A 288,358-nucleotide genomic window follows, 5' to 3' on the forward strand; every position below is an offset into this window, starting at 1 on the left:
AAAAGTTAACCTGCTTCCTCATCTGTAAAACGGGGGCTGGAGGAGCGGAGGGACGGTAGTAACTGCTTCACAGGCTCTTACGAGGTGGCAGTGAGCTAATACCCGTGACGTGCTTGGCACAGAGCCTGGCACAGTCATGCTGGCAGGTGTCACAGGGCCCATCTCGGGGCTGTCTGGGCACACTGTTCTCCTCCTCCAGGCCAGGAGACCCCATGTTTCTCCCCTACTCCTCCCCTCGAAGAGGTGGGGCCAACAGTGATCCTGGCCCCCAGAAGCCAAGCTGTCTTTCCAGGTAGAATTTGTCTGAAAGACACAGGCTGAGTGGTTGGAGATGAATAGATTAGGACAGAGCCCCCGTGAAAAGACCAAGAGCTGGAGGACCCTGGGGTGTCCTGTTTCTGCCCCATTAGCTCTGTGACCTCAGCACGTCACTTGACCTCTCTGTGGCCTGGTGTCCTGAGGAGAGGACCTCTGAGGCCCATCCCACCCACTGGGGACCGTCTGAGTGAGGCCCAGGACTGAGCAAGGGCCAGGGTGGTGGGTCTGGGCAGAGTGAGGGGAAAACCATTTAAAAACTTATACATAATTTTTGTTTCAGGCAAGACAAAACAGCACTTGGAAGAGTTTATAAAGAGACTGCTCCACCTCTCTGATTCCTGCCCCACTCCTCAGAGGCAACATTTTCACTGTTTCTGGATTTTAGTTCCTCGGGTGTTCACTTGCTGTTTTAGGGGGATTCCTGGCCAAAGATTTGGAAAGAATCATTTCTCCTTGCCAGGCCCCCATATAATAAAAAGGTTATTTTTATAAGGTGGTGAGTCAACATTCAGAACTATAAGAGGCAGACATCATCAGAAGAGTTTTTAACAATCTCCATCTTTTTCTCTCAATTTTGCCCACACTCACTTCTTGGCTCTTGGCAGGTGAGGTCTCTTTCATTGAATTGAGTCACGTGGCTAAGCAGTGACTGAAAAGAGAGACTCATCAAGTCAAGCTTCATAGATAAGACCTCTTCATGCTTTTCTCCTAAACCTGTTTTCTCCTTTAAGCCTGAGGTGATTGGCAGAAGGACACCCAATAATAGTTTTTCCTTGCTCATTTGGGGCATCAAAAAGTGGGATTTGTATAGTCTATAACAGATACAATAGAAAATAAGAAGCATGTAAAAATTCTCAGGACACAGTGAGACAAAAACTGAAGAACAATTTTAGGCTTTTATTCCCCCTGCCCATAACTCTTACAAGTTTTCCTGTGGGAAAGGACTACCCCAAGCTTCACAACACTGTACTCTCCCAGCAGTTAAGTCTCCACAGGTGAGGGGAGCATCCTCATAACCCAAAACACTGAACCCTGCCCCTGTCCCAGTTTACCTGGCATGCTTATCCAAGGGTGCTCTGATACAGTCTACTCCTTGATTCTTTCTGTTCATTGGGAACAGATGGGCACAAATGGCTGTTACCCAATACAAAATTAAACAGTGTGTCTGGGGCTCATGCACCTCAGCAAAGCTGGTAAAATAAGGACGCCTGGTCCCACATCCACGAGGGCCCAAGGCCACCAAAAAAAAAAAAAAAAAAAAGCCAAGCTGTTGCCATCGAGTCAATTCTGATGCATAAGAACCCTATAGGATAGGGTAGAACTGCCCCATAAGATTTCCAAAGAGTGGCTGGTAGATTCAAACTGCTGACCTTTTGATTAGCAGTGGAGCTCTTAACCACTGTGCCAGCAGGGCTCCCCAAGGCCACCAGGGCTCCCCAAGACCACCAGGGCTCCCCAAGACCACCAGGGCTCCCCAAGGCCACCAGGGCTCCCCAAGGCCACCAGGAAGGGGGAATTTTTACTTAAGCCATTCAGAGACCATTGATTCCAAATATTTAATTGATTGCTACTTTGTGTAATATATTTACCTTGTTGTTTCACTTTCTATCCCTCTCACCTCTCCATCTCATATTAGCTTTTTATACTGTGACAAATTGAGATGTTTCCTTTTCAGTTTGATCCGGATTAAGATGTTCTACAAACCATAAATAAATAAATAAAACCCCTTGCCGTCGAGTCAATTCCAACTCATGGCAACGCCAAATGTTATAGAGTAGAACTGTGTTCCACTGGGTCTTCTTGGCTGTAATCTTTACGAAAGCAGATCTCCAGGCCTTTCTTCTGCGGCACCACTAGGTCAGTTTGAACTGCCAACCTTTCAATTAGTAGTCAAGTGCAAACTGCTGGTGCCACACAGGGCTTTAATTCACATCATCCTGTTGTGGTTGAGGATTATGCCCTTGGTCTTCATGAGTTTGAGCCTGTTACAGATTGAACAGTGTCCCTCCAAAATATGTGTTGTAAATCCTAACCGCTATGCCTGTATTTATAATCCCATTTGGGAATGGGTTTTCTTTATGTTAATGAAGCAGGATTTGTGTAGAGTGTCTTAAATCAATCTCTTTTGAGATACAGTAAAACCTGCGAAAGCTGGGATCTGTGTAAGGCCAAAAGCTGTCAGAGAAGGAAAACTCAAATATTCGCTACTGATAGAGAGCAACAGAAAGGTGTGAGAGTGCACCCTGTCAAAGGCAGAAAACTTGCTAGACCCAGAAAAACAAGGCAGTCCCGTTGAGTTCGGGCTCTCACAGCTTTCACTGTATAAAAAAGCAGATTAAGCAAGCACCAGCAAAAAAAGCAGAGATGTTGTCTTAGTTCTCTAATGCTATTATAACAGAAATACCATAAGCGGATGGTTTTAACAAACAGAAGTTTATTCTCTCACAGTTTAGGAGGCTAGAAGTCCAAATTCAAGGCGCCAGCTCCAGGAGAAAGCTTTCTCTCTCTGTCGGCTCTGGAGGAAGGTCCTTGTCATCAGTCTTCCCCCGGCCTGGGAGCTTCTCAGAGCAGGGATCCCAGGTCCAAAGGACATGCTCCGCTCCTGGCTCTTTTTGCTTGGTTGTAATGAGGTCTCTCTCTGCTGGATTCTCTCTTTTAAATGTCAAAAGAGATTGACTCAAGATACAACCTAAACCTGTAGATTGAGTCTGCTTTATTAACTTAACTGCCTCTAATTCTGCCTCATTAACATCATAGAAGTTAGGATTTACAACACATAGGAAAATTTTTTTAGGAAAATTACATCAAATCACAAAATGGAGGCCAATTACACAGTACTGGGAATCATGGCCTAGCCAAGTTGACACACATTTTGGGGGGACATAATTCAATCCATAACAGATGGGGGACAAGCCACATGATCACTAAGGAAGCTAGGAATAGAAGCTGAAAAGAAACAAGGACCTTCCCTCAGAGCAGACAGACAGAGAGAGTCTTCCCCTAGAGCTGGTGCCCTGATTTCAGACTTCTTGCCTCCTAAACTGTGAGAAAATAAATCCGCTTGTTAAAGCCACTCATTTGTGGTACTGTTATAGCAACACTAGGTAACTAAGACAGAGCCCAAAGGCTATATCCTCCTTCTGAGGTGCACCATTTTCCTTTGGCCATTGGCAAGGGCTTTGGGGGACTATTAATTTGGGTCTCCATTATTCATACTTGGTTAATTATATAATAAAAAAATAATTCCCCATGTGTCCCATCTTTTCCCACTGTCAGAAAAGTGGTCTGATGTGGCACCTACTGACCCTTAGAGCAAAGCCAGATTTTTTTTTTTTTTACAGAAGTTGCTGTGAAAAGGATTTTAGGCCTCCCAGGAGGAGCCAGTAAAATGAATTTACCACTGACTAGCCGAGTCCTTACAGAAGGTGCTGGCAAGCAGGTGCCACAAATTAAATACAATTGTTAAGAAGAACAACAACGGACACCACCTCCGAAGGTCACATCTAGACATGGAAGCTTTCCAGGCCTGTCTCGCCTTCCTCCACCAGGTAGAATTCCACCGATAATATCAAGTCACAAAATCAAAGGCACAGCCTTGTCTCTTGTTCTACTCAGACGAGTACCAACTGTTCTTCCTGTATGGACCTGCAGATTAGACACCGTGACTCATTCTGAAATACTCCTTTCCATTTCACTAAGCCTATAGAAGCAAGCTTCATTATTCCAAAGGTTATTTATGACCAGTCCCCTTCAGTCTCGTGACTGCAGACATTTGTAGAAGAACCTGACCTACTACAGGAGCTAAACATTGGCTGGCTCCTGGGTCAGGAGCCTCGATTGCAACATTTCCTGCTGGTTCTCTCGGGCCCTCCGTTCCCAGGGGAGTGCTGATTCCCACAGCGGCTAGAGTTGGGAAGACTGATTTTGAAGGCAGTGGCAGAGATCTCTGTTAGCCACTCTGCTTTAAGTGAAGGGAGAAACGTCAGGGTGTCTTGGCCTGGATGAGAAGAGCCGTGGGTGAGTGGGCCTGAGGTGGGTTCTGTAGTCCCAGGAGATAGAGACAACAATGAGACCCCTGGCACGTCTGAGTTTGGCCTTTGCCAGGCTTTGTGCTAACAGTTTTACCTGCATTATCTCAATTAACCCTCACAAAACCCAGTGATGTAGCTGCAGGCCACCATTTTTACCACCTACCATTCATGGTGGTGTGTGATGGTAGAAACAGCACTATAAAGGGAGCAACTACTGAGAAGCTGAACAGCCTGAGGTAGAACCACAGGCCTTGTGCTGTGTTTTAGTGTGTGGGAGATCTGAGCTTGCACTTGAGGCGTCTTCTCATATTTCCACTTCACCTACTGCTTGGCCAGCAGGATGGAAGGTCCAGTTTACACTTCGATTCAAGGCCCACACTTGGACCCTATGGCCAAGTATTAGTTTCCTAGGGTGGCCATAACAAAGTACCACAAACTGGGTGGCTTAAAACAACAGAAATTTGTTCTGTCACAGTTCTGGAGGCAAGAAGTCCCAAAATCAAGGTGTCAGAAGGGCCATCCTCTCTCTGAAGGCTATAGGGGAAGATCCTTCCTGGTCTCTTCCCAGTTCCTGGTGGTTCTTGGCAATCCTTGGCTTGTAGATGCATCATTCCAATCTCTACCTCTGTCTTCACATGGTTGCCTTCCCTTTGGATCTCTGTGTCTGTGTCTCTTCTCCTCTTTTTATAAGGATGCCACTCATGGTGAATTAGGACCCACCCTACTCCAGCATGACCTGATGTTAATGTTACTGATAGCATCTTCAAAGAACCTGTTTCCAAACAAGGTCACATTCACAGGTATGATGGGTTAGGGCTTCAACATATCTTTTTAGGGAACACAATGCAACCCACAACAAGCAGTGAGTTGTATTCTCTTGTCAGACTCCATGAAATCAGGGATACTGTGTCTCTAAACAACTTCCTGAGCAATACCCCAGTGCAAATTCTGCGTGGCTCATTTACTGGGAATCTGACTAAGAAATCTAAGAATGTACTTTTTGCTCTAATAAACAGTGGACTCTCCCTGCCAGTGGTGAATCAATACCTCTAGGCATAGCAGGATGCCTGGTGGGCCTTAGGCAGGCTCCTTAGCTGAGATGGGTTCTAGCTCAAGTGATTTATTAGGGGGTGCTCTCAGAAGGGGAACAAGGGATGCAGGATAAGGCAGGGGTAAAAAGCAAGAGGAGTCCCTGGGTGGGGCAAACAATTAACATGCTTGGCTGCTAACCAAAATGTTGGAGGTCTGAGTTCACCCAGAGGTGCCTTGAAAGAAAGGCCTGGTGATCTGCTTCCAAACAATCAGCCATGGAAAACCTTTTGGAGCACGGTTCTACTCTGACAGACACGGGATCTCCGTGAGTCAGAGTTGACTCCACAGCAAATTTTTTTAAAAAGCAAGAATGTGATCTTGGCTGGAGTCTGGCTTTAGTCTGATCCCATGGGAACACTATGGAGAACAAACTCTCCCACAGAATGAGTTCCACCTTGGATTTGAACTGACTTTTGTCTGAGTTGTTCTAAGGTCACCAAATAACCTGGTAATTTGGCTTCCCTTGAAATTTTTCCTTCAGAGGAAGAATTCACTTATCTGGGAAACACGAGTGTCTAGTCTACTGGATGGTTAAGTTTCTCACTGAAATTTACCTAAATGGCTTTTTGGTGTGCAAATTACATTTTATTATAAATTTAGCCAGAAGGAGGCAGCCTCTGAACTTGATCGGCTCCAGGGTACTGACAATATCAAGTTTCTTCATTTACAAAACAGAGCCAGACTCTGCCCTAGGGTGAATTCGTGGAGTTGGTGCCACTCCTCAAAACCTCTTAGGGCCCAGCCTGAAGTCCTAGTATTCTTACTTTGCAGTCTACTAACCTCACCACCACCACAACCAACCACCACCGCCGCCACCAACCACCGTCGCCACCACCGCCACCACCGCCAACCACCGCCGCCACTACCACCGCCACCAACCACCGCCACCGCCACCAACCACCGCTGCCACCACCACCACCACCAACCACCACCACCACCAACCACCGCCGCCACCAACCACCACCGCCGCCGCCGCCACCACCGCCGCTGCCACCACCACTGCCGCCAACCACCACCGCCGCCGCCAAACACCGCTGCCGCCAGCCGCCGCCAACCACCACCGCCGCCGCCACCAACCACTGCTTCCACCACCGCCACCACCAACCACCACCGCCGCCACCAACCACCGCCGCCACCACCACCACCACCAACCACCACCGCTGCCACCAACCACCGCTGCCACCACCACCACCAACCACCACCGCCGCCACCAACCACTGCTGCCACCACCACCACCACCAACCGCCGCCACCAACCACCGCCGCCACCACCACCACCACCAACCACCGCCGCCACCACCACCACCAACAACCACCACCGCCGCCACCAACCACCGCCGCCACCACCACCGCCACCATCAACCACCGCCACCGCCACCAACCACCGCTGCCACCACCACCGCCACCAACCACCACCGCCGCCACCAACCACCGCTGCCGCCACCAACCACCACCGCCACCGCCACCAACCACCACCGCCACCAACCACCACCGCCACCAACCACCACCACCGCCACCAACCACCGCCGCCACCACCACCACCGCCGCCGCCGCCACCACCACCGCCGCCACCACCAGCGCCGCCGCTGCCACCACCCCCCGGCTTTTTTTTAAGGAATCACCATCTTTCCTATCCTACAGTACCCCTGCTTTCCAGAGGCTCAGGGGGACATATGACCCAAGCCAGCCCAATATCAGAGTCACTTTCTTGAGTGAAGACACGGTAACAAAACTCCATTTGAGGTGATTCATCAGAAAAGTACACTTAGGGTGATGGTCAGTAAGTTCCAGACCCCAAGGTCCCCAGAGCTGCTCTGGTTACTTACCATCTTCCCCTAGGCTGGTCCTTCAATTCTTCCTTCAGATCAATGGGTTACTTGGGCATCCTTTTAATAGCTCTTTTATTCTTACTTAAATTAAAGCCAGTTTCTATTGCTGGCAATCAGAGAACTCTAATTGACATAGACATTTTTACCAGAGAAGATGTTAAAGAATATGGACGCTTTCTCCTTTCCCCAGGTAATGAGGAGTTTTAGAATTGGTTATGAAGGTGAGAGGGAGTGAAGGCATTGAAACTTCCATTCATATTCCAAGATGGGAAGCAGCCTAAAGTTGAGGAGTTGTTTCATACATTACTGGTACCTTAAAAGTGATAATTAGAATATTCTTACCTGAAGGCATAAGGAGCCCTGGTGGCACAATGTTTAAGAACTTGGCTACTAACCCAAAGGATGGTGGTTCCAACCTACCCAGTGGCTCTGTGGGAGAAGGACATGATGATTTGCTCCCATAAAGATTACAGCCAGAAAACCTTATGAGGGAGTTCTACTCTGTCACATGGGGTTCCTATGAGTTGAAAATTAACTGGACAGCACCCAACAACAACAACCTCAAGGCATACAGTGAAACTCAGGGCCTTTCAACTACTGTGCAGAAATCCCCTTACTGCTTGTAGCCATTGAGTTTATTTCAAAACAAACCCAGAGACTGACTTTTTAAAATCACTAAACTTACCACCAGTCAAATTTGAAACCTCAAAGAATGCAGTCCTGTCAACTGAAACGGTGGTATCTGAGAGTATACAGAGGATGTAAAAACCCTGAACACTTTACCAAGAAAGTTGTGCCTCACTTTTGCAGGAGGAAGCGAACAGTTTCTCTCCTGCCCCACACTGCATCATTGATCTGCTAGGAATCAGAATCCACATTCAGCATAGCCCAGGGGATGAGAGGGAGAATAGGATCAGGAAAAAGAAGAAACTGCATGAACTAGCTAGTATACATTGTCAGAAGTTACAAAGAACATTCATGGAAACTTTTTTAAGGCTGTTTGAGCAAGAAGAGTGGAACATAACTTTGGTTCAGACTGTATTTATTGATATGTCCACTTAACAGAGATTCTACATTCAAGGCAGAAGCTCAAGCAGCCAGATACACTTCATATGGTTTTTTGGGGATTGGGCAATACAAATCTGGAACAAATGTTGGCCCATGATAAATTACATCAAAAGACAAGAAAGCTAAGAAAGGCAGGAACTCAAAGATTTCAGGTTAGATAAGAATGCTTTATTGGGTCCACGGCTTGCATCCAGCCGCCCCCCCCCCACCCCCCCACTGTCCCCTAGAAGGCCCAGAAGATGGTTTCTATCCTTGCCATGGGTAATAAACTGGTGAGGCTCTGCTGGTTTTCTCCCTAGGCCTGGAATGGTAGTTGGAAGAGCTATGTTGAAAATGAGCTCCCTGATCTGGGCAACAGAGGTAGATAGGAACAAATAGGGTAGTCATCATAGTGGACATGGGCATGGAAAGCAGACCTCTAGCTGTGGTTAATCAATCACTGAGTCCCCAGCAATGAAAAAGACAGGACAGTCCCTAAGATATTACCTGATTTGCATAACTAAAGACTCCTGGTTGGGCAAAATGGGTCTGTCTCAAGCTGTGAAGGTAGAGTCAAGATTTCCTAGGTAATTTCCAGAACTTGAACAGAGAGGAAGTCAAATACTTTTAAAGGTAAACCTTATTTTTAATACTTAATGTCATATTGTAAATCTTCCCTGCAGTCTTGCCCAAAGGGATCTGTATCCATTTATCTGGGAGCAATAGAAGAGAAGGGGAAATACTCAAACTTGGGAAGAAGCATTCTATAGGATACTGGCTCCAAGCAAAATCTAATTCCTGGGATAACTGAACAGCACTGTGGTCTGCCAATCAACAAGGGTGACTAATAGGCTCAACTTTGCTCATGGTAGACCCAGTGGAACCTCAAAGCCAATCAGAGGTTATTTTGCATGTATAGTTAAAATGGACTTATTTGGCAACAGTCATAACCTCCACAAAGACTCTCTGATTTGTGGAGTAAGAACTACTCTAGTAGGAAATGACAAGCACAAGCCATTAGAATTCACCCTTCCTATTTTTACTAAAATGAAAGCAGCAGTCAAGAAATCAAATGATGTGTTGCATTGGGCAAATCTGCTGCAAAAGACTTCTTTAAAGTGTTAAAAAGCAAAGATGTCACTTGGAGGACTAAGTTTTGCCTGACCCAAGCCATGGCATTTTCAATCGCCTCATATGCATGCGAAAGCTGGCCAATGAATGCGGAAGACCAAAGAAAAATTAATGCCTTTGAATTATGGTATTAGCAAAGAATACTGAATATACTGTGGACTGTCAGAAGAATTAATAAATCTGTCTTGGAAGAAGTACAGCCAGAGTGCTCCTTAGAAGGATGTAAATACTTCATCTCATGTATTTGAGATATGTTATCAGGAGGGTCCAGTCCCTGAAGAAGGGCATCATGCTTGGTGAAGTAGAGAGTCAGTGTAAAAGATGAAGACACTCGACAAGATGGGCTGACACAGTGGCTGCAACAATGGGCTGTTTGAATAGCGATTGTGAGGATGGCGCAAGACAGGGCAGTGTTTTGTTCTGTTGTACATAGGGTCGCTATGAGTCGGAACACCTAACAGCAACACTAAAGTGGTAAATAAAAAATAATAACACATTCCTGGGGGAATTGTAGAAAGTAGTGTCACCATCAAATACTTGAGAGTGACTTCATGATGATTTCCTACCACAGCTCAGTCTGACCAGTGCAAAACACTTGGAGGTCTTTGGATTATTGTTTACTCAAAAAAGTGATGACCCCAATTGCAGGTGCTGGTCCAGATATGGTCATCTTGCTGGAGCAAATTCATCCAGCTCTTGGCACTTGGTAAGAACCATTTGATCTAGGGAACTCATTTTTCCTTCATTTTAATAAACAGGAAACGTCAGAAGCAATTCACCTTCACCTGGCAGGGCAGCAGTCCTCCAGTGCTGTGCTACCTTAAAGATACGTAATATTATAGCTGTCCAGCTCTGTGCCACTACCTGGCTCAGAGGGACCATGACTTTCTTCCTACCACAATGTCATCATATTGATGGTATCATGCTGATGGTTCCTAGAGAACAGCAAGCTCCCTAGATGCCTTGGTGAGTCACACGTGAGTCAGAAGTGGGAGATAAATCACAGGAAAACACAAAGGTCTGCCCTTCGATAAAGTTCCTGGGGGTAGAGGGTCTGGTGCAGCGAGAGTATTTCCTCCACATTGTAGGACAAATTACTACATTTTGAACCCCTAACCACTAAGGTCCATTCCAGGCGATATGTGCCACTTTTGAGTGTCTTGCTCTAATCCACTTACTAACTGACCCAGAAGGCTGCCAGCTTTGAGCTGGGCCTAGAGCAAGTGAAGGCTCTTCAGCTGGGAAAGCCTTTAATACAAATGGCTCTGCCACCAGGCTTATGACCTGGCAGACCCAATGGTGCTTGAGAGGTATCTGTCTGTGGTATATCGGGGAGCCATGTGGAGCCTGTGGCAGAGAGGACTGCTAAATGGAGTGTGTGGCAAGTCCTGAAAAGAAACATGCAGTAGGATCCCAGGATTTGGAGCAAAGTGATGCTCTGGCCAACAAGAAACTACTGTCCTTTGAAAAATGCCCCTCTGGCTTGTCACTGGGCTCTGGAGAAGCCTACATGCTTGGTTACAGCATATCAGATGGCCATGCTGTCCCTCATGAATTGGCATTATCTGATCCACCTAGCCATAAAGTCAGGCATGGCCAGAAGCACTCCATCACAAGTGGACATGGGCTCTCCACGACAAGCCTAGAGCAGGCTCTAAAGGCACAAGGAAGCAACGTGTGTGGACTGCTCACTCAGCCTTCCGCAATGCTGCTCCTACCATACTGCAGAGCTTCCCTCAGTATACACCTATGGCTTTAAGAGGGGGCAGAAATCTAGTCTTCATTATTATGGGCCCTTGATCTGCATTTGGATTCGCTTTTCTTACCCACGGTGCCTCTTCCACCATCAATATCCATGCAATTATCAAATGTCCTAAACATCATTATGGTACCCCTACATATTGCCTTCAGCTAAAAAACTCACTTTACAGCAATAGTAAGGTAATGGGTTGATGCCTATGGCATTCACTCATTTTCCCAGGATCCCCAGATCCAGAAGCAGTTGGGCTGATAGATGGTGAAATGGTCTGTTGGAAACTCAGCTATGGCACTGCTGAGAAACACCACCTTGTGAGGTTGGGTCAGTCCTGCAGGATGTAGCATAAGCTCTGAATGTGAACCAATTCCTACCAATCAGTTGTTGCCGAGTCCATTCCAACTCATGACAATCCCACGTGTATCAGAGTAGAATTGTGCTCCAAAGGGTTTTCAATGGCGAATTTTTCAGAAGTATAGCACAAAGCCTAACTTCCAAGTTGCCTCTGGGTGGACTCGACCCGCCAACCTTTTGGTTAAGCAGCCAACACGTTAACTGCTTGCACCACCCTGGGCTATTTCTCCTACAGGGCTAGGAAGCAGTGTGGAGGTGGGTGAGAAATCACTGCATCTGTTGACCCATCCTCAACACTTTTCTCATGCCTGAGGTTTGGGAGTAGCTGATGCAGAGGTTTAAGTCCTCACAGGAGAAACACATCACAAAAAGGATGTAAGGATTCAGCTGAACTGGAAGCGGAAGAAGCAACCTGGCCATTTCAGGTCCTTATACCTCTGAGTGATGGATAACAAGAGGTTATGGGAGTGGCTAGGACGATTAACCCTATAAGGGAAAATATGGTTGCTGCTACATAAAAGGGGACAAGAGCACAGATGGAAGTGGGGCCATTCCCTGGAGTGCTTTCTGGTCCTGCCATGTTCCGTGTAAATGCCTGTCACACAAGCAGGAATGCCAAGGAGCCAGACTTCAGAACTGAAAATTTGGGTCACTCCAAAAGGCAAAGAATCTCTATTCATAAACACCAGTCCTCATAGAAATGGACTGTAGTTTTTACCCATATTTCATTTTGCTAGGTTATAAAATTTTGGCTCAATATGGTTAACTTTACTAGTTAATCCACAGGTTGCAGACTTTCAAAACAGGATTATGATAAAACCGAGAGAGGAAAGAGTATCACCAGGGATACTGGACTTAGAGAATGGTAGCTCTGGGTCATTACGCCTGGACTAGTAGTTGGATGTGACCTTGAACTGTCTCAAAGAAGAGGAATTTGTTTCTGGTTGTATTTGAGAGTCATAATACAACAGGTGGGAAAATTGGAATGCATGCACATACATGTGCGTGTGTTGGGGTGGGCTAACTTTTCTTTTTTGCCCACATAGCCCTTTCTACCCTCCCATTCTCTGTCATCCTTCTGGTAAGAACACCCCCCATCCTTTGAGAAACTGCTCTCTACCAGTCCACAATACCTGAGCTCCAGGTCAGATTCTTTTACTGGGAATTTGAATCTTGAGTGCAGAGAGACCCACTGGTTGGTGTGGATCTGCTAACACCAGCAGCCCCTGAGAGACAAGCCCTGGAGCTGCCCCGCATCCCATCTTTCTCAAGGCTGATTGTTCAGCTATTCCTTTGGTTCTGTGAGTTACCCAGCATCCTTCCCATGAATCCTTTTTTTTTTAGTTGGTTCCAGTCAATTTCTGTTGCTCAATATCCAAGAACCCTAATGGATAGATAGTCTCGTCTGAGTCTGCCTCATACATCTTTGCCTTCCATAAGCTACCAGCCCAGGTCTGGTATAAAGTAAGTGCTCAGCATATACTTGCTCAATGAATGGATGAATAAGAAAGTGAATGAACAATATTCAGCTCTCAGCTCACCAAAGCAATCTGGATATTCAGGCTGGGAGAGTTGGAGGCAGACTGGGGCAAGAAGGAAAAGTGAGGTAAAAGTCAGCGGAGCACTAGAGGAAGGACAGAAGTCAGAAATATCAAATGGAGGGGGAAATGTCTGGCAAAGAAAGGACATGGGTGATGGCAGGGGGCAGGGGTGGTAGTAAGAAGATTCTCTGCAGCTTGGGAAGCAGAAAATGGTCAGCGAGTAGCTGAGGGGCAGAAGCCTGCTGTCTCCTGGGAGGTCTTACTGCAGTGGAGGCAGCCAGGGAGAGTCCTCAGATCCCCTAAATCCTGCTCTGCTCCTTTCTGGCTCCTTCCTTTGTGTTCCTCTTCCAAATGAAGGAGCAATTCCAAAGGCTTATGTCCCCAGGTATGCTGCTAAGGGGCACACAAGCCTTCAGCCCAGTTGTACCAGAAGCAAAGGCCATCTAACTGTGGCCACAGATGGCTGAGAGTGAGCTTCAGCCCAGAAGCCAGAACATGGACTCAGTTTTAAAGTGGGCCCAGGGATTACAGAACACCCTTGAAGAATCTGCCTGGAGAGAGGGCCCTGACACCCATAGACCTTCGATCACACCAGATGAGGGTGAGCAGGATACACAGTTGCTGCCTTTATTGCATTCCAAGGGGAGCAGGCTAACTCCAGATCCAGCCCATCCCAGGCTTCAAGGAGGGATGCTCAGGGAGGATCCAGGGTGCCGGCCAAGCACAGCAATTCCTTGGGAGTCCATACAGGAGGCCCCAGCACTGGAGCCCCAGGATCAGGAGCTAATGGTTCATGGCAGGGGTCCTAGTTCCTACCCCAGCACATGGATGGATTGCATTCTCCCTAGAACTCCCCCATGCGGAACAGTCACTGTGACCTCACCTCCTTTCAGTATGGAGCACAAGGTCCCTGAAAATCAACACCTTCCTTCTGGCCACAGCTGCTCACAAAATCCTCATGCCTTCCCTCGCCTCATGGGCAAAGAGCTTGGGAGAAGGAGGGAAAAGTGTACTGGGGTTGAGTGAGAGGCCAGAGGGTCAGCTCCTCTCCTGGGTTCTGGTGGGCAGGTATAAAGTAGGGCAAGAGTAGCCCTCAGGCAGAGTCAGGAAAGGGCAGACAGCAGGCTGCAACTGAGCTCAAAGCCAGGGGTATGCAAGGTGCAAGGGGGCATGGGAAGCAAATGAGTGAGTGCCTGAGTGACAGAGGAAGCAAGAGCATGAACACGCATCATCAAAGACCACCGCACAAGGACATGACAGGCGCTGGAAGGGCCCTCAACCCCATCTGGGCTCAGAGCAGGTTAGTTGCAGGATGAGCTGGGATGAATGAGGCAAAGTAACTGCAAGGAGGAGAGACCCTGAGAGTCACTGGGCCAGACACAGCAGGGCAGGTCTGGAGCCCTGAGGACAGGGAGGGATCAGGGCCAAGTAAGGGCAGGAGGGTGGATGCTGGGCCTGAATGCCCCCAGAGGACAACATTCACTGCAGGGTTTGGCTGGGGGCAGGGGTGGGATGCAGAACTCATGCAGAGGACTCCAGGAGCCTCCAGCAGTGGTGAGTGTAAACTTCAAGGAGGGCCCAGGCTGCCAGGCGCTTGGAGGTGGGGCTGCTCAAGACTTGGGAGCCCTGGGTGATGGATGGCACCAGGAGAGGCCGGTGTGTGGTGCACACCAAAGCCGTCTGATGAGGAGCTGACTGAGGAGAGGCTGCTCAGAGGAGTCCCCAAGTGGTGCCTCCTCAATGCACCATCTCCAGTTAGTTCCATACTGTGAAATTCTCCATCGGGTTCAAGCTGCTTCCTGGTTGGTCTGCTGCTGAGTGGAGGCCCCCAGCCTCTTGTAGGGGCTACCGCATGCCCTGGGCCTTGGAGCCCCCTTCTTGGGTGGCAGGCTGCCCCAATAACTGGGCAGTGACTGCCTCTGAGGCCTGAGGAGTGGCTTTGGAGCTTGGGGCACTCTTACGTGTGCCCTGAGGACTAGGCAGGCCTTTCTTCTGGGGCTGAGGACTCAGCTGGGTACCCTTCCTGCCAGACGATGGGCTCTTGGAGCCTTTGGGCTTGGCCTGGGCATGGACAGCCTCAGGGCCCTTGAGGGCTTTTAGCCCCAGCATCTCACAGTAGGCATTGCACTGGTGTGAGGAGGCAAACTGGTCCAGCAGGGCAGGGAAACAGCACTCCTTGAGGCCTTGGTACCTGCACCAAACAGTGAGAGCTGAGGCCCTAGAATGGTACTCAGCACCCTGACCCAGAGCAGAAGCCCCTTGGGGGGCAGGCTTTGGGATACCCACGGGCAGGTTGTGGTGCCCAGAGTACATCCTATTCTGCCTGGGGGTGGTAGGGAACCTTCCCTGGGCGCTACCTTAGGTGACAGCATGCAAAACCTCCATTACACCCTAGCACATGGAATTCACAATGTGCGACAGTAATTGGTGTGAGAATGATTTATCTTTTTAACATTAATTAGAGCAGACTCAAGGTCATCACTCTAATCCTGTGGGCCTTGATCATCTGCATCCTGATGGGCTTTCTTGGGTGAGAACCCAGTATTGCAGGTGACCCTGTATGTGTAGGCCCTGGGCCTTTGACATAGTACTCAGGGCTTGTTGGTCACTAGCTGCTGATCCAGACCTGGGGTCAGGACACAGCGAGTAGGAGTCAGTGGCCCCCAGAATGTTTCCACATGGACTTTGGTGTGACTAGGACCATCTGGTCCCAGGTCCAGCACCTCAGGGATGAAGAACCAGAGGGACTTAGGACATTTTCCAACCGGAAACGACTCTGAGTGTATTCTGTTCCCAAGAACCACTCACCCTCGCAGTTTGGTGGCAATCTGCACATCAGTCATCTTCCAGTCAACCCCTAAAAAGAGAAAAAGTTGGGGGTTGATGCATGTGAGCCTCCCACTGTCCAGTCCGGATCCAAGGCCCCATGTCTGCAGGATGGACATCACTTTAGATGGAAATGTCCTAAATTTCAGGGCCCTTCTTTAGGCATCCCTTCCCTGAACCATCACCACCAGTCTGTCTCAAAGGTAGTGTGGGTATCTGTGTATTATTAATAGTCGTAATATTCCCATTTTTACAGGTGAGGAGATAGGCTAGGAGTTAAATGACTTGAGCAAAGTCACATTGATTCATTTGTTCAGTTGAGCCCTGACTATATGTAATGACCAATCATTGTCAGTCAAGGTAAAAGTTCAGCTTTTCTGATTCCTGGATCCAAAACTCTCCCAACTATGCAATCCTGCCTCTACTGGATCAGCTCAGACCACAGACTGGGTTGGATGCTGGCTTTGAGCTAAATCATCCTCCTCCCTCTTAACAGATGTTTATTTAGTCAAGAGAAAAAAGATGGGAATTTGAAGATACATCAGGGGTGGACCAGTGGGAATGTAACACTGGATAAGACTGATTTCTACAGTATCATATAGGCAGCCAGCACTCCAAGAAGCCAAGGTGATCTTCTCGGTTAAGATACCCTTAGAAGAACAGAGCCAGGCAAAATAGTGATGGAGAAATTTTTCCATTGCCCAGGTATCTCAGCACTGGCCCTCCTTCCCCATTTTCAAGCTGTCCAGGTAGCATTCTTCTAGGAACTTGCCTTTCACTCCCAGGCCTGATTAAGGAGAACAAGTGTGGGATTTAGAATTATGTCACTTTTGAGTCGTGTGAACTTGGTGATTCACTTAAGATCTCTAATCCTCAACTGTATAAGTAGGGATAATAATGCCAATCTAATAGGGGTGTTGAGAAGATCACAAACTCATGTAGAACTTTAACCTTGTACCTGAAACATAGTACATATACAATAAATATGAGTTTGTCAGGTCTCTTTCAGCATTATCACATCCCATCTTGTATATTTAATAATGATGACCCCTTACACTTCCACAGAAGCTTACAGTTTACACAAGGCTTTTACAAATATGGCTTCACTTAAATTAACCCTCATAACAAGCCTGGAGATGGGTAGAAAAGGTACCATTAGTCCTGCAGAGGGAAAGGAAATGGAGGCACAGTGAGATTAAATAACCTGTCCATACTTTAGTTTTCTTCTCTGTAAAACAGAGATCCAGCTAGAACTGATGAGGTCTAGACTTAAGTCGAATGTCTTCCACTCCAAAATCTTTCTGCTATACCATGTTATCATCTCGTTAGAGAAAGTGGTGTACTTCTCACAGCTTTTGAGGGCAAGGGCTATGCCTTATTCATCTTTATATCTTCTGAATATTTAGTAAACGTTTGAAGGATGGATGGATGGATGGTTGGATAGGTAGATGGATAGAAGGAAGCATGAACTTTTGAGTTAATGGAGTGAAATGGCTTAGTGTATTACCTAGCCTCTCCCATTCCAAATACATGGAGTTATCCATACAATATTTATTGTAAAACTTAACTCCAAAGAAAAGCACATTTGAGCCAATTTTATATCTTTGGCCCTTGGTCTTCTCACGTATTTATATCAAGGACAAGATTTAATAATGTTTGATACTCCCAGCTTTCCTCCCCTCCAAGTATAGAGAGAATTTTTTTCTTTTCATCTCCCCTTTCCAGTTAAAGAGAACAGGTCTGGAGAGGACTGGTCAAAGAAGGAAGAAGGATTCACGCTTGCAGGCCTTTCTTTTTTGGGGAGAATCTGGGTAATGGGAGAAACAAATAAAACTAAAAAGAAGCCAGAGATACAACATTGATTTACACAACAGAACGCTAAGAAAGATGGAGGAGGGGAAGAAACAGTGAAGCCGTAGGTTCTGGGATGGGGGAGAGGTCACAGGGAGTGAGAAAGTTCAGAGCAGCTGCTGGGTAGGGAGGAAGGGAGATTTTGAAAAGGATGGCTGTGAGTTTGGACTTATATCCCAGGTAATGTTCTTTGAAATAAATTCTTGTTTAATTTTAAGTGGGAGCTGGACTATATTCCTTTAAATGCAATTTTCAGTTATAGATGGGACTACATGAGACCCTGGTGTGTATTGGGGCTGCATCCAATCTACTTCACAAGGTTATTGTGAAGAGCAAAGGAGAGTAAATATAAAAATGCTTTGTTAACTATCAGACAAGCACTATGGCTCTGCCCCTCCACATTCTGTCACACACATGCATACCCTCGTGCCCTCATACCTGCCAAATCTGTGACAAGGAAGCTGCCATTTGTCCACTGATACAGCCAGTGCTGGAAGGTCTGGCATTTCTGCACGGCCTCAGAGTTGCGAGCTGCTGCTGGGGCCCCAGCAGAGCCCCATTCCCGGGAACAGGAAGACTCCAGGGGCTTGCCCAGGTCCTCCTCCAGGGTGGCATACGGGATATTGTTTGCAGGCCGGTAGATCAGATACAGTGGGATGATCCTAAACATAGTTTCATCCTGCAGTGAGCAGGAAGTATGACCCCAGAGGGGTCATCCCTCCATCCCAATTCTATACTCTTAGACCTAAAAGGAGGTCCCTTCCAAGAATGGAATTCTCAGCTCTGAGCCAGAAGGACAGCAAGAGAGGGGAGCTCTACCCCGAGTTCAGGAAAGGAAATGGAAGCTACTGGCTTCAGAGTCCTGTCCATTCTCTATGGCCAGTGGGACTAGAAGTGAACCCTGCTGTGGCCCAAGGTGGACTTTGTGCTTAGGTGAGGGACTGAGCTAAGCATGTGTCAGAGAGGAGCACCTCTAGAGAGGATTCAACTGGCTGTGGCTTGATAGCAGTCAGGCCCTAGATAGTCAGAGTCAGAATTCAAGTCTCGAAATGACAACGATTACCATTTCTCTCTGACGCCTACAAAATTCACACCGACCCTGACTGCCTACCACAGAAAATCCCCAAATTGCCTAGAAGCTTTTATCCACCCCATCAATTTCAAAACTCTGCAATCAGCAAAAACCAGACTAAGGAGTAGGGGATTGGAATGGGAGAAGACCTGAGATCAGGGCAGTGGCTTTTGCAAAGTGAGGAGTGAATCTTTAGGTCTTTATTTCTAGATTTTGAGGGACCACTGAGCTGAGCATAGTGGCAACTGTGGGCCCATTTGCACATGGCCATAACTCAGGATACCCCAGGAGGTGGTGCAATCACTGTTCTTTGGAGACCCATTGCAGTCAAGTCGATTTCAACTCATAGCGACCCTGACGGACAGAGTAGAACTGCCCCATAGGGTTTCCAAGTAGCGCCTGGTAGATTTGAACTGCTGACCTTTTGGTTAGCAGCCGTTGCTCCTAACCACTATGACAGCAGGGTTCTCTGTAGAAGCTAAAGGCAATAGGTCCCCTTTGTACACTTACTCGGGCACCTCCCCAAAGCCAGGCACGGCCCGGGCTTCAGTCGCAAAGATTTTGCAGTACTCGCGACTCATGTTCTGGATCTTGCACCCCTGTGGATTATAGGGAACCAAATCAGATTAGCAAAGAACCTCCTAGATAGCTCTCTGTCAGTCTGTTCTAAGTGGAAGCCCACCTGCTCGGGGGCTGCAGGAAGGAGTCCAGCTGGGGTGGGGTGTAAATGGGGTTCCCGCCTGCCCTGCTCCCTACTCTGTGGCTCATTTTTCTCCTTTGTAAAACAAAGGGCTTTGCACTTTGAAAACTGAAATTTTCAAAGTAGTTTCCGAACTGGATCCCCTGGAGCCCTAATAACAGTGGCAGTGCCCCAGGGGCCACCCTGTAGAAGGCAAGGAGTAGGATGAATAAGCAGAGCACCGACCATCTGCCCCACCCATAGTCACTCCCCTTTAGTCTCATTTATAAGGCTTCCATGTAAGCTTATGTTTCTGTGGCAAAAGTATAGTTTGAAAACAATGACCCAAGTGGCTTTGATGCTCTCAAGTTCTCTGAGACCAAGTATAGCATCTGGATTCTGGGCTATGTCCCAGTCTTTCCCACAGGAGCCTCATAAGGTTGAAACTGAGATGGCTTCTGCCTTCATTTCCCAGCATGACCCAGGTTGGGAAAAGGGAGGAGGTGAGAAAGTAGAGGGAGGAAGAATGGGAACAGGACCTAGTACCTGGATAGTGACGTCGTAGTTTCTGCCCAGGAGAGAGGTCTCACTGCTTGGCCCAAACACAAGCAAGCTGGACACCTTGATGATGCAGGTGCGGCCTGACTCGAAGATGGGTTCCAGACCATAGATGACCTTGGCCTGGGAGGCCTTCTGGAAGCCACGCCTATGTCCAGCCCCTCGGAGCTCCTCGCTTACCAAGCGCCCAAAGAGCTTGTCCCCCCAGCAACCAGAGTCAGCCAGACCCTTAGCAAACACCATGGGGGTCATCTCAATCTCTTCTCCAACTGAAGGGGAACGGGAAAAATGTGGAAAAGTAGAAGTTTCTGCCCAACCAAAGTGGGGTACGTAGGGCAGGCGAGAGGCTGGCGATAATCCCCAACCCCGCCAATCTAGTACTCAAACTTTCTGCACCTTGAGCCCCTATCAGACTGAGAGCTCCTTGAGGGTGAAAACTATCTGATATAATCCCTGTCATTTAACAGTCCTTGTGCGGTACCTGTCACGTGGTAAGTGCTCCCCAAGTGTCCATGGAAGACAATGGTTTTCTGTGCTAGTAGCAATCACAACAGCATCCCGGAATTACTTTGTTTTAGAGTTATGTTTTGATCAAATGGTTAAATGATTCCATTTCAACCAACACATTTGACTGGAACAAAAAGTTTTTCAGATCAATTCAGCTGCAGTGATCACCCCTAGTGCTCAAACTGTGATCACTGAATACCATTTCCCACTGGAAGGAATTACAGGTGCCTAAAGAAATGTAAGAAATTCTACATATCAAGTGACTTCAATAAATAAATGGCAAGGTGGGGGAAAAAATGAGAGAAGAGAAACATATTAAAAGGGACTTTGAGGTAACCAATGTCACAAAACAATATGTATACTAATTGTTTAATGAGAAGCTAGTTTGTTCCGTAAACCTTCATCTAAAGTACAATAAAAAAAAATAATAATAATAAGAGAAATAAAAAAAGAGACTTTGACAGATCAGCCAAAAGCAATAAATGGTTCCTGATTAAAATAAACCAAGGAGACCATTGGTGAAATCTGATTGGATATTCGATGATATTAAATAATTATTACTACATTTTTAGATGTAAGGTTATATTTAATATTTATCATATTTGATTTGACAACTGAAAAAAAGGCATTGGTTGAATAAATGAGTAGATGAATGAAGGAATTAATACACTAATTAGTAAAGGGAGCTCTCAGAATCTTTCCATTGCAGGCTGACTTCACAGTCCCAAGCTTTGGCGTGTCTCTCGTCGGGGCAGCACAGACCCTTCCCCCAGTACTTGAGTCTTTAAAATGCTTATCAAACTTGGGAGCATTTCACAGTCACCAGGGAGCCCGCTGAAAATGCCATTTTCCTAGGTTCTTCCCAGAGATTGTGACTAAGGCTATCTGGAGCAAGGCCCAAGAAACTGCATCTGTAGCAGAGTCCCTGTGTGACTCTGATGCAGGAGGCCCACAGGCCACTCAGAAATTCTGGGTGGGGAGCTGGTGGGATATGATGTACTCTGGTAGCCAGTCCTGCCCTTGATCAAGGCTCCAATTTGGACAAATGGCACAAGGCTGAACTCACCCCTTACAGAATGCCTCCTCCTACCTCCAACTCCTCTTTCCCCACAATCTCCTGAAAAATCAGTCTCCTCCATCATCCTCCCTGAGCCTTATCCTAAACTAAGAGGCAAAGGGTAGCTGTATATGGAGGTAAATGTGACATTATGGAAGATTCCAAGCATGGTGGGGGTAGGGATGAATACCCACCACACCTCCTCCTCCCCCGAAGGGCCCCCGTACCTTCGCCTTCTTCTCTGGAAATGAATCCTGACAACACTAGGTGGAGAAAAAGAAAGAAAGCAGATGCCTTCAGGGTGTCCTGCCTAGAGAGGGAGCCATCTCTGCAAAGATAACTCCTGCCCATCCCCGGGAGCAAGGTCCATCAGAGACCCTGGGCATCAGGGCAACACTCACCCTCAGGGCTGAGGCAGAAGTCAGTGGAGGCAGAGCCGTGCTCATTGTGGATGGTGCACCGATACACGCCGCAGTCCACAGGGGATGCCTGCACGATGGCCAAGGCTGCCGGTCCCTCGTCCCCTGCACTGCAGAGAGCGGGGACCTTTCTCATGAGGCCAAAGTCATGCACAGGGCTCACGGGATGGAGCAGACTGTGATCCTCAGAGTCCTCAGACCCTACTCCCATGGGACACTGAGAAGCCAGGCGTCGAGAGACACCATGGTGGAAACCAAGCTCCAGATCACCCAGGCCCAGCTGTACACCTTTAGGCACGAGTCTTAATACCCGAGCCTCTGTTTTCTCACCTCTGCTCTGGGAGTAAGAGAATCTCCCTCATGGGGTTATTGTGATGCTAGGACAACACCTGGTAGTGCCATCGTCATACTTAGGGAGCCAGGTGGGGTAGAGATGGTCCCAGCCAGCTTACCTCCTGCCCACCTCACCCACTGGGTGCTGATCCTTGGCCCATGTCAAGACTGAGTCACTAAGAACGTTGAAGAACTGGCACCAGAGCTTCAGGCTGCCCGAGGCATCAGGAAACTGCTCCACCCTAATCTTCCGAATCACCTGTGGGGCTGAGAGCAGGGGGGCCTAGCTAAGAGGGAGAAGCCACTTCCCCTCCACACTGTGCCTCCTCTGGCCCTTCTCACATTTGTACAAGGAGAGGCAGAGGGCTGGGACTAGGGCCCAAGGCCTGCCTCTGGCCCTACCCCTGCTTCCCCAGGTATCTTGGTGGCACAGGCTGAGAGAAAATAGGATTCAGGTCTCCCACTACTTCTCAGCCGCCAGCCCTTGCTGCCCCCCCACCCCCTCCATCTCAGGCTTCTGCCCTGATCCGCAAAGCACACATCTGAGCTAGAAAGAGCCCCAGCCAGGGAGAGCCTCACACTGGGAACACGGACAGCTGTCCAGGCAGGGTGTCCCTAGCTCTAGAGACCTGCATTGAACTCGTCCCTACTGCTGCAGTTGGGGGACAAGTCTGTAAAGAAGGGACGATGATGATGACAGAGCTAAAATGCTACTGAATGCCAGGCCCTGTGGTAAGTCCTTGATCTAGTCCATCCCACTTAACCCTCACAACACTACAAAGTTGACACTATTCTCACCCCCATTTTACAGAGTAGCAGAGCCAGGAAAAGACCCAAGCCTTTCTGATTTCGAAGCCCTTGAGATCATTAAATAAGACCTTCTCAAAGGTGCTTTGTCAGTCCCTGAATAAGAGCAGGGCGGTGGTGCTATCAGCAGCAGCAATGTCTTCAGTGGCTTCCCAGCAGTCCTCCCCCGTGAAGCTCCCCCTTGCCCGACTTAGTCCCCATTGCTTACCTTTGAGCAGGTCTTTGGCTTTCCTGGACTTGGCCACAGCATCCTGCTTGCCTTCATCCAGGGCCAGCTCTGCATCCAGACCACTGGCCTTGGTGCTGGTGCCCAGGTCTCCTGGGGCCGGCTCCTCCTCTGCCCGCGGCACCTCCAGCAGACCTGCCTTCCTGCCCTGGGTAGGGGAGCGTCTCTCCCGCCCCGGAGTCCCTGGGGACCCAGGAGCCAGGCTCTTCCTGGGCCCCCGGGGGGAAACTGTGGGACTCTCCCTTTCTTCGGGCTTGGCCGCCTCCCCCTCTTCCGCTGCTCTAACCTTAGGGAAAAATCTCTTCCTCCGGGCCCCCAGAGCCAGCTCCTCAGGTGTGGCTGCAGGAAGACCTGTCAGAGCCTCCCCTGGAACTGTCTCCTCTTGGAAGAGCTCCTGGGCCCTGTTCTTTGCTGAGAGCAGTCCTTCCTGGCTGGGGGCTGCCTGCCCGCTCACCTCCCCTGAAGGCCCACCCACGCTGTTCTCCGAGGTGGCCCCTAGGAGGTCAGGCCCCTCAAAGGAAACCTCTCCTTCACCTTCACCCTCACCCTCACTGGATCCTTCTTCCAAGGTTGGCCCAGGGCCCTCGTCGCCTACCACGATGGCAGGGACAGTGAGGGGGCTGGGGCGAGGGCCCCGGGAGCTCCGGGCAGCCGCCAAGGCCTGCTGACCAGCCTGGACCTCACGATCCAGGAGACCAGTAAGGCGGCGGGAAGTGCAGGGGCTTAGCACCAGAGTCTGTGCACTCTGCACCAGGTGGTTGTTCTCCACACGCTCCAGGATGCGCCGCGACGTCCTCGGGCTCAGGCCAGCCACTTCTACTGTGGGGACCAGAGTAGGCGAGGACGCCAGGACACCAGAGGCCACACCTGTCTGGGACTCTGCCACCCCTCCACTTGTCTCTGCACCAGACAGCTTTAGCAACAGAAGCAAGTAGTTCTTCAAGGAATCTATGAGGCCAGGGTCACACCTCTGGGGACTTGGGGTCGTACCCTCCACATCTGGCACCTTGGCACAGGCCCCCTCACTGCTAGCAGCTATGGTTTCTGGTGGGTGACTCTGGGTGGGAGTCCGTGGCCCTGGGTGCAACGTGGGGGAAGACCCAAGCAAGACCTGGGCCCCAGAGGGCAGTGCGGCAGTTGTGCTCCTGTGCTGAGAAGTCAGAGCGCTGGGCAGTCCCTGCGGTGGGCTATTGGTCAGGCCAGTCTCAGTAAGTGAGGACACAGTGGGTACCTCTGGGCTCAGGACAGCTGAAGGACAGCTGCTCAGATCCACAGACAGCACTTTCCCCAGCTGGTCCTCCTTGGGGCACTGGAACAAGCTATCGTCTGTCTTTCCTTTGGCTGGGCTTGACCACCCTGGCCCTTGACATCTCTTTCCTCCCATCTGCTCCAAGCTCCCCTCAGGAGGCAGATGTGCTGGGAGCGTGAGGCTCCCTGACAGGGGGCCCAGCACAGTTTCCTCATGTTTTCTTGGGGCTGTTACTGCTGCCTCCTCAGAGCTGAGCACAAAAGCAGGTTTTTCTGGGACAGAAGACCCTTCTGGGGTCTGCTCAAAGCATCTAGTAATCTGAGGAGGCCTAGGGCCCTCTGAAGGTGGGGACGCAGGAGCTCTGAACTGTGAGCTGAGGCTGTTCATGGGCTCCTCCTCCGGCTGGCCTCCTACAGCTGTGGGTACATTCCCCTCTAACTGCCTCCCCTTTTCTCCCTGTATCCTTCTGTCTTCTTGGGTCCTCTCATCTGCTTGTGTCTTCCTGTCTTCCTGGATCTTCTCATCTGCCTGTGTCCTTTCCTCCTGTGTCCCTGCCCTTCCCTGTGTCACCACATCCTCCTGTGAACCCCTGTATGCCTGTGTCCTCCCACTTTCTTGTGTCACAACATCCATCTGTGTCTTGCTCTCTGCTTGTATCCTCTGGGTTGTTTGTGTTCTGTTTCCCTGTGTCTGCCCATCTGCCAGCACCCTCCTGTCCATCTGTGTCTTCCCATCCAGCTGTATATTCTTGTTGCCTCCTGTTCTCTGGTCAGCAGAGGTTCTCCTGTCCTCCTGGCTTTCTGTATCCATGGGCTCGATGGTGCCCTGACTTCCAGAGGTGCTGGGACCACAGGAGGCTGCATCAGAGCTGCTGCTGGCCGATGTGATAGGAACCATGGTTGCCTGGGACTCCAAGGCCTGAGGACACATGAACAAAACAAGAACTTAACTATACTTGCATCAGGATTTCCAGTCTGATCACATCCAGAACTACTCTGATGGGAATCCTGCCACTTGATTTCTCAGGCCAGCTGGGGGTGGGAGGCAAAGGACATATGGCAAAGTTCCAAAGCCTCATGCCCACCCACCCCAATCTCTGATCCCAGAATTGGGACCAGGGAATATCCAGCATCCAGACCCAGCTCTGGCCCTTCTTACTTCTCCCTGAAGAAATCATGACTTTCCTGAAAGACACTGTTCACATGTTATCCCACCCCTTACCCCTGCCATTTGGAGGAGAGTGTCCTCTCCCCAGGGCTCCCAGAGCAATCTATCTGTTCCTCTCTTGTGGCACTAATTACCCCAGATGGAATTATGAGTGAAATGAGAATGTACAGAAGAGCCCCCCACAATGGCTTCAGTGACAGCATCCACCATTAATGAGTGGTACCACCATGAAGCAATCCAGAGTGGGTAAAAGTAATTATGAATGGCCCCTATGCCAAGAAATCAATGACACATTATAACATTATCCTTTTTGCATACCTACTATTTGCAAAGCACTACCATGAAGTGGAATCGCCTCAATAGCAAAGAGTTTGGTTTTTTTTTTGTTTGTTTGTTTATATGTTGCTGTTAGGTGCTGTCAAGTTGGCCCCTGACTTATGGCAACCCCATGCACGACGGAACAAAACATTGCCCAGTCCTACATCATCCCCACGATTGGATGTGGATCAGGTCATCGTGATCCATAGGCTTTTCATTGGCTAATTTTCAGCAGTAGATCGCCAGGCCTTTCCTAGTCTGTCTTAGTCTGGAAGCTCTGCTGAAACCAGTTTAGCTTTATAGCAACATGCAAGCCTCCACTAACAGACAGGTGGTTGCTGCACATGAGTGTACTGACCAGGAATCCAACCCGAGTCTCCCGTATGGAAGACGAGAATTCTACCACTGAACTACCAATGCCCTCCAAAGTGCTATGCTAGCTAGGCCCCATATATATATGGCCTTAACGTGAAATATTTATGAGAATTATCCCCATCTTAAAAATAAGAACAATGATGGCTGAAGAAGGGAGGTAATTTGTACATTATCAGATGGAAGTGACTGGCAAAGTTTAGATTAGAACCATGGGTCCAAATTCCATGTTATTTGCTTTTATACTTTATACCACACCTTCCAGTCTAACTAAATGACTTTCTATCTAATCATAGTGGCATGAAAATTTCCCTCTTTTCCTCCTGAATATCATCAAAACAACAAAGTAAACAAGAAAAAAAAAAACAAAGCAAACTCCATTATTAGTGAAACTAGAGGCAAATGTAATCGATGTCTCAAAAAAATGAATAAGGGCTACTAAAAGACAGAGGCAGATGCTAGGGGGGTGCGAAGCAACAAAAGTTGTATAAACCTGTTGCCATCCTGTCTCTCCTTGGAAACTCTATGGGGCAGTTCTACTCTGTCCTATAGGATCGTTATGAGTGAGAATTGACAGGACAGCACACAACAACAACAGGATCATGGAGAGCTGAGTAGAAATAAAGCAGAAGAAGCACAAGGAGAGAAGAGTGGATCAGCGTAGGGGCAGGAGATCTCAGAAATCAACAGCAAAACTACAGTCCCTGAAGAAACCTCCTAAAAACTGCTAAGGAAATCCATCATAAGTAATTTTTTTTTCAAAAAAGATATTCATTAAAAGGTATCATAAGAAAAAAAGTGGGAAAGAGAAGTACAACTTACCAAAGAACATTCACCAAAAATATTGACATGAAACAGATGAAAATTGTGACCAATATTTCACCAACAATTTTAAAAGCTTAATGAAGAAACCACCTTTATAAAGGAAGAATACAAAGCAGAAATACAAGAACTCAAGAAAGAGAAGGAAGAGAGACAGGGAGGGAGAGAGAAAAACAGAATATGTGAGTTGTCAGAACTCAGGAAAGATACTGAAGAAAAACAAAAAATAAAGACAAATTGGAAAGAGCACCAGAAAAACTAAATCCTGTGGAAAACACAGTGAAGGATATAGAGAATAGAAACGGGAAAAGTAAGCAAAGAAAAATAGAAAGAAAGGGCCAATAAACAGCAATCAGTAAGATGTTAGAACCTTCTTTTAACTTCTGATATTCCAGGATTAGAAAATATTAATACGGGCATAAGATCTATAAATTTACAAAGAAAGTGCTGACTCTGCCCACACGCCTGCTGGTCCCAAGGCTCCTGAAAATAGATCTTCTTGATTAAATAAAGCAACCTTCGCTCCCCCTTTACCCTCAGCCACATCAACCCCTGAGTCCTACTGAACTTAATTTCTCAATATCTCAATAGCCATTCCTTCTCTCCATCTCCATGGCCAAGTATCTGATCCAAGCTGCCAAAAATTGTATCTTGCCTGAACTGCTGTAAAGCTCTCTAATTGGTATCCATGACTCTAGTCTTTGCATCTGCTAAACTATTATCCTCAAAGTAGTCCAACTGATCTTTCCAAAATACAGATTTCATTGTGACACTCCCCTGCTTAAAAATCTCTCAATGGCTTATCATCACTTACAGGATAAAGCCTAAAAGCCCGAGCCCAAAAAAGCAAAAAGTCTAATAACACTATTGGCCAGGGTATGGGAAAAAAAAGCATTAGCAGAGCCTCTATGGACAGCAATTTGGCATTATCTATCAGAACTAATCGACAGCACTGGGTTTTTTTTATTATCAGAACTAAAAATACTTATACCCTTACAACCAACAACTATACTTCTAGGCATTTATCCTACAGATACACTTTCATGTACAAATGGACTCATACAAGGACATTTGTTGCAGCATAGTTTACAATAGCAAGAAACTAGAAATACCTAAATTCTATCCATGAATTATGGTATAACTCAAATAAATAAATAAATATCCAAGTTAAAAAAAAGTGCAGGATAAAATTACAGTATGAAACTTTTGTGTAGGAAGATATACACACATATTGGTAAATACAAAGAAAATAACTCCAGAAGGATGCCCAAGAAACCGGTTAGAGCAATTGACTTCAGGAAAAACACCTGGGTGATGGGGGTCAGAAAGGGAGGAGACTTACTTTTCTCTGTGTAACTTTTGTTCTTTTTTAATTTTATACTATGTGCATGTGACTTACATGCAGCAAAATATTTTCAAGGTTCCTCCATGTCATAGCATGTATTAGAACTTCATTCCTTTCTATGGCTGAATAATATTCCATTTATATATAATTTTGTTTATCCACTTATCTGTTGATGGACATTAGGGTTGTTTCCACCTTTTTGTTTATTGTGAGTAATGCACAGTTAATTATTGGTATACAAGTACCTGTTTGAGTCCCTGTTCTCAGTTCTTTTGGGTATATACCTAGGAGTGGAATTGCTGGGTCTTATGGTAATTCTAAGGAGCCCTAGTAGCACAGTGGTTAAAGTACTCAGCTGCTAACCGAAATGTCAGCAGTTCAAACCCACCAGGTGCTCTGCAGGAGAAAGATGTGACAGACTTCTTCCATAAAGATTTAGCCTCTGGAACCTTATGGGGCAGTTCTACTCTGTCCTATAGGGTTGCTATGAGTCGGAATCAACTAGACAGCAATAGGTACAGTAATTCTATGCCGAGCTTTTTTAGTAACCACCAAAATGTTTTCCACAGCAGCTGCACCATTTTACAGCAGTAGACAAGGGTTCCAATTTCTCTACATTTTTGTCATCACTTGTTATCCCACGCCCCCCTTTTTTTTTAAATAATAGTCATCTTAGTGAGTGTGAAGTGATATCTCATTGTGGTTTTAATTTATATTTCCCTAATGATTAATGATGTTAAACAGCTTTGCATGTATTTATTGGCCATCTGTATGTCTTCTTTCTTTGGATATCCTTTTACTTTTAACCTACCTACATCATTATAAAGTGAGCTAAATGAGCCATAGAGTTGGATGGCTTTTTTCACAATCTGTCTTTTAATTATGTTTAGACCCCTTACATTTAACGTAACTATCAATATGTCTAGATTTAGTGTAATCATTTTATTATTTGTTTTTTGTCTGTTCCCTCTGTTTTTCCTTCCTCTGTTTCCTCTTTCCTGCGTTCTCTTGGATTATTAGAACATATTTTTAGTATTCCATTTCAATTTACATATTGTAAATTTTACTATACCTCTTGGTATAGTTTTTTTAGTTGTTGCTCTAAGAATTACAATATTCATACTTCTCACAGTCTACTTAGAATCAATATTTTAACCCTTCAGGGGATATGTATTAACCTCATCATCATATAGGTCTCTTTACCCTTCCCTGCTCTGTGTTGTAGTTGTCTTATATATCTACATACATTTAAAACTCCTGCATGCTATAATTTTTGTTTCTACCTTCAAACATATTTTGAAGAATTTGAGGAGAGAAGAATAATCTATTTACCCATATATTTACCATTTTGGTTGCCCTTTCTTCATCCCTGATGCTGTTTCCTTCTAGTATCATTTTCCTTCTGTTGGAAGAACTTACTACTTTACTAATTCTTTTAAAACAGGTCTGCTGGCAATGTATTCTCTCAGTTTTGCTTCATCTGAGAATGTCCTCATTTTACCTTCAGTCCTGAAAGCTATTTTTTGCCGAATGTAGAATTAAAGGTTGTTTGTTTGTTTTGTCATTTTAAAAATATTGTTCCACTTCCTTCTGGCCTCTATTATTTCTGATGAGAAATATGCAGTCATTCAAATCACTGTTTCCCTATAAATAAACCAAAAACTAAACCAGTTTCCATTGAGTCACTTCCGGTTCATAGCAACCCCAAGTGCTGCAAAGTAGGACTGCATTCCTTGGGGTTTTCAAGGCTGTGACTTTTTGGAAGCAGTTCACCAGGTCTTTCTTCCAAGGTGCCTTGGGGTGAGTTTGAATCGCCAAACTTTTGGTTAATAGGCACCACCCAGGGACTCTTTTCCCTATAAATAATGCATCATTTTTCTCTGGTGACTTTCAAGATATTTTTATTTTCTTTAATTTTCAGCAGTTTATGATGTTTCTGAGCATAGACTTCTTTGGGCTTATCCTATTTGGGGGTTTTCTCTCCTTGACTCTGTAGATTTATACTTTTCACCACTTTTGGGAAGTATTCAGCCATTATTTCTTCAAGTATTTTTTCTGTATCACACTCTTTCTCCTATCCTTTCGGGTATAGAATAATACAAATTTTAGGCCTTTTGGTTTTGTATCACAGGTCCCTGAGGCTCTGTTCATTTCCTTTTCCAATATTTCTGTTGTTCAGATTGGATAATTTCTATTGATCTATCTTCAAGCTCACTGACTTTTTCCTGTCGTCCCCATTCTGCTATTCAGCCCATCCAATGAGTTTTTTATTTCAGTTGCATTTCTCAGTTCCAAAAATTACGTTTGCTTTTTCTTTATATCTCCTGTTTCTTTGCTAAGACTTTCTATCTTTCCATTCATTTCCAGAGTGTCCATCCTTACTTGGCACATTTTTATAGTAGTTGCTTTAAAGTAAGGTAATTCCAACAACTATGCATCTTGACATTAGCCTGTGTTGACTCTCTTTCCCATGAAAACTGGTATTTTCCTGATTTTTCAATTTTTGTTTAGCAGACGATTTACCTGGTTGTGTTCAGGCTATAAGTTCCACTCATAAGGTTGTGGTTTCAACATCAGTTCTGTTTTCAAAGCCTTTGAAGTGCTATTATGATCTGCTCTACGTATGTACCACACAGTGGGCAGTCTAGGACCTGGATGGTGGTCTCTTAATACCATTCTTAAAGTGTTTTGTATGCTGTTCAGGATCAGATTGATGAATGCACAACTTGGAAATGAGCTCCAGAGTTCATAAACAGCTTATGAGGTCACTTTCCCAAGCTTCCGCTTCTCCACACTCTCCCCAGTACTTCCTGGTCCCCTAGGGCTCCCCTTTTCAATCCTCTAGTCACATACCAAAAAAAAAAAAAAAGCCAAATCCTGTTGCCATTCAGTCGCACAGCTAAGGCTTTATTTATCCCACTCTGCCACATATTTTCACAATTAAGCCTGTGTCCTAGGGCAAGGAACAGGTCCAGGAGAGGAAAAAAGCAACTGGGGTGGGGGTGGGGGGCGGGAATTGTCCTATCCTCTTGAGACCACAGCTCCTCTAATTAAAGGGGAAGATTCCTTCCCTCAGAGTTTTAGGTACCTGTAGCCTCTGCTACAACTACTGTCACTACCAGAAGACCCTCCTCCCATTCCTCAAGCCTGATCTAGAGGGCTTCTCCTGGAGCTTTCTCTGTCCATACTGATGTTTACTACTGGGCTTCAGGTTACAACACCAGGCTGCTCTTCCCCAACTGCCTACTTGTCATTGTTGTTAGCTGCTACCGAGTCAGCTCCAACTTAAGAAGTCCCCGTGTACAACAGAACAAAACGCTGCCTTGTCCCGCACCATCTTCACGATCATTGGTACGCTCGAGTTCATTGTTGCAGCTGTTGTGTAGTGCCTTCCAACCCAGGGGGTGCTCGTCTTCCACACTATACTGGACAATATTCTGTTGTGGTCCATAGGGTTTCCATTGGCTAATTTTCAGAAGTAGATGGCCAGGCCTTCCTTCCTATTCTGCCCGAGTCTGGAAGCTCTACCGAAGCCTGTTCACCATGGGCAACCCTGCTGGTATTTGAAATACTGGTGGCATAGCTTCCAGCATCAAAGCAACACAGAAGCCACCAGAGTACAACATACTGACAGTTGGGTGGTGGAACTGCCCAACACTATTTACTTTTTAAAATCCATGCATTTTGCCCAGATTTTTAGCCGTTTTAAGTGGGAGATACAGGGTGGAGTGTACTTACTCAATCTTAGCCAGAACTGGAATGGCCATAAACACAATAACTAACTTAATATTAGTTATTATATTTCTCACTTCTGGAATTCTGTTTGGTTCTTTTTCAAGTCTTTACCATTTTTTTATAGTGTCTAGTTCTCTGCTGAAATTTTCAATCTTATCTTTTTATCTTCTTGAATACAGAAAGTATCGTTTTATTTTTATATTTTATATATGAAAATGCCAAAATTTGAAAACCCTATGAACTCATTTCTAGTATGTTATTTTTGCTAGTTTTTTTTCATGTTTTCTTCTTTTTGTGTGCCTGCTTATCTTCATTTGAGTATAAAATATTATATGTGAAAAATTGTTTTTCAAAATAATTAGACCTTGAAAACATTATGCTGAGTGAAATAAGTCAAACACAAAAGGACAAATATTGCAGGATCCCACTTATATGAAATATCTAGAATAGGCAAATGTATAGAGACCCAAGTTTATTAGTGGTTCCCAGGTATGGAAAGGAGGGAGAAAGCGGAAGGTATTGCTTAAGGGGCACTGAGTTTCTGTTAAGGGTGTTGGGATTTTTGAAAATGAATAGTGGTGATGGTTACACAGGATGAAGAACATAATTAATTTCATTGAATTGTACATGTAAAAAATGTTGAAATGGCAAATGTTTTATATATATTTCAACACAATAAAAAAAGAAAAAATAATTTGAGGCTTAAGATGATGTTATCATCCTTCAAATATGATTTTTGTTTGCTTCTGCTAGATGCCTGAGGGCACCAGGTATCTGGAAGTACCTTAATGATTCACCTTCCAGGTGAATCACCTTTCAGGGATTGAGATGTTTATTAGCCTCCCAGATGAGTGAGGTTAAGCTCAATCCCCATGTGGACTAATTTACTTGGTTCCCCTTACTCCTAGGATGCAAACCTTCAGAATCCCAACAAAAAGCACTGGAGGTTCCCACTCTTGAGACCATGGACTCCAATTTTTTCACCCTAGTCCCATGAGGCTGTCAAGAACACTGCCCAGTGTCTCTGTCTTCTCTTCTGGAGAGGCAAACACTGCCAGGAAAAAGCTATGACACATGTTGGACACACCACTGTGGATTTCCATTTCCTCCCAGATCTTGGCCAAATAATTCTTCACTTTGTCAGTTCCCCAATGCCTTCAAGCAGACATTTTAATATTTTGCCCAGCTTTTCTAGTTGTCCTCAGTAGAAAAGTTGGCCTGAATTATCTAACCCACCACTACTGGAAGCTTATATGCAATAAAACGTTAATTCTCTTCCTTTTCTGTCTCACCATCAACCCTGGGTAATGTTATAGTCAATGCTAAAGAAACCAAAGTAGAACACACAACACTGAAGAGAAGAAAAGTGTTGAGATGTTTCCAATGCATTTAGACATTAAAATTAGGGCAGGCAAGTTTTGCAGTTCCTGTCTACTCCACTTTATCTTTACTTCACGCTATTCATCCTGCCCAGAATATCTTCCTTCCTCTTCCGCCTATCTAATTTCTCTCTCTCTGGGAATATTAGAGACAGATTTTGTTCAATTGTGGTAAGTACACAGGAAACAGAAAAGGCAGATATTCTTTTCATTAAAAAAAAAAGAACTCTGTTCAGTGTTTCCTAATATAGTATTCCCATTATTAAGTTCTATATGTGCTGCCAACCAGTCAGTCCAGATGCCTTCCGTGATGGCTCTAGACCACACCACTCACCGTCTCTGGAAGCCTACTGCAGTGACGCTTATTGTCCAGTGTTGAGTCTAGTCCCTTCAATTCATTAGACAGTTCCTCAAGGCAAGGATCATGTTTCTCTTCCAGCGCTCCTCCCTCAATGGACTTTCAGCAAATACTTACATTCAAGTATTTCCTGAAGACCAAGTCTTGGGCCCTTACTGTAGAAAGGGAGTTTCCAGGCCTTGGGATGGTCATCCTCAGAACCCACAGGGTTTCGCAAAAACAGACACTCTGGGGTCCCAAGGCATCCACAGAGCTCTCCCAAACCTACACTGCCCCGTCTAAGGATTTGGGCAGATTGGGCACTCTACCATGTCACCATACTCCTGTACCTCAATTCCAGATCTCATAGGGCTCTCCCATCTGGGGACAGACTCAGAGAGATGTCAGGTTAGGGCATTAAAGAGCAGCCCTTGAAGGCACCGAAGGCTAGTTCCCACTCACGGAGTACCTTTAGACAAGACTGCCTCTGCCAGGAGAAAGAGCTGTCTGAATAGCATGGCTGGGCTGCAGGGCCTCTGGACATTCTTAACAGTTCATTGCTCCTTATCCGCATCTAAGATGGAAACCTAACTCCAGAGCTGCCACCAGAGGTATCCCTAATTCCCAGGAAAGAAAATCAAGACAGAAAGTAGGGAGGCACTGGCATCATATCCCAGAAACCAAAACAAACAAACAACAACCAAATTTATCGCTGTAGAGTTGATTCTGACTCCTAGCGACCCTATAGGACAGAGCAGAACTGCCCCATAGGGTTTTCAAGGCTGTAATCTTTACAGAATCAGACTGCCTTCTCTTTCTCCCATCCCAGAAACAGAGCCCTTTAAAGCACCGAACCCTAACAAGAAATATGCTGGTCCTATATGAAGAAAACTACAGAACTTAGAAAGAGATACCAAAAACCAAACCCATTGCCGTCGAGTTGATCTTGACTCATAACGACCCTATAGGACAGAGTAGAGATGTCCCATAGGGTCATAGGGTTTTCAAGAGGTGGCTGGTAGATTTGAACTGCGGACCTTTTGGTTAGCAGCCAAGCTCTTAACCACTGCGCCACCAGGGCTCCTAAAAAGAGATAAAAAAGGAAATTTTATTCTCATGGACCCCAGGCTTCCTGGAGCCATGAAGGTTGGATGAACCCCCAAAACTACTGTCCTGAGATAATCTTTAAATCTTAAACCAAAAATATTCCCTGAAGTCTTCTTAAAACCAAACAATAGTTTAGCTTAACTGGTAAAAAATGTCTCTCCAGAACATTATCCCTTTTAAGAACTATCTGTAAGGAGTCCTGGTGATGCAGTGGTTAAGCATTCGTCTACTAACCAAAAGGTCAGCAGTTTGAACCTACCAGTTGCTCCAAGGGAGAAAGATGCAGAAGTCTGCTTTCATAAAGATTTACAGCTTTGGAAACCCTACAGGGCAGTTCTACCCTGTCCTATAGGGTCACTATGACTAGAATTCAACTCCATAGCAATGGGTAAGAACTATCTATATGGGATTAAATTGACACAGCAATTCAAAAAATTAGATAGGAAACTTAGGGGGCAGTGAATTTATGTTAATGGGGGAGGAACTACTGAGAAAAGGAGGTTGAGAAGAATGTAATCAATGTCACTAAGTGGTACATACAGAAACTGTTGAATTGATGTTTGTTCTGCTGTGTGTATTCTCAACAACAAAATTGATAAAAAAAAATTTTTAAAGAAAATTTGAATAATGGAAATAAAAACCATGCTTCCAGATGAGAAGGCTAAATATTGTAAGACACTGCTTTTTCCAAATTAATCCTTATGTTTATTGCAATCACAATAAAATGCCAATGGTATGTGAGAAACAGAAGGCAGATTGTGGTTGCCTGGTTCTAGGAGTGGGAAACAGGGATTGACTGCAAAAAGGCACAAGATATTCTTTTGGGGTGATAGAAATATTCTAAAACTGGATTGTGGTGGTGGGTGCACAACTCTGAATTGTGTACAATGCTGAACCATGTACTGTGTACACTTAAAATGGGTGAATTTTATGGTACATAAATTATATCTCAATAAAGTTGCTTAAAAATACATATTTAGCAAGTTTTACTATAAGACCATTCCCATTGCAAATCTACCTTTAGTGTTCCAAAAAAGGATTTAATAGGTTTTATGACCTTGTTGGAAACCCTGGTAGCATTGTGCTTAAGTGCTACAGCAGTTCGAATCCACCAGGTGCTCCTTGGAAACTCTATGGGGTAGTTCTACTCTGTCCTATAGGATTGCTATGAGTCGGAATCGACTCAACGGCACTGTGTTTGGTTTTTTTTTGGTATGACCTTATTAAAAACAATTTATCACTTTTTTTTTTTAAAGGTGAATATAAAGATAGAAAGTTTTAAAAAAGATTATCTGGGATTTCGGATAATTTCAAACAATGATTCTAAAGTTTTCCTACAAGAAAAAATAAGAAAGAATAGCTAAGATGAAATTTAAAAGAAGCATAAGAGAAGAATTTACCCTGACAGATATTAAAACTACCATAATTAAAACAAGATTGTCCTGCTGTGAGAATCAACAGATTTATGGATTATGATTCAGGTGCATGTAAGAACTAAAATAGACTTCCTGCATATAAAAAAATAGCATATAAAGAAACAATCACAAGCTAATGGGTAAAGCTGAATATTCGACAAATGATATTGGGAGAAATTACTTATTAATAAAAAAATCAAACTACAGCCTAATACTATACTATAAAAACCAAAAAACCAAACCCATTGCCGTCCAGTCGATTCCAACTCATAGTGACTGTACAAGACAGAGTAGAACTGCTGCGTAGATTTTCCGAGGAGTGGCTGGTGGATTTGAACTGCAGAGATTTGGTTAACAGCCAGGCTCTTAACCACTGTGCCACCAGGGCTCCATGCTATACACCCAAATAAATTCCAAAACCAAGCAAACTAAACCTGTTGCCGTCAAGTAAACCCCAACCCATAGCGACTCTATAGGGCAGAGCAGAGCTGCCCCATAGAATTTCCAAGGGGCACCTGGTGGATTCAAACTGCCAACCTTTTGGTTAACAGCCAAACACTTTGCCACTGTGCACCAGGGCCCCAAATAAATTCCAGATTAATTTAAAAGTCAAATGAAAGAATTTAAACAACAAAAATTGGGAAAAATATATAGATTAATATTTAACTACTCTTAGGACGCAGAAGGAAAGCACAAACACTATGGAGGAAATGGTCAAAATATTCATACTATGGTATCTTATACAGCCATTAAAAATGAAGTTTTTCAAAGAATTTTTAGAAACCATAGAAAAATGCCCATGAAATAATGAAAAGTAAAGATAGCAGGATATAAAACCGAACCAAAGTAAGAGCACAAATTAATTTTTTTTTTAAATACATATACACATTTAAAAGGATACACCAAGATATCACACCATCTATGGAATGATAGTTATCTGTGGATGGTAGAATTATAGGTGAATTTTTACTTTCTGTTTTGAATTTGTAGGGTTTCCCCCATATTGTCTACTATAACTATGTGTTATTTTTAAAACCAGAAAAAAAGGTGTTTTTTAAAGATTTAATAGGATGAAAATACAAAAAAAACTATTTAAATTAAGCCACTAAAAAGCAGCAGCTTCAAAATATACATTTTTTACATGTATATTTCAAAGTTAAAAAGAAATAAAATAAACTCAGCCTTCTTGCAAGGACTGCAGAGCCACCACAGACAGTCTCTCACGTGCCGGCACCACCCTCGCCTGCAGATGGGAGGGCCTGGCATGGCCTCCACTGGCCCTGCCAGGAGGGTGCAGCCGTGCTGGCTGGATGCTCCTGACCCCTGTGGGTGGAGAAGCTAGATTCGCACACAGACTTGGCTGACTGCCTGGTCACTTCCCAAATGAGTTCCCTGGGGGCCCACATGGGCCATGCCTACAGTAAGGCCCTGCAGTCCAGCCTGTGGGCTGTCAGCATGGACCACCCCCACTAGCTCTCCCTCGGCCTCCAGGAACATACCATGCTGGCAGCCAAAATCTCCTGAGACCAAGCCCAAAGGGGTGAGAGTCCTTGAGTTTTGCCCCACCCCAAAGCCCTCTGAACTACTGTCCCCATGGTCCAGCTCAGTACCCACTGAAATGAAGCCATCTCCCCAGGTCGCCCTTGCAACTGGTCCCCTCTTCCTTCCCCACATGAACATTCTCTCCAAGGGGCATGTGGCCCTCCCTGTTCCCAAAGAAATATCCTTTTCCCTTTGCCCTCCATAAGGTGCTGTCTCAGTGTGTCCGCCCTGTGTTTCCCTTCACTGTTTCAATAAACTTTCTCTCCTCTACCCTACCCCTGTGTCACATTGCTTTCCATCAGCTCTCCTGTTCCCTCATGAAGCTGCCATTTCCAGGGCCCATGACTTTGGCTTCCTCTACCCCAAGAAACGATCTCTCCTTAGTTCCTGCTGAAATGACAGACTATCACCATTTAGGGTTGCCAGATTTAGCAGAAAGGAATACGGGACACCCAGTTTAATTTGAGTTTCAGATAAACAACCAATAATTTACTAGAATAAGTATTTCTTGAAGTTCCTGGGTGGTACAAGCAGTTAACATGCTAACCAAAAGTTTGGCGGTTCACGTCCACCCAGAGGTGCCTCGGAAGAAACGACTGTTGACCTACTTCCAAAAAATCAAGTACTGAAAACCCTGTGGAGCACAGCTCTACTCTGACAAACGTGGTCTTCATAAGTCAAAACTGACTCAGTGGCAACTGGTTGAACTGGTATAAGTATGTCTATGTATTTTATCTGTCCCCGCCCCCACTCCTGAAACACTTTTTCCTTCTATCCCTCATAAGAAAGACTGCCTTCTTCCTGCCCCACTATAGAACACTGTCACCCCAAGTCCCTGTGAAGTACCACCTTTCTCTGTCCCCTGCCACAGAACATTGACCCCAAGGGACAAATTGTTTCCCTCTGTCAATTCTCTGCATCCCACTCTTCCCTCCCTCTCCCCTATCAAACTCCTTAATGTGGTCAACCATCTGCCTCTTTCTTTGAAGAGTGGATACCCCACTGCCCTTTCTCCTCACAAAACACCATCTTTTCTCTGTTGGTTACCTGCTCCTCAGGAAATGGCAGCACTCTTGTTCCCAAGTAAAGCCATTTCCCTCTACCTCCCACCTCAGTAATATCTTCTACCTACTGCCATCAGTTGAGTTCTTCATATGCATCAGGCCCTGTGCTAAGCACCCTAGTTCTCTCAACAGCCCTCAGTAAGGAGGCTGGTATTATCATTTTTTCCATTTTATGAGACTCGGGAAGGTACCACACAATAAGTGGACTAGTCAGATTTGAATGTGCAGATGCCAGACACCAAAACCTTAGAAAAACCCAGATTAAATCAGAATCTGCTGGACATTTGGTAGCTTATAAAAATCTTCTAATGAGCATCCAGGTTGAGAACCACTGCAGACTACAGGCCTCTACTGCTCTTCAGTCTTTCCCACGAAACATTGCTGCCTCAGGATAACCAGCTGTCATCAAGCTGACTCCAATGCATGGCAGCCCCATGCATGTCAGAGTAGAACCACTCTATAGAGTTTCTGTTATGGGTTGAACTGTGTCCCCCAAAAATGTATGTCAACTTGGCTAGGCCATGATTCCCCGTACTGTGTGATTGCCCACCGTTTTGTAGTTTGATGTGATTTTCCTATGTGTTGTAAATCCTACCTCTATGATGTTAATGGGGTGGGGTTATCGGCAGTTATGTTAATGAGGCAGGACTCAATCTACAAGATTGGACTGTATTTTGAGTCAATCTCTTTTGAGATATAAAAGAGAGAAGAGAGCAGAGACAGAATGGGACCTCCTACCACCAAGAATGAACCAGGAGGGTAGTACATCCTTTGGACCCAGGATCCCTGCACTGAGAAGTTCCTAGACCAGGGGAAGATCAATGACAAGGATCTTCACCCAGAGAAGACAGAGAGAGAAGGTCTTCCCCTGGAACTGGCACCCTGAATTTAGACTTCTAGCCTCCTAGACTGTGAGAGAATAAATTTCTGTTTGTTAAAACAATTCACTTGTGGTATTTCTGTTATAGCGGCACCAGATAACTAGGACAGTTCTCAATGGATTTTTTTGAGAAGCTAATTCCCAGGCCTTTCTTCCAAGGTGTCTCTGGGTAGACTCGAACTGACAGCTTTTCAGTTAGCAGCCAAGTACCTAACCGTATGCACCACCCAGGGACTCCCCACCTCAGTATAGCCAAGAAAACCCTCTCCACTGGACTCTTCTTTCCCAGAGAGCACTGTCTTTCCTCTCGCTCCCTCTGGGGCCCAGTCCCCGGGCTGTGAGCTCTCATGCTCTCAGAAGAGGGGTCACAGTCAGGCTGTGCTGCCCACATGCCTGGCATCTGGAGAGTGGTTGGGGCAAGGGCCATGCCTATGGCCCCGGCTCCTGGCTGGTACTCTATCCCGCCCCACCCCCCTCCATAAATAGCCCACTGCTCACTGTCGCTGCAAGAGTTTCCATGAGGTCAGCTTCCCAGAGTAGCTTCAGGCACCCAACACCCAACTTACTTCTCCTGGAGACCTGAGGCCTGCTCGCCCCTGCAGGGGGCTGTCCCGGGTGCTGTGTTTCCTCCGGGCAGGGGGCGTCGGCACTGTGGCAGAGGCTTGAGTTGGGGACTTCCCTAAGCCCTGGGGCCTGGGCTCTGGAGCCTGACCCAGGGAAGAGTCGGGCCTGCTGTTGGTGGTAGGCTCCCCTTTGGGCTTCGGAGGGGCGAATCTCTTCCTGTTGAAAGGCCTCATTGGCTGGGAGACTGGGGAAGGTATGAGCTGGCCAGGGGCAACAGGCTCCTTCTCGACTCTTGCCTGGCCAGCTACTTTCCCCAAGGGTAGCGCTCTGGGTGCCCTGCCACTTGTGGCTTGGGACCCATCCTCCTGAGGCCTACCTGCCTGGGTGCTCTTCAGATACCTGTCCTTCAGGGAGAAGTACGCTTCCTGGTCTGGACCCAGAGCTGGGACAGGGCCTGGGACAGGGACAGGGGTTGGAGCAGGGGCCAGAGCAGGGGCATTCTGGGTCTTGTCTCCAGTGCCCTTAGCAGATGCTGGCTTCCTAGTACCATCTGCTTCAGAGGACCCAGGCCCCCGTGCAGCCCTGCCTCTGGTCAGGGTCTGAATCTGCTCCACGTTCATGGGCCCCTGCATCCCACAGGAGTCAGGCTTGTCTGAACTGGGGACACGGTTTTCAGAAGGATGGTGTCCTCGGGCTGCTTTCTCTAACTCTGGCTTCCGCAGGCCTTGCTTAGGTTCCTCATCTTTCTTTTTCTTCTTGGCACCAGACTCCTTTTTGGGGGCTCTCTGGGACCCCAGCTCCATGGCCTCACAGATGTATGTCAACAAGCCATGCTCCCCATCCTCCTCGTTCTCTGGGGCTGCCTCCCCATTGGTGGTCACCTCCCCGGGAGCAAAACTGTTGAGCAGGCCGAGGCCTGGGTGCTGAGTAGGTTCAGTCTCTCCCTCCTGCCAGGCTGTGGAGGTCCCACTCTCAGCTTCCCTAGGAGGGACTGAGGGGACTGGCACTTCAGCCCCACTGAGCCGCCGCTTGCGCTGGAAGCGGTCAGGGCTGAGCTTGCGCAGGGTGTCGGCCTCCCCGGCCACCTCCTTCCCATGCTTCCAGCTCTGCTCTATCTCACGCATCTTTGCCGCAGCCTTGCGCTTCAGCTTGGCGAACCAGCGCTGGTGGATCTTGTACTCGGTCATGGTGCCCACCTCCAGCACCCCTGAGCAGGACACGATGCCCTTGGCATTCCGGGCAGAGGCCTGGTAGATGGCAGCATCTTCTTCTCGGCACCTAGAGGTAGTGGCATGAGATGACACCTCTCCGACCTGGGAGCTGCGAGCCCCCACCCCCCGCAGCCAAAGCCTTGCAGAGCTGTGCATGCTGGGCCCCCCAAAAAATCCTGCTCCAACTGACACACCCCCCACCTCAGACATCACCACACCCAACACTCTTGGTTACAGTTGAGGAAACTGAGGCTGGAGAGAGGGCGGGAGCTGACCAAGATCACACTGTCCCCAGAGGGATTAGACTCAGGGCCCAGGAGAGTTTCTTTCAGAAACAAGTGACCCAAACAGCCCTTTGTGAAGTAAGGATGACACAGTAGCTTTTTTTGGCGGCTGACCTCACGGACAATGTTTCTGTGGGTCAGGACCTCCTCTGGTTGCACTCAGCATTCTGGCTGTCAGGAATACTCCCACCCTGGCCTTAGAAGATCCCAGGTACTGGCAGGCAGACAGGTTCACCAGGTGGTACAACTCAGCAGCAGAACCCCGCCCTCCACCCCCACTTCTGCCTGGGCAACTTCATCCAGCAGACTCCATTTCTGAGGGTAGGCTCAGAGCCATAGGGCCCTCTGGAGGGCAGAGAGATGGACCAAGTCCCTTTCCCTCACCTGTAGAGCTGCAGGGTGTGGCGGTTGCCCTGGTGAGTGATCTTGTATTTTGGCAAGCCACAGTAGCGGTCCAGTTCAGTGTCATCCTTGTACCAGGTGACCTCCGGCTCCGGGTATCCTGAGAAGGAAGCAGAAGGATGCAGGAAGGCCAGTTCCAAAATAGCTGATTGGTCTAGAAATGGTCTAGAAATGGAGACATAGGGCAGCCATATTCCACCACATGGACTGAGAAGCAGACAAAGCTGGTCTGCAATGAAACAGAACCATGAAGTTGATATTCAGTATAGAATAAGAGATGAGAGACAGAATTCCAACATTCTTCCAAATACTGATTCCATCCCTTGCCTGGGCACAGCTGCATTCCTGGTTGTCATTTCCATAAGAAGCCCTTTTAACCTTACAAATGAATTCTGCTTCATTTCTTAAGCTGGTTCCAGTTGATTTTCATTACCTGTTAGAAATATTCAACCCACCAACCTTTCAGTTAGTAGTTGAGCACTTAACCATTTGCACCACCCAGGAACTCCTAACACAACACATTCACTCAGAAATACATACACACAAACAATTAAGTACTTGCTGACTGCCAAGCTAGGCTATGAAGACACAGAGCATGTAAGACCAATTGCTTTCAGTGTACTTATTGTATAAGAGAAAAGATAAGACATGTACCCACACAAGGTGGCAATGCACCTGCATCTGTACACATACGCTCGGCCTTCTCTATCGTCTGTGGATAAACTGCCTCCACTCCCATCTAAACCCACCTTTCTACTAGATCCCATCTCTACTTGCCTAAACAAGGACATCTCTCTAACAATTACCCCAAACTCTCCTGCATGGTCAAACCTTTCCTCTCTATTATCTTATTCCCATCAGCATACAAGAAGTTGTATTGTCTCCCCTCTCTAAAAACAACTTCCTCTGACCCCACGTCCTCCAGCACAAATTTCTCTGCTCTCTCCTTTATGGAACAACTCATCAAAAGAGTTATCTGTACCCACTGTCTTCACTTCCTCTCCTCAAATTGGGCTTTTGTCCTCGCCATGGCTCCAAAACTGCTTCTGTCAAGATCACCCATGACTTGCACATTGCCAAACCCAACGGTGGACCCTTATGCCTCATCTATCCAATCTACCAGCAGCACTGACCCCACTTTCTGAAGCCCTTTCCACTTGGATTCTGGGACGCCTCTCCCTCTTGGTGTTCCTCCTAATTCACTGGCCCCTTTCTTCAATCTCGTTCATTACCAAGACCTGTAAATGTTAGAATGCTCCAGAGTTCAGGCCTCAGAGCCACTGTCCATTCTTTGTCCACACACACAACCTAGGGGATCTAATCCTGTCTCATGGCTTTTAAATATCTTATGCTGATGGCACCCAAATTTATATCACCAGCCCAGACCTCTCCCCAAACTACTGGTGCTTATTTTTGACTGCATATCTGAATCTCCACTTAGAGATTTAATAGGAATCAAACTTAACATGTCCCAAGACAAACCCCCTATTTCCTTTTCCAAGCCAGCTCCCACATACCTAAGAGTAAATGGTAACTTCATCCTTTTAATTTGGCTCAGGCCAAAAACTCTGAAGTAATCCTTTTTTCCTCTCTTTTATCACATCTATTTCACTGGGCCATCCTATCGGGTCCTCCTTTCAGAATATATCCAGAATATGATCACTTCTTGTCATCACCACCAACCTGGTCCACATAAACATCATCTCAACCTCCATTTTTGCAAAAACCTCCTCCCTGATCTTACTACTTCCATCCTGGCCCCTCTTCAGCCCATTCACAACACAACAGCCAGAGCGATTCCTCTCAAAATCAGGTCACATAGCACCTCTGCTCAAAACACCTCCAACCCATTATCATCAAGTCGGCTCCAGCTTATGACAACCCCATGCATGTCACAGTAGGACTGTGCTCCGTAGGGTTTTCAATGACTGGTTTTTCAGGAGTAGATTACCAGGCCTTACTTCTGAGGCATCTCTGGATGGACTTGAACCTCGAACCTTTTGGTTAGCAGCCAAATGCTTAACTGTTTGCAAAACACCCCAAAAACCAAAACCCACTGCCGTTGAGTTGATTCTGACTCATAGCAACCCTAGAAGACAGAGTAGAACTGCCCCCACAAGGTCTCCAAGGTGTAAATCTTCACAGAAGCAGCCTGCCACATCTTTGTCCTGCAGGTGGTTTCAAAATGCCAACCTTTCAGTTAGCAACAGAGCTCTTAACCACTCCGCCACCTGGGCCTCTCACAACACGCCCCAGTGCCCTCCATTTCAACCAGGGCCACATGACTTAGCCCCCATTACCTCTCTGGCCTTGTTTCCTACCACTCTCCCCCTTGCTTGCTGCACTGCAGCCCTGCAATCCTGCTGATTCCTACTCTAACACCCGTGCAAGCATCCAACCCGTCCACCTATTACCTCCCTAGAGAGGCCTTGCGTACAAACCTACGTAAAACAGCAACTCTCCCTCCCTGGCACTTCTTAATCCTCTTCTCTGTTTGTTTTTCTCCATAGAACACATCCCTATCGGACATATTGTATATGTATGAGTTTGTTAGTTTATTGTCTATTCTCTCCTACCCACCCCTCTATAGAAATATCAGACCCATGAGAGCAGAGGCTACTCTGTGTTATTCATCACTGTATCACCAGTTTCTAGAGTAATCCTTGTATGGAATCCAAACCAAAAACCAAACCCACTGCCATCAAGATAATTCCAACTCACAGTGACCCTACAGGACAGAGTAGAACTGCCCAAAACGGTTTCTAAGGCTGTAGCTCTTTACTGAAACAACCTGCCACATCTTGCTCCTGAGGAGCAGCTGGTAGGTTTGAACCACCAACCTTTTGACTAGCAGCTGAGCACTTTAACCACTGTACCACCAGAGCTCACTGTTGTATGGAATCAACACTCATTAAATCTTTACAGATGAATAAATGAAGCAATACACAAATAAAGGGCTCAAGTGTGCAGGGAAGGAAGCGATCACCTCCACTTGGGGAAGCAGGAATGGCTTTATAGCATAAGCGGCATTGGAACTAGACCTTGAAGGATGAGCAGAATTTCAGAAAATGGTTTGGTGCTCGCCGCCCCCCTCACCCCAGCTTTACCATGGCCTCTACTTCCCCATCATGGCTCTAATCACGACACCGTCATTGGCTATTTCCATACCCATCCTCCCCGACTAGACTTATGTCCCATGTGGGCAGGAATCATATCTTGTTCACTGCTATATCCCCACCACCTACAACAGTGCCTGGTGATATACCAGTGAATAACACAGGGTAGCCTCTGTTCTCGTGGGTCTGATATTTCCATAGAGGCGTATGTACTTAATAAAACTCTGTTGGATGAATGAGTAAATGAGTGAGCAAATGAACAAACAAGAGGTAGATGGGAAGGACATGCCCGATAAAGAATAACAACACAGAGGCATGTGGGTGAAGGCAGAGAGCACATGGGGGACCTGTGTACAGAAGCAGGGAACAGGGGAGGCAAGGATACAGCTGGGTTGGCCAGGAACACAGTCTGGGCAGCCCTGGCTGTAAAACGAGCATGGTGTTTCCACTGTGAGCTAAAGTCCCTGGTTGCACCACTGTGCGGGTGGCCAGCACAGGTGTCCTCACCATCCCGTGGGATGATCTCATCCCTGTGAGGTGCCCGCCAGAGTCTCCCTGCCCATGACCTGCCAGCATGGCCTCAGCCTCCAGGGCATCTAAGTATAGTCAGGCTGGGACTGGGGGCAAGGGTTGGCAAGGAGGTTTAGGGGGTGCTGAATGGACCCTACAACCCCAAGGCTGAGCCTCATTCCCCACACCACCCTCTGGTGCCTCTTTTCACAGTGGGGACAGCTTAGGGTTCCATAGTAACAGTGGGCTTTAGAAGAAATTTATTTTGGAAGAAAGCATTTCCTTGTCCCCTCAGTAATGCAAACTATATTCTAAACCACACAAAAGCTGACAACTGCACACGCATGCACGCACATGCAGGCATGCCCACAGGCAGGGTGCATACACACACCCCCTCAGCCTGGCCAGGAGAGCTCCCAGTGGTACTAGAGTCTGTGGTCTTCCCTTCTCCTCATCACATCCTGAGTGAAAAGAATTGACAGGGGACCTATGTCCCTTCTCCAAGCCCCTAAGGGCTTCCTTCATAAGCCAGCCAACAGGGGCACTGGCAGAGATGCCCACCAGTAAAGCATCACCTATGCCTGGCAGGGCCCTGGTGGGCTGAGCCTCCACAGCCTCCTTTAGGGGATGCTACAGACAGGCTGGGAGAAAGCTGGGGAGAAGGAGAGTATGTATGGTCACTCTATCTCCACGAAGACAAGCCAGGATCACCAGGCCAGTGTCACATGGAGGCCAGTCTCGGCCATAGATCCATGTACTGTTCGTATTTCAGGGCTAGGGAGACCCAACTTCCAACCCTATTTCCTTTGTTCTCTGATACTTCTGTATCATTCCTCCCCCACCTACAGGAACCTTTCCCCTGCCCTCCAGTCTATATTTTCTCCTTGCTAATTGGAGAAGACTTGTTTACAGTATACTGACTGTGGTGATCATAACGACCTCTTTCCTAATCAGCTACATAAAAATCTGAAAACTTGAGATTTTTTGATGTATGTAGGGGTGAGAAGGGGAAAGAATGGTGGGATACAACAATGGACTAAGTATGGATAATGGAGATAGAGATGATAATGTTGTAGATAAAAGCACAGTAGGTGCCCCTGAAGACCATGGCCCTGGCCGGTCATCATGAGACATGGGTATCACGGCACTAAGCAAGTAGAAATTTTCTCTTTTGGGTTGGGCTTGAAATAGGGAAAAGCCTACTCCCACAGTAATGTTGGGATTCACAGTCAATAAAATACCCAAGATTAAATAAGCCAGACTCATGCCTGGCTTCTCCACCTTACTCCTAGTGTCCATGGCTTCAAAGGGTTGAAAGGAAGAAGGTGAGAAGCGGGGGCCATCCCTGATGCCTGGACCTCTCCTGTGTCCCCAGGCCTCCGCTGCTGCTGCTGTTACCAAGGCACGAACACTGCAACATGAGATGCCATGTGAAAAATGGAAAAGATAATGACTTTATCATCAGAACAGTCAGGGTTCACTTGGGTCACCTGGCAAATATGTATTGAGTGTCTTCTGTGTGCCATCTCCAGTGAGGCAAGAGGCATCAGGTGTGCTCCCTATCCTCACAGATTGCATGGCCTTAGTAGAAAGAGAGAAGTGTAAACAAAGAAACTGTGCCATGGAGGATAAAGCAAGAGCTCTCCCTGGAAATGCTGGAGATGACCTCACAGAGGATGAGCCATTTGAACCAGGCCTTGAAAGAGGAGAAGGTATTTTCCAGGCAAAGAAGGAGCAGGCTTCTAGCTAAAAAGGCAGAATAAATATGCTACCTATTTTTACTCCTTCTCCAAAACCCACAAAAACCACACTAAGAAAAACCAACCGAACCCATTGCTGTCAAGCTGATTGCGACTCACAGCGACCCTACAGGACAGAGCAGAATTGCCCCACAGGGTTTCCAAAGAGCAGTGATATATTCAAACTGCCAGTGTTTCGGTTAGCAGCTGAGCTCTTAACCACTGTGCCACCAGAACTTCAAAACTACATTAAAGGGACTTTTAAAAAAGATATAAGATCACAAAGATGGGGAGAACAGGCAAGAAGAAAAGAAGATTTTGAAACTTGGGAAGCAGATAGATAGGTAGAAACTGATTTAGGAAACCCAAGGAAGCTTAACCCTAAGCTCACCCAGTTCACCTGGTGCCCTCAAGTCGATTCCGACTCATAGCAACCCTATAGGACGGTGTAGAACTGCCCCATAGAGTTTCCAAGGAGCACCTGGCAGATTCGAACTGCCAGCCCTTTGGTTAGCAGCCGTAGCACTTAAACACTACGCCACCAGGGTACCCTAAAGCTAGCAGTGGGGAAAACAGAGAATGACTCTTTTAATACCAGAAAATTCTCAAAAGGCATGAGAACTGGCAACCAGGTAACTTTGGAACTGGGGCCAAAGGGAAGAAGGACTGGTTAAAAGTTTCTTGAAAAGCAATTAGATCTCTTGATTCCCTCACTCACTCTAACCCACTTGGTGACTGTTCCTTCCCTACCTCAGCCAAAGGTGAGGTTTATTATCTGGAAAGGCAAAAGTGTGGACTAAGAATAAGGCAGCGCAGCTGAGGGCATACCTACTCTATGGAAAACAGGAAAATGTAATAACAATACATAGAAGATAAATGGGTTATGTGGACAGCCCATCCCAATCTTCTAAATCTGGGTAGCTCCCAAAAAATCTTTACCCTTCAAGCAAGATACTGGAAGAGTATTCACTAGGGAATCTAAATATACAAGAGGAAGAAACTAAAGAAACTTACTTTGGCAGTTCCCAATAGTAGTCACCCAGATCACCCTACAGTAGAAATCTAACTTTTAGGACCCTCCTACTTGTTCAGAACTTCCAATCAGCTTTTTGGTCTTTAGTCTTTAACCATTATCTGACAGCCAGGAATTCCTAGATATCTGAGGAAAGACTATAAATGGAAGATTAAGGATAAAAAAAAAAAAAAAAAATTACACAAAAAAGCAAATTGTAGGAAACGAACTATGCAAGAAGGAAATTTTTTGACAGCTACCATTAATAGATTCAGAGATCTAACACAAGATACTACACTACATTCATGAAAAGAGCAGGATGCAAAAGAAATGGACAAAAAAAAAAAGAGCTCTTAGAAATTTTAAAAAATCAGTAGAAGGGTTGAAAGATAGAATTGAGGCAATCTCCCAGAAAGTAGAGCAAAAAGACAGAGAGATGAAAGGATAAGAAAATAAAAGAACCAGTCCAGGGCAGCATACATCCAAATAACAAGAGTTGCAGAAAGTGAGAACAGAGAAAATGAGAGGAAGAAATCAACATCAAAATAATCCCACATTTCCCAGCATTAAAGGTCATCACCAGACTGAAAGCCTTCAAGCATGCCACAGCATGAAAAGACATCCATATCAAGATAAATCATTAAGTTGAATTGACAAATGTGTTATATATTTTTACAACAATAAAAAAAGATAAATCACTATGAAATTTCAGAACACTGGGGACAAAGAGATGTTACATGCTTCCAGAGAGAAAAACTGGTCACACATCTTCCCACTGTCAAAAGCAACAATTGGAAGCAAGAAGACAAAGGAACAACATCTTCAAAATTCTTAAAGAAAATTATTTGCAACTTAAAATTCTATACCCAGCCTACCTCTCCTTCAAGAAAGACATTTTTAGACACAAGGAACCTAACAGGAGTTCCTGTGTACTCTTTCTAGGAAGCTACCAAAACAAGAATGCAAACCGAAAAAGAGGAAAATGTGGAATGAAAAAAACAGGAAATTCATCACAGGAGACAGGTAAAGGGGCTGTACAGGATAGTGATACAGGGAGATCCTAGCGTGACAGCTGTGTATCAGACACAGAGGGCAACTAATTTATATCGGAGCAGAGTGACTCAAAGAATAGACTGGTCAAGAGCTGTCATCGCAATGTCCTCTACTGTTGTACCAGCTTTAGGACCTGACGAAACTACTGGAGGATGTCGGTCAACGAAGCCAGGGAGCAAACTAAGAAAGATAAAGACATGAGATCCAGGGAACTGAATCAAACCCAGGAGAAAGGCAAACGGAAAACCGAAGATAACAGCTGTGCATCAGACCTTAAAGACTGAACTGGTGTTCAGATCGAAGAATAGAGATCTCCAAGAAGGGTGTCTCCAAGGAAAGTAACTGACAGATTATTGATAACATTGATCTTGTGGAAAAATATAATTAGGAGGCTATAGAAAGTATAAGAAAAATTATCAATAGGTACAAAAAAAATGAAAGTAAGGAAAGTATTAACTTAAAAAAAAAAGAAATGCAATCATAATATACTACAGTGTTCAGTTATACATAATATTGGCATAGGCATAATAAGATAACCAATAAATATTGATTTAAGCAAAATTATGATGTAACTAGATTGAGAGGATATGTGAGGTAAGGCAGGGAAAATGGTGAATTAAGAGAGCTAATTTCCTATCTACCATAACAGGAAGACAATTTAGAGAACATCTAAAATTGAAGACTGAAAAGTTAGCAGCATTCACATATCACATATTAGCATTGTGGAAATGGATACAGCCCAGAAGAAAACAGCTAAAAGCTGAAAATGGTTGCTTCTGGAAAAACAAATGGATGGGAGTGGCAAATTGCTGTATTTTGATATCTGCTTTTTGGTATAATTTGAAGTCTTAAACTTTGTGCATGTATTAATTTGATAAAACAAAATCTTCAAAAAGAAGCAGCAAGGACTTTCTAGACAGAGAAAACAGCATATGCAAAAGCATGGAGTTGTGAAAGAGCCGGGTTTTTCTAAAACCTGAGAGTGCCACGGTAACAGGAAACACAGGCAGAGGCCAGCAGTGCCAGCCACCACAGAGAGGAAAAGTAGTAACTCCTCACCAGCTCTGTAGACACTGGCAAGTCACCTAAGCCCCCCCGCCCCGCCCCAGTTTCCTCTTTTGTAAAACTTAACTAATTATAGCACTTACTTCATGGAGTTGTTGTAAGTCAATGACAATGGAAACAGATGAACTTTGCAAGATGTAATGTGCTGTACAAAGGTAAGGGATACAGGCATGTCCCTGCGTCCCCTGGAACAGAGCGTTTTCAGCCTGGAGCTCAGAGGGTTCTGGGTTAAAGTGAAAACTACCCAAGGGAACCCAATGCCAAAACAAGCTGTTAGCTGGCTGGGGCAGACAAGACCCCCAGAATCAGGGAATGTCATAACTTGAAGCCACCTAGAAAGTTTCTGATCCAATGCCCTTGGTTTACAGAAGAAACAGGTTCTCAGTGGGAACCTTGAGCTGGATCCCTTGACCTTGTGGTTGCAGAGCTGGGAGGGCAGGTGCCCATGGGTGTCTAAATCAGATCAGGTCGGTTCAACAGGAGGCTTTGCCTGGAAGTCTAGGGGAAGAGCAATGCCTGGAGCCAGCTTCCCAGCACTCTCACTCTTCTATTACTCCCCCTCCAAGGAATATCACTCTGCTTCCAGTTCTGCCAACTGTCTTTCTGTTGCTTCAAACACCATTGCTGAACTCAGTGATGTGCAAATAATGACAGTCTTAATTAACTTAGTACTAATAAGATACTTACTATATGCCAAGTACTATTCCAAAAGTTTTGCATGTGTTAACTCATTCAATCCTCACAAAAAAAAAAAAACTATGAAATTAGTATTATTATTATCCCCACTTGATAGATGAGGCAACTAAGGGACAAACAGTTCATGTAACTTGGTATCATATCATTGGAAAGCGGATGAGCCAGGCTTCCAAACCAGGCAGTCCAGCTCCAGGGTCTGTACTCGTAATTGCCACACTTTACTGCCTCTCAGGCTTGAGTCTCTCAAGCCTCAACCTACTCACCTATAAAATGGGCCACTCAGGGAGCTAGCCCCAAAGCTCACTTTCAATTTGAGAACAATTTCTGTTCTCAGAACTAAGATTCATCAGACATGTATGTATACCTGAGGGTGAGGAATCTTTACAGAGGGCAGGATTTAAAGACAAGCAGGGTGTGGTCCCAGAATGGGAGGAGAAAGGAAAACCCCAGCACACGCAGGCAGATTAACCCGGGGAGAAAGCTAAGAAAGCAAATGTGAACTTGCAGTTTTATGCACACAGCCAACTCCCACACCATGCCAGCTTCCACAGCCGCCTTGGACCCTGCTCTTTGCAGAAGCCCTGGCGTGGAGCACACAGTCAGCCTCATTACCTGTGACGATGCAGGTGAACCTGACGTCGCTGTCCTCAGATACAGCCCGGGACTTGAGTGTGGTCTCGAATAGCGGCTGGGTCTCCTCTGTTAGCTGAGCAATGATGGAGCAGAAGGTGCTCCTAGGAAGGGCAAAGAGCTATTCAGAATAGCCCACCCCCCAAAATACACCACAGCCTGGCCTTGTCCAAGGCAGCCTGAATCTCTACCTTTGCAATGTCCATTCATCATCCTATGGCCATGGCCACAGTACCTAGGCAACTCTTTCTTCAAGGAAGTCTGGGCCTCTTGGCCACTTCACAGGCAGGGACGGTGCCCATGGGCTTAATGAAATCCTGGCCCAGGCCCATTGCAATAGGCAGGCTGCTGACCATGGGCCAAGCTCCTGAGCATGCAAGACCCCAGATCAGGTATCCCCACCCCATCCCCACTGGGGGCCTTGCTTCACCGTCTACCTTTCGTCTCCAAGAAAGTTCTTGCATAGAGGAGATATACACATGGATAGATCAAGGCTCAGGGATGGAGTTCCGAGCACAGCAGAGCCTCCATTCATGCCAAAGAGGGAAAAGCTGGACAACCCTGAAGGATATACAAGTCCTAGGAGCTCAGGGGCTTCTTCTGGAGCATAGGCTCCAAAGAAAAATTCCTGCATTTGTGGCACAGACCTACAGTGGACAAAGAACAAGCCAGCCAGTGCCAAGGGCCTAGACCCAAAGGTGGGCTCTCATTCCTAGGGGTATCAGAAAAGAGAGACTCAAATGAACGCTGACCCCACCAGGGCTCTGGACCTGCAGTGGAAAGCCAGTACTCTGCTCCATCCCTGGCTACCACATGCTACAGTGAACACATGACTGGCAGCTCCAGAACCAACCAGCAGGACTGCCAAACCACAAACAGGTCCACCCCGCAAAAGCCAGGACATTTAGTTCCTTTGTGACAGACTGTCCCCCGAATTCAGGTACATCTGTGGGCTTACTGAGCCCAGCACAAACTCACCAGAAATGCCCAGGGTTTATAGACATTTCCTTCCTGGGCCCAGGAAGCAAACCACCAGGCCAAACCCTCTGATGGGCCGGCAGAGACACAAGTGCATTCCTAGGTGTGAAGCGCAACCACATAGCCAGGTTGTGTGGTGCACGGTCTGTGCTGCCCCTCCCCACGCACACACCGGATGTGAGCAGCAGGGAAGGCTGTGAGGGGGCAAAGTGAAGAGAAGCAGGAGGAGGTGTGGTGAGAAAGCCACTTTTCTCTGTGCCTCAGAGGAAGGCAACGTGGTGACCTCTTCACCAGGGGGTGGAGTGAAAATTTGTGGGAGCACAGGCACAGGACCTACAGCCTACACACTTTGGGGGTGGGTTCCACATTCGATTTATCATTTCTGTGGATATCACTAAAGACTTGAGTTTGAGGAGAAAGGCTGCATCCCAGGAAGTGTGTGGAATCAAATAAGACTTCTGGACTGACTGGAGACCAGCCTTGGCTTCTCCACAGGAATACAGATACCTGGGTATTTGGAGAGTTGACAGGAGCCCTTCCCAAAAAGACTACTCAGAAAGGGGATACTAGCCCCACAGACTTGAACACTTGAGTTGGGTCTGCAGTTAACTTCCATGAAACTCTGTGCAACACTCTCATGTAGGACTCATCTGTTTAATAAGTTTCCTTTCCTTTCCGTCTTAAATCACTCAGAAATGGAGGGTCCTTCAGAACATAGCTCTCAACTCCCGTAACACCTAAGGAGTAAAACTGAAAATGCTTCTTGCTGCCCTCATACTAACAACAATTTCTGACTTTGGGGAATACCAAACCTCTACCAACAGTTTCTAGAGGAAACTGCCATGCTCAAAGGAATCGGACTTCTACGATTCTGCAACTAATTCAGAACATCCCTAACTATATCCTCCCTACATAATTTGGATCTTACCTCACACATGAACATGACCCTGAATCCAATTTTTGGCTTCGGCTCTTATGGATGAAGCTGATTGGGTATGTCTAAGAAAATCATTTCAGCTTCTGGGTGAGAAAACATGAGAACTACACTTCAAGAAAATTTGCAGAGGCAAGTGCTAGAAATTCAACAACAGATATTCATTTTATTTTATTACTCTTTTTGAATGGGAAAAACACATATCTTTTCAAACTTTCCACCGTAGGCCCTAAGCTATAGTTTTTTTTTTTTAATTTATTTTTGAAAACCATGAGTAACTGCTGAGACATGACTAGATGAAAGCCCTCCGTGGGGTGGGTTTGAGATGCATTTGAGGGGACAAGGAGAGTCACTGCATACACTGTCATGTTCCACTGAATGTCACACAGCTTCTTGTTGTCACAAGCTTCCTGTCTCCATTCTCCAAACCCCACTGATATAGCATGGCTTCCGAGTGTATTGTGTCCAGTTCCCTGAAAAGCCAGGAAGGCTACACATCTGGAAATGTCTCATCCCATTCTGACACCTCTAAGTCCTGCCAACTCTGTGACCGCACGAGGATATCACAGCCTAACCATGTGTCTCTAAAGAACACCAGAATCCTTGGTTTTCATGGTGTTCAAAGGAATTCAACCCTGCCCTTAAGTTTGGTTATTTGCCTTGTTTTAAGTAAGCCTCCCAGTCCTCTTTCTTTCACCACTTGCCACACTCTGCTTTGAAGTAGTTGTATATAACTCTCTTCCACCTCCTTCAGATTGTGAGCCCCCCAAAACAAAGGTTCCCCATGCTCTCCTTCATCAAATGGCCACATATCTGGTAGGTGCTAACAACGTCGGTAGACACTGTTAGCTATTCACAGAACAATTAGCTACTCAGAAGTCTTTCTGTGTAAAGAAACTGTAGCCAACTCTCCCCAAATCTACCAGAGTCTGGGCTGAGGCCCAAGTGGTGGGAAGTAGCCAGGAAACGTTCCCACCTTGATCATAACAGTCAGTTCAGCCAGGGGGTAGAGAGCTGTCCCAGCTCAGGAGGCAAGAGGACAGGCCTCAACCCGCAAACCCTGGCCATGGGCCTAATCAGCCCCTGTGCTGGCTCTAGAGCAGATCCAGCTAGTGCAGAACAAGCTAACATGGTGTTGCTTAACCTCACCAAGTTCATGGTTTGCAGGGGTATGGAGGAACAAAAGGAAAGGAAAATTCTGAGAAAGAGGTGGAAGAAAGAAAACTTAAGGAATTAAAGATGTTTTAAAAGGTAGTGGCCATGGTTAAAAGACAGACAATAAAGTGTCAAACCTGGATATGTGGTTACAAAAACCGTGGAAACCTGGTCTGGGAAAGAGGTGGGTCCTGTGACAAGGGCTCCCTGTTCTGCTCCCATGGTGTCTCCTCATGGGGCACAGAGATACTGTTGCAGGCATCTCAGGGACCCCTGACGATGTCTCTATTCCTGGGTCCCTGCACCCCTTCCAAATGGCCCATGCAAACACCAGCCCTGGCCCTGTGCGACCCATACTTACGTGAGTACCTTCTCACAGCCTCCCCCACCCAGCCTCTCTCACCCACCCTCCAGCCGTCCTCTCACCCCATGCAGCCTGGTTAGTGCACAAGCAGTCACCCAGAGGCCCAGACCCAAGAAAAAAGCAGTCCGAGAAATGTAATACAATGTGCGTTTACCTTCCAGAGCTGGGGTGAGACAACCGGTTGCTTGATAAGCTAAGCAAAAACAGCAAATGGAATCATTAGGCCAAAAAAGCAAGGAGAGGAGGAGGCGATTTCAACAACAGTTGCGAAGTATTAATCGGCCACCATCTGGGGCTCAGACGCCTTTCTATTAAAAGGGACCAGCTGTCTTAGTTGGCCTGCACCAGCTAGCGAGTGGCCTCACCACCGGACACCAATGCATCTGAAATCAAGAGCTCATTAGATGCAGCAGAGTCCAGGAAAATGGTTAGGCAGGAGGGTCCCTTGGGGCTGCGCTTTGAGAAAATTGTACCCCAGGCACTCAGGTCACTGTCTGCAAGAGCAGAGCTGGCAGCTACCTGGCACATTTTCCCACCTTGCAGCACACTAGCCCAGGGGCAGCTCTAGCTTCAGCCCTGGGCCTTTTGGGGAGAAGAGGCCCCAATCCTGGAAATCCCCTGGCCAGCCAGCTGGAAAGGAGACAGGTGGCTTGAAGACCACCCACCATTAATACGTTAAAGTTCGGTTAAGTAGGCCACACAAGGCAAATCAGCTGGGAGAGTAAAGAAGAAGAGAAAACAAAGCAGTTAATTCAGCAGGAGCCTGGATACACCCAGCTCAGTCAGACCAGCACAGGGCCCCTCTGCCTTGAGAACACATCATCCCTTCTGCCTGGGTAGGCTGGGAGCAGACTCTAGCAGAGACCAGTAAGCCATTGGCGGGTGAGGACCCACGTAGGATGGCCCCTTTGTGGAGATCCAGCTCAAGCGGATAAGCCAACTTTGACCTCTCCCTCCACTTTTCCCAAACTAAATACCTCCTGTGGGGCCCTGGACCCCAGATCTTAGTGAGATCTCAGGGCCACCCTATCCATACTCTCTCTTTTCAGCTGTCTGTACCTTGAGAAAAGTGCTCCCTTCTTTACCAGCAGCCCAGCCTGCTCAATGGCACTCCAGGTCTATATCTCAAACCTTAGGAAAGCTCTCCTGAGATCCTGTCTCTTTCTAACCATAAAACCAAACTCATCCTCTTTCCAAAAACCTGGCTTCCCCTGCAGTTCTCCTGGGTTTGTGGATGTCACCAGCATTCCCCCAAACCTTAAACTCAAAACCTGCCATATTAGACTCCTCCCTCTCCCCATCCTCTAAATCTAGGCAGTCAACAATTCTTGGCCCTTTTCTCTATACTCCTGCTGGTGTGCTCCTTATTCTTGGCTCCATATTTGATGACCATCTCAACTGCCTTCTCCTTACCCCTCACATTATACCACTTCTCTGAACAAAATGCTACAATCCCTCCACTGTCTATTATATTGAATCTCATCTCTTTGATTATTTAAGGCCCTTCCTGATCTGCTCACACCCCAATTACAAACCATGGTTCCCTCTACTTCCCAGTACTCATGTTCTATTGCCGCCTGACCTGTCTCTGTACTGGCATGCATATGTCTACTCCCAGCCCTGGGCCTTCACTTTTGTCCTCCCTGTTGGAAAGCCCTCCCTCCTTCCTTCTGCTCAACAAAATTCTGTCCACCCAGGTTTCAAATCTAGCTAGTTCATAGCTTTGGTAGCTAGCACAGTGCTAGGCATACTATGGGTACTGGCTGTTTTAGAGAAGGAAAAATGGGAGGGAGAGAGGGGTGGAAGAGAAGGGAAACAGGAAGGGTCTTGCTCCCCAGAGGGAGCTGCTACTCCAGAAAGGGTGGAAAGAAGAGAGCAAGAGTGCAGCTGCTTTTGCTCAGGGCTTTAAAAACCCTCTGGAGGACGTGTGAGCAGAACCTCCTATAGGTCCAAAGCACCGGCCAACTCCATCCTTTCCTGACCATGAACTTCCTTTAGCCCTCTCCTTAGAGCTGAGAGATTTCTACTTTGTTAGGTCTGGATTTCTTCTCTGGGAAGGAGACGGAGTGAGTCAGCTCTCTAATTTAGAGAGGAAAATGACAGATTTCACAGGCTCCACCTGCAAGTGGGTAAGACTCTGATTTGAAATAGTGACCCTCCTCCACACCCCCAATGCACACACCCCCTCCCCGAAGCTTTCTGGTTGGGATGCTCTGCTCCCTGGCCCTATTTTCCTCTTTCTCTAGGCTTCATGCTTGGTTGGCCAGGCCAGGACCTGCCTGTGCCCTGCTACTGGGCCAGAGCTAAGCTCAGGACTCCCACCCAGGCTGGGGTTGGGGGGGTTCCCCATTTACTGCCTCTGAAGAAGTCAGCATCAGAAACATCAAATGCTGGGGCAGAAAGGCCTTAAAGAGTTCCTAATGCCACATTTATTTTACCAAATGGGAATTCAGGACCAGGAAGTGCAGGCCTCCTCACATAAAAGAGAGAAGTGGGCTTGGGGTTGGGGTAGAGGACCAGGGCTGGCCCATGGAAGCTGGTGGCTCCCACTCTCAACTGACTTTCATCTATTCTTGAACATAAAAGGCCCTTGGGAAGTGTTGACCTGATGCTTCAGTTTCCCTGACCTCCCCTACTCCAAGAGATGACCTGCCTGACCCATGCAGAACAGCAGAGATTACAAAGCTGTCTATAGGAATGTCACAGGCTCTGCTACTCCTCTGAACCCACATGGGCCAGGACCTCCAAGAAATAAGGGGACTTCTGGAACTTCGGAGTATCCCTCGGAAGCTAGTGGTTCCTTAACTCACCCTAACCCACTGCACCCTCCCATCCCATAGGAGTGAAGCCCTAGAGGCTGATGACCTAGGAGGCTGGGCCTACAGTCTGGTGAAACTATCTGCCTGTCAGGCCTCTGACCTTAGTGGGTATTGGAGATATCCTTGAGCCGATTATGGACTAGAAATTCCTCCAGAGACTGGGGTGGGGAGAGGGGGTTGGGATCTGGGCCAAGGTTTCTGGTACCCTGCCCCAAGCCAGCTGCCAATCAGGTCCCAGAGGCAGCCCATCCTCACAAGGGCCCACCAAAACAATGCCTGAAGAGCTCCATGATAGATATGTATAAACGTAGACCTGAAAAACGATGGCACCAAGAGTGAATGTAGACAGGGCTTACCTCTCAGCCAGGACTGTGGGATGGTGAGGGCTCTTGAAAACATGGTGACTCTGAGGCTCTATTAGCTAGGCTGGAGCTAGGGATCTCCTTAAGGGACCCTGTTTCTTTTTTATCTCTTGGGGCTCTCCCCATCCCCACAGGCACTGGGGTTGTTCTGAGCAATAATGGACTGTATGGTTGCCTCTCCCCAACACAAGAGTCAGGCTTGGCAAAAGAAATGGGAGCTGTTCTCCTGACCCCCTCCCCAACACAAAGCCCCATTCACATTCTTCCCTCTTTGGCCAGAAGCTTTTCCCAGTAATTCAGCTCTTCTTGTCCCTCAGGACCTGTGGGGGTCAGTGGCCAGCTAACAGGAACAGTAAAAAAAACTCTACAGGGGCAAAACACAGCCCGGAGTCCTGGGCTAGAAACCCCTCTCACCTACAGCTCCTGCCTGCCCCCTCCAAAGGCTTGATGAAATGCCTCCTTTTAAGAACCTTCCCATTTAAGTCCAAAGGGAACTTAAGCCAGCCACCCACCTCTAGCTCTCAGGCTGGCACACTGCTTTGTGCTCATCAGGTGCATAATTAAGATTCATCTACCACACAGCTGCTCAGCCAGGCAGCACCACTGTCTCCATTCTCCCAACAGCCTTTGTCCTAATAAACCAGACACCCTCCCCTCTCCATTCTGCCTGATTTTCAAGCCTCCCTTCCTTCCCTCCCTTCCTTTCTTCCCTTCTTTCCCTCCTTTCCTTCCCTCCCTCTATTGCTGCTATCTCCAAGAAGGGCCCTGCCTCCACCTTTTGAACTGACAAAGACCAGACTCCAGAGGCAAAGCGCAGACAAGTCATTGAGACAAGCGTGAGACAAGTCTGAGGCCCCCAAAAAGGAGTGAGTGTCACCAAGAACTGGAATAAATGTCCACACTCCATAGAGCCAGTGGTTAAGAGGAAGGGGCATTTTTTGCTGGGAGTCAGGGGCTGTGTCAAATCTGACTCAGTCTAACACCAGCTGTCAGCCCTGCCTGACATGTGACACCATTTGACGAGTTTTATGAAGAAACCGGTTCCGGTTACATCTGAACTTTTCCAACTCCAAGGTCAACACAACTCAGCCAATCCAAGAGGAAGTGCCCAGGACTTTTCCTGAATGTCCTTGATGCCTGTTTTTGAGCTCTCTTAGGAACAGAGGGCAAGAGGTCCAGACAGTTTCTCAGAGGAGGGGAGGGGCTGTTTTCTGCATAAATACAACAAGCCAAGTTCTAGGGAGATGAAACAATCACTGTTCCAATAGCCAAACGGTCACATTTCCCTGTGGAAAATAGGCTCCAGAGTTGGAGGGAAAACTTAGCTGCCCAGAAGGGGCAGGAAGTGCCCATCTCCATGGCAACACTCAGGTCTGGGTGTGTCTGTGTGCCTTTGAGTGCCTGTACACCTCTCTATTGTCTGTGTGTGTGTGTCTTTATGTCTGTGGGTAGCCTAGCTCCTAAAACAAACCCTCCACATCTCTTCAAGCTCTTGGAAGAGTAGTGAAGGGCTCATCAGTTAGGCCCCTCCCTTGGCACCCCAATCCCCCAAATTGGGCAGGGCTATAGCTCCCTCAAAGCCACAAGCTCTCAATCCTGGACATCTCCAGACAAGGCCAACCAGCACCTCATCCCAGCTCCCACAAGGGCCCTGAGGAAGACCAAAGTCCCGGCGGAGAGGAAGAACCTTATTTGCATAGGTTGATTTCTTATTGGTGAATCTGCCCCTACTCTGAGCTAAGCAGCCCCCCTCGCGGCTCCCCTGCCACCCCCACCCTGGATAGTACTCTCCCCCTCCCTCCCAGCTGAGAGGAATTTCAGCCACTCGGTTTTCCTTATCACTAACTGTGGAATCCGGTCCAGGGAGTAGCGGGGTGTGAGGTGAGGGGTGCCGATGGACAGTGGGAGAGGCAGAGAGATAGAGAACCTCCAGGCCCCAGCCTGTGAAATCACGCCGAAATAGGGCTTTTCTCCTCTTTTGAGCCTCACTTTGCCAGAGGCCTAGGCCTAAGGGCCATGAGGGTGGAGAGGCTCCTGAGGGCCATTCCGTCCTGGCCCCAGACCTCGGGCCTTGGGGCGCAGAGCTCGAGGGCGCAGGCCCATCCAGGCCTCCAGAGACCCACGTGCCTGGGGCCGGCACCTGGGGCCCCACTGGACGGCCCTGCTAACGGCCTCGCCGCCCGGCCGGGCCCCTCGGGCACGACTCACCTGGTCTCAGGCCGCACGCTGAGCAGGTAGCTGCGGCTGGCCGGGCTGGGGGTCCACGCCGGCCCGTCGTCCTCGCCGTCGCCCCCCGCTCCGGACCGGACGCCCGAGCCCCACTCGCGGCTCAGGGGCCTCCGCGACCCCATGGCACCGCCGCCTCGCTCTCCGCTGGCCCTGCCCACCCGCCAGGCCCCTGCCCGCCGGCCGCCGCCCGGCCGAGGCTGACGCGCGCCCCTATTTATAGCCCCGCGGCCCTGCGGTCGTCACCTGCTGCTGTCCCTCCCCCGGCCTGGCTCCGGCTGAGGCCCAAGGCGCCGGGGGGCGCCGGGCTGCGGGGGCCTCGCCCGCAGCGAATTGCGTGCGGGAGCTGCCGACCCCCGGATTTGTCCATTGGTTCCCTCAGCCGACCGACCGACCGACCGACGGCTGGGAGCTCCACGCCTGCTGCTGCCAGGCGCCGGGGTTGGGAGGCGCCCTGTTCTTGAAAAGTAAACGCGGAAAAGGCCCCTCGAAGAGTTCCTAGGACCCCCACTTCCTGCCAACCTTCCTTCCCTGCTCCTGTCTCGTTTTGCTGACTAGGAAGCTCAGATTCTGCCCCATCCTGGAGCAGAGGTGCCCTCTGACCAGAGGAGCAGGGGGTGCAAAGGCGATGAAGCACCAAGGAATGAAGGCTGGTGACGCCAAAGAGGACGACAGAGGGGGAGCCACATAAGCTGCTTGGGAGCTTGGGCTAGATCCAGTGGGAGGGAGCCAGAGGACTGACCCTCTTCCTGGCAGTTGCCCTGACCGGCCTTCCTCAACCGGTGGCTGTTGGTCTAGCACTTAGACAAACCCACACACCTCCGTTAGTTACCTCAACTCCCTGGGAGGCTATGACTCCTCTGATACATATCTTGTGTTCTCCTCCAGTGTCTCGCACAGATTAGGGACTCAGTGCACACTTCTAGAATAATTGAACCTCCCTCTTCACCCCTTAACTTGTCATTTCCCAGCTCCTGAGTCCCAAGACCCAGAAAAATAATTCAATCATTCAACAAATTCCCAAGGGCAAAGTCTAAGCATTGTCCTACACCTGCTTCTAGACATTGGGAGTGACCGCAGCTAATTTACCCATTCTTTCTTTCTTCTCCCGCATCCCTGAGAGCATGCAGAAAGTGCCTGGAGCTGGATGGCTATAATTGTTAGAAACTTTGAGCAAAGAAATACAACCCCCTTCGTTCTTTTTTCCTTTTTTTTGGTTCTAGAAGTTGCACCCATGTCCCCACTCCTTTTGAGAATGGCTCTTCTCCCACTCTAACTATGTGGTTTCCAATGGCAACTGCCATTCCTACATGATCCCATGCCTACATTCCACATGAGGCCCACAGAGGTAGGCATCAGACCCAAGATGTGCCAATTAAAGTTCTTCACTAGAATTTTTTAAACTGCAATTGGGAAAGAAAGCCAGTCCCTCTGTGGTGGAAAGCTGTGAGGCCTAGGTTCTCAGCAGACATATTTTTCTGTGATATGGAGGCCATTCTGCAGTGAGAATGAAGGAGGCTGACAAAAGGCGAAGAGAGGAGGGGCACAGAGTCCTGAAGGCTTTCAGGTGCCTTGTTGCCATTGTTCCTGAGGTCCAGCCATGTCCCTGGGATTCCTGCAGGTTGGTGGTTCAACCTTCCATTGGAGTTTGTATACCAGAAATGTCTCGCTTTACTCAAACTACTTCAAATTAGGCTTCCGCTGGTGGGATATGAGTCCTAACCAGTACGAAAGTGCTTTCTCACAAAAACTAGTGCCATTGAGTCAGTTCCAACTCATGGCAACACCATGTGTGTCCAGGTAGAACTGTGCTCCCTAGGGTTTTCAGTGGCTGATTTTTTGGAAGTAGATCACCAGGCCTTTCTTCCGAGGTGTCTCTGAGTGGACTTGAGCCTCCCACCTTTCAGTTAACAGTGAGAGCGTTAACTGTTTGCCCTGCCCAGGAGTTCCTGTTTTCTTTTAATGAGCCTAAATCCATCTCCTGATCACATGCCCCCATTGGTGCTTTTTCTTGGCTCTCTTGCTATGCACATATTAAAATTTCTTCAGTTGTCTATAAGGAAGCTCTTCAAGTATTATCCCAGCCCCCTTGAAGTTTGGTTCATTTGCTTAAATCATGTGAACCCTCACCATGTGTCAGAGATTGTGCCAGAGGCAGGGGTCAAATGATTCCTGCCTTAAAAAAGCTCACCACCTAAAATAGTGGAGACAGGCATATAGCAAAATACAATGCAGGGCGAAACATACAATTATAAAATTATGTATAGGGAAGCATACAAACATACACAAGAGTGGTTAGTTCTGCCTTAGGGGAGGGGGTAGTGTTGGTTAGGACAGTTTTATAAGGAAGGGAGTAATGCTTGAGAAGGATTTTGAAAATTAAATAGGTTCTCATCAAGTAGAATGGTGAGAGTAGGGAGAAAGGGAGAGCACATGGGATAGACAGAATATTCTGGATAGAGGGAACCAAACCCACTGCCATTGCGTTGATTCCACCTCATGGCGACCCCATGTATTAGAGAGCAGAACTGAACCCTGTAGGGTTTTCTTGGCTATAGTCTTAACGAAAGCCGATCTCCAGCCCTTTCTCTTGCAGAGCTGCTGGGTAGGTTTGAACTGCCAACCTTTTGGTTAGCAGTCAAGTGCAAACCACTTGCACCACCCAGGTACCTGATAGAGGAGACAACATGTGCAAAGATATGGAGTATGGAGGTATGAAACAGCCTGGTGTGCATGCCACTCAGGTGTAAGGAAGATGGGTAAGTAAAGAGAGATGAAAATAAGGCACTTCTTATATAACAATGGATATGGGTCCACTAGTTACCCTAGACACCCTTCAAGTGATCGATTTCTATTGAAAATGTGGCCCTGCAGATGTAAGACCCGAGCACCCTAGAACAGAATTAGCACCTCTCTGGGTCTGGGCTCCACACATTAACAACAGCTTTTTTGGCAGGCAAATTATTTCACTGACTCATCAGCCTGTGAGTTTTCAACATGAACCACCGTTTGCTCAAGTCTTCCCTACTCCTGCTTGTAGAGTTCAGTCTTTTTTATCCTAAATGCAGAAACTTACCCTTATTATTTTTTTAATTACATCTCATCGTCTTAGTCTCATACTCCCTTTCCTTCTTGTCTAGATCTTTTTGAACTCTGATCCTGTCATCCAGTGTATAATCTGTCTCTCCCAGCTTCTTGCTCTCTGCAGATTTAATAAGCAGACTTTCTGTCTTCAGTCAAGTTAATGATGAGGGGGCCAGAGTTGAGTACAGAACTTCAAGGCAGTCAAGAATAGAGAGGTCAATGAGGCTCAGTCTCTTTCCATTCCGAGCTTACAATCTTCCAGGAGAGAGAGGACATGTAAAGCGGTGTTGCCTAAGAGCATTAGACTAGGAGTCTGGAAACTCAGGTTCTAATCCTGCTCTTCCACTGAGCAAGCTGTGTGACTTTGGGCAAGTGGTTTACCATCCCTGAGCCTCCGCTTTCTCCTTTGTCTAGAGGAGCGGGGCACACCCTTTGTGATCCTGAAGGTCAAAGTTGTTCATTCAGCAAGTATTAACTAAGGAACAGCTACATGCCATGCCAGTGATTGCGTCAGGTCTGAGGGTACAGAAACGAACAGTCACAGTCTCTACCCTCAAGAAGCTGTCAAGCCTGAAGGAAAGATAGAAGGTTAAAACCACTCTGATACAGGTTTGCGCATGCTCCGGTCCTGCATTTGGAAATAACCATGATACAAAGCAGTCAGTGTTTGCCATTAAATACGACTACTTCATCTGCTGTAGGAATTTGCTACTGATGCCGGGATCCCCTCTCCAGGTTGTTTTGACTTTCATGGGGCCCCAGAATAAACCGGGTGCTTTTGTAGGAAAATCTTGGGCTCCTGTTAATTAACATACTTAGCCTGGCGTAAGCTGCTCCCTCTCTGTCAGAGGATGGTGCAGTTTCCCAAAACACTCCGAGCCAACTGTGTCTGCCCCTCTTACCAAGGTCTGTTGGGTGGTGTCAAATCGATTTTCGATGCATAGTGACTCCCTGTGATGGAGTAGAACTGCCCCATAGCGTTTTCTAGGCTGTAATCTTTACCAAAGCAGACCACCAGGTCCTTGTCCTGCAGAACCACTGAGTGGGTTCAAACTGCCAGTCTTTCAGTTAGCAGCCAAGCACTTAACCATTGCACCACCAGAGCTCCTTCACCAAGGTCTAGATGTGTTTCAACATGGCTTGAATTTTTACTTAGTCCCACCTCTTCCCCTTCCTTCCCAGTTCTCTCTCCCTTCTGTTGTTGTTAACTGTCATCAAGTCAACCCCTGACTCATGATGGCCCCACACACAGCAGATTGGACCATTGTGAGCCAGAAGATTTTCACTGGCTGATTTTCAGAAGTGGATCACCAGGCTTTTCTTCCTAGTCAGCCTTAGTCTGGAAACTCCACTGAAACCTGTTCAACCTCATAACAGCACACAAACTTCCACTGACAGATGGGTGCTGGCTGTGCAGGAGGTGCATTGACCAGGAATCAGACCTGGGCCTCCCACATGAAAGGCAAGAATTCTACCACTGAACCACCACTGCTAGGAACAATGTAAGCATTAGACATGGGTAAGCATTACCCAATACTTATTCCCAATATTTATTAGCTAGCAGAACACCACTCCACAATCCTCACCACCTTTGGCCTGATCTTATAAAAAACAATAATGGCCACCTTATACTCAGTGCCACTGTGCCCCAGGCTCTGGTCCCCTGCCATCATCCTAGCTTCTCCTGACTCAGCCATCACCCTGGCAGCAGGTCCACTGACCTCAACCTCTTAAAAACCATCACTTCTCTTTAGCAGCCCAATCAAATGCCCACTACTTGAACCTTGTCATCATGAATTTCTCCACCTCTAAAATGCCAACCTGTTATCCTTCCATCTCCCAAGCCACGCCGGGTTTCTGGGCAACTCTAGACCTCCACTCCCCCCTAACCTCTCCATCCATGATGTCCTTCCTGGCTTCTCTGATCCACCCCAGCCCCATCCTCACATACACACAGACACAGTGTAGAGTGGACAATAACTGCAGTCACATTTTCCTCAGGGATCTTGTCTCACTCGCTTACGTTGCTGGTTCCTAACCTGGAATCTAGTAGTAAATTTTTCTTGGCGAGGGCTGGCCAACAGTTCTGGTTTCTAACCTGAATGGGACTTAGTCTGCTTGGCAACCCTTTTACATTCTCCAAGCTGGAGTTTTCCTTTTCTGCAGCAGCTGTTCCAAACAGGATTCCAAATTCCCCTTTGCTTTCCTTACTCACAACGGTCAGTTGTACAAAGTACAGAGAAATATGAGACCATCGAGCAAGAACTTCAACTTTGAAATAGGACAATATATATAATTATCCCTGTGTTGTGACAACCTCCTCCTCAAAATGTAGATTGTGCTTTCCAAGGCTCCCAGGCTTTTGGCCTCCTGGGGGGCCCTGCTCCATCAGGTCTCCCTGTCCTCTGCCCAGCCTTCTTCTCACAGCTGATGAGAATGATCAAATGTTTGCTTTTCCCTGAAATATTTACCCCATCTTTCACTTTCCTTCACCTACCAAACTTCTCAAAAGAGCACAAGGGGAAGCAGTCAGGTATCAAGCAGTAATGCAGTTACCCAGAATTAGGTTATAAAAGTTCAAATGTTGGCCTCCTGAACAAGGCAGAAGAAGCCCAGTGACTAGAGCTGAAATATAAAGCCAGACCAGACCCACCCAACAAGGGTGGCCAGATGTCTGTCCCTGAGGGACACGGAGCTCCTAGGGGTCAGAGGTGGCCTGGGGCAGGGAGAAGTCTATGAGTGGAAGAACACGTGGCCCCAGCTGTGTAGAGGGGAGAAACCAGAGGGCAGGAGCCAGTCAGGCCTGACTGGAAAGGAACTTTGTGGTCACCCAGTACCCCCTCCACCTCTACTCCCCACCTCCCAACCATTGCAAGGCCTTGTGCTCTCCAGGAGACTTCTGTTGGAGGTCCTCCAGCCTGCTCTTGTGCATCTCCAGGGAGTGGGAGCATGCTACCTCTAGGCAGCCCTTTTTGTTTTCAGGCAGATTTTCCTTTGAGACAGATTCTATTCTGCCCTGAGGCCACACAAAGGAGGTCTAGATTCCTTTCTGATATAATATCCCTGCAAAGGTACAAAAACACTGATTATGAAACATCTCTTTTCTTGAAGAACATCAAGTTCCTTCACTAGCTTCCCGTGTGAAATAGCACCAAGAGCCCCAAGCCACGGTGTGTGCGCCGCTCTGGACTTGCCCACTCTGCCAGCCTCCACCTTCAGTTACTGTGTTGTGAGCATCACACTTCATATGGGAGTTTTCAGGGGAAGGTGGAGTACAACTAGTATCAACCTCACTCCAATAGTAGACTATTGAGATCTTAGATTACTTTTTTGGCTCCCACGTGGACTCATGCCAAGGTGGCCTTTTCCACAAGTTGTGGCCCAAGGAATTGAAGTCAGAGGCCTGTGAGAACTTCCTGATGAAGCATCAGTCCTCAGGCTCCCTAGACCTGTGGTCCATCTTAGGCAGGTCATTGATAGTATGTCAAGTCAATCAAATACATATCCATCTCTTCCATTTTCCACTTTCTATTTGTCCTCCTCTTGAGTCTAGTCATTCTAAAGTAAGGCCTTAGCCCTGAGCTCAACAAAGAAGCGCCAGATCTCTATTGGTCCTGCCATCCCATGGGAACCTACTGCCTTCTGCGGCAAACCACCCTTCCTGCTGGCCTGTCTGCGGTGCTCTTGACTGTCTGTCTGACCTCCCCCCACCAGCTCCCACAGCTCGCGGCTTGGAACAGCTGAGCCCCTGTCCTAGAGGGTGGGGACTCCACCTTCTGCTGCTCTGGGATGAACTGGCCACTCTGGCATGCTCATCTCCAGGGATTGGAGATGTGGCCACAGCTGTGCTTGGGTAAGTGGACACCAATTAAAGGATTAGTGGCAATAAGAAGTCACTCCTGATTCTGGTTTGATTGGAAGGGGAATTTGGGACCCAAGTGTAGAGCCAGCGGCCCTCCCCAGCCTACCTGCTCTGATTCCACGCCAGACTGGAGGGTCTAGAAATTTATGCCACAAATCTAGGCCTGTTCCAGAATAAAATAATCACTAGATGAGAGAACAGCTCTTTGATCAAGGGGGCAGCGAGCTGGTCAGGCCCACAACACAAACTCCAGATCTTCAGTTGAGCCTGAGAAAGGCCCCACCCAGCCCGGGCCTCTGCTGGTGTTCATCCTTGGTAAACTGGTACTTTTCCTCCCATTCAAGTCTCTTTAAAGGAACTCTTTGTATCTCAGTGCTCCTTTTCCTCAACAGCCATCTCAGACTCTTTTTTTTTTTTTTTTTTAATGTTAGTACCTCCTAACAAGTCCCTGGGTGGTACAAACAGTTAAGCGTTCAGCTACTAGCTGAAAGGTTGGTGGTTGCATCCACCTAGAGTTGCCTCAGAAAAAAAGGCCTGGAAGCCTACTTCCAAAAACTCAGCTATTGAAACCCCTATGAAGCACAGTCCCACTCTGACACACATGTGGCTGAAATGAGTCAGAACTGACTTGGCAGCAACTGGTTTTAACAACAGCTGCTGCAATTACTGCTCACCGAAGGCATGACAGATTAAGCCACTACCTCCATTTTCTTTAGCTCCCCTGCACCCACCCAGCACATTTCCTCCTAATCAGACATTCCTAGTCTCTAAGACACATACAACACACACAGCCCTCCCTACAACTCAAGTGCATGGTTTCCAGGATCTAAACTCTTCTGCTTGCTCTTCAACAACTTTCTATCCTTTTTGCTACTACCACTTCCCCATCCCACCTCCTCCATTTCCCCATTTTTTAATCACATCCAAAGCCATCCTAAGAAGAGCCAGTCAAGGGTAGAAATGCGAAGCCTCCTTTGTAGGCAAAGAGCTTCTTAGAAAGCAACACCTACCCGCCTCTGACTCAGATGCCAAAAATACTCAGCCCTGTCTCTGCACAATGGATCTTAGGGCAAAATTCCAAGCAAATAGGTTTACGCACTAGAAAACCTCAGAGGAAAATGGGAATCATGTACAGTGTGCCCTGAGCTATAATTGAAAAGGGAGGCCTAGAAACAGTGGAGTTTAATGAATGCCAGGCTGAAGAGCAGCTTCATCACTCTCTTCAAATGTCAGGGCATAATCAACCATCCCCATTTTCACAGAGAGTAGAGGCAAAGGCTGTGGGATTAAGTTTCAGAAGTAAGGTCTGGTAGATTCTAGATAATCACTGTATAATATTGTACCCACCCATGAAAGGAGATGGTGCTACTGATCCAGTTACCTAATCACTCAAGGTGATGGGGGCTTTTCCCAGCTAGAATTAATCGACTTAAATGGTTTTATCATATTCTGTTGCCCCATTTTCCATGTGATCAGTTATGTATTTGTTGATTTTTCGTATCCATGCGATAAAAATTTAAATTTACAGGCAGAAAAAAAAAAATCACAAAAAGAGCATTTTAAAAGGCCAATGCATGAAACAATGATCTAGCCCCAAAATTCATCTGGACTCAGGTCCCTAATGAAAAGATGCCTGGCTGATTAAAGAATGTGAATATATTTGGAAATTAGCAAGTTGATAGTTCAAACCTTGTAAACCTTGACAAAAACCAAAAGAAGTAGGCACTCATAAAAGAGCTAGAGCTCTATCTGAAAAAGCATAAATCTGATGCAAACTGAAATACAACAAACGGGATATTGCTCAGGCAATTGCATAGAGACCAAAGTTTATTAGTGGTCACCAGGGACTGGTGTGGGGGGAGATGGAGAAGCATTGCTTAAGAAGCAATGACTTTCTGTAAACGGTGATGAAAAAACTTGCAAACGGGTAGTGGTCATAGTTGCACAATATGGGAAATGTAATTATCACTGAATTGTATACACAAAAATGGTTGAAAAGGCAAATTTATATATATATATATATGTATATGCTATGTATTATATGGAAACTCTGGTGGTGTAGTGGTTCAGAGCTACAGCTACTAAGCAAAAGGTCGGTAGTTCAAATCTACCAGGTGCTCCTTGGAAACTGTATGGGGCAGTTCTACTCTGTCCTATGGGGTTGCTATGAGTCAGAATCGACTTGATGGCAACAGGTTTGGTTTTTTGGTATATATACATATATATATATATTATATATATATATACATATATATATTATATATATATACACTCTGCCACAATAAAATTAAAAAAAAAGTTTTGAAGTGATATTGCTGTTGAGGAAGGCAACTGTATGAATGGGAGGGATCTGTTTTCATTATATACCCCTTTGTACCTTTAAAATGTTTATATATATCTAGACAAAAATGAACACTTAAACAAAAGAAACACAATAAGAGCTCTTGTCTTGGGAAGGTCTTCTGTGTTGACACAGATATATACAGAAATGAGAAGATAAAATTAGCCAGACTCAAGACTTCCAGAGATATAAACCACCCCCCTCATTTGAGAGATGAGAAAACTGAGGTCAGGAGGGACCAAACGACTGACCTATAGAGTCATGACTGGAGCCCAGGGCTTCTGATTTCTAGTCACTGGTGTTCTCTCCATCTCTCACACTACCAGTGAGTTTACTTATGAAAAATAGGGATAAACTCCTGGGAATACATCCTGAGGAAATCATTCTGCAACAAAAAGCTGTATGCCCAAACAGCAATTCGAGAGATAAGACAGGAAGGAGAACGTGCTATCACATTGTGGGGATTGCAACCAATGTCCCAAAACAGTATGTGTATAAATTTCTGAATGAGAAATTAACTTGAGCTGTATATTTGCACCTAAAGCACAATTAAAAGAAAAAAAAAAAAAAAGATGAGCCAGGAAACTTAAAGGGTAGTGAGTTTGTTAATGAGGGAGGAGCGGTTTGGAAAAGGAGGGTGAGAATGGTGGCACAGCCTGAGGAATATAATCAATGTCACTGAATCGTACATGCAGAAGCTGTTGATGTGTGTTCAACTGTGTATATTCTCGACAACAACAAAATAAATGTAAAAAGCTTGCTGTCTTGATGACGTGGGAGATTTAAACGTTAAGCCGGAAATGGTTAAACAAACTAGATTGAACTGGCATGATGAAAACATTTACAGTTATTGAAAATAATAATGCAAGGGCCATGTAGAAACATGGGAAAATCCAGGACATAACCTTAAGTAGAAAAAGGCCTGGTAGAAAATGGCATCAGACAGTACAGTGTTAGTCACACCTGAGTGTGAATCCCAGCTCTGCCCCTAAGCAGTTAGGTAACCTTAGGGAAATTGTCAGCCCCTCTGAACCTCAAGTTCATTGTCTCTAAGAGAATAATAGTAGTACTTATCTCATGGGATTATTGTGAATCGAAATAACAGAATGAATGTAAAGTAAGAAGAATGTTTGGCATATAAAAATGTTCAGTGTTAATCACTGTTACTATCATAATTACACCATAAATTCAGGTATGAATGTGCTGAACAAGGACTGGACAGTGATATGCAAAAACAAAACTAGCTGCAATAGTAGGGGGATGTGATTGTAAGTATGCGTGTTTTTAATTTTCATTAGTAATGTTACATCATTTTCCAGTGAGAAAAAAACACATTTTAAATAGGGACCAAAATAAATAAAATAAAAATTCCATACTTAGGACTTGAATCTTAATCCCTGCTCCTTCCTCCAGAGGGGTCCAAGGTTCACTGTGCCCAGTTCCCAAGGCTGCTGTGGCATCTGTTGGTGGAGAAGGTGAATAGCAGCCCAAGCTCCTTGGAAGAGACGGGGGAACGTGTTCTAGAATCTCAATGGTCCTATCTTGATCAGATCAGACTTTTATCTTGGACCCAGAGAGAATTTTGTAGCTACCAATAGAATCCAATTCATTCATTCAGGCATACATTCACTCACTCGTTCAAATACTACCTGAACCCCTATTGTGTGTGAGGAACCGTGCTAGAAGCCTTTGAAGAATTAGACCGACCCAGTGTATGAATTTGGCCCAATCTCCAAAGTGAAAAAAAGCTTCAGAACACTGTGTATAGAATGCTACCATTTGTATTAAAAGTAGATATATAAATATACATATTTATAAACGTGTAAATGCATAGAATTGCTCTGAGAGGATACACAAGATAGAGATGACAGTATTAACTCAGGAGGTGGGTGCTGGAGGACCAGAGGCTGACCTCCACCGGAAGGCTTACTTTTTTGTCCTGTTTCAATATTTTACCATGTACATGTATTAATCCTTCAAAAAGCAAGAAAAAAAAAAAGTAAAAGAAACTGGCTGGTGCTGAACAGGGCAGAGGTTCCCCACTCTTGAGGGAGGCAAAGCGTTGAACTCACCGGGCTGCAACAGCTGTTTTTAAAAACCAGACAGTTTACATAAATTAAGGGAAAGGTTCTTTCTTTCTATGTCAATTAGAAAAATGTCAATTACCTTATAGTAATTCAGGGTATCATTTTACAGAGATAAAGTCGTTGGGAAATAAATACTAGTCAACTGTCAAGCCTTCAATGGTAGTTTCTCCCAGGGTGGGGATCTCATCTGTTTGACTTAATCAGTAGAGCGTTCACTACAGCTGAACATGCAGATGAGTGCTCCTTACAACCAGCATTTTCCGATGATAACAAATGATAGCACAAGCCTTGGAACACATCTGTAGAAAGAAAAGATCATAAGGTATTGGATCCTCAGGGAAACCATGTGTTCCCTATGGGAGTTGGGCGGCATTTCCTGGGATGATCCACAAAAAATGATGGTCTTCAAAAGGCCAGGTAAACCCCAACAAGAACGAAAGGACGGAGAGACACCATATGTGCTTTAGAATGTCACAAGCAGACGTGGTGTGCATGCCTGACTAGGCACAGATCCACTCTAAAGAGAGCCCGGCACTCAGTAGGGCATCCCAACCACATGGGAAGCAGGAAAACAGACGTCTGGATGGCTGCAGACTGCTGACAAGCTGGCAGGAAGCCAGAGCAGCCTCCTTGTTAAGGCAGGCCAGGCAGTCTGCAGCCGAGATCATGGGCTCTGGGATCAAATAGGCTTGACTTCAAGTCTCAGCACCATTTACTTACAGGCGGCCCGGCAAGTTATTTAACCCTCTAAGTGGTAACTGACATCATTGCGAATTAAATGAGAATCACTGAAAAGTATTTAGCAAAGTGCGGGGCACACATGCAGTGATCCAAAGTGCTATTGTCGCTACTGTTTCTAAATAATAGGTAGGTGTCTCAGACCAATTCATAACATAATCAGCATCGGAGTCTGATGCAGACAAGAGACATTCCACCATCCAAGCTCTAAAGTCAAGATTCACTCACATGTACATAGTGTTTTTTAAAAACTAGAAAATGCTTCCACATTCACTCTCTCACAAAAGCCCCTGGAGTGAGCTGGAGGGAATCACTAGGTCTATTTAGAAGGAAGTCAGTGAGGTCAGAGGGTTTGTTAAGAGCTGGTTAAGGGCAGGCCCCAGGCCATGAGCCAGGTTTCCGGGTGAGTGGCTTGGCTTTCTTTCTACCCCATGCTGTTCCCAGCAAGGACAATTGTATCTGGGTGGTCAAACCTGAGAGTTCACCACCTCCCTGGGCTTCAGCCGCCACTGTGTTCGAAGTAGTGAGGAATTCAGCCATCCAATTCCAGTGCTTGTATTAGGCGCCTCTAAACCTGCTCTTAAGAATGGACCCAGGATACAGGGCTGGCTCCCAACTGGAATCAGAAGGGACCCACAGCTAAGTCAGGTCAGGGTGTATGCTTGCCCAGCTTCCTTCTTGGAACTAGCTCTGGCTTTGCAGACAGCCTTAATCAGGCCCAGTATGACCTCACCGCCAGCTCAGGAAGGAGGGAGATGGTAGCCTTGCCAGGTACAGCAATCACTGAAATGGTACACAGCCATAGCCTCTCTGAAACCGAGGCAAGCACTAACCTTTCCTGCTGCCATTAGCATTTCACTGAAAATCTGGCATTTGAAAGAGGAAGAAAATGTAATTTTTTTCAATTGTGGAAATGTCAGGCATATTTATCTGACTTAATAGTTTATAATTGATATTCAAGGCCTCCCTTGAAAGATCACCTCTAAGAGCCCAGCCAGCACCCACTCTCCTCTGCTGCCTAGACCCTACCCGGCCCAGCCCCCCCGGCCCACCCATGGCAGGCTGCAGCAGCCAGGTCACAGGACATCTCCACCCAAGCCTCTTGCATGTGCTTATCCAGGCCCCAACAAGGACAATGACCCAAACTCCTCCATCAGCAAAAAGACATCCCAGCCTGCTAAGCCTCGACCCAATTCTGCCATGCCCGAGTTCCCTGCGGCAAGCAGTCCAAAGGCCACTTGAACACAGCAGTGTTACATGACCCCTCCCCTTCACTCCTTTCTTCCTCCTCACCAGCAAAAGGTTCTCTTAGGTTGAAAATCCATTTGTAAGAAAGATGGAGGAGCTCAGATAGGTCCTAGAGCCAATGCCACAGCCCAGAGGAGACTTTAGAGGTGGCTCTTGACCAGCACTGTGACCCTCACCCCGCTTCAGGAGGTTTCCAGAGACCCAGGAAGAACAGGGCTCCTGGTTTCCTAACTGCAAGCTCCAGAGTCTAAAAAGGACGACCTCCCTTGGACAGTAGGAAGCATCGCTCTCCCTCAGAGATGAGACAAAGGAGGGAAGTCTGAGACAGACCTTTAGATGGAACAGGGTGGGGCCAGGCTCACCTGAAGAGGAATACAAGAGCCTACCTGCATGGTAAGAAGATTTTTTTATTTGAAATATAGTCTGAGCAACACGACTGTAGCCGAGAGGAGGAGGGGCTGGCCTGCCTGGGGCAGCAGCCTCTCTAATGGCACAGGAGCAAGAGTACAAATATTCCAATGTCTGTGTGCCCCAAACCCCACTTGTCAGGGAAGGCAGAACAGCAGCAGAACAAGGACCCCCAGCTCCTTCTGAAGGGCTGGAGGGGGTCTGACTTGCGGTGCCCACCTGCCTTTGCTACACCTCCTGCTTTGCCCGGGTTCCAAAGAGGTGTGCTGCCAAGTTTCACCCACCCACAGAGACATGGTGAGCCAGTGTGATAATTCATTCTCCAGGACAATTTTGGGGGAAAAGAATCAGAGAAGATGGGAAGGAAGGACAAAGTGACCAAGGGCCCTTGCAGGCCAGGCTGGGCAGAGCTCTCCAAGAGCGACTTGTGTCAGCACCCCTCACTCCCCTTCTTGGGCTCGGATGGCAGGAAGGAGAGCCGGTGTTTGCAGGCACAGGGAGCTCCAAGGAGCCCCCTGGCTAAGGGCAGCAAGCAGGGAACCTCCCAGAAGAGTACAGCACCTGAGGGGTTTCAAGCCAAGTTGACAGCATTGGGGTCGGGCCACGTGAGCAGCCTGGGGTTGGGAGGACACAGACAAAGAGTTGGGGTACCAAGAAGCAGCACAAAGCCATAAATAACAGAAGCAAATTCAGAGCTGTTAGGCCCTGGACGACCCCCATTTCCCAGAGCTGGAGGACACTCAGCATCCCACAGCTCAGGGCAGATACTGCTCCAGGGCACAGCCGGGCACACTCACACCAGGGCAGAGCCTTTTATTTCCCCCTGTCACATGGCAGGCGGAAGACACCGGGGTGCCACCCCGACCTCACAGACTGCAAAGCCTCCGTTCACACCTAGGGGGATGGTGCATGGCTGTCCTGGTCCTGAGAGGCCCGTGGTTGACTCTGAGCATCCTGGGCACCATCCTCATCAAGAGCCGGGCCCAGTGATCTCCTAGCCTCTGGGTCAGCCAACAAAGGCCCACCAGCACATTCTTCCAGTCCATTCTCCCTGGTCTCCATGGGCACCTCCTCCCCAGAGCCCTCCTCTGGCTCTGCCGACTCTGCCACCTCCTCTTGCTCTTCCTCCTCCTGATCCCTCATCTTGTGGACGATGAAGAGGTGACGGCTGAGGGAGCTGGCAGAGGTGTAGCACAAGCCACAGAGAAGACACTGGGCTGTGGAGCTGTCCGCCTGGTGCTGAGGTATGTGGCTCTTGAACTCGAGCCCTGAGTCTGTTGCAAAGCTACATTTTGCACACTGAAAAAGGGATTTGTGTCTTTTGGAGGAAGAGACAGTTGCGCCATTGGTGGTGCCTGGAGCATCCCATGCTCCGCTGACCGGTCTTTTCAGATGGTTCACCTGCAAGTAGACACAGTGTGAGCAGAGTCCAGGATGCACCTTGGTCCTAGACAGAGCTCCCCAGACATGACCAGTGCAGCCTCAAGGACTCACAGCAGTCACTACCCAAGACAGAGTCATCTCAATCCCGAACTCTGGTTTAGGTTCGGTCCATTTTTTAATGTAACATACACGTGCGGTACACCATTCCAAAGATATAGAAAGGGCACAGAGAAAATTAAGTCCTTCCTACCCCCCACCAGGCCTGCTCTCCAGAGGAAGCCATATTACCTGGGTTCTGTGGCTCCTCCAAGAGATATTCTATACATATACAAAATCAGAATGATTGTCTTTTACAAAGTGCACATTTTTTCTCATCCTGCTTTTTGCACTTAACATATATTAGAGCTTGGCTCCATGAGGGTATATACAGAGGCATCAATCTTCCTAATAGCTGCACACTACCCTACTGTGGAGATGAACCAGAATTGATATCAGCAGTCCCCACCGATGGACACTGAGTTGCGTTCCATCTTTGTCACTACACATAGTGCTGCAGTGAATATCCCTGGACGCACCTCTTTGTGTCCAAGGCCAAAGGTATCTGACAGATAAATTCCTAGAAGCAGAACGGCTGGCTCAAAGGGTATGTGCATCTGGGGGCAGGGGAGGGTGTTCATTTTAATCACTGACAAATGTTGGCCAAAATGTCAACTGACAACTCACCCACTATGTGCAAAAGGGGCTATTTTACCCATGCCTTTGCCAACCAACTCCCCTCTCTGAATAGCTAAGAAAGTTCTGAGATTGCCCTGGAACTCCAGGCAGATCCCAGAGCTTTCCAGAAATAGCTGCCCCCTTTGGGAGCAGACCCTAGTAAAGAGTGGGAAAGCCTGCAGTGAGGAGGGGAAAACAGGTTGCTCTAGAAGTTCATCAGAAATAGAGACAGGACAGGGCATGGAACAGGCATGAGGCCACAGGGCAGCGGACAGGACAGCAGAATTCTCGGCCTGGCTTTTCCCATAATAGTGGAGGAGGGGTGGGGGGCTCAGCCAAGCCTCATTATCCTCACCTAACGAATGTACCCGCCTGTCTCTGCCCCACAGGCTGCTGTGAGGCAGAAACAGGATGGTGTATGTGAAAGGACCCCAAGGTCCACAGAGCACAGCACACACCCAAGGAGGGGTCACAGCAACAGGAAACAACAGTAACAAAAGGCTAGTGGGCTGCCTCACAGGTCTTTGTCCCTGTCCTCTACTTGTGCGCTGTCCCAGCTGGGTCATACAGGACTAGAGAGTTGCTCTATGGCCACGATGACAGACGGGCCCCCCACTGCCTTCCTAATGCTCCTGTAGCTCCAGGATGCCCTGAGCAGACAACTGCAGCTCCAGGAGCCCCACACTCACCTGAGGGGAAGGTCCACCTGGAGGTCTGACTTTGGACGTCTGGCTCAAATCAGGGTTTCTGATACCATGCATAAGGCTGATGTGGCTCTCCAAAAGGGAAGGCCGAGGAAAGCTGGGGCTGTCCTCTGTACAGTACCTGCAAAGGCAAAGCCAGAGGAGGCCATGTAGGATTACAGGCTGCAGGGCCCAGAGCAGTTAGTCAAGCAGAGAGAAGTAAAGCTGCTTCTGGCTCCAGGCTCCTGCAGACTCTCCACACAGAAGACCAGAGAGAAAAAGTCAGCATCTGGAGCAAGCAGACAGCCATGGTCTTTAGGCTGGCTGGGTAGTTCTGGGGGCTCACTGGAGAAACCCAACCAGCAGGCCAGCCAAGGTGGCAGACAACAGCAAGTCTGAATATTTGTACCCTTGATACCTGGCCCCATGCCATGATCTTAGTCTCTACTTCTGGTAGCACTGCCCAGGGACCCAAGTGCGTGGAGAGCGGTCAGCATGAAAGAGGCCAGACGGGGAACCTGATCATATCACCACTGCTCCTCTTAGACATCATGGTCCCTTCACTACTGACGGGTGCAGCCCAGCATTAGAGAGGTGAGAGGGGAGGGCTCAGGAGCCACCAGGTTCTGGAAGCTGGGCTCCCCTGATTTCTGACCTAGCCATAGCATTTTCCCCAGGTGGAACCTTCCTTGGCTCTTGACTTAGACCCCTGATCTCATGTCAAAGAAAAGTCCTAAACGTGCCATGGACAGAATCTTTGTGAACTTCTGGGCTCCTCACCACCTCCTCTCCAGGGACTCACCCGCAAGTGTAGACCTTCTTGACTGTGTCGTGGTTGTTGCGGATGTGTTTGCGCAGGCTACTGGGGGTGTGGAAGGACTGCTCGCACTGCCGACATGGGTACCGCTTCAGTGTCTGAGGGAGGGGTGGCGGGACACAAAGCATCACACCATAAGATAGTTCTGAGTGCATCTTCCTTCTCAGGTGATGTGGGCAGGATGGCAGATATCCCAAAGACCTTAAGATCTGTGGTACCCACCCTGCCCAAAGCACCAGGAACCCAAAGGGTCAGCCACATAAGGGGCCCTGGCCCCCAGAAAGAAGTCCAGAGCACCTGTTACTGTGACCGGGTGGCTGTGCTTACCCGGCCATGGCTCTTTTTCACGTGGGACACGTAGCTCTCCCGATCAGGAACCCACTCCTGGCACTCCTGGCAGGTCCAGCCAGCGTTTCTCAGCCGGGGCCTGGCTTCTGCCCTGCGGTGGGCTTCAGACCTGCCCCAGCGACTGGAGGGCAGGGAACTACCACGAGTAGCCACGGTCATGACTGGAGGCTCAGTGGGGACTCGAGAGCCAGGGCGGCTGGAGGACATGTCTACTGAAGACTGGAGGCTTGACAGCTCATCCACATTTCGGGGAACACCGTGGGTGCTCTGGGGATGGGGAAAGCAATTACTGACTGCGCAAGGAGAAAGATGCACAAAGGCAGACCCCCACCCTGATGCATGTGCCCTCATCCCCAGCCTCCTCCCCCAGCACATCCCACCTTGACATGTTCCATCAGCTCCGGCTTCTGCGGGAACAAGAGTGGGCACTCAGGGCACTTGAAGACGCCCACCTGCGCCTTACTGGCATTCTGGTAAAAATGTTGCTGGATATGCCTCTTCTTGTTGAAGACCATCTCACAGGAGCACTTATAGATGAGCCTGATGAGAAAAGCCCCAGGGTGTGAGACAGTCAAGGATCTGCTGGCTGAACCACATCCCTCCATCTCACCCTTGCTCAGTTTGAACCAGGGCAGACACTCCCCAGGATGTTCTTGGGGGACTCCAGGCACCTCTTCCCCCAGCCACAGCTCCCTGGCCCACCCCTGCACCACCCCCTCCAGCACCCAGGCCACTCCTCTCTGCCCCACAGGGCCGGTTAGCCCTGGAGATGCACTCACTGGGAGGGTCTGTGGGGTTGGGTGGGATGCTGGGAGGCGCAGTGGTCCGCAGTGCTGCTGGCAGTCTTGAAGGCCATGGGACAGAACGCACATTTGCGGAAAACCTGGCAGTGCCGCTCCTGGATGTGGCTTTTCAGCAAGGCCAAGGTCAGGTGGACAACACCACAGTGGATGCACCTGGATGGGAGAGGTGGGGGGTGGGGATATCAGACCCAGAAGGGGTGCTAGAAGGGAGGGAGGGCAGGAACAGAGCCATCTCAGGGGCTCATACCTGCCTCCCTAGAACAGGCAGTCTTCCATCCTCCAAACATATATCCCAAAAGCCTGCTTGCTAGAGTCTGGCAGAAATGCAGTCCCCCAGGGCCACACAAGCCCAAAGCCACTCCTGGTAGGAAATGCCAACCTCTCCCCTCACTGGCCAGACGAAATTCTGAGAACTTGAGCCCAGCTAAGAGAAGTTGGCAGGAGTGGAGAGGGAGGATAATGGTTCAGTAATGACAGATACAGTATAAATTTAAGTCTGAAACAACTGCAGGAGACCAGGAAGAATTTTAGAGGGAGGCTACAGAAAGCCTGGGCCTTTCCATAGGTTGGTACTGAATAAGCAGGGGTGGCCACTTAACACAAGTACAGTCATTAAAAATATGTGTAACAATGAGAATATGCTTATGACACACTGTTAAGTGGAAAAAACGGGGCAGAAAAGGCTATGTCCACCACCACAACCACCACATTAAAACAATCATTCCTCAAAACACGGGCAAGACCAGGAAGAGGTATTCTAGAGCAGCCCTGTCCAGCGGGACTTTCTGTGATGATGGAAATGCTCTATAGTTATACTGTCCATGGTGCTATTTAAATTTAAATTTATAAAATAAAAAAATTCAGTTCCTCAGGTGCACCGGCCCCATTTCAAGTGCTCATAGCCACATGTAGCTGGTACCATACTGAACTGCAGCTTTAAAGCATTGTGATGTTGACTTGGTGGAATTATGGATGATTTTTATTTCTTTTTCTCTGTACCAATTTGTATTTTCTGAGTTTTGTTTGGTGAAGATATTTTTTTATTAGGTATGAATAAATGAAACAAAGAACTGTCTTAAACCATTTTTCTGAAATTGAGGCCAACCCATGTTGGACCCTGGTCTTGGATTCTTCTTTCAACTTCAAAATTTTATTTCTCTGTACATATTGCCTTTCCTTTCTTCAGTACCAGAGAAAGATATGACCTTTCTCCATGCAAACGTGCATCCGCTAAAGTTCCTAATCCCTCTCATGAGTTCTGTTGTTCCTCTCACCTATAAACACACTCAGGTCTCCCCTATGGGTGGGGGGGATACCTTCAGTGCTCTCCGCTATTCCGTTCTAGACAACTTTTTATCTGCCTTCTTCTGTTATTTGTTATCAATATCTCTTGCAATGTCTGCCCCTATAGCCCTGACTTTCAAATAAGCACTAGAAAAGATTGTTGTTTTAAAGAAAGAGAACACGACTTCACTTAAGAATTCTCTGACTCCTCGTTCTATAAAAGGATCCTGATCAAAATGAGTAAAATGCAGAACAGTGTTCCAAATTATCATGGACTCCACACTTTCTGGAGCCATAGACGCTAGATGAACCCCAGAAACTATTGCTCTGAGATAATCTTTAAACTTTAAACCAAAAATATCCCCTAAAGTCTTTCTTTAAACCAAGCAATAAATTAGCTTATTTAGTAAAGAATGTTTGCCTTAAACTGGGAAAAAGTTTTTAGCTATGACATTTCCAATCAGTGTCTGATCTCTAAAATCTACATGATACTGCAAAAACTCAACTACAATAAGACAAATAACCCAATTAAAAAATGGGCAAAAGATATGAATAGGCACTTCACTAAAGAAGACATTCAGGCAGCAAACAGATACAGGAGGAAATGCTCACCATCATTAGCCATTAGAGAAATGCAAATCAAAACTACAATGAGATCCCATCTCACTCCAACAAGGTTGGCATTAATCCAAAAAACACAAAATAATAAATGTTAGAGAGGTTGTGGAGAGACTGGAACACTTATACACTGCTGGTGGGAATGTCAAATGGTACAACCCCGTGGGAAACCAATTTGGCGCTTCCTTAAAAAACTAGAAATAGAACTACCATACGATCTAGCAATCCCACTCCTTGGAATATATCCTAAAGAAATAAAAGCCTTTACACAAACAGATATATGCACACCCATGTTCACTGCAGCACTGTTTACAATAGCAAAAAGATGGAAACAACCAAGGTGCCCATCAGTGGATGAATGGATAAATAAATTATGGTATGTTCACACAATGGAATACTATGCTTCATGAAGAACAATGATGAATCCACGAAACGTTTCATAACACGGAGGAATCTGGAAGGCATTACGCTGAGTGAAATTAGTCAGTTGCAAAAGGACAAATATTGTATAAGATCACTGTTATAAGAACTGGAGAAATAGTTTAAACAGAGAAGAAAATATTCTTTGATGGTTATGACGGGGGTAGGGAGGGAAGGAGGGAGAGGAATTTTCACTAATTAGATAATAGATAACTATTTTAGGTGAAGGGAAAGAGAACACACAATACAGGAGAGGTCAGCACAACTGGACTAAACCAAAAGCAAAGAAGTCTCTTGAATAAACTGAATGCTTCGAAGGCCAGCGTAGCAGGGGCTGGGTTTGGGGACCATGGTTTCAGGGGACATCTAAGTCAATTGGTATAATAAAATCTCTTAAGATAACATTCTGCATCCCACTTTGGAGAGCAGCATCTGGGGTCTTAAATGCTAGCAAGCGGCCATCTAAGATGTATCAATTGGTTTCAATCCACCTGGAGCAAAAGTAATTATGAGCCCAAGAGACAGAAAGGGCCACATAAACCAGAGACTACATCAGCCTGAGACTAGAAGAACTAAATGGTGCCTAGCTATAACCAATGACTGCTCTAACAGGGAACACAACAAAGAACCCCTGAGGCAGCAGGAGAGCAGTGGGATGCAGACCCCAAATTCTCATAAAAAGACCAGGCTTAATGGTCTGAGATAGAAGGACCCTGGAGGTCAGGGTACCTAGACCTTCTGTTAGCCCAAGACAGGAACCATTCCCAAAGCCAACTCTTCAGACAGGGATTGGACTGGACAATGAGATAGAAAACAATACTGGTAAAGAGTGAGCTTCTTGGATCAAGTAGACACATGAGACTATGTTGGCATCTCCTGTCTGGAGGGGAGATGGGAGGGTGGAGAGGGTCAGAAGCTGGCCGAATGGACATGAAAAGAGAGAGTAGAGGGAAGGAGTATGCTGTCTCCTTAGGGGGAGAGCAATTACTAGTACATAGCAAGGTGTACACAAATTTTTCTATGAGAGACTAACTTGATTTGTAAACTTTCACTTAAAGCACAGTTAAAAAAAAAAAAAAGAATGTTTACCTTGAACATCATGCTGTTTTGAAGAACTATCTATATGGGATCAAACTGACAACAGTCAATTTGAAAGGTCAGTCAAGAAGTTTAGGGGACAGAGACTTCATGTTAATGTGGGAAGAACAATTTGGACAAAGGTGAGAATAGTTGCACAACTTGAAAAATGTAACCAATTATCACTGAATTGTAGATATAGAAATTATTGAATCAGCGTATGTTTTGCTATGTATAATTTCAATAACAATAAAAAAAAAACTCTGATTCCTGAATATTAACTTTCATTTCACCACATTAGCCCCATTTTCATAATCCACATCATCAAAAATCACCACAAAATCCTGGCCAACACTTTTTGGTTTTCTTTTCTTGCTTTCTTTGGGGGGTGGGGTGGAAGCAGGGAACAGAATCACCTTTGCCAACTTAATGAGCAAGGAGGTACAGCCCGCTAGACCAGAAAGCTGTTTGCAATGAACTCTGAGGAGCATTCATCACTAAATTTGTGTGTGCTTTAACTTAGAATTTCTAGGTTTTCAATTGCCTCATATGCATCCAAAAGTTGGACGATGAAAAAGGAAGACCAAGGAACTGATACTTTGGATTATGGTGTTGGCGAAGAATATTGAATATACTGGAACCCTGGTGGCATAGTGGTTAAGAGCTCAACTGCTAATCAAAAAGGCTGGCAGTTCAAATCCAACATCTGTTCCTTGGAAACCCTATAGGGCAGTTCTACTCTGTTCTGTAGGGTTGTTATGAGTCGGAACCAACTCAACGACACCTAACAACAACAACATGGACTACCAGAAGAACAAACAAATCTGTCTCGGAAGAAATATAACCAGAATGCTCCTTAGAAGCCAGGATGGCATGACTTCGTCTCATGTATTTTGGACATGTTATCAGGAGGGACTAGTCTCTGGAGAAAAAACATCATGCTTGGTAGAGGGCCAGCAAAAAGCAGGAAGACCCTCAACAAGATGGACTGATACAGCAGCTGCAACAATGGGCTCAAACATAGCAATGATTGTGATGATGGTGCAGGCCCAGGCAGTGTTTCCTTCTGTTGTACACAGGGTCGCTATGAGTCGGAACTGATTCAATGGCACCTAACAACACCAACAACATACAAGCTACTTATTCAGTTGTATTTTCTTTTCTTTTCTGCTAAACAAAACATGAAATTTTCTTTTCTTTCCTGCTAAACAAAACATGAAATCAACTTCTAGCACATAGAAATACTTTCATACCACAAGGTATTATGAGGGAGAAAAATCCACATATTTGTAAATTCATCCAAAGTGGCCAAATACACCTAATATGTGTAAAGAATCTTTTAAGTGGCGCTTTGTGTGTGTGTGTGCGCATGTGTGTGTGTGCACGTGTGTGCGCACGTGCACAAACTGACCAAACTCTTGCAGGAGCAATATAAATATACTCTTTGTAGATGGCACTGAAAATCTATTTAACTAGTAGACATTCTTTGAAGAAACCTCATTGAAAGTAAGAACATAAATGGGTAAAAGAACACATGCAAAGCAGCCTCAGCAAATAGCTGTATGAGCAGGGTTTACACTGAAAAAGTGTGCAGAAAAAAAAGCCAACCATATAACATAACCCTTTACCAAAATGTTTAAGAAGCACTGAAAAAGGGAAAACAATTATAGAATCATATGTTGTGAAATTACTAAAGTTTCAGAAAAGATAAAGAGCAGTAAAATACTTTGCTAATAATCACAACAAATAAAATATTTTTTGCAACAGACTAAACTTGCTTCCTTAATGACATCACTGGATACTCTCCAAATTATCAACAAGAGCAGCAAAAGAATTTATAAAACACGCATAGCCTTTTTACATTTTCTTCAAGATAAAACAAAAATAATACAAAACATAAAATAACGTTGTAAAGCTTTGTAGTAGAGTTTAATGATGGAACATACATATTTTTTGAGAGTTTTCTAAAAACATCAATACCCACAAGAATGGGAGAAAATATCTGCAAATCATATATCTAATAAGGGACTTATATCCAGGATACATAAAGAACTCTTAGAACTGAATAATAAAAAGACAAATTATCTGATCAAAAAATGGGCAAAGGATCTGAAGAGACATTTCTCCAAAGAAGATACAAACGGACAATAAGCTCAGGAAAAGATTCTCAATAGCATTAGCTATCAAGGAAATGCAAATCTGAACCACAGTGAGGTACCACTTCACACTCACTAAGTTAAAAAAAGTCAGACAAGTGTTAGTGAGGATGTGGAGAAATTGAAACCCCCCTACATGCTGGTAAGAACATAAAAATGGTTCAGCCACTTTGGAAAACAGTCTGGTAGTTCCTAAAAAAGTTAAACATAGAATTACCATATGACCAGCAACACCACTCCTAGGTATTTACCCCAAAAGACTTGATAGCAGGGATTCAAAAAGATACTTGTATACCAGTGTTCATTGCAGCATTATTCACAATAGCCAAAAGGTGAGAACAAAGCAAGTGTCCATCAGCAGATGAACGGATGAACAAAATATATCCATACAGTGGAATATTATTTGGCCATAAAAAGAATGAAGTACTGACATATGCTACAACATGGACAAACCTTGAAAACATATGCTAAGATCACATACTGTGTGATCCTATTTATATGAAATGTCCAGAAGATAAATCTATAGCCAGAAAGTAAATCAGTGACCACCTAGGGCTGTGGGGATGGGTTTCTTTTGGTGGTGATGAAAATGTTCTAAAATTGATCATTGTGATGATTGAACATCTCTGAATAGACTAAAAACCATTGAATTGTACACTTTAAATGGGTGGCTTGTATGGTCCATGAATTATCTATCAATAAAGCTGTTGCCAAAAAAAAAAAAAAAAAAGTTGATAGTTGAAATCTTAAGTGTAATGAAAACTGTATCGGCGCATATATCTTCTGGGTTTACTCATAGATCATTCAAGGTTTCAATGTCAGTTTCTTCAATAATCACTTTAGCTAAATCACAATGCACTTTTGACATTCCTTACAAAAAGACTTGATGAATTGCTTTTGAGATACTATGTTTCTTTTTACTGTTACAGAAGAAAGCAAAATAAAGGATTTAATTAAAATCACACACACACACAAAATTTGCTATTACAATCCATCCACGCTATTGAAAATTTCTTGGATTCAAGATTCAAAGATAAAAATTTAAACACTGATTGCATCGCTATTGGATTGGATTTGACCTTGGAACAAGCAAGCATACACTTAAGTCAAAGTTTGAAAGATATTTTCAAATGTTACAGGATACTGTAAAAACACGTTCAGGTGTTTGGTTGAAAAATTTAGCCTGGGAGGCTACCAAGCAATGCTCTTCTGCAACATGGTTGCAAAGGCTTTGTATAATCCTGTCTCGGGCTTTTCTGGCTTCCCATAGCACCTTAGATTCTCCACCCTTCATAACATGTAAAAGAAATTAGTCTACATTTGGAGATGTTTACACCAAGACAGAAACCCGGGAGTCATCACCGACACCTCCCCATTCCTCATCCCCATACACAAACTGTCATCAAGTCCTGATGCTTCTAATTCCTAAATGTCTCTCAATCTACCTTCTCTTCTACATCCCCCCAGCTGTGCCTGAGCTGAGGCCCTCATGGCCTCATCTGGACGATTACACTCCCAACCAGTCTCCAGCCTCTCCCCTCTCTAATATATGGGTCAGCTTCCCCAGAATCATCTGTCTAAAACACAGAGAGATCGCTGGTTCACTCCCCTGCTGGAAATCTTTCTATGGCTCCTCACCGTCCACTCGATAAAAGCCAAATGTCTGCCAGTGAATACAAGGTCTTGCATGGCCTGGCCCTAGTCTCATTTCTCACCACTCCCCCCAGTTTATTCTGCTATGCCTCTATTGAACTGCTTATCATTCCCATACCCCCACTGTGAGTGCTCATGTCCCTGCATGTACCATTGCCAGATATGTTCTCTCCCTTTCTTCTGCCTGAAGACCTCCTAGCAGCTCCCTCATGAAGCGTTCCTGGCCCTCTCCAATAGAATTATGCTGTTCCTCACCATTTCTCTATTATGGGACTTACAACCCTGAGTACATATATTTGTAAACCTACCAGACTGCTGCCCTCTTCAGGGCTGGACTGTGTCTTAATCATCTTTGAATGTTGAGTGTCTAGCACAATGCTAAAGACAATAATAGGTACTCAATAGCCATTTATTAATTAAGCTTTTTTTTTTTTTTTTAATACCAAAGGACAGGAAAATCTTACCAAATTCAGGTAAAATTAATTCTCAAAAGTGAAAGTGATAAAGTGGAACATCAGAGAACATCGAAACACCCAAATGTAATAAATTAGCCAAGGAGACCTGGCTGACAATGTAAAAGGCACAGATCAACAAGCTTTGGAGGACAGTTTCTCCTCCACTTTGATCTTTTTCCTGAAAGCGACTTCTCACTTATATATGTCTGACACAACGTAGGCAATTCAGTTTAAAATAAGTAATATTTCTTGGTTTTACTGAGGCTGATCATTTTTTCCATTCTTAGGTTTTGACTGTTTCTTACAAACTGACAAAAACTAACCAAAACAGAAATACTAGAAGCTGCCTGGAAGCGAGGTGAGAAGGCAGAGGGGTACAGGAGCTGGTTCAATGAACACAGGGAATACAGGGAGGAGAGAAGTGTGCTGTCGTCCTATTAGGGGAAAAGCAGCTAGGAGGAAAGAGCAAGGTGTGTGTAAGTTTTTGTATGAGACTGACTTGGTTTGTAAACTTTCACTTAAAGCACAATTAGAAAAAACAAAAACAGAAATACTAGAGTCCTTTGAGTTTGGTGTCCTACAGCTCCATTTATTAACAAAAGTTGGGAACATTTTGAAGTACTACAATTAGTTATATTATTATCGAAACAGTACTTTAAATTCAATATACCAAACATGGTAAACTCTGTGAGGAAATTAAATGTATATACCTTTTTTTACCAAATTGACAAAATGAATGTTATGTACATTCTAAGCCCTGGTGGCACAAATGGCTAGTCAAGTGCTCGGCTGCTAAGCAAAAGCCTGGCAGGTCGAACCTACCCAACAGTTCCACAGAAGAGACCTGGAGATCTGCTCCCATAAAGATTACAGCCTAGGAAACTCTATGGAGTAGTCCTACTCTGTCACATGGAGTCACTATGAGTGGAAAATCAACTCAACCACATCAATACCTATCAACAACAATCTCCCTAAAACCTTCCCCTTCAAAACTATCTTTTTGGTATTCAATATTTTTTATCTCCTTCTTCTCCTCCTTGTTCTTCCTGTTCTCTACAAAATAAACATGTCTGCCTATGTACCAACCACTGTCCCTTTCCTATTAGTCTGGAGCCCTGACCTCCTAAGACCAAACCTCACTCTGAAATGAGTTCTGGCCCAGGAAGAGGACCAGTCATTGGGCAGTCATGGGACAGTGAGCCAGGCAGCACCCACCTGTAGCCCACCTTGCGGGCATAGTGCAGGCAATTCTCCTTTACGTGGGTCTGGAAATAGGCAGAGCGACAGAGGGCCCCACACTCTGGACAGCAGTAAGGGGACTTGTGTGCGTGGATCCGCTGGTGGGCACAGAAACTGCACTTGTTGGGCAACAGCATCTGGCACACCTGGCAAGTCTAGGAAAGAACATTAAGAAAGCAGATCACACAGGCGCCGCATACCCAGGGCTCTCCAATCAGAGCTGTCTGGTTTTCCTAGGGTATGGTACAGAATAACCGCCTCCTCTAACCACTCCCTCTTGTAAGTCCCCTAGGACACATGTGCATGCCCAGGCCCCATTAAGAACGTCTGATACTGACACCCAAGTAAACTTTGCCTTCCACCTTATTAATCAGTGACAGAACCTGACTCGATTTTCCCAGACAGGATTCCTATCCTCCGGGGCTGTAAGTCCTTTTCCCCTCTGGCTTAGCATAGACCGACTTTTCCTTTCCAGACCCTCAGGCACCTCTTGAATTTTAAGGGCTTACTGCACCACCAGAGCACTTCTAGTCACACAGGCCTGGGTCCCGCTCAGTAGAGGCAGCTCTTGCCCTCCCCCAACTCACAACGCAAAAAAGTAGCAATGTAGATATAACCAAAAACGCTTACCCATAGGGAAGGAGGGAACAGAGCGAAAAACAGGGATAGAAGCAAGACTTCTCTGAATGTGCCTTGTTGCAGAGTTTTAACATTGGAAACATGTAAATGTTTTAGATAATTTAAAAGAATAATTAAATTAAATAAACAAAAACATTTCCTGAAAACTGAAAACCAGAAACAAATGACCTAACTATATATTAAGTTGGTCATATAACCATATAAAGAAAAGAATTATTCCCTATAACCTTAAAACACAGTATTTTGACTTACGCATTCTTACTGTGATGTATTCTAAGGGCAAAGAGAACTGTAAGTATAAACTTCATGCAGCTGTCTTCATGTTGGAAATAATATTGGTTTTGATATTTTGAAATTTTTGTAGGTATATTATAGGATAAATCAAATATATTGTAGGCAAGTCTTAGGACCCTAGATTTTCAGGATAAAATCAAACAAGTTACATAAAAACACTATAATTCTAAATTTGAATACCAGTATAAACTCATGATTTTTCTTTCCTCTTTTTAAAAATATGTACTTACTCACTCTGACCAATGAAAAGTCCTAGAAACAACAACAAAGCCCAAACCCAGTAGTAATGAGCATCTCTGGTGCCCAGCATGTGGCCTCTAAATTCGACTCCTCACTAAAAGAAACCTGGCTCCTTGAAGAAATGGTTGATTCTAGGTTTAGCACAGGACATATGCCAGGGCATCTTTTTGGGGCTGAAGCAAGAAGCTCTCCAGGATTAATGAGCTCATGCCAAAAGAACACAGGACCACTTGAAGGGATTCCCACTGACCAAAGATACGGTAACTTGGGCATCAAAAAGAATGAACACAGAAACATACCTAATATATAAAAATCAGTGAGCTCATTATGACACTAAAACTAAAAATAATACAGGAGACACTTTTTCAACACCGTTTGAAACTGTTAGGGCATCAACTCACTACTCTGAAAACTGTTAATTAAAGGAAACAAAGTAACTTTTTATCCCACTTTCCAATATAAATTGTATTTCAATGTAACCAAGTGGTCCTCATGGAAGAAGGGAAAATATTTTATATAGAAGTTCAACTAAAAAATGAAAAAGAATTGATAAAATTAGAAACACTCTTTTGCAACTCCTAAGAAAATTACCGATTCAAACAATGATCATTTATGAATGGAATTCCTGGGTGGTGCAAATAAATGGTCAACGTGCTTGGCTGCTATTCAAAAGGTGGGCAGTTCGAGTCCACCCAAAGGCACCTCAAAAAAAACTCCTGGCAATCTACGTCTGCAAAATGAGCCATTGAAAACCCTATGGAGAACAGTTCTACCCTGACACATGTGGGGCCACCATGAGTCAGCATCAACTTGACGGCAACTGGTTTTATTAATGGTTATTCAAATCAGTAGGTAGAAGGTGGGGAACTTTATAACGGAGGGATCAGAACATCACAATCTGAACTCACTGATTAAGTTTAGCTTCATTGAAAGTGAGATAATCAGACACTCTGGCCTCCTGAGAAGGCATGAAATGTGAAGAATACAGCACCACCTACATAGTCTTCATGCTCAAAACTGAACCTGAATCTAATCAGGTCTTTAAAACTAACTTCTAATCTACAGAAGAAATCTGGGGTGTAGAAGAACAAATTAGTTGCATGAAGAAGCAACCAGTCAAACCCAGAATTGTCCTAGAAAATTCTCAGGACACGTGACCCCTTTTCTTGAACAAGTCAATGGCATGAATAAAAAAAAAGGAGGGGTAGAATGTGGAATAGAAAGAAGTACTGTTCTAGATTAAGATAGAGATTTAAGATACTTAATAAACAAATATAACACGTGGTCCATGTTTGTATCCTGATTCAAACAAGCCCAACTGTAGAAAGACATTTTTTGACACAGCTGGGAAAATCTGAATATGGACTTGTATTAGGAAATACCATGGAATTATTGTTAATTTTGAAAGATGTGATAATGACATTATAGTTAAAGTAAACCTTACCCAGTGCCATTGAGTCGATTCCGACTCACAGTGACCCTATAGGATGGAGTAGAACTTCCCCATAGAGTTTCCAGGGAGCGCCTGGCAGATTTGAACTGCCGACCCTTTGGTTAGCAGCTGTAGCACTAACCTTAAGAACATGAAAATAGAATTCCTGTGTGCTGACATCCTGCCCCAACAAGGTGGCTTGGAATGCAAGTGGAGGGATGAAAAGACCCTCTTTAACCACTACAGAGGGAGGCATATTGAGTTCAGATAGGCTCCTAGGAAGAGGACAGAAGGCCCCAAACACAGTGTCGCTACTCTGGGGTGGAACCAAACCCACACCTCATCTGTCCACCCCCTGCCTTGGGTACTGTCTCCGGACACCCAAGGCTAGTCTCTGATCCCAGAGCTCAAGTCTTACTCCTTTTCTTGAGACTTGAAGGCCACAATTATTGACAGATTTTGTAAGGACTGAGAGAAGGTACTCCCTCCCTTCTTGTCTGGGAGGATCTTTTGTCCAGCTCCCACTAGAGAATGACACAGAGAACACGCAGGGTAAGAAGGGTGCCAGCCGGGATGCTGGACCCAGAGCCCTACCTACTCAGATTTGAGAAGATGGGTGAGGAACAGAGTGGGAGAGGGGCAAACAGGCCCAGACATCAGCCCTCCACTGCCAAGGGTTCTGATTACGTTACTCAAAATCACACGACTCAAAAAAGTAATCCTGGTCCAACTCAACCAGACTGGCAGGAAGAATACTGAAGCCCTGGGGAAAGGACCAGGGCAACCACATTCTACCTGAGGATGAAAAATACAAACTGAAACAGAGGGACAGCAAAGATGAGAAGCAACAAAGTATTCCTTCAGCACACTGCTGGTCCCCTTTTGGGTGCTGGGTCCTCTGCCGAAGACCCGCAGACCTACCAATTCTACTTCTTATCACTAACTCAACACCAAAAAGCCAAAGCCACCCTATCAATAACTCTTCCTCAAACCCATTTCACACCTTCACATGCCGTTGTACTGCTCCCTACACCTGGGACGCCCTTGCCCCTCCCCCTCCTCCAAACTCATCCTTGCAGGCCTGGCTTAACTATCACCTCCAGCAGTCCCCTCCCTAGGCTTGGAGTCACCACGAATTGTCCCTCTGAGGCACCTAGGCTCCGGTGCTTATAACCCAGCTTTAGTTCCAATCTTGGAGTCCATGGATGGTGTAAACAGTAAATGCATTCAGATACTAACTGTAGGGTTGGAGGTTCAAGACTACCCAGAGGTGCCTCGGAAGAAAAGCCTGCCACTCTACTTCCAAAAAAATCAGCCATTAAAAACCTTACGGAGCACAGTTCTACTCCGACAAGCGTGGGGCTGCCATGAGTCAGAGCTGACCCCACAGCAACTGGTCCTAGTCCCAGTCTCAGTCTTTTTCACACAGTGGGTGTTGGGTGGTGACCTCTGCCCCTGCCAAGGTACTGGGAGCTCCTGGAGGAAAGGCACGAATCCCCCCCGCTGCCACCCCCACACTTGGCACAGAGCCCCCAGGCCACTGTGGGCGCTGGGAGAGCGTGGGCAAAGCTTGCTGGTCACCGACAGGTGCACAGGCCCCCAGGTGAGCTGAAGCAAAAACAGCCGTTCTCCTCTCCTCCCAGGCCTCTGTGGCCCTGGCTTAGGGAGGCACAGCAAGCGGGCAAGCTTGGCTAAATCACGAAGAGGACCACCGGGAGGGGGAAAAAAGGGTCTCGAAGGCTGAGTGTCTCCACCTGCCACCAGCAGCCTTCTGGAGGCTGCTTCTTCCCAGGACCTTGTTAATACGACAGCCACCGACACAAAGGATGCCAGAGATTTTTGAGCAAAGGATGGCTTTAAAAAACAAACAAAACAAACAGATCTCCTCAAGTATAGCCAAGTATCAGAACAAGCAGATAAGCCTAACTGGTCAGAATATGAATGAAATGAGGCCCCAAAAACCTCTGCCCCAGGCCCACAGGTCAGGCTACTTCCCTTCCTTCCACACCAGCCCTGCTGCTGGCCCCGTCGCAGTTTACCCAAAGGGACTCAGCAAAAACAGCTGTGTCCATTGCGGGGCAGAACAGCAGCACACTGAAAACACACTTGTCAGAAGTACAAACTGAGGGACGGAGCAGGGACTCACCTACCTCTGCCCCCATGTCCTCTGGGAACATCCCCGAACTGTGCTGAGCCCTGCCAGGGACAGGAAGGTGACCATCCAGCAGAGACATAACCCGAGGCCTGAAACAATTCCCGACAGCCCACTGGAGTGGGAGTTGAGTGGAACATGGGGCATGGCCATCAATCTTCAGGGTCTCCCTTCGGTTGTGGGCAGGACGCCTTTCCCAACAAGCACCAAGGACTATATATTCAGGCGAGTTGCTAGGCATCAAGTCAGACATCCTCCCCAAGGACTCCTGAGATCCCACCACTGCCCCCTCATCAACGAGTGTTTCTTTCCATGCTCGATCACGAGCCAGGGCCTGACACCCACCAGAGGGAGGGTCTGCTTACCAGCCCCTCGGTTTCCTCTGTCGTCCTCTGGAAATGTGCAGCCAGGGCCACGTAGTCCTGCATCTGCTTGTGACATTCGAAACACTCGAGTCCGTACCGGATGAGCCTCACAGGGTCTGGGTAGAGCGGCAAGGCTGGAGGAGGAGGACTGGCACTGCCTGCAGTGAGGCTAGGCTTGGGGGAGGCCGAGGGGGCCGGGGCTGCTGGTGCCGTGGAGTTGACGGGGGCTGACACAAACATCTGCTCCACAGAGATGGGCTTCACAAGCAGCTGGGAGCACTGCATGACGAGCCCCTTGCTCTTGTGGTCACGGGCATGCTGCAGCAGGCTGCACTTGTTGAAGAAGAGCAGCGTCTTTGAGCACAGTGTGCACAGCACCTCAATGTGGACGCTCCGCCGGCCGTAGTGCTGGCTCAGGCTCTTCTCTAAGGCAAATGCGTCTCCACACTCCAGGCAGCAGTACCCACTGGCCGGCACGTGGATCCTGCTGTCTGCAGGTGGGCTGAGGTTTGGTGCATAGAGGGGCACAGGGTTGGCACTGTGGAGGACCTTGTTGAAGACCTCCACAACCAGCGGGGCAGCCTTCTTCACCTGGTGGACGAGGGGCACTGACATCTGCGTAAGCTGTGGCTGGTTCCGCCTCTGTGCTGAGGACTTGGCCGTCACTGATGCAGCAACGCTGTGGGGGACCAGGTTCAGGTTGGCCAGGTGGACGGCTTTGGGCAGGAGGTTGGCAGGGGCCACGCTAGAGGCCTGCGGTGCTGAGGTCTGCTGCTGCTTCTTGCCCATCTGTGAGCCTGGCGCAGCCCCCTTTGGGGCCCGGGGCCCAGAGCTGCAGCAGGGAGATGAAGACTCACTGGCCTTGGTCATGCTTTCATCCTCTTTCCTGTCACCTTGGGGGCTCCCTGAATTTGTGTCCACCTCTGAAAAGTGCTCCTCTGCAGGCAGGGCAGTGCCCTCGTCCCCTGGCACCTCACTTGCGGCCTCGGCACTGGCACTCCCTAGAGGTGACCCAACAGGGGACTTACTTGGATCATCAGGATCTGGCAGGATCCTTGTGACGGTCCGTTTGATTTCCCCTGATGACGTCTTAATGGTTTTGATCCTGACTTTGGGAATTGCTGGTGGGGAGCTGGCAGCCACAGAAGGGGAGCCTTTGCCGCTGCCGTCACTGCAGATGCTGCGAGGGCTGTCTGATGGCTTGATACTTTTTCTAGTGGCCTCCAGAGGGCTCCGGGGACTCTTTGGTGACTTGGGCATTTTGGGGCTGCCTTTAGAACCCTCTTTTGTGGGCCCTGAGGGGTCCTTTGTGTGACCAGACTGATCCTCCTTCGTGACACTGGCCACTCTTTTGGCCTGCAGGGCCACCAGGGCGGCAACACAAGAGGACAGTTTGGAGTGAGCTGGCTTAAGACGCTGCCGAGGGGGGACTGATGAGCAGATACCAAGCTCTGGAGCAAGTTCCTTGGGCTCCCCAATACTGTTGCTGGGGTGGCTGTTGAATTCCAAAGCTTCCCCAAAGAGCCGACTGGCATCCAGCTCCTTGTGAGGCTCCTCTGCCTTCTGCCCGCTTCGCTCATGCTCCTGCTGGCCCCCCAAGGGTGAGGGTTCTGGCTTCGGTTCTTTCTTACAAAAGTGATCAAACATATGCAGTTCTGGGACTGGAAACTTACCCAGAGCTTCCAAGACTGGGCCGCCCACAGGCCCACATCCAGGGGGAGATGTGAAATAACTGTCAGAGTGCTTGGGCTTCATCCCAAGCCCGTTGTCTTTGATAGCATCCTCAGGTTCGGGGCTGGAGATTGGACTGAACTGGTTAAAGGTTGGTAATGGCTCTGACTTGGGCGGCTCCAGCTTGCCAGAGAAACTCCTGGCACTATCTCCATTCATGAAAGTGGAATCAAACTTCCCACAGTTGTGTCCCAGGTTGTGGGGATCTGGAGGCAGGTCTGGGCCCCGGAATCCATTGTGTAGGAGGCTGGGAGTGATGTGGTCTTTCTCCGCTTCAAACGACTCCTGGCGGCTGGTGTTCTTGACAATGACACTCACGGCCGGCACATCTGGGGCTGATCCTGAGTGAGACAAGGACACACTCTCATCCATACACATGCCTGAAGGTTTGAGAGGACTCTCATTCTCCTCACTGGGTGTTTGGATGGCCTCCTTGGCATCAAGACTGGTGGGGTCTGGGATGTCAAAGGCAGCCAGAAGGTCATCAAAATCTGGGGTTTTCATGTCCCCCATGGCTGGATGCGGGCAAAGGCTATAAAAGAAATGGAGAACAGAATTAGCGAACACCGGGATCCCACTGGACTCTGTCTGGCATCATCTTCAGCGCATGCCCATCACCCTAACCCACATGCAGCCAGCACACCCATGCAGAAGCCCCCGCACTATGGATAATCACACACCTAACAAGTTTTACCTCAACCTTCTAAAATGCTGGACAGGTACGTAGAGAAGGGATTATATTCAGCGACAAGCCTGCCTGGCAGGCCGTAAACCTCAGTACCAAGAAATTCCTGGCCAGCTGCATTGCCAAAAAGAAGGTACACTCATACCATACTCCCTCAATTTCTCAGGGAAAATCACTGCCCCATGATCAAGTGCACTGTCAAAAAGCCAATCACTCAGCCCTTTAAAGAAACGCATGGCTCAGTATCTCCTTCTTTCAAAAAACTCCTAAATTCCTATGAGACTTGGCTAAAACTTTCTCTGCTAATTTACTCTTTGTAATTTATTCACTAACTTTGTATAACTCTGTATTTTTGCGGTATGAATTCAATCAAATCCGAAATGATTCACTAGTGCCAGAATTTGAACTAAACTATCTCATGAATAAGCTCTGGAAGATTCTATCATCCCCTAGGTGTTTTTTGCTCTATTCAGCAGAAGCCCTTGATTCCTTGCTTTTCACCCTAAGTTTGTTATCAGTGAGTAAATGGGTGGTTAGACCTGAGGGACAGGGTGACTCTCAAGGCACCACGTGGTTATCGAATTAGCCAGGGGACAGTTTTGGGAAAGCCCTAAACTCTATTTTAACTTAAGACACAAAGACAAGAAAACGCACCTGTTTCCTTCATCATCTGAAGAAGCAGAGCTATAGAACTGTGGTGAAAAAGAACACTCAAGACCTTAGGAAAGAGGCCTTCCACTAAGGAATTACTATAACACTTACACTTGCAGATAATGAATCTGGTTGGCTCAAACCTGCTAGAGGGAGGGGGAAAAAACCCCACCACCTCCCTCGTTCAGCCCTAAATCCTCCATCTGCTTCAGCATCCAGGGGCCATGGTGGCTTACATGCTTCTCACACCATGTTTATGCTGACAATTTTCTGGATGCGGACTGGCACGACTCTTTTAGAAAGCAATATGGTAGCCGCACAGAACCAGACGAATGACAAACCCTTCCAGAACTTTACCCTAAGACACAAAATTTCCAAAGGCCATATGCAAAAGTGTATGCAGCAGCATTATTAAAACAGCACAAAAGAGAGACATACACACGCAGAAAGAATCTAAATGTTCAACAACGGGGAATGGATAATTACCATGTGTTAAAAATCCTAATTATGAAATCTATGTAACAACATGGAAAACTACTTACAGTGTTAAGTTTTAAAAAAATACAAAAATGTTCACAGACTATGATTTTAACAAAGCAAAACTCAATATAATTTGAGACAAGAACAAAAGAAAAATGAAAATAATTATGCAGGGTGGTGGGATTACCGGTGGGTTATTTTTCAAAAGTCATCGTATGCAGATAGATTGCTTTTATAATTTTAAAACGGGAAGATGGAGGGGGGAACACTTAAAACCACAAGGGGAGCAGGTGCCATGGTGAAGGCATATCTGTTACCTCCCCCATGGGACCAACAGGCTTGCAGGTCTGGTTTCTCCACACTCCTCCTAACCCCCACAAAACGCAACTTCACAATGAAAAACACAACCCTTTCCCCCACTGGAAAGTTACTTAATTATGGTAGGCAATAATAAAGTGAAATGTCAATTACCTAAACACAGGTTAGCAGAATACCTCATTGGAATGAGAGGTAAAGTTTTTGGACAAAATGAATAATAGTCTCCTAGAACAGGAAGTTTTAGAACCCATAAACAAAGGAATGGATGTCACTGAAAGTAGTGAACTCATCAATACCAAGTGAACTACTACACAGGATGACCATCACTGTAATGAAACATCTGTAGGATATTTGTTCTATAAGCTTATTTACATTTCTTCTTTAACTGTGCAGGAAAAAAGACATTAAGGGAGAAGGACAGAATAGATTGGTCCTTTTTAAGGAGCTGGGAGAAGCATGTGTGCAGCGAGGGGTAGGGATGGTTGGTGGCATATGTGAAGAATAGCTGAGAGCCTGCTATTGTCTAACATGAAGTCACAGCGGCTTGGAGCAGAGATACTGCAGCTGGAGAATGTAATGTTCTCCCCACCAGAGAAATCTCAGAGACTCCCTTAAAATGATCAGAGGTAAGGCGTCTTTTGCTAGGAAAATCAGAGCTAGTACATGGTGTGGCAGCTCAGCATCAGAAACAGGAAAAAACTTGGTAAAGATTTTTTACCAAAGCTGAAGCCTTTAAAAGCCAAAGATGAAGTCCTGTTTTCTAGTTAGCCCTAGTATGGAAAACCAGAAGCAGCAGCAATTGATGACAGTGAATAAGGGACTCACCTTGTACCTAGGTGTTTGTATTTATTTAAACCTTGATCTAAATTGAATATTACACTGTTTATAAGTAGAAAATAGAAGTTAATCAAAAATTTACTGTTACAAAAGCAAAGAAAGAGACCATAATGAAAAAGACTACCAATAAAAAGCTCTATTCATCAAAAACCTGCCAGCACAAAAAGGCAGAGAGAGCAAAAGGAATAACTGCAACATATGATAGTTACTATCATCAACATCTTTATTAATATATATAAAGCTCTTACAACACAGTAAGTAAAAGATGAATAACCCGTTAGGAAAATGAGCAAAGCCAATGATGAGCAAGCAATTAAAAAAAGAAACGCAGGTGGACAATTAGTACATGAAAAAATTTCCTCACAAGGAAATTAGAGAAATGTAAATTAAAATAATCAGAAGTCAATTTTGGTTTATCAAATTCACAAAGGTTTTCATAAAATGATAATCCCCAGGGTGGGCAGAGATACGGCAAAATAAGAGTTCTGCAGGTAGTATAAATTGGTAACAAATTGATACAACCTATCTAAAGATTTTTCTTTTTTTTTATCTAAAGAGCAATTTAGCAATGCAAACAAAAGGGCAATAATGCCACTTCAGAAAGTTACCCAAAGGAAACAGAGGCATGTGGCAATTTCTGTGCGAAGATAATCATTACAGAATTATTGATAACAAAAAATCGGACACAACCTAAAGTTTCAACAATAGGAAATTGGTTCAATAAATTATGGCATATTAACAAAATTAAATATTCGGTATCATAAATTATATTACAGATCAATATCCAAGGCTGTGAGAAATGCTCCTGTTACAAAGAAAAAAAGACACTGAAGTGTATATATAATTGCTATTTAAAACAAAAATTTCTAAATACATACAGTATATATGAAAAAGGCTAGACGAATACTCCAAAATGTTAAAAGTACCTCAACAGATGATATTTTCCTTATTTTATTTGTATTTCCAAAGCATTTATAGTAAACTTGTATAGCTTGTATAATTTTATGTAATTACATTTCTTGTAACATACCAAAAGAAGAAACTAAGCAAGCCAAAAAATTTGAGGACTCCGAAAATCATTAATATAAGATTCTTAAAACATACTGGCATGACTCAGCAGAAGAATGCTAGCTAGATAATCAGCGGAGTAAATTAAAATAAAAGGTGAGAGAGAGAGAAGACAGGTAGGTATATAGGGCAGGGTAGGGAAGGGTAAGGTAGAGAGGTAGGTATGGTCAAAATAAAAAGCTTCAGTATACGCCACTGTCTGCAATCTGCTGAAAGCAGCATGCTGAGAGCAGGAACGGCAAACCCCAGGCAGCTGTACACGTTGCCTGGGGGGGCAGCCACACTGGACCTAGAGCTGGGTGGTGGCCCCTGCCCCATGTCTGTGAATACCAGTCTAAGAACCATGGCCTACCTTTCATGAGCACTAAGCAGAAGTTCACCTTGAAGTATCTGAACAAGCTAGATCCAGACGTGGTAAGCTCACTGAGTAGCCCAGAGCAGCCTAGTCAACATGCAAGGCAGGGTCACGGGTTCTCTGGGGCCCAGGCTGAGAGCAAATTTCACTCAATGGTGAGACAGTAGAACTATGCAACAGTATGCACAAACCCTCGGGGTAAAAAACCACTCCAAGACTGGCAGATAGACACCACCCTGTTTCAGGATGTGTTTCCATTGCACGAAAGATCTAGAAACTAGGGAGAAAAAAAAAAGTTGAGTATAAATTGCTGTTGTTATAGGGTCTACTCGTTTGCCCAAGAAATTTTACAAAACGGTTAAGTAAACAATCAATTAGAGGGGGCAGGGGCGGAGCAGCTTCATTTTGGAAGCAAAAACTGTCTAATTAGCCTATTTGAATTCTTTAAGGAGGTAAAAAAAAGTTTCTCTGATTATGGCAGAATTGGTAGCAGAATTTCTTCAGATTTTAAATGCTCAAATTACACACACAAAAACCACTGAATTCCATAGAACTTGGGTGAATGTATGTTATGTGTGTGTTTATGTGATTGTCATTTATGGCAACTGTGAACAGTACAGTTTTTAACCCAGTGACCAGCTCTGGACTGGAACTTAATGTTTTTATAAATTACCTAGAATGGTTGTTCCCACTTCACTAGGGAACTCAACTTCTCATGCACATATGTATCCTCGGTGATCAGCCATTAAAAACACCACTACTAAATGAGGTCCATGAAAAAATCGTTTCGAAAAGGAGGTCTCCTGTTCAAAACACTTTGGGAAGCAATGATCTAGCAGAAGGTCTTCAGGCTGGACACCTCATGAGGGAAGAGGCTTTTCTGTTTCATTCATCATTGTGTTCGCCATCAGGCACTCAATAAATATTTGTTAAAGCAATAAAGTGAAACTTCAAGTTTGCGAATGGGACCTAAAGCTGTTCCAGAAATCAAAACGCAAAGTTTAAAGACAGCAAGTTCTCTTGAGGCAAAATTGTGGCAAATAAACGTCAGTGAATGCAAATCTAAAAGAACACTGAGGCAAGAGCAATCCCAAGTATACTTTAGAATGATGGGGCTCTAAGCTAATCTGTTCAAGAAAGAAGCCTGGACATCAGTTTAGACTCTTCCCTCTTAAGACAGCACACTGCACCTTTTATCACAAGAGATCTAGAAAATACTGAGCATTATCACAAAGGACACTGGAAGCAAAATACAACATGTGATCCTACCCTTTCTCTAAACCACTCAGAGCCCACAGCTAAAAGTGCTACACAGTCCTGGTTCCCCACACCTGAAAAAAGGCATACCAGAGTAAGAAGAACTTCTGAGAGACGTGAGATCAAAGTTATACAGTAGATGGAGGGGCTTCCTACTGAAAGCCTAAAAAATTACAACTCTTATTTTATTCCAGAGAAATGAAGATTTAGGGGGGAAAAGGAAGCCTAAACTGGAGTACAGATGTGTTCATCAAATCTCAAAATACTACAGAGGGTAGGGCAGTATTTTAAAGTTTGAAATAAAAGAGGTAACCAAATAAAAGGTACTTTATTCATGAGTCAGAAAATATACTGAAGTTGTTACAGGCATAAATATAGTAATGCCCACACTTATTCATATCTAGAAGTAAAAAAGGGCTCTGAGGAACCAGGAACAACTTTCCCGCAGTGTACTGAAGACTTCAAATTTCAGATAACATTAAACTTGGTCATCTGTTTTTCTTAGCAACACTAAGTTCAGTTAACAGTAAAAAAAAAAAAAAAAAAAAAACAGCTGCTGTTGAGTCGATTCCAACTCATGGCGACCTCACCTGTGTTCAGAGTGGGACTGTGCATCACAGGGTTTTGAATGGCTGATTTTTTAGAAGCAGACTGCCAAGACTTTCTACCGAGGTGCTGCTGGGTAAACGCAAACTTCAATCTTTCTGTTAATAGCTGAGTGTATTAACCCTTTGCACCACTCAGGAACTCCTCAGTAACCAGAGATTAATAAAAATTCAGTAACAGGACATCAAAAAGGGGACAGAGGCATTCCAAAATATCAAGAAAAATCTGATTTCTATTCAGTATATTCTGTAATAAGAAGCAAATAACACATTACAGATTTATAAAATAAAAGTGAAAGGCAGTATGACCTAAAGAACACTGGACTGTGAGACAACAAAACCACCATTGTTTGTTGGCTAAAAGATGGATGGATGGATTTTTTACAAGCCTGCAGGTGAACTCTTTTACCCTGTTCCCCACATAACTGAAAATGGCTTATGATATCTCTATAAAATTATTTATAATGGTTAAAAGTTCTAAAATGGGTAAACAAAAGTTACCTCAGCTGTCTGTTTCAGAAGAAGGAACATCCCAGGAGACAAAAGAGCAAAGAATACCTCAACTGTATGATACCAAAAAGGAAAAAAGAGCAAAAGAGAGAGAGAGAGACGTTACTCAGCAGAAGCTGAGACCAGAAGAAAGTACTGTTTGAGTTGCCAGGTAGGGGAATTTTTTTGTACCAGGAATAGAAGCTAGACAAGGGGAGAGAAAGAATGAGCAAGCAAGCTTGAGAGTAAGCTCCTGCCTGAACCGTGGCAGTAGCTAGGGTTAGACAGACATTGATTTCATGCGTGGTAGTGAAGGGAGCTCAGTGAAGCTTCAGTTGGATCAAAGGAAACTGAAAAAAGAGCCCCGTGTGCCTGGACCCAGAACAAAGGCCCAGACTGGGAATGGTAGAGCTAAAAGCACAAGGAACTGTGAACCACGACAAGTGGCTTCCACCTCTATGCTGTCACTAACTACCTGTGTGAAGATGTTGGGCAGGCCTTGGTTTAATAGGTAAAATTAAACTAACTCTAAGGATCCTTCAGTAGGCTAGGCTGGGGCAGCTGGGCAAATTAATTTACAGCTCATGGATTTCTACAAAAAACTTAATTCTGAAGGTAGACACACAATCTCTCTACCATACGCATATCACTGCCTGTCTAAACACACATTTGAGGCCCACTAACAAGTCTGAGTGACTCTGAAACACATGGTCTGAGTTGGTCAATGGCCACTGTTTCATTTCATGAGGCAACGGGCACTCCAACTATCAGCAAGAACAGCCCAAAGAGATTTTCAGCAACTTTTAAGAGAACAGCTACCTCGATGGCCCCAGGTAAAAAATAATGTTTTTCACCTGTCCTTTCCTCTACCTAGTCTTAGCTCCATGATTGCCATAAAACACATATCTGGTCACCTCCAGCAGAGAGGTCAAACTGAAGCCTAGCATGGCGGATCCACTCTGATCTGGTCTCTGCTTACCTCTCCAGTCACATCTACAGGATACCTTCCATTCTAATCATATTTGCAGGTCTCTCAGAGTTTCATGTCTCTTGTGTCAGGGTCCAAACCACTCCCTGTGACTAGAGAAGAATATCTGACACCCCAACCTTACCCTGGCCCCAAGCACGGGTCTGCCTGAGAAATCTTCCTTATCCCCCAAGCCTCAGGTCCAGGGACCCCCCTTTCTGGATTCCTCCTCTGAGCACTGCAGCACCAGTCCATGATCCTCCTCCTTCTCCTCCTCTTCCATTTTCTCCTCACACTGAGACTACCCCCCACCTCTACAGCAGCATTCCCCATGGTGGGCTGGAATCATGCATTTTCTCATCAGACTCCCCTATCAGACTGCGAGTCTCTCCAAAGTCGGGATGAGGTCTCTCATCTCTATTTCCAGGGCCTAACCTACCAGGTTCCCAGTGGCAAGGGAGCTGTCACTTCCGCCGCCCCACCCAAACCATTCCTCCATTCTCTCCAAACCCCTGGCTGATATACCTGCCCTCCTGCCTACACTGCCCGAGGTATCCTTAGCTAGAGGTAGCGTCTCCTTTCCTCCATGCTCTTCCCGCCCCAACCAAAATTTCCAAGCATTCTAGCCAGACTCACAGAATGTTAGAGCTGAAAGGGACCTCAGAAATTATCTGGTCCAGTGGCTTCCAAACACCGGTCTGCAGACTGATGCTGGGCTAACTGCAAAAGAATAACATGGGAAATAACTTTAAAATACAGATTCCCAAGCCCCATCATAGAACTTGTGATTCAATCAGTCTGGGATGGGTCCCTGGCATCTGTATTTACAGTTACCAGTTACATATCACTTAACTTTCAGGATATTTTCCGTGAAATGGGATGTTGTATGATTTGGATGTTGTACAAATGCCTGGGTCCATGGGCCTGGGGCTGCTGTGCTGTGCATGACCTGGGCAGCTCCCGCTGCAGATGCCTCAGGTGAGCACCTGGTGGGTCTCGCCCAGTGTCCCGGGCAGCAGGGGGGCAGTCTTAGCAAACCAGGACCCAGCACCCACGCCCCAATGCCTGCCGAGTGCCCTCATCCACTCCCCCCAGTAGCAGTGGCATCTGTTCCTGAGAGTGGAGGGCTGTGGGGTAGGCTCACGGCCAAGTTGGCCCATGGGCATCCCCCAGAGAAAGGGAAACTTTTCTTTCTCCCCCACCACCCTGCCTCATTTTGGGACCGTCAGTCAGTTATTATGGGGGTGGGTGTGGGGGTGGAGTCAGGGAAACAGCTCCTTTATAAAAGGAAGCCAAAGGCTGCAGCTGGAGCCTGGCAGGAGCCCCAGGGCAGCATCTCTCAGGCCCTAATCTGGGCCATTCCTTTCGCCTTGCTGGGGCTCCTGCTCCAGCTGCTCTCTTAGGTGGCCACGCCCAACCCTACACAAGGCCCCTCTGGGCCCCTGCTTGGCCTGGGCTCCTGGCCTCTGATTCTTTACTGCTGCTTCTTGCATGGAGGCCCGGCGGGCTGTCTCCTCTCAGTCAACTCAGGGGACATGTCCTCATCAGGCCTCTTGCCCACTGCCTGGTGGAAATACTCAGCTTCATCCTCCCCCTCCTCAGGTCACTGGCCCCCTCAGCATCACCGTGCCCATTAGCCTCTGCCCGTGCCCTCTTCGTGCCCACCAGGCTCTTCTTCTTGTGGGCTTCTCATTGCTTCCGCTTGCACTGCACGTTGTGAGCCTAAGGGTCCTGCCTCTGGGCCTTCAGCCACAGCCTCTCCTCCTTGGCTGCCAGGATGGCCTGGAGCTCCTCCTCCATCTTGTATGTGAAACTGTGGACACCCTGACACCCTCCTGGATCTTGATGAGCAGCTGCAGAATCATCAAGGACTGATCTCAGCGAGCCACACAGAGCTCTGCTGGGCCTGCATGTTGCCGCGCCCAGTGATTGTCTGGGCAGCTCCTTAAAGCTGTGCTCACCGTCAGGCTCCCCACTGCTGACAGCCCCACGCCCGTGGCCACCTGCTCACTAATGTCCTACAGACAGTTCATGTTGGGAAACTTCTCCTGGAGAAGCTTCTTCATCTGGCAACCTGCTCCCACAGGAATGACTTGATGTTATAATGGTGGAAATCTAGCTCCTGGGAGTCAGATGAGGAGAATGCAGCGGCTTGATGGTATTCAGGTTTACCTTGTACACTTTGTTGGTGGGGAACAGGTTCTGGAACACAGTGGCCATGAGCTTCATGTGCATACCACGGGGGCCAAAGTGGTACAGCAGGAGGGGCGGGCAGGCATCCTCCGGAGGGCAAGCGTTGAACCACGGACGTATATGTGGTCAGTCGTTGCCCCCAATGAACATTAAGCAGCACATTTTAAAGCTTCCCACGTGAGTCTGAAGTACTGGTCTAGTCCAACCTCTTCATTTTATACTTGGGCTCAGAAACAGGAATTCATCCTTCAAACATTTACTAAATGTCAAGAGTTATGCCTGGCACTCAGGACACAAAGCTGAAGGTTCAGACCCTATTCTAGAGTGCCCCTACAGAACCCACAGAAGACATGGCAGCCACACATCCATGGACACCAATGAAGGCTCACCAAGGGCACAGGATTCCTAGAGGCAAGAAAGGGAAACTTGCATTCTCTAACCACACTTATCGAAAGTAACCTCATCCCCCCACTGTGCTCCCTTTTGCTTTATTTGTTCCTCAGCATGGCACAATTTTCTGCTTTTATGAGGCCAATTAGCAACATCCTGATAAATGGAGAAAAAGAATGAAGTTGTCAAGGATTCATTTTACTTGGATCCACAATCAACACCCATGGAAGCAGCAGTCAAGAAATCAAGCGATGCATTGCATTGGGCAAATCTGCTGCAAAAGACCTCTTTAAAGTGTAGAAAAGCAAAGATGTTACTTTGAAGGCTAAGACGCGCCTGACCTAAGCCATGGTGTTTTCAATCGCTTCATATCCATGCAAAAGCTGGACAATGAATAAGGAAGATCGAAGAAGAATCGATGCCTTTGAATTATGGTGTTGGCAAAGAAAATTGAATATACCATGGACTGCCAAAAGAATAAACAAAACAATCTTGGAAGAAGTACAGCCAGAATCCTCCTTAGAAGCAAGGATAGTGAGACTGTATCTCACATACTTTGGACGTGTTTTCAGGAAGGACCAGTCCTTGGAGGACATCATGCTTGGCAAAGCAGAGGGTCAGCGAAAAAGAGGAAGACCCTCAACAACATGGACTGACACAGTGGCTACAATGATGGGCTCGAGCATAACAATGATCGTGAGGTTGGTGCAGGACCAGGCAGTGTTTTGTTCTGTTGTACATAGGATTGCTGAGTTGGGATGAACTCTGTGGCACCTAACAACAACTGTAGTTATTTCAGCATACGTAGTCCCTCTTATAAGCCTCTAAATACGTATTCGCTAAATTATTAATTAATTGGCATCCCCTCAAATCTAGCTTATATCTCAGCTCAGATGTTGAATGTTGTTGTGGTGTGCCATCAAGTCAAGTAGAACTCTCCCATAGGGTTTCCTAGGCTGTAAATCCTTACAGGAGCAGATTGCCAGGTCTCTTCTCTTGCAGAGCCACTGTTGGGTTTGAACCACCAACCTTTTGTTTAACAGCCAAGTGCTTAACCATTGCACCACCAGGGCTCCTTGGGTATCAAATAGGCCATCCCAAACTTAATATATCCAAATCTCATTCTTGATTTCTTCCGACAGTCTTCTTCATTTTAGTCAATGACAATTTCATCCTTCCAATTGCCTAGGCCAAAAATCTTGAAGTCATCTAGAGTCCTCCCTTTCTGCTATGGATTGAATTATGTTCTCCAAAAATGTGTTGAAATTTTAACCCCTTTACCTGTAAAAAGAAGTCCTTGGGTGGTGCAGATGGTTAAGCACTGGCCTACTAACTAAAAGACTGTCAGTTCAAGCCCACCCAGACGTACCTTAAAGACAGATCTGGCAATCTGCTTCCTAAAAGTCATAGCCTTGAAAACCCTATGAAGCAGTTCTACTCTGCACACATGAATCAGAATCAACTCAACAGCAACTAATAACAACAATACCTGTAAATATGACCCTGTTTGGAAATAGCTGGTTTCCTTTGTTATGTTAATAAGGTCATACCAGAGTAGGATGGGTCCTAAGCCTAGTAATTTCAGAGTTACGAAAAGAGGAAAAACAGAGTCATACACACAAGGATGAGGAAGAGAGACTACCGAGACAGATGCATCTACAAACACAGGAACACCAAGGACTGTTAGCAGCTACTAGAAACTGAAATAGGTGAGGAAGGACTTCTCCCTAGAGCCATGCCCTGAATTCGGACTTCTAGCGTCCTGAATTCTGAGAAAATAAACTTCTGTTATTTAAAGCCACCTACTTCTGGCATTTTTGTTATGGTAGCACTAAATAACTGAGACACTTTCCTTTACATCCTTCATCCAACCTATAAGCCAATCCTATCAACTCTACCTTCAAAACATATTCAAATCCAGTCATACCTCACTATCTCCAAGCATCATCATCTCTCCCACGGATTCCTGCAAAAGTCTACTAACTGGTTTCCTTGCTTCCACCCTTGCCTCCACCATTTTTTTCAACACAGCAGCCAGAGTGCCCCTTTTAAAACATAAATCAGATGTCAGTCCTCAAAATCCTCCAGTAGCATCCCATCTCACACAGAGTAAAATCTAGTCTTGACCACAGCTCACAAGGCCTGGACGATCTACACGCCCTCTGTTCCCGCCACCATCTCTGTCACTCAGTCTGCTCCAGGCACACGCAGGCCTCCTTACTGGCCCTCAAGTATGCTAGGCACACTCCCTCCTCAGAGCATCTACTTGGAATGTTCTTCCCCCAGGTCTCTGTGTGGCTCGATTCCTCGCTTCCTTCAGGCCTTTCCTCAAAGGTCACTTTGTCAGGAGCTTTCCATGACCATTCCATATAAGATACCAGCCCCTACCTCCACTGTCAGTCTCTACCCCTTTACTCCACTTTGCTTTTCTTCACAGCACTTATCTCCACCTGACATACAATCATTTATTTCCTTGTTGTTTGTTTATAAGCTCCAGTCTGTTCACTTGAAGGTAATCCACCATTAGAAATGTGGAACGAGTTAGAAATAAAAATATTATATGATTCAGCAATCCCACTACTAAGTATATATCCTAGATAAATAAGAGCCATGACACAAATAGACACATACACACCCATGTTCACTGCAGCATTCTTCACAATAGCAAAAATATGGAAACAACCTAAGTGCCCATCAGCAGATGAATGGATAACACTGTGGTACATACACACAATGGAATGCTACACAATGTTAAAGAATAACGATGAACCTGCAAAACATCTCACAACATGGATGAACCTGGAGGACATTATGCCAAGTGAAGTCAATCACAAAGACAAATACTGTATGAGACCGCTATTATAAAAAGTCAAGAAAAGGTTTACACACAGAAAACATTCTTCATTGGTTATCAGGGGATGGGAGGAGGAGGGAGAAGTCATTGCTAACTAGACAGTAGAGATATACTAACTTGAGTGAAGGGAAGGACAATATACGACATATGGGGAGTCAGAGCAACATGACCAAGGCAAAGGAAGACACTGAGAGGAAGGCCAAGAGTAAAAGGCAACAATGGTAAATACTATTACATATACAATCCTGCAAGAACAGTAACAACAAACAAATTACAAGTGGATACATAGGCTGAAAAGGCGTGGGATGGTGTATGGGAGTACATCTATGAACGTATATAGGTTTGGCAGAGGGTATTTCTACATAGGCATTTGTATGTGCTGCAAATATATCCAAGTGTACAGTAGAACACACAGGGGACATAGTTATGAAAACTTCCTAACCATAACCAAACACCTCGAGGGACAGAGTCACTGGGCTTGAGGGCTTAGGACCATAGTCTCAAGGGACATCTAGGTCAACTAGCATAACACAGTCCATAAAGACAATGTTCTACAACCCACTTTGGTAAGTAGTGACTGGGGTCTTAAAAGCTTGTGAGTGGGCATCTAAGATACAACTATTTTTCTCTTCCCATCTGGAGCAAAGAAGGGTAAAGAAAAGTCTCAAGGAAACAATTAGTCCAAAGGACCAATGAACCACACGAACCACAGCCTCCACAAGCCTGAGGCCAGGAGAACTAGATGGCATCTGGCTACCAATAGAGGACTGGTCTGATCAGGATCACAGCAGAAGGTCCTGGGCAGAGTGGGGGGGGGGGGGGGTGGGGGGGAGGTAGAACAAAATTCAAACTCATAAGAAAGACCAGACTTACTGTGATCTGACAGAGACTATGGCCCTTAGACATCCTTCAAACCTGGAACTGAACCCACTCCCGGAGATCACCTTTTAGCCAGACAATAGACAGGTCTATAAAGTGAATAGGAAACCCCGGTGGTGTAGTGGTTAGGAGCTACATCTGCTAACCAAAAGCTCAGCAGTTTGAATTCACCAGGCGCTCCTTGGAAACTCTATGGGGCAGCTCTCCTCTGTCCTATAGGGTCACTATGAGTCAGAGTCAACTCGACGGCAATGGGTTTGGTTTTGGGCTTTTTAATAAAGCGAACAGTAACACCTATGAGGAAAGTGCTCTTCAGGATAATGAACCATGCCAGACCAAAAGGGCAGCATTTGCCCAAAAAAAAAGTTCAGAAGGCAGGAAGGGGGAGGAAAGATGGGTGAATGGAAACTGGGAACTCAGGGAGAAGTGGGTAGAGTGCTGTTACATTGAGGAGATTGAAACTAATATCACAAAATGTGAATAAATTGTTGAACGGGTAACTAATTTTGTTCTTTCACCCAAACCACATAAAATGTTCAAAAAAAGAAAAGGTGGAACAAGCTGACAAGCTCATCTGTCCAGAATTAATATTGTTCAAGGAAAGTCACAGATTCCCAAGCAGGTTTATTACCATTCAGGCAACTGGCAAATTTGCAGCTTTTCTTTTTTTTTGGAGCGGGGGAAGGGAAGCTTTAAAATTTTTATTATAGAGAGATCTTGAGTGGTGAGGAAATCTCACCAGTGGGAATGGGTCTACCTCAAGTGGCACTTGTCTATGAATCCTGGGCTCCTGCAGGGGCTGATTAAGTTAAATATTTTATCAGTGGAAAATGCCTACTGGTCAATGTTCCCACGATAAGGTCATCTGTCTTGAGGATAGGATCAGCATGACACTAGTGGAGAGGGAAGGATAACTCTGAGAACCATGGGGAAGAGGAAGGCACAGTATAGTCTTCAGCCTTAAAAAAAAGGGAATACAACTCTGTGAATATACAAAAAAACATTGAATTTACACTTTAAAGGGGTGGATACTACAGCATCTGAATTACATCTCAATAAAGCTGAAATGTTAAAAAAAAAAAATAAAGAGGATAGAACTGGAGTGAGCTGGGATTAGTCAGGACTATAATGCGGACTGAGACAATAATAAAGGAAACTAGGTACAGACAACAAAGTTTAAAGAGAGCTGAGAACTTAGGAACTAATACTTTGTAACCTGTACCCCCTTTACCTTTCCTTACTTGCAAACAGATCTCAACACTAACTGGGCACTACGCATTGTTAGGAGGGAACAAGACCCAGAGACCTGAGAAAAAAGGGAGACAGGACTGCTCTTATTCACACAGATCCTGGAGGAGCTGCTCCCACTGTACTTTGTAAAGTGTCATCTCACGGTGGTGGAGACCCCCAAATTTAAGGACGAAGCGAGCAGCCTCAGACCTTCTGGGAACCAAGCCTCCACTCCCTAAGCAAAGGGACCCAGAAAAAAGAAAGGGCTACTCTCTCCATGGGTAGCTGAGGGTACCACCAGTCTCACCTACCACAGACAAACTATTGACAGGCGGAGGGGACACACGGAGCACGCTCGTAGTGCCCTGCGTTCCCTTAGATCATCAGAGGAGTCTGATCACCAGGTCTTTTCTTCCACAGAGCCACTAGTGGGTGAGAACCGCTGACCTTTCAGTTAGCAGCCAACTACTTAACCACTGTGCCACCAGGGCTCCTTTTCAGAGGACTTCAGGAGCTGGTAAGGAGCCCTGGTGACTCAGTGGTTAAGGCACTCAGCTGCTAACCAAAAGGCCAGTAGTTCGGACCCACCAGCCACTCCGTGGAAGGAAGACGTGGCAGTCTGCCTCCGTAAAGATTACAGCTTTGGAAACCCTGTGAGGCAGTTCTGCCCTGTCCTAGAGGATCACTGTGAGTCAGAGTCGAGGCTACAGCAACAGGTTAGGAGCTGTAGGTCAAGGGGCAGTAGAGTTTCTCCCCCAGGAGCTCTGCGCTCTCACTTCCCTTCTCCTTCTCTCACCCTCCCCCCACACAAATTCTTCTCCTCCTAAGCTCTCTCTCCTCCCCTATTTCTTTCTCCATAGCCCTCTTCCTTCTCAATCCTCTCTTCCCTCCTGTCAGAACTCTGGGAGGGCTCTTGCACCATGGCTGACCTACAGGCAGTCAGCCTTCTGAAGGAGAGCAGCAGCCCAGGCAAGGCAGCCTCTCGCCAATAACCCAGCACAGCAGCGGATCCAACGTCCAGGTGTCCATATGTGCGCCCTCTGTATGTGTCCCTGGTGGCCCAAGCAAACGGCAGAAGGTAATGTGTCCAAAGGAACATTCCTATGTGCCCTTCTGGTGCCAGACAAAATGGAATATTAAGAGTCCTCATCTTTTTAAGACCATTGAAGTGTTTACAGATAAAATGATGTGATGTCTGGGATTTGCCTCAAGATAACCTAGGGCCAGAGGAAGACAGCAGGGAAGTATGTAAATGAAACAAGGTTGACCATGACTTGGTAACTGTTGAAGCTGGGTGAGAAATACATGGAGGTATATCATATTTTCTACACATGTGTACACTTCAACACACTAGGCACCGGGCCCTTAGCCAGCGGACCCAGTGTATCCAATTAAATATGCAATTAAATAACCAAAGGAAAGAATCACTTGTGCCCAAATTCTCCACAGTTCAAGGCCAGCTCAGGTCAGGCTAGATTTCATACCTTAGTGACGTTCTCAAAACAAGGATGCGGTGAACATTGCTGGGGGTGCAGAGCTGCGGGGAAAGGAGAAACTTCTATCCAGGCACATGATCTAGTTTCCAAACACCACCTAAGGGAAGAAAAAAAAAATTCTTTAAATGGGTCTGAAGGTAAATGTTAAACTAAGCAAAGATAGCTAAGAAACAATAATAATAACCCAAGCATAGGCCAGACCCTGAGAAAAATCTCTAAACCTAAATTCAAAGCAGGCCTCAACTACAGCCAAAGACAAAACTTCCCCAGCCTATTGTGGTGGTTCAGAGCACAGACTAAAAGAAAAAGAAAAATTTTCTTCTTTTTTTTTTTTTTTACCTGGGTTCAAATCCCATTTTTACTACTTACTAGCCATGTGACCTGGGTAAGTTTCTCTCCCTCTGTGTCTCGGTTTCCCCATATGTAAAATGGGGCTGTTATAAAGAGTGAGTAAGTAAATATTTGTAAAATTCTTACAACACTGCCTGGCATATAGCAAATGCATGTGTTAAGTATTATGCCACTATCCTCAGTGGCCAACAAGCTTTACCTCAAAATGTTTCAGACTGCCCCAGCAGATTGCCGAATCCCTAAATGTCAGGCTGGTTGAAAGCATGCAGAGTAGAGGGAGGTCAAGGTAAGCGAAGCCCATTCACTACCCCACACAGCTCATCCTCCAGTGCTCAAGGAGCCTGCGGAAGCTGAGGAAGCAGAGGGTCAGGGAGTGGGAGTATATACAGGAGGCAGGGGCAGACAACCTGGGGGAAAGCCATAGGCTGGGGAGAGCCAGGTGCTAAGAAAGGAGAAATGGGAAAAGCTGGCAGAACTCATCTTTAAAATTAGGTGGTCCTCAACTGTAGCTGATCATTAGCGACACCTTGGGGGCTTTGGAAACTACCGGTGCTTGGCCACAACCCCTAGAGATTCAGATTTAACTGGCCAAGATTGAAAAACACTGATTAGTAGTCCATCGGGTACATGTACCTACAAATGCTAGAATAAAAAGCCTTATCCCCTGAATTTCTAATTCTGCCCATTCTCACACTAATCCTGCATTTCCTCGCTTGACTCCATTTTGGTCTTAGCTCTGACAGACCAGCATTTACTTAGGATTCTAAACAGAGACAGACTATATAATGTAAAAATTTAGAAGGAAAGGGAAGGCTCCACGCACTCAGCTTCTAGCCACACTGCCCTCTCCACCCCATTTCCACACCCCATTATTCCAATTGTACAGAAAGAAAATAGAGAAAATTTTTTTTTCTCCTAAAGTTTTTCCTTTTCTCATTTTGGACCTTCATGTTTCAAAACAAAAACTAACAAGCAGACACTGTGCTGTCCGGGTGAGGACAAAAGTCAGCAGCTAAGGGTGGGGAGGCACAGGTCTCATGTCCAATGGTAAATAAGCTCTGAGGTGCTCCAGTGAGTGTACCTGGTTATTTATTCTAGGTTAACCTTGGTTCATCCAGCCACTGGGTTCTATCCAGTTATGAAGACTGTCTCCCATGTGCAGTAACAGCTTGGCAGCAGAGCAGGGCTGAGAAACTTGACCATCAGGTTCACCGTCCGATGCTGACTGCTTCTCCCAGGTCACCCGAGCCACATACTCATGCGGGGTGGATTATCCAATAGGCAAGGTAAGCATAGTGCTTACCTTGCTTAAAAGTTCATCTGTCTTGGACAATTTCACATTTTTTCACCACATCCAGAAGTCTGCTTCTAGGTATGGCTGGCATCTGTCTCTCTCCCAACCCCACAGCACCTCTGTACAGAATCAAAGCCTCTTTTCAAGTTTATAATCCCTGACAGGGGCAGATGACCTAGTAACCAAGGTAAGCACAGCCTTGCTTATGCTTACTTACTAATCTGTAGTGAACAACTCCACCTGGGTTTCACAGTTTCAAACCCATGTGAAAATGTTCATTACAATAAGCACAGTGCTTATGTTGCTTATTGGGTAATCTGCCCTGTACTACTCATGCTTGTATTTATATGAGCTTTACAGTTTCTAAAACACAATTCCTACTTCACAAGGAACTTGCCAGTAGTAGTACGGCCAGGACTAGCGCTGCCTCCAAAGACCAAGCTGCCCTTCCACTCAGGAACTCTGACCTGGGAGGTCAGATTCCACATTTCACAACACTCCAGAGTCTTCCCAGGGTACTACGGTACACGGCACAAATTTTCCTTCAGTTTGGTATTGAGACATTCACCATACCCTTTCCATAATTATGACACACCTTATGATGTTGTAAGACCAAGATTAAACAACACAGCTCTAGATTAGAGTTTCTTCCACGCCAGCAAGATGAAGGAACTCTGGAAAATCATTCAGTGTAACACACTCTACAGCCAAGAAAACTAAGACCCAGAGGGGTGAAGTGATCAAATAGGATAAAGTACAAAAACTGCGTAGAATTGTTATCGCTGTGAAAGATTACTATTGCTACTCCTGGCAGGGTCACCAGGGTTCTGCCTCAGCCTTCTCATCAGAGGGGCTGAAGTCCCCTTCTTACAGTTACCCAAGTGAAATCTCTCAATCAAACACCAGGTATAAGACGTATAACCATCAGACCAGGATTCTCAACCCTGGGTGCATATTAGAAACACCTGGGGAGCTTTTAAAAACACTGACGCCCAGTCCCATCTCAGACCAATTAAATCAGAATCTCTAGGGCTGAGGCCCAGGCACTTTAAAAAAATGTCCCAGGTGACTGACACGGTCTGGAGTTGAGAACCACTATCTTGGGCCAAGGTGTGGTCCAGGGCCCACTGGCCTCAAAATTCACCCAAATAGCTTGTTAAAAATATAGACTTCTGGAGCCCACCCTGAGACTCTGACTCAGTAGGTATGCCGTGGGACCCAGGAGCCTGAAGTTGTAACAGTCCCCAGGTGAGCCTAGTGCACAGGAAAGTTAGACAACAATAGCATTAAGTGAGTTCTGGAAGTCACCCCTGTGATTCAGCTGAGCCTGGCTTCCTAGGGGCCCAAGCACCTAGCTTGGAACAACTCCCAGGTGATTCAGGCCTGATGCCCGCTCTTAGCTAAGAGCCACACAAAGTCCCACTCCCTCAGCCACCAGGAGACTGGGCAACCCTTCCAGAATGAATGTGGATCCCATAACACCTCTGCACAGTGGCCAAGGGCTTCTCATCCCATTCAGAGCTAAAGCCCAAGTCCTAACCAGGACTTACAAAGCCTTGAGGATCTGTGTCAGCTCCTCTCCCTTACCTGCTGCTTTCCCTCCCTCCCTCACTCCCACTCCCTGGGACACACTGACTCCTTCCCTCACTTCTGCTCCCTGGGACACACTGACTCCCCCCCTCACAACTGCTCAGACACAGACTCCTTCCCTCACACCCGCTGGGATACACTGACTCCCCCCCTTACACCCACTCAGACACAATGACTCCCTCCCCCACACCCACTGGGACACACTGACTCCCTCCCTCCCTCCCGCTGAGACACACTGACTCCCTCCCTCCTGCTGGGTGGGACACACTGACTCTCTCCCTCACAACTGCTCAGACACACTGACTTCCTGGCTGTTCTTCAAGTTCACTGTGACCTCAGGGCTCCCACCTCCTTTGGATCTCTGCTCAAATGTCCTTTTTTCAGTGCAACTTCTCTGACCTCCCTATTTAAAATAAAAAATCTACCTCCCCACCAAACCTCCCTATCCTCCAGCCCTGCTTTATTTTTCTCCATAATACTTTTCACCATTTCTCATTCTTTATATTCACTGTCTATCAAAGGAGCCCTGGTAGCACAACGGTTAAGCACTCAGCTGTTAACAAGTTGGGGGTTTGAACCCACCAGCGGCTCCACAGGAGAAAAGACCTGGTGATCTGCTTCCGTAAAGATTTATAGCCTAGAAAACCCTATGCAGCAGTTCTATCCTATCCTATAGGGTCTCTATGAGTCAGAATCAATTCCATGACACACAACAACAACATTGTCTATAAGCCCACACACACTAGAACATGAGTTCCATGAGGGTAAGATCTGTGTTTATTTTGTTCCCTGCTATAGTCCCAGTGCCTAGAAGAGTATCTGGCACATAGCAGGTCCTCCAATATTTATTCTAGGAATTATGAATAAATCAGAAATGCCAATCTCAAAACATGACTCGTACCAAAAGATCCGAAAGAAGAAGCTGATTATACCAAAAGCACTCCTCTGCTGATCTCATCTTGGCAAACGCCTTTTCAAAAGCAGGCTAGAAGCCTAATGAAACAGAAACCATTTAGAAATAAGTATTTCCAGTCAATTAATCCAACTCAAATGGGTTTACGGAGTCAAAGGCAATTTGTTCTGAGAAACAGATAAAACTATGGAGACAGAAAATGAAGTTGAAAGAAAGTGATCACACGAATGCATTTCAGATACCATCCTGGTGTATGCGTAGGTTCAGGCCAGAGAGCACTGGCAGCTACACCTAGACAGGGCATCGTTTTCAGCTGACCAGAAAGGACAGACAGGCTCCTACCTGGGGTTACGTCTGCGAGATGGAGGCCAGTGCAGAATATTACCCACCTGCTTTCCACCAGACCCATCAACCTGATAAACATCATCAACAGGAGGAGGACCCTTCCTTATCTCCTGCTGATGCCCCACCTGCTTCCAAAAATCAACTGAAACCACTGACAATACTTTAAACTCTACCAGGTAGGGAGTCGCACAGCAGTTGGGGAGCATGCTGCCATTACCAGATCTCACTGATGTTACCTGTTCCACCCCTGCTAACCGAAAGGTTGGTGATTTGAACCCACCAGTCGCTCCGTGGGAGAAAGATACGGCAGTCTGTTTTGGTAGAGATTTACAGCCTTGGAAACCCTATGGGGCAGTTCTACTCTGTCCTATAGGGTTGCTATGAATCGGGATTGACTCAATGGCAACAGGCTCGGTTTTGTTTTCTTTTTTTTTTTTGCCCCATGTCTGCTGACCCCTATACTGCTGACCTCTTTCCTCACCAGCTCTGGTCTCTCCCTGCACAGTCATCCTGCATGTCTAAGACACCAGTCTTCCCAAAGCACCGCTTTTACCACTTATTCTCTGATTGAAACTTAAAATCATTTCCTATAGCCTACCACAACAGGGCCAACCCCTGTGCCAGGTGCTCGAGAACCTCCATAATCCAGTCCTGGATCTAGGTCTATTCATTTTATACTTCAGCCCCAAAGCACCAAATCACTGCCTTCCACCTCAACACGACCACCAGTTAAGAGATGAGACTGCGGAGACTGAAACAGACTAACTTCCCATTCTCCTTGCAACCAGCAGCCTCCATTCCTGCCAAGAGCATCCTCACTCTCCTCCACACCAGCCACAGTCTCTCCCCTTCCTCATCTTCCAGCCACACCACTCCTTCCACCTCATTTCCATAGCACATACACGACACACACACTCACACATACACTCATGCATTCAGTAAATATTAACTGAACACCTACTGTGTGCCAGGCCTTGTTCTAGTCACAGTGGGTGCTACGGTGAACAGGACAAAGTCCCTGCCCACATGGAGCTGGCATTCCAAAGGAAGGAGACAAACAAGCAAATCTAGACATCCGCCTTTCTCAACTGGGGTTCCTCATCAGAAATCAGAGATTTCAATGACTACGTTCTCGATTTTGAAGCAAGTGAGGGAGCAAGCCATGTGAATACGAGGAAGAAGAGGTTCCAGGCAGAGGGAAGACCAAGTGGAAAGACCCTGAAGCAGGAGAGCACTTGGTACGTTCAGGGAGCACAAGCCAGAGGTGGGAAGCAGGGGCGGTAGGCGACGATGAAGACGGGAGGTGGATAATGCAGGGCCTGGGCGAGGACTCTGACTTTTACTCTGGGAAGAGAGGCTACAGGAGGACTTGGGGTAGCAGAATGATGCGTTCTGACGTACATTTTAAAAGGATCATGACCCTCTGCCTATACATCTCAGTTGTCTATCATCAGGTAAAATTATGAGGGATTTATTTTCCTCTAGAATTTTCTAAACTCAGCATGTTTTATTTTTAATGAGGGAGAAAACAATCTTCCTAACCCTTTAAGACCCAGCTCAAATTCCACCTCTGCCTCAAAGTCCCCTGCAGAAGCACTAGCTCACACTGTACCTTGTGCCCCAGACAGCAGGACCACGCACGGTGGCCCCAGGGTCAGCAACGAGGTGATCCCACAGCACCTGCTGGCAGCAACCAATGTGTCTGAAAGTTCCTTTTGCCCCCCTGGCTTCTCTTCTGCCATGCAGCTACCTTCCTCCCTTCAGACATTCTCGTCCTCAAGTGTTACCTAGGACCCAGTCTTCCTCTCAGTTGACTTAATTAATTCCTGTTAATTAAAGCTACTGTTTGGTGATGAATTGCGAAGAGCATGACCTCTCCCAGGAGATAGATATATTTTAAAGGGGGACTCTAAACTGGAAATGCAAAAGGCTTCAAGACTCAGAGGAATGGAACTATAATGGTGAAATGACAGGCACCAAGGTTTGTATTTTGTGGGTAGGTGGCTACCTTCTCCTAAAGGGTCAGGGGGCTTATGGAAGCAATATCAAGGGGAGACAAGTGAAGCAAGGGAAGATGAGATTACATCGTTGCCACCACCTCCCTCCTCCCAAATGGCCATTCAATTCATTTCGGATACCAGAGGGTATTCTCCAGAGGTAATCTCAGCCATCTCAGAGGGGTGGCCTGTGAGAGTAACCACCACCTGAGAAAATAAAGCCCCCTCAGGACATGTCTGGTCTGGAAGCAAATTGTTCTCTAATTGCTTTCAGCGGGGGAGCTCCCAGAGGGCAAAGTTCACCTCACAGGATTCTTTTATGCCACAGGAACATCCAGCTCTGCGCCGGCCCAAGGAGGCCCTTTCATAGGCGTGTATATCTTATTGACCGATGGTAGCCCAGCTCAGAAAGGCTCTGCAGGATTTTAAATACAAGTGAACATTCTAATTAAGGATAACTGTAGTATTAATCACACGTCTAACATTTTTAAGGGCTTGAAGATTTACAGCCTTAATGAAGTATTAGGCAGTGAAACAGTTTTTACAACCCGGCCAGTTCAGTTGAGGTCTGGAGAGTGTATCTAACAAGGCGAGGGCAGAGAGCAGCCCTTCCCCACAGACCATAGCCCCAGCTGGCCCAAGACTCAGAAGAATTCAAACAGCTGCTCAGTGACCATCCCTAGGCTCCGTTCTCTGAGAATGCCAAAGCTCTGCCTCAGATGTGTTTGGTGTTTGAAGGCCCTGAATGGCCCTGAGATGGCTTGCAGGTGCAATGAACACCTTCCTTCACAGCCTCTCCCTCTGGCCTCACTCTGCCCTTCAGCTTGCTAAAGAAATGACTTCAACTTCAGGACCAGAATTGGCAGAAAGGGGTAGAATGCTGTAAACTGCAACAAACCAGGTAATCCCAGAGGGGCCAGGGCCCACTCGACTGGCTCTCGTTCAGCTCCAGTGTGGGTAAAATACGCCTACGCCCTGAGACTGGATATGGAGAAGGAGCATTCGAGCCCCTAGAAGGGGAAAATCCCAGGAACGCATGCAAGGCTGACGTATGGGAAGCCCTCTCCTTATATCCCCACGGCCCCCAGGCTGTAACACCAAGACCTCTAACACCACTCTGTAGATGGCAGGAGACTGAGTCCTATGGTCCATGGAGGAGGCCCAGGGCCATGCCCTAAAAGGAGTGATTTCTTTATGAGTACTCCTAAAGAAAATACCCAATAAATGAAGCTGTTGTTGTTGTCGTCAGGTGTCCTCAAGTTGATTTTGACTCATATTGACCCCATGTGACACAGTAAAACTGCCCCCCTAGGGTTTTATATGCTGCAGACTTTACAGGAGCAGATTGCCAGGTCTTTCTCCTAACGAGCCACTGGGTGGGTTCAAACCACTAAGCTTTAGGTTAGCAACCAAGCATTTAACCACTGCACCACCGGGCCTCCTTAAGAATGAAGCTAGAGGCTTCATTTCTACTCGTCAGCTCCTCCCAGCTGGGTGCAGCCCTGGTGCTCTGAATTTGGGTACTACTCCAGTCAGAGGTGCTAACCTAAGTCACCTGCCGGGAGAGCTGCCCCTATTGCACATCTCACAAAGGCATCTTCCGCTGAGAGTGGCTGAGGAGGTGCCTCCAACCCCAGGCAGCATCCCTCTGAGAAAAAGTACTAGAGGATTAGTTCTAAGCAATTTGGGTTTTTGCTTTGGGGCAGTCAACGTTTGTCTCCAAAATGAAAATAGATTTACTGTATGTTTGTTTCTATAAAAATATCTAAGCCTGTAGAAAATTCAAATGATAGGGGAGGAAATGTAAAGAATAAAGCAAAACCATGCCAATTCCACTACTTTGAGGTAAGGCGTTCTCATAATAAACTATTCTGTGGAGAGCAAGCAGGCCTATGCTGCCTTAGCGCTGGGGGGCACGTCTTGCTTCTTATTAGACCCGCGGATTTATTTTTGCTGAAGATCCTTAATGTCACCTCTGGCCTGTTAAAAAAAAAATGTTCAGAATCTCTGAAGCAGCTCCAATAATTCCGGAGTCCTCACAAACAGACATAACTTAAAGTCACATAGACCTCCTTTCCCTCACACAGACTGATTCAAGGCCAGGAGTTTATCTGTTCAGCAGACAAACTCCGTTATTTCACTAAGCGATATGTGATGGCAATCCTTCCCCAGCCCATCACACATATAGACATCGACATCCTTTTCATTGCCTAGAGTGTATTAATGAGAGGAATGAGCCACCCACCATTACCTCTTGAACACCAGTCTGTATGTTCATTTTTGTGCAAATGATAAAAATGAAACCATTACAACACCTTCAGAATATGAAATGAAGAGGATTAAGGGGCTTGTCCAAAGCCACACAGTGAGCAGGGGACAGTCCATAAGTGCTGGTGGCTCTGAGGAATGACTGTGGTAACACCAAACTCAAAAGGTGTTCACTGACTTTTCTATGAATCTTAAAAATGCTGTGATAAGTCACTTCAATACACACATACACACTTCCCTGCTGCCAAATAAAATGATTGGCTGAAGTAGCACCCTTGGAAACATTTCTCAAATGTTTTTAAAAGTAATTAGCTAGTGGCTATCATATTCTATACCTCTAGACAAAGAAGGCGGAGTACATTATACCAGATGTTCACAAATGGAAACATATACAGATTTGGGGAACACACAGTTGCTCTACCTCATAGATGTCAACAGTCAGAATTCTCTCCTGTTCAATATGTTACTATCTTTGCTAGAAAAGAAAAAGTTAAGACAACGTGTATGTATAAAGACAAATATGGTCTATGGAGATAAAGGTCTATGGCAATACAAATACCAGAATACTAAAAGGTTAACTGTAGCTCTAGGTTGTAGGATTATCAGTGGGTTTTTATTTCCTTTTTGATATTGATCTGCAGTTCGTAAATGTTCTACATGAATATGTATTTCTTGTGTAATTCTTTTTAGAGTTCTAAAATGAGAATAATCCACAATCTAGAATAATCCACAGTCTTGGTCTATCTGGATTTTATTTTTCACTGTAGAAAAACATAGACTCAACACTCTAGAGGGTCCACTCTTCCCAGTATTGCAAAAATAAAGTGTATGATAAACCTCTAACCTCATGAAGATTCCAATCCAATAGGCAAGCTCACTCTCACCAAGCTGAATGGAGAGCAGGGGTTATTACTTTCTTCTCTGTCTCTAACATACAGAGAAGATAAAGATCCTAAATCAATCTCTCCTTTTCAAGTGCAACCAAAAGCCCTGTTCACTCCTCCAAGAGTTCACAGACCATTTGCCCACAACCACCTCTTAGCCACAAAATTACACACATCATTCAGAATCTGAACACCTTTTCCATTTCTTGTGAACCTCCTTTTCCCGTATCTTATTTCTAAGAAAGTTATTCCTCCTCTTAAGTTTCACAAGCACAGGATCCCACCCAAATAATACAGAACAATACATTCCATCAGTTATTAATCATTGTTGACTACACTGTCTGCTGTTTCAGGAAAGATTGTGTTAACAGAAAAGGTTAGTTTTCACATGAAGTCCAAGAAAAAACAAACAAGAATTGAGGACAAGTATTTGTTAGTATGTCCTAGCCCTGGCCAGAAGTGAGGGGGCAATGGCCAGAGGACAGAAACATCTGTCATTCTGCAGTTTCATTTCTCATGGTCAGTTAATACCCTGAATTTAAGCATCAGTCTCTTCCAAGTTTGGTTAGTGAGTCAGTCTCCCTGGGCCCAATCAACTCTGAGTTCCCTACAAAACTGAATTTCTTTTCTCTGAAGCTGAGAACCAGATCCTGAGGCATAGTGATCCCACCAAAATAAAGCTGCCCCTGGGATGACATCTGTCTCTACACTCTAACTGCAACACCCACCACAGGATGTATCTGATGCATACAATACTCTTTGCTAGCTCCCCGTGGCTTACAAAATAGGATCCGAACTCCTTGACCTGCCTTTCACAGGCCCAACTCAGCTTTCCAATCTCATCCCAGACAAACCCAGCCCTCTATGATTCCAGGCTTCCACACATACTGCTCATTCTACCTAATCAAACTAAACCAGTTGCCACGCAGTTGATTCCAACTCCCACGATCCCATGTGTCAGAATAGGACTGTGCTCCGTGGGGTTTTCAATAGCTGATGCTTTGGAAGTAGATCACCAGGCCTTTTTTCCGAGATGCTTCTGGGTGGACTCAAACCTCCATCTTTTGGTTAGCAGCCAAAATCATTTGTACTACCCAGGGGACTCTTATTCTCACTACCTAAAAAAAAAAAAAAAAAAAAAAAACAAACCCGTTGCCGTCGAATCGATTTCGACTCATGGCAACCCTACAGGACAGAGTAGAACTGCCCCATAGAGTTTCCAAGGAGCAGCTGGTGGATTCGAACTGCAAACCTGTTCTGGTTAGCAGCTGAGCTCTTAACCACTGTGTCACCAGGGCTCCTCCCACTACCTAGAACGTCCTTAAACCAGTACAGCTGCTGTTGAGCTGATTCAAATTCACGATGAACTCGTGTGTCAGAGTAGAATTGTGCTCCATAGGGTTTTCAATGACTGATTTTTGGAAGTAGGTTGCCGGGCCTTCCAAGGTGCCTCTGGGTAGACACGAACTCCCAACTTTTCATAGCAGCTACGTGTTAACCGTGCACTACTTGTCAACTCCAGAATGTCCTTAGCTCAATATTATTTGCCTGTGAAACTCCTAATCTTCCTCCAATTACCAGTTCAAAAGTCACCTCCTCCCTGAAGCCTTCCTTACTTCCCCAGGCATTTAGCTCTTAATGCTCCCAACAGCTCTACCACCACAACTCGTTAGAAAAACTTGTCAGGTACGTTGTATCTATACTTTGAGCTCCTGGGAGGCAGAAACATAATTCACTTTGTATCCACAAATCTTAGTCAGGCTTGTTAGGGGAAAGCCATTAATGTTGAATGAATAATTACATGGAACATGGCATTTAATTATTTAGGAGAAAAGGAAGGGAAAAAGAGTCACAAAAAATTCAAGGATTAAATTATTAATTTGTTTAATCTCATCCAAAATGAACATAATATAACTGAAACATAGTGGGGGTGTTCAAAATTTTTTAAACAACTTTACCAACTCACATCTGAGCTAAGTGCTAAATGTTTTACATGGATTAGTTAATTTGATCCTCACAACAACCCTGTGAGATACTTTTATCTACACTTTACAGATGAGGAAACTGAGGCACACAAGAGAGGTTAATAATTCAAGATCATTCAGTTAGCAAGTGGGAGAAGAGAGATGTAAAGCCCAGCAGCATGGCTCCAGAGCCACTGGGCTCTAGAATCAGGCCAATCTGAGTTTGAATCCTGACTACCTTACAAAAGTGGTTTTGGATAAGTAATCTGTCATCTCTGGGCTTGTAAAACGGGTACAATAACTCCTTTCTCTTAGGGTGTAGAGGGGATTATGCTAAATATGATAACGTGTGCAAACATCTCTAAAATTTGTCCTCCCACCCAGCCTAATACCAAAACCAAACCCACTGCCTTTGAGTTCATTCCAACTCATAGTAACCCTGTAGGACAGTGTAGAACAGCCCCATAGTGTTTCCAAGGCTGTAATTTTTACGGAAGCAGACTGCCACATCTTTCTTCCACGGAGTGGCTGGTAGGTTTGAACCACTACCCTTTCAGTTAGCAGCTAAGTGCCTAACACTGCGCCACCAGGTCTCCTCTCCTAGCCTAATGAAAACCAAGAACCAAACCCATTGCCATTGAGTCAATTCCAACTCATAGTGACTGTAGGACAGAGAAGAACTGCCCTATAGAGTTTCTAAGGAGCAGCTGGTGGATTCAAACTGCCTGCCTTTTGGTTAGCAACCTGAGCTCTTAACCGCTGTGCCACCAGGGCTCCCCTAGCCTAATAGGTAACCTACAAATGCTAATCCATTTTCCCTTCCATTCCTAAAACCTGGTGGCATAGTGGTTAAGAGCTATGCTGCATGTCAGCAGTTCAAATCCACCAGGGCTCCTTGGAAACTCTATGCGGCAGTTCTACTGTGTCCTATCAGGGTCACTATGAGTCAGAATAGACTCCAGAGCAATGGGTTTTTGTTTTTTTTTCCTAAAAGCTAACCGAAGTAGCACTCTCTGAGGGAAAGGATCTCTCCCAAACAGCCTGAGGCTTTCCAAAACAGATCAGGTAGAGTTAGGACACAACACAGAAAGCTTTGCCTTACCTGCTTGATTATCTCAAAGACTATTCTCCATCCTACGGCCTGGTACCATTTAAAATGTAAATGTCATCCTGTCACTCACCAGCTTAAAACCCATCAAGGGTTCCTAATTACACTGGGGATACAATCCCAATTAAGGAGGGAAGGCATTCTGCCCCCAAGGCCTCCAAGGCCCCCTGTGACCTGACCCAGCTCACCTCTCCACACTTATCTTCTCTTTCCTTCTCCCCCTCCAGCTGCACAGACCTCTTTCACTTCCTCCAACTTGCCAGGCTCCGTGCTGCTCCACACATGGTTAACTCTTCACCCTTCTTCAGGTCTCAGCCTAAACTTTGCTTCCTCAGGGAAACCTTCCCTGAGCCCCCAACCCAAATCCTGGCCTGTTACTCTCTCACCACACTCTTCATCTTGCTTTCCTTGCACTCATCACAGTTTGGAATTACTAATTTACCACTTCCATCAAGGCTTTCTTCAAAAAACACCTACTCAGGAGGCCTTCCTAGGCTACTGGTAACATAAATTCAACCCCCTATGGAGCTGTAGTTAAGAGATCAGGTACTAAACACAGTTTGAATCCACTCCTGGGAAACCCTATGGGGCAGCTCTACTCTATCCTATATGGTCACTGTGAGTTGGAATGACTTGATCGCAAGGGGTATCCCTGATACCTCAAATCCCTCTTCTCTGCCACTTTTTCTTTTTTCCTCCTTAGCACTTTTTAACAGACTATATTTTTATTATCTATTTTATTTATTGTCTTCTATCCCCCAGTAGACCGAAAGCTTCAAAAGGGCAGTCATTTTTCTTTGCTTTGTTCACTGCATCTAAAACAACACCTGGTGCATATTTGTTGACAAGTTGTTGTTGAATAAATGTGTTTATTTTTGAGCTGTGAGCCCAACAAGTTAAAACATATGTCTTCTGGTTTACCACCTTATTCGAAACACCTAGCCCAGAGCCTGGTACACAGTAAGTGCTCAGTAAAAATATTCTGAATGAATTAAAGTCATGTCCAGTGGAAAAACTGGAGAATGAGCAAAATATGTGCACTAGCACCATGCTTCCTTTCCTTCACTGTGTAATGTACCTGTAAGGATGAGGAAACAGCCCCCTGAAATTCCACCAAGTACCCACAAGGCTGGGCATCCGTCTGTCCACATCTTGTGTGCCAAGCCACTGTATACTCTGACAGCAGCACCCTGCAGACCCTATACGAGCTGAAAGCAAGTGGGCAAACCCTAGGCCAAATACCATCTTACCCCCAAGCTCCATTATCCCACTTGCCAGTCCTATTCTGAGCTAGACCTGGTGCCAGACTTGCTTGCCTAATGGGCCTGTGGATTTATTCCAATCCAGGACTTTCAATGCCACCTCTGGCCTACTACCCTGAGCAGTTTCAGTAATCCTGGGGTTTTCAGGAGCGGGCATACCTAAGGTTATATGGACCCTCCCCCCTCACACACGCTGATCCAAGGCCAGGAGGCCATCTGTCCAGCAGACGCTCTCCTGTCGTCCCTCGGGTCACATTGAACCTCTCCCCCCAGGTTGGCAGGAAGAGCCTCTGCAGAGAGAGAATGTCCACGCTGATCAACAGGCCTAGTTACCCCCTCAGTACCCCAACTCTGGAGCTGGACTACCCGTCTACTCGGGGAGAAACCTCTCCCAGGGTCAGAACTTGGGGGGAGGGGACGGGGAAGCGACCGAGGGGCGCGGAAGAGCGTCGATCTCCGAAGTGACTGCCCCATGACGGGGCCAGCTCTCCGGGCGGAGGGGACGGTCAGGCTGACAGGGCGTCCCAGCGGGGGAAAGTGGCACCGTTATCCGCGCCCGGGCGGGGGGCCGCGGGCTGTCGCCGAGGGCGGCCGCCTGTCCCGCGCGGGGAGGACAGCGGCGTGCCCGCCCGCCTGCCAGGCTGGGGAGCGGCGGGTCGCGGCGGCGGAAGGGGCAGGCGGCCCGTCAGCGGGGGCGGGGTGGGGTGGCGGCCCGGGCCCGCCAGGCGGCGGTCGGGGGAAGTGGCTGCCGCCTAGGGCGGCGGGCAGGGTCCGCCTGGCTGCAGGGCCGCGGCGCGGCGCGGGCTCGGTCCCGGCTCCGCTCGGCTCCGGCTCGGCGGGGGGCGGCCCCGGCGGCGGCCCGGCCCGCGAGGGGCGCTTACCTGGCGGCGGCGGCGGCTGCAGGCCCCGAGCTCGGCCGCGCGCGTCCCCAGCGCCGGCTGCGGGAGCCACAACATGGCGACGGCGGTGGCGGGCGGGGCTGCGGCTCCGGGGGCGGAGCGGGGGCGGGAGCCGGCCTGGCGGCGGGACCTGGCTGGGGCCGCGGGCGGGGGGGCAGGCGGAAGGCGACTCGGTCCTGGGCACCGGCCCAGGGCGCTGCGGCGGAGGGGCTGCCCCGGCCTGGGCCCGGCCTCTCGCCTCCCGCCCGAGGCGGGCGGCGCGGCGCGGGCCCGGCGGCCGCGGCGGCGGCGGCAGGCGGAGCCGGGGGCGGTGCCGCGCGGGGTGGGCCCCGGGCCCCCGACCCCCGCCGGCCCCCGACCCCCGCCGGCCCCCGACCCCCGCCGGCCCCCGCCCGCGCCCCCGCCCGGCCGGCGGAGCACCCTGGGCGGCCCGGCCCGGCGCCCGCTCCCTGAGACCTGGGCCTCTGGCCCTCTGACGCGCCTCCCGGACAGGGGTCTTCGGTGGGGGCCGCGGTCGCCCACTAGAGGGACACGAGCTGCCTGCCCGGCTGTCTTGCCTCAGCAGACGTTGAGCGCCTCTGGAGCCGGGACCGGGCCCTCCTCACTTATCTCTGGCACCGTAGTGGGGCCTAGTAAAAAGGCTGTTAAGTGAAAGGAGGCAGGGGTGGCGCACTTAGTAGGTGCTCCCTAAATGTTTGGCCATTGTTGGATCTAAAGACGTAGAGCTGGGTGTGAGGGGGCTCTGACATGTTGCCTCAGGCAACTGTGGGACACGCAGCGAACGGAGTTGGAGGACTGGCAACGGGTGCCTCCCTGGGGCGGACTAGGAGAGCTCTCAGGGTTACCGGGGAAGCTGTGACTGTGCAGGGTGAAAACTCGGAGAGGCGGTCAGGCGCCCAGGAGGGTGCCCAGCAGGATCTTCCAAGAAACAGGCGTACCTGGCAAGGGGGTCTGCAACCCTAAGGCGGCAACCGGGCCCTGGTGTCTGACAGTGAGCACTCACAGCTAATCATGGAGGAATTCCTTCTGAAGAACCGGGAAAAGAGATGCCAATTTGCAAGAGGGTGGAACTAACATTTAGCCAGGGCCTGCTGTGCACTAGGCACCTAGCTGAGCACTTGGGTAGAGGAGTGTGTCGTGTCGTTGGTGAAGCAATGAAGGCAATAAAGGGTGGAGATTCTTTCCAGAAGTTTGGCAGTGAAAGGAAGGAGAAAGTAAGCCTGTAGCCCAAAGGATAGTAAGAGTAAAGGAGGTTTGTGTGGGGGGGGGGTGTGTGTGTGTGGGTGTGTGTGTGGGTGTGTGGGTGTGTGTGCGCGCGCGCGCGCGCGGGCGCGCTCAGATAAGAGATAGGATAGTGAATGGAGCAAGATCCAAAAAAGGAAAAGGAGATTAAGGGCGGGAAGAGAGGAAAAAGCAGAGAAGAGGCACACCTCTTTCTAAAACATTTAAAGGATTCATAAAGATAGAAATGTTTTGAGGTAGGTAGGCATGCATATGAAAACGTTTTAAGGGTACACGAGTCCTGCATGTTTCCATGGATCAGCTGTGTGGATGACCCCCAAGGTCCTCTACAGGCCTGATGGAGTCATTATCTTTTAAAACTTAAGTACAAGGTTTTGGCTCAAAACCTCATCTCACTTAAAGTGAGAGACCCAGCATACCTGCCAATATAACCGAAGATTCTCGGGGGAATTTACATTTCTCCTAATTATCTCTGGCCCCAATTTCCTGTTTCCAAAAAATACTGTATTGTGCTCTTTCAGGAAATTTGTCACCACGCCCTGGGCGCCACTCCATTTATACTGCCCCAAAATACTTCACCATGAATGTACACGAGCAAAATGCCCAATGTTATAAGATTGTTAAATAAATTACAGTTCATTTGTAGCCATTAAACATCATGTCGAAGAAAAATATTTAATAACATGAGAAATGCTTCTAATTAAAAAACAGAAGATAACAATACCAATTTGTAATTTAAATACACCTACGTAACACACAGGGAACCCTGGTGGCATAGTGGTTAAGTGCTACAGCTGCTAACCAAAAGGTCGGCAGTTCGAGTCCACCAGGTGCTCCTTGGAAACTCTATGGGGCAGCTCTACTCTGTCCTATAGGGTCGCTATGAGTCGGAATTGACTCAACGGCAATGGGTTTGGTTTTTTGGTTTATGTAACATGCGTAAGTTAAAAAAAAATGGAGATTTTATTTTCTTCTGTGACTTCTGTATTTTCTTATGTTTAGAGTGCGTTTATATTTCTCTTGAAATCAAGGAAAATGATATTTTAAAGTATATTTTAAAAGTATTTTTAAGAAAGGTATTTTTTAAAAATATCTGTGGAACAACCACTTTGGAAATTGATTTGGCACTTCCTTAAAAAGCTAGAAATAGAACTACCATACGATCCATCAATCCCACTCCTTGGAATATATCCTACAGAAATAAGACCCTTTACACGAACAGATATATGCACACCCATGTTTATTGCAGTACTGTTTACAATAGCAAAAACATGGAAGCAACCAAGGTGCCCATCAACAGATGAATGGATAAACAAATTATGGTATATTCACACAATGGAATACTACGCATCAATAAAGAACAGTGAGGAATCTGTAAAACATTTCATAACATGGAGGAACCTGGAAGGCATTATGCTGAGTGAAATTAGTTGCAAAAAGACAAATATTGTATAAGACCACTATTATAAGAACTTGAGAAATAGTTTAAACTGAGACGAAAACATTCTTTTGTGGTTACGAGAGGGGGGAGGGAAGGAGGGTGGCAAAGGGGTATTCACTAATTAGTAGATAAGAACTACTTTAAGTAAAGGGAAAGACAGCACACAATACAGGGGAGGTAAGCACAATTGGACTAAACCAAAAGCAAAGAAGTTTCCTGAATAAACTGAATGCTTCGAAGGCCAGCATAGCAGGGGCAGGGGTCTGGGGACCGTGGTTTCAAGGGACAATCTAAGTCAATTGGCATAATAAAATCTATTAAGAAAACATTCTGCATCCCACTTTGAAGAGTGGCTTATCTGGGGTCTTAAATGCTAGCAAGCAGCCATCTAAGATGCATCAATTGGTCTCAACCCACCTGGATCAAAGGAGAATGAAGAACACCAAGGACACAAGGGGATTACGAGCCCAAGAGATAGAAAGGGCCACATGAACCAGAGACTACATCATCCTGAGACCAGAAGAACTAGACCATGCCCAGCTACAACCAACGACTGCCCTGACAGGGAATACAACAGAGAACCCCTTGGGGGAGCAGGAGAGCAGGGGGATGCAGACCTCAAATTCTCATAAGACCAGACTTAATGGACTGACTGAGACTAGAAGGACCCCCGTGGTCATGGCCCCCAGACCTTCTGTTGGCCCAGGACAGGAACCATTCCCAAAGCCAACTCTTCAGACATGGGTTGGACTGGACAATGGGTTTGAGAGGGATGCTGGTGAGGAGTGAGCTTCTTGGATCAGGTGGACACTTGAGACTATGTTGGCATTTCCTGCCTGAAGGGGAGATGAGAGGGTGGAGGGGGTTAGAAGCTGGTGAAATGGACACGAAAGGAGGGAGTGGAGGGAGAGGGTGGGCTCTCTCATTAGGGGGAGAGTAATTGGGAGTGTGTAGCAAGGTGTATATGGGTTTTTGTGTGAGAGACTGACTTGATTTGTAAACTTTCACTTAAAGCACAATTATAAAAAAAAAGATCTGTGCAATTCAAAAGAAAGGAAGAGAAAAGAACAAGAAAATTGGAAATGGCTCTTTGAAGGATGAGTGGGACTTTGGCAAGCAGAGATGGTTTAGGTAAGGAGGCTGTCCCAGGCAGAAGAAACACAGCAATCAGGGACACAGAATGAGAAACAAATGGCGTGTTCAGGGAACACCAAGAGGTCAATTTGGCTGGAGCACAGGATTCATGAAGAACAGGGGGATCAGACTGGAAAGGTAAGATAGCACTAAACCAAAATGATCCTGAATGACAAGCTGAACTCTGTACTTTGCAGACTGGGAAGAACCACTGGAGCTTGAACTGTGCAATTGATAAACTTTGAATTAATTTTCCTGTACCCTCTTATTCAATGAGGTTCTAGATCTCAGCCCATTTCTCCTAATGATATTTGGGCATTTGACTGACTCCGGACCAATGAAGTACGGAGAATGACTTTTTCGTTTCAGCCATTTGCAAGGTGAGAATTGGCCCTTGTTTCTCTGGTTATTTATTACTACAATTTCTGTTCACAAGGCAACAGAGTTTCAGAGAGAAAGCAAATTAGCAAAGAGTGAAAATGAAAGAAAGAAGAAATGTGTGCCTTAAATGAGTGCTTTTGCAAACTTTTTTGACTGTGACTGCCCATAAGAAATACATTTTACATTTCAACACAGAACGTACATACACACACACCTCTAAAACAAAACACTTAAGAAATATTACCATTATTTCACACAATGCATGCTGACATTTTCACCTTTACTATTTTTATTTCTTTTAAATACTGGTCAGAACCAGCCACATTGATTTTATGACCCACTATCCAGTCATAATCTGCCTTAAAGAAGCTAAACTATATTCCCTGCTATGTTTGCAGTTCTTGTTTTGGACAAACAGCCTGTGACCTCAAGCTTGCCGTGTTTACATGTCCCAGAAATCAACAGGATAGGCAAGACTCTCCCAGGATGTGGAGGGGGAGGGGATGGAAGGAACAGTGTTTGGGTTTCTATTTCATTCTCAGTAAATATTTCCTAGTGTCCATATTTCCCAGGAGTCATAAATTTTTTCTCCTTTGTCCGTTTTGAGATAAAGGTTGAACTTCAAAGAAGGCTGGGCTACAGCCTACAAACCAGAGGCAACTTTTCATTTAAAGGAACAGGACCAAGGACTAAATTAAAAAGGCAAACAATGTCTTGATTACAACAGTTATCTTAACTGTGACAATATGTAGAAGCCATCATATCCTACACTGTTGGATTGGAGTTTTATAGGGGCAATAAGTATCATTCCTTTCTTATAAGTTTGGAACCACCAAAAAAGATGAAAACATCAGCTGTATTACTAATAAGACTGAAGAATGTGGTTTGGATGGTGGCTGGTAGGCTTTTTTGTAGTCTTCCCCCGAACAGCGATCTTCTCCCACACGTCACCAAACGCCAATGCCCCACTTGCAGAGGCCCCACAACTTTAACCGTGCCTAATTACAGAAGACAGCAATTTTTGTTGAGGACGGGCAGACCCAAATTTACCAATGAGGTAAGTCACTCCTAGAAGAAGCAGGACAAATTCTCTCCTACTTGCCCTTCTCTGGAAACAAAAGGATTAGGGAATAAGGACCTACCCCCAGCCCCTAACAAATTTCATCTGGCCCAATAGTTGGTCAGTTAATTGGAAAAGTATATTAAAACATGAATTATTAAAAATGATAAATACACACCTTAACATTCCAACATAAAACCTACAAGGAATGCTCACTTGCAAATCTTGGAATGTGGTGCTGTCTTAGTTACTAGTGCTACTACAAAAGAAATACCACAATTGGGTGGCTTTAACAAACAGAAATTTATTTTCTCACTGTTTAAAACCCATTGCCATCGAGCTGATTCTGACTTATAGTAACCCTATAGAACAGAGTAGAACTGCTGCATGGGGTTTCCAAGGAGCAGCTGGTTGTTCGAACTGCCAACCTTTTGGTTAGCAGCCAGATTGTTAACTACTGCACCACCAGGGCTCCTCTCCCTATTTAGGAGACTAGAAGTCTGAATTCAGGATGCTGGCTTTAAGGGGCATTTTCTCTCTGTCTGTTCAGGAGGAAAGTCCTCATCTCTTTGAGCTTCTGCTCCTGGGCAACCTTCACGTGGCTTGGTATCAGTCTTCCCCCATCTCTACTTCTTGCTTGCCTATTTAATCTCTTTTATAAGTTGAAAGAGATTGACTCAAGAATAAAAAATAAAAAATAAAAAAAAATTTTTTTCTTTTAATACCTTACACTAATCCTGTCTCATTAAGATAATAAAGACAGCCCATTCCCAAATGGGATTATAACCTCAGGCATAGACATTAGGATTTACAACACATTTTGGAGGGACACAATTCAATCCATAGCAGAGGCCAAACCATTTCTTTGAGCAAGAGTGTTGATTAGAGTTCTTGAACTGTCTTACATAGATAATATCCATGATGCAATTTGTTTCATTAATGTTGACTAGAGGACTTAAAGTTTCTTGCAAAGCAATGTAGAGTCTCCTTAAAAAAATAAAAAATCCTTTGTAGTTGTCTCACCCACATCTGATTTGACAATAATTTTCAACTTGCATTTAGTTAGTATTTCCAAAGCATTCAACTGCCATTTCATGCAGTGGTGTCACTAGGCAAGTGTGTGTGGGGGGGGGTACAGACCACAAAGAGTGACACTGTCAGAGGGGATGACACAAAAATGATTGTCTATAAAATTTTCGTGCAGTGTTTCAGCAGAAATCTATTATTTTTTACAAAAAATAACCCTGTAGTTAGTTATAACAACAAAATTTTTTTCCCATAAGCCCAGCTTATATGTATCAGTATACTTTCAAGGCTAAAACTCTACACTAATTTACTTTTTGAACCTTCTAATGTGCTCTGGGGAAACCCTGGTGGCGCAGTGGTTAAGTGCTAAGGCTGCTTACCAAAGGGTCGGCAGTTTGAATCCACCAGGCACTCCTTGGAAACTCTATGGGGCAGTTCTACTCCATCCTATAGGATCGCTATGAGTTGGAATCGACTCGACGGCACTGGGTTGGTTTAATGTGCTCCGGACAGAGCTGTCGTTATTACTCAGTTACAGCGATGCTTCGAATTACGTGGTTTCATCTGCGCATGCTATCAGCATGCTCTGTTGTTTTCATTGCTGTCAGTGTTTTTATATTTGGTGATTTTGTCAAATTTTCTGGTGTTTTAGCTACCATATTGTGGTAATTAGCATGGGGGGGTGACATCATGAGTAACTGCACTGAGTGACACTAACCCTGCTGATGCCACTGATTTCATTCAAACAACTCTTTCTTTTCATACTTTATGTTTCATCAGTTTATGTAATATCAATTAATTACACCCTGGCATATAGCTGTCATAAACAGGTTTGGGACAGACTTTTGTTAGGCATCTAACTCATCTCCCAACTGGTAAGAAGAAGTGCAGAGTTATTGCAAGGAGTAACTCACTAGCCAAAAGCACTCAGCAGGCCACAGGCAGTCATCAATATGTTTATTTGGAGGGAGTAGAAAGTGTTGACTTTAAACAGTCAAGTAAAGGGAGAGCAGTTAATGAATGGTAGACTAGTAACACCAACTCTGTGTGCCTACCATAACATTCTCCTTCCATTAGTTGTTCATTTAATAAATGTTTATTGATATTCAGCACAGTGCCAAGTATTATGCTAGGTCCTGAAAAAACCACAGTGAAGACACAGCTCACTGGGGGGGAGAGTGGCGGGGGGACATATGTTAACAGTGTGAAGAGGTAAGTGTGCAAGGAGAAATGTTGGAGAGCAAATCCTTTTACCTTCTCTCTCTTCTTGTTGTTGTGTGCCATCAAATCGATTCCAACTCATAGCGACCCTATAGAACAGAGTAGAACTGCTGCATATGGTTTCCAAGGAGCACCTGGTGGATTCAAACTGCCAGCCTTTTGGTTAGCAGCTGTAGCTCTTAACCACTACACCACCAGGGTTTCCTCTCTCTATTCTATCCCCTCAAAATCACTGTCCCTCCAGACTCTGTTAGCTAAAAATGGCTTTAAATAGGAGCCTAGATGGCACAATCAGTTTACAATAGGCTGCTAACCTAAAGGTTAACAGTTCAAACCCACCCAGTAGCTCCACAGAAGAAAGGCCTAGTAAACTGATATTGTAACACAAAACAACCCTGCGGAGCAGTTCTGCTCGGTAATACATGGGGTCTCCACAAGCTCAGGCCAACTCCATGGCAGCTGATAACAACAACAACAACACAACTGATACGGTTACCAAAGATGTTCAAATAATAATACCACCTACTACATTAGCAAAATCTCTATACCTTGTATGCTTTCCAATGCTGATGAGATGATGAAATTGGGACATTTAGAGAAACTATGGCAGCGTGAATTGGTATAATCCTTTTAAAAGCAATTTGATAGTACTTCTGTAGAGCCTTAGTAGAGGTATGACTCTCTTTTGACTCATCAATATCACTCCTAGAAAGGTTTCCTAGAAAAACAACCCTCCCTGAAAGAGAAAGGCCACATAGACAACAATATTAGCTACATTTAGCCTTATTTGTAGCAGCAAAAATTTGGAAACACAATGAATGGTTAAGTAACTTATGGTGTGCAACATTGTGTAACTTAGCATTGAGTATGCAGACAATGGGGTAACTTGGAAGACTTGATTACATATTAAATTTTAAAATGATACAATTTGCATGATTATACTAAGAACCACTGAATTGTATACTTTAATAGTGTGAATTTTTATGCTATGCAAATCATATCTCAATTTAAAAATAAAGATACAATTTTGTATCTTTGCTTTTGTAGCAGCCATTATCAGCAGGAAACAGATGGCCCCTTTAAAATGAGTAACTGAAGAGAGTTAACAAGGAGGGAACTCTGTACAAAGATGTGGGCAGGATTGTGGGAAACCAACAAGGGATAGTGAAGCACCCCAGGGCGAGCAACTGTTGGGAAGTCATTATCAACGATAGCCCTGAAGGGGTAAAGAGATGGCATAGCTACTAGTACTTGGGGGGAGCAGTAGCTGTAGGAAAGGAAGGGCCAACAGGAGGTTAGAGAAACAGAAAATCATTGCCGTAGAGTCGATTCTGATTCATATCAACCCTCTAGGACAGAGTAGAACTGCCCTATAGGGTTTCCAAGGAGCAGCTAGTGGATTCGAACTGCCAACCTTTTGATTAGCAGCTGAAGAGCATAGCCAGTGCCAACACACCAAGCAGAGAGAGCAAGGGGTATAAATACTCCCACCTCTCTCTCCCACCCTCAGATCTCCTGCAGGTACCTCCCACTGGCTGAACCCAACAAGAAGCCTAAGAGCAAGCAAGCCAGTCATGCTATCCTTCCACATAGGCCTCTAGCAGCACAGAACAGAATGGAAAAGGGTGGATCTGAAGAGAAAAGGAGGAATATCCAGCAGGTATGTGATCATATAATAATGTGGTAACCATCTAAGCACATGGCCAAGGACCTTAAGGGAAACTGGTTTCTAAAGAGCTAAAAAGTGGAGTTAGCTAGAGAGCAGGCTGGATAGGTAGAAGGCGCAAGAAAGATTATTAACTCATGCTAAGACAGGACTAAGGGTCAGATGTGGGAATGTTTTCTACTTTGAGACATTTTATTATTTGAGATGGAGTCTGAGCTATGAGTTATATTCCTCCAGAGCATTAGAAATTCTTCCCCTTTGGCTACTACCCTATATTTCTCCTTCTTAAGTAAACTTCATGTACTCAACAAAGAATCTTTTAGTGTCTTCTCAGGTGCCAGGAACTGTTTGACTCCGTGAATTTAGACAGGAACAAAATGAACATCCTCGTTCTCATGAAGTTTACATTCTGATGGGGGTTGGAGGGAGACAACCAATATATAAATATGTCGAGTGGTCATAGGTGCTGTAAGGAAAGCACAGGAAAATATAATTCTACCTCTTAAAACCCTCCTGATTTAGACCACACATGCCAGAGTTTCTGAATATATTAGGCCCTAAATATCTCTTGCTTGAACTAAGATCATAATATCCTGATTTATCTTCCAGCCTCCAGCATTCTCCAACCAGTCCTCCACTCTGCTGTCAAATGAATCACGTCAGTACCCTGCTTAAAACCCTCCAGTGCTCTCTGTTGCCTGTAATATAGAATAACATCCAAACTCCTTATCACGGTCCCTTTCTTATCTTCTAGATCCATCTCTTGCCTCAAGGTCTCTCATTCTCCTTTTCTACCAGCACTAATTACCTATGGCTTATTGACCCTGCCACACTGTTTCTCATTTCTGTACCCTTGCCCATGCTGTTCTTGCTATTTGGAATGTCCTCCCACACCTTCTGCATCCTCCTGAATTTGGCAACCCTCAACTTATTCTTCTAAACCCAGTAACTGTCACCTTTTTAAGACACGTTTTCTTGACCGTCCCATAAATGAGATAGTTTCTTCCTCCAGCTCCCTCCTTTGTGCTATCAGTAAAACCAAAACGATTCCGACTCATAGCGACCCTATAGGACAGAGTAGAACTGCCCCATAGAGTTTCCAAGGAGTGCCTGGCAGATTCCAACTGCTGACCCTTTGGTTAGCAGCCATAGAGCTTAACCACTATGCCACCAGGGTTTCTGCTATCAGTAAAAGGTACCGCTAAATTGCATTTGTCACATCGTATCATTTTATTTCTTTGACCTTAGGTATACCTGGACCCCTGGTGGCACAGTGTAACAGCTCAAGCTGTTAACCAAAAGGTCAGCAGTTCGAATCACCAGCTGCTCCTTGGAAGTCCTATGGGGCAGTTCTACTCTGTCCTGTAGGGTCACTATGAGTTGTTCAGAATCAACTCGACATCAACAGGTTTGGTTTGGGTTTGGGTTTTTTTGTTTGTTTAGGAACACCCAGTTGGATTAAATATAACCCATGGGGCATAATAGTAGGTATATCCAATCATCCATGTACAGGCCTCTTTTGTTGTTTATAACTATCCCCAAAATTAGAATTGACAACTTACGTATATTCCCCCTACCCCAGATAACCACAATGTCGAAGCTTGCATTTATTGTTTTCTTGCTCTTGAATATATTTAAACAATAAAAATATTCATTAAAATTAAAAATTCAATTTTAAAAATTGTCTTAGCATTATAAAAATTTTAATTTTCTTGCCTTTGTAAATAGTTGAGGTTGAATGTGTTGCCATATAATCGTTGGCTAGCTATATATTTCCTCTTCTGTGAGATGTCATATCTTTTTGCCCATTTTTCTATTGGTTGTTTGTCCCTTCCTTGTTAATTCTTAAGAGTTCTTTACATATTCTTTTAATAATACTTTGTCAGTTCTTTCCTTGGAATTCAGGTGTACAGAAAAAGGTTTTTCTAATTTAAAAAACTTACATGTGTCTGTGTATTTACATAACACAGAAGTCTGTTTGTATATATAAAGATAGGCATATTCAGGAGTACCCATACAGATTCCTGAAACATATATTATTCATTTTAGTTATTTTTATTTTTACAAAAAGATGTATCATTTTTCACTCAATATCATATTGCTAAGATTCATCACAGAGTCCTTGGGTAGTGCAAATGGTTAAAACACTTGGCTGCTAACCAAAAGGCTGGAGGTTTGAGTCCACCCGGCAGCACCTTAGAAGAAAGGCCTGGCAATCTACTTCCAAAAAATCAGCCATTGAAAATCCTATGGAACATAGTTCTGCTCTGACACACATAGGATCACCATGAGTGACAATCAACTTGACAGCAACGATTTGGTTTTTGTTTTTTGATTCATCACAGCAGCCTTGTTGTACGTACCTGTTGCTTGCACCAGAGGCTCTTGGTGTCCTACGTCCTTCCCCTTTGCCCACATCTGATTTCAGCTGATTTCATGAGAACTCTTGACTTGCTGACAATTTCACTGCAAATGCTAGGCTTTTTTTAAAAAAAAAAAAGGCTTTAGGCCTCTCCAATTTTCTGCTTCAGAGCATTCTCAGTAGCTATAAGAGCCAGTTCAGCCCTCTTACAGACACAGCCTGAAGGTAAAGGGGGTTAACGCCATTAGGGGTAACCCTCAATCAATGGGGGACCTGAGTTTGAGGATAAATGCTCCAGCTTCCTGACCTTCAGGCGAACAATTCTGGGAGACATTCTGTACATTTCTCAGAGGTCTCCGCTCCATGGGATCATACCCCCATATTAGCTTTTCCTTCTGTTTTGCCTCACTCTTCCCTCTCTTTCACCCCTGCTGCCTAGGATCACTTTCCAAATAAACGACCTGTGCTCAGGTCCTTGTCTCAGGCTCTGCTTTTGGGGAACCCGATATGAACACAACCAATTTCTTGACAGCGAGCATTTAGTTTGCTGCAGGTTTTTGCTATTACAAAAGTGCTACTACGAATATTCGCGTAAAATCCACTGGTGCCCAAGCGCAGGACTCTCTCATGGGTATTTATCTAGGAATAGAATGGCTGGTCAAGGGCATGTGAATGTTAAACTTTAGAAGATAATTCCAAACTGTTTACCACAGTGGTTTTTACCAATTTACAGTTCCAATAGCATTATATAAGAGTTCCTATTGCTCCATATCCCCTCTAACATTTGCTATTGCCCCTCAAATAGATATGAAGTGGAACCTCAATGTGGTCTTGATTTGTACTTCTCTGATAATTAATGAGGTTAAACATGTCTCCATCTATTTATTAACCATAAATATTTCATCTTCTGGGAAATCTCTACTCATAGTTTTATGCCCATTTTTCTGTTGGCTGATTGTTCTTTTGTGGTGTAGTAATTAAGTGCTACGGCTGCTAACCAAAAGGCTGGCAGTTCGAATCCACCAGGCTTTTCTTGGAAACTCTATGGGGCAGTTCTATTCTGTCCTACAGGGTCACTATAAGTTGGAATCAACTCCATGGCAGTAGGTTTGGTTTTTTTGTTTTTTTGTTTTTTTTTTTTTGATTGGTTACAAAAGCAATGCATGCTTGTTGTAAAAGAAACATGTAAATAATATAGATGTGTTTACTTGCACAGTGAAATTCTCCTTCAAGCAGGAATAACCCAACCCCACCTTCAAGCAGGAATAACTTCCAGGAAGAGTCTGTCACCTCAGTTTGGGGGGTTTTGTTTTCACATCTCTCTTTGATATTAGACTGATAGTTTCCAAAGGGTTGGTAGGTAGGTAGACAGATAGATGCTGTCAGACTGACTCAGACTCACGGTGCATGTACAGCAGAACGAAATGTTGCCTGATCCTGCATCACTGTCACCCTGGCCAACATGTCTGAGTCCATCACTGGTGGCCGTTGTGTTCATCTGTCTCACTGAGGGGCTCCCTCTCGCTGGCTCTCCACTTTGCCAACATGATGTCTTCCTCCAGCAACTGGTCTCTCCTGATGATGCGTCCAAAGAAAGCAAGCTGGACAGCGTCCTGTTGTAATCTGTAAGGTTTTTATTGGCTATCCTTTGGAAGTAGGTCACCAGGGCTTTCCTCCTAGTCTCCCCTAGTCTGGAAACTCCACTGAAACCTGCCCACTGTACTGGTATTTGAAATACAAATGGCATAGCTTCCAGCTTCACAGCAACACACAAGCCAGCACCACACGTCAAAGGGACAGGGCCTCAAGCGGTAAATACTGTGTTATATTCATCTTTGTATTCCCAGCCCTAGGCATAGTGCCTGATTCAGATCAGGAATGTCATACATTATTGTTGAATGAACTGCTGATAGGTAAGTGTGAACAAAGTTTTAGAAATTACAAAGAGATTTCAATATAACTGGGGTGGGGGAGTCAAGTCTGGGGGAAATGGGAGATAGCACTGGCAAAATGTCCAAAAAAAAAAAAAAAAAAACCCAAACCCATTGCTGTCTAGTCGATTCTGACTCATAGAGAGCCTATGGGACAGAGTAGAACTGCCCGCATAGCGTTTCCAATGAGTGCCTGGTAGATCCGAACTGCCAACCCTTTGGTTAGCAGCCGTAGCACTTAACCACTAGTCACCAGGGTAAAATGTGCTGGAGCTTTATTACTAAAGGTGTTGGATGTTGAGCCAGAGTGTTTGATTTTAATCTTGGAGGTAGAGGGGGAGGCTTTTTTTTTTTTTTTTTTAATCTTTCAAGCTTTTTTTTTTTTAATTGAACTTTAGATGAAGGTTTACAGAACTAATTTCTCATCAAACAGTTAGTACAGACATTGTTGTATGACATTGGTTAACAACCCCACAACATATCAACACTCTCCCTTCTCAACCCTGGGTTCCCTATTACCAGCTTTCCTGTTCCCTCCTGCCTTCCAGTCCCTGTACCAGGGCTGGTGCACCCCTTTAGTCTTGTTTTGTTCCATGGGCCTGTTTGATCTTTGGCTGAAGGGTGAACCTCGGGAGTGGCCTCATTACTGAGCTGAAAAGGTGTCTGGGGGCCATACTCTTAGGATTTCTCCAGTCTCTGTCAGACCAGCAAGTCTGGTCTTTCTTTTTGAGTTATAATTTTGTTCTACATTTTTCTCCATCTCTGTCTGGGACCCTCTATTGTGATCCCTGTCAGAGCAGTCAGTGGTGGTAGCCAGGCACCATCTGGTTGTACTGGACTCAGTCTGATGAAGGCCGTGGTAGATGTGGTCCATTAGTCCTTTGGACTAATCTCTCCCTTGTGTCTTTAGTTGTCATCATTATTCCTTGCTCCTGAAGGGGTGAGACCAGTGGAGTATCCAAGATGGCTGCCCACAGGCTTTTAAGATCCCAGGTGCTACTGACCAAAGTAGAATGTAGAACATTTTCTTTATAAACTCTATTATGCCAGTAGAGCTAGATGTTCCCTGAGACCACGGTCCCCACAGCCCTAAGCCCAGCAATTCAGTCACTCCGGGAGTTTGGATGTGGAGGGGGAGGCTTTTAAGATTTTTTCGGCAGAGTGAAGGTTTTTTTGTTTGTTTTGGTTTGTGTGTGTGTGTATGTGTGTGTGTGTGTTTTGACCAGTGACAGAATTAAAACAAGGCACTGAAAATCTAGTCATCTTGTAGCATCATACAGGATATAAAGGGAAGGAAGAGGGAGAAATCAAATTGAAGACAGAAGAATGAACGAGTTCAGAAGTTGTTAACTATTTTTGGACACATGCCTCTGTAAAAAACTCATGAAAATGGTGGCTTCTTTCATAAAAAATAGACAAACACAACCCCATGTACTTTTTAAGAACTCCTAAATCAGGTAGGTTATTCTGCAAGTAAGAAAATAAAGACGTGAACCCTGGTGGCAGCACGTTAGCTGCTGACCAAAAGGTTGGTGGTTTGAGTCTACCCAGAGGTACTTGGGAAGAAAGGCCTGGACAACTAATTCCAAAACATCAGCCACCGAAAACCATATGGAGAACAGTTCTACTCTGACACAAATGGGGTTGCCATGAATCAGAATTGGCAGGATGGCAGCTGGTTACTGTGTGCAAGGCACCGTGCTGAGTACTGAAGCAGGCACCATCCAGGATGAGGCATGGGGTTCAGTGTGGCATGGCAAACAAGAGCACAGACTCTCAGCCCGACTCCCTGGTTGCTAATTCCTGCCAGGAGGCCTTGGGCAAATTACTAAACCTATCTGCACTCCATAGGTGTTTTACAGCGAGGGTTTTATCGCCACCCTCATCAGGCTGCTGTGAGGATTGAATGGATCCGTACATCCCTGTAAAGCACTTAGAACAGTGCATGGTGAGCAGCGAGTCCTCAGCAGAGTTGGGTGGCAGCCACCAGAACAGAGTGCGAGAGGAGGAAGGAAGAGAGCCTGGGTTTGATTTTGAGAACTTTGGCTGAAATGGGGGAAGAGAGAGAGGGCGGTAACTAGAGGGGGAAGTGAAGGCCAGGAAGAATTTTTTTTTAAGAAGGAAGAGATCCTCAATGTAGACAGGATGGATGTAAGGGAGCCGGAGAGGCTGGAGATACGTCGTGATTATCTATCCTCTCCTCTAAACGTGCTCCTGTGGCAGGAGGGATGGGAACTAGGGCAAATGTGGAGGGCCTGGCCTGAGCTAGGAAGACACTTCCGCCTGTGAGCTGGAGGGGAGGAGCCCTGTGTGGTGTGCTTGTAGGTGCCAGCTCAGAAGTAACCACGGGCAAGCGAGAAGGAATGTCACTGTGGGGGAGGGTGGGAGGTGCTAGTTGGTTTGGGGAGAGAGGAAAAGTTGTGACATACCCTTTCAAAGAAGGCGAGAAGCAGCGACTAAAGGAAGGAGATGAGATTGCCAGGGATTATTCAGGGCCTGTTAAGATTGCTGCCCATGAAATGATAGAAACTTCTAGTGGTCCTGGGAGCTAGAGCAGAAGGAAAGCATCAGAGGATGGGGGTGGTAAGCGAGGAATGGTGAAGCCAGGAAGAACGGGCACTGATAGGGGACTACTGGATTTGCCAACTGACCAGCCGTCATGGCTGAAGCAATGTCTTGAGGGCTACTGTCCTGTCAGAGCAGATGACCCAGGGCAAACAAGAAAGGAGAGAAGGAACTGTGAGGCTGTAAACCATGGGCAGTCCAAGAACACTGACTATGAAATGAAAGGGAAAAGTAAGACATTAACCAGAGAGAGTCACAGAGTCAAGAGGTGTATTTTTCTTTCTAAAGGTCAGGAAATCCGTGCCTTTTTTTTTTTTTTAAGTCTAAAGCAGCAATTGTAGATGCCGGCAGGAAAAGGAGCAAACGGGTCCCTAAAAAGTCATCAGGGGTATGATGCAGGGATAATGTGGTAGTAAAACAGCTCCTCTGGACCACGTGTTTTCCATAAGACTATGTTGTCTCCAATTTACAGATGAGGAAACTGAGGCTCAGAGAGGTTAAGTCAATGCCCAAGATCACACCACTTACTAGTTAGTAAGCAGAGTCAAGATCTGAACCCAATTTACATGACTCCAAAGTACCAATGCTTGCCTACCCCTATACCCAAAAGTGAGAAAGCCTCACTTTGCACAGAAGAAAATTCAGACTAAAGAACTGAATTGACCTTTCTGAAGTCAGAATTAATTAGACGTGGTCAAGAAAGTCACAGCTGAAGACTGAGGACAGTTGTGTGGCCAATGGATTTGCCCTGCTGTCTACCCAAATGGATGCTTCATGGGAGAATTAATCCTCCCTCAATTTGAAGGAATGGAGGAGAAAACAGTTTGCTCCTATTGACAAGTTGCTTGTTGCAATTACCAACCACAAGTATTTTGTGATGCATTTCTCATCTATCAATATTTTTGATGGGTGACTTCAAAATATCTGCCTAATGAACAGACCTCATTTCTTTTTGCCAAGCTTCCACATGCAATGAAAGCAGAGAAAATCAAAACCAAACCATAGGTCAAAGGGAACTGTGTGGTGTTGTGGTCAGGTCACGGGCTAGGGCCAGACACACGAAAGTGAGAGCCATGGTGAGCAAACTGGGCAAACAGGAGCCATGGTCAGGACCCAAGGGGCAGACCCTGTCACCAGACCACACACAGCCCAGTCCCAGATGTCATGCCAAAGGCAGTGGGGGAAATGCCAGGGTTCAAGTGCTTCTAGTAGACCAGAAAAGCAGATCTGAGCAGAAAGGAGGTGGCCACCTGACCCAGCTTGCAAATTAACCTCTATATGGCAGCCTGCCCACTTCTCCAGAGAATCCTATTCATTACAACATACTTTGTATATTCTGGCTGGTTCCTGTTCTTTATTTAACACATTTTCTGAATCTTACCACCTTGACCATTGCTGTCCAACAGAAATTTGATGCAAGCCCCATATGTAATTTAAAATCATCTAGTAAAAAACCAGAGCCCTGGTGGCACAATGGCTAAGTGATATGGCTGCTAACCAAAAGGTCGGCAGTTCAAATCTATCAGCCACTCCTTGGAAACTCTATGGGGCAGTTCTACTACTCTGTCCTGCATGGTCACTATGGGTTGAAATCAACTCAATGGCAATGGGTGGTGGTGATAACGGTTAGTAAAAAACCAACTGCTACTCAGCTGGTTCCAACTCATGGCGACCCCATGTGGTCAGAGTAGAGCTGGGATCCATAGGGTTTTCAATGGCTGATTCTGGGAAAGTAAATGGTCAGAGCTTTCTTCTGAGGTGACTCTGGGTAGACTCAAACCTCCAACATTTTGGTTAGCAGCTGAGCAAGTTAACTGTTTGTACCACCCACCCCACTGCCATCAAGTTGATTATGACTACATAAGTCACCCTGTAGGACAAGATAAAACTACCCTATAGGATTTCCAAAAAGGCTGTGATCTTTATGGAAGCAGATTGCCCCATCTTTCTTCCACACAGTCGCTGGTGGGTTCAAACTTCCGACCTTTCGATTAGCAGCCAAGCACTTAACCACTGCACCACCAGCGTTCCTTTGCATTGCTCAGGGCCTCCTAACTTATCTAATAAACCAAAAAGAAAAAAAAACCCTTTGCCATCAAGTTGATTCCAACTCATAGCAACCCTACAGGACAGAGTAGAACTGCCCCATAGAGTTTCCAAGGAGTGCCTGGTGGATTCAAACTGCTGACCTTTTGGTTAGCAGCCGTAGCTCTTAACCACTAGACCACCAGGGTTTCTGAAATTATCTAATAGCCACATTAAAAAAAAAAAAAGTGAAAAGAAACAGGTGAAATTAGTTTTAATATATTTTACTTAATATATCTAAAGCATTATCAACTTGTGATTCATATGATCAATAGTTTACATTCCTTTTTTCATACAAATACATCAAAATCCAGTATGTATTTTACACTTGCAAAAAAAAACCAAAACCAAACCAAACCCACTGCCATCACATCAGTTCTGACTCATAGTGACCCTACAGCACACCTCAATTTGGATTAGCCCTATTTCAAGTGCTCACTAGCCCATTAGTGGCTATTATACTGGACAACACAGGCCTAGAGAAAACCATACATAACATTTGGCATTTGTGTTAGTTTCCTAAGTCTGCCATAAACAAAAATACCACAGAGTGGGTGGCTTTAAGAACAGAAATTTACTGTCTCACAGTTCTGGAGGTGACAAGTCCAAATTCATGGTGTTGGTAGGGTCATGTTCTCTCAAAGTCTCTAGTGGAAGATCCTTCCTTGTCTCTCCCAGCTTCTGGTAGTCACAGGTGTTTCTTGGCGTTGGTTGGTTTGTAGATGCATCTTCATGTAGCCATCTTCCCCCTGCGTATGTCTCCACGTCTCTCCTCCTTCTTTATAAGGGCATCACTCAGATTAAATTAGAACCCATCCTGGTGCCTGGCTACCATTGCTGAACATTTTGATCGGATTCTCTAGCAGGGGGGAATCCAGAACAGAATTCCAAATTCTCCTGGACTCCAGACTTTCTGGAGCTCTGGAGTCTAGATGAACCTCCTAAAAGATTGCCCAGAGATAGTCTTTAAACCTTAAACTAGAAATATCCCCTGAAGTCTTCTTAAAACCAAATAGTTTATGATTTGTAAACTTTCACTTAAAGCACAATAAAAATTATTAAAAAAAAAAAAAAAAAAAACCAAATAGTTTAGCTAAATTAGTAAAGAATGTCTGCCTTGCGTGTTATGGGTTTTTAAGATCTATTTATCTATATGAGGTCAAACTGACAATAGCAATTCGAAAGATTAGATAGGAACCTTAGGGGGCAGTGAGTTTATGTTAATAGAAGAGAGACAACTCAGAAAAGGAGGCCAAGAATGTCTGCGTAACTCAAAGAATGTCATCAGTGTCACTGATTTGTACAAGTAGAAACCATTGAATTGGTATATGTTTTGCTGTGCATATTCTCAACAACAAAAAATAAATTATAAAAAACAAAACAAACAAAAGTAAATAAATAAAATAAATTACGATGCATCCCACTCTGGTATGACCTGGTGTTAACTGATTACATCTTTAAAGACCCTATTTCCAAACAAAGTCTTGTTCATAGGTAGCAGGGGTTAGAACTTCAACATTATCTTTTATGGGGGACACAGTTCAATCCATAACATTTTAAACCATTTTGTCTATACTTCTTTTCTTCTCCTTCCCTCCCCCATCTTTCTCTCATCCTTTCAAAACATGTTTGATTGGATTCGACTGGATTTTGAAAGAAGTGAGAGAAAACTCTCATATTCTAAGAGTCTCTAACCAGTTGCTATCAAGTTGATTCCAACTCATGGTGACCCCATGTGTGTCAGCGTAGAACTGCTCCACAGGGTTTTCATGGTTGTGACCTTTTGGAAGCAGATCACCAGGCCTTTCTTCCAAGGTGCCTCTGGGTGGGTTTAAACCACCAACCTTTCAGTTAGTAGCTGAGTGCTTAACTGTTTGTGCCACCTAGGGACTCCTCTAAGAGTCTCTGGTTTGAAATGTTTTAAACTTTCCAGTACAGATCTCCCAGTCTATTCCTGAGATGGCTCTTTTTTTTTTTTTTTTTTTAAGCCCTGGTGCACAGAATCCCTTCCAAAAACCAAACCCACTGCTGTCGAGTCAATTCCAACTCATAGCGACCCTATAGGACAGAGTAGAGTTTCCAAGGAGCACCTGGCAGATTCGAACTGCTGACCTCTTGGTTAGCAGTCATAGCACTTAACCACTACGCCACCAGGGGTTCCCAGAATCCCCTAGGAAGATAAAAAATGACAGGGGAATGAGATGCAGCTGGCTGCTACCAAGGATTCATTCCTCCTATTCATCTATTCGTTCATTTACTCTCTTAACAATGGTTATTAAACATCAACTGTGAGCCAGGGACCATTTCTAGGGCCAGTTTTACAGATATATTCCCTGGCTTATAAAGCCTAGTTTAGCAGAAAAGTCAGATAAATAATTACAGTAAAATATGGTAAGTGTTGTGATAGGGAAAGTATAGGGAAGTGGGAATGATCAGCTACTTAGGAGAATAATTTAACCCATCTCAGGAGGTAAGAGAAGACTTGAGGGATGAAGGAAGGGATGACATCTAAGCTGGTAACTGAAGATTGAGTAAAGGATGGTGAGGAAAAGGGGAAAAGGGAGGCCTGGCGAATGCTCTGCATGGGAAGAGCAGCTTTGGAAAGACCCAGAAGAAACCTTTTGGGGTACTGAAAGTTCAGTGTGACTGGGGTGGCCAGGGTGAGAGGTGACTCTGGTATCATGCATGATTCCCCTGGGCAGTCTGGTTAAGGGTGGGAGTCGGGAGGCAGAATATTGACAAACCTGCATAGGCAGGCCCAGCACACATAGTACTCCACCCCAGAAAAATATTCCTTTGTGAAGTTCATCAATTTCAGACTCAGAGGGGTTAATGAGTTTTATAAAGCAAGAATCTCTGTGACTATTCTCATTTCAGATATGTCAGGCCATGAAGCCTTATTATTTATTTTTTTTAATTGTGGTAGAATGTATATAACAAAGCCTTTGCCTTGGAGAAACATCAGACAAATCCAAATTGAGGCCATTCTACAAAATAACCAGACTATAATCTTTGAAAGTGTCTAGGTCAGGAAAATCACTGAAAAGACTGAGAAATTGCTTCAGATGGAAGGAGACATGAGAGCTAAATACTGGATCCTTCTGCTAAAAAATTTGTTATTGGGTCAACTGAATAAACTTGAGTGGGCCTGAGGATTAGGTGGTAGTGACGTATCAAGGTTAATTTCCTGCTTTCAATATAGTTATACTGTGGTTATGTAGGAGAATGTTCTTGTTTGTAGAAGATGCACACAAAGTATTCGGGGTAATCGATCAGGTCAGCAACTTATTCTCAAATGGTTTAGAAAAAAAATCATTTGTACTGCACTCCCAACTTTCTGTAAGTTTGTGATTATTTCAAAATTAAAAAAAATTAAACCAAAAAAATTTACCATTTGAACCATTTTTACACGTACAGTTCAGTGACATTACTGTATTTTTCAGCAATAACACACCCTTGTAAATAATAAGCACACATATAACACACATAGCATGCCTAGGAAAATAACGTACAAGGGGATTATAAGGCTGGCAAAAAATATATAACGCACATGTTGTCTACATGAAAATATGGTCATTGCATTCACCATGTCGTGCAACCATCACCACTGAATCCTTATATTTGATTCAGAAATTTGTTTGTAATTGGAGTTCCCTGTAATAAGGGGACATATAAAATACAGCAATGGAATTAACAAAGGGGTAATTAACTCTGCCCAGGGAAGTCTGACAGTGTTCATACAGGGCATGACACTCGAATCGGGTCTTGAAGAATAAGCAGGAGTTTGTCAGGCCTCCAAGTGGACAGTCATTCTGATTATAATAACCATCATTCACTAACTGTCAGGCACTAGTTTAGTGATTTACATTCATTAGCTCACTTAATCCCCCTAACAATTCCCAGATACTACAATCCCTGTTTACAGAGAAAGAAACTGAGGCTCAGAGAAGTAATTTGTGTGGAGTCACATAGTTCATAAGGGGTAGAAGAGCTTTGGATCCAGAGCCCACTTCATTAACTACCCTATGCCATACCCTGGGGCTGTAGGTGGTTGGGAATGGCTGGATTCTAAGATGAGGGGTTGGCAGGGAATTTCCAATTCAGAGAAATGAGGGAGACAAACCACACAGTTTCAGCACAAGCACGTTGGACAGGCTCAGAATAAGCAGGCTGTAAGTTATACATGCACTCAAATATTTTTGATTATTTGAGTGCATGTATAACTGAGTGCTAATGATCACATCTTTGAATGTGGTTGCATTAAGAGAACATTATATTCATATCTGGATTTACACAATCCACACTTTCAGTGGAGATTCACTGCCTCAACAGATTCCCATAGGATTCCCTAAGCTACCAAGAGGAGGCAATCCCCTGTCATTAGCTATAAGATTTAAGAGCTCAAAAGGCAGCCCATCAGTAAGGGAGGATGTGCAAGTGCCAGTAAGAGGGAAGAGGCTACGGTTGCCCCCACTCTGAGCCTCCTACCCCCAGAGCCTTCACATTCACAACAGTGCTCACCTTTCGAAGAGCTTCTTTTTTTTTTTTTTTAATTTTGTTGTTGTTGACTCTCTAAGAACTTTCAAAACACATGTCAAACCCCTTTCTGCTTTTAGCCAAAGCCATGTGGCCACAAAGGAAATTGGTATGTCCTCCCCGCAGCACATATACATACATTCCAACCCGGAAAGCTGGAGCTTCCTTCTCCCAGCTGTCCCTGCAGCTGTCCAGGGCTTTCTAAAGAGAGGCTCGAGTGACTCCCATAATCTGTCTGCACAAAAGGCACCTCTGATTTTTGAGAAGGAGATTTCTTCCTGGCACCCCATGCTAGATGGGGGTGCTGCATCTTTTAAACTCATGGTCTCTGATATCCATAGCCATTGGGTTGGTAGGCAGAAAGTCCCATCTCTGTAGCCCCCTGGGCCTGACCTTGGGGTGGCCAGGTAGATGGGTGCTCCCAGCAAACCCAGGTAGATTGTTTTGGGAGATGGCACAGGGGAAGAGCCAGACCTCCAGTGTGGCTTGTGTACCAGCCTGCCCTGACACACCTGGCCCACTGCCTTCCCAGGTGGGGTCATAGGTGGCCTTCTTCCCCACCCACCATCTCTTTCATTGGAAAGGTCAACTAGAGTTTTTGTTATTCGGAATAGAGTTTTTAAAAGATGGCGTTGACTTTCCTTCTGCTGAGTAGACAGCTTTGACTTGTGGAGAAGTAGGTAACCAGGGTTTGCCTATGATGGCAGACCCCTTTAGCTCTAAATATTTGGACATCAGCTGGAACTCATTTCTCATTTTTAATTATTATTAACATTCATTGTCCACTTACCATGCATCATCTACCATACCAATGGCTTTATTTATATGGACTATCTTCCAAATGGAAACCCTGGTGGCGTAGCGGTTAAGAGCCAAGGCTGCTAACCAAAAGGGCGGCAGTTTGAATCCACCAGGCACTCCTTGGAAACCCTATGGGGCAGTTCTACTCTGTCCTATAGGGTCACTAATGAGTCAGAATTGACTCGACGACGCTTTACATACCAGAAAACTGGGAATAAAAAAATAGAGTTAACTGGCCCAAGATCACCCAGTGCGTGAGTGGTTGATCTGTGATTCAAAGCCAGGTGGGTCTGGCCTAACCTCTGTACTAAGTTGCTTCCTTCAGGCAGGCCAGGAGGATTATATTAAGGAAAATACCAGACATGCCTCTGTGATTGATGGGGCCCAAAAGACTCATGTGTCAGCAAGATTGACAGCCCAGCGAGCAGAGAAAATACCATGTCGGAGTCCCTCATTTGGAAAATTTAATTCCTTAGGCCTTATCTTTATCTGGCCTGGCGTCACCTGCCCAAAATATCTGGATTATTTTCGTAAGAGACATTGTTTCCACGCCTGCACTGAAGGAAAATCTTCTTAAACCTTCCCAGATCCACCCAGTTTATATGAATCTCTCCTGGTCCTATGCCTTCCTAACACATTCTTTTCACCTCAGTTATTTCTCAGTCTATCTTCTCCTCCAGGCTGTAAACTCCCAGAAGGGAAGGCTTGGTGTTAGCCATCTCTGTATGCCTAAACCCCTTTCTTGTCTGTACTTGGCATTATGCTTCCTATTTTACAATGTGAAGCTGGCCCAACTGTGGCCCAGCTTCCCACAGAAGTCTCCTTTGATTAAGGCTATGCCTAAAATAATCTTTCCCCTTTCTGAGTCTCTGTAGCATTTATAGGAACCCTGGTTGCGCAGTGGTTAAAGCCCTTGGCTGCTAACCAAAAGGTTGGCGGTTTGAACCCACCAGTCACTCTGTGGGAGAAAGATGTGGCAGTCTGCTTCCATAAAGATTTACAGCCTTGGAAACCCTTTAGGGCAGTTCTACTCTGTCCTACAGGGTCAAGATGAGCTGGAATGGACTTGACGGCAGTGGGTATAGCATTTATAAGGAGCCCTGGTGGCACAGTGATTAACTGCTTGGCTGCTAACAGAAAGGTTGACAGTTAGAACCCACCAGCCACTTTATGAAAGAAAAGACTTGGCAACCTGCTCCCAGAAAGATTACAGCCTAGGAAACCCTATGGGACAGTTCTACTCTGTCAAATAGGGTCACTGTGTGTTGGAATCGACTTGACAGCAGGCTACAACAACAGCATTTATAGGCTAGCAGTTATACCTTAAATTATTCTCTTTTATAAAGATACCTCTTTCCTGCTGCAAACAATATTGAAAGTGCATCAAGGACTAGGTCTATATCTTCTGCTTTTTAATTAGATAAATCCTCTTTCAGCCTTGAGCACACACTGTCGGCACTGTCTCTGTTGATCTGAGTGAAGATAATCTTATCCTTAGAGTCTTCTTTGATCCATCTGTCTCTGGCAGGGCTGAGTCTCTTAGGCTTTAAGGCTTCCATGCATTCATTGGGCAAATCTGCTGCAAAAGATCTCTTTAAAGTGTTAAAAAGCAAAGATATCGCCTTGAAGACTAAGGTGCACCTGACCCAAGGCATGGTGTTTTCAATCATCTCATATGCACATGAAAGCTGGACAATGAGTAAGGAAGACCGAAGAAGAATCAATGCCTTTGAACTATGGTGTTGGTAAAGAATATCAAATATACCATGGACTGCCTAAAGAACAAACAAATCTGTCTTGGAAGAAATACAGCCAGAGTGCTCCTTAGAAGCAAGGATGGCAAGACTTGTATCACAACTTTGGACATATTATTAGAAGGGATTAGTCTCTGGAGAAGGACATCAGGCTTGGTAAAGTAGAGGGTCAGAGAAAAAAAAGGAAGACCCTCAATGAGATGGATAGACACAGTGGCTGCAACAATGGGCTCAAGTATAACAAGCATTGTGATGATGGCTCAGGGCGAGGCAGTGTTTCGTTCTGTTGTACACAGGGTTGCTATGAGTCAGAACCGATTCAACGTCACCTAACAATAACAGCATGCATTCATTCAACAACTTTTTTTTAGTGTTTATACCATGTCAGTTGTTGTTGTTGGTAGTTGCCATTGAGTTGGCTCTAACTCATGGTGACCTTCTGTGTAACGGAACAAAACGTCGCCTGGTCCCTCATGATTGTTGGTATGTTTGAGTTAATTGTTGCAGCTGTTGGGTCAATCCATCTTGAGGCTTTCCCTCACTTTTACTGACCCTCTACTTTACCAAACATAATGTCCTTTTCTAGCAATTGGTCTTTCCTGATGACATGTCCAAAATGAGTAGAAGCTTCATCATCCTCATTCCATCCTTGCTTCTAAAGAATATTCTAGTTTTACTTCTTCTAAGAATTTTTTCTTTCTTTTGGCAGTCCACGGTATATTCAATATTCTTTGCTAGTGCCACAGTTTGAAGGCATCGATTCTTCTTCCTTTTTCATTATTCAGCTTTTGCATGCATATGAGGCAATGCACCTTAGTCATCAAAGTGATGTCTTTCCTTTTTAAAACTTTGTTGTTGTTGTTAATTGCCTTTGAGTCAATACTGGCTTATGGCTACCCCATGTGTGCAGAGTAGAGCTGCCACATACGGTTTTCAAGGCTGTGACATTTCAGGAGCAGGTCTACAAGCTTGTCTTCCAAGGCACCTCTGGGTGGGTTCAAACTGCCAGCTTTTTAGTCAGCAGCCTCATTCCTCTAGCGTCTTAAAAACTTCAAAGAGGTGTTTCATCAGTTGCTGGGGGAAAAGGTCGATAAGAAGGTCCCTGTTCCCAGGAAGCTCAATCTGGTGAGAGCAACAAGTACTGGAGCCCTGGTGGTGCAGTGGTTAAGTGCCTGGTTGCTAACCAAAAAATCCATGACTTGAACCCACCAGCCACTCTTCGGGAGAAAAATATGGCAGTCTGCTTCTGTAAAGATTTACAGCCTTAGCAGCTAACAGATACATGAGGAAATGCTCATGATCATTAGCCATTAGAGAAATGCAAATCAAAACTACAATGAGATACCATCTGAGCCCAACAAGGCTAGAATTGATCCAAAAAACGCAATAAATGTTGGAGAGTTGTGGAGAGACTGGAACATTTATGCATTGCTGGTGGTAATCTAAAATGGTTCAACCACTTTGGAAACCAATTTGGCGCTTCCCTAAAAAGCTAGAAATAGAAGTACCATACGATCCAGCAATCCCACTCCTTGGAATATATCCTAGAGAAATAAGAGCCATCACACGAATAGATATATGCACACCCATGTTCATTGCAGTACTGTTCACAATGGCAAAAAGATGGAAACAACCTAGGTGCCCATCAACAAATGGATAAGCAAATTATGGTATATACAACAATGAAATACTACACAACGATAAAGAACAATGATGAATTCACAAAATATCTCACAGCATGGATGAACCTGGAAAGCATTATGCTGAGTGAAATCAGTCAGTTGCAAAAGGACAAATATTGTATGAGACCAATATTATAAGAACTCAAGAAAATGTCTAAACAGAGAAGAAGACATTCTTTGATGGTTATGAGGGTTGTAAGGGAGGGAGGGAAATGAACTTGCGGTATAAATTATCATCTAAGGCACACACACACAAAAAAAGATTTACAGCTTTGGAAACCCTGTGGGGAAACTCTACTGTGTCCTACAGGGTCACTATGAGTTGAAATTGACTCCATTGCAATGGAGAAGTACAGTGAAGGCTTCCCAGTGGAAGGTGATATATGAACCAAGTTTGAAAGGCAAGGAGGAAAAATAAATGTTGAGGTTGGGTGGGGGGCTTTTCAGGTATAGGAAACACTTCACACAAAAGCCTCCAAGCATGGGAGGAGTGAGACTAGTCAAAGAGGTAGGCAGAGGCCAGATCATAGGAGGCCTTTTGCTAAGGAATTTGACCTTATTCTGAAAGTCATGGGGACCTACTGAAAGATTTTATGTAAAAAGGGAACATAATGTGTTGGATAAATCACTCTGGCTACAGTGTGAAGAATAAATTGGAATGAGTTAATACATGGGAGCAAGACTACAGGCTGATAGGCCAGTTAGGAGTTCATTGCAGGATTCCAGGATAAGTGACACTAGCCTCAACCAAAGTAGTCACAGTGGGGATGGAGAAAGTTGGTGAATAAGAGAGATAATAATTAAGAAAGTAGAATAGTAGGATTTGGTGACTAATTGGATTTGGGAGGTGAGGAAGAGGGAATAAGCAAGGCTAACAATCATATTCCTTTTGTGGTTGGGTGGTGCCATTCATGGAGATTTGGAGCATAAGAGAAAGAACAGGTCTTTCATGGGAAGTGTTGGGGGTGGGGAATATGACATTGGGGCATATCGACTTTGAGGTATCTGTTGAAGTATCTACAGGCTGCTAACATCCAAGAAATGAGTGCTGTAGATATTGGAGAGTTGAGTGCGCAGAGAAAATGACTGAAGTCATGAGAACAGGGGAGATCACTCAGAAGCATTATGCAGAGTAAGAACGGTGTGCAGGATTCCAACATCTAAGTTGTAGGCTAAAGAGTCCATGATGGAAACCAATCCAGAGAGGTAGGAAACAAACTGGGAAAGGGGACCCGATGGACCAAGAAGGAAAGGAATTTCAAGCAGCTTTTTTATGACTCTCAGCAGTGGTATCAGGCAGAAACCAGCTTTCAGTGAATTCAGGAAAGCATAGATGGAGAAGAGGAAACCCAAAGAATAAACTGCTCTTTCAAAATGTTTGGGAAGTTAGATGCAGAAGAGACCCCTATAGGATTGACGGATGTTTTAAAAAAAGTACATATGCATCTCTTGAGTGTGGAAGGAGGAGGCACAGGGACCTTTCTGGGGTCATTGAAAGATACTTTATCGTGATGTGGGTGATGGTTGTTAAATGGATGTATATATATGTTGAAATTCATTGAGCTGTATTCTTAATATTCTTGTATCTTACTATATGTAAGTTATACCTCAATAAAGCACTCTTAGCATAAAAACTTTGTAAGAAATATTTGAACATGACCATATGGTGAGAAAAGAGAAAGTTGTGGGAGAGATGTTGAGAAAGAGAAGGAATGATTAAGGTAACAAGGTCCCAGAGAAGGTGGGAGGGACTAGTTTTGAACAGGTGGAAGAATTAACTCTAGACAGGAGAAGGGATGTCTCTTTCACTGACAGAGAAAGAAAAGAGGAGGTGTTGATGGTTATGGAAGCAGATAAGTTGGGTAAGGGGTAGGGCAAAAACTCAAAGGAATTTCTCTTTAATTACTTTCTTCCCCCCATGAAACTGGAATCCAGAGGTAGTGGTTTTAAAAATATGCCCACAAATTCTCTGATACTCCTCCCTTTAAGAGGGGGAACTTAATTCCCCTCCCTTTGAGTCTGAACTGGTTTTGCTTCTAACAAATAGAATATCAAAGAAATTATGGTATATTATTTATGATATTAGGTTATAAAAAGACTGTGACTTTTGTCTTCGTAGGGTATTCCACCATCCCAGTGTTCCTGAGACTGAGGGGTTTTCTGGGATGCAGAATTTTCAGTGCAAAAACCAGGAAAGTTCTGGGCAAATTGGGACAAGCTGGTCACCCTAATCTTGGGCTGGCTCCTTCTCTCGGATCATTCACTGTTGTGGAAGCCAGCTGCCATGTTGTAAGCTGCCCTATGGTGAATCCCGCAAGGCAAGGAACTGAGGGAGGCCTTTGGTCAACAGCCAGCTAGGAACTGAGGCTTCAATCCCACAGTCCAGGAGGAACTGGGACCTACCAACAACCACATGAGTGAGCTTGAAAGCAGATTCTCCCCAGTTAAGTCTTCAGACGAGACTACGACTTCCCATCAACAGCTTGACAACAACTTTGTGAGAGACCTTGACCCAAAACTACCCAGCTATGCTGGTCCCAAATTTTTGACCCACAGAAACTGTGAGATAATTGCTGTTTTAAGTTGCTACATTTTGGGGTAATTTGTTATGCAAAAATATATAATTCCACAGATCAATGAGACTGAAGGACAAGTGGTGAGATGGGTTTTCAGGGCCTAGCACAGTTGGGTTACTCTCTCCAGCAGCTCTAGACAACTCTAGAAAATGTGCTCATCCACCTTGTATGCCATGGATATTGTGCAGTATCCAACAGTATTGTTTTTTTTCCCCAACAGTATCTTTTGATAAAGGAATTTTGCCAAAAGCTTATTTAGCTTCCTTACTGAGCAGATTTATCATTAACATTGTGACTGCTTTTTAAAGCTTCTTGGCAAGCATGTGACATGTCCATGTTTTGACTATGACAAGTGTAATTTTAAAGGAAGTCTTTATTGTTTTGATGACTTATCTTTAGGGAGAAATTCATCAATGTTATGTTAGGAAACCTTATTTTGTTTCCCCTCCTTTGAAAAATTTGTCTTGATTATTGGATTGGCCAGTGACTTTTTTTTAAAAAATTGGCATGAAAGCTTCATTGGCTTTTTGCCACTATTTGACTGAGTTTTATAATATACTGCACTGAGAACTAGGGGCAAATAGATCACTGGTTTAATAAAACATGCTTCTTAGAGGCTCACCATGTTTCCTATTAGTACTTTCATTTTTCATTGGAAATCATCATACTTGTGGATTACCTAGTCCCAGCACTATCATATTCACCTTGCATATTTGTTTGTACTGGATTCCTGGTCAGTGTCTTCACTTACAACTTTTCTCTGAGTTTAAAGTACTCATTACACCCCGACATCACTGGGAGGAATCATAAAAAAAAAAAACAGGAAATAACAAATGTTGGAGAAGCTGTGGGGAGATTGGAACTCTTATGCACTGCTGGTGGGAATGCAAAATGATACAGCCATTTTGGAAAATGATATGGTTCTTCCTTAAAAAGCTATAAATAGAAATACCATAACATACATCCTAGAGAAATAAGAGCCATCACATAAATAGACATGTGCTCACCCATGTTCATTGCAGCATTATTCACAATAGCAAAAAGATGGAAATAACCTAAGTGCCCACCAACAGACAAATGGATAAACAAACTATGGTACATACACACAGCGGAATCTGTGAAACATCTCACAACATGGATGAATCTGGCGGGCATTATGCTGAGTGCTAATAAGTCAATCACAACGGGACAAATACTGTACGAGACCACTATTATAAAAACTCTTGAAAAGGTTTACACATAGAAACAAACAATCTTTGATGGTTATAAGGGAGGGAAAGGGTGGGGAGAGAAAAACAGTAACTAGACAATAGATAATATCGAGCCCTGGTTTGTAGTGGTTAAGAGCTCGCTGCTAACCAGAAGGCCAGCAGTTCAAATCTACCCCTGTGGGGCAGTTCTGCTCTATCCCATAGGGTCGCTATGAGTCAGAATCAACTCGACGGCACCTAACAACAACAGACAACAGATAAGTGGTAACTTTAGTGAAGGGTAAGACAGTACACGATACTGGTCAAGTCAGCAAAACTTGACCAAGGCAAGGTCATGGAAGTTTCATAGACACACTCAAACTCCCTGAGGGACTAAGTTACTGGTCTGAGGGCTGGGGACCATGGTCTCGGGGGACATTCAGCTCAACTAGCATAACACACTTTATAAAGAAAATGTTCTATGTCCTACTTTGGTGAGTAGCATCTGGGGTCTTAAAAACTTGTGAGTGGCCATTTAAGATACTCCGCTGGTCTCACCCCATCAAGAGCAAGGGAGAATGAAGAAAACCAAAGACACAAGGGACCACAACAACCACAGCCTCCATCAGAATGAGTCCAGCACAACTAGATGGTGCCTGGCTACCACCACTGACTGCTCTGACAGGGATCACAATAGAGGGTCCCAGACAGAGCTGGAGAAAAATGTACAACAAAATACTAACTCACAAAAAAAAGACCAGACTTACTGGTCTGACAGAGACTGGAGAAACCCCAAGAGTATGGCCCCCGGACACTTTTAACTCAGTACTGAAGTCACTCCTGAGGTTCACCCTTCAGTCAATGATTAGACAGCCATAAAACAAAATGAGACTAAATGGGCACACCAACCCAGGAGCAAGGACAAGAAGGCAGGAGGGGACAGGAAAGCTAGCAATTGGGAACCCAAGGTTGAGAAGGTGAGAGTGTTGACACGTTGTGGGGTTGGCAACCAATGTCACAAAATAATACATGTATTAACTGTTTAATGAGAAACTAATCTGCCCTATAACCCTTCATCTAAAGCATAATAAAAAACAGAAAGAGATTTTTTTTTTAAAAGTACCCATTAACTTTTCATTAACTTCCAACAAGCTAATTTGAGCTACTGACTCACTTTGTGAATTGAGAATGAAATGTAACGCAATGAAAATGCAAAGCAAATACATCAACCATGGCACATATTATGAAAGAACACATTAGTTTCGATTAACTACATCATTTTAGCTGAATATTAGCTGAGACAAACTATAAAGTCAACACAACACAATCAAGAGCAAAATGTGTACTGAGAGTATGATTTCTAAGGAAATCAGAATGAATCTAACATTTAAGATTTGTGAAACAGATGTGAATAAAGCTTTTTCATTCCACCAAAACAGCCTGTAGACAACTTGATATATCACTGGCCCAGGACTACATGCTGGAAACTTGCTGACACATTGGGAGAAAATGACAGAGTTAGGTGATTGAAGGAGTCATTGAGGTGGAAAACAGTAAATGGAGCAAGAGAGAGCATAAGCTGAAAGAATATGGACAGCGTGGTCCCGCTTATGTAAAAAATAAAAATAAAAAGATTGTAAATTCAATAGCAAAAAGATGAACACAACCAAAGTGCCCATCAATGGATGAAAGGATTATTAAAATTACGATATATTCACATAATGGAATACTATGCAATGATAAAGGACAACAACGAATCTGTGAAACATTTCATAACGTGGAGGAATCTGGAAGGCACTATGATGAGAAAAAATTAGTCAGTTGCAAAAGTACAAATACTGTATGAGACCACTATTATAAGAACTCAAGAAACAATTTAAACACAGAAGAAAATATTCTTTGATGGTTATGAGCATGGGGAGGGAGGGAGAGGGATATTCACTAATTAGATAGTAGACAAGAACTGTCTTAGGTGAAAGGAAAGACAACACACAATACAGGAGAGGTCAGCACAACTGGACTAAACCAAAAGCAGAGAAGTTTCCTAAACACAACCAAACACTTCGAAGGCCAGAGTAGCAGGGACAGGGGTCTGGGGACCACGGTTTCAAGGGACATCTAGGTCAAGTGGCATAACAAAATGTATTAATATAATATTCTGCATCGCACTTTGGTGAGTGGCATCTGGGGTCTTAAATGCTAGTAAGCAGCCACCTAAGATGCATCAATTGGTCTCAACCCACCCGGAGCAAAGGAGAATGAAGAACATCAAAGACACAAGATAATTATGAGCCCGAGAGACAGAAAAGGCCACATAAACCAGAGACTGCATCAGCCTAAGACCAGAAGAACTAGATGGTACCCGGCTACCTACAACTGCCCTGACAGGGAACACAACAGTAAATCTCTGATGGACCAGGAAAACAGTGGGATGCAGACCTCAAATTCTCGTAAAACGACCAGACTTAATGGTCTGGCTGAGACTGGAGGGACCCTGGAGGTCATGGTCCCCAGACCTTTTGTTAGTCCAAGGCTAAAACCATTCCCAAAGCCAACAACTCTTCAGACAGGGATTGGACTGTACTAAAAGACAGAAAACAATACTGGTGAGGAGTGAGTTTCTGGCTCAAGCAGACACATAAGACTATATGGGCAGCTCCTGTCTGGAGGTGAGATGAAAAGGCAGAGGTGGACAGGAGCTGGCTGAATGGACACGGGGAATACAGGGTGAAGAGGAGGTGTGCTGTCTCATTAAGGGGAGAGCAACTGGGAGTACATAGCAAGGTGTATATAAGTTTTTGTATGAGAGACTGACTTGATTTGTAAACTTTCACTTAAAACACAATTAAAAAAAAAAAGACTGTAAATTGCCAATGCATAGAAAAAAGCACTAGAAGGAAAAACATCAAACAGTTAATAGTGATTAGCAGTCTAGCAAGGGGATTGAGTTGGAGAGCAAAGAGAACTTTCACGTTTTACTTTATATATGCCTGTCTCGTTTTAATCTTTTACAATGAGGACATACTCATGTATTATTTGTATAATTATAAACACACAGAGAAATGAAAGAGAAGTAACAATTAGAAGGTGGGTTATGGGAGCATAAGTGTTCAAATATGGAGTACTACATGGATGTGGCCATGGTGGCAATTGTGTGTGTCCAGTAAGTAACATTTTAGGTTTATTTCCTCTGTGGCAATAGACCACCTGCAGGCCAGCCTAGCCCAGTTCCTTAAGGTCTGGGCAAGGTTGGAAAATCAAACTGGATTATTCAAATACATTTTATAGTTTCCTGCCTCTGCATCTTTATTTGTGCAATTCCTTCCACTGGGTATGTCCTTTTTGCTTGTCAATTTTACCTCCTGGTATACTGTACCATTATCTCAAGTGTACTCTCCCCTCAGAGGACCTTCTTAAGCTTCCTATGAAGCTACCCAACTAAACTGACTTTTTCCACATCTAAAATCCCATGCGTTTGTCAGTTTCTGTACCATGGTGGTTTGCGTACTATGTAATACTATGCCACCAGTATTACAAACACCAGCGGGGCTGCCTGTGGTGGATAGGTTTCAGCTAAGCTTGCAGACTAAAACAGACTAGGAAGAAGGACCTGAAAAAATCAGCCAGTGTAAACCTTATGAATAGCAGCAGAACATTGTCTGATATAGTGCCAGAAGATGAGCCCCTCCAGTTGCAAGGCACTCAAAAGATGACTGGGGAAGAACTGTGTCATGGATTGAATTATATCCCCCGAAAAATGTATGTATCAATTTAGCTGGGCCATGATTCCTGGTATTGTGTGGTTGTCCTCCATTTTGTAATAGTAATTTTATGTTAAAGAGGATCAGGTCAGGTTGGGATTGGAACACCCTTACTAAGATCATATCCCTGATCCAAAGTAAAGATAAAAGGTGGTGACCTGCACCACCTTTTATCTCTCAAGAGATAAAAAGGAAACGGAAGCAAGCAGAGGGGGGACTTCATCCCAGCAAGAAAGCAGTGCCAGGAGCAGAGCGAGTCCTTTGGACATGAGGTCCCTGAGCAGAGAAGCTCCTTGTCTGGGAAAAAACTGATGAGAAGGCTGACAGAAAGAGAAAGGCTTCCCCTGGAGCTGATGCCTTGAATTTGGACTTTTAGCCTATGTTATTGTGAAGAAATAAATTTCTCTTTGTTAAAGCCACCCACTTGTGGTCTTTCTGTTATAGCAGCACTAGATAACTGAGACAAACTGCCTCCTCAAAGTAGAGTCAACCTTAATGATGTGGATGGAATCAACTTTTGGGATCTTCATTAGCTGATGTGGCATGACTCAAAATGGGAAAAAACAGCAGCAAACATCCATTAGTAATTGGAACTTGAAATGTATGAAGTATGAATCTAGGAAAACTGGAAATCATCAAAAATGAAATGGAATGCATAAACATGGATATCCTAGGCATTAGTGAGCTGAAATAGACTGGTATTGGCCATTTTGAATCAGACAACCATATGGTCTACTATGCTGGGAATGACCAATTTGAAGAAGAATGGTGTCACATTCATTGTCAAAATGAACATTTTAAGATCTATCCTGAAGTACAATGCCATCACTGGTAGGATAATACCCAATGCCTACAAAGAGTACCAGTTAATACAACTCTTATTCAAACTTACACACCAACCACTAAGGCCAAAGATGAAGAAATCAAAGATATTTGCCAACTTCTGCAATCTGAAATTGATCAAACATGCAATCAGGATGCACTGATAATTACTGGTGATTGGAATGTGAAAGTTGGGAACAAAGAGAAAGAAACAGTATTTGGAAAATAATGGCCTTGGTGATAGAAACAATGCCAAAGATTGCATGATAAAATTTTGCAAGACCAACAACTTCTTCACTGCAAATACCTTTTTTCAACAACATAAGTAGTGACTGTACATGTGGACCTCGCTGGATGGAATACACAGGAATCAAATTGACTACATCTATGGAAAGAGACGATGGAAAAGTTCAATATCATCAGTCAGAACAAGGCCAGGGGCTGACTGCGGAACAGACCATCAATTGCTCACATGCAAGTTCAAGTTGAAACTGAAGAAAGTTAGAACACATCCATGAGAGCCAAAGTACAACCTTGAGTATATCCCACCTGAGTTTAGAGACCATTTCAAAAACAGATTTGATACTACCCAACTCATTCTATGAAGCCACCATCTCCCTGATACCAAAACCAGGTAAAGACATTACAAAAAAAGAAAATTATAGACCTATATCCCTCATGAACATTGATGCAAAAATCCTCAACAAAATTCTAGCCAATAGAATCCAACAACACATCAAAAAAATAATTCACCCTGATCAAGTGGGATTTATACCAGGTATGCAAGGCTGGTTTAATATCAGAAAAACCATTAATGTAATCCATCACATAAATAAAACAAAAGACAAAAACCACATGATCTTATCAATTGATGCAGAAAAGGCATTTGACAAAGTCCAACACCCATTTATGATAAAAACTCTTACCAAAATAGGAATTGAAGGAAAATTCCTCAACATAATAAAGGGCATCTATGCAAAGCCAACAGCCAATATCACTCTAAATGGAGAGAACCTGAAAGCATTTCCCTTGAAAACGGGAACCAGACAAGGATGCCCTTTATCACCGCTCTTATTCAACATCGTGTTGGAAGTCTTAGCCAGGGCAATCAGGCTAGACAAAGAAATAAAAGGTATCCGGATTGGCAAGGAAGAAGTAAAGTTATCACTATTTGCAGATGACATGATTATATACACAGAAAACCCTAAGGAATCCTCCAGAAAACTACTGAAACTAATAGAAGAGTTTGGCAGAGTCTCAGGTTATAAAATAAACATACAAAAATCACTTGGATTCCTCTACATCAACAAAAAGAACACCGAAGAGGAAATAACCAAATCAATACCATTCACGGTAGCCCCCAAGAAGATAAGATACTTAGGAATAAATCTTACCAAGGATGTAAAAGACCTATACAAAGAAAACTACAAAGCTCTACTACAAGAAATTCAAAAGGACATACTTAAGTGGAAAAACATACCTTGCTCATGGATAGGAAGACTTAACATAGTAAAAATGTCTATTCTACCAAAAGCCATCTATACATTTAACGCACTTCCGATCCAAATTCCAATGTCATATTTTAAGGGGATAGAGAAACAAATCACCAATTTCATATGGAAGGGAAAAAAGCCCCGGATAAGCAAAGCACTACTGAAAAAGAAGAAGAAAGTGGGAGGCCTCACCTTACCTGACTTCAGAACCTATTATACAGCCACAGTAGTCAAAACAGCCTGGTATTGGTACAACAACAGACACATAGACCAATGGAACAGAATTGAGAACCCAGACATAGATCCATCCACGTATGAGCAGCTGATATTTGACAAAGGACCAGTGTCAATTAACTGGGGAAAAGACAGCCTTTTTAACAAATGGTGCTGGCATAACTGGATATCCATTTGCAAAAAAATGAAACAGGACCCATACCTCACACCATGCACAAAAACTAACTCCAAGTGGATCAAAGACCTAAACATAAAGACTAAAACGATAAAGATCATGGAAGAAAAAATTGGGACAACCCTAGGAGCCCTAATACAAGGTATAAACAGAATACAAAACATTACCAAAAATGATGAAGAGAAACCCGATAACTGGGAGCTCCTAAAAATCAAACACCTATGCTCATCTAAAGACTTCACCAAAAGAGTAAAAAGACCACCTACAGATTGGGAAAGAATTTTCAGCTATGACATCTCAGGCCAGCGCCTGATCTCTAAAATCTACATGATTCTGTCAAAACTCAACCACAAAAAGACAAACAACCCAATCAAGAAGTGGGCAAAGGATATGAACACACATTTCACTAAAGAAGATATTCAGGCAGCCAACAGATACATGAGAAAATGCTCTCGATCATTAGCCATTAGAGAAATGCAAATTAAAACTACGATGAGATTCCATCTCACACCAGCAAGGCTGGCATTAATCCAAAAAACACAAAATAATAAATGTTGGAGAGGCTGCGGAGAGATTGGAACTCTCATACACTGCTGGTGGGAATGTAAAATGGTACAACCACTTTGGAAATCTATCTGGCGTTATCTTAAACAGTTAGAAATAGAACTACCATACAACCCAGAAATCCCACTCCTCGGAATATACCCTAGAGATACAAGAGCCTTCATACAAACAGATATATGCACACCCATGTTTATTGCAGCTCTGTTTACAATAGCAAAAAGTTGGAAGCAACCAAGGTGTCCATCAACGGATGAATGGGTAAATAAATTGTGGTATATTCACACAATGGAATACTACGCATCGATAAAGAACAGTGACGAATCTCTGAAACATTTCATAACATGGAGGAACCTGGAAGGCATTATGCTGAGCGAAATGAGTCAGAGGCAAAAGGACAAATACTGTATAAGACCACTATTATAAGATCTTGAGAAATAGTAAACCTGAGAAGAACACATACTTTTGTGGTTACGAGGGGGGGAGGGAGGGAGGGTGGGAGAGGGTTTTTTTATTGATTAATCAGTAGATAAGAACTGCTTTAGGTGAAGGGAAAGACAACACTCAATACATGGAAGGTCAGCTCAATTGGACTGGACCAAAAGCAAAGAAGTTTCCGGGATAAAATGAATGCTTCAAAGCTCAGCGGAGCAAGCGCGGGGGTCTGGGGAACATGGTTTGCGGGGACTTCTAAGTCAATTGGCAAAATAATTCTATTATGAAATCATTCTGCATCCCACTTTGAAATGTGGCGTCTGGGGTCTTAAATGCTAACAAGCAGCCATCTAAGATGCAGCAATTGGTCTCAACCCACCTGGAGCAAAGGAAAATGAAGAACACCAAGCCCACATGACAACTAAGAGCCCAAGAGACAGAAAGGGCCACATGAACCAGAGACCTACATCATCCTGAGACCAGAAGAACTAGTTGGTGCCCGGCCACAATCGATGACTGCCCTGACAGGGAGCTCAGCAGAGGACCCCTGAGGGAGCAGGAGAGCAGTGGGATGCAGACCCCAAATTCTCATAAGAAGACCAAACTTAATGGTCTGACTGAGACTGGAGGAATCCCGGTGGCCATGCTCCCCAGACCTTCTGTTGACACAGGACAGGAACCATCCCCGAAGACAACTCATCAGACATGAAAGGGACTGGTCAGCGGGTGGGAGAGAGACGCTGATGAAGAGTGAGCTAATTATATCAGGTGTACACTTGAGATTGTGTTGGCAACTCTTGTCTGGAGGGGGGATGGGAGGATAGAGAGAGAGGGAAGCCGGCAAAATTGTCAAGAAAGGAGAGACTGAAAGGGCTGACTCAAAGAAAAAAAAAAAAAAAAAAGGAAAAAAAAAAAAAACAGATTTGACACATTGAACACTAATGACTGAAGACCAGATGAGTTGTGGAAATGATATCAAGGAAATCACACATTAAGAAAGCAAGAGGTCATTACAAAGACAGGAAAGAATGAAAAGATCAAAATGGATGTCAGAAGAGACTCTGAAATTTGCTCTTGAAGGTACAGTAGCTAAAGCAAATGGAAGAAATGATGCAGTCAAAAAGCTGAACAGAAGATTTCAAAGGGTGGCTCAAGAAGACAAAGTAAAGTATTATAATGAAATGTGCAAAGGCCTGGAGATAGAAAACCAAAAAGGAAGAATATGCTCAGCATTTCTCAAGCTGAAAAAGCTGAAGAGAAAATTCAAGCCTTGAGTTGCAATAGTGACGAATTCTACAGAGAAAATATTAAACGATGCAGGAAGCATCAAAAGAAGATGGAAGGAATACACAGTCACTGTACCAAAAAGAATTGGCCAACGTTCAGCCATTTCAGGAGGCAGCATATGATCAAGAACCGATGGTACTGAAGGAAGAAGTCCAAGCTGCACTGAAGGCATTAGTGAAAAACAAGGCTCCGGGAATTGACAGAATACCAACTGAGATGATTCAACAAACAGATACAGTGCTGAAAGCACTCACTCGTCTATCCCAAGAAATTTGGAAGACAGATACCTGGCCAACTGACTGGAAGAGATCCATATCTGTGCCCATTCCAGAGAAAGGTGATCCAACAGGATGTGGAAATAATCAAACAATATCATTAATATCACATGCAAGTAAAATTTTGCTAAAGATCCCCAAAGTCCATCAAATGGGGAAAAGACAGTCTTTTCAACAAATGGTGCTGGCAAAACTGGATGTCCATCTGCAAAAAAAAATGAAATAAGACCCATACCTCACACCATACACAAAAACTAACTCAAAATGGATCAAAGACCTAAATATAAAGCCAAAAACTATGAAGTTCATAGAAGAAAAAATAGGATCAATGCTAGAGGCCCTAATACGTGGCATTAACAAGATACAAACCACAACCAACAACACACAAACTCCAGAAGATAAGCTAGATAACTGGGATCTTCTAAAAATTAAACACTTATGCTTGTCAAAAGACTTCACCAAAAGAGTAAAAAGAGAACCTACAGGCTGGGAAAAATTTTTTGGCTATTACAAATCAGACAAAGGTCTAATCTTTAAAATCTATAAGAAAATTCAACACCTCTACAACAAAAAGACAAATAATTCAATTAAAATGGGCAAAGGAAATGAACAGACACTTCACCAAAGAAGACATTCAAGTGGCTAACAGACACATGAGGAAATGTTTGCAATCACTAGCCATTAGAGAAATGCAAATCAAAACCACAATGAGATATCATCTCACCCTGGCATTACTGGCACAATTCAAAAAAACAGGAAGTAACAAATGTTGGAGAGGCTGCAGGGATATCGTAACTCCCACGTTCTGCTGGTGGGAATGCAAAATGATACAACCTTTTTGGAAAAAGATATGGCACTTCCTTAGAAAGCTAAAAATAGAAATACCATATGATCCAGCAATCCCACTCCTAGGAATATATCATAGAGAAATAAGAGTCGTCACACGAATAGACGTATGCACACCCAAGTTCACTGTAGCGTTGTTCACAATAGCAAAAAGATGGAAACAATCTAGATGCCCATCATCTAGATGGCATCTAGATGCTATGAGTCGTTAAACAAACTGCGGTACATACACACAATGGGGTACTACATAACGATAAAGAACAACCATGAACCTGTGAAGTATCTCACAACATGAATGAATCTGGATGACATTACACTCAGTGAAATAAGTCAATCACAAAAGGACAAATATTGTATGAGACCATTACTGTAAAAACTCATGAAAAGGTTTACACACAGAAAGAGACAATCTTTGACAGTTACGAGGGAGGGAAGAGGTGGGGATGCAAAAACACTAAATGGACAATAGATAGGTGGTAACTTTGGTGAAGGGTAAGACCGTACACAATACTGGGGAAGCCCGCACAACTTGTACAAGGCAAGGTCATGGAAGCTCCATAGACATAGCCTGAGGGACTGAATTGCAGGGCTGTAGGCCCTGGGGACCATGGTCTTGGGGAACATCTAGCTCAATTGGCATAACATAGTTTATAAAGTAAATATTCTACGTTCTACTTTGGTGAGTAGCATCTGGAGTTTTAAAAGCCTGTGAGCAGCCATCTAGGATACTCCACTGGTCTCACACCTTTGGGAGAAAGGAAGAATGATGAAAACTAAAGATACAAGGGAAAGATTAGTCCAAAGGACTAATGGACCACATCTACCACAGCCTCCACCAGACTGAGTCCAGTACACCTAGATGGTGCCCGGCTACCACCACTTATTGCTCTGACTGGGATCACAATAGAGGGTTGCAGAGAGCTGGAGAAAAGTGTAAAACAAAATTCTAACTCAAAAAGAAAGACCAGACTTGCTGGCCTGACAGAGACTGGATAAACCCTGAGAGTATGGCCCCCAGACATCCTGTCAGCTCAGTAATGAAGTCACTCCTGAGGTTCACCCTTCAGCCAAAGATTAGACAGGCCCATAAAACAAAACGAGACTAAAGGGGCACACCAGCCCAGGGACAGGGACTAGAAGGCAGAAGGGAACAGGAAAACTGGTAATGGGGAACCCAAAGTTAAGAGGGAAAGTGTTGACATGTCATGGGGTTGTTAACCAATGTCATAAAACAATATGTATACTAACTGTTTAATGAGAAACTAGTTTGTTCTGTAAACTCTCATCTAAAGTACAATAACAAAAAATAAAGTAAAAAATAAAAATTTGCTGAAGATCATTCAAAAGTGATTGCAGTAGTACATCGACTGGGAACTGCCAGAAATTCAAGCTAGATTCAGAAGAGGACACGGAACAAGGGATATCATTGCTTATGTCAGATGGATCTTGGCTGAAAGCAGAAAATACCAGTGTTTACCTGTGTTTTATTAACTATGCAAAGGCATTCGACTCTGTGGATCGTAACAAATCATGGCTAACATTGTGAAAAATGAGAATTCTAGAACACTTAATTGTGCTCATGAGGAACCTGTACATAGAACAAGATGCAGTTGTTCAAACAGAACAAGGGGATACTGTGTGGTTTAAAGTCATGAAAGGTGTGCGTCAGGGTTGTATCCTTTCATCATACACATTTAATCTGTATGCTGAGCAAAGAATTTGAGAAACTGGACTGTATGAAGAAGAACGTGGTTTCAGGGTCCGAGGAAGACTCGTTAACAGCCTGCAATACGCAGATGACACAACCTTGCTTGCTGAAAGTGAAGAGGACTTGAAGCAATTTACTGATGAAGATCAAAGACCACAGCCTTAAGTATGGATTATACCTCAACGTAAAGAAAACAAAAATCCTTACAACTGGACCAATAAGTGATATCATGATAAGTGAAGAAAAGATTGACGGTCAAGGATTTCATTTTACTTCAATCCATAATCAATGCCCATGGAAGCAGGAGTCAGGAAATCAAATGACATATTGCATTGGGCAAATCTGGTGCAAAAGACCTCTTTAAAATGTTAAAAAGCAAAGATGTCACTGTGAGGACTAAGGTGCACCTTACCCAAGCCATGGTATTTCCAATCGCCTGGTAAGCACACAAAAGCTGGGCAATGAATAAGGAAGACTGAAAAACAATTGATGTCTTTGAATTATGATGTTGGTGAAGAATATTGAATATACCTTGGACTGCCAGAAAAATGAACAAGTCCGTCTTGGAAGAAATACAGTCAGAGTGCTCCTTGGAAGCAGGGATGGTGAAACTTCGTTTCACATACTTTGGACGTGTTATCAGGAGGGACCAGTCCCTGGAGAAGGACATCATGCTTGATAAAATATAGGGTCAGCGCAAAAGAAGACCCTCAATGAGATGGAATGATGCAGTGGTTGAGAAAATGGGCTCAAGCATAACAATGATTGTGAGGATGGTTCAGGACTGATCAGGTTTTTGTTCTGTTGTATATACGGTCATTATGAGTTAGAACCTAGTAACAACAAAGTCTCACAGGACTTTTTACCTCTCTTAGGACTCTTTTCCTCACCATACAAAAGATGGATAGAGGCTCATAGCCATTTAAATGGCTGCTGCTGACACTCATCTTCAGATTCAAATCCAACATTAGCAAGCATATGTCAAGTGGTTCTAGAATTTAGGTTAGAATCCATATCCAATATTTATCAACAAATATGTATTGAGTGTCTCTTATGTGTCAGGCACTGTTGTGAGAGCTTACATGTATTTTTCTCCATAGGCCTTCCTAATTTGAAGAAATCAGTAATTCCTTTTTTAACTCAATAAATATGGGGTGCCCAGGGCAGTTGGAATGCAAACACACACACACATACACACGCACATATATCTCTCAACAAATTCAACAAATATTTATTGGATACCTTAATATGTGCCAGACTCTTTATTTGGCACTGGGAATTTAACCATGAACAAAACACTAACGGGTTCTTGAACTTTACTGATATATAATTTACATACCATACATTTCATCCATTTAAAGTGTACAATTCAATGATTTCTAACACATTCACAGGATTGTGCAACTATCACTATGATCAATTTTAGAACATTTCCTTCACCCCTAAAATAAGTTCTGTATAACCCATTAGCAGTGAACTCCCCATTTCTTCTAATTCTTCCAGCCCCAAGCCAACTGCTACTTTTTGTCTATACGGATCTGCCTCGTTTGGACATTTTACATAAATGGAGTCATACAATAAATGGTCTTTTGTGACTGGCTTCATTTCACAACAAGGGTCATCCATGTTGTAGCATGTTTGGCAATCTTCTTTATTGCCAAATAATATCCCATGGTATGCATATACGGCCTTTTATTTATCTACTCATCAATTGACAGACATTTGAGTTGTTTGCACTTTTTGGAAACTACAAATATTGCTGCTATGAACATTCAAGTGCAAGCTTTTGTGTGGACGTTTTCATTTCTCTTGGGTATATGCCTAGGAGAGGAACAGATGTTAAATATGGTAGCTTTATATTTAACCTTTTGAGGAATTGCCAGACTATTTACCAAACTGGCTGCCCTATTTTACCATAGTATACGAAGGTCTCAACTTCTCCACATCCTCACCAAAACTCGTACTGTCTTTTTGATTACAGCCATCCTCCAATATATTTGTAAACTTTTTAAAAAATAATTTTAGATATACTGAAGAAGTGCAGTGGTAGGACAGTGAGTTCCAGTATGCCTTTCACTCAGCTTCCCCTAATGTGAGAAAACTAGTATTTCGAATAAGAAAAGACACCATAGCAAGAGATCAGCTCTGGTTCCTGTCCGCGGAAGTGGACTTTAGAAGCTCAGAACAGTCAAAGCAAACCCTGTTTATACAGAGGAGACAGACGGCAGCGAGAAGAGGGTCACATCTAGGAGCCCGAGGTAAAAACAAACAAACAAACAAACAAACCAGCAGTAGAGTTTAGGGAGACAAAGTCAAATCCTGTTACTGGAGTCAGCGCCAGGGAGGAAAGGACTTCCTGACAACCCTCACCGCTGGTGTTCTCACCACACTAGACTGTTTGGCGGTTGTCTAATTGTAGCGACTTGTCGTCTAACGGGGCTGTAAACCGCTGGGAGATTCAGACAGTGTTTTGGATGGCTCACATGCCCTCCACCCTTACGCAAAAAGCACTTACTAGACCATCCCCTCAGAGCGCTGGAGACTCGCCCCGACCAGAGAACGCATAGCCTGGCGACACGTCCAGCGCCACACCCGGACCGGCGGCCCGGCGCAGGGACACGGCGACCACTCAGAGGCCGTCTCTGCCCGCCCAAGCTGGAGAAGCGGCTCCCGATTGGCCAGGCGTCCACGAGGGCCCGCCTTCAGGAGATTGCGGGGCAGCTGCTCCCGTAACGCCGGGTCACCGCCGCCTTGAGGGGTCTCCGGTCTGGGCGCGGGAGGTGGACTCCAGCTGTTTCTCGGCAGGCGAGGGGCAGAGCGGGCAGACGCTCTAAGACGAGGCCAGGCCCGGAGAATAGACTAGGACTGTCGCGAGTCCCTTTGTCCCTCCGCGAAGGGGCGGGGCCGCGCCGGTTCCAGCCAGCCCCGGAAGCGGAAGTGCAGGCGCCGCGGGGGCTTGTCCGGTGTGAGCGCGGCCAGTGCACTCGCTGCTCCTCCGGCGGGTTAGAGCGCGCGCTCGCTCCGGATCGTGTCCTGCTCTCTGGCCTCATCATGCTGTCTCTAGACTTTTTGGACGATGTACGGCGGATGAACAAGAGGCAGGTGAGGCTGGCCACCTTCGGTTTCCCTGGGTTCCCCTTGTCCTTTCGAAGCCGCCACTGCGGGGCCCGGCCGACCTCTGATCCCTGGGATGAGGGCTTGAGTGGGTCTGCCTGTCGGATCACTCCCAGTCTTTAGGGTTCGTCCGCTCCCTATTTTTAGCTCCCGTCTGATTCCGGGCCTGCTAGGGGTGAAGTAGGAGACGATGTCTTCACGTTCCCTTCTTCCCAAAGAGGAAGGGGAGCGAATGGAGACTGTAGGGTGCTTTGTAAGTGAGAGTTGGGAGTGCTTATTGTTTTAGGCATTGTAAGGCGGCAAACTCATGGATCCTCTAATCCGAGCGATTTCCCACGGATTCCGGAGAGACTAGGTTTAGCAGTTCACCGCTACTCCAGGTTCTGGGGCGCTCTGGGAGGCGGTCGTAGGCCCCACAAAAGCAATTTTGCTGTTTTCAGCCCCTGTCAGCTCGCCTTGTCCAGGCGGACCCCAGCGGACTGCACCTACATTTCCCTGGACCACCTCTGAGTTCTGATTTGGAACCCTAAACTATACTTGCCCTTGAGATCACTTAGTATTAAGGTGGAAGCCCTCAGGATATTTGGGTAGACAACCCAGTATTAGTGGCAAATAGTCGTTGCTGTCGAGTGGATTCCGACGCATAGCAACTCTATAGAGGACAGAGATGAACTGCCTTGTAGAGTTTCCAAGGAGTGCCTGGTGGATTCGAACTGCTGACCTTTTGGTTAGCAGCCGTAACACTTAACCACTGTGCCACCAGGGTTTCCAATTAGTGGCATAGCATAAAAAAAAAAGCATAGTGATCTTGAAATTTAAGTGCCCTAATTTTCTTCTTCAACTTTATACCATCTTGGCCTTCTAGATCCTATGTTGAGATGGTATTGGCAATACTGCTATATTTTTTCATTAGAGAAGGTTGCCCCTTTTTGTTTCCTGTACCTCAGTGCATCTTTAGAGCCCAGTTTTGTTTTCTTTGGATGTCTTTATAATATTCTTCTGTTAAGGATTATCCTGATTAGTCCAAGAGTTTTTCTTGAATTTGTATTTTGCACTACTTAAAATTGCCGTTTAGGGAAGTAGGTATACAACCTCTCCTTACTCCCTTCAACTAGCTCAGTGTCACATCCTCTCATACATAATTCCCAATTCCTTTGGTTAGAATTGATCATTCTTTTCAGCCTGCACAGAACATTTGTCAAGGTGCCACAGGTGTTTCTTGGAAGAAATATGTATTCTGGGCCTACTATTTATTGTACTGAAGGAGCCCTGGTTGCACAGTGGTCAAGCACCAGGCTGCTAACAGAAAGGTTAATGGTTTGAACACACCAGCCACTCCTTGGGAGAAAAGACCTGACGATCTACTCCCATAAAGATTACAGCGTAGGAAACCCTATGGAGCAGTTCTACTCTGTCAGAGTTGCTATGAATTGGAATTGACTCGACAGCACACAGCAAAAAGAACATTTATTATACTGGAATTCCTGGATGGCACAACAGTTAAGTGCTTGGCTGCCAACCGAAGGGTTGGCCATTCCAGTCCACCCAGAGGAACCTCCAAAGAAAGGCCTGGTGTTATACTTTAGAAAAATCAGCCATCGAAAACCCTACGGAGCACAATTCTAGTCTGACACTCCTGGGGTCACCCTAAGCCAGAGTTAACTCAATGGCAACTGGTTTTGTTTTTTAAAATTTATTATGCTAAGTACAGTGAGAGGAATACACAGATAAGACAGATCCTGTGCCTTCGTGGAGCATATGTAGAAAATGGCTAAGGCAAAGCAGTATCTTTTTGGAGCTCTTGCTATTTGTGAAGTACTTTATATACCTGTGAGATAGGTAATGTTATCCCCATTATGCAGATGAGAAAATAAGGCTTAATGAGAAGCAATACAGTATAGAGGTTAAGAGTATGGACTCTGAAGCTGGACTTTTGAGATTGGAAGTAGCTCTGCTACTTACTAGCTGTGTGACATTGGGCACGTAATTTAACTTCTCTGTGCCCTCAGCATAGGGTTTTTCTGAAGATTGAATGAGTTAATTCATGTAAAGCTCTTAGAACAGTGCCTGGCACATGGTAAGTATTAGCTGTGATGTTGTTAGATTTAGTAATTTGCATAAGGTCAGAGGTGAATGGCAGAACCTACATTTGAACTTAGGTCTGACACCAAAACCCAAAAACTTAACTATTACACCATACTGCCTCAGGTTCTAGCAGTGGTAGACCCTCAACGAGATGCATTGGCACAGTGGCAGCAACAGTGGGCTCAAACACAGCAATGATTTTAAGGAGGTGCAGGACTGGGCCATATTTCATTTTGTTGTACATAGGGTCGCTATGTATTGGAATCGACTCGGCAGCACCTAACAACAACAGCGGTAGCGAAGTTACAAGGGATTTCCAGTCAGAAAATTAGGAACATCTTCAAGAAGGAACTGACGTTTAAGCTAGATCTTAAAAGACCTTACTGGTAGCAGCATCTTCGTGGATGGTTAGGATTTTGATAATTCAATATGAAGGGGAAGGAAGAACATTCACCGAACACTTGAGAACTTGCTATGTGATAGGCTCTGAGGCTGCAGAGACGTACAAGGTACACTCTCTGCCTGCAAAGAGTTTACTAGTCTAAAAGAGAAAGAAAAATATCAATCATTGCAGAACAGTGTGGTAAATACCGTAACAAAATTATAGGCAGAGGAACAGAAACATGAAGATAGAATGAGGAGGCTACTCTTCCTTTCCGTTTCCCTAATATGGAATGATTGGTGGTTTAGAGTCCCATGCGTCCAGGACACTTGGTTAGTAGGAAGTTTGTACGGTAAAATTATCCTTCTGCCTCCTAGAGATTGTTGTTGGGAGGGGTTGGAAGGGACTGGATAGCATGGGAGTGGGATGAAGGAGAGTTATGAAATGAGGTTTTATTTGTACACAATATCTGAAGAAAAGAATTGACAGTGATTATAGATAATGAGTGGAGCCCTAGTGGCGGCGTGGTTAAGACCTTAGGCTGCTAACCGAAAGGTCTGCTGTTCAAATCCACCAGCTGCTTCTTGGAAACCCTATGGGGCGGTTCTGCTCTGTCCTACAGGATCACTCTGAGTCAGAATCAACTCAACGGCAAGGGGTTTGGTTTTTTTTTTTTTGGTTTGTAGATGCTGAGAAGGAGCCCTGTGGCGCAACAGCTGCTAACCAAAAGGTTGTGGTTTGAATCCACCCAGCAGCTCTGCGGGAGAAAGACCTGTTGATCTGCTCCCATAAAGATTACAGCCTAGAAAACCCTATAGGGCAGTTCTTCTATGTCACATGGGGTTGCTATGAGCGGAAACTGGCTGGGCAGTGCCTAATAACATAGATGCTGAGAGCCAGTAAAACGAAAGAGGGAGACTAGAAGTTTGGTATTATGGCTCTAAAAACTGCTGTCATTTACATAACTTTTCTGTTTATGCCTAATTACATATCATCAAATGTCTAATTGGTTTGTGTGACTTTGATTTTTTCCTTATCAGCTTTATGGAGGAATGCTTGATAAATGTTTACAGTTATTTACACCCATCATTATGAAGGTACAGAGCATTTCTGTCGCTCACAAAATCCCTTATGCCCTTTTGTAGTCCATCCCTCCTCTAGCCCAAAGTAACCACCGATTGGCTTTTTGTCCCGGTAGATGGGTTTGCATTTTATATAAACGAAATCATAGACTATATACTCTTTGAGTTTTGAGTTTTAGTTGATTTTTAGCAATATCTTATTTAAGTCTTTAGTTTGAGGTTTTATGTAATGTAATTTTTTGTCCACTTCACAAATTTCAAAAATAAAGTGTTTTGCTCCTTTACGCCATCCTGTACTGTGTTGCCAGATAAATCTCCCCTCCCCTGCTCTTAAACCTCTATTAGCTCCCTATTGCCTTTCAGATTAAAGCCCAAACCCTTAAAAGTCTGAGTAAAAGTCCCAGTCATTTTACAGCCTGCCATCTCATTCCCTCTCAGTTTCAGTCTTGTTCAGTTTACTTTTTCCTACCTATTTTACATCATTGTCTCTATGAACATTGTTCTGGTCAAACCTTACGTACTTAGCTGTCTTTAGAACTCCCCTTATATTCTTGGTGAATCTTTGGGACTGCCCTAGAATAATTAGGCGATATTTGGAGTTACCGGGTGGTGCAAATGGTTAGCTCGTAACTGAAAGAGGGGAAACACTTTCAGTTAGCTTGGCTGCTAACTGAAACGGTGGAGGTTCGAGTCTACCCAGCAGTGCTTTGGAAGCAAGGCCTGAAGGTCTACTTCTGAAAAATCAGCCATCAAAAATCCCTCTGGAGCAGAGTTCTATTCTGACATACATGGGCTCACCACGAGCCAGAATCCACTGGTAACTGGTTGGTTAGTTAGTAAAGTTACTTCGTTAAGTTAGCATATTACAGCTGTTAAACACTATTTCATGTTCTTTCCTTTATTTGGAGTGGAGCTCCTTTACTGGAGTATCAGGTCAGCTTTTGCCTGAGGTTTTTCTTAATACATGAAACTCAGAGTGTTCCCTCCCTCCATCTCTTATGTTAGATGTTGTTTAATATGCCTTACCTTGCTATAAACCCATTTATTTTATCCATACGTTCATCATCTTAGAATGGAAATGTAAAGTAGTGCAGATTTGACATCTTTTTCCATTAGGTCACTCTCAGCTAGAATCTACTTTTTTTTATTGTCGAAAATATACATAGCAAAACATACACCAATTCAACAATTTGTACATGTATAATGCAGTGATACTAATTACCTTCTTCAAGTTGTGTCGCCATTCTTGCCCTCCTTCGCCATGTTGTTCCTCCCTCATTAGCGTGAACTCACTGCCTCCTAAGCTTTCTCTCAGACCTTTCGAGTCCCTGTTGTCAATTTTATGCCATATAGATAGCTCTTCAAAAGAGCAAGATGCTCAAGGCAAACGTTCTTTACCAAATAAGCTAATCCATTGTTTGGTTTAAAGAAGGGGATATTATTGTTTCAAAGTATGAGGCTTAAAGGTTATCTCAGGGCAACAGTTTCAGGGACTAGATGCCGTGAGAATTTGGAATTCTGTTCTATATTTTTTCTCCTTTTGATCAGAATTCCTCTGTAGAATCTTTGATCAAAATATTGAGTAATGGTAGCCAGGCACCATCCAGTTCTTCTGGTCTCATGGGGCAAAGGAGGCATTAGTTCATGGAGGTAATTGTGCAAGCCTTCCATTTTCTCCTTTTCATGACTCTCCCTCTTCCTTTGCTGCTCCAGGCAAATAGAGACCAACTGTACCTTGGATGACTGCTTAGAAGCTTTTAAGATCCCAGGCACTATGCAAAGAACTAGGAGGTAGAACAGACACACTAAAAACAACTATTAGGCCCATAACCTGGAATGTCCCATTAACCCATGACCCTAAATCTCCAAACCAAGAAAGCAAATCCCGTGAGGTGTTTGGTTGTACATAAGCAGCCTCAGCAGCTGCTTTTTTTTTTTTGTTTTGTAAAAATAAATATCACAACATTTGCCAATTCAACTTGTCACAGGTGTACAACTTACTGACATCAATTACATTAATCAGTGCACCCATTACCCTTAATCAGTGTGAATTAGTTTTCCATCACCATAAACAGAAACTCAGTGCTGCATAAGCTAAAGCTTCCCCTTTCCCCATCTCTCCTGACCCTGGTACCACTAATAAATTTTGATCTGTATATATTTGCTTGTTTTTATCTTTTATGTAAGTGAGGTCATACAGTATTTGTCTTTTTTTTTTTTAATAACTTTTATTAAGCTTCAAGTGAACGTTTACAAATCCAAACAGTCTGTCACATATAAGTTTACATACGTCTCACTCCCTACTCCCACTTGCTCTCCCCCTCTTGAGTCAGCCCTTTCAGTCTCTCCTTTCTTGACAATTTTGCCGGCTTCCCTCTCTCTCTATCCTCCCATCCCCCCTCCAGACAAGAGTCGCCAACACAATCTCAAGTGTCCACCCGATATAATTAGCTCACTCTTCATCAGCGTCTCTCTCCCACCCGCTGACCAGTCCCTTTCATTTCTGATGAGTTGTCTTCGGGGATGGTTCCTGTCCTGTGTCAACTGAAGGTCTGGGGAGCATGGCCGCCGGGATTCCTCCCGTCTCAGTCAGACCATCAAGTTTGGTCTCTCCATGAGAATTTGGGGTCTGCATCCCACTGATCTCCCACTCCCTCAGGGGTCCTCTGCTGTGCTCCCTGTCAGGGCAGTCATCGGTTGTGGCCGGGCACCAACTAGTTCTTCTGGTCTCAGGATGATGCAGGTCTCTGGTTCATGTGGCCCCTTCTGTCTCTTGGGCTCTTAGTTGTCGTGTGGCCTTGGTGTTCTTCATTTTCCCTTGCTCCAGGTGGGTTGAGACCAACTGCTGCATCTAAGATGGCCGCTTGTCAGCATTTAAGACCCCAGACGCCACATTTCAAAGTGGGATGCAGAATGATTTCATAATAGAATTATTCTGCCAATTGACTTAGAAGTTCCCGCAAACCATGTTCCCCAGACCCCCGCACTTGCTCCGCTGACCTTTGAAGCATTCATTTTATCCCGGAAACTTCTTTGCTTTTGGTCCAGTCCAATTGAGCTGACCTTCCATGTATTGAGTGTTGTCTTTCCCTTCACCTAAAGCAGTTCTTATCTACTGATTAATCAATAAAAAACCCTCTCCCACCCTCACTCCCTCCCCGCCTCGTAACCACAAAAGTATGTGTTCTTCTCAGGTTTACTATTTCTCAAGATCTTACAATAGTGGTCTTATACAATATTTGTCCTTTTGCCTCTGACTCATTTCGCTCAGCATAATGCCTTCCAGGTTCCTCCATGTTATGAAATGTTTCAAAGATTCGTCACTGTTCTTTATCGATGCGTAGTATTCCGTTGTGTGAATATACCACAATTTATTTACCCATTCATCCGTTGATGGACACCTTGGTTGCTTCCAACTTTTTGCTATTGTAAACAGAGCTGCAATAAACATGGGTGTGCATATATCTGTTTGTATGAAGGCTCTTGTATCTCTAGGGTATATTCCTAGGAGTGGGATTTCTGGGTTGTATGGTAGTTCTATTTCTAACTGTTTAAGATAACGCCAGATAGATTTCCAAAGTGGTTGTACCATTTTACATTCCCACCAGCAGTGTATGAGAGTTCCAGTCTCTCTGCAGCCTCTCCAACATTTATTATTTTGTGTTTTTTGGATTAATGCCAGCCTTGCTGGTGTGAGATGGAATCTCATCGTAGTTTTAATTTGCGTTTCTCTAATGGCTAATGATCGAGAGCATTTTCTCATGTATCTGTTGGCTGCCTGAATATCTTCTTTAGTGAAATGTGTGTTCATATCCTTTGCCCACTTCTTGATTGGGTTGTTTGTCTTTTTGTGGTTGAGTTTTGACAGAATCATGTAGATTTTAGAGATCAGGCGCTGGTCGGAGATGTCATAGCTGAAAATTCTTTCCCAGTCTGTAGGTGGTCTTTTTACTCTTTTGGTGAAGTCTTTAGATGAGCATAGGTGTTTGATTTTTAGGAGCTCCCAGTTATCGGGTTTCTCTTCATCATTTTTGGTAATGTTTTGTATTCTGTTTATACCTTGTATTAGGGCTCCTAGGGTTGTCCCAATTTTTTCTTCCATAATCTTTATCGTTTTAGTCTTTATGTTTAGGTCTTTGATCCACTTGGAGTTAGTTTTTGTGCATGGTGTGAGGTATGGGTCCTGTTTCATTTTTTTGCAAATGGATATCCAGTTATGCCAGCACCATTTGTTCAAAAAGGCTATCTTTTCCCCAGTTAATTGACACTGGTCCTTTGTCAAATATCAGCTGCTCATACGTGGATGGATCTATATCTGGGTTCTCAATTCTGTTCCATTGGTCTATGTGTCTGTTGTTGTACCAATACCAGGCTGTTTTGACTACTGTGGCTGTATAATAGGTTCTGAAGTCAGGTAAGGTGAGGCCTCCCACTTTCTTCTTCTTTTTCAGTAGTGCTTTGCTTATCTGGGGCTTCTTTCCCTTCCATATGAAATTGGTGATTTGTTTCTCTATCCCCTTAAAATATGACATTGGAATTTGGATCGGAAGTGCGTTATATGTATAGATGGCTTTTGGTAGAATAGACATTTTTACTATGTTAAGTCTTCCTATCCATGAGCAGGGTATGTTTTTCCACTTAAGTATGTCCTTTTGAATTTCTTGTAGTAGAGCTTTGTAGTTTTCTTTGTATAGGTCTTTTACATCCTTGGTAAGATTTATTCCTAAGTATCTTATCTTCTTGGGGGCTACTGTGAATGGTATTGATTTGGTTATTTCCTCTTCGGTGTTCTTTTTGTTGATGTAGAGGAATCCAAGTAGTATTTGTCTTTTTGTTGTTGACTTATTTTACTCAGCATAGTGTCTTCAAGCTCCATGTAGCATGTATCAGGGCTTCATTTTTCTTTCTGACTGAGTAGTATTCCAGTCTAAGTACGTACCACGTTTTATTTATCCATTTATCCGTTGATGGGCATTTAGGTCGTTTCCACTTTTTGGCGGTTGTGAATAGTGCTGCAGTGAATATTAGTGTACGTATGTCTATTTGTGTTGCTGCTCTCAAGCCCCTTGGGTTTATTCCTAGCAGTGGGACTGCTGGGCATATGATAATTCTAGTTCTAGTTTTTTGAGGAACTGCCACACTGTTTTCCACAATGGTTGTACCATTATGCATAGAATCCACCATGTTTTGATGAGTGGTGGGAAAAAAAAAAAAAACTGGTAGAATTACAAATAGTGTATTGGAAATTCTGCAAAGTTCAGATACTTCTATGAGGAATTGTGCATGTCTGAGCAAAAAATAACATTTATTTTTATATACAAAAAAAAAAATCATTGGCTTAGTCTGTAAGGATGGGGAAGTGTTATATGCAGTGGCTTGCTGGTAAATGTTTGAGAACCAGATGGGGGCGTGTGGAAGGGTAGCTGTTACTTGTAGAGTTTGCCAATTTTCATGTTGTAAATATTCCCAGTATGACCAATTTCAAGCTACTAACATGACATTGGAGCCCTGGTGGCACAATGGTTAAGCTTTTGGCTGCTAACCAAAAGGTTGGCAGTTTGAATCCAGTAGCCACTCCTTGGAAACCCTCTGGAGCAGTTCTACTCTGTCCTGTAGGGTCACTATGAGTCGGAATTGACTCGATGGCAATGAGTTTGAAGATGACATTATTGAATGTGGAATTAGGAAAGGATGTGCAGTAGCACACAACTGTATATTTCTACTTAATAGATACAGTAGGCAGAAATAACCTCAAGAGCATGTATAGTAATGAAAGAATTAAGAACTGATGAGTTTTGAATATTTATTACCTTCATTTTTAATATATTTAATTGTACTAGCTTTTAATAATGACCTTTTAACAATCAGATTGCAAATTTCTTGAAAATTGAGCCACCACTGGCTATATGTGAGTTTGTTTTTTTTTTTTTTTTAATGCCCGTTGAAATGGCTTTTGTAGGCAAAAAAGCCTATTTAGAGTCGTCTTTTGTTTTAAAAATTGCTATTCAATTTATAAAAGCTAAAATTTAAAAACTAAGTTCTAAACTTTTAGGATCAACCTTCAAATCTAATCCTATTTAAAGTCTAGCAAATTTTAACAGTTGCTGTTAAGGGTCTTTGAATATTTGTTGTATTTTATAAACTTGAACATCTTTAAAATGTTGAACTTAATTTATAAATTAAAAATTTCGTTTTAATGAACTTCAGTTTTTCAGAAAACCTCACTGAGTACTTACATAATGTTTATAAATCCAAGGCTTCTTAAATTCTCTTAAATGTTTCAATACTGTGTATAAATAGTGAACCTTCTGATTAAAATCATAATTCTAAAATAATTGATTATACATTTCAGATAGTGATTACAAGGCTGACCTATTACTTTAATAGACTAAATTCTCTTGAATTTTACCAATACAAAATACTAAGATTGCCTAGCATAAAAATATTAACACTATACTTAATTTCCCTAAAACATTTCTGTTGTTATTGTTTGCCGTTGAGTTGATTCTGACTCGTGTCAACTGTATGTGTTACAAAATAGAACTGCTCCATGGGGTTTTCTTGGCTGCAGTCTTTACTGAAGCAGATCGCCAGGCCTTCCATGGTGCTGCTGAGTGGGAACATTTCTATTCTTCTTTATAAATTTTCTTGGAATTAAATGATGTTTATTGTTGTGTGCCATTGAGTCAATTCTGACTCATGCTGTTGTTGTTAGGTGCTGTCCAGTCAGTTCTGACTCATAGCGACCCTATGTACGATAGAACGAAACACTGTCCTGTACCATCCTGACAATCTTTATGCTTAATCCCACAGTTTTAGCCACAGTGTCAGTCCATCTCATTGAGGGTCTCCTCTTTTTCACCGGCCCTCTACTTTACCAAGCACGATGTCCTTCTCCAGGGACTGATCCCTCGTGATAACATGTCCAAAGTATGTGAGATGTAGTCTGACCACCCTTGCTTCTAAAGAGCAGTCTGGTTGTACTTCTTCCAGACAGATTTGTTCGTTCTATTGGCAGTCCATGGTATATTCAATATTCTTCTCCAACACTACAGTTCAAAGGCATCAGTTCTTCTTCGGTCTTCCTTCTCATCATCCGGCTTTCACATGCATAGGAGGCAGTTGAAAACACCATGGCTTGGGTCAGGCGCACCTTAGTCTTCAGGGTGACATCTTTGCATTTCAACACTTCAAAGAGGTCTTTTGCAGCAGATTTGCCCAATGCAATGCATCATTTGATTTATTGACTGCAGCTTCCATGGGTGTTGATTGTGGATCCAAGTAAAATGAAATTCTTGACAACTTCCTTTCCCTATTTATCATGATGTTGCTTATTGGTCCAGTTGTGAGGATTTTTCTTTATGTTGAGGTGTAATCCATACTTAAGGCTGTGGTCTTTGATCTTCATCAATCAGTTCTTCAAGGCCTCTTCACTTTCAGCAAGCAAGGTTGTGTCATCTGCGTAGTGCAGTTTGTTAGTAAGTCTTCCTCCAATCCTGATGCCCCGTTCTTCTTCATATAGTCCAGCTTCTCGGATTATTTGCTCAGCATACAGATTGAGTCGGTATGGCGAAAGGGTACAACCCTGATGCACACCTTTCCTGACATTAAATGCAGTATTACCTTGTTCTGTTTGACCGAGTGACTTTTGATCTATGTACAGGTTCCTTATGAGCACAATTAAGTGTTCTGGAATTCCCATTTTTTGCAATGTTATCCATAATTCGGTATGATCTGCACAGTTGAATGCCTTTGTATAGTTAATAAAACACAGGTAAACATCTTTCTGGTATTCTCTGCTTTCATCTATCTGACATCAGCAAGGATATCCCTTGTTCCATGTCCTCTTCTCAATGTAGCTTGAATTTCTGGCCGTTACCTGTTGATGCTGCAGCTGCTTTTGAATGATCTGCAGCAAAATTTTACCTACATGTCATTTTAATGATAGTTTGATAATTTCCTCATTCCCTTGGATCACCTTTCTTGGAATTAGGCATAAATACAAATGTTTTCCAGCCAATTGGCCAAGTAGCTGTCTTCCAGATTTCTTGGCACAGACGAGTGAGTACTTCCAGCACTTGCATATGTTTCCTGAAGCACCTCAGTTGATATTCCCTCAATTCCTGGAGCCTTGTTTTTCACCAATGCTTTCAGTGCAGCTTGGACTTCTTCCTTCAGTGCCATCAGTTCCTGATCATATGCTTCCTTCTGAAATGGTTGAACGTCAACCAATTCTTTTTGATGTAGTGGCTCTGTGTATTCCTTCCATCTTCTTTTGATGCTTCCTGCACCGTTTAATATTTTCCCTATAGAATCCTTCAGTATTGCAACTTGAGGCTTGAGTTTTTTCTTCAGCTTGAGAAATGCCAGAATGCCCTTCCTTTTTGGTTTTCTATTTCCAGGACCTTGCACATATGATTATAATATATTACTTTGTTTTCTGGAGCTACTCTTTGAAATCTTCTGTTCAGCTCTTTTACTTCATCATTTCTCCCTTTCATTTTAGCTACTCAGTGTTCAAGAACAAGTTTCAGAATCTCTTCTGACAACTATTTTGGTCTTTTCTTTTTTTCCTGTCTTTTTAATGACCTCTTGCTTTCTTCATGTATGATGTCCTTGATGTCATTCCACAACTCGTCTGGTCTTAGGTCATTAGTTTTCAACACATCAGATTTCTTCTCAAGATGGTCTCTAAATTCAGATGGGATGTACTCAAGGTTGTACTTTGGCTCTTGTGGACTTGTTCTAATTCTCTTCAGGTAAGGTCCAACTCATAGTGACCCTATATGACAGAGTAGAACTGCCCCATGGGGTTTCCCAGGCTGAAATCTTTAAGTGAGCAGATCACCATGTCTTTCCTCCTGTGGAGCAACTAGTGGGTTTGAACCACTGACCTTTTGGTTAACAGCCGAGCACTTAACCATTGCACCACCAAGACCCCTTAAATGATGTTGACTTATTTAAGAAAATAATTGTCATGCCAAATAATTTTTTTAGGTTACCTTCACATATAATTTTTGGGGTTGTCTTCTCTTCTTGCTGAATTGCTTAATGACCAGGGGGTATTGGCCAGGATGTGGCTGGATCCACGTCTGAGCCCTGATGGGACCAATCTGACTCTCATGGAAATTTACTTAGCTCCCGCCTAGAGTGCTTACTAGGAGTCCTTGGGTGGTGCAAACAGTTAAGTGCTCAACTACTAGCCAAAAAGTTGGTAATTTGAACCCACCCAGAGGTGCCTTAGAAGACAGGCCTGGCGATCTGGTTCTGAAAGGTCACGGCCTGCAAAACCCTACGGAGCAGTTCTATTGTGCACACATGGGGTCACCGTAAGTCAGAATTGACCCGACAGCAACTAAATACAACAGGCTGTTTCCATTACTTGATTGAATTTTACATCTCTTTGGATTTTAATATCTGTGTATCTTCCTGATTAAATCTGAAGACCTTAGGACTTAACAGAATCCTTTGTTTTCATACCTTCCTTCTCTTAGGATCACCCAACTCTTAGTGGGTATTACAGTGATACCTAATTGAATTCTGGATGTCTTTGATATTTTTTATTTGAATGAATTGGCCCTCTCATGAAGCACGTAGAAACTTAGAAAATTTTTCTTAGAGATGGATCTAGTATGGATAAGTATGCAGCAGATAGGAAGTGTATACAGCACAGGGGCTGAATCCATTACTTTTTTGTTGTAGTTATTGAAAACGAATCGGGTCTTGTATAGGGTCAGGAAAATATCATTGGCAGAGTGTCAGCATTCATTAATGAATTGACAGGTTTCGTGGTGTGGAAATACTAACATTAGTCCCCATTACGTACAGAAGGAAGTTACAAGTTAAATTATAAACTGTGCTTACCAGGCACAGGTATATTCTTCTTGACCATCCAGAAATTCATTCTCTCTCAAATGTAACTTTGAACAAAATCCAGAATGCAGCATCATCCTAAAAATTAAGGCATTTACTTGCTACTATTCCTAGATACATCACATCTTTTTTTTTTTTATAGTATTCTCTCCAAGGACATTAACGCAAGCATGATTATTCATTCCCACAGCCAGATGGCACAATCTTACAGCAATAAAGATGAGCTCCACTTAAAACAAATTGTATTGTAACTCTTCTTCCAAAGAGTTTCCTCTGACTTCAAGGAGGGAGGTGAGATATGTAATCTAAACAGTGCATGTGTCCACAGAACAGAAGAAAGCTTTGTCTGAAAAACATGGTATATCAGCCAGGGTGTTGTCTGAGAAGCAGAACTGCTATGAGTATTATGGAATAAGGGGTTTATTATAGGAATAAGACCTTACACAATTGTGGGAGAAGCTGGATAAATAAGATTCTGAAAGTGGAGTTGGGAAAATCAAAGAAAAGTCACTAACCAGCTCTTCTGAAGTACTGGTGTGAGTGGACAAATCCAGACTTGGCCATGGAGTTCTTGGAACCGTGTCTGGCTGCCAGAGTGGGATCACAAAGGAGAGCAGGTGGAGAAGTCTGTGGACGGCTGTTGCCTCTACACCTAGTCTCTGTTAGTCAGCCAGAAGAGCTGGACATGGAGCAGGGGTGCTCGAGGACAGACTTGAATCTGCCAAGCCCTTGATGTCTGTCTCTCATCGAGTCTAATCCGAGTGACCTTCAGAGTGTAATAGCTGCTGTTCAGTTGTATCCTCCAAATCTTGAACAAATTTCTCTTTTTGGCCAGCTCTAACCCAGAACCCTATAAAGAAGGGGGTTCTGGGAAACCTACTTCTAGCTCAGTCAAATTGACATAGTCAAAACTGCTGTGGTGTATGCATTGTCAACTTGGAATCTGTACACACATCTTTTAGTCATATTTAACTTTCAAATAAAGAGAAAAATAAAAATTACACTTCTCTCTAATGTGGTGCAACTATCCCTTGTTTCTGTAATTGGTCACATGGGCATAACTGTATTTATAATTTCCTTCTTCCATTAAAAATGAATTTTTTTTTCTTCCATTAGCCATTCCATATTCCTTTTGCTCTCAGCAATAGCCTCAGTTATAGTTCCTTGCCTGTGGGGTGTCCCAAACCTTCGTTACTGAAGGCTCCATGTCATTAGCAGTCCTGTCTGAATTGGGTTGTTTTACTTTTCCATTAACTTTTATCCCGGGACCTGGTAATACTAAGAGGGGCCTCAGAGAATCTACTGTTATTTGTTATCGCCTCTTTTCCCTCATTGTGTAGGAGCAACCCTATTTCTCCCTGATGGTCAGACTCAGTGACCTTAGCCAATACAATAACCACTCCACCCTCCCCCACCCCCCACCTTTTGGTTCACTGGCATCAGAAGCCCAAAGTATCCAGGTGGCAGGCTCAACCTCCAGTTCAATCCAACCATTGTGTCCCACTGCTGGAAGACTATCTCCTTTGGGAACTGAAACTTAAAAAAAAAACAGTAGAACCCAAAGTTTTAAGGATGGGAAGCAGAAATTTCCCTAGTGGTTCATTAGGGGTAATAGTGAGAGGAGCCACTCTCATTCCTGCCCTTTAATTCCTAGATTAGTGATTGCTGGCCAGAAAAGAAACAGCAGCATATGTTGGTTGCTAATTAAGAGCATCCACCATATACTGGAGGGCATTATCCCAGCCCCACATCCAGCTGGTGCTATAATTGTGTCTTTGGAAGGCCGTTTGTCTCACTTAGAGACAGAAACCACGCAGTAATTGAACAGGGAAAATTTAATATAAAGAATTGTTAACTAGATAGGGATGGTTAGTTACTTACTAAAAGAAGTAAAAGAGAACTCTTAAGGAGTCCAAAAGTAGCACATTTAGAAAACAGCTACTACCCTCTAGGCTAAGGGAGAGTGAACAAGGAAGAAACTAAGAAAACGCCTCTCCCCAACCCCTAAGGCTGAGATTCAGACCTCTGGAGAGGGTGCCACTACCATGGGAGCATGCAGTCTGTCAGTGGCAATGAAATTTGCCGGAGAAATGAGCTGGAGCTGGTTCATAGAAGTGATCTGCTGGGGTTGGCCTGAGAAATTTGCCAGAGAGTGTATGTGGATTGGAGCCAGTCTGAGGGCACTGAGGTGAGCACTGCCAGGCCTCCTACATACAGGTCAACTGGCTACTCTGTGGAGTAAAAACACATTGGGACCGAGAAGAGCAGCTGCTTCCTCCCCTTGGATTGCCTTGTGGTGGCTCTCCAGTGCCCCTTACTAACACATCCAACATCATTGAAACAGCTGGCAAAGGAAAATGTTTATAGGGTTCAGCTCCAATACACAAAGAAGTGTCGATTTGGAACTGAGAGACAATAAATTGATAATTGACCTATCATTCCACTGTTCTTTCAGGTCAGCTGCGTCAAGGTGATGGGGGGACATAGTAAGACCAGCAAATTCTATGAGCACCTGCCAATACTGTGCTTTAGTTGCTGTAAAATAAGTTTTGGTGGCACAGTGGTTAAGAGCTACAGCTGCTAACCATAAGGTTGGCAGGTTGAATCCATGAGCTGCTCCTTAGAAACCCTATAGGGCAGTTCTACTCTGTCTCAGGTTTGCTACGAGTCGGAATCGACTTGACAGCAATGGGTTGGTTGATAGTTGGTCAGAAGCAATGTTCTGTGAAATACCATGATGATGAGTGATAAGTAAGTCCACAGATGGTAGGTTTTTTTTTTAATATGTGTGTGTGCTTTAAGTGAAAGTTTACAAATCAAGCCACTGTCTCATACAAAAACTTATACACACCTTGCTGTGTACTCATATTTGCTCTCCACCTCATGAGACAGCACACTTCTCCTCCCCACCCTGTATTTCCTGTGTCCATTCAGCCAGCTTCTGTCCCTCTGCGTTCTCATCTCGCCTCCAGACAGGAGCTGCCCACCTAGTCTCATGTGTCTCCTTGATCCAAGAAGCTCACTCCTCACCAGTATCATTTTCTGTCTTATAGTCCAGTCCAATCCCTGTCTGAAGAGTTGGCTTTGGGAATGTTTCCAGTCCCAGGCTAACAGAGGGTCCAGGGACCATGACCTCAGGGGTCCCTCTATCCTCAGTCAAAATTCACAAGAATTTGAGGTTTGCATCCCACAGTTCTCCTGCTCCATCAGGGATTCTCTGTTGTGTTCCCTGTCAGGTCCGTCATTGGTGGTAGCCGGGCACCATCTAGTTCTTCTGGTCTCAGGCTGATGTAGTCTCTGGTTTATGTGGCCCTTTCTGTCTCTTACAGATGGTAGTTTTGACAGAAGTACTGAGGACAGGAAAGGTAAACCCATATTCAGAGCCCACTCTAATAAGAGCTGCCCCTTCCATAATGGAAGTGATCCAACATAATCAGCCTGTCACCAGGAATGGTGCTGGCGTTGGCCTCTGCTGTTGTCAGGTTAGGCACGCAGCAGTAGCTAGAACCAGATTTGTCTTGGTGAGTGGAAGTCCATGTTGCTGAGTCTGTACATAACCGTCAGCTTGGCTGCTACAACCACTTCGATCTTGAGCCCTTGGGCAAGACAGGGGTGGCTGTGGAGAAAGACTTTCTTTTGCTGAGGTTATTCTTTGATGAGCATTCACAAGGGACACAGATATCTTCACACTCTTATGTGCCTATTTGGATACTGCCATCCACATACATCTTCTCCAAACCTCTTGTCTCCAACTTTCCAATGATGTCCCTTTCAAGTCCCTGACCATCCAGCCAAATTGCAAATCATTTATCTTGAGTCAGTATAGATCCATACGTGCGGCCATCTCTCCTTCCAGGCTAAGTGGCTGTTGAAGTTCTGCCCATTGGGAGGATTTCTCTTTTCCTCCATGCTTCATTTTCACCCCTGAATGGGGTTGTCTACCTTTAGTCGGTGCCAGCATGTATGTAGAACCTCTAAAAATCAAGCCCAATGTCGTCCTTAGTCAGCTGGCCTCCATGAGGCCACAAGTGCAAGATGAGAGAGAAGAGGCTATGTAGCATGAGTAGGCACCATGTGTGCCTAAGCCACTTATTTGTAAATACATTGTGTCTTCAGGACCTGTTTGAGCTGCATGTTGTATCTTCCACTTTCAGTTGCTGATGGGATGCATGCCCAACTTTATGGCTTGGCGATCCTGGTGGCATCCAGTTCATGATGGGAGTTTAGATCACATGGTAACTTGGTAACCCACGATCAAATATAAAGAGTCTAGTAAAGAATCTCTACTAAAACTTAGTAGCAAGCTGGAAGTTGTTACTCAAGAGGAAAATAATTCTCTAAAGGATAGTATAGCTTTGCCCCCAAATCCCAAAGGTCTATCTGTGATTTACCTATGAGGGACTGCCAAGGACTCCATATAGAGCATCCCTAATCTGTTCCAAATCTTCAGTCATCAGATCTGGGTCATATGACCTAAGTGATAAGTCAGCTTTCATGGCAGCTGGGACCTGTTGCAGAGTCCCACTCAAAACTGGCAGCCTTTTGGTTTACGAGGTAAATGAATTGGATTAGCACACATAAATGAGGTATATGTTACCTCCAGAGTCCAAAGAAGCCCACTGGGTACTCTTTCTTTGTGGCAGAAGGAACCAGATGTAGCAGCTTGTCCTTCACCTTGGAAAGGATATCTTAACATGCCCTAGACTACTGGACCCCTCAGAATTTTCACTGAGATGGGAATTTTTGTAGTTAGGATTCAGTTCCTACCCTGTGGCCATATATGTATTTTACCAAGGTGTCTAGGTCACCAGGTTCAACTACCGAGTCCAGTCAGCATAATATTGCAATATGACAGATAAGTTCGATGTGTAGAATGGAGAGCCAATCAAGGCCCCCATGGACGAGATTATGATAGAGAACTTTAGGGTTCATGTAATCCTCAAGTAGAACAGTGAAAGTGTTTTGTTGACCCTGCCACCAAAAACAAACTGCTTCTGGTGGTCTTATTCCTTTTGCCGCAGGGGTCCTCTGGGATAGGAAACTGTCAGAAAAACATGGAATGAGCCTCTTTGAGTAGGCATCATTAAAAGCTGATGATTGTCTTACTAAGACAACCTACCTAACCCTTTAGTCAACCAGTCTTATTAAGAATATGTAACTTAGTTCTGATTGGTCATGGATTTTCATTCAGCTACTACACGTAGTAGCTTTGTTAAGGGACTGTGATATACTGCATTGCAAGCTATCTTTGCGGTTCTGAGCCTGAAATATCCTTGTGGCAAGAAATAAGGTTGAGAGGGCAACAGGAAGATCATGGAAGGCCTTATATACTGAAGAGGTTAGACTTTATTCTATTAGTACAGGTAGTCCTGGATTTATGACGGGGTTCTCTTCCATTGTAAGTCAGTTCTGACGTAAGTTGGATACCTCTTTTTTTTTTTTTTCTTTATTGTCTTTTATTATCAATATCTTTATAAATCCAATCTTTGTTTTGGGGGGTTGGAAACATTACATATAAACTTACACATGTGTTTTAATGTGTATATACATACATAAAAAACATACAAATCATAAAAATTTACTCCAACGATAAAGAAGAGTTGGACAACGTTGGTATTTTGTCAGCTGCAGTGATAACTTGTGGAAAGTTCTGGATAATCTGGACTATCCCTGGGAATGGGGATGACGTTTCTAGTCAGAAAATTAGTGAGAGTTGTATGTATGGTCCTTTTCTTTTTTTTCTTCATATATTTTGCGGTAGCATCTCACTGCCTCCCAAATCTGCCTATCAACTTTAGCAAAACGATCAGCATTGGAGTTCATGTTTTCAGACAACTGAAGCCCCTGATTTATTTAAACTAAATCTATATGGCAGTGTTTTGAATGGTAAATCATAAAATCGAACGTCTGCAGGTGAGCATTTGAGAATGATAACCAGCAGGTCATGCGCTGTAACATTGTTTGGAGTACGTATTACTAACAATAAGAGGTGCCAGAAAAAACCAAAACGAATGGTCATCAGTGCAATTCATTCTAACGGGGATGCATCCTAAATCAGGGACTACCTGTAGTAAGAAAACCAACGAAGAATGTTGGTCAGACAGTAAAATAATTTTATTTTCATTTTATAAAAATTATTATATAGATGTAGATGAACTCGAGGGATGCCACGTCTGCCTTTTAAGTGTGATTTCAGATCATTTACATTTCACGTAATTATTGATATGGTTGGGTTTAAATCTACCATCTTTGATTTTTTTTATTTTTTCCATCTGTTTTTTGTTCTGTTCCTCTTTTTCCCCCTCATTTGGATTACTTCAGTATTTTTTGTTTCCATTTTACCTCCTTTGTGAGCTCATTAGATATATTTATTTAGACTGCTTAAGGGTTTAACATATACATGTTTAACTTGTCACAGCCTACTTTCAAGTAATATTATATAACTTTGTTGTATAAGAACAGTATACTTCCATTTCCCCTCTCCAGCATGTTATTGTCCTGAGCTTTACTTTCACATGTCGTAAACTTAAAATAAACCAAACCAAAACTGTTGCTGTTGAGTAGATGTCTTACTCATAGCAACACCATGTGTTATAGAAGAAATCTGTTCCCTAGGGTTTTCTTGGCTGTAATCTTTATGGAAGCAGATCGCCAAGTCTTTCTTTCAAGGCATTGCCAGGTAGGTTTGGACCAACAACCTTTATGTTAGTAATTGAGCACAAACTGTCTGCACCAATCAGAGATATTGGGCTACTAACTATGTTTTTCTGCTTGGAGTTTGTTTTGATTCTTGGATTTATGATTTTATCATTTTAATCAGATATGGAAATTTTTTGGCCATTATTTCTTCAAATATTTTTCTGCCTTTCTCCCTCCTGGGGGACTCAATTACACGTATGTTGGGCTGCTTAATGTCATTTTTAAAAATCATTTTTCATCTGAGATAGTTTTTATTGCTATGTCTTCAAGTTCTCTGAAGTTTTCTTCTGTGGTATCTAATCTGTTAATCCGTCCTTGTAGTTTTCACTTAGGACATTGTATTTTTTGTTTCTAGAAGTTTGTTTTAGGTGTTGGATACATTTTTTCTATCTTCCACATTTCTACTTAACACGCTCAATCTTTCCTTCACGTTCTTGAACATCTGTTTTAATCTCTTTATCTACTAATTCTATTATCTCTGCCATTTCTGGGTCTGTTTCCGTTTATTGATTTTTCTCATTATAGGTCATATTTTCCTGCCTCTTTGCATGTGAATGCTAGACATTGTGAATTTTACCTTGTTGGGTGGTGGGTATTTTTGTATTCATATATATATTCTTGAGCTTTATTTTAGGATGCAGTTATCTTGGAGACAGTTTGATCCTTTGGAGCCTTTTTAAAGGCTTTGTTAGGCAGGCCCACAGCATTAGGGCTAACTTTGCACCATAACTGAACAATACCCTCCTTAATACTCTACCCAGAGCCCCATCTATTAGGAGGATTAGCACTCTTGCTGGTGGAAACACAAACTACTCCTGTTCTGTGTGAGCTTTGGGAATTGTTCCATCTGCTTGTTTTAGATAGTTCTTTTTGCATCTGAGGGTAGTTCCCTTACATATGCATCGTTGCTTGGCTGAAGACTGGAGGAGAGGCCCTCTGCAGATCTCTATGTAGCTGTCCCCTTTCTGGGACTCTGCCCTGTGACCTCTACCTGTTTTTACCTCTCCAAACTCCCAGTTCTTTTCTGTAAGCCAAGGAAACTGCCACACTCCATCTACATTTTCCTTCTTTGCCCTGTGGTCTGGAAACTCTTTAGTTTGTAAATTGGCACAGTCGTGGGGGTTACCTTGCAATGTCCAGTGTCTGAAAACCCTTGTCTCACATATTTTGTCCAGTGTGTTAGTTACTTTAGGCAAGAAGGTAAATTCAGCTAGAACAGCTTTTTTTTTTTTTTTTTAAGATTCATCTATGTTTTTGTGTGTCAGTAGTTCATTCCTTTCAATTCCTAAGTAGTTGTCTTAGTCATCTAGTGCTGCTGTAACAAAGAGAAGTTTATTTCCTCCTGCTTCAGTAACACAACTACTGTCCATCCCCCCTCATTAACATCATAGAGGCAGGATTTACAACACATAGGAAAATCACATCAGATGACAAAATGGTGGACAGTCACACAATACTGAGAATCATGGCCCAGCCAAATTGATACTTTTTTTTTTTTTTGCCGGGGGGTGGATAATTCAATCCATGACAGTAGTATTCCATTATTTGAAAATATCATTATTTATGATATTTTCATAAATAATGGTGATGGACATTTGGGTTATTACCAGGCTGGGACTGACATTTCTCAAACTTTTGTTTAGATGGAATAATTGTTTTAGCAAATAGTGTGCCTTTGTATAGATTTTGGCTTGCAGACCAACTTAAAACCCGTTGCCATCAAGTCGATTCCAACTCACAGCGACCCTATAGGGCAGGGTAGAACTGCCCCATAGGGTTTCCAAGGAGTGGCTGGTGGATTCAAACTGCCTACTTTTGGTTAGCAGTGGAGCTCTACTTAGCAGTGTACAACAAATAGGCATCTTTTAAGAAACATGCCAGTTACAGTGAGGGACTTTTAATGTCTTTCTCTAATAAGAATGATGAAGATAATCTTGCTGGTTAGATAAATGTCACTATAATGGGTAAAAGATTGTATTTCATGTCTGAGGGAAAGGAGAATTAGAATTATGGGTGGGATGGTGACTGCCTTGCAGAGACATAGGAAATTCTAAATTTTAAGCCTTTTTTTTTTTTTTTTTTTTTTCTCAAAGAGCACTTATCTTATTAGGTATCTCATGCCTATTCTGACAACTCTATATTTGGGCTCTTCTGAAAATGGAAAGTTTTTCCTCAACAAAACAGACTTGAACTGATTGAGTTGTGGTCATTACTGGGTAAATTTTATTTACTTCACTTAGTGTAAATTTTTTATGTCTCACTGCTGAAATATTAATGTGTGTGATTATGGGATATTGTCACAGATCCTGCTAGGGATGTTATATAATACACAATATGTGCAGGTATTACCTTTTCAAAATCTGACCAATTGTGAATTCTGATACACAAGTCATCCCAAGGATTTTGAATATAAAGGATCATGAAACTATGCTTCGTACTTTTTGTGGAATCCCACAGCCCTTCAAGACCTCAGAGGTTGTAGGTTGGGCCCAGAATCTGTTGTCCTAACCTGCACTGTAGGTGGCTTTTAGTGTGGAAAGTTTGGGAGATAGAACCCTAGCTGGATTCCTGGCTGCTTATCCTCTGGTTGATCATGACTGCTTCTTAGAAGCTAGCTTTCCTCCTACTTACAGCCTCTCCCACTCTACTCCCCCATTTCCATCTTCTGTATGAAAAGACCATTTTTGTCTTTGAAAAAGCAACCATCTTGAAGAGCTGAAATGTCTAGTAGTTGCTTCTAGTTCTAGTAATTGCTGTAGAGCTTTGATTACATTCTTCAGCCTCGCTGTGCCTTAGTTTCTTCACCCGCAGAGGGAAGTGTCACACTAGGTTTCAGATTATAGCTTTGTACGCTTATTACTCCATAACTCAAAGTATAGCAGATATTTCCAGATTTTTTTTTAGGATATGCCCATACTTTCTTTCTTCCTTTGTGGATGACATTAATTAACACATTGATGGGGTACTTCATACTTAATTTGAATGCCAAAAAAACAATGTTCTGTGCGTTGGTGATGACTTCAGAAAATAAATTTATTTTTGAATAGGTGATACTTTAACATAGTAAAAACTTAAAAATCAAAAGTTCTATATTGTAAAGTATTTTCTTTCTATCCTGATTCCTAGTTCTTCCCAGAGGCTGCCACTGTTATGTGTTCTTCCAGAGATTACATATGAACTTATGCGAATATGAAGCTTGAAACTTTTAAAAATATTTGCAGGAAGAATAAGTTAATTATAGTAAAAAAGGGAAATAATAGTAAATAGATAATGTTCAAAATTTATGAAGGAAGAGAAACAAATAGTCTGTAGAAGCATGGGAGTAAATACCAGAAGAAGCAGCTAATAGAGGAGGGGGCAGCTTGCTATGGCCAGGACATTGCTGTTTCCTTGTTATGTATCTCCTGGTACTATGTGTATTTAATATTTTGATTGAAATAAAAATTAATTTAAAAAACAAACATAGAAACTACAGATAAACAAAATGAAAGGTACAAAATGACCGAAGATTTAATATATTTATTTTACTCCAGTTTTTTTCTATACATACTTTAAATTTTTTTAAGAAAAATTGAAAAGAGTAATACAGTGAACATCTGTAAATTACACCTGGATTCAGCAATTGTTAACTTTTTTTCATGTTTGCTGTATGATATTTGTGTGTGCATGCATGTGTGTATGTTTTTTTTTACTGAAATCATTTGAAAATTAGTTGTTCACCCCTACCTGCTTTAGCATGCATCTCCTATGAGTAAGGATAGTTTTTTCCATGACACTGGATTTTTTGAAAAAACTAGGATAGTTGTCTTGTAGAATGTAATGTCTGTATACATAATATTTTAAGTAACAAAAATGAGCTTATACATATTTTTGAAGCCTTTTTTTTCCCCCTTTAAAGTTTATTATGAATGTCCTTTATCATCCATATCTTCAGTCCTACAGTTAAGGTCCTCCATAATCTAACCCTAATAAAGCTTTTTCAGATTTCTCCCAGTATTCTTTTCACATCTTGAGCTATTTCTCTTGGTTTCCAGTCATCCTCCCTACTTTTATCTGTTATCCAGACTTAGCCCAACACAATTACCTCGCACTAGCTCTTTCACTTTCTGGTATTGTATCCCTCCTCCACGAAAACCAAACCCGTTGCCCTAGGGTTGATTCTGACCCTAGTGTCTCTTTAGAACAGAGTAGAACTGCCCCATGGCTGTAAATCTTTGCAGAAGCAGACTGCTACATCTTTCTCCTGAGGAGTGGCTGGTAGGTTCTAACAGCCAACCTTTTGGTTAGCCGAGCACTTAACCACTGTGCCACCAGGGCTCCTGGTATTATATCAGCTTATTCAAATCATAGAAGTATAGAATTTGTGGAGTAATGGAAATTAGTAAGAGAGAAAGCCGGCTGACCTTTATGTCCTGACTATAACTGACAAGCTGTTTGACTTTGGCAGTCACTTCCTTTCTCTGAAACAAAGTTTCCACAACTGTAAAGTGAGGGAGTGGGGTTAAATGTCCTTGAACATGCTCTGATTATTAAGGGCCAGATAAATACTGTGAAAATTAAGTCCTAGAGGGGATCAGAAGCTGGTATGTAGTACGGATGAGATTGAATTAGCCTGATGGTTGTGAGGCCCATGTGAAATAACTTGTGTCAAAGTTTCTGAAAATTAGAAATGATTATATAAATGTGTAACTGGTATTTTAGCAAACAGAGTGCAGCAGGACACAATAGAAGACTGTTCCAGGATGCTGATGGTACAGTTATTACAGCATTTTAGAGAATGTCTCAGAACTTCAGCTGACTTAATCGTAGTAATTGAAACTTTTAAGTTGATACTACCCTCATTTGCTTGCCTGAATGGGGATAATTGTGGGTCTGATCTCTTCTTTTTTGTTCCTACAGCTTTATTATCAAGTCCTAAATTTTGGAATGATTGTCTCCTCAGCACTAATGATCTGGAAGGGGTTAATGGTAATAACTGGAAGTGAAAGTCCAATTGTAGTGGTGCTCAGGTAACAATTAATTTTTCTTTTCAAGGTATGAACTTATATAGCATTAAGAATCTTCCTTGGAAGAAAAAATGAGCTATTAAAATATTCTCAGTGACTAAAACATCAGTGCCTTAGAAACTGCTCTTTCCCAGAGGATGGCCTGGGGGGAAATTAGTTACTGCTACTACATTGTGAGACATTCTCACCTCGTTAGGCACTTCTCATTCAGAACTCCAAAGGGCTTATAACCTTTCTATACAAAGGTTATATATGAGCTTTATTTTTGGCACATGCTGTATTTGAATCCTTTAAGAAAGTGTTTTATCGTATTCTTATTTTCCTGAAATTCTTTGGTCTTCTTACATGCTCAACTTTGATCCATCAGGCCCGACATTTAGTTGTTAGTTCACTAGATTTTATAGTATCTCCACAAATTAAGAGTTTTTCTGCTGCCCATTCCCAGTGTCAGTACAGAGGCATCACTAATTACTTCTTTGTTTCATGCTGACCTTTAAATATCACTTCTAAACTAGACCTCAGGAACTTTGAAGATATTAATGCTCTTAACTGGACAAATGTTACTGATTTTTCTTTTCTTCCCAATCCTTGCACTCATACTCTTAGTGACTTAAAAACTTAATTTAGTAACTCGTTTGGAAAATTACCATTTGGTTATTTGAGTCATTATAATTCTGTTTTATTTTGGGCTTCATTTTGTAAGCCACCTGAAACCCTTTCTGGAAATAATGGAGTATAAATATAAAATAAATTGAATCACTAACATTGTCTACAGTCTAGACAGGAGCTCTGATGGTGCAGTGGTTAAAGCACTCAGCTGCCAATTGAAAGGTCAGTGGTTCAAATCCACTAGCCACTCTGCAGGAGAAAGCTGTGGCAGTGTACTTCTGTAAAGAGTCTAGACAACGGTGTATTTCTTTTTAAAAGATAAACTTGACTCCTTCGTTATTGTATTATGTACTTCCACCTCCAGCAAGTGGTCGGAGGCACTGGATCTCCAGTAGACTCCTGTTATTCTTTCTTGTATCTTAGCTCCATCTTTTATTAATACACGATCAAGCACAAAAGTATTTTTAGAGAGCTAAAGAAATGTATGGATTTTATTAGGTGGGACAGCATTTAAAATACTACTCTAGAAGTACAGAAACTTGGGTTTCTAGCTCTTTCATTGTCCAGCTACAGCCTTGGGCAAGTCACTTATTCACTAAACCATACTTTCTTCATCTGTAAAGTGAGACTAGACCTAGATAATATCAGAGGACCTTTCAAGTTCAAATAATTATGTGGCCCTAGGTTCCCAGATAGTCTTGAATTCAGTGGAGAGCATCAATTTGTGAAGTGTTCAAACACTAATGGAAGAAGAAACCACGCTAATTGGTACTCTAAGGGAAAAGACCACTCTAGGGAAAAGGCGTACTAAAACAGGGCCCAGGGAGGCTTCTTTTGGAGATACTTCCAGGATTATTTCAGGTTTAGTTAGCTTCATTGAAGGTGTTTAAGAACAAGCTGATGACCTCTTAACTGGAGATGTTGGAGTGAACAGGGCATTAGACTAGAAGACCTGCTCAAAACACTGCTGGTCCTGTAAGTAGTTCACTTCTGCTACAGCTGGAAAATTTTTAATATCAGTTTGGACTTAGAGATGGTATTTGTACTAAGTTATTTTGTTGCTGGGTTATTTGTATACTAAGCTTTCTGATTGCCGATCTAGAAAATTTGTAGCTAGGTTAGTTATATTCTATGCTTTTCTGATTGCTGATCTTGAGTAAAGAAGAGAAGAAAAACCAGATCATGTCAGAGAAGGAGCTGATTAAGGCTGGAAAAAGTCACTAGAAAAGGTTATTTATGTGACTGGGTGGTTTCATTTAACTTCAAAGAATATAATTTTAACCTGGAACCAAATATACCTCAAAGGTCTTGGGCCAAGTGAAAGTCCGCTTTTAGACGTGGAATCTACTTTTAGACCTGGAAGCCTTTGTGGGTAAAGATAAAACACCTTCATATTATTTATTTTATTATCTGAAATGTCAGGCAACATTCACAACTGATTTTTTTTTTTCCTTTATAGAGCTGAAGTCAGTTTAAAAATATTAAAATGTTTTATATATAACTTTAAGATTTATCATTATTGATATATTAAATGTAAATTTAAAAGTAGAGTTTAATCAGATAATAGAAGTTTATTTAATGTTTTAAAAGTTTTTGAATGGTCCTTTCATGACTTTTATGCAATCTTATCTACCACTGTCCTTTTAATTGCCATCTGTATCTGAATTTCTAAATCTTTATCTCTCATCCAACTCTCTTTGCTGAAGTCTAGATTAATTTTCACTCTACATTGGATATCTACATCTGGATGTTGAACAGGCACTTGAAACCTGGCATAACAAAGAAATCTTTTCCCACAAACCTCTTCTTCCTCCTGTTTCTGTGGTGGTCGCGGCCATCTGCTCAGTTGCCAGTGTTACAAACGTAGGAGTCGCTCTTGATTCCCCTTCTGTCATGGTCAGTTGGCCACTGAAGTTGTTATTTCACCCCTCTGTTCAACCTTTTTATAGTCGTCTTTCCTGCTGCTGTTCTATTTCAAACCCTCATCGTTTCCTGCCTGGGCTATTGTGACCTTTTGAAAAATGCTTTTATAATCAGAAAAAAGTTAATATATTTTCATTATAGGAAATGTTGAAAACATTAAAAAGTCCAGATGACATTAAGTCACCCGTAGTTGAGATATCATCACTATTAACTTTTAGTCCCTTTTTTAATGTATTTTTTATATGATTGTGATAATTCTGTATATGTATCCTTTTCTCTATTTTTTCCCTTATTCTCCTGTATGCATGTTTACAGTGTGTTTTTAATAGTAATTTTAATAGTTGCCAAGTATTCAATTACAAATAATAGCCTGGGTAACTCATCTCCCAGTCTACCACCTCATCTTTTTCCAATTTACTCATTAATTCAACAAATATTTGAGTGTCTTCTATATACTCTATAGCTTCTGAAGTGATCTTTCATAAATGCAAATATGATTGTGGTACTTACTCTCTGCTTAAAATTCTAGAGTGGCTCAGAGACAATTTAATACAGTGAGAGTGGATTCTCTTGGGCTCCCTTGGTTCAAATCTCACCTTTATCATTTTATAGATATATAACTTTAGGCCTCTCTAAGCCTCAGTCTCCTAGTGTATAAAGTTGAAATAATAATACTACCCACTTTATAGAGTTGTTCTGAAAATCACTTATAAAATATCTACAGTAGCACTTTGCATACAGTAAGTGCGCAATAGAAATGCGTCATTATTCAAACAGAACAACTCAGCTTTTATCTGTTTTATTTATATACTTTTAAAGCAGAGTTTTATTTGAACAAAGGCTATCACTGATTTTTAAAAATTCAGAGTAAAAGCTTGAAAACTGTGTGTCTAGAATACCTTCTGTAATAGTCTGACCAAACAGATGTCCCATCTACTCTCTGAACGCTTTCTGCAAAAAGGAATTCACTTCCACATGAGGAACCTTAACAAAGGCTTTAAGAACAAACGTGTACCCAGGGACAAAACCCTAAGTCCTCAGAGGTGAAAATCCATATTCCTAGTGTTTCCAATTTTTTCTACACACTGGAACCACCTGGGATCCTTACGAAATACTGATGCCTGCCTCCCATCCCCAGACATTCTGATTTTTAAATGGTTTGGGGTATGACCAGGACATTGGGATTCTGAAAAAGCTCTCCAGATGATCCCCGTCTGCAGCACAGCTTGGAAAGCACTGCCATATTCCCTGTGTAGTGGGACCAGAGCCTTCAAACCGAAGCCTTCAAAATATCCTCCTCATTCCTGTACTGAATGTTATTCCCTGCCTATCCATTTCTCCTTACTAAATTCGTTGTTACTGAAAACTGGAGCTTAAATTCTGAAAATAATACTGATAGGCTACTTCTTCTTAGAAAGAGAGGGTTCATTAATTAATACAAATATCTTAGGACATTTTTAGAAGTACATTTGTAGGATAGAACAGGTGAGAGGTGAGAAGACATTCTATAGAAGACTCCAATCAATTTCGATGGAATTGAACCTTTTCTTGCTTTCTGAAACTATTGTGCAAAAAATATCTGCTCTAGCACTTGGTTTTCTTTCTTGTTTCTCTTTAAAATAAAACAAAATGAAAATAAGTTGATAACACAAGTGTTATCTCTTAGCTGACTGTTCTTTGACTTGCGGAGCTGTTTTTCTTCTTAATGGACTGAACCCATAAGGTCATCTTGGTCTGTATCTTTATAAATGGCAGAAGATGATGATCTAGTTCTCATTTGAATATTTGAATATGTTTAGTGTTTTCAGATGAAGCGAGAATAAGGGCAGTGTTTTTAAAAGTTCATTCTTTTCTGTTTGTCATTTGAAATTTGAAAAGGTTAAGGAATTAGTAACATTGCCCTTTTCAAGATTTAAGCTCCTTTGAATATTAATGATTGAAATGGAACTAGTTAGTGAAAGCTAATAACTAAAAAAGTCTTTAGTAGAACTCATTAGTCTGGGGAAACCATATTTTTTAAAAAATTCAAATCTATGTTGATATAGTTGTTAAGGTATTGAGTATACTCCAGAAGTGATACTTTTGTTTTATTGAATGTCTAATTTTGAAAGTCCGTTTAATCTCAGAGGTTTTTTTTTTTTTTTTAATTATATTCTCCTTTTTTTTTTCCAGTGGCAGCATGGAACCTGCATTTCACAGAGGAGATCTTCTCTTTCTGACAAATCGAGTTGAAGATCCCATAAGAGTGGGAGAAATTGTTGTTTTTAGGATAGAAGGAAGAGAGATTCCTATAGTTCACCGCGTCTTGAAAATTCATGAAAAGTATGTGTAAAATGTATCATCTTCATTTTAAACTATTTTATGTTTTAGTGTTTTCATTATTTAATTTTGATAGCTTAAAGATTGAGACGGGTGGGGGACCCCTAGAGCCTTCTTCCAATTCATTTTTATGAATGTCTGAAGGTTTGTAAGCCTTTGGAAAATGTAAATATTTATTAATTCACTTTTTTCCCTGAATGTTTTTTCCAGAGGTTTTTCTTAGTTCCCTTCTACTTTAGAGCCAGTTCACTAACCCTGTATGTAATCCCTAAAAACTGTGACAAAAAGGTTGATTTCAAATAGTATCTTCCAATATAATTCCTCTTTCAAAAAAAGAAAAAAAATCCAAGGCAATCTGACATTCCAAGTAAGAATAAATGTATCAGCTTCTTCAAATTCTAAAGAAAATTTCTAATATCGAAGTTACTCCTTTATGTGTAGATGCTTGCATTTTTAGAATGGGAAAGGATGTATGTAAAACCTTGGAATCACCTGGAAGGCGGTGGGACATAACCATGAGCAAATAATTTCACCTCTCTGGGCCTTAGTTACTTATCTGGCATATAAAGAGGGTCAGCAAGATGAATTATTGATTTCTAAGCCTATGATCCCCTGTCCAGGCACATACTCTTCATTCCCTTCCTCCCAACTTTGTAGTCTTTCTAGTTAGGAAAACTTTCAGAGGAAACGAAAGAAAAGAGAGATGTCCTGGGGAACAAATAGGGAAGTGGGGAGTGAAACAGGAGGAGTGACTTAGGTTCTTCCATATGAGGAAGCCCTAAATAAGCATTATCCTAATCTTAACTACTCTCTAAAGTAGCTTATTTTCTCCACCTAAAGAAGAAGGAAACTGTCAACCATTGTTTTTTTTAAATCTCTGTAATGATTCCAGTTTAGAAGAATTCTTTCTTCAGTGATGAAATAAAGACCATAAGGCCTTTTTTTTTTTTTCTTTTAGACTTCAGATTACATTTTAAGATTACAATTTTAAAATGGCAGTCTAAGGTTTCTTGGCTAGGAAGGATAACTTTTTAAGTTTTTAGAAATTTGTTTTGGAATTGTAGAGGTTAATGCAGTAGCAATAATGTTCTTCAGACTCTCCAAGTGGATTTGTGGTGGTGTGAGCACAATGGTGCTAGCCCTCCGCCAGACTTATTCGAGAGAATCAAGTTAAACTCAGGCCCTGCTTTGGCTAGAGCAGAAGTCCTCTGTTCTCGCATATGGTCCTTTGACATTGATTGAGATTTATAGAATTTTATTTCAAAACAGATTATCTTATTTCAAGGGAGGTTCATTGACAGATATTAATTTCAGATTACTTAAATTTTTAAAATACTTTTTTAAAGAATTTTGAAGATTTTCGATTGTGTGTTACCTGTAATCCTGGATTTTTGTTTATTTATTTTAGGCCTCCAACTTGCAGGCCTGTTGAGATGGCTCGTTGTTAACTGCCATGGAGTCCTTCCGACTCAGCGACCATGTGCACAACAGAGCGAAACACTGCCCGGTCCTGAGCCATCCTTACAATCGTTGTTATGCTTGAGCTCATTGTTGCAGCGCCTGTGTCAGTCCCCCTCGTTGAGGGTTTGGGTAGCAGACCCTATTAATACTCAGGAGTTTCTAATGTATTTTTTCTTTCGGGGAAACTGAGTTACCTGGTTGGAATTATCATCTGGTTTAATAGCATTACATTGTTCTTACATTTGTGCCAAATGACAACAAAAGTGGATTAAGTTTTATAGTAAACGTGTAACTCCTGAATGTTTTCAGGCTGACTTTTGTACTGTTATTTGTTTCTTTGGTCTCAGCCTCGTTTTAAGAAATAAAATCCTGAGCTTTAGAAGAACAGCAGATGTAGGAATTGTTAAACTGACCCCTCTCTTCTGTCTCTTTCTTCCTTTCCTTCTCTATCTGCTTCTTATATATCCTATAAATTTGTAAAAACCATATAAAGCTTTTGTTTTCATATATTGAATACCCATTTGTGGATATTTTTATTACATGCGTATCCTCACACACAATGCTGTGTAGAATTGGAAAATACACAAAACTCAAAGGAAACAGTCATATATAATCCTACCATGAAGAGAGAATATTAAAAATTTGGGCAACTCTCTTTCTGTTTTGTAAACACATTTTTTTCCCCATACAACACTGGGATCGACTCAATACTGTTTTGTAACATAATTATCTCGTGAACATATGGAAATATATCCGGTATTGCCACATATGGGAAGAATCCTAGAACTAAAAGGCTTGCCAAGTACTGCTTTCCATTATGGTAATGGGCCCATGAATTTAAGTCTGTCCTTTCTTTGTGCCTGGTTCAGTCAGTCACCCACTCCTAGCTATTCTTTAAAAAAAATTTAGATGAGCCTAATTATGTGTACTGAACTGTCTGACTGGGTAATGGAAAGGACACGTAATTCAGGGTTTATCTCTGATTCTCTGCTAAGCTCAGGCAAAATTCTTTTGTCAAAAGCATTAAGAGATTTCCAGTGTTTGGGGACAATATAGTAAATTGGTAGAAAGTGGTTAGCTTTTTTTTTTTTTTTAAAGATTCATCATAGAGGTCCCAGACAAAGTGGGAGAAAAATGAAGAACAAAATTCAAATTCACAAAAAAAGACTAGACTTACTGGTGTGACAGAGACTGGAGGAACCCACAAGACTATGGCCCCCGGACACCCTGCTAACTCGGAACTGAGGCCACTCCCAAATTCCACCTTTCAGCCAAAGATTAGACAGGCCTATAAAACAATAGGAAGGCCTGGTGGTGTAGTGGTTAGGTGCTACGGCTGCTAACCAAGAGGTCGGTAGTTCGAATCCGCCAGGTGCTCCTTGAAAACTCCATTGGGCAGTTCTACTCTGTCCTATAGGGTTGCTATGAGTCAGAATCAACTCAACAGCAGTGGGTTTGGTTTTTTTTTAATAAAATGTTAACACATGAGAAACATGCTTCTTAGTTCAATCAACTATGAGACCAAATGGGCAACAGCTGCTCAAAAGCAAAGACAAGAAGGCAGGAAGGGTCAGGAAAACTGGATGAATAGACACAGGGAACCTGGATGGAGAGTGCTGATACGTTACAGGGATTGCAAACCAGTGTCACAAAACAACTTGTGTACAACTTTTTGAATGAGAAACTAATTTGCACTGTAAACTTTCACCTAAACACATACACACACAAAAAATAGACTCACCATCTCCTGCTGTAGGTACTTGGTGGCACGGTGGCTAAAGCTCTCGGCTGCTAACCAGAAGGTTGGTGGTTTGAACCCACCAGCCACTCCACAGGAGAAAGATGTGGCAGTCTGCTTCTGTAAAGATTACAGCCTTGGAAACCCTAGATAGGGTTGCTATGAGCCAGTCGACTCGATGGCAGTGGTTCTGGTTTTTTGGTTTATATTTTTAATTAAGAAAAAAGTAAGGAATTACTCTACATGATGGTTATGAGATATTCAGGCAGGATTATATGTACTGTGGCAAAAAGTAAGAAATCTCTTCTTTGAGTCCTTTTCCCTCCTTACCTATTTTCTTGTTTTCCATTTTCTTCTAAAATAGATGAGTTAGGAAAGAGCTAGGAGATAGTGAAGCCTATTCATTTTTTAATTTAAAAGGTAAGATTGCTTTTAAATGTTTCAGTTGACTTAATTCTCTTGAATAGCTCCTCATACAAAAAAAAAAAACCCCAAACCCTTTGCTGTCGGGTCGATTCTGACTTAGCAGCCCTGTAGGACAGAGGAGAACTGCCCCATAGGGTTTCCAAGGAAAGGCTGGTGGATTTGAACTGCTGACCTTTTGGTTAGCAGTCGAGCTCTTATTAACCACTGGGCCACCGGGGCTCCAGCACCTCATATTTGTCTGTTAATCTGTTCCTAATACTTATATTATCTTCTACATTTAAACTCTTTATCTTATTTTGTAGCTCAATCTGATAAGTATTTAGTAAGTTCAGCCTGCAGGAGGTGTTACAGTTTGATGAAGTATTTGGAAGGAAAAATTTCGCCATTAGGGTACCATACTCCTTAGCTTTGCTTTTCCCACTCCGGACAGACAAGTGCATTATTCTGCACCCATCTGGCTTTTTGAGTCTTTTTTTTTTTTCTCTTATCAATAAAGTGGTTATTTACTCTCTCCAAACACCATACGTCATAGTATTATGATGGATGAATTAGATTGTAAGTGCTTTGAGCTCCTTGGAGGTAGATAATAATAAATATTTGGTACTTGTGCTAGCAAAAGACATATAAATGTGTCTTCAATCAGTATTGGACCTATGAGGTGTGCAGTGCTAGAGTAGGTCTTAATAGCAAGTCTAGTAAGAGCTGGTTGCCACTAGAGAATATTCGTTCCACTGTGATAAACAGAGGAAAAAGACCTGTGCTTTTTAAAAAAGCTGTAGTGGTCTGTCCTAGTTACATCTGAGAGGGGGGGAAATTCGGTGTGTTTGTTTTTGCTGGCAAATCAAGTCTTTGGGAATACCAGCCCATACCTCTTGTAGTATCCCTTCCCTTCCCCTCCTTCCCTTCTCCTCCCTCCCCCCCGCCACCTTCCCTTCCTTTCCCTTTCTTGAGGAGTTTCCCACCTCCTGGTTTTTTCTCCTCATACCTGATTTTGCTTGCCTGTATCTGTGGGGTTGATGTTATTTTTTTGGTTGAATCGAATCTTCCTTCCTGCTGCTCCTAGCATTCACTCTCACAGCTAGCCCCTCTTGGCACCTGCTTTCCTTTACCCTCCAGGATTTTTCAGATATTCTTTTACTTACTTTGAGTTGTCAGCTACAGATTATTTTTCTCTGTATATATTTGCATTTTTCTCACTGGAGTCTCATTTTTAATGTGACTGTTTGCACTTAACTGTCTTTGGTGTTTGCAGCACCTTCCAATTTAGTTTCACCTGCACATTTAACGTCTACTGAGCCAGTTTCTGACTTAAAATCTAAGTGAATATTAGTAGAAATCTGAAGCTAATTGTCTTCTTTCTAGCATAGCAGTTAACCCAAACTCACTTGAATTAAGTTTAAGCTAGTCTTCATCAACTGTAAAATATACTTTTGCTTTCAGTTAAATTTTAAAATTACTATAAACCTCATGGTTCTTTAGTAGAGTTAAACCAGTAATTTTCTAGTCAAGTGAGATAATGTTCCTGTAAACCCTGACATGTCTGAAGAATTGAGGGTTTTATTTTTACTAAACTTTTTTCCTAATATAAAAGCAATACATGTTTGTTGGAGAAAAAATAGAAGATACAGGTAAGCTAAAAAAAAAAAGCCACAGACAACCACTGTTTATTATGTTCTTTTAGATCTTGTTTAATATCTATTTTTGGCTTTTATTTTTTAAATTTGGAGAATTTCTAACGTTCACAAAAATAGAACAGTATAATGAGCTCCTGTGTACCTATCACCCTGTCCAACAATTACAGTGAAACCTGTGAGGGCTGGAACGTGACAGGACTGCCTTGTTTTTCGGAGCCTTACAAGTTTTCCACCTTTGACAGGGTGCAGTCTTGCTACTTTTCTATTGCTTGTTTTTAGTGGGAAATATTTGAGTTTTCCTTCTCTGACTGCTTTCCACCTTATGCAGATTCCAGCTTTTCCAGGTTTTACTATGTTAACCTCTGGCCAATTCTGCCCATCTACACTCCCAACTCTTTCCCCTCTATTTTGAATCAAATCCTAGACATCGTGTGTCATCTGTAAATATTTCCATAAATACCTACAAAACATAATCACAGATTTTTTTTAGACGTAACTACAGTTAGCATGGTTACACCTGAAAAAAATGAACAATTCCTTTGATCATTAAATTTCCAGTATTGGCTCAAATTCCCAATTGTGTCATACCTTTTTTTTTTTTTTAACGGCTTGAATCCAAATAAAGATGCACTTGGTTGATATGGCTTTAAAGTCTTTTTTATTTAACCTATAGTTTCCTCTTTCAGTTTTCTGTTTTCCTTGCAATTTATTGGTTGAAGAAACTGGGTCATCCTGTAAGTTCCCACAGTCTGTACTTTGCCGTTACATCCTGTGTGGGTAGCATAACATGTTCCTTTGCTCTCTGTATTTCTAGAAAATATTTGTATATATTTTAATATAAAAAATGAGATTATACCATACATGCTGTTTTGTGATCTTTTCTTCACTAAATAAAATTTGTATGATAAATAGATCCTGGGGGGTGCAGACAGTTTGCACTTGATTACTAACCTAAAGGTTGGCAGTTCGAACCCATCTGGTGGTGCCACAGAAGAAAGACCTTGTGGATCAGCTTCCATAAAGATTACAGCCAAGAAAACTCTGTGGAGCAGTTCTACTCTGTAGTATACGTGGGGTCGCCATGAGTCAGAATTGACTCAGTGGCAGTGGGTTTGGTGTGGTTTTGTTATGGTGATTATCTCTCAGTGTCATTTCTTTTTAGGTGTAACCCTGTGCTAATTGTAGTTATGTTTAAAAAAAAAAAAACCATGATTATGTTTTATAGGTATTTATGGAAATATTTACAGATGACTTGATGTCTAGGATTTGATTTAAAATAGAGAGGAAAAAAGTTAGGTGTGTGGATGGGGCAGAATTGGCCAGAGATTAATTAATGGCCAATTAATTAATAATTGTTGGCACGGGCTGATAAAATGACAGCAATAAATTGTTTTTAATACTTGCATAGTATTTCAGCTCCTTAATGTTGGACTTTTAGTTTGTTTTCCATCTTTCCCTATTATAAGCAACACAGCTATGAACATCCTTTAGGTAAATAAAGAATTGTTTTGATATTAGGAATGGTGCTAAATTACCACAGTGCCACAGGAATTTTTGGTTAACAAAAGCAAATTTTGTGATTTCGAACAGCATGAAGGTCCTTGATAAGTTGGATTTCCCTTGCTCTTTTCAGGCAAAATGGACATATCAAGTTTTTGACCAAAGGAGATAATAATGCGGTTGATGACCGAGGCCTCTATAAACAAGGACAACATTGGCTAGAGAAAAAAGATGTCGTGGGAAGAGCGAGGGGGTAAGTATAGAGGGGAACATCTCTTGAGCTTTTGTTATGTCACTTAAAACATGGCCGTCTCAATTGTATTGTCTGATCAGACACATTCCTTAGAATGGTTTTGTTTCAGTTCTAGCAAATCTCCACTGTATCCTTTGAATAGGTATGCTTTTTAAAAAGCATCTGAAACTTCCGTTACACTACTCCAGCGGGGAGGAACTGAGGTTCAATTAAAGCATAGAATACCCGTGGTGAGATGATGAATGGGTGTGGCAGTTTTTTTAATTCATATGTTTATTCAGTTCATTCAAGAAATGTTATGGGGTGCTTTACGTGTACTCTGCTTCCTACCTGTGTGAGGCTCCGGGGATCCGGAGCGATATTCATCCCGCTTTGCAAAACGTAGGTTTCTGAAAGATGTACTGAGTCAGCACCTTAAAATGTCCCTCTGAATGAAGTTTTTGTGTTAACTGATTCCATGTCAGGAGAGCAGTTCAGTGGAGGACAGGAATTGTTAGTTACTGGTGGGAGGAAGCATAGGGTTGTTACTACCTTCATGTGATTAATAGTATTAACAATAACTCGTGATTGTTAGGGACTCTCATTCTAAGTGCTTTACAAATACTACTTCATTTTAACCTCAGAACTACCCTAATATTTCCACTCGACAGATGAGGAAACCCAGATGAGTGAGGTAACTTATCTAAGGTCGCACTGCTAATAAATGGCTGTATGACTCCGGAGCTTCCCTTTTAACCATCACATCAGAATTACTGGCATAGCATTTCTGAAGTGGGTGACTGTTGGTTCTTACTATTTAGATGCCACATGGCACTCTTAAGACTGGTAGCACATCTGCTTCTCCTGGCCTAGAACAGACAGCATGGATACAGAAGTATTACACTAGGGACAGGCCACCACACTGAGCAACTCTGCTCCCACACGGAAGTGAGTGTGAGTTACCATGTCAAAGCTGCCTTGGCTACAGTGTGAAAGCTGCTCAGTTTGGGGCCGTAGAGATCAGATCAGAACAAGAACCAGTGTGTTTTGCCTCCCCTGCAGAGCTGTTCTTTTGTGCATACTCCCAGTTCTGGAGAACATCTTTTCCTGTGATGGAGATAAACATATAATCCAAAATAAGTCATCAGTGCCCTGGGTCCCAAAATGCTGCTGAGGTGGTTATTTAGACTTACAGCCTCTTTGAGTCATTTTGTTTTTCTTTTAACTGTAAAAGTACAAATTTAGGTGGAAAGATAAGGAAATACAAATCATCATAAAGCAAAGTCACTTCTCCCTCCCTCTCCATAAATATTTACTGTTAACTTCTTGGTTTATATTCCTTTAACCTTTGTTTATATACACAGAGAAAGCAGATACTGATATACACATATACATATGTACATAAACACATTTTGTATATGGGGAGAGAGTGGTCACACTGTTCTATAACCTTTTTCACCCCAAAAATTATTAGTATCTTTACAAATCAATAGATTTATCTCCATATCCTCACTTTCAAAGCTATATAATGTTGTGCTATATGGATAGACCATACTTTTATTTAGCCAGTTTCCTGCTGTTGGACACTCTGGTTGTTTCCAGTTTTTTCTATTGTCAGCAGTGCTGTGATGAACATCCTTGTTACACATACCTCATTACCTGTGCACAATCGTTCCTTCACAGTGAATTCCTAGCAATGGACTTGCTGGTAGAAGGTATGCACATTTTAAGGCTTTTGATAAACTTTGCCATACTGTTTTATTTATTCTCCTGCCACACAACAGGGTCCCTTTATTTGGGTCTTGATTCCTAAGTGTTTAATACAGGTCTGTCTGTTCACATTGGTTCCTTGGCTGGGTAAAAGATACATTATCGTACAAAAGGTTAGAGGAGATATACTTTTCCTGAAGTAACTTGTCTGTCTCAAGAATTTCTGAAAAATACCAAACTATATATAATACTGTTTCTAAAATCCCAACATTGAAAATACAGGCATTTTTTTCTGTTTTTTTAATAATAAAATATAACCTGGTACTGTCTGAATTGAGTAACTTTCCATGAAATATAAAACACCTGGGACATGAACAGCAGGAGCACAGAATCTTAACTGTACAAATCCACTTACCTCGACACGTGTCGGGACATGTCACCCTCTTTTGTGGAAATGGTGTTTATAAAGCACTTAGCTGACATTTTTTTAAGTCACACTGTACCCAAGCCTTGAGGATAGTCACAGGCAGGTCTGCGACTGAGGTACAGATGTCCTTATGCATTTTCAAAATGTGTTTTCAAACAGCTGCACACTAAAAAAAATTCACATTGAGGACTAAGGCCCTCAGTAAAGACGATTTTAAAAAGTTTTTTATTGAGATAATTCACACACATTGAGATAAAATTCACCGTTTTAACATGTACAATGCAGTGGTTTTTAGTGTATTCACAACGTGCAACCATGACCACTGTCTAATTCCAGAACATTTTCATCACCCCACTTCCCTCCTTATTTCCCTCCCCCTCCAGCCCCAGGAACCAGTCATCTATTTTCTGCCTTGTTGTTGTTTTTAGGTGCCATCAGGTTGACTTCAACTCATAGCGACCCCATCTGACAAAGCAGAACTGCCGCATAGGGTTTTCTTTGCTGTAATCTTTATGGAAGCAGATCACTAGGTCTTTGTCCCATGAAGCTGCTGGGGGGGTTCAAACTGCCAGCCTTTTGGTTAGCAGCCAAGCACTTCACCATTGCACCACCAGGGCTCCTTTCTATCTGTCTAGATTTGTCTACAAATCTAGACATACAATGGAATCATACAATATGTGGCCTTTTGTGTCTGGTTTCTTTCATTTAGCATAATGTTTTCAAGGTTCATCCATGTTGTGGCATGTAATGAAAACAGTTTTAGAAAATAAAATTCATACTAAACCAGTCAAGCATTTAATAGAAGTGATTCATTCTAAATCCAGAAAGTTGAAAAACAGAAGAGGACCTGTTAGTCAAAGGGAGATAGAGAACGTTTAGCAGAAGATTGGGAATAGAGAAATCCTGCCAATGAAATGAGGAATAAAAATATAAGGAAGCAGAGTAACTGAGCTCTCTGTAGACTGAAATCCATTTTATTGATAAGGCTTTTGAAACATAATGTCTATTTCACTTGAAACAGATTATTCTGGGATAGAAACAGAATGATCTGATCCTGTTTTGATCACTGCATGTTCTCCTATTGAGCTGGCTACCGGGTTCCATACTTTCCAGAAATAGACCCCTTTTGACACCTGACAAAATCATGCTGGGATCCTCTTAAATTGTGTGGCCATCTTTTCTTTACTGTTCTTTTAGCCTCTTGCTTAATGATGTCCATTGATTTTCTCCAAAACACCAGCAGCGAGTCCTTCTCCCTGAGACAACTTCCTCAGCAGCAGCCTGGGTCCCAGGAACTGCAGGGAAGTGTATTTAACCACAGTCTACTTTCTAGATGCTAACTTGGCACAGGCTGATGTCAGAGTTGGCTTTGTGAATGGCGTTCATTTTATTTACACCTTGGTCTGCTAATTAGCAAGTCTGCTTTAGCACATGAGTTCATCTGAGCAGAGTAGGAGCAAAGTGCAACTGATCTGAATTTAAGGTGACTCATGAGAGCAGCACGATGCACTTGGTCATCAACACCATGCTGTCTCTGTCCACGAAGGGACACATTCCTGTGGATAACTCACAAGTAGACTGTGGTCACTGGCAGCCAAAGGTTGTGGTTCTTTGGGCATAGATGTCACTGCATAGAGAAAACAAAGTCTCTATCCACGAGAATGACTGCTGTGGATCCTCGGAGCAGAACCAGGAATGTGAAATTGCTTAATAGAAATCACGGAAGCTTTTACAGCTCTTACTCTGCATTTTACTGGGAGGCATTTGCCAGACAAAAATCTTTCATGTTCTTAAATAAGATGCTTTACCTTCTCTGAAAGTAACTGCCTTTTTGAAGGCGTTGAAAATGAGACAAAAGAAATAACAGAGTTATTGGATTAAAAAGAGAAAGGAAAAAATATATATATCAGAAAACCTCTGTCTGCCCTCCTAGAGCTTAGCTCTACCAGCTTGTCGTGACTGTTACTTTTGAATTCCTGGAGATCCCAGGGGCTGAGGCTGAAACGCGGGCCCTGAAGAGGGACTGTCGTCACAACATGACTCTCCCAGGCGTCTCCCACCCTGGACCTGTGCTTCTTGAACCTGAGTGTGCCGCAGCATCACCTGGGCCCCCTCCCAGAGACCCCCCAGCTTAGAAAATCTGGGGAAGACAGAGGAATCTGCGTTTTCAACAAGTGATTCTGATTAAGGGGGTCCAGGTTTTAAGAAACACCAACTTATGAAATGGGATTTAGGGGTAGAGAGAGAGACAGGCCTGGGTAGTGCTGCCAGAAGGGAGAGAGGTGGGGAAGGGTGAGAATAGGAGACAGGAAGTAAGGAGAGTTCTTAAAAGGAAGTGAAATGTACCAAAGAGGAAATTTCTATTTTTCAAGTTTGCCAAAGGCTTAGATGGTGGAGGTGCTATGTGGGAGGTCACTGCTGTTTGTACTGCCCTTGGTGTGGAGCACAAGCTGTAGATGTCCTGAATAAAGGTATCCTGGCTATTATAAAGTCTGCAAAGATCAGCCTCCACTTCAGCCCGACCTCCCTTTCTAGGACAGGCTGTAGCCTAGTACACTGTCACATGATCCACGTCAGAGTCCAGCAACAGAAGGAAAAGGAGTCGTACATTTGCTGACGCCATTTCCTCCTTAATCAGCGGTACCTGCCAGTTTTCTCTCTCCCCCTGAATTCTTAGAATGTTGAGAAGTCTTTTGCATTGCGGGGGAGAACTGAAGCCCTGGGAGAAAAATGAGACCCACCCCGCAAGGGAAAGATAAAAGAGGAGGCCCAGACATTCAATTAGCCAGTATTTCCTGGATACCTACTACGTGCAAAGCACTATGTGTGGCCTTGAAGAGACAGTGGGCAACAAGGTTGACATAGTTTTTGCCCTTATAGAGCTTATAGTCTAGGAGGAGGAACAAAGACTAAACAGCTAATTGTACAACTAATTAAAATTTTGATGAGCTTCAAAGGACACATACTGGGTGCTATGAGATTGTTTAATAGGTTGTCTTACCTAGTTTGGTGAGAAAAACTTTAGGGGCTAGAGGAAGGAAACAGCTAGGGGGGAAAAAAAACTGTAGTACCCAAAGAAGGAGATAGGGAACTCGTTTTGTGCTGAGTTAGAAAGGGATTTCAGGAGGAAGGATGTAGTAGGGATGTATAGGAAGATGCGGGCTAAGACTGGTCTGCTGCATATGGTGATTAAAAACTCTAGAAAAAGTTTCAGAATTAAGACAACCAAAACAATATTCTAACTAGTTAAACAATGACAGGGTGGTGAAATGTTAAGTACCATAATAGAGTTCTTACCTTCACTTTTTGGACACTTAGCAAGAAGTGCCTTGTAATGTTCTGGCTGTGTTTGCCCTTTTTTCCCAACTAGATTGACAGCTCCCTGAAGGTTATGACAACAGACCTAGCTCCTAGCACTGTATCAGCCTGTAGCGTTAGCATCACCAACTAGAGGTCTCAGACCCCAGATCTGGTACTGGTTCTAGCACACAGAAGCTGTGTACCCTGGGCATGACCATCTGTTTCCCCATCTACACAATGGTGATATTCCTAACTTTCCCATCATGTGGTCTACTGAAAGGATTAACTATGACATTACAGTATATGCCAGTGGGCTTTGTGAACTAAAAATGAGTATTCAGTGGAAGCTGTTGAGAATGTTCAGTGAATGATAATGTCTGCTTTACTTAGGAAGTTCTGTGATACTCTGTTTTTTGTTTTGGTTTTTTTGTTTGTTTTAGATTTGTTCCTTACATTGGAATTGTGACGATCCTTATGAATGACTATCCTAAATTTAAGGTAAGAGCAATAACTATATGTTTCACTAAAAATGTGATCTTTTATTTAATTTTGGAAAGTATTCAATGCATTACAGTTAAAAGATGAAAGAATAATTGGATAGTTTAATAATACATCCTGGTCACAAAGGCCAGTTTTTTAATTAACTCTTGGGACTTGTTAACTTTTAAGAGCTACTCTGACTTGTGATTCTGTGTTTATTTTCTAGTATGCAGTCCTCTTTTTACTGGGTTTATTTGTGCTGGTCCATCGAGAGTAAGAAGTCTGCCTTGCTGTTCCTGAGAAGATGCTGTACTTTTTGTTACTGAATGTTTGGAGTAGATATTGGACTGTGATTGGTGGAATGGAGAACACATATTTGGGCCCTTCTTGGGAGCGCTGGTTTGCATTAGTTTGTTTCTATGCCAGAGTATGTGTGGGCGGGTACACAGGCACCGTGGAGTACACTCAAGGGACTTTCAGTCACAGAATTTCATAATGTTGTCATTGTCACACTTTCACATTTTTGTACATCAGTGAATTTTTTATATTAAAAAGTTGAGCCAAAGCCCCCAGTGTTTGTATTTTGAAGCCCTGGCTTCACTTCTAAAGTGCCTCCAGAGTTCTGTACATGAAAATGCAGCTCTGCACGAGCTTGAAGCCGCTGTTCCCCCTTATAATGGGAATGGCCTATTCTGAGGTGGTCATAAGTCTTAACTTTTCAAAATTTTGAATAAAAGACTTTGCACATCGAACCCCTTATTCCTGGCTTGTGTTTGTCGGGAAAGCTTCTGAAATGTGCCTTCTGTGCTGGTTCCGAGCACCCTGTGGAGATATACAGGGCTTTGGTGTGAGCAGTCCTTCAGCTAAGAAGGTTGCCTTCGTACTAACAAATCTTTGTTTTGTTTTTGTTTTTGTGAATCAGAAGTAGGCACTGATACTCACAGGCAATCTCTTAGTCATAAAATGGATTCTTCACCAGGGCGTGACTCAGATGAGCATGAACCCCACTAGTGTTGCTGGGAGGCTCAGAACATCTCACCGTGCTGTACACACTCAGAACGCTTTCTGTACTTGAGACATTCTCAGCCTTTGTGCACGCTGGCAGTGTGTGTTAGCATCTGGAGGAGGCATGTCGAGGAGCCGGAGAGCAAGCCTTTTACTTGTTTTCCTTAAACTAATGTCTCTGAGCCTGCTCTCTTAAGTGCTTGGCTTTCTTTTCCCTAATGCAGACCTAAAAGAAAGCAAGCAAAGCAGAAAGTAGTGAATGCAAAGGCCAGTTGTGTGGTGGTGGTGTTCTTTTAATATTGAGGCAGTTAGGGAAATGGGAGTGTAGGACAAGCCAGTGTGTTTTAAGCACAATGTACCCTTCTTCATCTGTATTACTGTATTAATGTAAAATCCCAAAGTAACCACATGTTCTCAGTTGGGGTACAGTTTCTATTATTTGTTCAACTGAGGTGGCAATCAGTCCATACTATAATGCTAATGGATGGAATAGGGGCAATTAATCTTCTGAAAGCTTCCCCTTGTAGAGAACAGTGCCATCCTAAATCCATTAACTAGCCTTCAGGCTTTGGATATGGGCTCTTAATGGTCTCAACAGAGTATGAAGCTTGGCAAATCACTGCTAACAAATGCTTCTTTGAACCAGTCTATGAGGCTTACGTAGTACTTTTATTTTCTTGTGAGCCAAGGAGAGTGTTGGAACAGCCCTCTGTGTGTGGAACGGCAGAAAATTACTACTTACTCCATTTTTTCCCCTCCTAATTGCCTGTGAAATTTTTTTTTTTTTAATTGCCTGTGAAAGATAAGGTTAACTGCTCAGCCAATCAGTATATTGACTGATGTTGTACCAGCCTTTCTAGGATGACTCTGGGGAAGTAGTATGCTGCGCTGGCAGGGCTGAGAACCCAGGGTCTTCTGTGATCTAGCTTGCTAGGAATCCTGTCAGGCATTGAGGGGAAAATATTAATATTTTCCTCAGTTGCATATTCTCTCACCCAGCTTTGTGGAAGTATTATTTTTCCTCCTTTGCTGGATACTGTATTTGCAAGCAACAGCTAAATTTCCCTGAAGAATTTATCAAATAATCTTGAAAGATTTGAATTGCTCTACTAGCTAAAATTAAAAAGGATTATTTGTGAGAAAAGGTATTATGTTCCCAGTTTTAATGTTTTCTAGTTTGGTGCTAAAATAGAAGACTTAAAATTGAGAGATTTTATTAGTAAATATGATGTATTTTAAAAGCTTTTTGAAAATATAAGAAGTACCAGAGAGGCTCAAGTTTATACTTTATGGAATGCTGACCTCTCTGGGGTTTGGCCGGGAGAGTGGCAAGTTGTGAAAGAAATGGGAGAAGAAGAGTGTGAGAACTGATGACGCTTTAAATGAGAGTTTAGTGACGGGATTATCTCTTGGCTATCATGCATCCACTTTTGTAACGCCAACTGTTAAGTCTCTTCATGATTTTTCCTAACAGCTGTTCACAGTTCTCCTTCATGTCCCTTGGTTCCCACTGGACACTTCTACTTCATTGCCCCCATCTTTAAATTCAAGTTAACGAGGATTCCCTGAAACTTCCCCTCCAGATTCCACATCTTCTATGAAGCAGTATTGGCCTAGGTTTTCATTCTCCTACCATGTCTAGTCAGTTACCAAGTCCTACATTTATCTCTGTTATTCCACTCTCATTGCCATCACCTGGATCCAGAAGTACATATTCAATAACTGCCTGTTGTTTGGGTGACCATATGTCCCAGTTTGCCTGTAATGTGCCAGTCTATGTCTATTTTAGATCAGTTCGGTAAGTAGCTGCTGTCAGGTTGACTTCGACTCATGGCAAAGATGGATTGGCACAATAGCCACAACAATGGACTTGAATATGGATGAAGCAAAACAAAACAGTGCCTAGCCCTGCATCATTCTCGTGATTGCCAACATGTTTGAGTCCATTGTTGTGGCTCTTGTGCCAACCCATGTCACCAAGAGTCTCCTTTGTCCTCCCTGGACTTCTGCTTCACCAAACATGATGTCCTCTAGCAGTTGATTCCTCCTGATCATGTGTCCAAAGCAAGAGAGTCAGACAGTGTTCTACTGTGATCCTTAAGGTTTTCATTGGCTAACTTTTAGGACTAGATCACCATGCCTTTCTTCCTAGTCTGTCTTCGTCTGGAAGCTCCTCTGAAATCTGTCTACCACAGGTAAACCTGTTGGTATTTGAAATACCTGTGGCATAACTTCCAACATTATAGCAACATTCAAGCTACCATAATATGATACACTGACAGATGGGTGGTGGTTAGATCAATTACTACCTATTAATTATATTTAGTGTCTTTCATTTTTAGAAGTGACCCTGGTTTGGACCATAAGTTCTGTGTTCACCCTACCCTTTTAGCAATATGTGATGTTCAAACTTTGAATTCAGCTAGAGGTAGGCAACCTCGTGCCATGCTACTGGATGTTTTCACTTATATTTTCTCATGCTCTCTTTTCTGCTTGTCTGAGTCTCACTTCCTTCACAAAATAATTGTTCTTCCTATGTCACTCAGCATTTGTGGCCTTATGTTGTTTGTCTAAACTTGTGGATATGGCTTCAAGCTCCCCAGCCAGATTGTAAGCTCCTTCAGGGCCGAGACTCATTTTATAGACACTGTACTAAATGTTTGGTAATAATCAATGCCTTGGATCCAGAGGCAGTAACTTAAGCTAGCCTTGTTGTTGAGCCGTTATTCTGAGGCACAGCATATGAATCATCAAAGTGATTCGTACTGATCTGTTATTTAGTAAGTGTGTTATCTTGGGCGTGTCAAATTTGAATCTAAAACTTTTAACACTGTATGGTTCCATTTTAGTTGCATGTGCCCTTTCCAGACTTTCTTATGTTGATCCCGGTTATGTGTATGTTTGGACTCTTCTGTTGTGTCTCTTGTGTGAGACATATTGGCTTTTGTTACTTTTCTTGGGGAGTCACACAGTTCTTTCGGAGAGGCTAGGCTTGGAATAAAAGCTGTCACTGTTGGGTGAATTTCTTGGTCGCTTACGTAAGTGCGTTACCAAGTGTAAAATTTAGCCCTCGGAACATGGCGGGGGGGCTATTGTAGTATTTTAGGGCACGCTTGTTATGACATTATCACTCTGTTATGCTTCAGAGATGATTCAGCTGATGCTAGCTCCTTAAATGGATTGCCCACCTTTCTTAAGATACTCATTCAGTCAAGGAGACAGCCTGTTCAGACTGTTCTCTGGCTGGCATGTTTTTGTCACTGTTTTACCTCAGTAGAACTGTAGGTGTTATCAGTTAGGTTTTGAGGAATAGAACAACAAATACTACTCTTCACACACGACTTATGGGGAATCTGGGTGTGAAAAAGATGTCGTGTAACCGGGACAGGTTATAGAATGCTCAGGGTTGCCAAAAAATGGTGAGGACATTGCCTTCTGAGTGTCATGTAGCATTCTGGGCTTTCGTGATGTTTCCAGCCTCAGCTTGGCAGTCCCTACATTCTTATACCTTTGACATTGGTCTCACTATACAGATATCCAGTCCTTGCTTATGCTGGTCCCTCTGCATGGGGTGCTTACTCGCTTCTCTACCTTCTAAAGGCTTTCTCATCTAGCAGACATTGAGCGTCTACTCCTGTGCCAGATTTTGGGCTAGGCCCTAGGTAAGTAAAGATCCTTTTTGGCTAGGAACTCAGTGCCTTAAAAGGAGCAGCGTGTGTTAACAATTTTTTTCACATAGAATAGTAAGTGATAGAGAGATGCACAGGGAGCCCAAAAGAGGCACCCTTTCTACTCTTAAGTTTTCAAGGGCATGGTGCTTCCTTCTCATGCTCCCCTGTGCTTTCTTCATGCTCCCCTCTCTAAGAGTGCCCTCAGAGGGGTTTATCTGACATGTGTCCCTCTCCCCTACCAGAAGCCAGCTCCTTGAAGGCATTAAGACAAGACCAGCATCTGATTCATCCTTGCATACATGTTCCCTAGTCCCTATCACAATGCTCTGCACATTTTAGACTTATTTATACCCTGCCTTGTTCCAAAAAGGCCTTGGGGTGGCTTGTAAAGATACACTCAGTACTATGTGATAAAATACAAAATAATTGAAGAATTCATGGCTGGGGAGCAAAATGAGTGTGGGAGGAGAAAAGAATGAAATCAGAGGTAAGGCTAGGACCCGAAAAACCAAACCCATTGCTGACATCTCAGAAGGTTCCATGGTCTGCTATAGGAGATCCATAGCTGTGGCTCTCAGTTCCTTAGCAGCTAGTGCAAAGAGGGAAATAGTCATTTCTATGCTTTATGGAATGGACATAAAATAAAGGGGGAAAAAAACCGAAAAACTGTGGTAACCAAGAACCAAGAAATTTCTCTCCTGGGAACTCCTTGCAAAAGCACTATGTGATACTGTGCAGCGGTTCCTACATTAGCTAGCCTAGTGATTTTCCTAGGGCTGTTTCAGAGGACATTCTTCAGTGTAGACATAGTTTGGCAGAAACTGCAAAGAGTCAGAGCTCTGCAGGGCCATGCTTCCTGCAAGCAGTCTCCTCTATAAATGTTACAGACAAGGCTGTGGATATTCTCTTGGCCACATACTTTAATAGGCACTAGAGGTAGAGTTAGGATACCTGGTGCACAGTGGCTAAAGCAGTTGGCTCTTAACCAGAAGGTCAGCGGTTTGAACCCATGAGCCACTCTGGGAGAAAGATATCGCAGTCTGCTTCTGTAAAGATTTATAGCCTTGGAAACCCCATAGGGTCGCTATGAGTTAGGATTGACTCTGTGGCAGTGGGTTTGGTTTTTTTGGGTTTAGAGGCAGAGTTGACATCTTTAACAGGTTGAGGAGCTAGTTCATGTTCCTGAATATAAGGGCTCAAGAGCAGGCAATGATTTTCCTTATTTAAAAAAAAAAAAATGTGGATCTGCTGCCATACAAGAATAGATGGGTAGTTAAGCCCACCAAGTTCTACTTCATAATTTTAGATGGACCCATTCTTTAAACTAGATGTTACTGAGCCTCTACCATGACCACTTAACAAAACAACTCAATAGAACATCCACTGAGCTTCAGACTTTAAGCAATGTAAGAGCCTGAAGGCTAGACACATAATGAGGAACAAATGTAATAAGCGTAAACTTTAAATACTTTTTCAAAAGCCCTTGTAATGCAGTGCTGACGGTCCATGGGAGACTGCTGAATCACGAGGCCCTGTGGAGTTTCAGTAGTTAAGCCACCTTGATTGGGTTTTTTGAGTTCTTAACCAAATTCTGCTTATAATGATCAATATTCCAGAGGAGTTGGGTTGAGAGTTCTGAAGAACTCTCTCTAAAGAGAACAGGCAACTGAAGTGTGTGTGTGCCTAAAGCCAAATTTTGTCTTAAATGAAGAGTCCTGGTAATTAGTAGATATGGTTGACCTCATAAAAAGACCAGCTGCAATGTGATCAGCTAGCTTTCCTACAGAAGAGCGTACCTTATTCTTTTAAATTCATGTCCCCTTTTAAGAAACAAAAATTTCATACCTCCTCTCCATTCTGACACTGCCCCTCACCCCCTTCCATAGGCCTATAATACCCTCCCTTTTATCTTCACCAGCCAAGAATATTTCATCTTGCTTAAGTTTGTATTATAAAAATGGTAGTTACTCCTCTCATATAAAGTCATATTTTTATTATATTGAATATGACTTAAATGCTGTCTATATCCCTGACCTGTCAATCTTAGGAGATTCTGGAATGTCACCTATTTGATTAAGAATCACTTCTCCAAAACCCTTACTTTAAGTGGCCTGTTTATTTGGATTGGTAAGCTTGATTCCAGCTTTAATTCAAGGAGTATAGTTAGAAGAATATGTACTCAAGACTTTAATCAGGCAAGTAAATCAGCTAACATCAAGCTTTGATCAACACTGTCAGCCTGACTATTTATTTAAGCCAAAAAAGAGAATGATGTATAGAACTCTGTCTTGGAATTGATTAAGAGTTGAGGTAGATGTGCTGGCATTTTAGTTTCTCTAAAGTTACTCCAGAAACCCTGGTGGCGTAGTGGTTAAGTGCTATGGCTGCTAACCTAAAGGTCGGCAGTTCAAATCCATCAAGCCCTCCTTGTAAACTCTATGGGGCAGCTCTACTCTGTCCTATAGGGTCGCTATGAGTTGGAATCACCTCGGCGGCAATGGGTTTTTTTGGTTTGGTAAAGTTACTCACGATGTAATAGGTATTGCGCAGGGGCGTTGTGTTAACAGCACAGCCTTACCTGCTACCCAGGGGATGCTTTTTCTCTGTCGTGGTCTTCAGATTTAAAGCATGCATTATTTCCCTGGGGTCCAGTGCTAATAATATTGAGTATTTAGGAAACTGTAGTGGCATAGTGGTTAAGTGCTACAGCTGCTAACCAGAAGGTCGGCAGTTCGAATCCACCAGGCACTCCTTGGAAACTCTATGGGGCAGTTCTACTCTGTCCTATAGGGTCACTATGAGTCAGAATCAACTCGACGGTAACGGGTTTCTTTTTTTTTTTTTTTTTGGTATTTCATATGTGCCAGATGTTCTGCTAAGCACCTCACAATTTACAATGAACTTTTACTTTCATTTAGTCCTCAAAATAACCTTTTTATAAAAGAGAAAAACCAGGAGACATTGAGGGATTTGCCCAGTGTCGCATAGTCCATGTGTGGCAGAGCCAGAGCTCAAGTCTTTTGCTTTTACCATGTCACAGTGCTGGGTGTCATGACCCAGTCTTTCGGCCTTCATAAAGTCTAGCCTTATACTTGCAAAGGTTTTGGGAATCCTCCTTTAGAGGCTCTAGGTTTTTATTCCCTGGATTTGCTCAGATTAGTAAGTCTCCTAGACATAGTGAGATTCCCAATCAAACTCTGAAACATTTAAACCTCTTTGGAGTTTAGAGAGTACTGATTTCAGTAATTGAAAGATCCTCTGAGGTACATAAATATTACACCTGAATAATTGTAAATGTTGGACCTAGGGCTGCTCAATTTCTTAGGTTTTCATAGCTTCCCTGAACACCTGCACCATTTAGCTAAGTAGTAGGTGCTTCATTTTCTTAGCCACTTTTAGGATGGTCATACTTCCTCATTAAAGCCAAACTCGTTGCTATTGAGTCAATTCTGACTCATGGTGACCCTGTGTGTTTTAGAGTACAACTGTACCCGACAGGGTTTTCAGTGGCTGGAATTTTATGGAAGACGATTGTAGGCCTTTCTTCATGGCACCTCTGGATGGATTTGAACTGCCAACTTTTCAATTGGTAGCTGAGAGCAAATCATTTGACACCCAGGGACCTACTTCCTCATTAGACATAGGTATTTTCTCTTTTTTTGAAGATTGCCTTTAAAAAAACATTTTGTGTTTTGGCAATTTCAGTTTCTGAAGGATTTCCTTCTTAATGGTTAATGTTCTCATAACTAATCCCTATGTGTTCCATCAGACTTTGAGAAATTGTATGAAATATCCCTGATTTTCTTTTCCGCCTCCCTTAAAGATTCTGCTGTTTTCCTGGTTCTGCAGCTCCTTCCTCATCCTGGAACCAAAGGGCAGCACCTAAGATATCCCAGGATATTTCTCTGTACCCCCCAGCCTCCTAGAGATGAAGTTTGTGCTCAAAGGTTTGCCAGGACTGAAATTTTACACCATTCCTGATGATTTTCTTTAGGCTCAGTTTTGTCTAATCTAAATTTATGCTTTATAGATCAGCATCCTCAGTACATTTAATGTATTTGAAGTACTCAATCTGGTTTTGTCCATTTAGCGTCCTTGCAGCTTATTTTCTTTGTACTTGAGGTAACTGACTGATCTGTGAAACAGGCATCATACCAGCCTACTACATCAGAGCAATGTTGAGAATCAAAGAAGCATGCATGCAGGAGTGCTTCTGGAAAGCAGACAACAATGAAAGATTCGGTTGTGAAGAGGTATTACTATAATTAATCCCAGTCTAATGAAAATATAACAACAACATACGCCCTTTATTTCAAGCAACTGTTGATAAAAAAACAAAAACAAAAAACACAATACAGTTTAAATGTTGTGTTGGTGTTGGTTATAACAAGATTTGCCATGTATCTTTTACCATTTTAGTCATTTTTTGGATTGTCCTATGGATCTGTTCTACATTTCCTAAGAATGTCCTTAATGCTGTAGAATCCTGGCAGGGGTCAAGGGTGAGTGCTGAAGAGCTTCCCCCTGCCCCTCCACATGATTCACTGCCAGTCTTTCCCAGTGGATGGGGCCCTTGGGATTCCCCTTGCCATCAGAATGGACATGGGGAACAGGCAGGTAGCAGTTGAGGTCTTCTCATTCTAAACTGAGCCTAGCACTGCCTGGGAGACCCTGCTTGGAACTGCTGTCTTGGGCAAGCCACCCTGTCTGCTATGCCTCCCTTTTTCCTGGGAGGCATACCTAGGGTTCCTTTCTCCGTGAACATGTTTCATAGCTGACTGTGGAGCTACTCACCTGCCTCTTTCTCTGGAGTCCTCAGAGCACCCTTTTTGCCTGTGCTAGGCTGACAGATAAAACAATCCCGAGGGCGTCTGAGATCAGTCTCTTAGAGCTCTGGTTGGAGCTGTGAACCCCAGGCTGTATCAGAGGAGTCTGGCTTAAGTATAAATAAACCTGCCAGAACAGAACCCAAAGTGCCACTGTTCACCTGCAGAAGAGAGGTGAAACTCCAAATGTTGTACCCATCCCCTCTGCCTCCTGAGAAATCTGAACCAACTTGACGTTTAAACTTGGGATGGTAAAAGAGGAGTGGGTGTGGCTCAGAGAGAGCTGTGTCTGCCCTGCATGACCTTGGGGGACCTCTGGGCACTGTGGTCCAGACAGACATGGAATCTGAGTCCAGCTCCATTACTGTTTGATGTGTCTTTCATTACTGTTTCCTCACCTATAAAATGAGGAGAGCTTAACCTACTTACAAGCTTCTTCAAGCATTAGATGAGGCAGCACTCAATAAATACCAGCTCCTATATCTTCCCACTAATTTGTATGTCCGTGGACCAGAGGAAATAGGATGGGTGTGTGATAGATGCAGAGGAGAGGGAGGGGGTCGCAAAGGGAATGATTATTATGGGAAGGTGATAAGAGCTATATCTGAACACTGTGGCTGAACAGTGACAAGAAAGCAGAGAGGTGTAAATGCCAGGGCAGGGAATGAGAAGCAAGAAATTTCAGAAAAAGCCAGAGCCAGAAATGGAGTGTCCCTGTCCTGTGTGTCATGCTCCTGGAAGCTCAGCATGACAGCCAGCTTCTCATGTAAATTTTACCTTTCAAGATGCTGATCCATAGAGCCAGCAGGTCTTGCTGAGCTAGAAACGTGGAAGAGTAATGATAGCAAGTGCCACTGTTGAGCCAGACTGGGCAGTAGGTTCCACCACAACCACACTGTGGAGTGTCCCAGTCAGGAGCTCAAAGCCCTGGTTGGTCTGCAGCCAACTCCTCCATCATTTGCTCCATTGTGTACCAAGTCTCTCTCTCCAGTGAGGTAGTTAAACTCTCTTGGAAGTGGAGGGTCATCTTTGTCTCTCCGCCTCCTGTGCCTAGCATAGTGCTCTGGACATTGGTTGTTAATAAACGCTTAGGAAAACAAATATATTATTCTGAAGCACAGCATCTTCCCCTGCTCATTAAGTGAAGCCATTGATTCAAAAGTTGTTGCTTCCCAAGACAAGTCCCAACAGTCCTTGGAGGAGGAGAGAGCTGAGTGTGAGAGCAGGTCCTTGGGACTGCTGCTTCTGGCCACAGAATAATAGTGCTTAAAAAATGTAGTTATGGAGTCCTGGTGACAAAGTGGTTAAGAGCTCTGGCTGCTAACCCAAAGGTCCGCAGTTCAAATCCACCAGCCCTCCTTGGAAATGCTATGGGGCAGTTATACTCTGTCCTATAGGGTCGCTATGAGTCAGAATTGGCACACAACAATTTTAAAATAGGGCAACGTAGTTATTTCCTGTTACAGCTGAGTTCTGATAAGGTCACACAGCTTGTGTATGGGTTCCCGTGCTCCCCCCATCCCCCTGACCCAGAAGAGATCTGCCTGCTGCCCAGCCGACAGGCCAGGCTCTCCCTACCAGGAGATGGATATTCCCCGGCTCCCAGGAGCCGCTACTTATTCCACCATCCATCATTCTGTAGTCCCCCCCAGCACCTGCTGTGGGCGATTTCCAGGTGACCTGGTGAGTGCTGCCAGTGAGCGGGTAGAGGACGGGGTGATCGCGGTCACATTCCCCTGAGGGGCTGAGGGGAATTTCATGGAGCGCCGCTGAAGCCTGGCACTTTGCTGGGCACTGTCAAAGCGACAGGGTTATGCGAGAGGAAGGCGCCTGACCCCCATTTTTACCCTCTGAAAAAAAAAGAGGGGCTTAAAGAGGTGGAGCAACTTCAGTACTGGGGGGGCGAAGCCTGGTGGGAGTGGCCGGGAGGGTTAGGGGCCGCTTTGCCCGGCGCTTACCTAAAGTTGGTGGTGCCCACGTGTGCGGCCGGCGTACGGATGTGCGGGTCTGTGGAGGGCCGCAGCCTCCCCGACGGACCCTCCAAGGGTGGCGAGCCTCTGAAAGAGAAAAGCCGGCCGAAGGGCTTGCGGGGCTGGGAGGGTCCCGGTGCCGCAGCTCCGGCTCCGCGCGGGGCAGGCTCCGCCCCCAAGGCGCGGCTTTAAAAGGAGGGAAGGCGCGCGCCGGCCACTCGAGCAGCTGGGAAGCGCGCTGAGCCGCCCGGGGATAGCCATGGCCCGGCGGGCGGGGGGCGCTCGGCTGCTGGGTGGCCTCCTGCTCTTCGCTCTGCTCGCCGCCGGCGCCGCCCGGCTCAGCTGGGACCTCCCGGAGCCCCGCAGCCGCGCCAGCAAGATCCGAGTGCACCCGCGGGGCAACCTCTGGGCGACCGGTAAGTCCTTGGAGACCTGGGCGAGCGTCCCGCCTCACCCTGCTCTGACCCCATTTTCCTTACCATCCCTCTGGCCGCTCCTCCACCATGGTTGTCCGTGCAAGGGGGATCCTGGGGTTTGTCTAATTCAGTAGATGGGGCCCTGAGAACCTGACCGCTCAGTGACTTGGCTAAGTTTAAGGCAGAGCTGGCTCTAGATCCTAGATCTTACTTCCAGCTGGTGCCCTTTCCTTACCTTAGGCAAAGCTGAGTGTTGAATCTTCTTTGAACCTCTGCTGTGTCTTCCCTCTGCACATCCATCCACTTTTCAGGCACCTCTTCGTTCTCCATTCATTCTCCATTGTGCAGGCGGCCCAACTGAAAGGGTTCCATCCGAGTGCCCAGGGCCACCCTCCTACCAGCTATGCCATCCTCTCCACCCATCCACCTTTTCAAGAAAAGCTGAGGTGTGCAGGCTTTACCACCACTGAGGGGTCTTTGTGGCTCCCTGACATGACAGCTGAAACATGGGAGAGATAGGGAGCTTTCACACTGGGGTGGGGTCCTTCTTCCTAACTTCCTTGTGTTTTGGCACCTCCCTTCCAGGTCACTTCATGGGCAAGAAGAGCCCCGAGGCCCCCAGCCCATCCTCTTTGAGAGCTGCACCCCACATCTCCCTGAGGGACCAGAGACTGCAGCTGAGTCATGATCTGCTCAGGATCGTCCTGTTAAAGAAAGCCCTAGACATGAGCCTTGGTGACCCAGGACCCCGTACCCAGGTGAGCCAGGCCCCCACCACATCCCCAACCCTGGGCCCAGGAGAGCCTCAGCCAGGGCTGGCCATGGATCCAGCATAGGGTGAATGACCACAGAGCATTGGGTTTAGAATGGGACTGCCCTGGGCATATGGGTGTGGACTCCAGAAAGCTAGGGTTCCAGGCTCTCCTTGTGACCCAGGGCTCCAAAGAAAGGAAGCTGACCTTCCCAGCAAACTCCATGGAGCAACTCTGACCCATGGAGAAACTCTGACCCAATCCCCAGTCTGAAGTCACAACCTAGGATTATCCAGCCTCTTGCAGCAGGACCTTCCTCCTCCAGTCTTGCCCTACTCCAGTTATCCCCCCAGTCCCTGCATTAGCCAAGTCCACCTTTGCTGGGTCTTCTTTGTGCTTGTGGCCAGAGCTGGGACCCTAAGGTGAAGTCAGTTAGTGGTTCATGGCCAAGACAGAGGCCAGACTGCTCCCCTTGGCCTTGCTCTTCCTGCTCAGCTGTGCTGCCTCAGTGACCTATGGCAGGGTCCTCAACCTCGGCACTCTTTGACATTCTGGGCTGGGTAATTCTTTGTTGTGGGGAGCTGACCTGTGCATTGTAGGCTGTTTAGCAGCATCCCTGGTCTCTAGCCATGAGATGCAGTAGCACCCTCCTCTCCCCTCATTTGAGACAACCAAAAATGTGTCCAGACGTTGCCAAATATCTCCCCCAGGAGGGGAGGGGGCAAAATCAGCCTTGGTTGTGAACTAGCATGGCAGAGCAGCAGCCCCTCTGTTCCCTGCTCCCGATGCTGTCACCATCGCCTGCTGTCCTCCCTCGTACTTGCTGTGTGCAGAAGGAGTGTGGTAATGAATGTGGACTCTGGCGGCAGCTTGCTGGGCTCATAGCCTACTTCTGCCACTTACTAGTTGTGTGACCTTAGGAACGTCATTTGATCTCTCTAAACCTCATCTTCCTCATCCATAAAACAGGGATAATAATAGTGCCCACCTCCCATTAAATGAGAGCATTTATGTCACATGCTCAGCATGGTGCTTGGTGCATGGAAAGCACTCAGTAAAAGAGAGCTAAGTTCACTCCTACCAGTCTGTGTGCTGCCTGGCAGCACCTGTTGTTGACTCATCTTCGTATCCCCCACTATGCCTAGCATATATATATTTTGAAAGAACGGGGTGGGGATATTCCCTAGAGAAGACCAAGTTCAGCCCCATCCAACATCCCTGACCCTCTTGACGCACAGAATCGCTTGTGCCCAGGGACCTCAGATGTAAGGGTCAGGAGCTTGGGTTGGCTGAGCCTGAAGGGAGATGATGGCATCTCTAGGGCTATTGGCCTTGAAGGCCTGAAGCATGCAGACCTACTTGAGATTCTCAGAGGAAGCAGTACCTAACCCTGAGGTGTGGGGCTTCAGAAGTGAGGTCAGGAGCAGAGCTGGGGGTGGGGAATGAGGGCCTGGACACTGGGCCAGTGCCAGGCACTATCAGACTTCCATGATACTCTTTGATTGTCATGACCATCCTGTGAGGTTGGGGCTGTTATTCTGAGAAAACCACTGCCCCTGACCCTTCCCAGGCCTTGTGGGGAGAAAGGTGGTGGGGGATCTGCTTCAGCTGAGAGCCTGCCCCTGCCCACCTGTGCAACTGCTTAGCTGTTAGGAATGGCAGGATGCCCCTATCATTTGCCCCCATCCCCAGGTCAATTCCTCTGTGTGTTCCCCTTCAGTACAGGAGGCTGCTGGCACACATACTGCAGAAGTGATGCAAATAATGGGGCAGACACGACGCGGCGGCTTAGATTGTGCCCACCCAGGGAAGGTGCTTAATGGGACGCTGGTAGTGGCCCCATCTGGATGTAGATCCTGGGATCAGATCTCTGTAACTCCATTACTGTGATTTCTAGTTGGAGTCACCAGGAATATGTCCAGTGCTGTGGAATTGATGTTCCTGCTGTACTTCTTGCTTCCCTGTTGAAGTTGTGAATAAAACTGCTCTTTATGTAGAAAGTCTGGTCCTCTCTTTTCAGTTCAGTTTGAGAGATGGGAGGGAAAGGGGACTGGAGGGGCTGAGTGTTCAGTGAGATGGGCTGGCTCCAAAAGACCCAGGACACTCCATGGCACTAGCCAGCACTGACTCTGAACTCTTACTCATTCACTCATTCAGGGAGCAGGTACTCAGCGCCTGTTGTATGCCAGGTCTTGTGCCACGAGCCGGGTTCTACTCTGCTCTGCCATCTACTGGCGCAGGCAAGCCTCTGACCTGCTTCCTCGCCGCAAAAGGGGGCTCCCTACAGTACACAATGGGCTTCACATACCTCTTCTATTTCATCCTCACGCCAAACTTTACCGGGAGTGCCCAGCGCATACAGGGGAGAGAACCGAGTTAGGATCCAGACCCGCTTTCCGCTAACTTACTCTCTCTGGCCTTGGTCAGGGTTGCCAGATTTAGCAAATATTTGCGACGTCTTATACCAAAAAATTATTCGTTTTTCGAAATCCGAATTTAATTACTTTATCAGGCAACCTTAGCCTTGGGATTCCCCGTCTGTGGGCTGAAGATACCTGGTCTTAAAACTGCCGGGTAGATGGTACTGGGCCCCGCCCGGAGTTGACATCCCGGGAATCCCTGATTCTACGTCATTTTTCCGGAGCATTTGCTCGGGAGCCGCAGACCTCGCCTGGCAAAGGCGTGGACTCCGCCCCGTTGTTCTCGCAACTGAACGCCCCGCCCCCTTCCTGGAGGGCACGCCCGCCGGCTTCGAGCAGGCCCCGCCCACTCCTCGCGAGAGCTCCGCGTCTCTCCGAAGGTTCAGAAGCGGAAGCGGGACGCCGGAAGCGACGGTTGCTATGGAGGCCAGCGAGGACTGGCTCGTGGAGTCCTTGCGCTTGTAAATCATGTAGAGCTGGGAGGCGGGGTCCGGGCCCGGAGCTGGTCTGGCGGGTGAATGGGTGCCGGGCGGAGGCATAGAGAGAAAGCTAGTGTGGGTCGAGTCAGCGGTAGCCGCGAGGCTAGGCCGATGCGGAGGAGTCCGCCTAGGCCGCGTCTCCGGCATCTGGAAAATGGCATCTTGGTGTGTGCTCAAGTTGTGTGGCGAACTAGTAAGAGCAGCGCTTGTGAAGGATAAAAATAACAAGTGACCAATTATTTTGTGCCGGGCTCTAGTTAAGCCCTGAACACAGGTTATCTCATTGATTTCTCAAATCAGCCCTGGGAAGTCTGGGTACTGTTTTTAAAAAGAGTACCATTTTACAGATGAGGACTGAGCCTTAGGGAAATTAAGTGGCTGGCCTGGTCCCAGTCACACAGGGGTCAATACAAAACCAGATTCGTTGGTTCCAGGTCTGCCAGACTCCAGAGCCTGTGCCTTTTAACTATGAAACCATGGCGGCATCTCAGAGTTCTTTGACTATAAAGTGACATACACCATGTGACTTTGTCCTTATCATTCAGGTACCAGGATTTCCATGCATTCGACCTCTCAGGAGCCACTCGAGTCCTTGAATGGATTGATGACAAAGGTGATGTGCCTTGCCTGGCCCTGAAGGAGATGGAGTCCCACTTCTCAGGCTGGGAGTTGGAGGCTCAGCCCAGAAGAACCCAGCCCACCCTTCTGGCATCCTGAGGGCCTCTTGGTCACTTGTGGCAGTTTAATGCCTCATCAGCCTTTATATGCCTATTGTTAGGATCTCTTCCATTCTTTAATCCAAGGCTGTATTCTGATAAGGAGAAATTTATCCTTGCTTTGGGGGATTTGGTGGGAGTTTCTAGACCCAGCCATGTTCCAGAATCTTTCTAGCAGTTTGTCACAGCTACTTCTTCTTTTATCTCCAGGAGTCTTTGTTGCTGGCTGTGAAAGTCTGAAAAAAAATGAAATTCTTCATCTGATATTACCTCTTAGACTTTCTGTGAAGGAGAACCAGGTAACTTGAACATAAATGCTAGGTATATGTTCCGATTTATTAAACATTTATGGAGCTCCTATTATCTACCAGGTATTTTCCTTATTATTAGGGAGAGAGAGACAAACAAAAAGTCTGGCCCTTACAGCCTGAGGGAGACAAATACACAGAGATAAATGTTCGAGAATGGTTTACAGAGGATTACTGGAGGAAGAGGTTATAATCTATGGAACATAGATTTAGGGAGCCATTAGGTAATAGAAGGTAGTTGAAGCCCTTAGAATGGTTAAGATCAGCTAGGATGAATGTGTAGTATATAAGGATTAAGAAGAGAACAAGGTTAAAGACAGAACCTCAGGGTACACATTTAAGGGATGGTAGAGGAAGATGAACTCAAAAGGAATACCAAAAAGGACCAGTATCTGAAGTAGAAAGAGTCTCAGAAAGGTCAGTGTTTCAGAAGCCCAGAGAACATGTCAAGAAGAAAAGAGTAGGTAGCTGTCTAATGCTACTATAAAATCATTTAGATAAGGATTCAACAGTTCATCCATTTGGCTTGGAACCCCCTGTTGATCTTTGCCAGAACACTTTTCCTATCATGGTCAGGGCAAAAGACTGAAAAGGAGGAGGAAATCGAGTCATAAAATGTAGGACGGGAAGAAGCTATAGCAGTAACTAGGTAGGAAACATAGATTTGAGGGAGGGTTTCCTAAAGATAAAGAGACTTGAGCAAGGTTATAAGCTGTGGGGAAGTAGTCTCTGAAAGGGTTAAGGTGAAAATGCAGGAGTGGTACAGGGAACATGATCCTGTTTTCAAGATGTATTAGTTGGCTAATCTTTCCCGGCTTTCTCTGATGAAGCTGTTAAGCCTCTGTAACTCCTCTAAGAAGACCTGGAGTGTAAGGTTTATGCCATAGTGAAAGAGGCTAGTGAAATGTTGTGAGAAGGGTTTTGGATATGTGCGCTCCAAATGAGACCATCATTTACAAGTAGCCACACCCTGAGGCCCTGCAGTGAGAAGCATCTGTTCCTAGCTGAGTAGCTTCCATGGCCTCCTTCCAGGCTGGGATCTGGCTCCTTACCTAGAGCTTCTCTGAAACATTCCTTTGAAGAGCAGGCTCTATCTGATTGGCCAAACCTTTGTATTTTAGGGCTTGTTCCCAGAAAGAGATTTCAAGGTGTGCCATGGAGGATTTTCAGACAAACCTGTCTTTGATCTAAAGCATGTGCCAGAGACCAGGTATGGTTCAGCTCTGTATCCCAGACCTTCCGTTCAGCAAGGGGTGGCTGGAAATGTTCAGGGGTCTCCTGCCTCTTTATCACCAATACACACAGGCACATGTGAGTGCCCACATGAACACACACAGATTTTCGGGATACAAAGAAATCATTGCTGTCCATCACAGCCCTTTTGACTGGAGTTGCTCCAGGGAATAGATAGAGGCCAGAAGGATGTGCTTAATTTCTCAGAGGTCGTGGTAGATAGTTGGCAATAACTCAAGTGGGAGAGACTGAGAGTCTCTGGGTCAGGGTTGTGAGTTCAGACTCCACACTGAGAGTCTTCTCTAGGTGAGCCTCATGACATGTATTGCCTGGGCTCGGCCCCAGCTCTGCAATTGACTCTGCATGAGCTGTGGGTCTGACCCTGAAGCAAAGTGAGTCTGCTCCTTGTCTGTTAAATGAGGGTGGATGATCCCTTTTAGCAGTAAGATTTCCTGATGTGGGGAAGTGTAGGAACTCAAACTGAGTGGGCTGGAGAGGGGAAGGCTGGGTGGGTGGTGTGCTCCCTATGGTCTGGGCTAAAATTCCCTATCCATCCTGAATAGGCTGCTGCTGACCAGTGGCCTTCCAGGTTGTTCCCTGCAGGTGTGGCAGATTGCAGAGGACAGTGGTGAGTGAATTTGATTTGGTGGGGGTTGGGGTTTCAGGAAAGCCTGATTATTCACACATCCCCACACTTCTAGTCTGAACCAGTGAAGACGTACACTCAAGCCAGGTGGGAATTAAAATGCAGTGTCTAATTAGCAACCCCCACATGGTACAGAAGACCAAAATGGAGCTTCCTATAACTTACTCCAGGAATTCAGCTTATGGACCCTGTCAAAGTAAGAGCATGTAGAGAACTACAGTCCTCTCCCCCAGGCAGGGGGCAGAGGCAAAGGCAGGGTGAGGGCTGCTCAGGTGGGCTCACCTCATGGAAGAGGAGACAGAGAGAAGGTCATCTCTCTTTGCCGGCATGCTAGTCCCAGAGAAACAAAGTGAGTGAGGAAGAGGCAGGGCTAGGCAGTGTTCCACACAGAGAAGTCACTCTATTCCCCAACAAGGGAGTGGAGAGAGGAGCAGGAAGTATTAATCCTGTTCCCTCTGGGAGTAGAGGGGAAGTCCCCTCATGGAACCAGCAGTAGGTTTGTGGTCCTCTTGTCAGGCAGGCACCAGAGCATGCAACTGCTGGCCTGATCCAGCGCCGCCTTCTCCTCCAGGTAGAACATTGTTGGCCAGCATGGAAGTGGCCTCTGAGGCACAGGCAACTGCTCTTAGACTTGCATATTTGGTTGTATGACCCTCTGTCCCTGGTCCCCATGCCACCTCACTTGGAAGCTTCCCACAGATTGGCCAGCAGCCACTGGCATCTCCCCAAGCCTTCAATGCTGCAGAAAGGCAATTCTTACGCTCGTTTGCTTTTTGAGGTCACAGACCCTGTGGGCTTTCCTTTGTTGTTTCCCTTCTTTTCGCTTGTTCTATGCTGTCACATATAGTTTCTAAAGGTCTCAGTTGAGTATTGTCTGCTGTTTCCTGTTTGAGCTTAAATATTCAGTCTGTTGGTGTGGCTTCCTCTCGCCTGGACAGGCCCCAGTGTTTTCTTTGCCTCTATGACTGAACAGCCCTCCTGTCACAGACACCACTTTTCTCTAGACATGTTAATACATTTGCTCAGGATTGCAGGTCTGGAAGCCATGCTGGCTCTTTAATGTACCTTACCTGCCTCTGTTGTGACCCATGTGGTGTTGGTTTAACTTTCGGAGACAACATTTTTTCCTTATAGCCAGGTTCTTGGGGGTGCTTCCCTATGTCTTTTGCTTTGATTTTGTAATAGTTTCTCTTTTTGGTTTGAGGCCGGTTTGGTAAGTCTGGTGTGGGTTTCCTAGGAAAGGGCATCTTGCTGCTGAGTTTGGAGAAAAGGAGAAGAAAACCTGGGTTTCTTTCTTATTGTAGAGTAACTCTGCAGTAAAAGGGCCTCTAAAGCCTTTGTTTTCCACTGAATCTTAGAATTAGGCCTTTGAAGGCTTTTGCTTGACTCCCCCTTCCTCCACTAGGGACAAATCTCATACGGAGAACCAGCCTTTGGCTCAGAGCAGCAGGTCCGAGGGGATCTATTTTGGAAAGGGAAAAGGGAGCCACTTGAGTGTGGCCCAGGAGATTCAGGCAAGCACTCCAGGGCTAGGGTGAATCCCAGCCTCATTCGCTCTGGTCCTGAGAGTCTGCTGTTGTGCCTGCTCCAATCCTCGGCAGCTCCTCATGGTAGGAGCACATTAAGTTCAGCAAGTCAGGATGAAGCGCATCTGGTTTCCTAGCCTGTAGGCTTTGGGACCAGTGCTTAGTGGTCCTTTGCATTCTGGCCCATCCTAGACATGCCCATCATTAAGAGATTTTGTCTATCTCTTAAAATTTAAAAAATATAAAGATTCCGTTTTCTTCAGAGGGTTTGGAAACCAAATAATAGGTGTCCTCTTGGAGCAAAGGAAATATGAACTGGAACATTTAAGTCTCTCTGAAAGTAGTTTGTACGGCAAATTGCTCATTCTGAACTATGTTATGAATGGCTTCTATTAAGAGAAGCCTCAAACTGTAGAGCACAGAGATGAAAACCTGCCTGCTGATGAAGCAGCAGGCTGAGACAAACAAAAACTTGATTCTCCTGGAGACCAGGTATATTTTTCTTCCATTCGGTGTAAAAAAGATACGGACTTTCTTGTTGTCTGGTTTACATTTTAAGACATTGACATTTGGACTATAACCTTTACCTGCTAGCCTTCAGCAAATGGCTTGGGGTCATGACATGTATTTCTGAGGAAATAATAACTACCCCATAGAGTTTCCAAGGCTGTGTGGAAGCAGACTGCTGCATCTTTCTCCCATGGACCCACTGGTAGGTTCTAACTGCCAACCTTTTGGTTAGCAGCCAAGTATAACCACTGCTCCTTCTTAAACTCCGTGCCTGTTATTTTTTATTTAAGGTGTAAATGACATCACCAGTGTGTTCTTTTCCTTTCCTTTATTTGTTCTCCACAAAACTATAAAAAGCCAGAGCTGCTTTTGGGGTTTTGAGATGACTGCTATGATTCATTATCTCCCATTTGCAAAACAGTTAATAAGACAAATTATAAAGAAATTATAGTGTTTCTAACGGTTTCAAAAATGTAAACATAACCCAGAGTGTTTATGTCTCAACATCCTCTCTTGCCACGTTTCAGCTTCCTTTTGACTTTCTAAATGGAAGGCTGAAGATGGCTGGCCGGCCTTCACCATGTAATCTAATCTTTCAAACCTTTGTTAACATTCTGGAGTTCAGCTTCTTCCCCTTTCCCCCCAGATGTCATTAAAGCTGTCAGCACAATTGCTATGCATGAGGAGGAGGAGAGCCTCTGGCCAAGGATGGCTGTCTTCTCCTCAGTGGCCCCGGGAGTGCTCCACGGGGCAAGGCTCAGCAGTCTGAAGATTACAGACCTAGAGTCCCAGAAGATCATGTACGCTTCAGGTACGGCAGCCATACACACCTTGCTGGCTCCTTCCAGCAGCATCTGCCTCCCAGCCCAACTCAGCCATGTTTGACACCTAGTTCAGTCCTCTGTGCCAGATGCTGGGGAACAAGATGAATAAGAGGCAAGCCCCAGCCTCAAGGGCTCCCATTCTGGGGTGGAGGGTGGTCATCCCAGGGACCGGCATCTACTGAACTGAGTAAAACATGTTGAGATGAGAGGGGAGAAACATTTCATTCGGGGTGGGACTGTGTGGAAAGGTTCACAGAGAAAAGGACTTATGACTGGTCAGTCCTGGCAAATTTCCAGTCCCATCTATCTCCAGTATCTTTTCCCCTTTGCCTTCTGTCTTACAGGTGTTGGTGACAGGGAGGCACTGAGTAGCCTGCAGGTCCTGGGTGCAGACACCTTTGCCTTCTGCTGTACCTCAGGCCGGCTGGGGCTTGTTGACATCCGCCAGAAGTGGGCACCATCTGAGAGCCCTGGCCCTGGGTCTGGTGGAGGGAGGTGGTGTGCAGAAGTCAGGAGTAGGGACCAGGACCCTGGGCCCAGCATTGCCAGCCTTGGCTCAAATGGGCAGCTCTGTCTTCTTGACCCCCGGGATCTCTGCCACCCTGTGAGCTCAGTCCAGTGCCCAGTGTCCAGGCCTAGCCCTGACCCAGAGCTGCTGCAAGTGACTTGGGCCCCGGTCCTGGACAACTGCTTAGCCATTTCAGGTACTGCTGAGCAGAGTTTTTGCCTCTTATTTGACCTCTCTCTTCTAGGGACTACAGGATTTTCAGGGAATCCTCAGGTTTTGATGGAACAATCCAGTTCTATTATGTCACATCTTGGGGTGGAGTGGGGAGCCAAGTGGAACCTCTCTTCACTCCCAGAGCTCAAATCTTCCTAGATGCACATCTGGCCCCAGAGGTTAAAGTTAGCCACGGAGAAGCTCCAAATTAACTCCCAGGTTCTCCAGTGGCAAGCCCTTCCCTCGCCTATTACACGTATTTGCAGCAGGCCTTTCCTACCCCAGCAGGAATTTTGTCGAGAGGTTGCTCAAGAGGCTCATGGATAGGACTGTACCAGCAAAAGGGGGCAGGACCTCAACGGTGCTTCTTAGCCTGCTTTGTTTAAATTGTAGCAGGCTAGCTCCTGGGTTGATCTGGTGGTATCTGGTTGACTGAGAGTATTTAATGAGGGTATCTAAAAGCTAGTGGAAAGATTCTACTAAGAAGAGTTGAAGGAGTAGTTGAGAGCAAGAAAGGATAATTGGTAGTGAAGGATCTGGAAAGGGCAGAAGAGAAGAACCAGAACTCGGGCGGAGGGGTTGGCTCTTTGTAACAGAAAGACAGCAAGACAGGTTGGTGGATGAACATAAGGGTGCTGCTCTCTAAAGGCTTCTGTTTCCCCCTCAGGCAGGAGACAAGGCCAGCTACTGGGAGGGACCAGGGAGGTGGGAGATTGGAATTTGGGGCAAGTGGAGAAGGCCTGAGAATGTCTCTTAAGCCTCAGTTTCCACAAACCCTGGTGGTGTAGTGGTTAAGTGCTATGGCTGCTAACGAAAGGGTTGGCAGTTCGAATCCGCCAGGCGCTCCTTGGAAACTCTGTGGGGCAGTTCTACCCTGTCCTTATAGGGTCACTATGAGTTGGAGTCAACTCGACGACACTGGGTTTGGTTTTTTTTTTTTTTTTTTTTTTGGTATTTCATACAAAGAGGAGCCCTGGTGGTACAGTGGTTAAGCACCTGGCTGCTAACCAAAAGATCAGGAGTTTGAACCCACCAGCTCCTCTGCAGAGAAAGATGGAGTTGTCTGTCACCCTGGAAACCCTGTGGGGTAGTTCTACTCTGTCCTATATGGTGGGTGTGAGTTGAAATTCAACTCAATGGCAATGGGTTTTTTGTTTACTTCATACAATTGTGAAGATTAAAGGAAATCATGGGTGTCCAGGATTAGCCTCAGGCCTGGCATGCAGTAGAGGTACAGCAGGTGTTCACTGTTATCCCACGTCACTGTGCCTAGGGGGATCATTCGTTGTCAACATTGAGGAAAGATATCTCATACCCTTTGGTTAGCTTTTGAGGTATCTATTTCATTCCTCATCCTATAGCCTGTTTTGTTACCACAGAGAAAGTTTTTTGAGGGATTCCATCTCAATCCTGTCTCTTCTGTGTTCTTCAGGTTTTGATGGAACAGTCCAGGTCTATGATGTCACATCTTGGGGTGGAATAGAGAGCCAAGTAGAACCTCTCTTCACTCACAGAGGTCACATCTTCCTAGATGCTAATGAGCTGGACGCTGCTCCACTGGTCACCACCCACATCTGGCACCCCTGCAAACCAAGGACTTTGTTATCAGCAGCAGATGATGCCTCTCTGCATGTGTGGGACTGGGTGGACCTCCGTGCCTCCTGCTAACACCAGCGTCTCTGCCCAGGCTCCTAGGAAGATAAGGACCTGCTGTAGTGGCAAGAGTACCAAGTTAGGACTCAGTGCCCAGATGTCCCTGTTACCAGCTGTGTGGCCTTGAGCCAGTCACCCGGCCTGAGCCCCAGTTTCCTTACCTATAAAATGAGGACAGTAATAACTATTTGTAGGTTGTTGGGAGGCTTAGAAATAATATATTAAAAAACACCTGGCAGAAAGCTGGATGTTCAGTTACAGGTTATTTAATTCTATATGTGGGAATTTCGAAACATAGAAATCATTGTCTTAATCTGGTTAGCCTTGACTAGCTCAACAGTATATCTTCAGCAAAATATCTTGTTTCTAGTGATATACCCCAATACTGGTTAGTTGCACTCTTGAAATGATGTATTTCACTTAAGTTTTATGAATGTTATGAGTAGAGAGACATGTACATGTTAAAAGCAAGTTGTATTATATATTCATTTTTTTTAAATCTATAAACTTAAGAGTGATACAGTTTTCTTAAACGCAGTGTGTAGTGAGATTCTCCACAGTAACTCACCCTGTGCACATCTAAGCAGATACACTCCCTGTACCACATTTTGTTTATCCAGTCATCTGTTGCTGGACACTTGGATTGTTTCCACCTTTGGTTGTTGTGAACATTGGTGTACAAGTATTTGTTTGAGTCCCTATTTTCAAGTTTTTGGAGTATATACCTAGGAGTGGAATTGCTGAGTCCTATAATAATTGTATGTTTAACTTTTTGAGGAACCACCAAACTGCTTTCCACAGCAGCTGTACCATTTTGCATTTCCACCAGCAATAGATGAGGATTCCAATTTCTCCACATTCTCACTAACATTTATTTTCCATTTTTCTGATAGTAGCCATCCTGGTGGGTTCTCTCATGAGAACTTGAAATATACAACATAGACTACAGTCCACTAGGGAAAAAAAATTTTTTTTTTTTTTATTGTGCTTTAAGTGAAAGTTTACAAATCAAGTCAGTCTCTCATACAAAAATTTATATACACCTTGCTATATACTCCTAGTTGCTCTCCCCCTAATGAAACAGCACACTCCTTCCCTCCACTCTCTATTTTCATGTCCATTCGGTCAGCTTCTGACCCCCTCTGCCCTCTCGTCTCCCAGACAGGAGCTGCCCACTTAGTCTCATGTGTCTATTTGATCCAAGAAGCTCACTCTTCACCAGTATCATTTTCTATCTTCTAGTCCAGTCCAATCCCTGTCTGAAGAGTTGGCTTTGGGAATGGTTCTGTCTTGGGCTAACAGAAGGTCTAGGGACCGTGACCTCTGGGGTCCTTCTAGTCTCAGACCATTAAGTCTGCTCTTTTTTACAAGAATTTGAGGTCTGCATCCCGCTGCTCTCCTGCTCCCTTGGGGGTCCTCTGTTGTTTTCTCTATCAGAGCAGTCATCGGCTGTAGCCGGGCACGATCTAGTTCTCCTGGTCTCAGGCTGACGTAGTCTCTGGTTTATGTGGCCCTTTCTGTCTCCTGGGCTCATAATTACCTTGTGTCTTTGGTGTTCTTCATTCTCCTTTGCTCCAGATGGGTTGAGACCAATTGATGCATCTTAGATGGCCGCTTGCTAGCGTTTAAGACCCCAGACGCCACTCTCCAAAGTGGGATGCAGAACGTTTTCTTAAATAGATTTTATTATGCCAGTTGACTTAGCTGTCCCCTGAAACCATGGCCCCCAAGCCCCTGCCCCTCATACACTGGCTTTTGAAGCGTTCAGTTTATTCAGGAAACTTCTTTGCTTTTGGTTTAGTCCAGTTGTGCTGACCTCTCCTATATTGTGTGTTATCTTTCCCTTCACCTAAAATAGTTCTTCTCTACTATCTAATTAGTGAAAACCCCTCTCTCTCCCTCCCTACCCACTCTGTACTCCATGGGAGAAAGATGTGGCAGTCTGCTTCTGTGAAGATTTACAGCCTTGGAAACCTACAGGGTCTCTATGAGTCAGAATCAACACGGTGGCAGTGGGTTTAGTTTGGGTACTCTGATGAGCAAAGCCCAGAGACCATTATTTTTAACTCACTTCAAACTTGCATTCATGGCTTCAAATATCTGACAAGCAGAGGTACTTCTGTAAGCTGTGTACCTGGAAATACCTTTAAGACAAAAATAATGAAAGCTACAACTGGGACTGCAGGAAATTCACTTACAACAAAAGCTGTAACAGATGACGGATCTGGTCAATCAAATGATACGTTGCACAATTTTTACAGAAGGACCTCAGCAAAAATACTCGTTCTCATCCCCATTACCGATAGTGGCAAACACTGGAGTTGAGTTTCAGGGCACTAATCCTACCAGCCAAAGCTGATGCAATTATATTAATCCATTAATTATGTTAATTCCAAGTGAATTCTGTGGGTGGACTGGTCAAAGGGAGAGGTGTTTTTATCAAATACATCATAAGACTCTAGGCCCCAGGGCAGAGGCTTGTGATGTCTGCACAGAAATATAATCATCCACGATGGTGACTTTGCAAACACCACTGTCAGCGGTGAACATGACCCAGGCCTCCAGCTGACCTACCCCAGAAGAGGCTCCCACTCGTCTGCTGCTGATAACTTTCCTCCACTCCCCAAAAAGTGACCTTCCCCCTTCTTTCCAAGACTCCAGCTATACAGTGTCAGCCCTCCAGTTAAGAGTCACAACAGCTTTATCTTACTGAGTGTTCCGTGCGTCAGGCTCTGTGCTAAGCACTTTATCTCCTCAGTCTCAAGCATCTCAGCTACTCTGATGTGAGAGGTATACGCCTGTCTCCCATTGAATGACTGCTTCCATGGGTCCTTTGTTCCTGCCCCCTGGAAACCCAGCCTCACATATGGTGGAGCTGGCCTGGGCACTGACTCCAGCCTTGAAATCTTCCCTGGTGGAGAAGAAAATATTCTTTGATGGTTATGAGAGTGGGTAGGGAGGGAGAGAGGGGTTTTCACTAATTCCTTGATCTTCTTAACCTGGAGAAATTCACCCCTCCAATCATGTAAGGTTTACTGTACTTTTAATTTTGGGTTATTCATGCTCACTTTCCCTAGTAAACGACAGTTGACTGTTGGTAAAATTCAGATCAAAATGTAAGAGGAAAATCACAAACATTCGTGATTCTATTTTCTAAGGCAACTAAGATTCAAACATAAAGGAGCAGACCTGCTTGCGTTCCACCTGCTTTTCTGCTCTTTTCCCAACCCCTGTGGGAAAAGAGCAGAAATGCTTGTCAGATATTTGAAGCCACGAATGCAAGTTTGAGCGCCAGGTGCCTCACTCCACCCTTGCCCAGTACTGGCTGGTCTGTGTTCAAAATTCAGGGTCTGACTTCTTGGTTGGCAGGATACTAGTTTTTAACTTTTTTTACCCATTTCCCACCTGCACAGGAAGATTTCCAAATTTCCATGCAGGCTCGGAGATTGCCATTCCCAAGCTTTCAACTCTCTAGGGCAGCAGTCTCATCTGGCTGGAGAACTGGAAGTCCTGCTCTAGGAAAAGCAAGGAAAGGCATGGAGTTCTTCTGTAATTTGCTTTCAGTCCTCGTATCCGGAAGCGGTAGGTGAAATCAGATTGGAAGCACCTCCCAGAAAGGTCTAGTTTTCAGAGGAAAAAGTTCCGTTAATGACTTGGGAATCTGTCATTAAGTGAGAATACAGGACAATGCACTTATCTATTTTAATAATAATTACAGCAATGATGATAGTGAAAGCTGACAATTACTGAGTGTGCCAGGACCCTCGTTAACAGCCCAGTGAGGTAGGTACTACCACTATCCCCATTTCATAGATGAGACAATGGGGGCTCAGGGTGTTTTACCAACTTGCCCAAGAACAGACAAGTCTTGAAGTGGTAGACTGTTGCATATAACATGTGCAGAGTTCACACTTACAAGGTATTTAAATGGAGAAAAAAAACTAGTATCTTCTCTCTCCTCTGTTTCTATAATATTATTTTTAAAAAAACAGTTGCTGTCAAGTTGATTCTGACACATGGCGACCCCATGTGTGTCAGAGTAGAACTGCTCTCCATAGGGTTTTCAGTGGTTGTGACCTTTTGGAAGTAGATGGCCAGGCCTTTCTTCCAAGGTGCCTCTGGGTGGAGTTGAACCTTGAACCTCAGTTAGTAGCCAAGTGCTTAACATTTGCACCACCCAGGGACTCCTCTATAATACTGTTACGGAAAGCAAGCAGAGAGACTCCTGTACTGTAGAGTAAAGCAAAAACCTCAGTATGGTCTTTCTGAGTCACCCTGGACTAATGGTTCAATGGAGAGCTGAATCAAGCAATATCGGAGGATAGGAGGTAAATAGTGTTCCCCTAAAGAAGTCACTAATTGTCCTCCTCCTGGGGCCATTTCCTGATACAGATAAGTACCAGAGCCAGGGCAATATGCCTCCTTATTTCTGGTCCTTAATGCTCCTCACAGGACTCTCCCACTGTTTTGAGGTGCATGGTGGGGAGGCCTTACCATTGGTAATTCCTCCTCAAAGCCTGGGAACCCAGGCTTCCGGGCTGCTCTCGGGGCTCCACTGCTGTTTCATCACCATCCCGTGTCCCATCTTCTGGCACTGCCTCCGGCTGCTTTTTAGAGTCCTCTCTAATCCACAGAAAGCCTCCTGCCATCTCTAAGGCATCAAGGGTTGTTAGCGAGGCTCCAGGGATTCATCAGGGCCTCCATCTCATCATAGAAGGCGCAGGTGTCCGGTGTGTGGGCGCTCCTGGCTTTGCGGTAGTTAGTCTGAAGGTTTTTGAACTGGTAGCAACACTGCTCCAGGGTCCACAGGAAACCACATTCCCGCAGCCACTGTGCTACAATCCTGTACACCTGGTGGTTCCGATGGCAGGTCCAGAGTTTCTCATGAATGTAGGGCTCACCAAGAATCCCCAGGAAAATTTTAGTTTCTTCCTACCCCTGTGCACACCTGGGGGAAAGGTACAGCAGTTAAGCCAAGACAGAGCTGCTGATTTTGTAAAGAAGATAGCCGAAGACCGCGCTACTCACTACCACAGCATTTAGTGATTTCCTAAGAAATAATCCAGTGGGTTTTTTCCTCTGTGACAGGACTGATCAGTATATCTAACAACAGAGACATACATATTTTTAAGCTTATAAACATTCTTAACTGTTGTAAAATATATATATAACACAGTATTTGCCAAGTCCATGTTTTCATGTGTACAATTTAGTCGACATCAATTACATTAATCAGGTGCAATCATCCTAATGATTCTTCCTTTTTCTCAATTACTCACACTAACAAAGGGCTTTCCCATTTGTATGAAAAATAATCTTTCATTATTTTTCCAAACCATCATATTATGTGCTGAATACATATGGCACCTGAAATAACTGGTTGGAATGTGGTCATCTCCAAACCCTGCTAACAGCTAGGACCCTCCCATCTTGCTCCTGATAAGGTCTTACCAGTAGGACTCCGAAACAGGGCTGAGATACCAGGGCTTCCAGATAATTCTTCAACCCCCAGTTCTTCCCCATCAGAATCTTCTGTCATGGCTCCTGAGTGCCCTTCCTCCAGAGATGAGGCTGTGAAGTCTAGGTTCGGCCCCTGCTTCCCTGACCTGCCTTCTAACACAGCCTCGGCCAGCATCACCTCCTCTTGTTCCCAGCAACCCCTCTGTAGTTCTTCATGCTTCACATCATGGTGCCTCTGCCCAAGCAGACACCCTGCCACCTCTGGGATGGGGGTGGTGGCCTGGGGGCGCATCAGAGCATCCATCTCATCATAGAAGGCACAGATGCCTGGTGTGTGGGTACTCCTGGCTTTGCAGTACTTGGTCTGGAGGTTTTTGAACCGGTAGTGGCACTGCTCCAGGATCCGCAGGAAGCCACGCTCACGTAGCCGCTCAGCCACAATCCAGTACACCTGGTGGTTCTGATGGCAAGTCTGGAGTTTCTCATGGATCCAAGACTCACTGAGAATTCCCAGAAAAATCTTGGTTTCCTCGTAACTCCAGTGCACCCCTGCCACCCTCTCATCCTCCAGGCCCTGCCACTCCAACTCGTCCCAGGCCTTGGCTCTTCTCAGGACTGGCCCCTGCCCAGGCCTGACTCTGACCCCGCCCACTGAGGAGCCTCTCACACTCTCCTCTCTGGGGCATTGAAGGTCTGAGCTCTGTGGTGTTTCTTGGCTCAGGTGGGCCCTCATGCTGGGTCTGTGGGTTGGAAAATCTTTGCAGGGAGACAAACAGAAGACATAATGGTATGATGAATCTAATCCCAGTTTATATTCCAGGAAGAGGAAAAAAAAAAAGTCTAATAAGATTCTTGGGAAGGGTCAGTGAAAATAATATTAAGAACTATGAGAAAATGACAAGGAAAAAACCCAGGCCCAAATATCTTTTAACTGTATGACCATGTCATCTATAACAAATAAAACTAAGGTATTTTTGGCTTTACTGACCCTGAAATGAACTTTCAATCTATTTTCCTTTCTGTGCTCATCTTTGGTGACTTGACCGTGGTATTGGATTGCTACATCTTTTCAAGCAGAATTGAACAAAGGAATGGATTTCAAAAATTCAATCCAAAAGTTCTGGAGTAGTGAATACCACAGAAACCTCACAACAAACTTTGACCTTAAAGGAAAAAGGCACTGTTACCTGATGAGACCCCACTGGCAGAATTCTCTGGAGTTATTTCCATGCAGTGGTTGCTCTGTCCAGGATCTGGTTGCCTCTGTGCCTCCTGGGAGACATACACAGCTATATCATCAAACGTCACCAACCTCCGCGGAAAATAAAATCCCCACTCAAAACATGCTGCCTTGGGACAAAATGTCTCTATACTGGCTGTGTCTGAGGACAGATAACTAAGCAAATTTAGAAGAAACTAAAAAGTGAGTTCCCTTTGGCTTTTAAATGCAATAAGGGTGAGCAGGGAAGTGATAAGGGAGAGAAAAGAAGAGAGAGAAGCTAACATTTACTGAACACCTATGCAGCGTGTACTGTGCTGGAAGCTTTTCATCCTTGCTCAAAGCTACACAGTATATGGCAGAACTGGGATTTGAACTCAGGTCTGTCTGATTCTGAAGCTTTTGTTTTTTTCCCACTACACAATACTTCAAGCCATGTGAGCAAGACCCAGACGCAAAAAGAAGCAACCAGTAACTTCAAGGCAAACACGCAAGTTAATATAATCTGACAATCTCAGGGTCAAGGAAAAGAATAATTTTAATAGGATCCTTCAGTGCCTCAGCTGTGGCAACGCCTTACATAGGTAAGGAGGTTTGGGCAACATTTTTCAGGCTGATGAAATCTTGGAGCCTAATCTGTAAAGTCCTCTCCGTCAGTTCACTGTACCGTGGCGGCTGTCGTGTTGCTGTGGTGCTGGAAGCTACACCCCTGGTATTTCAGATACCAGCAGGGTCATCCACAGTGCACGGGATTCATCAGAGCTTCCAGACTAAGACGGACTAGGAAAAAAGATCTAGCGACCTACTTCTGAAAATTAACAGTGAAAGCCCTATGGGTCACAACAGAATACTATCTGATACAGCCCTGGGAGATGAGTCCCCTAGGTTGGAAAGCACTCAAAATACACAGTAGCCACAACAATGGACTCAAGCATACCAACAACTGTGAAGATGCCTCAGGCCTGGGAAGCTTTTCATTACAAAGTTATCATAAGTTGGAGATGACTCAGTGGCAACTAACAGCAGCAGCAACAATCTATAGTTACTGGGCCTCCCTGCTGCATTAAACTCCTTTGGAATTTCTGACAGAGTTGACTGCAGAGGGACCCACTCAAGTAGTAACAGGTGACTTGAGCAAGAGAAAAGTACCGGGGAGCTGCTCATGGTCTCCTGGTCACTGCTTTCCTCCACAGGAAGACCTGGAGCCTGAGGATCGGAGGGGGCTGGGGGAAGAGAAAGGAACCATTAAAGTACAATGGTGTTTTTCCCGAAGCCAACTCTTCAGACATGGATTGGACTGGACAATGGGTTGGAGAGGGATGCTGGTGAGGAGTGAGCTTCTTGGATCAGGTAGACACTTCAGACTATGTTGGCATCTCCTGCCTGGAGGGGAGATGAGAGGGTGGGTGGAGGGGGTTAGAAGCTGGCAAAGTGGACACAAAAAGAGAGTGGAGGGAGAGAGCGGGCTGTTTCATTAGGGGGAGAGTAATTGGGAGTGTGTAGCAAGATGTACATGGTTTTTTGTGTGAGAAACTGACTTGATTTGTAAACTTAAAGCACAATAAAAATCATTTAAAAAAAAAAAAAGTACAATGGTTTCTGACTCCTCCTGGGGACAAGCCCAACTGAGTTCAGAAACAAAGGAGTCTTCCTTCTACTCTTAGTGTCTACTTCTTCCTGTCAAAGGAGGGTTAGCAAAAACCAAATGACACATTTCTAAGAGGAATGTTGCAGAATTTGCCTTTCATATCCACCCAGGTTATTGACTGTCACAGTGTTATGATTTTGTTTTTCAGTTTTGGTAACACATTTGAATCACCTGAATTGATCGGGGACACACTTGCCTTGAGAATTACTGCCCTTTAGCTTAACCCTATCTTGTGCCTTTCCCACCAACCAAGCTTAAAATCTGTATCCACCCCTAACCTGCTGGGACTAGTCATCTCCCACTCACATAGAGAGGTACCACAGGCTCCCCCAAGTTGTGTTACAAAACATGCAAACTAAGGTCCTTCCCTTCAGAGCTGCCTATTTAGGATCTCTCAGACAGTCAGCCTCAGTTCACATGCCATGTCTTCCAAGTGGAAGGGAGTGGGCCCTCCACCCCACTTTCAGTATCCAGAGCCAATGCAATGCTCTCATACCCTCCCTGCAGAAGGGTCCCCTCCCCACCGCCCCCCCCCCCCCCCACACACACTGCTGCTGCTTACCACTCTTGTGGAATGACTGGAGTTCTACTTTGGAGCTGTAGTGCAATTGTTCCTCTGGTTCTGGATGTGAGTTCTTCATCTTTTCCTGGACAGACACATGGATTGTCTGTGCTTGCTTCAGATGGGTATTTAGGGAACATGGTACTGATCCTGAGGGTGCATCTGAAGCACCTCCTGTCCCTGTTTAGGGCTGGAAGTGGTCAGGATTCTGTAGGAATTAAAACTTAAACATCCCAAAACACAAGAAGCAAAGAGGAAATCACTCTTATGCAAATCCCCACAGCAGCAGTAAGGAGTGTGGATATGTGGAAAACTTCAGAAAGACAGGGTCTGAACTCTGGCCTACTGCAACCTGCCCACCCAGCTCGCCTGCTGCTGCAGCTACCTGGCCTGTCAACCCTCAGGCAAAACTCAGCCAGCCAACCAATAAATCAGATATTTTGCAGTAGGACCCAAAGGCTCAATAATGTCAATAAAGACCAGTGAAGCCCTTGCTCCAGGCTAGCTGCTGCAGAAGGACAGCGGTCCTCCAAAAAGAGCCCCTGTCCCATGTGCTCCTCCTCGATCAGAGTGGTGCTCAAGCCATTGTAAGCTATTCTCTTATTTACCAGCCAGGACCAATGCTCAGAGTAGACGATGTTGTGCATCCTCTGAAGGGTCAGTCTGAACTGGAAAAGAAAGTTGTAGCCACCGGGGCCAGGGAATAAGCAAACTGCAATTTTGACACAAACTGCAAAGTACTACACATCACCCATGCTGCTGGCAATCTAAGGTGGTTCTGTCTCTCACATTCCTCTATTTTAACTACTCAGAACCAAATTCCCATATCTCACCTGCACCCTCTGTCTCCCAGGTTCTTTCTGCAAGTCTTCCACCAGGGCCACTGCTTCCTCTCCACTCTCCGGATGCTGCTGTTGAACCCACATCTGGATCTCTTGGGGCAGGACAGTCAACTCAAGAATTTGCTCCTTCGTACACTTCTCTGGTCTCAGCCACTGACGACAGAGCTTCTGGAGTTGGATGAGGGCCCCCCAGGATCCTGATGTCTCTTGAGAGCAGAAATGCCAAATGCACTGGCAGGAGGTCTCTGGTCCATAGTCATTCCTCTGAAGGGAAAATTCCTGCTCCCAGTGGGAATCTTCTTTCAGCTTCACTACTAGAAGTTCTTCTTGTACTTGAGGAGTCTGGGTTTTTTTGGTCCACAGCTACTGCCACTGTTCAGCTCAGAGAAGAACCTCACAACTGTTCCTTTACCTCACTGCAAAGCAACATTAGATAGGAGACACTAAGTGGAACTTCTCTTGAAAATTTCAGAGCCAGAGACATTAGACAGTGAACTCTAGTGAAATTCACAAGTCTTAGCCCAGCAGACTGGAAGCCTTCCTGTTCGCCCCTCTCCATGCCCTGGTATGGTAGAGTCCAGCCCTCTGTCACTGGATAGCCAGCTCCAGAAGTTTGATGGGAGGGGTCAAGGGCTGGTGATCAGGTTGGAAAGCAGAGCTTGAAGCTTTGTTTGCATAGCTAGTTACATAAGGCTGAGAAATTGCCAATTATCAACACTGAAGAATGAGGATGGGCTGACAGGGTTTATGAGGACATAAACCTCTCACTCTCCAAAGCCACTGGTCTTGAGAAGTATAGGGTTTTGCCATGTGAATGCCCAGTACAATTCTGAGACAGAGTGCAAGGTAGCAGCACCTTGGAGAGCAGCACCCAGGTGGAGCCGGGCTGTAACCTTCAAAGGTTCAGCTGCTCCCACCGCTAAACTTCCCTTGCCACTGAGTGGGTTTCAGCCTTGGGCGCCCCATTCAGGATTCCTCAGCCTCCGCATAACTCTTTTGCAAAGGGGAAGATTCACCCTGGTTAAGGTTACAGGCTTTAAGAATAAGGTTAATAAAAAACAGACTCAAACGATGTAAGAGCTGGAAGCAAAGTTAAAGAGATTCTGTGGCCCAGCTCCCTCAAAGTGGACACTATCACGACTCAGATTCCAACGGATTTAACCACGGTCACTTATCTTTGTGGCAGGAAAATGGACTGTCGCTCGGCCCTTTGACCGCGCACTGGGTAACTGGCCCGCAGAGCGCTCACACTGGAAGGCTACTCGGCCCCGCGGGCGACCTTCCCTGGAAGCCTTATGGCGTAAAAGAGGATCCTGGGGAGCGGGGCACCTCGACGGCTATAGGGCCAGGGTCGCCCCGGGCGGGCCCGATGGGTGGTGAGAGGGAGGGCGCCGCCAGCACGAGGGGCGCATCCTGCGCCGGGGTCTGCTCGCGGGGACCTGGAACGCGGGCCCAAAGCGGCCAGACCCTGGGGTTCGGCCGGCCACGCCCACCTGGTGAGGGCGGCCCCGACCGAGCTGAGAACCGTCCCCGTTAGGCCAGGCGCTGCGGCTGCGGGAGGTGCGGCCCCTCGGCACCTTCTCGGCGGCCTCGAAATGTCCCCACACGACGCCCAAACCCCGAGTCCAAAGCCCCACGTCCCGGCACTCGGTCATACACTGGACACCGGAAGCGGAAACTCGATGCCTAGAGGGAGTAGGTCTCCTCGGGAACTACATTACCCAAAAGCCTCCGCCAGGGCACGCGGACTGACAGCAGCCTAAACCAATAAAAAGTGAGAATGTTTGGCGCAAGTTTCGGACAAATCATCGATGAGGGGTGGGGTCCTCCTACACGCTGAATTCGGAGGTCCGGAGTCAGAACTAGAGCTGAGCGAGGTACGGAGGTTTTGGGTCCTGCCTAACTTCGCCTATTCCTGCAGGAATTGCGGGGGAGGGCGACAGGTGGAGGTTTCTAGCCCTACTTGGCCCTGAGAGCACTGAGCCGAGGGTCCTTTGCAAAGCGTTTTCCCTGACGGTCGAGGGCAGGTATTTAATCCCTGTTGAAAAACCAAACGCGTTGCTGTGGAGACCATTTTGACTCACCATGTGTTAGAGTCACCTTCCTCCACAAGGTTTTCTTGGCTGCACTCTTTACAGAAGCAGATCGCCAGGCCTTCCTTTTGCGACACCGCCAACCTTTAGGTTAGTAGCGGTTAACCCATTGCGCCGCCCACGGACTTTATTGTACAGGTGAATACATCGAGGCACTTGAGCCCAAGGTCTGTTAGTGTGGAATTGGGACTCCAGATTTTCTGCCACTCAACAAAGTACTCTTCTGGCATGGTTGCCAACTGTGGTAATGGCTCACGATCCTTCACGCACTCCACCCTCCCCCGCCAACACACACACACACACACACACTTCATGCACGCGTAAAAAAACCATACTTATTGCCAACCAACTCATATAGGACAGACTAGAACTGCCCCGTAGGGTTTACAAGGAGCGGCTGGTGGATTGGAACAGCCGACCTTTTGGTCAGCAGCCAAGCTCTTAGCTACTGCGCCACCAGGGCTCCACTGCTTGTGCAGTCCTGGATAATTGAGAATGAATACCATTGACACTCATTCGTTCATCCGTCCATCGTGGGGAGCCCTGGTGGCGCAGTGGTTAAGAGCTTGGCTGCTAACCAAAAGGTGGCAGTTCGAATCCACCAGCCACTCCTCGGAAATCCTATGGGGCAACTCTACGCTGTCCTATAGGATCACCATGAGTTGGAATCGACTGACAGCAACGGTTTTTTTAATCCATCATGGAACATCTACTCTGGGCCAAGCACTGGGCCAGAAGTGCCCTGTGGTGGCAGAAAAAAATAAAAACTCCTCCTGGTGGAGGCAGTCGAGCAGGAGGGTTGCATTTTTTAAAATGGTGCAATGAACAACTCAGATAACTCCAATGCAGTGTGATAAAGTGCTACATGGAGGTAAGTTCAAAATAAATGCCTCGAAAAAAGACTGGAGAGGGGGTGAAAGTGCCCAGGAGGGAAGAAGATGTGCCTCAGGGAAAGAGGAACAGAAATTACACTTTGTTGAGCATCCACTTTACACATTTTATTTGGTTGGGTTCAAAGGTCCGTCCTTCAATGGAGACGGGTGAAGCTGTGATTCCCCCACAGGAAGGGCAGCCTGTGGTTGGGGGAAGGGAGGACAGGGTGCAGAAGAGGCTCTCCAGAGAGTCCTTCATCCATTGTGAGGCCATGAGATTCCCTCAGCCGCTCTGACCTTAGGAACACAAATCCAGAGAAGGCTAATTCAGAAACTCAGGCCAGCACTCTTTGCTTGCACACATATCATTGACTTTTTGATCATTTCCTGGAGTACAGAAATTCCACAGAGCTGCCTCAGGAACAGTTTAAAAACCACTAACCCATGTCAATATGCCATTCCCCTAACTCAGGGAATTTGGAATTTGTCCGGAAGCAAAATCAAGCATGGAAAGGGTAGCCCCAAACACAACTCATATTTCCTTCACCATCATCCCCACATCCAGTGCTTAAAGGAGAAGTCTTGCATGTTTCCCCGTGACCAGCCTCCTCAAAAGCAAGGGGCCCCCCAGTGTTCTGTCTACATAGGTGAGATGTTTTCCCAGTTGCAGCCTCCTGGCACCTCAGCCAATGGTTAGGCCTCAGAAACAACCCAGACAGGTTCATTGTTTGGTGAAAACAGGTTCCATTTAGGTCAGAAATGGCAATATTGCCAAGGAGAATAGGATTTCAATGTTCACTGCCATACGGGGAGGGATTTACCTCTTCCGAGCAGCCTTCAAGAGTGAGAAAGGCAAGTATCATTTATTTTGCAGATGAGAAAAATGAGGCCTCTGGAAGTTAAGTGATTTGCCCTAGTCACACTGCAAGTCCTGTTTGGCTCCCAATACTCTACCCAGTACCCCACAAACTTCAGGACAGAGACAAGCAGTAGCTAATAACTCTGAAGGGGCAGCACCATATGGAACAATTGAAAGGGACAGAGGGCAGTTGGTTTTTAGATCATTGATATATTTAGAAAACCATCGTACCAAGGTGTTTGTAGGCAGTATGGAGACAAAGATTTCGAGAGATATAAGCTTTTCCTCTTAGAAATCAACTAACTACACCTAGTCATTATAAGTGGAGACCAAGGCCCACTGGACCATCCATTTAACCAGTGATACTTATTTATCTGCAGAAAAGGGGCATGTTCAGCAGGGAAACCTGGAATAAAGAGTGTGAAAAAGACTCTCTTGAGGCTGAAGGCAGTGCTCGTGGTCAGGAAGGGAAGCGGGACCTGGGAACCATGGCATTTCAGTCACCAAGGGGATCCAGGGCTGGTGTCTGCCTGTCACTAACGACCCCTTTTTCATTCCATGCCATATCAACCACCCTCTGATCAGAAATCCACACTTCAGTCACTTGAGACCAGAAACAGGGGTGCTCTGAATAGGTAACTTGGGATGGGAGATCCCCCATTGTAAATGAATAATAATCAGGGTTCTGGATACTATTAGTCTCTTGAAAATTTAGTTAACAGGAGCCTGTCACTCAGGGTCTGGTCATCTCTGGGTGAAATGAGGAAATCCAGCCTGTATGCCAGAAAGTCTAGGGACCAGAACTCAGCTGTGGTAATTTGTCAAGATGTGCCTCACCACCCTCCCACCTCAGCCTCCTGGCAGGCGGTCCCTGCCTTCAGATGCCAACAATGTAAACAAGACAGCAGAGATGCTGCGCCTGCCAGGCAGGGTCTGTGAGCTGTGTTTCAACCAGAGCAAGATTATCCTCCTCCCAGCAGCAGCTTTCCCACAGCTGTGGCGGGCCTGTGAATAGATGGAAAATTTTCAGAGTTGGGACTCGAAGGAGTGAGCAGGAGGGAAGGGGGAACCAGGGCAGGTGGGGCCCTGGAGCCACAGCCTATGCTCAGATGCCAGAGGCTTGAGCTCAGTTCCATCAACAACAGGATGGAAACCCAAAGGGAATTCACCACTGGCCCTCCCTCTCCGCCCAAGCTCTGAAATCTCCTGTCTCAAAACCTCGCTGTCACCCAGCCAATTCTACTTCCTCTTCCCCTATGGCCTTGGGCTATTTTATCAAGTCAAGAGGGTAAAAAAAAAAAAAAGGAAAGATTGACTTTCTGCCCAGAGATTTGAAATAGCCAAATAGGGCCAAGCAGTAGGAAAGTATGAACAGCCTTTTTATTGGAAAATCTCTAGGGCTGTCTGGGAGAGACAGTGGGTACGACCACCCCAGCAGATGGGTCCCCTCCCTGGTGATGAGATAGGGTCCCCATCTGGGATGAAGGGCTGGAAAGGGCCATCACTGGTCACATACAAGAAAGGACCAATTACAGTTGCGGATGGTCCAATATATTGTTTTTTATTTTACGGTTTTGTTGTTTTCTCGGTTTGTTCCTGTAAGGTGTTTCTTGTGTATCTAGTAATGCAGCGGAGTCAACTATCTTCAGGTGCAGAGTGGTTAAGTGACAAGTGTTGGGCAAGGTACTTCTCCACTTCCTCAGTTGCACAGTGAAGATACTTACCTACATCACAGGGTTGTTATACATGTAAAGAGTTTTATAGTTTATAGTACATAGTAACTGCTCTGTCAATTTTGTCATTCAAAGTTATTGTGGCTTCTTGTAAATTATAAATGTGACCCAAAGGGAAGTAAATGCTATGAAAGAATGAGAAAGTCTCATTATGACCTGCTCTGAATTGTAAAATCTCTAATAGAAAGTCAGGGCGTGTGGTTAGTGGCACAGGTGTGCCTAGAACCACGTCTGTCCAGGTCTCTTTGGCTCCCAATACTCCATCTACTACCCTGCAAACTTCAGGACAGGACCAGGAGAGAGACAAGGTACTGACTGGGAGGGGGCATGAGGGGGGCCTCTGGGATGCTGTTGTTTCTTGATCTGAGTGCTGGTTACACAGGTGTGTTTAGTTTGTAAAAATGTAATGAGCTGTATTTTTGTGCACTTATCTATGTGTCTGTTATATTTCAATAAAAAGTTTAAACCAAGGGGAACTATCGCAGGATATAGTTATATGGATACACTGGGATTAAACAGTAAGAGTAGATGCAGTCTCTGCAGTTTTACCACTCGTCCGGGAAGAAAAGAACTAGACTGTGTACTGTAGACTCAGCTACGACAAAGAGGATGCATGGTTTTCCACTGGCTTTTGGTGATCTGTGACATTTCAAAAATAGAGGTTGTTTCATAGGGTTGGTTGGTTTTTATGTCTTCAGCTGTGTCTTCATTCACCAATTCCAATAAATTGTAACTTAGGTGAGTAAACACAGAGAGGGCATTCAAGTTAACGCTAACTTAAATTCAAAGGAAAATGTATGAAATCTCATCCATTTTCCAGGTCAGAGTTTTGGGCTCCAACTGCCTCTTGCATTTATCTTCAAAAAGTGATACAGAATATCTGCATATGAACTAAGAATAAACATTTTTCCTTTTGTTATATGATTAAGGAGAAAAGAAATACTGCTTTAACAGATGTTAACATGTCATCTCTTTCTTAGGGACTCAAAGGAGAAACCAATCGGCAATTATTTACTGAGTTCCTGTCACATGCCAGCACTGAGCTGGGTGCTGGAGATAGTTTGGAACTTCAGTGTGAATGTACTGTTTTGTAATTAAACAGAAAAAAATAGAAGAGAGGGAGGGTGGTGATCAAGTAAAGGAAGACAGACATGTAACGAGTCAACACAATGGAGTCCCAGGTATTGGGGGTACAAGGGAGGCAGGGTCCTGTCTGCCAGAGAAGTACAGGAAAGACTCCATGGAGGAGATAGTGCCCAGGTTGAGTCCTAAGAGATGGACAGGTGTGCTCCTGGTAGGCAAGAGAGGACTCAGCATTCCAGAAAAGGGAGCAGAGTGAGCAGAGGCACTGAGGTGTGGCCCAGCTGGGCATTCTCAGGGGCCTGCCAAGGGCAGGGCTGGTCAGAGGAATAGAGATGGTGGTGAGGGCAAGGCAAGAAATGAGCGTGAGGAGCTTCCACAGAGGCCCCATCAGGAAGGCCTCATCTTCCCTCCTAAGGGACATGGCCTTTTTTCAGGTGATGGGGAGCCCTAGAGAGTTTAAGCTAGGTAGGGACAGGCTCAGTTCTGTGTGGACAAACACTCACTCTGACTGTAGCAGGAGGGTGGAGCAGAGGGGCAGAGCTGGAGGGAGCTGGGCAACCAGTAAAGGGGCTACTCCACTTGTCAGGCAAGGGTCTGCACTATGCTGGGGCTTTGGGGCTGGGAGCTGTTAGATAAATTAAGTGGTTGGGAGGCAAAATTTGCAGGACTTGGTTCCCAAGTAGCTCTAAGGGATGCAATGGAGTAAGAAGTCGGGGTGACTCCTAGGTTTCTGGGTTGGGTGGAGCTGGGTAGAAGGCAGTGGTACTCACAAAGACAGGAAATACAAGGGGAGGCAGGCAGAGAGTTGAGTTTGGGACATGCGCAGTTTGAGGCTCTAGGAGCAACTTCAGTAGGTGTCTGGGCTGCGGGAGGAAGCTGTGAGAGAGAGAGACTGGAAATGAAAACTGTAAAGAGTGAATGGAGCAAGGCCCTGATCTGGAGAAGTGGGAGTTAAGTTATAGGTGAAGAGATCGCTATTAAACTGAAAGCACATCCCTAGGCTGGGCCTGGAGGACAGGAAGTGAGGGGGTGGTGATAGAGACGTATTGTTGGCCTGGGAGCAGGAAGCTGCGGGAGTCTATACCTGATAGATTCAAGGTTCTCAGCCGAAGCACGCTAACCCGGGGTGTGAGGATGGCCAAAGGGTTCAGGGCCATTGTGGGGACTGTGAGAGGGAAGTGACAAAAGTTACAGAGTAAAAGCCTTGCCGAGGTGGACCCTAGGGCCAGCCTGAGGTTGAAGCAATTGCTTTTCACTCCCTGATGGTCTTGGACCACTTTTAGCCTGGGGCAGGAGATGGGTGGGGTGGAATGGGCAGGTGAGGTGTAGGTTTGCTAACAGTCAAGTTCAGGTTCTTTAACACATGTTCAAAGCCAGATTCAAGGATGGGAATCCATTTTATTGGGCAATGTTGAACATCCATCCCTTAGAAACTAAGGCCCATTCTGAACACAGGCCCCATATGTAGAAGGAGGTGGTTTTACATTTCCCAGAAACACTAACTACTCTCCTCTTCCCTCGTAATAAACCCGTTCACCTGCTATCATATCACTGTCTTCACTGTTTGAGGCTCAAGGATCCCAATCACAAAGCCCTGGTGGCACGCCAAAAAACAAGGGTGACATTTGTAAGACAAACTCCTGATTCAAGCCCGAATCTCTCCATGGGACAGAAGATGTGTCCTCAAAATCAGTACTTCCTTAAAAATAATGTTCTTCATATACAGTAAGCTACCGGACAGAACTCTAGATCTGCGTACGTAAAATAAAAAATATATAAGAACAGGAAATAGCAATTGCATTGGCCAATTTAAAAATGACTACGGGGCCACGTATCTGTGAAAGTAGGGACACAAGCCCACCCTGCAAAGTGCAGGACTTACCACAGGATGGTAAGCAGAGGCAAAAGCAAACGCATACGTCTTCTCCGTTCATACCTTTCTTGGGAGGCCCTGTCCAACTCTTATCAAAGGAAAGGACACCAGTTCCAGTCCCTCATGTTTCTGTGCTCCTGACACTTTCTGGAAATAGAAAAGGGCTTTACCTTCATGTGGATGATGCAGGATTTGAGAAGCCCCTCCTCTCTGACCTGATATCAAGTCCCAGGACGCTAAATCCAGGAAGGCTGGTTCTGACTTAGGCAGGGGGCCCTGGAATGCTAGCAGCTTGGGGTGAAGGTACCTTTGCCAAACACAGTGGTGGCAAAATAGCTAGAACCACATGAATAGATTTCTGGTATTTCTCTGAGGATTCAGCCCATGTTGTGGGCCATGCCATCTTCCACTATACATGGAGAAACATTTCCCCATTTCACCAAAGGGGATACTGAGGCACAGAGGAATCAGGAAAGAGGGAGCCAATCAAGTAGTGAAATTTAACAGAAAAAGACCCAACTTTTCCAACTTTCAATCCCTATGCTCTGTTCTTTAATCTGTATGTGGGTTTTACTTTGACCACTAAGATGACAGCATTCTAGAAATGAGGACAAGCAGGGATAAGATTGTGGCAAAAATCCCAAAGAGCATTTAGGAAGAAGGGCTCTTTTTAAACGAGACACCAGATATATTATGTGTTAGGACCAATTCCCTCTCCTGGGCCAGTTCCCCAGCCCCAAAGTTTCTCTCTTTGCCACTTCAATAAAGTTTCTCTTTCATGTGAGTCCTCTGATGTGTAATAAAATTGGAACTATTGCTGAAGCCTTTGCCACACTCAGGGCACTTGTAGGGCTTCTCCCCTGTGTGTATTCGCTGGTGTATAATGAGAACTGAATTCCAGCTAAAGCCTTTCCCACACTCAGGACACCTGTATGGCTTGTCTCCCAGGTGAGCTCGCTGGTGCATGACCAGAATGGAGCCCCGGCTGAAGCTTTTGCCGCACATGAGGCATTTGTAGGGCTTCTCACCCGTGTGGGTCCGCTGGTGTACCACCAGCTGGGAGCGCTGGCTGAAGCACTTCCCACAGTCGCCACACTTGTAGGGTTTCTCTCCCGTGTGGATCCTCTGGTGCTTGATGAGGTTGGAGCTCCAGCTAAAACTCTCCCCACACGTCAGGCACTCGTAGGGCTTCTCTCCTGTGTGCATCCCCTGGTGTGCGATCAGACTGGAGCTCTGGCTGAAGGTCTTGCCGCACTCCCCACACTTGTAGGGCTTCTCCACCATGTGGGTTCGCCGGTGTGTGGCCAGATTGGAGCTGCGGCTAAAGCTTTTCCCACATTCGCTGCACTGATAGGGCTTTTCTCCTGTGTGAGTTCTCCGGTGAGTGATAAGAGCTGAGCTCTGACTGAACCTCTGCCCACAGTCCGTGCATTTGTACGGCTTCTCTCCCGTGTGAATTCTCTGATGTCTAATTAGGTTGGAGTTGTAACTAAAGCTTTCGCCACACTCTTTACATTCGTAGGGCTTTTCTCCAGTATGGATTCCCTGATGTGTATTAAGGCTGGACCGGTTGCCAAAGCTCTTTCCACACTTGGGGCATGAGTATGGCTTCTCTCCTGTGTGGGTTCGCTGATGAGCAATGAGGTTGGGACTCCTGCTGAAACTCTTGCCACACTCAGCACACTGAAAGGGTTTCTCTCCTGTGTGGATCCTCTGGTGGGTTATAAGGTTTGCACTCCGGCTAAAGCTTTTCCCACAGTCTCTGCATTTATAAGGTTTCTCTCCAGTATGGGTAGTTTGGTGTCTACTAAAGTTTGAACCATCACTAAAGCTCTTTCCACATTCATCACATTTGTAGTATTTTTCTCCTGTGTGGGTCCGCTCATGCGTAATTAGATGGGATTTCCGGCTGAAGGTTTTCCCACACTGGGGACATTCATAGGGCTTCTCACCCAGGTAGGTACCCTGAAGGCCTATGAGCTGTCCAGCTTCCCTGCCCTGGGATGGCACCTTTACATAGTCCTCATCTGGAGTGTTTCCCTGGGGCCTCCTGGAGCCACAGTCTCTCTCAAAGTCACTTTCCCAATCGCATTGCTGAATGCCTTCCCCTTCAGGCGTTTCCGAGAACATCTCATGTGATTCAACTTCCTCAAACACGTCTTGATGAGAGTTCTCCCCATTTTCACTCTGGATCTCAAAATCTGAAATAATGAAGAAAAACATACCATTTATACTCAATTTCCTGTATATGATGGGAAAACCATATCAAGTCAGTTCTGACTCATAGCTACCCTACAGGATGGAGTAGAACTGCCCCATAGGGTTTCCAAGGAGTGGCTGGTAGATTCAAACTGCTGACCTTTTTGGTTAGCAGCTAAGCACTTAACCATTGTGCCTGCAGGACTCCATGATAAGAAAAGGAAACCAAAAGGAAATTTTTAACTAAACTGTTAATGAAAAAGGAAACCCTGGTGGCGTAGTGGTTAAGTGCTACGGCTGCTAACCCAGAGGTCGGCAGCTCAAATCCGCCAGGCACTCCTTGGAAACTATTGGGCAGTTCTACTCTGTCCTATAGGGTTGCTATGAGTCAGCATCGACTCGACAGCAGTGGGTTTGGTTAGTGAAAATAACCAAATCCATTGCCACTGAGTTGATTCTGACTCATAGCGACCCTACAGGACAGAGTACAGCTGCCCCATAGGACTTCCAAATCCTATAAATCTTTATAGAACACTGCCACATCTTTCTTCTGCTGAGTGGCTGGTGAGCTCAAACCACCGACCTTTCAGTTAGCAGCACAGCGGTTTTAACCACTGCACCATCAGGGCTTATAGTGAAAATAGAGAGGCTAGGAAATCCTCAAAACTTTTTAAAACCAGGTTTATTTCCTTCTATTTGGTTATCTAGCTGTCAGGCCTTATAACATTTGTAGTAATCACCCAGAATTTCTAAGTGAAGATTTGGGTTATCCCTCTACATGTTTCTCCACTGGGCAATAAGGTCAGGTGGCGTTGTAGATTGAATTGTGTCCCCTAGAAATACGTGTTGTAAATCCTAACCTCTATGTCTGTGGTTATAATCCCATTTGGGAATGGGTTGTTTTGTTATGTTAATAAGGCAGGATTAGTGCAGGGTGTATCTTGAGTCAATCTCTTTTGAGATATAGATTAAACAAGCAAGCTAGGAGCAGAGATGGGGAAAGACAGATGCCAAAACACATGGCGATTGCCAAGGAACCAGGAGGCAGAAGCTGAAGAGACAAGGACCTTCCTCCAAAGCGGACAGAGAAAAAAGGTCTTCCCCTAAAGCTGGCATTCTGAATTCAGACTTCTTGCCTCCTAAACTAGGAGAAAATTAATTTCTATTTGTTACAGCCATCCATATGCAGTATCTCTGTTGTAGCAGCACTAGATAACTAAGACAGGTAGGAATTTGAAACTGCTAATCAAAGGAAAGCAACAGGCTATACAATGATCCCCAACACTCAGCATGGCGCCTGGTGCATAACCAACTGAAACCAGTTGAAACCTCATAGCAACCCCAAGTATGTCAGGGTAGAACTGTGCTCCATAGGGTTTTCAGTGGCTGATTTTTCAGAAGTAGATGGCCAGGCATTTCTTCTGAGGTGCCTCTGGGTGGACTTGAACCTCTAACCTTGTGGTTAGCAGCCAAGTGCATTAACCATTTGCATCATCCAGGGACCCCTGCCTGGTGCATAGTAGGTGCTCAATTAAACTGGATGAAGGAATGAAGGAGATTTTCATTGGTATGACAGAAATCTCCCTAAAAGCTCAGTCTCCTTACAAAAAGAGCAATAATAATCTTTTGCATTAAAATCTGTCTGGTGTTTGTAATCTCATTATTTGCCATTTAAGTGAGACAGAGACAAGGTGTCAGGGCTTGTATCAAGGACTGTAGGTGTGTAAGCAGAGGACAGGAAACAATTAGGCAGGCAGTTCAAAGTCCTCTGATTTGTCTGCAGTGGAAGCTTACAGAGAGATCCTTGACTGGTAATACAAAATACAAGTTTGAGCTTGTCAAATTCTCTGCTCCTCAGTACTTATCAAACACTTGGGTGAAAGATAGCATTAGAGAGGATTGCTGGAAGGATATGCAGCTCTTTCCTTAGACCACTGTTGGGTGCCACTGAGTTGATTCTGACTCATAGTGACCCTATATGACAGGGTAGGACTGGTCCATAGGGTTTCCTAGGCTATAATCTTTACAGGAACAGATCGCCAGGTCTTTTCTCCTGAGGAGCGGCTGATGAGTTCGAACTGCTGATCTTTTGGTTAGCAGTCGAGTACTTAACCATTGCACAACAGGGCTCCTTCCTTAGACTAAAACCAAAAAAATCAAATCCATTGCCATCAAGTTGATTCCGACTCATAGCGACCCTACAGGCAGAGTAGAACTGAACTGCCTCATATGGTTTCAAAGGCTATAATCTTTTTTTTTGGAAACCCTTGTGGCATAGTGGTTAAGTGCTACAGCTGCTAACTAAAGGGTCAGCAGTTCGAATCTGCCAGGTGCTCCATGGAAACTCCATGGGGCAGTTCTACTCTGTCCGATAGGGTTGCTATGAGTCGGAATCAACGGCACTTGGTTTGGGTTTTTGGGTAATCTTTTTTTTTTTTTTTTTAATACTTACAGTTTTATTATAAAGAATACAAAAGAAGACATGCATAGGGTAAAGTCTAGGAAGGACTCCAATGCAGAGCCTCCATGTTCCCCAAAACATGTTACTCTCCTGTGCATTGAAGTCTATCACCAATCAGGAAGCTCACCTGAGCTTCAGTGTCCAGAGTTTTTATCAGGGTTTCATTATACAGGTATGATCAAACTAAATCTTCAGTTCCCTTCCCTTCCCTACCATGATATCACATGGTAGGTCTCTTGAATCTCACACCCTGAGTCACCTTGTTAGCACAAACTACGAGGTGAACAGGGGCAGATTAACCAGTAAGTAAGGCATGCATGTTACATGCAAGCAAGGTACACATAGGCTTACTTGTGCTAATTTACCGATCTGTGGTACACAATTTCATCTTTGATGTGGTGAAACCATGTGAAACTATACACCCTATACACCACAGATTAGCAAGTATGCACAAGTAAGCCCTTGCGTTACCTTGTTTATTGGGTAATCAGTCCCTGGAGGGGAACTTGAGTTCATCATGAATAACAAAGACACTCCAACCACACAGGAAATTCCAGGGCTTTAGAGGTTGCATTTCAGGAACCTGGGACAAAGACCGAATTCTCTGGGCAAAGTAATTCTTCACCCCACAATGTTCATGTGGATTTCCCAATCAAAGACATGGCCTCACGGCCTCTTGACCTTCTTAGTTACCTTTTATGTTTCAATAAGTTTTATGCCCACTTCTCTGTGTTTACTACTCATATAGCCACCATTAAGGACTCTTATATAACCTATAACTGCTTCCATCCTCCAAAAAGTCCTTAAACTATCAAATCCCACTTGTTGATCCTAACCTCCTGCTCCCTTGTGTCATCACTCCCACTTCCTGGGATATTTGGACTCATAGTTACTTCAGGCTCTTGGCTGTTCAAGTTTCTCTCTGCCCATCAGTAATTATTGTTGTAGTAGTAATGTAGCCACCATTTATTAAGCTAAACTTACTGTGGGCCAACCCACATTCAATCCAAGGCTGTAATCTTTACAGACAAAGATTGCCACATCTTTTTTCCATGGACTAACTGGTGGGTTCAAACCACCAACCTTTCAGTTAGCAGCCAAGTGCTTAACCACTGTACCACCAGGGCTCCTCATACTAGTGATTCTAAAATCTGTTCCAAGATTAAGTCAGAACAGCAGAGAGCTGTGCACCTGGATTACACTGTTATGACCCTTGGCAGAGCTGTGTTTACTGAACTGTGTGTTGGTTTACTGGCCTTGGCTGGCAGTGAAGTAACTGTAAGAAGTAAGTGTCATTAGAAATAAATGGCTGTCAGGAATATCAGTGCTGCCAGGAAGTTGTTGATGACACTGTTCATACAACACAATGTCCTCTTTATAAGCCCAATGAGGAAATACCCCTCTAACCTCAATACCAAGAAGAGCTGTTCTTCTAAGTGACTGATTTGTTTGACTTGTGCCGCTTGTTGTGGTTCCCTCTTTGTCTTGCCTGCTTGGAAGCTCAGAGCCAAAAGCTCAGAGCAAGTATACTGTGTATTTTTTATAGCATGCATTTTGTGTATTTTCATTTAATTTTTTCCTCCCATTATTTGACTTTTGGCTATAATTTACTTGTACTTTATTTCTGTGTCTCAAATTCTTTGGAATTTGAATACCATAGAGTGTACAAAAATTGATGCTTTTATTGATGAAGATGATAGCCTCATTATCCCTAAGACCTTACACCAGACTTGCTGAGAAAGCAGCAGGGAAGATGTTTAGTGAGATAACTGTACAGAATCCTAATGACATTTCTATTATTAAAGCTAATAAATTGTTTATTTAAGGTTAGATGTTTGATCTGGTGATAACTAGTTTCCGTAAGTTAACGTCAATTTCCAGATATGGGCATGACAAAATTTCACATGCCTCCTATCAGGCAGGACCACTTGTGCTTTTGTCAATATAAGATCTTATATAAACTTGCAAGCAGACATATGCTTACACTGAGTGCTCACACTGACATATATCGTTGCTGGTGGGTAATTTTGGGCTCAGGTCATTGTCTTCTGGCCCCACTCCCCAGATCTCCAGGGGCTGGATGTAGACATGAGGGGACAATGCATGTTCCCACTTGGCCAGGGCCAGGAATTCCGTGCCTTCCTCAACTTCCTGCAAGACAGTTTTCTCCAAGTTTCCAGCACAGAGCTCTGCTACCATATCTCTTTGATAAGGACCTCCTGGCCAATGCCCTGATTTATTTTCAGGAAGCTAACATGAGCCAAAGTAATTTGATGACTTCAGTAATTGTTCTCTTCTGAATAGGGACATTAGTTAGGGTTAGCCACTAATGGTGCATACATCCATTCAGAGCTTTTCTTATTTTAACTACTTCTCATTTATTTTTAGCTGAGAAGGTTTTTCACTGCTTTACCATCAGAAGAGCTGGTCTGTTCTGATATGAGTGCAGAAGCTACAGGGAAGCAAACAAACAGAACCCCAAACTTCATTTTCTGTGAAATTAGGAGGAAAGGGGCTTCCAAAAACAGCAGAGACTGGGCAGAAGCTGTGAGGGAGGAAGTGGAGAGAAAAGCCTGGAAAGTAAGGGTGAGGAGGCCAACAGTGGTAGATCTCAGACAGCTCCGGCAGAAAATCACTTCCTGAAGGCAAGGGACTCACCCTCAAGTGCAGCAGTCTGTCTGGGAAGTGGGGTAACCCAGGCTGGCATTGAGAAGCTACCCCCACAACCACACAGATGAGCCATATACACTGAAAGCTGTCTTTCTGTAAAGCAGAGAAGGAGAGAGCCTTTCATTCCCACACATTAATCATGAGAATTATTATTATTACAAAAAGCGACCACTTTTCACACATTAAAAAAAAAAAAGTTAAATGAAACAATCACCTCTATGAAGAAAGACCATGAAGTGGAAGCTGAGGAAGGTAATAGTGAGACAACTGGAAGAGATGGAATGAAAGCTGGCAGAAATCGGGAAAGAAGGGAGGAAAAATCCAGAGACATGAAGATAAAATGAAAAGAAGCACAAAGGAAAATAGACACCTTGGAAAGCACAGTAAGGAACAAAGAGAACAAGGCAAAAAGATCACATCACTTCTAAGAGGGAAGAAAGATGGCTGGCCTGAGATTTCTCTACAGTAACATTCAATGTCTACAGACAGTGGAGCGATATCTACAAGATAACCAAGAAAAAAAATGTGTGCCAAGGATTTTATGTTCAACAAAACTGTCCTTCCAGGATAGATGTCTATAAGCAAACAGCTTTGAACATACACAAATTCATGAAATACTGTTCCTACAAGCCCTTCTGCTTTTTAATGTTTTATTGTGCTTTAGGTGAAAGTTTACAGAGCAAATTCGTTTCTCAATCAAAAATTTATATACAAATTGTTTCGTGAGATTGGTTGCAATCCCCAAAATGTGTCAGCACAGTCCCCCTTTCCACCCTGGATTCCCTGTTTCCATTCATCCAGTTTTCCTGCCTTCTCGTCTTTGCTTTTGAGCTGGCATTGCCCATTTGGTCTCATATACTTGATTGATCTAAGGAGCACATTCCTCATGGGTGTTACTGTTTATTTTAATACACCTGTCTGACATTTGGCTGAAAGGTAAACTTCAGGAGTGGCTTCAGTTCTGAGTCAGAAGGGTGTCTGGGGGGGTCCTAGTCTTGGAGGTTCCTCCAGTCTCTGTCAGACCAGTAAGTCTGATCTTTGTTGTGAATTTGAATTTTGTTCTACATTTTTCTCACGCTCTGTTCAGGACCCTGTATTGTGACCTCAGTCTATGAGCCCTCCCTGAGGAAACGACTAGGAGATGGACACAGTTAACCAAGAGATAAAGGGGACACAAGAGCAAAAGGATTAGGGATGAATATCTAATTATGTAACTTTAGAATAAAAACTAAAACTGCTGTGGAAATTAGGCTAATAAAAGAGAATGCATATGTTACACAGCAATGTAGAAATGACATACTAACAAAAATTGGGGTACGTGAAGGGAAGAAGGTGGAGTATGGGACATATTTGTTGATTACCTCATCCGTAACACCTGAGAGTCAAAGAATATCATCTAAAATTGGCAAATCATGTAAATCAAGTATAATCAGTTGCTATCTGACTCACAGACACCCTATTGAACAGAACAGAGCTGCCCCATGGGGTTTCCAAGGCTGTAATCTTTTACAGGAGCAGAATGTCTGGTCTGGTGGGTTTGAACCACCGATCTTTTGGTTAGCAGCAGAGTGCTTAATCACTCCACAACCAGGGCTCCTTAAATGAATTATAAGCACCTTTGATAGCACAAAAGTAAATACTAAGAAAGATTACTGACTAAAATCAGGGGGATAAGGAGGAAAGAGACTCTCTGCCAGATATTAAAATATAAAACCTCAATAATGAAAACATTAATAATCAGACCAATGAAACAGAAAACTCCAAAAATGGACTCAACAGACATATGAATTCAGAATTTAACACAGGTGGCACATGGATAGATGGACCAGTGAGCAGGAAAGAGAATCCATATAATGGGTTTAGCATATCATAAAGGGTAGCCTCTCAAATCCATGAGGAAAAGACATAACATCCAATAAATGATGCTAAAACTAGTTATGCCAAATGAAAAAAGTCAAGTTGGATCCATATTAGGACAAATCCCAACAATCAGAGATTTAAATGTAAAAAATAAATAATGGTATTGAACTAGTAGATGAAAATAAGAGAATTCCTTTATAACTTGAGAGCCTTTAATTGTGATACTTAATTGTTGTGATTATCTTCTATCACCTCATTACAGAGGCCCGTCTCAGCAGAATCCAGACCCAACAGCCCTCACTGTCTGCTACTTAAGGATCACCCCTAGCCTTCTTTACATAGACAATTATACAAAACTGTTATATTCCAGGGAAGATCAAGGAAGGTTGGGCATTCTTTAGAAGTTAACCTCAGACAACAGAGAGTACAGGAGCCATTCTAATGGATAGGAAAGAGTAGCCCTTCAGGTGAACTGCCTGAACAAAGTCCTCCAAATGAGAAAAACTTGATGAGCTGGGAAAGACAGGGGGATCCCTGGCCCTTTCCAAGATTCTCAAAAGAGTATGAAGTAGAATACATTTGAGTCCAGATGAATTTCTGCTTTAGTTATTGGTGCCCAAGTAACAAAATGCAAACTCAGAAACAGTTTTGGTCAAATACAAGGGGAATACTGTCACCAACATGTATGAGTGGACATGGGATGAGATGGTAGGAGTTAGGAATTTTTTTAAAAAAGGAAGTTTATATAAAAATAGTGTTAAAATATTGATAAAAATAGTGTTTGCTATTCCAAATGTCAGGATGAGCATATACTGTAAATGTGAGTGGATATAGGGAGGTGGGGCTTCTGAGGGTGCAGGCTTGTGACCAAACGGTTGGAAGGCCTGGATCTCCAATGGAGAAAACTCAGAGATGAGTTCAGCATTAAGAAAGTAAGAAAAAAAGAGTCAAATTCTCTAACTATTATTGATCTTCTCCAGAACTACTGAAGTGGGGGGAAAGCCCCTTTATTTATGCAGAGACTTCAAAATAAGGGCTCTGGATTATGCTGCCTGAAAGTTGATGAACCTCAGTAATATACACTCTATATTCATTCGTTCAACAAATATGTCATTAAGCACACATAGGAGGGCAGGCACATTGACAGACACTGGGGATCCAGCAGTCAGGACAGAGTCCCTGCCCTTGAGGCGCTGACATTCTAATGGGGGCAAGTGACAAAAGATAGTTAAGTAAATGACAGGGCGAAGTGCAATCACAGGGCCATGTGCAAACAAATGACTGGAGGGTGCCTTCAGACTCTGGGGACAAAGAGGACCAGATGGGAATGCTGTTCTAACAGACCCTAACAGCTATCTATACAAAATCAATTTTATTTATTCATATGCTTCATGGTAAATTCAATCAACAAGACTCTTCTTGGATACAACAATTAATTACCCACTTGTTATCAGGAAGACTCACCTATACTTACTTGTCTGTGACTAAATTCTGGTTTTGGAAGGTATGAGCAGATTGTTAAAAGACTGTCCCTGAGACAGGCTCAGAAGAATATGTATGTAGTTCTTATGTACAATTTTATGTACTTTATCAAGTTTAAAATAACTAATACATTACTTATTTTCAGAAGAATTCAGAAATGGATTATAAAAGATTAAGTGAATAAATTTCTCAGAAAGACAGAGAATTCTTAAACATATTCTACTAAGGTTCTGCCAGGCTAATAGTCAAAAAAAATAGTATCTTGCTTTAATGGGTATTTCCCTGATTGTTTGCAAGGCTGAACATCTTCTCCTACAGTTATAATTTGTATTTCTTCATTTCTTAATTGCCTATTCTTATACCTTTTATTCTACTGGGTTGACTTTTCTTATGAAGTTGTAGAAACTCTTGTAGATTAAGGATTTTTACTCTTATCTGCTACGTTGTAGACTTTGTTGCAAATATTTCCTCCCAGTCTGTATATTCTTTTAACTTTGTGGTATCTTTTTATATAAAGAATTTTTTCTATTTTCATGAGTCCAATTTAGCATTGAAGTTTTCTGACATGATTAAGAAGACGGTCCCCATCTCAAAATTGTAAAAATAGTGTACGTGTCATTCCAGAGCTTTTACAGTACACATCTATAATCCACCTGAAATTTATTTTTTATAAGCTGAAAAGCAGGGATTTATTTCTGTGTAAGTTGTAAAGTAGAAATCCAATTTTTTTTCAAAATGGTTAGGCCACTGTCCAAAAACCATTAATCAAACAGCCCTTGAATTGCCATGGGACTCTTTCCTTATCCATTAGTAGACAAAAGCTGCCATCATAGCCAAGGATTCTTGTATTTCCGCATCCTTGACACATGCTCTGGACTCATGTGCCCAGCATATTCCCATGGCTGGTCACGGGCCTGTGTGTATCCCCCTGCCTGGCCACAGGGCTCCTCTTTCTGTCTCATACCCGGAGGTATATCAGAATGAGTATGAAGGCAACTGACGTCAATATGGGGATGAACTTGAATTTGCTGTCATTTATTTATAACGATGAAATAAATTGGTCACAAACTTTGACTCTTTAGTGTTTATCAGACTCAAAATTCTTGTAAAGCCCCTCCCGCATGATTGTGACATACCACTGTGTCTCAACACCATGGTCAGAGCTACTGGTTTAAAATACAGAAGTGATCCAATACAAATTATGCTCAAACTGAGCTCTCCCGTTTAGAGCGCTGCCCCCCAGCCTGGAGGCAACCTGCGAGTGCCTAAGTAAATGCAGCATTGTTCGACTCAAAATCTGGCTGCTTGAAAGACTAACCCCTGGTTAAAAAAAAAAAAAACAGTAATGAAGACTTATCAGTTTAAATGAATGACTGCTAAACATTTTAAAGTAGTATCTGTGACTGCTTGATTTCAGAATACTTACATCTTCCTAAGAGCACCATATGGTATACATTTCGAACACTGAATTAAAAGTAATTTCATTTTGAAACTGAGACCTGTAGCTTTACAAAGACACACCTTTACAGCCCTCCCCACACCCCTTCTCGCTGAGAAAAATAAATTTAACACAATCCTTTGGAAACCCTGGTGGCGTAGTGGGTAAGAACTATAGCTGCTAACCAAGAGGTCAGCAGTTCAAATCCACCAGGTGCTCCTTGGAAACTCTATGGGGCAGTTCTACTCTGTCCTACAGGGTCAACTATGAGTTGAAATCGACTCGACGGCAACGGGTTTGGGTTTTTTGTTTTTGTCGTCACTAAGGGAGCATTTTGCGGGGGCCTGTTGCCTCTGACCACTGAAAGCCAAGTGATGCTGAGGATGGCTGGAGAGGTCAGCTGTGACTCTTCAGCTCAAATGCTGGTCAAAAGTAGGCTGACATCAACAACCTTCTTTCCTCTCTAGTGTACAGCCGTGCTCCTAAAACTTCACAATGCACATGAGTCACCTGGAGATCTTGTGAAAATGCAGATTCTTCGTCACTGGGGCCGGGGTAGACACAGAGTCTACATTTCTAACAAGGTGATGCTGATGCTGGTCCACGGACCAAGCTTTGAATAGCAAGGCTCTATAGCAGTGGTCACTATGAGTCAGAATCAATTCGAGGGCAGCGGGTTGGGTTCTCGCTTATGGCAGTGTTTTTAAAACTTTGCACATATTGGAATCACCTGGAGAGCTTTCAGAACTCCCTTGCTCAGGTTACATTCCACACCAATTAAGTCAGAAAATCAGAATCTCTAGGTGTGGGACTTAAGTCTCCAGGTGGTTCCAATGTGCAACCAAGTTTGAGAACCAGAGCTCTAGTGCAGAGGTTCTCAAACTGTAGCAGGGCTCGGGATCACCCAGAGGGCCTACTGAAACTCAGATTGCTGGGTCCTACCCCTAAAGTTGCTGATTCAGTAGGTATGGGGTGGGGCCCAAGAATCTGTATTTTCAACATTTCTCAGATGGTGCGGATGCAGATATTCTGGGGACTAAACTTTGAGAACCAGCAGCTGCTGTCCGTTTGACTCCGACTCATGTCAACCCCGCGCGTCTCAGAGCAGAATGGTGCTCCACAGGGTTCTTGAAGGCTGATTTTTTGGAAGTGGATCACCAAACCGTTCTTTCAAGGTGCCTCTAGGTAGACTCAAACCTCTAACCTTTTGGTTAGCAGCTGGGCATGTTAACCGTTTGTACCACCCAGGGACTCCACACCTTGAGAACTTCTGTTCTAATGGTAGAGAATTTGTATGTCAGGAATTTATCCATTTTAAGCCCGATAATTTCCCCTTTGCTCCCTCTGATGTCAGCAGTTTCTTTTTGGGTGATGGGGTTTCCATGAGATAAAATGCATCTGTTAGGAGAGGAGTGTTTTCCCTCCCATCCTGATGTTGCAACCACTCTGGTCTGTAGTTATTTGAGGGAGGCCACTGTTGCATGAGTACATCGGCCCCCAGGCCTCTAAATGCATTTTTCTGCTTATCTCACACAGAAAGTTGGATGAACCTGGGTTCAGCACTCAGAGAGCACTTCAGGACAAACTGTCCCGATTCTATAGTGACTTTATTTCCTGAACCAAAAATTGGGCCATAAAATTTGATAAATGATTTCTGGCCCCAGAGCCCAGGATGCTTACAGGTATGAGACTGTCTGCAAGGTATGGCTTGGCTGCCAACAACTGGAATTTGAGACATTTTGATGATTTATTTACAAGGACAAATATTTTAAATTCAGAGTGGTCCTGGAAAATCTCGGTTGTCATTCCCCAAATCACCCAGGAAAACACTGAAGTTTTCTGGTTTTTAAGTTGGTAACTTATAAGCAGTGATAGAGATCACTGATGCTTTTTATAAATGGTCTTTCAATGGGCCTGTGCAGGAGTGAAAACCCTGCTGCCAGACATAAACTATGTGGGTCAATCTTGTTGAAACAGAAATATGCAACCGTAAAGAATAATGAGTCCTTGAAATACCTTTTAACGTGGATGAATCTGGAAGGCTTTATGCTGAGTGAAAGAAGTCAATCACAAAAGGCCAAATATTATATGATCTCACTTTTATAAAAAGACAAAATATATGTATACATACAAAAACCGATATTCATTGGTGGTTACCAGGGACGAGTGGGTAGGGCGAGGGAGAATCACTCTTTAGATAGTAGACACTTGTTATTTTTGGTGATGGGAAAGTGAATGTGGGTGAAGTGTACACAGCTTGACCAAGGTAAATGATGTTACTAAAGAGTACACAAACACACCAGAAAAAGGACATTTTTAGTAAGTGCTAGAAAATTTATAATTTTGCAACAACAACCAAAATATATGTGTGCTTACATATGTACACAGGAATGCATATATGTATAGGTCATTGTCCTGGGTACTATTAGAGTTAAGGAAAAAGAAAAAAGACAGCTTCCTTGCCTTCTGGGACTTTATGGTTTCCTAGAAAAAATAAGACGAGTATCCATATAATTAGAAAACAAGATGGAACATGACAAAAAGCCATATGAGAAGGAAGAGTCCAAATGTTCCAGGGGAGATGACTTCTAGCAGAGGTGAGGAGATGCTGCCAGGTGGATGGAGTTGGGGACAAGGAAGAGGGACTGGATTTAAGGATGGCTATGGTTTTATGACTGGGTCTCCAAGGGTGTGCATCACAAAGGATGACTAAGGTTTTATCACACAGAGATGGGACAAGGCCGTTTCAAGCCAAATATTCAGAAGCAAAAGGTGAGTGCTGGAAGGCACAGACTATGTTTAAGAAACAGCACCATCTAGCCTAACCAGAGCAGGGACAGCAGCCAGGAGGCCAGGGGACAGGAGGCCAGGAGAGGGGCCAGGCTACAGGGAAAGTCTGGGCCAAATCATATGGGGCCAGGGACTCTAAGCAGAGGACGGAGGTCATGCTTGAGTTGGGAGACACCAGGGAACTCATGAAGATTTTTAAGCAGGAGCGTCCCAATCACTCTGGTAGGATTGCAGGAGCTGCAATGGAGGAGGAAGAGGCTGAAGGAGAGGGTGCTGCAAGAGTTCAGGTGAGAAAAGTCTGAATTAGGGCTGGGTATGGGGATTAAGGAGCCCTGGTGCCACAGTGGTTAAGAACTTGGCTGCTAACCAAAAGGTTGGCAGTTCAAATCCACCAGCCACTCCTTGGAAACTCTATGGGGCAGTTCTACTCTGTCCTATATATAGGGTCACTATGAGTCAGAATTGAGTGGACAGTGATGGATTTGGCATTATGGGGATTAAAATGTCCTTGGGAAACATTCACAAATAGAAATGAGCTTTACCACTTGAATTGTTACTATACGTCTGATCCTAATTGGAATAACAGTTCATAATTCTTTTTTTTTTTTTTTTTTTTGGCCAAAAAAAAAAAAGAAATGAAACACTTTTTCAAAAAACCCTACAGTAAAAAATTTAATTCACCAAATATTCATCCCACAAATGTTTATTAAGGATCTAATAAGTTTCAGGTAAGTGTTCAGTCAGGAGGCCAACGGGCTGAGTTATGGGAAGTGGAGCCAATAGTTAGTTTTCACACAGCTAATTAAAGGGAATAATACTTTAAATGCCTAGAGGTCCCTGTTAGTCAAACATTAAACAACAACAGTCTAACCAGTCCCTGAAAAGACCTATGATGGGTTAATGTGTCCAAAAGTCCCAAGTTGGACAAACAGAATAGAGGTCAAGGGGTCTCTTGTTGAGAAATGTTGGAAAGGGGACAAAAATAATTGCAGAGGTTCCTGTGAGCATCAGGAGAAAAGTTTAGTGGCATTTGTTAAACAAACATAAAGACAGACAATCCAAAGGCAGAAGTCAGAGGACTGACAAACTCCCCATCTCGGACTTCCAGTGAGAGATGAAAACCACAACTACATTACTGAATGTTTTGATCAAAGACTCTAATAGAAGAATCCTGATGAAAACAGGGGAAAAATTTTGAACAGAAATTTCAAACTGTCACGGAATTCAGACTTTATGGAGCCATTGGGGCTAGATGAACTCCTGAAACTATTGCCCTGAGATAATCCTTAAACTTTAAACCAAATATATCCCCTGCAGTCTTCTTTAAACCAAACAACAGTTTAGCTTAATTAATAAAGAAAGTCTACCTTGAGAACTGTGCTTTTTAAAAGAACTATCTATCTGGGATCAAACTGACGACAGCAACTCAAATGGTTAGGGGAGAAACTCAGAGGGTAGTAAGTTCTTTTAATGGTGGAGGAATAATTTGGTAAAGGTGGGTGAGAATGGTTGTACAACTTGAAGAATGTAATTAATGTCACTGAATTCTACATGTAGAAATTTTCGAATTGGTGTATATTTTGCTGTGGACATTTTCAATGACAACAACAAAAATAAATTATTTAAAAAAAAAATGAAAGCCACAAAGCCTCTGCAGCAGCCCAGCTGAGGAGGGCTGCTGCAGTGGGTGCCTGACATTACCTTAGAGACACCTGCTAAGACCGGACCCTCCAATTTGGTGACTTCTACGACTAAATGACAACTCCACAGGCCTTCTCTCAGCCCTCCACCCCTCAGGCCTCTCTCTAGTATCTGACTACAGCTCCTAGAGTCCATTACAAACTTGTCATATCCACCAAGAGGCAAGAAAACAAAGTTTTGAATTAGGATGAGAACTTTTTTGTTGTTGTTTAATAGGAAAAATAAAGAGTTCAAAGACAATCAGGTACTTTGCTTCAAATGATACCTTGGATCTACCAAACATGTGTGGAGGCAAAGAGACCTGAGTCTGAATTCTGGCTCCACCACTTACCAGCTGTGTGACCTTGGGTAAGGGCTCAACCTTCCTGAACTTCATCTCCTAATCTGCAAAATGACAACCACACCTGCCTCCCAGGATTGTTAGTGAGATGGGCATGTAAGATGCCCAGCACAGGGTTGGGCTCGCAAGAGGCCCTCATTGTCAGTCCCTTCTCCAGAGCACAGCTTTCCTCATATCTCCCAGTCCCTGAGGATCATCACAGCCTCTGCCCTTCAAGCCATCTTTTTTTCCTTCTGTTCCCTTCTCTTCCCAGACTTCCCAATCTTCCAGCTTAGATGCTTCTCATTCACCTTTGTCTTAATCCTCATCTGCATCCCCTCTTTCCAACACCCCTCTAGTAACTATCACTTAGCATCATACATGTGATGAAATGCTTAAGAACATGGGCCGTGTCCTCAGACACAGGAGTTCAACTCTGGTTCTGTTCTGCCTCACACTAGCTGCATGATTTTAAGACAGTTACTTAACTTCTCTGGTGATGATAATCCCGCCTGCCTCCCAAGGTGGTGAAGTTTACTGAGTTTTGCGTATTAGATGCTCAGCACACTGCTTGGCCTACAGAAAGAGCATGCGAAGTGCTAGCTATTGTTACTATAAGTCCTTTCACAGACATGTTCATTCTCCTCCTCTTCCCCTGTTATCCCCCATCTCGGCCCGACTTCATCACCGGATGACTGGGTGGCTTCCTGGCTGCTCTCCTGCCTCTAGCCTCTCCCTACTCTAATCAAACCTACGTCCTGTTACCAAACTCAGCTTCCTCCCATGCCCCTCGGGCCTTAATTCAAGAGCCTGCTGAGGCCGATGACATTTTGTCCAAGCCTCCCTCCACCCTTCCTCCAAGCTCCCTTCCTACCACTTTCTAAAAACACACTTTCCGTTCCAATCAGACAGCCCTCCTCACTGTCACCTGGAGAAAGAAGCTATGCTAGTTCCCGCCTTCCAAGCCTTTGCTTAGCACAGCTCCTCTTGGCTGCCATACCCTCCTCCCTGCATCTTTCCAAAGTCCACTCCCTCCTGCAACCTCCCTCTCTAACTTTCTGTCCCCATGAAGCCTCCTCTGGCTGCTGTCTCCCCTCTACGTGCTCCTTTCTCTGAATGCCTGCAGTCCTCATCGGCACAAAGGCAGTCACTCCCCATGGGTCCTGAAATGACGCTGGAGCACAGGTAGATCTGAAATCAATATTTGGTAATCAAGTGACTTCAGCTGACAACTGAAGACCACAAGGTAGAAACAGAGTAGTTAAGTGGCATGCTAGGATCCCAGAACTAATTAGTAACATAGCAGACAAATCTATTAACTGTTGTCAAGAGCTCAAGTTTGAAATTACTCTTTTAAGAGCCCAGGATAACTTTGTTAGAGAAAGTCCCCAGTTATTAGCTGGTTTACCTGTCATTTATCTTGGTTTCATAAAAATAATCACTTTGAAAATATCAAACGATTTGGCTTTTCTAATTGCTGGAACTTCTAATATTTGGATGTTTATTGCACAGCCAAGTGAATGTGCCAAGGGATGGTTTATAGGGGCTTCATCCCCATCCCCCTATAATTTCCATCAGCTTCCTAAGCCACCCCAAATAAACATATAAGATACGTACAAACTGTGTTTACTATGCAAGTGGAGCTCCAAGGCTAGTCCTCTAAGCCCCCTTCCACAAAGCCCCACCTGTATGGGAATTCTGGAGCTGTCTCTGCACACAGTAGGTATTAAGAGGGCGACAAATGTGCTGACTGCCTACAGACGCGCTCCACAGTAGACCTGCTATCCCACCAGGCTAACAGCAAGGAGACAGGGACAGGACTGTCCCCACTCTGTCCTGAGTACCACCTTCTCCTCTGCAAACACTCCATCCTAGAGGGGTGCTCCCACCCTCTCCCTATGAGGTTTTGCATCTCACCACTGTTTCGAAGGGTCTGGGTCAAGTCTTTCACCAGAGCCACTGCCTCCTCACTGCTTTCCGGCCGATGCTCTCGCAGCCAGGCCTGAATTTCCCTTGGCAGCATAGTCAGCATCTGCTCCTTGGTGTGCACCTCCGGCCTCAGCCAGCGTCGACAGAGTTCTCGAAGGCGGCCGAGTGCACCCTGCGGCCCCCCGGCCAACTCGTCCTGGGGGCTGCCTTTGCTGGCACTCTGGGAAAAGGGCTCAGACTCAGGACCATCCTCCTGCAGTACAGCTTCCTGCACCCAGGAGTCTTCCTCCAGGATCATGGTGGTGACTTCCTCCTCCTGTTCGTCTTCCCCTTGCGGTACCTGGACCAAAGGGCTCAGGGGAGTGGTCACTCTAGGTATCTCCGCAGCCATCATCGATGTTCTTGGGGCAATCACTTGGGCTTCAACCCTTGAACCTCAGTCTTCTCCAGCCACTCCCTAAGATGAAACCTCCTTTCTCAAATTTCAACAAGCAGTCCTGCTGAGAACCAAGAAAGAGAACTAGAATCAGTGAGTAGGCTGTCCTAAAACAGATCTAACTCACAGCAGCCCAGTTCAGGCCACTGTGATTCTTACACTGGCAAACCACCAGAAGTTTCCCGTCCCTCTGAAAGGCAGAATGGCTTATTCCTGAAAACAGCTCTCTCTATGGCAAGAGAAGAAGCACCACAAACACAAAAGTACAGGATTCTCCTTTCCAAAAGATCAAAGAATGAGTATCAGAAATCCAAAGCCCTCTCAGGAACACAGGACTGTTATCCTGTCCTAACTCAGTTCAGATTTGCTGCAGAGTGAGTCACCTTGACCTGACAGACAACTTAAACTCAACTTCAGTGACCACCTACTAAATTGAGATAATAATACCCATCCTTGTTATCTTACAGGGACATCTTAAGGATTAGCAATGGGTCAGATATCAAGGCACTTTGAGCCTCACTGGAAGGAAGGCTTTATCTCAACTGCATTATTACCATATGTTAAAGTATGAAGTTTTAAGAATGTTCATACTCTTCAATACAGACGTGGCCCCTCAGGAATTTATCTTAAAAAATAACCACCTTTGCAAACAAAAATTTATTTGCAAGGACAATAGCACCATTTCTGATTGAAAGGGAATAGTTAAGAGATTATACCACATCCATAGGGTAGAATGTATTTAAAGACTATGCTGACATAATAATGAGTACCTTTGCAGGGGTATTGGCTGGGAGGGGAATCGAAGGAACCTTCTGAGGTGCTGGGAATATTTTATATCTTGATTTGGCAATGGTTGCACAGGAGCATATATACGAATTTTAAAGTTTATATACCCTACTATATGTATTTAAAAATCTTTAAAAAATTATACTGAAAAAGATTGTAAGTCACTAATGACTTAAGATAATCCTCATAATAGGAAGATAACAGAAATACAAAAACAGCAAATCAGAAGAACCACAGACACGGTATGACCCAATCCTTTTTAAAAATGAACACACACACAACGAAAAAAATCTGGGCTTTATAAAATGTTAAAAGTGGTGGAATTAAAAATGATTTAAAATAAACATTATAATGACAATGAGAAATTATTTTAAAATCCATCACTACATCATAAACAACAATCACCAAGAAAAAAAAAAAGGAAGGGGGTGGGGAGGAAAGGAAGAAAAAAAGGAAAACGAGAAAAAAAGAATTAGAGGGAAAACCGAAGTTCTCAACGTATATTTCCCCCAAATGACTACAAGAAACACAGGTATAACAGAACTCTTATTCGGGAGCTCGGGAAAACTGTTCACAGTCAGCTACTAATTCTATCTGACCTGAGGCAAGTCACACGCCCTCTGAACCTCAGTTTCCCTATGTGTAAAATGAGAAGGCTGCGCGGGATGTCGTCGAACGTCCCTTCCAACTCCAACCTTGTGCCTCCCCGTTGCATTTGCAAGGAGCTCTCTGCAGGGCGGAGTCCAAATAGGGTCGCTGAGCCGAGCCAGGCAGGTACATTGCGGCGACTCCGGCCGGTGGGACACGGACGGCGCCCCCGACGCCCCTCCCCCAGCAGGGCTGCCCGCACCTGGCTCCAGGCCCGTTATTCCCTTGCCTCGGGCTGCTCCCCTGGGTCCGCGCGGCTCCAGGCCTGTTTCTCCCGGCTCACCTCTCCGAAGACCAGATTCTGCTCCGGCGGCTGCTCTGACACCAAAAGCGCCCCTAGGCACGACCCGGCCCCTCGGGATTCACCACTGCTCCAGCCGGCGGGGCACCGAGAACAATGGACGGGAGGGATCCACCCACCGCCGAGCTCATTGGTCACGGAGAACGGCCCTTGGAAATCCTGCTTTTCTATTGGCGGGTACAGCGCTCCTCCAGACGGCGGGAGGGAAGCTGGGCCGAAGGCATTGTGGGAAGTGTAGTCCACACGTAGACGAACCGGACCTCGGTTCAGGGAGCCGACGTGTGGGTTGACAGCCTGTGCTGTACCGGTGGGTCCAAGGCAGGAAAATCCGTGGGCCAGCCGTCAGGGCCCCAGTCCAAAGCTGTGGCCTGACACAGTCATTTCACTTCTCTAAGGCCTCTGTATATTTTTCTATAAAAAAGGGAAAGTTTGATTGACGGACTGGAAGGTGTTTTTCAGCTGTGAACTTGTCTGTCGTGGCAATAATAGTTAGACTCCTCAGTGGCCGAAAACAGTCCCTGGGCAGGGAAGGAATCTGCAAGAAAAGTCCCTCATCGCCCGAGCCCGGCGTCTCCTCCCCTCAGTTTGCAGATAAACACTGGCACCCGGTCTTCGCACATCCCTTTGTTTCCGCAAGTGGTATTCGGCTTCTGGAGGAAAGCCCTCTCCCGCCTCTTCTGCCACGGAACTCCCACCCTTTCTTCTATCTTCTCCAGCCCTAACTTCTCCTCCCTAGGCAGAGGCACTGCCCCAAGCACACCTGTTCGACGTCTCCATTTTAGTACTTACCACGGTGTTGCTCAGCTCAGTGGAGGCAGTGACGGGCAGACACTATCTTGGCGATCCCATGGTTTGCACTGCTGAAGAAAGGGCTGCCCCAACACTGCATGAAAACAGGTGAGAAACTACCTGGAAACCCGAGTGGGAAATCTAAGAATGGAGAAAAAGATACCCTTAAAGATCTGTGATAGAATAAATGTGTATGCTTATACAGTATATTTGCTGGAGGCATATCGAGTCAACTCACTACATTTGTTGTTTTAATTTTCATTTCTTTATGACTATTTGAGAAATTTTTCATGTATCATCGGTGACTTCAATCTCATTTTCTATCAACTGATTGTGCATATCTTTTTCCCATTTTCGTTTTGGATTTATTTTTGAAATCTGTTTATTAAAAAAAAATCATCCCTTTGTCACATGGGTTGCTATTATTTTCCTCAATTTGCTTTTTTGCTGTTGTTTATTTTTTTATACATAAATTTTTTATGTAGTCTAATTTGTTAGTCTTGTCTTTTTATGGCTTCTGAGTTTTGTGTCATTCTTAGAAAAGTCTCTTTACCACTCCAAATATTATTTGAAATTCACCTATTTTTCACTAATTAATCCCAATGCAAAAGTTGGGTGAAGTTCAGGATTTTAATTCTGTTGCCCAAGAGCTACACCTTTGGTAACTAATCCATCCGTTACCGTCGAGTGGATTCTGACTTATACTGACTCTATGGGACAGAGTAGAACTGCCCCAGAGGGTTTCCAAGACTGTACATCTTTACTGAAGCACACTGGCACACCTTTTTCCCGCAGGGCAGCTGGTGGGTTGGAACTGCTGACTTTTTCAGTTAGGAGCCAAGCGCTTAACCATTGCACCACCAGGGCTCCATACCTCCTTGATAACCTTATTAGCTCAAACTGACCATATGAAACAGCGCCACCTCCAGGCCAGCCTGAGAAATCCACATGCAGTGGCTGGGTGCAGAATTCCAGGCCATCTCCCATTCATTGGTCAACATTCTTAGAGAAGGAAGTCTGAAAAATGATTGAGAAGGATGATGCTTGGGGACGACCTTTACGAACAAATATTTCTCCACTTGTCCACCCTCACCAAGAATGGAAATTTGCATGAAAGGGAAGAGGTTTGTTTGGTACCTGGGAGCCACAACTGAAAATTTCCAGCAGCCTAAGAGTCCATTTACCTCTTTTCCTATCCCAAGCTGACTCTTCACCACAGGAACTGGCACTATCTTATCACAGAACAGTCCTGAGGCCAGCTATCTCTGCCTTGTGCTTGATTCTCCAGGAAGTTGATCCTGGGCAGTGTCAACAATCCCAGGAATTAGAGGGCAAGATCGATTTATGGCATAATGATCCTACTGAGAGGTGGCCTAGTACCCAAACCAGTACCGTAAGATCAGCCTAGGGCAGTGAGACAAGCCTAGAAATACAGCCAAGTCCAATGCAGAGAGCTGCTCCTCCATGTGGTTCCTTTCTCCATCATCCAAACTAGATAGGTGACAGGGACTCTGTTATACCAGTGAACATTCTTGGTTAAAAGCTTTAGAGAACTGTAATTGTTGTTATATGCCATGGAGTCGGCTCCGACTCATGGCAACCCCATGCACAGCACAACAAAAGTCCTGTGCATCTTCACAATCATTCGTATGCTCATTGTTGGGGCTACTGTGTATTTCGAGTGCCTTCCCACATAGTCCCCCATGTGTCTGTCAGTTTGTCGTACTGTGGGGGCTTGTGTGTTGCTGTGATGCTGGAAGCTATGCCACAGGTATTCAGATACCAGCAGGGTCACCCACGGAGGACGGGTTTCAGCTGAGCTTTCAGACTAAGACTAGGAAGAAGGACCTGGCAGTCTACATCTGAAAAACGTTAGCCAGTGAAAACCTTATGAATAGCAGCAGAACATTGTCTGATATAGTGCTGGAAGATGAGCCCCCCAGGTTGGAAGGCACTCAAAAGATGACTGGGGAAGAGCTGCCTCCTCAAAGTAGAGTCAACCTTAATGACGTGGATGGAGTAAAGCTTTCGGGACCCTCATTCGCTGATATGGCACGACTCAATATGAGAAGAAACAGCTGCAAACATCCATTAATAATCAGAACCTGGAACATATGAGATATGAATCTAGGAAAACTGGAAATTGTCAAAAATAAATGGAACGCATAAACATCGATATCCTAGGCATTAGTGAGCTGAAATGAACTGGTACTGGCCATTTTGAATTGGACAATCATATAGTCTACTATGCTGGGAATGACAACTTGAAGAGGAATGGTGTTGCATTCATCATCAAAAAGAAAGTTTCAAGATGTATCCTGAAGTACAGCGCTGTCAGTGATAGGATAATATCCATACGCCTACAAGGAAGACCAGATAATAAGACTGTTATTCAAATTTACGCACCAACCACTAGGGCCAAAGATGAAGAAATAGAAGATTTTTATCAGCTGCTGCAGTCTGAAATTGATCGAACATGCAATCAAGATGCATTGATAATTACTGGCTATTGGAATGTGAAAGTTGGAAACAAAGAAGAAGGATCAGTAGTTGGAAAATATGGCCTTGGTGGCAGAAACAATGCTGGAGATCGAATGACAGAATTTTGCAAGACCAACGGCTTCCTCATTGCAAATACCTTCTTTCACCAACATAAACGGCGACCATACACATGGACCTCGCCAGATGGAACACACAGAAATCAAATTGACTACATCTGCGGAAACAGATGATGGAAAAGTTCAATATCACCAGTCAGAACAAGGCCAGGGGCCGACTGTGGAACAGACTGTCAATTGCTCATATGCCAGTTCAAGCTGAAACTGAAGAAAATCAGAGCAAGCCCACAAGAGCCAAAATATGACCTTGAGTTTATATCCCACTTGAATTTAGAGACCATCTGAAGAATATATTTGACGCATTGAACACTAGTGACATCAAGGACATCATCCATGAAGAAAACGAGAAAAAAAAGGAAAAGCCTGGAAAGAAAGAAAAGACCAAGATGGATGTCAGAGGAGACTCTGAAACTTGCTCTTGAACGTCAAGGAGCTAAAGCAAAAGGGAGAATTGATGAAGTAAAAGAACTGAACAGAAGATTTCAAAGGGCGGCTCGAGAAGACAAAGTATTATAATGACATGTGCAAAGAGCTGGAGATGGAAAACCAAAACGGAAGGACTCGCTCAGCGTTTCTAAAGCTGAAAGAACTGAAGAAAAAATTCAAGCCACGAGTTGCAATAGTGAAGGATTTTATGGGGAAAATATTAAATGACGCAGGAAGCATCAAAAGAAGATGGAAAGAATACACAGAGTCATTATACCAAAAAGAATTAGTCAGTCAGTGTTCAACCATTTCAAGAGGTGGCTTATGATCAGGAACCGATGGTACTGAAAGAAGAAGCCCAAGCTGCTCTGAAGGCATTGGCAAAAAACAAGGCTCCAGGAAATGGAATATCAATTGAGATGTTCCAACAAATGGATGCAGCGCTGGAGGTGCTCACTCATCTATGCCAAGAAATATGGAAAAGAGCTTCCTGGCCAGCTGACTGGAAGAGATCCATATTTATGCCTATTCCCAAGAAAGGTGGTACAACCAAATGTGGAAATTATAGGACAGTATCATTAATATCACAAGCAAGCAAAATTTTGCTGCAGATCATTCAAAAACGGCTGCAGCAGTATATCCTCAGGGAACTGCCAGAAATTCAAGCCGGTTTCAGAAGAGGACGTGGAACCAGGGATATCACTGCTGATGTCAGATGGATCCTGGCTGAAAGCAGAGAATACCAGAAGGATGTTTACCAGTGTTTTACTGATTATGCAAAGGCATTCGACTGTGTGGATCATAACAAATTATTTATAACATTGTGAAGAATGGGAATTCCAGAACACTTAATTGTGCTCACGAGGAAGCTTTACATAGCTCAAGAGGCAGTTGTTCGGACAGAACAAGGGGATACTGATTGGTTTAAAGTCAGGAAAGGTGTGCGTCAGGGTTGTATTCTTTCACCATACCTATTCAATCTGTATGCTGAGCAAATATTACAAGAAGCTGGACTATATGAAGAAGAACGGGGCATCAGGATTGGAGGAAGACTCATTAACAACCTGCGTTATGCAGATGACACAACCTTGCTTGCTCAAAGTGAAGAGGACTTGAAGCACTTACTAATGAAGACCAAAGACCACAGCCTTCAGTACGGATTGCACCTCAACATAAAGAAAACAAAAATCCTCACAACTGGACCAATGAGCAACATCATGATAAACGGAGAAAAGATTGGAGTTGTCAAGGATTTCATTTTACTTGGATCCACAGTCAACAACCATGGAAGCAGCAGTCAAGAAATCAAAAGAGTGGCCATCTAAATGCATCAATGGGTCTCAACCCACCTGGATCAAAGGAGGATGAAGAACACCAATGTCACACGACAACTATGAGCCCAAGAGACAGAAAGGGCCACATGAACCAGAGTCTTACATCATCCTGAGACCAGAAGAACTAGATGGTGCCTGGCCACAACTGATGACTGCCCTGTCAGGGAGCACAACAGAGAATCCCTGAGGGAGCAGGAGATCAGTGGGATGCAGACCCCAAATTCTCATAAAAAGACAAGACTTAATGGTCTGACAGAGACTAGAGGAATCCCGGCGGTCATGGTCCCCAAACCTTCTGCTGGCCCAAGACAGGAACCATTCCTGAAGACAACTCATCAGACATGGAAGGGACTGGACAATGGGTTGGAGAGAGATGCTGATGAAGAGTGAGCTACTTGTATCAGGTGGACACTTGAGACTGTGTTGGCATCTCCTGTCTGGAGGGGAGATAGGAGGGTAGAGAAGGGTAGAAACTGGCAAAATTGTCACGAAAGGATAGACTGGAAGGCTGACTCATTAGGGGGAGAGTAAGTGGGAGTATGGAGGAAGGTGTATATAAGCTTATATGTGACAGACTGACTTGATTTGTAAACGTTCACTTAAAGCTCAATAAAAATTATTAAAAAAAAAAAAAAAAGAAATCAAAAGACCCATTGCATTGGGAAAATCTGCTGCAAAGGACCTCTTCAAAGTGTTGAAGAGCATAGATGTCATCCTGAACACTAAGGTGCGCCTGACCCAAGCCATGGTATTTTCAAACGCGTATACATGTGAAAGCTGGACAATGAATAAGGAAGATGGAAGAAGAATTGATGCCTTTGAATTGTGGTGTTGGCGAAGAATATTGAATATACCATGGACTGCCAAAAGAACGAACAAATCTGTCTCAGAAGAAGTACAGCCAGAATGCTCCTTAGAGGCAAGGATGGCGAGACTGCGTCTTACATACTTTGGACATGTTGTCAGGAGGAATCAGTCCCTGGAGAAGGACATCATGCTTGGCAGAGTACAGGGTCAGCGGAAAAGAGGAAGACCCTCAATGAGGTGGATTGACACGGTGGCTGCAACAATGAGCTCAAGCTTAACAATGATTGTAAGGATGGCTCAGGACCGGGCAGTGTTTCATTCGGTTGTGCATAGGGTCACTATGTGTCGGAACCGACAAGACAGAACCTAACAACAACAACTCCCACACAGAGGTCTCATCTTCTAGCACTATGTTGAACAATATTCTGTTGTGACCCATAGGGTTTTCACTGATTTTTGGAAGTATGTTGCCAGGCCTTTCTTCCTAGTCTGTCTTGGTCTGGAAGCTCTGCTGAAACCTGTTCACCACTGGTGACCCTGCTGGTATTTGAAATACCAGTGACATAGTTCCCAGCATCATAGCAACACACAAACCATTACAGTACAACAAACTGACAGGTGGGTGGTTGTTCAAAAAACTACTCAGGCTATTTTAAGTAAAAGGGGCCTATTGAAAGAATATCAGGGAACTCACAGATTAGATGGGAACTGGAGGATCAGGCTTGAGAACAACTGGGAACCAAGAAACCTACAGAGGAAAGACCCCAAGAACCACGCAAAAATCTCTTAGTAAAAACAGTTCAGTCTTCCCACCACCCTGACCCTTGGTGATACTACAGCCATCTCTGTTTCCCTGCTTTTCTCACTCAAGGTTCTAAGTCCAGGGAAAAAGCATCGGTTGGCTGAGTCTAAATCACTTGGCCGCCCTCTTGGTACACCAGGCTGAAAGGTGATTCGTTCTGTCTCTTTTAGCTTTCCTTACTAATACCCCACACAAAGGCACATTCTCCTATTCCTGAAAGCGTATTAGGAAAATCTGACAGGCAGAAACTACATGCGTCCCTACCTGTCTTTAGATGCTAGACAAAGGGGACCTTATCAAAGGAATGGTCAGCCGAGGGCCTTCAGGGACTCCAGCTCATCTAGGATTGATGAAGATGATGAGGGTGGGGTTGCGTAGAGCCTGCTTTCCATCACACCTGGTCACCATCAGGCCTGAGCAGGTGTGGCCCAGACTTTGAGGCAGAGGGACCTGAGGGGGCTCCCATGAGTGAGGGGAGGGGCTCGCCAAAGGGCAGAAGGAGGAGATGTCAGTGTAGGAGGTAACTCCCTTTACCTAAGACACCCACCCTTGCTTAATCCAACGACTTCCTTTATGTCAGGAATAACAAAGGAGTCTCTTGTGCTCGTACACAGAGTGTGTGTCTCATTTGTGCTAGTTATGCTATAGACCCAGGGTCACTGAATATGATTGGGAAATGACCATTTAAATCTCAGGCCAGTTTTACAGCACCTTGAGGATACTGTAAGTTTGGTCTAAGGAGATAAGAAAGCAAAAGGGTCTCATTATAGGAATTTCCAGAGAAAGCTGGAGAGATCAGAAACATTTTTTTAAAAAGAAGCAAGAGTAAAGTTCAGTCCAAGGAAGTGTCACTGAACTACTGTAACATTGAGTATCAGATGACATACACCCATATACAAATGGAGACCTAGAGCAGGATTCTTTTTTTACAGTGGGATTTTTTTCATCCCCAGAGGCCAATATCTTTTCCTGCTTTTTTATTAATGGTTTTGTATTCAGTGTGACAGAAGGGGCCCCTTTGGGCTTTGGGCCTTTGGCCCTTGTGTTGCTCCTTGAGGGATGCTGGCTTTTCTCCATCTTCATTGTCCTGGGCTCCTCCAGGACTGGACATCTCAGCCTTTTTCCAGCTCTTCCGTGCCAAGAGGGAGGAGAATGGACTTACGATCTCCAGCCAGTTCCCACGCCCTATGCTGAACTGCTCTATTCAAGGATATTCATGGGGAGACTCAAGGGTACTCTGGGCTGGACAGAATGACTTGGGAGTCAGCCCCCATGTGGTCCTTGCCAAGACACAGGGACACAAGTGGCGCTAGGGGTTGCTTGGGACAGGGTGTGTTTTAGAGGAGGTTTATCTCCGTAATCTTCGGTGCCTCTCATCAAACTATCCCAAGTACAGGCTAGTTAAAAAGATAGGAAGAAAAAAAAAAGAGAGGAAGGAAAAATAAGGAGTCCCTGGGTGGTGCAAACAGTTATGCACTCGACTACTAGCTGAAAATTTGGCAGTTCAAATCCACCCAGAGGTGCTTCGAAAAACAGGCCTGGCAATCCACTCCTGAAAGGTCACAGCCTTGGAAACCCTATGGAGTAGTTCTACTCTGCACATATGGGGTCACTGTGAGTTAGAATCAACTCGACTGCAACTAGCCATATAAAAACCCATTGCTGTTGAATTGATTCTGACTCTATAGCCACCCTATAGGACAGAGTAGAACTGCCTCATAGGGTTTCTAAGGATTTGAACTGCCAACCTTTTGTCTAGCAATGGTAGCTCTTAACTTCACCATCAGGGCTCTACTAACCATATATACATGTGTATATGTAAATACACACACTTAAAATCCCTAGGCTGCTGATGTCACAGCTTAGTAGGAGGAAAATTACCTCTAGAATAATTAGTTGACCATTGTTGTTGTTGTTAAGTGATGTTTACTTGGTACTGACTCATAGCGACCCTACTATGCACAACAGAGCGGATGCCCAGCCTGTGCCATTCTCACAATGGTTGCTATGTTTGAGCCTATTTTGCAGCCACTGTGTCAATCCATCTCGTTGAGGGTCTTCCTCTTTTTCACTGACCCTCTATTTTACCAAGCATGATGTCGTTCTCCAGGGACTGATCCCTCCTGATAATATGTCCAAAGTATGTGAGACATGGTCTCACCATCCTTGCTTCTAAGGAGCATTCTGGCTGCACTTCTTCCGAGACAGACTTGTTCACACGACTCAAAGTGTGAAGAAAAAGCTGCAAACATCCATTAATAATTGGAACCTGGAATGTACGAAGTATGAATCTAGGAAAATTAGAAATCGTTGAAAATGGAACGCATAAAGATCAATATCCTAGGCATTAGGGAAATGATATGGACTGATATTGGTCATTTTGAATTGGACAATCATACAGTCTACTGTGCCAGGAACGATAACTTGAAGAGGAATGCATTCATGGTCAAAAAGAACATTTCAATATCTATCCTGAAGTACAACGCTGTCAGTGATAGGGTAATACCCATACGCCTACAAGGAAGACCAGTTAATACGACTGTTATTCAAATTTACTCACCAACCACTAAGGCCAAAGATGAAGAAATTGATGATTTTTACCAACTTCTGCAGTCTGAAATTGATCAAACATGTGATCAGAATGCACTTATAATTATTGGAGATTGGAATGAGCAGGTTGAGAACAAAGAAGAAGGATGGGTAGTTGGAAAATATGGTCTTGGTGATAGAAATGATGCCAGAGATTGCATGATTGAATTTACAAGACCAACGACTACTTCATTGCAAATATCAAGTTGACCGTTAGAAAGATAAATAAAGTCTTGTAATTTTCGGTAAAAGCAGTGTTCTTGGCATGCAAAAGTGCTTCAAGATAAGTTCCGCAACCAGTTTGTCAAACCAGACTGCTGCTCCTAAGTTACTTCTATTACAAATACTGAAGCCACTATGAGCCACATGGCCTAGGAGGTTGAAATATCCCCAGGGAATGGTTTGGTGTCTAGACTATTGCCCTAACAGGCTTTTACCAATGTGTGCTTCATTTGCTTAACACAGCACGCATGGGCACGCACACAAACACACAGCAATTTAAAAAAAAATTTTTATTGTGCTTTAAGTGAAAGTTTAGAAATCAAGTCAGTCTCTCATACAAAATTTATATACACCTAATTGCTCTCTCCCTAATGAGAACTCCTTCCCTCCACTCTC

The 288,358-nt window shown here is 44.5% G+C and overlaps 7 protein-coding genes, 1 long non-coding RNA gene and 1 pseudogene across 14 annotated transcripts; 3 read left to right on the forward strand and 6 right to left on the reverse strand.

The window, feature by feature from the left end:
* Positions 1-8,566: 8,566 nt before the first annotated feature.
* Positions 8,567-62,242, reverse strand: ALPK3 (alpha kinase 3). 2 transcript variants are annotated; one of them, XM_049905930.1, is made up of 14 exons: positions 61,268-62,242; positions 56,033-56,071; positions 52,430-52,551; positions 42,609-42,726; positions 40,732-42,007; positions 23,416-25,600; positions 22,520-22,667; positions 22,050-22,177; positions 21,876-21,911; positions 20,073-20,353; positions 19,358-19,446; positions 18,214-18,437; positions 15,907-15,955; positions 8,567-15,289 (listed from the first exon to the last, which is right to left on the reverse strand). In XM_049905930.1, the coding sequence occupies exons 1-14, from the start codon at positions 61,408-61,410 to the stop codon at positions 14,944-14,946; spliced, it is 5,184 nt and encodes a 1,727-aa protein (XP_049761887.1). In that variant the 5' UTR covers positions 61,411-62,242; the 3' UTR covers positions 8,567-14,943. The 2 variants fall into 2 exon arrangements, with proteins under 2 accessions (XP_049761887.1, XP_049761888.1); XM_049905931.1 differs by lacking the exon at positions 56,033-56,071.
* Positions 62,243-71,838: 9,596 nt separating this feature from the next.
* ZNF592 (zinc finger protein 592) lies at positions 71,839-127,253 on the reverse strand. 2 transcript variants are annotated; one of them, XM_049905652.1, is made up of 11 exons: positions 127,168-127,253; positions 112,299-112,407; positions 103,905-103,988; positions 93,826-96,088; positions 88,680-88,858; positions 79,778-79,954; positions 79,379-79,538; positions 78,978-79,265; positions 78,636-78,748; positions 77,840-77,975; positions 71,840-76,454 (listed from the first exon to the last, which is right to left on the reverse strand). In XM_049905652.1, exons 4-11 carry the CDS (start codon positions 96,067-96,069, stop codon positions 75,948-75,950), a joined length of 3,804 nt encoding a protein of 1,267 aa, XP_049761609.1. In that variant the 5' UTR covers positions 96,070-96,088; positions 103,905-103,988; positions 112,299-112,407; positions 127,168-127,253; the 3' UTR covers positions 71,840-75,947. The 2 variants fall into 2 exon arrangements, with proteins under 2 accessions (XP_049761610.1, XP_049761609.1); XM_049905653.1 differs by lacking the exon at positions 103,905-103,988 and having other exon boundaries at positions 71,839-76,454.
* On the reverse strand, positions 104,002-105,584 carry LOC126087846 (suppressor of SWI4 1 homolog; annotated as a pseudogene).
* Positions 127,254-136,351: 9,098 nt separating the features above from the next.
* On the reverse strand, positions 136,352-172,330 carry LOC126087814 (uncharacterized). Its single transcript, XR_007519880.1, has 3 exons — positions 171,951-172,330; positions 138,720-138,836; positions 136,352-136,822 (listed from the first exon to the last, which is right to left on the reverse strand). It is a non-coding gene; the product is annotated as an uncharacterized LOC126087814 (long non-coding RNA).
* SEC11A (SEC11 homolog A, signal peptidase complex subunit) lies at positions 172,312-216,003 on the forward strand. Its single transcript, XM_049905638.1, has 6 exons — positions 172,312-172,537; positions 197,570-197,679; positions 202,381-202,530; positions 209,420-209,539; positions 215,396-215,453; positions 215,662-216,003. Exons 1-6 carry the CDS (start codon positions 172,487-172,489, stop codon positions 215,710-215,712), a joined length of 540 nt encoding a protein of 179 aa, XP_049761595.1. The 5' UTR covers positions 172,312-172,486; the 3' UTR covers positions 215,713-216,003.
* A 10,769-nt stretch (positions 216,004-226,772) lies between these two features.
* NMB (neuromedin B) lies at positions 226,773-230,055 on the forward strand. Of its 2 annotated transcripts, none has more exons than XM_049905639.1 (3): positions 226,773-227,323; positions 227,909-228,081; positions 229,801-230,055. In XM_049905639.1, exons 1-3 carry the CDS (start codon positions 227,167-227,169, stop codon positions 229,963-229,965), a joined length of 495 nt encoding a protein of 164 aa, XP_049761596.1. In that variant the 5' UTR covers positions 226,773-227,166; the 3' UTR covers positions 229,966-230,055. The 2 variants fall into 2 exon arrangements, with proteins under 2 accessions (XP_049761596.1, XP_049761597.1); XM_049905640.1 differs by having other exon boundaries at positions 229,796-229,914.
* An 826-nt stretch (positions 230,056-230,881) lies between these two features.
* On the forward strand, positions 230,882-240,101 carry WDR73 (WD repeat domain 73). Its single transcript, XM_049905631.1, has 8 exons — positions 230,882-230,956; positions 231,520-231,587; positions 231,901-231,989; positions 233,120-233,208; positions 233,795-233,859; positions 236,560-236,724; positions 237,082-237,441; positions 238,891-240,101. Exons 1-8 carry the CDS (start codon positions 230,916-230,918, stop codon positions 239,124-239,126), a joined length of 1,113 nt encoding a protein of 370 aa, XP_049761588.1. The 5' UTR covers positions 230,882-230,915; the 3' UTR covers positions 239,127-240,101.
* Positions 240,102-243,946: 3,845 nt separating this feature from the next.
* On the reverse strand, positions 243,947-250,509 carry LOC126087807 (zinc finger and SCAN domain-containing protein 29-like). 3 transcript variants are annotated; one of them, XM_049905628.1, is made up of 7 exons: positions 250,336-250,509; positions 248,834-249,258; positions 248,001-248,085; positions 246,940-247,013; positions 245,759-245,843; positions 244,563-245,327; positions 243,947-244,059 (listed from the first exon to the last, which is right to left on the reverse strand). In XM_049905628.1, exons 2-7 carry the CDS (start codon positions 248,924-248,926, stop codon positions 243,947-243,949), a joined length of 1,215 nt encoding a protein of 404 aa, XP_049761585.1. In that variant the 5' UTR covers positions 248,927-249,258; positions 250,336-250,509. The 3 variants fall into 3 exon arrangements, with proteins under 3 accessions (XP_049761585.1, XP_049761586.1, XP_049761587.1); XM_049905629.1 differs by lacking the exon at positions 250,336-250,509 and having other exon boundaries at positions 248,001-248,190; positions 248,834-248,924; XM_049905630.1 differs by lacking the exon at positions 250,336-250,509 and having other exon boundaries at positions 248,001-248,668; positions 248,834-248,897.
* A 6,351-nt stretch (positions 250,510-256,860) lies between these two features.
* ZSCAN2 (zinc finger and SCAN domain containing 2) lies at positions 256,861-278,476 on the reverse strand. Of its 2 annotated transcripts, none has more exons than XM_049905622.1 (3): positions 278,358-278,476; positions 276,193-276,701; positions 256,861-259,556 (listed from the first exon to the last, which is right to left on the reverse strand). In XM_049905622.1, the coding sequence occupies exons 2-3, from the start codon at positions 276,596-276,598 to the stop codon at positions 258,115-258,117; spliced, it is 1,848 nt and encodes a 615-aa protein (XP_049761579.1). In that variant the 5' UTR covers positions 276,599-276,701; positions 278,358-278,476; the 3' UTR covers positions 256,861-258,114. The 2 variants fall into 2 exon arrangements, with proteins under 2 accessions (XP_049761579.1, XP_049761580.1); XM_049905623.1 differs by having other exon boundaries at positions 276,193-276,704.
* Between the last annotated feature and the right edge of the window lie 9,882 nt (positions 278,477-288,358).

This window comes from Elephas maximus, chromosome 13 (assembly GCF_024166365.1).
Source record: "Elephas maximus indicus isolate mEleMax1 chromosome 13, mEleMax1 primary haplotype, whole genome shotgun sequence".
NCBI classification, from domain to species: domain Eukaryota; kingdom Metazoa; phylum Chordata; class Mammalia; order Proboscidea; family Elephantidae; genus Elephas; species Elephas maximus.

Coding starts and splice junctions, on each gene's coding strand:
- ZNF592 (XM_049905653.1), bottom strand. CDS start 96,069: ATGGGGGACATGAAAACCCCAGATTTTGATGACCTTCTGGCTGCCTTT. Junction 79,539..79,777: donor CAACCCCACAGACCCTCCCA/GTGAGTGCATCT, acceptor TTTTCTCATCAG/GCTCATCTATAAGTGCTCCT. Junction 79,266..79,378: donor AGCTGATGGAACATGTCAAG/GTGGGATGTGCT, acceptor CCCCATCCCCAG/AGCACCCACGGTGTTCCCCG.
- LOC126087807 (XM_049905628.1), bottom strand. CDS start 248,926: ATGTGGGTTCAACAGCAGCATCCGGAGAGTGGAGAGGAAGCAGTGGCC. Junction 247,014..248,000: donor CCAGTCATTCCACAAGAGTG/GTAAGCAGCAGC, acceptor CTCTTCCCCCAG/CCCCCTCCGATCCTCAGGCT. Junction 245,844..246,939: donor AGACCATGAGCAGCTCCCCG/GTACTTTTCTCT, acceptor TATGTCTCCCAG/GAGGCACAGAGGCAACCAGA.
- ZSCAN2 (XM_049905622.1), bottom strand. CDS start 276,598: ATGATGGCTGCGGAGATACCTAGAGTGACCACTCCCCTGAGCCCTTTG. Junction 259,557..276,192: donor CCAGACCCTTCGAAACAGTG/GTGAGATGCAAA, acceptor TCATTATTTCAG/ATTTTGAGATCCAGAGTGAA.
- NMB (XM_049905639.1), top strand. CDS start 227,167: ATGGCCCGGCGGGCGGGGGGCGCTCGGCTGCTGGGTGGCCTCCTGCTC. Junction 227,324..227,908: donor GGGCAACCTCTGGGCGACCG/GTAAGTCCTTGG, acceptor CCTCCCTTCCAG/GTCACTTCATGGGCAAGAAG. Junction 228,082..229,800: donor ACCCAGGACCCCGTACCCAG/GTGAGCCAGGCC, acceptor CCTTCAGTACAG/GAGGCTGCTGGCACACATAC.
- ALPK3 (XM_049905930.1), bottom strand. CDS start 61,410: ATGGGGTCGCGGAGGCCCCTGAGCCGCGAGTGGGGCTCGGGCGTCCGG. Junction 52,552..56,032: donor TCTCACCCCAGCTCTGGAAG/GTAAACGCACAT, acceptor TGCCCTTCCTAG/GAGCACCTTCTGCTCCATCA. Junction 19,447..20,072: donor ACTACGACGTCACTATCCAG/GTACTAGGTCCT, acceptor TATAATCCACAG/GGGTGCAAGATCCAGAACAT.
- WDR73 (XM_049905631.1), top strand. CDS start 230,916: ATGGAGGCCAGCGAGGACTGGCTCGTGGAGTCCTTGCGCTT. Junction 230,957..231,519: donor CTCGTGGAGTCCTTGCGCTT/GTAAATCATGTA, acceptor CTTATCATTCAG/GTACCAGGATTTCCATGCAT. Junction 231,588..231,900: donor TGAATGGATTGATGACAAAG/GTGATGTGCCTT, acceptor TTTTATCTCCAG/GAGTCTTTGTTGCTGGCTGT.
- SEC11A (XM_049905638.1), top strand. CDS start 172,487: ATGCTGTCTCTAGACTTTTTGGACGATGTACGGCGGATGAACAAGAGG. Junction 197,680..202,380: donor CCAATTGTAGTGGTGCTCAG/GTAACAATTAAT, acceptor TTTTTTTTCCAG/TGGCAGCATGGAACCTGCAT. Junction 209,540..215,395: donor GTCGTGGGAAGAGCGAGGGG/GTAAGTATAGAG, acceptor TGTTTGTTTTAG/ATTTGTTCCTTACATTGGAA.